General features: G+C 39.9%; 4 protein-coding genes across 12 annotated transcripts; 3 read left to right on the plus strand and 1 right to left on the minus strand.

Moving 5' to 3' along the window:
- The first annotated feature begins 35,595 nt into the window (after positions 1-35,595).
- Positions 35,596-96,354, plus strand: SNX9 (sorting nexin 9). 2 transcript variants are annotated; one of them, XM_065680631.1, is made up of 18 exons: positions 35,596-35,820; positions 55,447-55,533; positions 57,868-57,942; positions 58,830-58,952; positions 71,736-71,919; positions 72,686-72,839; positions 74,227-74,311; positions 75,164-75,289; positions 75,593-75,710; positions 78,451-78,581; positions 79,400-79,503; positions 80,938-81,041; positions 83,784-83,861; positions 89,212-89,288; positions 89,979-90,068; positions 91,561-91,675; positions 93,254-93,345; positions 94,609-96,354. In XM_065680631.1, exons 1-18 carry the CDS (start codon positions 35,809-35,811, stop codon positions 94,654-94,656), a joined length of 1,803 nt encoding a protein of 600 aa, XP_065536703.1. In that variant the 5' UTR covers positions 35,596-35,808; the 3' UTR covers positions 94,657-96,354. The 2 variants fall into 2 exon arrangements, with proteins under 2 accessions (XP_065536703.1, XP_065536704.1); XM_065680632.1 differs by having other exon boundaries at positions 72,689-72,839.
- Positions 96,355-110,994: 14,640 nt separating this feature from the next.
- On the plus strand, positions 110,995-178,890 carry SYNJ2 (synaptojanin 2). 4 transcript variants are annotated; one of them, XM_065680627.1, is made up of 27 exons: positions 110,995-111,502; positions 119,120-119,206; positions 129,356-129,626; positions 132,007-132,232; positions 141,621-141,704; positions 143,542-143,603; positions 146,359-146,455; positions 149,626-149,795; positions 150,173-150,254; positions 150,477-150,626; positions 150,733-150,898; positions 152,753-152,944; positions 155,004-155,085; positions 156,289-156,429; positions 158,897-159,089; positions 160,819-160,977; positions 161,198-161,354; positions 163,406-163,523; positions 165,546-165,764; positions 167,000-167,078; positions 168,338-168,506; positions 168,897-169,049; positions 171,626-171,760; positions 173,192-173,304; positions 174,261-174,369; positions 175,680-175,882; positions 177,722-178,890. In XM_065680627.1, exons 1-27 carry the CDS (start codon positions 111,010-111,012, stop codon positions 178,517-178,519), a joined length of 4,908 nt encoding a protein of 1,635 aa, XP_065536699.1. In that variant the 5' UTR covers positions 110,995-111,009; the 3' UTR covers positions 178,520-178,890. The 4 variants fall into 4 exon arrangements, with proteins under 4 accessions (XP_065536699.1, XP_065536700.1, XP_065536701.1 ...); XM_065680628.1 differs by having other exon boundaries at positions 111,420-112,036; XM_065680629.1 differs by lacking the exon at positions 110,995-111,502 and having other exon boundaries at positions 129,466-129,626.
- Positions 178,891-182,480: 3,590 nt separating this feature from the next.
- SERAC1 (serine active site containing 1) lies at positions 182,481-207,631 on the minus strand. Of its 3 annotated transcripts, none has more exons than XM_065680633.1 (17): positions 207,563-207,631; positions 204,919-205,019; positions 203,546-203,582; positions 203,107-203,243; positions 202,615-202,704; positions 202,158-202,289; positions 198,704-198,825; positions 197,458-197,586; positions 195,959-196,072; positions 194,175-194,337; positions 192,205-192,355; positions 191,217-191,358; positions 190,398-190,498; positions 188,096-188,193; positions 187,390-187,572; positions 186,802-186,945; positions 182,481-184,911 (listed from the first exon to the last, which is right to left on the minus strand). In XM_065680633.1, the coding sequence occupies exons 2-17, from the start codon at positions 205,016-205,018 to the stop codon at positions 184,775-184,777; spliced, it is 1,980 nt and encodes a 659-aa protein (XP_065536705.1). In that variant the 5' UTR covers position 205,019; positions 207,563-207,631; the 3' UTR covers positions 182,481-184,774. The 3 variants fall into 3 exon arrangements, with proteins under 3 accessions (XP_065536705.1, XP_065536706.1, XP_065536708.1); XM_065680634.1 differs by lacking the exon at positions 207,563-207,631 and adding an exon at positions 207,259-207,332; XM_065680636.1 differs by lacking the exon at positions 207,563-207,631 and adding an exon at positions 204,251-204,329 and having other exon boundaries at positions 204,919-205,001.
- Positions 207,632-207,652: 21 nt separating this feature from the next.
- On the plus strand, positions 207,653-211,527 carry GTF2H5 (general transcription factor IIH subunit 5). Of its 3 annotated transcripts, none has more exons than XM_065680638.1 (3): positions 207,653-207,742; positions 208,200-208,319; positions 211,150-211,527. In XM_065680638.1, the coding sequence occupies exons 2-3, from the start codon at positions 208,285-208,287 to the stop codon at positions 211,328-211,330; spliced, it is 216 nt and encodes a 71-aa protein (XP_065536710.1). In that variant the 5' UTR covers positions 207,653-207,742; positions 208,200-208,284; the 3' UTR covers positions 211,331-211,527. The 3 variants fall into 3 exon arrangements, with proteins under 3 accessions (XP_065536710.1, XP_065536709.1, XP_065536711.1); XM_065680637.1 differs by having other exon boundaries at positions 207,664-207,770; XM_065680639.1 differs by having other exon boundaries at positions 207,718-207,795.
- Positions 211,528-224,545: the final 13,018 nt, after the last annotated feature.

Here is a 224,545-nt window from a genome sequence, read left to right on the forward strand (position 1 = left end):
TTTCTATGTAGTTTGATTGAAATACATTCTTATTTAGGGGTGTGGAGACAGAGACACACACTGACCATGCACTTGCATAGGAAACCAGGCCGAAAAGATGTTATTAGAAATTAGTGTTGACAGAATAAAATAAGTTATGGGAAAGGCATATATGGGCAAGGCTTATATCCAGAACTCTGACTACATGCCTGGGTCTGAATGTCTTCTGGCCTTTGGTTCTGTATGTATTCACATGAGTATTTTAAAACACTCTGAAATTAATTTTCCGGTTATCTCTGCTTAGCACTTCAGCTCGTATTATGGAGCAGTCTTGTAATACAAACTAGGTTTCTTTTAAATACAAAATAAACCAGAAGATAGGTTCCAGCAGCATACCTAGTGCAATCCAAATGCTAACAGGACCCGACTAGAGCTAGTCCAAAGTTTCTATCCTTAAAAGACACAAATAGTGTGGGCATCAAATTTTGATTTGTCAGCACCAAATGTCTTGCTACAGAAATCTATGCGTATCAAGCTCACTACTTGTGAAAATAGATGTAACCCTAGGGAAATCTATCCTAACAAACTTGTATTGTTCCTCTGGTTCATAATGCTGAAGGTGTGCTCTTCCTTTAAAAAATAAGTATCAAAATACGCAGTGTCTTTCAAACTCAGCTTTTGTGAATTTATAGGACGTTTCCTTATATTACAACCAAAAAAATAATAATTCTTACATGAGGAAGGCATTAACCATGTGCCCAGTACGTCTGTAAACTGCCCACTCACTCTGACAGCCTGCTTTCTGGAAGTGTTAGCGCCTGAGTTCTTGTACATATCAGTTCCATTAGTTCATCAGCCTTAACATGAATTATTATAAAGAGATGGTTTCTGCTGGTAAGGCTTTATTTTAATTTATGCAGATCTATTTGAGGAGTTTAAAGAATGTATTATTCCTGTTGTTCCTGAATTACAGCAGATTTTGTTCCTCTCCTAGCTGCTCAATAGTCAGTTGCTCTGATCCTACATTCTTAACATATAATAATTAGTGATCCTGATGCCTGAGGAATGAATTAATGGTTTGAGACTGATGGTTGCATTTCTTTTTCCTACATGTTTCCACTGGCTGTAATGGCAATAGTATCTTACAGAATTTTATTAACATATTTTTCCAAGAGTAATTAAAGAGCACAGCACTGATTAAAATACATACATAAAATGTCTTAAAGATATGCATTTCTCTCACTGACTGTAAGGAAAGAACATTAGATTGCATTAGATAAAACAGAAATATGTGTTAGTTGTTACATAGTCTCATATGAGTAATATTACATTCATACAAACTGATACTTGTCTGTGGTTACTAGTATTAGTGGGAATATAAAGCAATAGAAGTTTAAAGGCATAGCCTCAAAGTCTTTAGTTTAGTGTCTCCACCAAGATAGAAAGGAACAAGTTGTTAATAGCACCAGTACAGTGACAGAAGCAGAAGCATGCAGGATGCTGCATGAAGCCTACTATATGATTCATGATATTTGTCTGCCATCTAAGCATGTGTACAGTCCTGACAATTACAACTTGTTAGCATTTTGCCTTACTCTAGATATTAGCTGTTGACCCAGCATGCTATTCATATTCTCAGTGCTTGAACATCTGCATTATAAACATTTTGTATTCTTGATATTGTTCATATCAAAAATTCTGTACTGGAACACACTGTAAGTAATCAGTCTCAAAACAGAAATTTCTCTCATGCTTTTTCTGGAGCTGGTTTTTCTTTATTTCTCATAGAAAAAAAAAGAAAAAAGAAAAGGAAAAAAGACAAAAAGGAGGGCTTATCTCTGACACAAAAAGCAGTTTTCTCCCTTTCCCCACCCAGGGACTCAACCATACCTGAGACTCATGACTTTTGTATTCCTGCTCTGAGGTTTGGTGGTAACCTGCAGGACTTGAAGAGGCACCACCAGGTTATCTGTTCCCAGCTGCAGGCTTGTGTGCTGCTCATCTGCACAGCCCATGCTGACTGGCAGCTGGGTCTGACCATTGCTCTGAAGTGGACTGGTAAGTTGGAGCCAGGTGCTGGTTCTTGCTTGCTGACCTATTATGGTTTACAGAATAGTAGCACTCAAAAAAAAAAGCTTTTCAAATCATTCTCCAAGGCTATAATTATGCTGGTTTATGTAACTAAAATGTTTGAGTACTAATATGCAGTAAGGAACATGCAGTGTAACATTATTAGTTATTAAGATAAATTTTACAATTTGCAACTAATTTAGAAATATAAGCATATGTGTGTCTGTGTGTGAAATCAGAATTTGGGGTATTTGTGTTTAGATGCTGTTAAGTTTTTAGATAAGACATGGAACTTCCTACCAAAAAATACAGCTCAGAGGACAAAACCTTAAAAGCCCCCCACTTAAAAGATTTGTATTTATTTAATTTTTACCTTTTCAGGGGTACATAAATGGCAAATACTGTGTTAGTGTAACATTATTCTTGATATATGTAGACTTTTGTAATTAAATGAGCCGTATATTTCTGAACAAGGTAAGAGATAAAAGGAACAGTGTACTGTTCTTGTGTGTAGAAAGTCTGGTATACTTTTTTGAACATAGCTTTTTAATGCTCTGTGTCTTTTATAGCAGATAATGTATAACCCAGATCAACAATAAAACAAATACCCAGGTTTAATATCTCACCAAAGTGCTCTGCTGAGCCAGGTGCTGTCCCAAGACAGTGGTGTAGGTCAGAGGTGTTTTTTGTCCTCACAGATTTAGGCACTGTTTTCTTTCCTTATGTTCAATGGTAAACCTTTTTCTAATGGACAATGCAATCAGTTGCAGTTTTCCCCCAGGCAAGGAGCTGGAAATATTTTTGGGCTTTTCTGTTATTTGAATTGCATAAATACTTAACTTCTACTAGTTCACCTGTAGTTTCTTTTTCGAGGTGGCAATTCTGAATGTTGCTCTGCCCCACTTTGGTTACTCAATTTGTTGTAAGGAGGATGTTCTACTAGGAGGTTTCTTCTAAAGGAACATTAAGTAGTGTTCCTTTCTTGATTTCTAGTTGCAGCTCTCTGCAGAGAGGATCATCTATAAACAGTTTCAGATGTTCAGTTCTTATGTTGGAAGATGCTGAGGTTTGTAGCCTTCCACTGGGCCTCAAATGTCACATCTTCTCTTTGAGAAGACTTCATATGCTTTTTTTTCCTTTGCTTATGTAGGTCTTTCTAAGTTGCCTTAGTGAACAGAGGAGTTTACAGGTATAACAAAGACACAGATGTATTTATGATCAAGTGAGCAGATAAATGTTAACTTCTTCTGCGGTTGCATGAACTGAAAAATGTTTTCCCTACAGTTACATGCATTTGAAAGAATAGGGGAATAACAAGATTGCATTGGTTTTGTCAATGAAACGTGTTTCAAAAACAGACAAAAAGCCACATTCAGTTCATATGGCAAAAGAGCTGCCATGGGGCTCATGGGAGCTATTTCTGGGCTTTGTAAGTAGTCCTTTTTTCTGACCACACTCACCTTTGTCACTTGCACTTAAATATCACTTGTCAGCACTTCTCTGGTCAGTGTTTGTATTTGCTTCCTAGATTGGCAAGACACTAATTTTGAGTCTGAGCTAGGTGATACAAGAATATATTGCCATCTGCTCTTCATTCGAAAGCCTTGGAGTATCAGCCTCCTCCCCAGGACTCATAGTTTCTGTGATTGTCTTGCCACAGCAGCATGGCTGTCTCTCACAGCCCTAGGATGCCACTCCCTGTATCACTGTGGGGTGTTATTGTGGTCCAGCCACCGGGCTCTGTGTTGCTCCTTGTTGAACTTCACAGAGACCCTGTCTGCCCTCCAGCCTGCCGCAGGCTCGCTGAATGGCAGCCCTGCCTCCAGCACATTAACTGAACACCCACCTCCACCCCTCAATACAGCAGCTTGTTGTCATCATTCTCTGGTAACTTCAAGATTATTCGGAGGATGCATGCCCACGTGCACATACACAGGCTCAGGATGATTGCTTAAGTCTCTTTTTTGCTTATAAAGCCCTTCTAAACAATCCATACAATTTTGTTTTATGCTTTGATTTTCTTCACATGCAAGTCCACTATAGCTTGGACTTTCAGCCATGTCTACCTAATGCTGACTAATACCTGATTTTCTTTTCCTGATCAAAGAAAGTATGCCATAAAATACAGTTTCTTTCAATGTACTTCTGCAGCTCCCCAGTGTTTCTGAATGTTATCTGAAGTAATTCCTTTGAAGCTCATTTGGAAGTCTACTGAAAGCTTCAAGATAGCAGAGTACTTTGTGTAAGTAAGTGGATTGGTGGACGGCACAACCTATAAATGATTTAGTACCTGTCTTTCCAGAAGGGATGAAGCCACGTTATGTGTTCTATAATTCAGAAAATACTTAACACTTGAGTGAACAGGCACATACAAAAAGAAACATGATTCACCCGGTGTTAGAGCAAATCTGCTGCTTGCAATATCTTTTTTCTTTCATCATTGTTCAGTGTTCATCCTCTGTGTTCAGTAATGTCAGGGATGAAGGATTATGTGCACAGGTCTAGAAGGCAATGGGAACAGTAACAGCCTTGTTTAATTGTACTGTTACATCAAAGCATTTAAAAGTTACTGGATTATAAAAACAAATATTTGTCAGTTTTCCTTTCAGAATAACTGCTTGTTTCGGTGCAGTTGAGTTCAGTGATGTGCTACGTCAGTCCTACAGAAAATTTAATGGTTTTTTGTTTAATTACAACATCTTGTAATCTGGCATCAATGTAAACCTATTTGCTCAACTGTTCTTGTAAAACAATCTGAGGCAGCAGTGATTCAGTGCTTGGCAGATACTGTCTGTATCAGTACTGTGCGGTGATGAGAGTTACATGCACGTGTGAGCTAGTAAACTTGATTAGATTTTGCTGTCCTCCCTCATTTACTGTTTTAACGTTGCCCTCCTTAAATTCTAGGATTTGGAGGTTTTATTTGCCTTTTGTTATTTCCAAGAAAGTGAGAAGCTTTTGTGTCTCCCAGGAAATTAGCTGGTTTTTTTAATGCTTGAAGCCTCTCAGTCTCAAAATTAGAGTAGTGTGTTCTCATTTAACCCACGTCCTAGGCCCTGGGAACTGAAAGTTTAGCTCTATGAGGAAGTGAAATGTAGTTTGTAAGGGTGGGTTTTTGTTCCCAACCACCATTTTCACTGTGAGGAAGCTAAATTCTAGGTGTGTGGCCCATTAAAGTTGTTAAGCTGGTATTGGTACTGCAGTAGATTATGTTTCACAGAAAGCAAAAGATATGAGTTGAAAGTGTTAAACCACACGTTAAATTGCTGGAAGGGACCCTGAAAGCATCTCACCCATCTCTGTGTCCCAACACATACAAATACCTGTTTTTGTAACGCCTGAACAATTTTTGCTTATACAGTGTGTAATGAAGGAGACTACAATCTCTCCAGGCTCACATCTTCTGTTGCTTCAGTAGTCTCAGCATTAGACACATTTTCGTAGTGTCTAAATTGAATCTCCAGCAAGGTAACTCATTCCCATTAGTCTGGCCATTTGGGGCATGTTGGGCAGACCACTTTTCTCAGTGCTGGCAGCTGTGTTCTCCTTGGGCTAATACACCACTGGTTCACTCTGGTGGGGCTCCCGCTCCTTGGCCATGCTCATTCCCCTTCTTCCAGCTCTTGCCAGGCCAGCAGCATCTGCTAAGGTGCAAGGCCTATGGAAAGCCAAATCTGAGACTCTGAGCCCTAAATCCTTTACACAACTGCTACCCAGCCAGCTCTACTTGCTTGAGCCCTGTGCTTCACTGTTTCCATGAGACACTTGCAGCTGTTCTGTAAAAAAGGAGTAACTGTAGCTATTTATGGAGGCTTGTGAGGCTTGACTAATTCTGCTTGGAAAGGTCGTTAATGGAACAACTCACAGAAGATTCGGAACATCTTACTGAATTTGATTTGATTTTGATTTATTTTTTTTTTCCTGAGCTGCAATAGAGGTGAAGAAAAGCTGGACAAGTACTTAGATCCTACTGTCTTACCTGAAAGCATAGGGAACATGGTGGAAATTTTAAATAGCTCAGTTTTAGTGGATGCATTGTGACAGTCTATTTATGCCAACTCATCCAAAATTCCTAAGACAACTGGTATGATTCTTTGAAAGAAATCTTGTCTTCATCATGCAGTTGTGATAAAGTTTCAGTACAACACAGCTATTGTGGAGGACTTCATTTCTCACTCGTGAGAGTCTGTTGGCGATGATCATGTAAGTCTTACATAAGGCAGCACTGCACAGTGACAGGAGAGGCATTACACTGGTACATCTCTGTCAGATACTCTCAGCTAAAGTGCTCTCCGAAAAGCTGTCAAGCTGGATGGATTGTGTATGTATGGTCCTGGTAGTTCCTGTGCTCTGGAAAAGGGATACTTGTGTGAGGTATTTGTGTGATGGTCTGACCAAGCATTACCTTATTCTCTGTATAATATGAATGTCATGTCTTCACCTCGTTCAGAAATGGAGGTCTGTTGGGAAACTGATGGGGGAAGAGAAGGGAGAAGATGGGGAAAGGACAAAAGGAGGAACATATCTTGTATTTCTACAGGGATGAGCTAATACCTGTTTTAAGTCTAGGTAAGGAGGTTATTTGTACACGGTTCTGCACTTTAGGATGTGTTGTGCTGAAATCATTTGGATATATGGAGTCTGCTTCATTGTACATGTACGTTCTGCTTGCTCAGCACACAGAGTAAACAGAGTTTACCCTTCAGCAGCTGCTTCCTGATAGCTCTGGGGAAAGGACCTTAAAAGCAGCACTTCCCAGGCTTTCAACTCAGATGAAACCACAGCAATAGCAAATACCTAGCCAAATGCAACATAATATGGAATTTCAAGCCACCCACCAGTTATAATGCATTTGGGGATTTATAACGTTCAGTTAGTCCCTCAGGCTTCCTTCTCAGTCATGGGGAATACCAGTGTCCCCCAGTAGTGCTCCAGTAAGTGCTGAGTCTGCTGTTCTGGTGTGCAATATCCTGGGGCTCAGCTGTCCCAGCTGTGATCATTCTTCCCCTCGGCACACAAACAAGGGTCCTTAGCTCCCTCCCCTCCTATACTGGAAATGCAGCTTCTTTCTGTGAGAGAGGTTTATTGCTGCATTCATTTATTTATTACAGAGCTTGAATTCAGCAGTGTTACTCGTGTCCTTTGTTTGATGAGAGGCTGTATAGGGTGAGAAGGGTGCTGCTCATCACTGGCAGGTAGCACATGCCTTACGCTGTGGTTCATGCAGTGCTATAAGGGCATGTAAAGGATTTGAAAGGGAGCTCTAAGGGAGTGGGTGAAAGACGTGTAGGCAAGAAACTTTGCGTACATGTGCCTCCTGCCCTAAACAGGCAACTACATTTCCAACAGTTCAGTCTTTTCCAAAGTAATTTCCATTATTATTTACAAATGGCTTGATGGGGTAAGAACAGATAATTACAGAGGAAAAGAGAAGTACGAAAGACAGAGCCTAGACTGCAAGTCGGGCTCTGCTTGGGCTCAGCCCTAGGCAGAAAAGTGCTTTGAAGACTGGTGTCTCAGTGAGCAGAGGTGAAAGTAAAAGTCCTCAGAAATCCCATAAAAATGTCATTGACCTGGAAAAATCAAAGCTCTGACCTGGCCTCTTGGCTGAAGCTAGGGATTACACAGGGAATAATGATTTTAGAAAAGTAGGAAAGAAAAACTATAATAACCATTGCTATGGCAATTTGATGCTTCACAAACACTCAAACCTCATGATCTTTCAGGTTGTGTTTCTTCTTGTAAATTGGAAAGCGGTGAAAGCCCTGTTCTAAATAGAAGGCAGTGGTACTGGTGGTTTTCTACTATGTAAGGCACATCTGCACAGTAATCATAGGCTAATTAATTAATCTATGTTCAGTCAGTAAAGCATCTGGAGTGTGCTGTGCAGACCTATGGTTAGTGACTGAGTCACAGGACTCGGGAAGCTAGATCACTAACTTGCAAGTTGTTTATTGTCATCATGTTTATTGTACCAAATGTTCTACAAACTGGTTAGGTTAATTTGGGGAACTAATGTTGTGTTAAAATACAAAGATGCAGTTCCCAGGCAGAAAAGCAATTTTGCTTAATCTTCTGTTTCCTCATACATAAAAAGTGGTTTCTTGCTCCCTCCCTTTCTCCCCAGAGAAGAGTTGTGTTTAGTTAAATGTACTTACTACAATGAAAACACATACCAATGATTCTGAATTTGAGAATTCTGGGATTCAGGTTTATCATCTTCTGCAGTCTCCAGGTGTTCCGGGTTCGTGGAGTAACTGTACCGTGATGTGATGTAAGTATACTGCATTATGGAAATGTCATGGATCAAGTATTTTTCACACAGGCATTTACCATAGGTATTTAGTATGTGTAAGTGGCATTATATTTCTTAGGTGGAATACTTTTCCCATATTTCACTGCTGAAAGAAAGTTTATGGCAGCTTGAGCCATGTGTTAGATGCTATACAGGGAGAGCTAATGATAGCAAAAGTATCAAGAGAATGAGGTCTAATGTTTTCCAAATTCTATTTCTCAGACTACCTACAATTTTTGAACTTTAGTAAGCTTTGAACTTTAGTAGTCCAGAAAAAAAAGAAAATATAAACTGATTTTGATGGCGGCTGCTGTGGTTGCTGCATCGGACTTAAAAGAAGCCCCGTTTTTAAATTTCTGTTAGATTTATTACCTTGGTAAGAAACAAATGGCCGTTATTGTCACAGGGATGGTATCAGTCACTAGGAGAAGGGGGAGCAGTTATTTTCATGGTCTATGAACAGAACTGGAAACTTCTGGCTCTGCCAGACTGTTCCAGGCAGTGTTTCTCCAGTGTCTTTGGTGTAGGCAGCTGAGCTGAAACCTGTCCCTGCTCTTTGAGAATCTGTGGGGACAGATTGCAGCCCTGGTTCAGAGGATCTGGGTGCAGCTCTGTTGACTTCATTATAAATCTGTTCTTCAGGTTGCTGAGACTTGCACAGGAGTTCAAACATGCCAAGATGTTGAATGCTAAATCTTGTCTCTTGCCCTCCAGCTACCTCTCCAAGGCATCAGGGAAGTACTTTTCTGAGGCATATTGCTGCCACCTTCTATATCCTGGAACAGTGTTTGTGGAGTCCTGATTGCTTATACCACAGTGCAAAAGAAGTGACTCCTACGTGATGATCATAGGCTAGATGGTGCAGCTCTGGCGGGAGACTATACAAAAGTGACTTTAAACTCTGTGCTGCCCTAGCCAGTGACGCATGCAAGCTCTGCTGCCCTGTGAGTAGCAGGTTGATGCCCTATACATCACAGCAGCCCAGGCTTAGCTGATTATATCTTCAGGAATACAGTGCAGCAGTAAAGAGCTGTCAGGGTTCAAGTATCTAGCCTTCCTCATCCAAGAGGAACACAGTGCAGCTGCTACATGGTCATGAGACCACTGGCATTTTCTTCTGCAGTGTGGAGACCTTGCAATGATGTTGCACCTAGAGCCTTTTAGTGCTGCCAGGGTAGTTCAAAGCAGTGACCATGCAAGCTAGAGTCCCTTTTTAAGCACACAGGTTTGGAAGAGCAGAGGAAATATTCTGACTTTTCATATTTGAACTGCGGCCTGAATAAGTATATCTCATTGTTGGCATAGATCAACTATATTTACTAATGTGTGGCAGACTTCTGTCCTGAGAGAGTTGAGAAGCAGTGATAAAATGCTATTGTCTTAATGCTAAGGCTGGCTGTAGCAGATGCAAAATAGAAAAGCAAAGACAAGTGGTCTTCCAACTTCCTTCCAGTCTAGAACTGACCATCCCCAATGTAGAGAGCAAGTTTCTAAGTAGGCCAAGTATGCCAATAACTATGACTCCTCCCACATCTTCATGGTTATCCAGAGCTGAAAATATGCCTGTGCTGTAGCTGTCCTTGTTTTTTGCCTTCTAGATCCTCATTATTACCTCCTAAGAGTATGCAAACCAGTACTTTCTGTGGTCTGCATTTCTGCATGCTACATAGGTCTATATCCGTAATGGAGTCTTATTTCTTTTGTCCTTTCAACCCACATTTCAAGATGATTCAGATATCTTCATGTTAGCTAAAATTACTACAACTTTGAGTGGAAAATACTTGTTATTTTCAGGCCATTTTAAATCATACTGAAATTTGAATGACAATTTTCAAGGTTCTAGCATTTATTATTATTATTATTATTAATGGATTGTTTGGGTTATTTTAAAAAGATAATATATTGAAAAGAGAGGAGTTGTGACTTCAGTCAGCAGCTGGCAATGATACATGCCTGCAGTAGACACTGGGGAATGAGGACCAGCTGTATCTGTTTGGCTTGCAACCACTCTCCCAGTGCCCAAATGAACAAGAAAAGACGCCAGCAGCTCAGTGAATTCTGTTTCATTCTGAAGCATTTGCTCTATCTAAATTACCTTACTAAACCAAAACTTAATAACTTCTTTCCTACTGAAAATGACAATAAACAGCAAAGACCTTTCCTAAATTAATTTCAGCAAACTTCAGAAAAAAATCGGGTTTTATCTTGCTCTTTCATTAAAATTAGAAAGCTGTCATGTAAAAACGTTTTGAAGAATAGCATAGTCCTCTTCCCTAAAAATCAACTAGGGCATCAAATCTCTCCAAACCAGACTGAATTTAAGTATTTATTCTGATTTAATTCCCTGAGAGCAGGAGAGGTGGCATCTTGTAGTGTCCTAGTAAATCATTTAAGGTAATTGAGTCAGGGCTGAGTTCATATAAAAAGGTTCCTGAAACTGGTTAATTTCTTTATTTCTTTATTAGTCAGGATACTTTAATCAGTTTGAGATGTCTCTGTACAAGTAAGAAAATTGGCAGTCAAAGCAAGTTTCAGAAGTAGAACTGTGCCTTATTATAAGTTACAAATTTAAACTTCGCCTCTTCTTTAGGCTTAATGACAAATACAGCATAGAACTAGACCAACCAGTCACATTTGTTTGCAGTGGCCAGGAGGAAGATGCACTACATCCTTTCATGAGCAGTGAGGAAATAATCTCTTCCAGGATGTGCTGGCCTGAGATATGAAGCCTGATGATTTTTAGCCATTTAATAACATCCAAGATGACTGAGTCCATTTTTTGTTTAAAAAGAAGAAAAAAAAAAAAAAAAGGTGGTTTTGTGTGTCCCTAGAAATTTCCAATGCTTTTGATTCCTACTGAGATCTTGGCACTTGTGATACAGGTGGTAGTGAGTTCCCCTAACTCAATACACAGTGTCTCCCGAAAAATAATTTTTTTAACTTTACTCCGTCCCTTTTTATCTCCATTTTAAATCTCTTTTTTTTTTTTTGTTGGTGTGGGTTTGGGGTTTTTTCTGGTGTTTGATTTGTGGTTTGGTTTTGTTGTTTTGTTGTGGGTTTTTTCCCCACTGCCTTCTGAGGTAAAGCAGATACACGCATTGCTTGTCCAAGGTTTGTTTATGGTACTAGTTCATCACTGAATTTAAGCCTACTGAAACCTGCTTACAGATAGACACCTGCAGAACCAGTTCTTGAGAGCAGCAGCCCTTGCAGATCATATACAGCTTTCTCAGCTCTTCCCATTCAGAAGCAAAGCTCAGGACCCCTTGAGCTGTCTCCAGAAAGAGTTTCCTCCAAGACTTGCATCCAGTTAAGTTACTTAGGAAAAAACAAGTGTTAAACCTCAATCTCTGTTCTTGAGATTTGCCCCTAGGCAAGCCCTATCAAAATTCCTTTTATGCTCTCTGGGCTGCAGAGCCGAAGAGGGGGGTCTTTTTGTGCCGCTGCCTGGCAATACAATTAACTGTGGCACTTTAACCACCAAAGTGTGCATTTAAACCTCGTCAGCAGAGGCTGAGAGTACATTCATTAAGCTCTCCATAGAGCACCTTTCACCATAAAGTGGACAGATTATTTCTTACATGACACTTTCATAGTGCCTGCACTGGAAGCTGCAATGTCACTGTGCATGTCATTTTGACTTCTGGCCTCCTGGTATTTGTGCAGCAGTGGCAGAAGCCAGTATCTGTCACTCAGTCCCTGTGCTCAGCCTCTGATAGGTTGTTTGCTTTTAGGGTATATTTCTGTAAACCCACAGGGGTTCCAGTAAATGTAGTTGTATTCCAGAGAGCTTTAATTAAGCCCATGCTTCTCCTTTTCTCTCCCCTTGTGCCTTCTTTTAGTGAAATAAGACCTCCTGATCAGAAGGGTAAGAAAGATTGGCCAAGGCTGATCACTGCAGGCTCTGGGAGAAATGCTCAGGCTTTCTGTAAAGACAGTAAAGAAAGCCATGCTCACTTATTTAACAATGAAAGTATTTTGGATTCTGCCTTCTCTGGGTGACAAGCTATAGACACTCAAAAGGGGTTGTCCTCTAAAGGCGCGGCTGGTGTATGTTCTGTCTTCTCTCTTCAGGGTGTATTTGCAACAGAGAACCTCAGATTAACAAGGTAGGATCATTAATATACCCCATTTTGCTTTACTTTGCGTCTGGATTTTCAGTTTTCTGACTGCCAGACTTTTTGCTGTCCTCTCCTTCTTCAGCCTGACCATGTGCAATTACTGCCTTCCCAAATGTTAAGCTCTATTAAGTAACTACCACTTCAGAGCCAACCTGAATCCTAACAGATTGCAAACCCACTGTGAAGCAGAATGCCCTTCCGCATGAGGCTGGCCAACATTCATATTCCAGATTGCAGGTTGTTTCATATAATTATGCATGTATTTGATATGAGTATATGAATTTATAGGGTAGTATGTAGTGTGATTTTTCATGTAAAAGTCATGCGATTTAATGCATGTAACCCATTACTGCAGGCACAGTATTAATTAAATCACTTCAGTGCAGTATAGCCTCTGTGAAGAACAGCTTGCCCATACCCTATTGTGAAACAGACAGTGAGTTCTCTCTCCATGTGACATATTAGTCATTGAAATACCTTTTAATCAGGTTTTTAATCAGCACGCTTTGGCTTTTCTTTGCTGAAATGTGAGCTCTGAAATGCTACTTAAGACCAGATCGTTCCTTCTGCAAAAACAGGCCTGGGGGAAGTTAAGGGATGACATATCCACCAGCAGAGTGTACCACAGTCCCTGCTGGGGCGATAGCTGATGTACCAGGGTAACCTTTCTGAGCAGTGGCAAAACCTTGGTCTTCACAAGAGCTGGTAGTGGGCTCTACGCTTCTGTGTAGGAGCTTTCCCCCGTTTCAACTCTCTGAGCTGCAGCTGCCTTGAGATATTTAGCTGTTGGGGTGGGTGTTACTTTTGTCTGAGGTGCCGGTACAGTACCTGTCACTCATGTCTGAACAGTTTGTGTTCCTGCAACTAGCGCAGGGTACATGCTGGCAGACTGGTTAATGGCATGCTTCACCTTACATGTGCTCAGTCCGCCTGTGGCCCTGTGCTGAGGTGCTAAGTGTGGTTGCGCTCTTTAGTCGCCTCCCTTCAAGTCCTAAAGATGGACTGCTTGTGCTTTTACTTCTCTGCCAGCGCAGTCACACCCAGGTAGTAAAGACCAGCTCTGATGGTAGGCAGCTTCTACCTGCTTTTGTGATTTTGGCAGGATTGGAGGCACATAAATAGGTGGCTGGGGCTTAAATTCCTTTGCGGACTTCCTGTGAAGCATCTAATTTAGGCCATGTTGGAGCAGGGAGTTTAATTAGCCTTCCAAAGCCAACTGGGCTGAATAATTTACTGGACTGAGTTTCTTCTTCCGAACTCTGCTTGACCTCTTTTGGGGATGAAAAAAGAAGTCAGTTCTGCTCCTGGCCCACCCCAACTGCACTTCCTCCCCAGGCCAAGCCCTTAGCACAGCCCCTTGCCTTGTGGATGGGAGTCTCTGGATGGGGCTCTGTGAGAGCACACACGTGCCAGGTTCTGATTCTGCCCTTCCTGGGTGCTTCATTGCTGCCTCCTCCAAGAGCGATAGGAATTATAAAGCAGCTGGTCAGTTGCTGCTCTGGCAGATATTCAGGCTCAGCTGTGTTGGCCAGAACTGCGTAGCTCCCTGTTCATCTTCATCCTGGCTGAACTGATAAATAAAGACACCCCTCAGTTAAAGAGCATTTCAGCTTTCTTCACTAGTGCTTTGAAATATTTTCCTATCTCTTCTATGTGTTAATATTGGCAAGTGCCTGTGTTGGCAGATTCTTGTGTTGCCAGCTTTCATGCTTTTTTCAAAAGCCATTGGGTTGCTTTGCTAAGCTTCAACTTCTGCGGCCAAATGATAAATGACAAGTTCTAGCCTTGTTTTTTATGACTGAGGAAGAAATGCCACCATGTCAGGGTTTTAAAACCCAGAAAAAAAGAAAACAAAACCCAAACTGAATCTTCATTGTTGTTAATAATAAAACCATGACATGATACTCTTAGTCATATAGTCATATTATGTGTGGGACATGTGGCAGTGAAGAACCCTTACCAAAGGTCATGGAATATAAATTTTACCATGAAATTTTACTAGGAGAAATTCTCCAGGCTACACACTGACCCAGATCTTAATTCTGTATTGGTTTAGCCATTCAGGCAGCACTACTTTTAATCTCTCATGCAGTAGATTTGTTGGTGTTATGATGGGTTTCTACAAGGTCCATCACTGTTAGCAAGGACACTCAGGTATTTTCTGAAACAGAACAGTTCTCTTCCTCCAAATGCCTCTCCGTGTCCAAAGCTTGGCCCATTGGTCCTACCTGTAGCATCTTCTGTGACCTCTTTCCAAGGGGAATGTGGCAACCAGCCACCTTCTTCAAACTGTCGGTAAGCAGAGATAAACCGTGCCTTCCTTTGTTACAACTGGGCGACAGAGAATACCTCGGTGTCTACAATATGCCAGGTGCAGGGAGCTGCACTGCTGGAGCTCAGGAAATACTTTTCAGAGGTCAAAGATTAGCCGTGGTGTACTACACATCACAGTTCAGCTCTGCCCCTTGCACTTTGCCCTGTTGAGGGTCGGCTGCCTTGGGGAGAGAGCTGTTTCTGCTCTCCAAAACGCACCCCCCAATTTGTTTCCTGGGGAGAGCTGTCTTGCCTAGTCAAATCCAGCTTCTTTGTCCTTTTTCAGCAAGAGAACTAAAGGCAGAGAGGTTAAATGACTAAGTAAGGCCAAACAATGAGTCAATACCAGCAGCTGAACTGGAATTCAGGAGTCCTTGGCTTCTGCTCCTGTGTTTTCTGTCCTGCTCCAGGAGACGGGAAGCTGAGAGGCGGGCGCCTGCAAGAGAGACAGTCTGCAGAAGACCAAATAAATACTCACTTGTGTGCGAGTGAACACAACCTCGTCTGTCTGTGCCTGGTGCTCTGAAAAGGAGTTCAGTGTGCACTTCTGCCATAAATTGCAGAGCCAGATCCTCTCCGGCACTGCAGCTGCTTTGTGCTGCTTGGAGGAGCATGGCCCCAAGGCTGACACGGCTGGGCAGGAGAGGACCACCTCAGGCTTAGCGTGCTATGGCGTGACAGCCTCCCCTGGGACCAGCAGACAGGCTGTACCTGCGCAGGAAGAGGATTTGTGCACCCGCAGAAGGCTGGTGGTGGAGCACGTTGTGGCACTCCTCCAACCTCCGTGGTCTGGAGACATCTGAGGACAAGGGAACTCATGAGACACCAAGATCCACTTTGCTTCCAAGTACTGAGCGCTCTGCTTGGCCACCCCTTGTGACAGCACAAGGAGAGGAAAATGTGTTACAGTGTTAACACGAGAAATGAACATAGCTCTTCTGAAAACATTGCATAGTGTTATGGATCCAGATGGTTTGATGCCAGATTACAGTCCAGATTGAAGCTTGTACAACTGAAATACACCCTCAGTGAGAGTTGCTCATGGAAAGAGCAATAGGCCTTAAAACGCAGTGAACGGTAATATTGGAAATAATTTTCTTACAGTGACATTTGATGTGTAGATAAAATTTCAAAACTTCATTGCTTTATGTTTTTAATGTATAACATATATAGCTAGTTAATATGTCAGGGGCTAGTATGATGCTTGAATTAGATAAAGCTAGGCCCTGACATGAGGTGACTAAAAGGTTACTTCTTTGTCCTCCTGCCTTTTTCTTCCAAGATACTTTTGACTGTTTCCTGGCTTTGTTTGGCAGAAGCATCCAGTCTGTCACTGAGCTGACAGTCACGGAGAGGGTTGTGCTATATATATGCTTTACGCAATATTTGTGTCAAAAAGCCTCTGTCTAAACAGACCCAATGTCAGTAAAAGATGACCCTGGAACAAATGGTCTGAAGTCCCAGAAAGCTGATCTTTCCCAAAAGTGACTAATGTGAGGCAAATGGAAAATGTTGGTCGGAAGCGAGTCAGATCCAGCTGCATGCATCTGATTAAAACCATCAATTGCTGGACATTGAAACCAAATAAAATATGAAACGTTTCGATTGAGCAAAACCAGGAAACTGTTGCCATTTTTAGGATGCATTTAAATGTGTCAGTATCTATTACCTGATACCCTGATACTTTCAGTACCTATTTAAAGGGTCTCCAGTGTTCAGACAACACATGTTGTAACTTCTATCCAAAAATACTTCTGTTTCCTTGCATCCAAGATGGAAATTCCTGTCCCCCTTGACCATCCATCTTCAGATCAAATACAGCTGCTTTTCCTGTAATTCAGCTTTTTCTTTCCAGCTGGCTTTCTGTGCAACTGATCTTTTTCAGACCTTGTATAGGTCTGCCTGTAGTGTTTTCACTATAATCTGCACTCTACATAATCCAAGGAAAATGGCTTTCCAAAACTTTTAAAACGCATAACAAAGTACAGAGTCTGAGGAAATCTGAGAATGCAGCCAGAAAAGCAAAAGAGTCAAGGTGAAGGGAATGATGTCATTTCAAACACAAAATGTGATCACCACCATACCTGAATTCAAAGAAATTCATGCCAGCATGGCATGGGCATACAATTTTGGAAAGATCTGAAAATACTTCCTACTATATAGGGTGCCATTTGTCTTAGGACTTAGATACCAGAATAGTGGTATCCTTAAGTATTTGTGGGCCTTCCGTCAAACCAAAAACATGCTCAGTTCTTCAGTGGAAAAGGAAATCTAACTTAGGTGAATGTTTAACATGTAAATTGCTTAACATGTCAATAATCATAATCACCTGCTTCTAAAAATAAAGGTAGTAATTACAGCCATGCTCCAGCAGGTCTAGCGAGTGCTGACAGTTGTGGCAAGATTTATTTCATCAAAGATAGAGCACTTCTTTCACAAATAACGCAATTGCGATCTTCGCAGCACCTTTTCAGCATGCCAGGCTGCTTTGACTACTCTGATCTGCTGAGACTGGGGCAGGTGGCCTGACAACGGATTCTGCATAGCGTGCAAGGGACCGATACTCCTGGTTATGACGTTTTGTGCCAAGATAAAAAATGTAGGAACCAGTTTTCGGGAAATCCAATCTCCAGTGAGCAGCTTGGAATACCAAGCAGAAGAGTACGGCAAATCAAAGCTGTATGAGATGTGTGTCATATGTTAATGCCCATGTGGGGGGTTTAATAATTTATGTTAGACAGAAGCATTAGGGGCACAGCAAAGAGAACTGCTTTTAGATCCAGCATGAAGTGGTTTCACAACTCTCCTGAAGAAACAAGAGGAGCTATTTCAGTACAGCAGCCCTTACTTCTGCATGATTTGAGTTGACCCATTACACACAGAGCAAGGGAATGTCCTCAGTTGTTCCAGAGGATGGCAAAATTAAAGTTGTCTCAGACTGAGTCCATCTGTCTCTACAGTATGTTTTGCCACCTCTGTAACAATGTGGTGATAACAGTTAGTTCCTGATTCCTCTGGCATATCACTCTAAGGCAGACAAGGAGTTTAGCAATCTAAGTTTAGCATTGTGTTGTTCAAAAAATAACCTCATCTCTCAATTCTTTTTCCCCAAGTAAGCAACACAGTTCTGATGAGCGGAGAAGGTAGGAAAGGGAAATGCTTTTTCATAGAATAGAGGCCTCTTAATTGCAGGATACCATCCATCATCTCAGGATGTGTCCAACACTGGATTTCCTTCACTGGCTTGTGAAAAAGAAATATTTTATCAAACATCCTGAATGTTGCTCCTGTTTGGATCCAATGATGTAATGTGCTAGTCAGGGTGGTACTGAGGCACTGACACATGCAGAGGTAATTGTGAAGCACTTTGAATGTCTTATTAAAAATCAGTTTGTCATTATGCATAAACCCGATCTGAAACAGAAGCACACAGATACAGCAGTGAAAGTTGATTAAAGGTATGTAGATCATTAGGGTGAGGTTCAAAATCAGATTGTGTTGGTGTTTGTTCTCATTGCCTCTAATGGAAGCAACCTCAATAGTGTCTATGTGATTTTAGGGAAAAAAATGTTGACTTTTGCAAAAAAAAGCTGTGTTAAATCTATTCCTCCTGATGTAAATCTAATTATAATCTAAATTATATATATATTCCTAGAGTGTATAACAATTGCTGCTTCCTCCAAAGTATTTGTGGTATGTACCATATGTATCAAGGGCTAGCTTTTCTAAGATTTCTATGCACTGAGTGCAAAATTCTTCTGAAAATCTTTTCACAAAGGTCTTTTCCAACTTAGTTGATTCTGTGATTTTATATAAGCTGAGCTTATTTGAAATAGTAACTTTGGGTTTATTAGGAGAGTTTATACTACATTGGAAAAAGTAGCCAGATATTCCACATAGGAAATCTATATGGAGTCAGTTCTGCCTTTACTTGTGTTTATTGAGTCATGTTCTTCATCAGGTCTCCCTGTAGGGATTAGAGTAAAAGAGAAAAAATAGGGAACAGCTGGCATTGTTTTGCAAATGAAGATCAGCACTAGAAACTGTAGGGACACCAAACATGCACATTTGCATTGCTCCAGTATAGATTGCCTCTCAGAGACAGGATCCTGTCACTATGTTCTTCAGGGTCCTCCTGACTTCCCGTGCTGTTCTTATTTGTGGCTATTGCATGCAAATAGTGTAAATAGACTTCATTGGCTGACAGTGGTGGAGGAATGATTTGGCAGAAGAGTATGATTCACTCCATGAAGAAATTTGGCCAGCAAGTCACTAAAACACATGCACACACATGCGCAAACACGATGCACCCATATCTAGGAAGGATGTGTAAATAATGAGTAGCAGAGTCAGTTAAATACCTGCTGGCCCATCAGAGTTAAAGAGCTGAGAAAAGGAAGTTGCCTACAATCCAGAGCAAAGCACGTGATGAAATAGCAACTCATGACTCAGGAATCCCTGAGCGGGTAATCGAGCCTTTCCAGGCTGTGGTGATGAATCACTGAGTGTTTTTCTGGGTGTGAGCCTTCAGGTGACAGGGACAATGTTGGCCAGAGTGGAAATGACCTCGGCAACAAGCTCGCTGGCACATGTCAGGTGCCTTTCTAAACCAGAAAGGCAGCGGGTCAGCAGCGCAGAGCAAGCAGCTATGGCTGAATTACAATTCAGGTTAGGATTAAATAACAATTCGTCAAGACAGAAACGCACAGCTTTCTTGGACATCTGAGACCAGATGGGTACTGTGTTAGCATCTAGCTCATCACATTTATAATTATATATGCTACCTTCAATAGAAGAGTAATTCAAACTGCACTGAAACAAAGTAAAGGCAGCAGTGACTGGAACAAAATCCACGAGGGGTTTTCTCCTTCTTTGCCATTCTGTAGCCCTGATAGAGAGACATTCAGTTTTCAGTTTTAGTTTTGAAAACTTTTGATCAAATATAACTTTGTTATAGCACCATCAAAATCAGTGCAGTTACATTAAGGCTGGATTCAGTCATCTTTTGGTGATCACAGAGTGGAGTATCCCTCTTAAAACTATAATATTTGAACAAAATGCTTAAGAAATTGCAACATGCTCCAGTGTTTTTAAAGTTCATATGAATTTTTCACCAGAGTAAGTATGGGTAGCTGAGTATACTTATAGAGTAGGTCCCCATGACATTCTGTAAAATAGATTATGTTGTAATACCATAAGTACCTTCAAAATACCTTGAAAAAACAAAGAAATAGTGACAAGCTAGCATAGCAAGTGACAACTAGATGTTCCTACATGAACAGTAGTCCCGTGCTCCAGGAGAGCAGGCATACAGACACCATCCTAACAGTAGTAGTGGCCACCACCTTGTAGGCTTTGGTGCTGCAAACAAGGATTTGGCTGTCATCAGTTTCCATGACCTTGTTGCTCACAGAAGGTTCTGTTGCCTGGGCAGAATTGCTGTTGCTGCAGCATAGCAGTTCTCCTCCTGGAGAGGGCTGGCTGGGGAGGGCAGTGGGGGGGAACTGCATTAAAACCTAACAGATCACTGCTCCCACTTGCTGTTATAGGAACTGTAAGTAGTCAGAAAATACAGGACTTATGCCAGTATACCTCTCAGACTGCCATGTATGAAATTCCACAGACAGCAACAACCTTTTGCAAAACTGGTGGGTTTAGAGGGCGATCAATTTAAATATCATAAGAAAATGTCTTTGCCTGTTGGCAGGCAACGACTGCCTGCTCATTGTACCGTATCATGCTGCTATCAATGAGAAGAGGTTAATCCATCTGCCCAACAACAGTTCCGAGTTGTGGCTCACATATGGCTTGATCCAAAGCTTGTCCACAATCAGTAAAGGGGTGTGAGTCAGGAACATGGTAATTATTTTCAATAATGAAATATTTGAATTAGGTAGTACATTAGACTCCACCTTGTGAAATCCTTCTAAAATTACTTTCTTGCACCCAAGAAAATGTGCCATTTACTTGCGTTAGCCTGTTTCGCTTTGGGAAATTACACCGTGCAGTGTAGCCTCTCTACAGGACCCAAGCTTTGTTGAGACTAAAACTACGTGAGGGTTCCCAGTATCAAGATAAATCTATGCAAGATCTCTCAGACTAGAAGAAAGACCCACATAATGTCTAGTTTTAAGAATCAACATGAAGAGCGTAGACTTGAGCAGAGTGTGGTTTAAGAGTATTTGAGCAGTGTCAGTGCCAGTAGACTGCTGAATGGAGTTAATTTAAGAACTCCTTCGCCGACCAGGCTCTAAAGCCTCCACATATAAAAGTTTAATATTTCAACTATATTTATGCTGTTATGAAGAGCTGAAATATGAGACATGAACAAAAAAAAAAATCCCCAAAAGACAGCAGTTTATGATTTCCTGAAGTTTGAGAGAATGTAAGAAATTTTATTTTGTCTTGAATTGCTATTTTAAGGGCAAAAAGAAATTCCCTGTAGTAAAAAACTCTCTGCTTTTATAAATCCAAATGTACATGTTCCGTCAGCTCAGAGTCAAAAGATTTTGGAACTTGACAGAGGTTTTTCTGATGAACAATTAGCATTTATCTCACAAATAATATTGCTTTGTTTCAAGTCTCATATAGGACAAAGACATATCTGGGGTTTTTTCTTGAGGAGCTCGTGTCTGAGCTCCTCAAGAAATCATTGCCATCAACCTGGAAACACCCTTTGCACTTGAGAACAGGAAACTAGCATGCTGTGCTGACTGTGCCGTCTATAATTCTTCCTCTTGGAGACCCTGGATAAAAAGCTGCTGCTTCTCATGCTGGCACCTGCTCTGGAATTTTCAGTGGCAGGAGAGGAGCAGATCTGGTCCAGGAGCATCGTCTTTCAATTTGCCTTCCACAAGTCCAAAGAAATGGCTGGAAGGGTGTGGCTGATACAGGGCATGTTGTGAAGTAGCTACAACTCCTTAGCTAAACCACCCTCAATCTGTTAGCACTTTGACTTTGAGTATGGTCACTTCCATAATGTTTTTCTCCTACTTAAAAGTTCTGCAGTCTCTGGGAATAGGAAGCCTATAGAAACTTAATGTTTGAGAAATATAACAATCCAGTATTATCATAAAATATTATACAATTCATACTGTGCATTAGGCTAGGTTTACTTCGTAGACCCAGTTAGGGATCTTTCCTAGGTGAGAACCAAGGACTTTTATTCAGAGTTAGACTCCATCCACCTACATTTTAACTCATTAAAACTCGGAAAATATCTGGCTTCATCTGCAGAGAACATGCAGATACCCATGTCCTCTGGTCCATGGACATCTGCTCTCAGAAGTTTTTCTTCGGCTGTAGCGTAGCACAGAACAGTATGTGGGACCAGCTCTTCCACCCAGTAAAACCACTAATGTCACAGAGAGGACTCTGTGGACTGAATTTAGATTCCCTACATGGGGTCTACAATTTTGGGTGATGCTTGTCCATGGGTCTTTTTTTCCCGCTCTTTTATTCATGTGTTACCTCTTGCAATTAGATTTTACCCAGTAGATCACTTCATATCTTAATAGTATTGAACTTTTGCCTGTTTGATCAGCAGAGGTGCTGGAATCAGAAGACTACTTCCAGCTCTTCAACATGCTTTCCATATAACCTTCTGTACCAGGCATTTGGGCTGGGCAGTATCATTCTTACTCATGTTGATGAGCATTTAAAACACTTGAGCAGTGCCGATGACTGCTGTCAGTAAGACATGTGAGTGAGCAGTCACCAACCTGACCAAAGGTTACAACATCTTGTGCATAGTTTCTCTGCACCTGAGTTAACTAGTAGGAAACAGTGTTATTTAACTTCCTTGCTGAGCAGTGAAAGCTAAAATACCTTAGCAACTTGCGAAGAAAGATACTGCACAAGGGTATCAGACTGCCATTACGGAGTTATTGGGTTCCCTATTCTCTGTTGTGATATTTGGTAGCCCAGATAAAGACCTTTCCAAAGCCTGAAACAGGAAACTTCCTCCTAGGTGTGAAATGTTCTGGGTCAAGGCCCAGTGACTGTCTCTGAGCTGTGCTCCCACCTGCAGAACATCTCCCTCAGATCAAGCGTCATTACCAGGTTTTAAGATTCAGGCTTTACTTGATCTTCTTTGAAATAGGGTACTAAAAAGCTGGCCTGAATGTATGTGTCTCCCACACAAGTTACCAGTTTGCCTGAGAGGGGTTGGTTTGTTTGTTTCCTTTTGAAAGGAAAAAAAAATAATAATAATAAAAAGTATCCATTTTGTCTCTGCCCAGATGAGGAAAACAGGTTATGTTTAAAAAGATGCTCTTAACACCCTCACCCCCAAACAAACCAGTTGTAAATGCTACTTAAAACAGTTTAAGATAGCTAAGAGGTTAGGATCACTCTTTGTCTCTACCCTATCTAGATTGCTTTTATATGTGACCTCCTTTCTTTGCCTAGACAGATGCTCTTTGTCTGCTGGGACCACTCAGCTGTAAAGTAGTTCTGACAGCTACCTCACTTCCGAATCTCTCCCAAAGGGCCAAGAGTCTTCCAAGTGGTTTCCTCCTGCTTTCTGAAAAGACTATAATTAGCTGCTTCCCCCTTTTTTCTCTATTTAAAATTGGCATTTTACAGCCTTTCTTCCCATCTTCTGAAACCTCATCCCCCATCCTGTCCTGCTTTCGAACATATATAAAAGGAAATGTTATGCTATGGGAGTATAAGCACATTGTTTAACAAAGACATCATGCTGAGTTTTGTAATAAGGAATCAGCATTTCCTTCCATTTCCATTCGGCTGTGACTTACCCTTCTGTTACCCAAAATAGATATTACCTGCTTGATTCTGGTCTATGACTTCCTCCCTATTTTACTAAACATTATTATTACCCTGTTTGTTTTGGTACCCTGAATATAAAGATTTCCTTTATTGCTCGAGTGTATTGGTTTCCCTTACATCTAATTAATTGCATATTAAGTTTTCCTGTGCATTTCTATCAGTGGAATAGCTTTTGAAAATGTAAATCCAGCAGCAATACCCGTAGATTCAAAAATTCCAGCTAAGAGTGTGTTCTAATGGAGTGTTAGAGAAAGTTTCTTGGCTTTTAAGGGATTTGAAGATGAGAAGTCTAAAAATCTTATGATTTTTATTACAAAAATACCATGTCACCATCAGATATTGTTCATTGAGCAGAATTTAGTGTTGGTATTTTTAAGCTCCTCCAAAAAAAATCCAACAACCAGCATCTTCTAAAGACTGGCTCTGCATAATTATGAGAATCATCTTACTTAAAACAAATTCTTCAGACTTCCCTGCTCAGTTGTGCGGGTCTCAAAGCTCAGTTCACCAAAGAAATTACTGAAAAGCTATTTTAAGTTATTTCATGTGTTAGTTCATCCTAGTCAAGCTTTGTAATCAAAATATGACCATTAGCATTCCTTTGTAATTTAATACAAATGTATTCCTTTGTAATTTAATACAAATTTATTCCTTTTAAATGTATTACCAATTTATTCATTTGTAACGAATGACAAAGCACGATATCTTTATAAAATCATTTTCTAGCTTTTTGCATAGGCTTTGGCAAGTATCCTGTTATCTACTGACCAATGTGTGTTCAAAAATAAATGTACACCATTTCCAACAGCAATGGGCATTTTTTAGTACACATCTTCGCTTCGCTAATCAAAGTCCTTTATCCCTCTTGGTCTTCAGAAACTCTAAATCATGTTGTTTGTTTCCACACTTTGTTCCTGTTGGTTGTAGCCGTCATAGCATAAGCACCCATTTCAGTTTTGTCTTTCAGACTACACAGAGGATTAGATGAATCTCATTTATTCCCTAACTTTATTAATTAGCATTATTTGGAGGAATTTCTAGTAGTCAAAATGCAGTCAGTTGAACAGGAAAACATCTAAGATGTGAGTGATTTCATCTATACTGTTGCAAAACTTGGAGAGTATTCAAGATCTTTATTCTATGCCTTGTCTAAATCCAAGATTACTGCTGGGTTTTTACAGTCAGGATCTCTAGTACTGTAGGTCCTATACTCTAGTATACTCTAGTAAAGTAAGTGTATACCCTAGTAAATCAGGTGTGCACGGGAATGTTTGCAGTCACTGAGGCTGATTGGCATGGCACAGCTCGCATCTGTGCTGGCAAACACACTCAGCTTCCACAACAGCATGGCTGTCTTAAACTGCCTATTGGGAACAGTCTCTGTAACATTATTGTTCTAAAACTATGTCAATGAGTATTTTAGGAGGGCATTAGTTAGCACGGGCCAAAATGGAGGCAGAGAACAATCTGATGATTTACCAATGTATACGACTGCATTTTGCCTACCAGTACAGGCAGCACAGATGACTGGCTAACCTCTGGGATTTCTGGTGATAAGAGGGTAGTGTAGAGGCTTGGTTTGGTTTTCTTGGTATTAGCACAGATATATTCTTCATGGTTTGATGTTCAGAGCAACAGCAGTGTGCCAGTTCCAGAGATTTTGTGACTATGTGGTGTCAGAAAAGAGAATTAGTAGCCGTTGCTGGGACTACTTATGCTGAACTGATGGAGAACCCCATGAGCTGTTCTGCCATGGGATTACACAGTAAAATAAATGGTTCTCTTCTTGTTTGACTAACAGGAAACCAATTTGACTTAAACAGAGGCACAGTTACAGTGTGACATCCCTTATCAGTGGAGACAACTTTCTGCCTTAGAGAAAGAATGGCCAAGTAGTGGTACAAGAACACAAAGCTGAACATACAGAAAAGATACTAATTTTTCAAGTTTTATTATAGAACGATCTGCAGTCCCTAATGCAGCCAGGGCACTTCCCTGCGTGCTTTGGCCACTGGCAGCAGAGAATAAGCCCTAGAGAGCAAAGCGCGGCAGCAGCAGCATCCCTGCCAGGCCCCAACCCTCTGCCGATTCAGGTTGTCACTGGACCAACAGAGACTTTCGTTGCATAGTAATTCTTCTACCGGTGGTTTAAAACCAGTCTGCGCCACTTGTCCCTTGACTGGCTTACTGTAAGCCCACAGCAGAATCTGCTGGTTTAACTTTTCCACAGCATGGTAACATTCAGATTATTTTGACATTGTGAAACCTGGACTCTGCTAAAGCAGGTAGGAAAAATAATAAATGCTATTAGGTTATTCTGAACTGTCTGTTGGCATTCCTGTCCCAGAAGCCAACTGGGAGGAATAACAGCTATCAGGGTCAGTTATATTGGAAAGATACTTGAAGCAAAAACTTCTGGGTAATGGGGATACCTGAAGGAGGCATGTTGTCTGAGGAATGCAGTTGAAAACAGCCTCAAATGTTCCTTCTCACATCCCCTGTAATTAAACATAATAGAAGTTAAGATTTCTCTTCAGACAAAGCACTCAAAAGGAGGACTTTACATATTTAAAAAAAAAAAAAAAGGAAAAAAAAAACAAAAGAGAGAGAAAAATTTCTCCAGAATACAAAACCCGAGGCTGTAACACAGCCAGAGGCATTTGGCTGAGGATGGCGAGCCAGCGGCGAATGCTGCAGGAGAAACCGCTGCAGATTTGGCACTGCTGCAGATTTGGCTGCAGAGACGTTTCCAGGCAGTCAGCTGGTGTGAAGGGAATCACAGAATCTACATGGATGGGAGATATCCCTGCTCGATCAGATCAGGGTATTATGGAGCTTGAGTTAAAGTAACAATCCTCTGTTTAAAGGAAGCACGCCTGTCTATTGTATTGGGCATAGGACACACTTGAATGGATGTGTCTGTCTCGGGGATCATCTCTTAGCTCCCAGTGAACAACTTTGTTGCAGAAGTTTCTCTCTGCCTGTTTTCATCCTCTCCCGAGTCATGCAACTGAGAGGCTGGGGAGTTGAAGTCTATAAATCATCTGTCCTCGAGGAGAAGTCTGAAGTTATAACTGCTTTTGTGCAAGGAAGCTTCTGAGCAGATGTAGCCTGAGAAAAAACAACAACAAGCGGTTGTTGCCAGCTGGGTTCACAGCAGAAGCTCAGTAGAGTTTGGCTGGGGACTGCTAGGGAGCAGCGAAGAGCTTAGCAGTGGAATAAGTAGCCCAGGGGATGCAATCAGAAAGGTGTTTCTGTGTTGGGGAAACAGTTTAGGAGGTTAGAAACCCACTATAGGCACCTGGATGAGGGAAAGCTCTGATTTTTATCTATGTTGCAACTACCTTACTGACTTACGTGGTCTGCAGTGACAAGGGCGCAAGGCAACTCTCCACAGAGACACTGAGGGCCTGAAAAAGTGCTAGGAGACTCTTCTCTTCAACTGAGGTGTCCAGGACTGCCATGATAAAGCTATAAAGGTATAGTACAGCCCCATCTCACACCCCAGCATCTGCAGCAGCAGCAGGGCACCATTGGGCGATTGGTATGGCTGGGAGAGCTTCACCATGAGGAGAGTGAAGGTAGCTGCCAGCAAAGGTGTACAGGGAACTTAGAAATATTTTTGGTAGGATACCTAGAACTAGATTTCCAGTCTGGAAAAATCAATCAGGATTTGCAGGGAGAAAAATAATCCACAGTAATGATCTCATTTGCAACCAAGCCAGTTACTGAAGTAATATTATGGGAAAAACTTCTCATGCTACCTGGGAGTTAAACTGCCAAGTAAGTTCCTTCAGCCTGAAGGCCCCAAGATGCCTTGATAAAAACATAGACAAAGAAATGTAGTGAAGTGATAAACTGAGAATTGGAAGAAGAGTAAGCAGGTAGAGCTTGCAGTCATAGTGCTCCAAACCATCTGTTTGAACCAGGGTGGGGGAAAAGGGTGGATGCTGCATGTTTATGGTGGAAAACAGAGTCTGGAAATAGAAGATTCACAAAACAAAAATAGAAATATTAGTAGGTTTTGTGGCAAACTGCAGTGCTTTATGGGCTTGCATTGTTTTTTGGGGGGTTGTTTGTTTTTTTAAATGTCATATTACAATCACCTTTCCTCTTCTATTTATTATCATTATCTTTGAAGGGGTATCCTTTCAATTTCACTCTTCTGCAGCAACATTGTGTGTAGCAGCAGTATTTTATGCTTGTAAAAACCTCAGAGTGATGTATCAATGACAGGCAGACACCAGCAACCTTCTTATAAAAAACACCTTTTGGGCACACACATGACTAGAGACAAACTGAATGATGTGATATTGCTGAAAAAAAGGTACAGGTGGAGTTCAGCCCAATGCCAAAAGGTACTTCCTGGTGCAGCAGGTCCTCTTTTTGTCCTCAGCACTTAGGTAAACTCTCTGTGATGGACTCTAAATGTCAGCTGTTAGTTGAACGGCATACTGCTTTTTTGTTTCTTCAGTGATGGTTTTGATGTCAAGAGCAGCTGTGTTCAGTCTTTTTTGTCAAAAAAGGGGAAAAAAAAAGATTAGAGCTTAGCATCTGAAAAAATTGGCTTTGTGTGGCTAACCACAAGCAGGGCACATGACTGAGTGCTGCATCTGCTATGTTCCCCTTCAGTTCAGTTTGGACAACAGTATTCCATGAACTTAAAGAGGAACTCTCAATTTACAGAATGCATTTAGAGCTCCTCATTGAAGCAAGCTTCAAATTTTACCCCTCCCTCCCAAAAGCTGCAAGAAAGTCTGTACTCTGGAAAAGGGAACTGCAGCATTTACTCTCCTCTGTCCTCTCTCTTTAACCTCAGCTGCAAGGGTCAGATTTCCAGGAAATAGTTGTAGATTTTTGGACATCTGGCTTTCCAGGGTAGCTAGAGCTACCTCTGCAGCTCTTTCTGGTAATCTGAAGAAAAGAAGCGTCAGCTACTTTGAACATCTTAATACTCACATGCAGAAAGATATGAAGCACTTACATCCCTAAAGTATCATTTTTATTTTAGCACTGGTAATAAATTAAATGCTTGAGTAGACTTACAGGTCTTGCTAGTTGCTAGTAATAGTGGAGTTTTCAAAATGACTTGAATACCTAGTCCTATAACATACCTTGGAACTGTCAGCTCCTGCTAATGAATGGTCCTGTGCCCTGCAAAAGCAAAAAATGCTTTTTTGCAAAACCTAATCTGAGGCAGCGATTACAAAAAGAAAAAACCATAGATACTTGAAATTTTCTGACCTGCCCACAGTCGCATAATTTCCTCAGCAGCAATGCAAGGTATGCAGCCTACAAAGCCTCTTTTGTAGCCCAACATCTAGCCACAGGCTTTGCTTTTTTTTCTGTTGTACATTATTATCCCTTTGCTAGGAGAGCATGGTCTTCACTGGCTACAGTGTGCAAAAGCAAATCACAAAAAGTAGGGTTAAAAAGGGACCTCAAGATTCCAAGCTCCTTCTTCAAGACAGGAAAACCTACATAACAGGACTACATCTGTTTAAATTATAATGAAATTCATGATAGCTTTTACTTTCTCCCTTTATCCCCTTTTGTGCTTGTCTGGGCTAGAAGAAAGTTTGCGCACAGGAGATGTAACATGGGTTGACATGAGAGAGAAATGTATGTGCACTAGAAAGAGGCCTCATAACTCCTCCTCTAGCTGCAGGACACCTTAACCCTACTAGAGAAAATGCAGATGAACAATAGCTCCTGGAAATTCATATTGCTTTGCATTTGCTTTGGAGCAGTTCTTGTCACCTTGACCTGCATTCAAGATGGGCTCATGAATGCTGTGGGAGCTGCTGATCATCAGCTTCTTTAAATGAAATAACTTTATTATCAATTATTCCTAAAGGAAACAGTGGCTCAAAACAAGATTTAAGGGGTACAGAACCTAAGGCCTGGTTTAGTCTTTTGATGAACTCATCATATAAATGCTACAAGACTGAATTTCTTGAGTAAGTAAGCTAGGAACCCCCAAATCCCCCAAATCACTATAATGAAAACATGCACACACACACAAAGTAATGAAGTCATAAATCTGTTAGAACTGGAAAAAAACAAGCAGTTTGAAAACTCAGAATCACATTATTCCAAAACATCTGTCTGTATCCTGGGGAAAAAAATGTGAATGCTGTGCTCTGGAACGCCAGAAAGCAAACATTAAACCAGGGATACAACACATTTGGGATCCATTTTGGTCAGGTCAGTAAAATGATAATTTTATTCTTATGAAGGAGAGCACCTAAATCAGTTTTTTTACAGTAAAAAGGATACACTTGTGACAAATAGCATTCACCCATGGGGTCTGCAAGTTTGCACGATCACAATGCAGAGCAAAGTGTGCCTTACGATGGCTTGATACTGACGGTGCTGTTAATCTGGATGTAAACGCAATACATGCCAAGTGCCCATGGATTAGATCCCACTTTCATTAAGCTGTCTTGGAAAATGCAGCTTGGTGCTACACTGGCAGGCTCATAGTGTGCCACTGCTCCCCTACATAGAGGCTCAGAGACAGAAGAAATCCATCAGGTTAAGTTTACAGCCTTCTTTATCTTTCTCCTCAATGAATACTCAGTGAGGATGAATAACTGCACCATCATCTTGACATGACTTGAAAGAATAATTAATTACATTGGTAGTATGATTAGCAGCCTTGAGGCTGAAGACAACTTGGGTGCAATCCTTGGCTTCTTAATGTTGACAGGAACTTGTCATAGATGTACCTGTATGTTTAATCAAAATACACAGCAGATCACACTTATCTTGTGTTGCTTTGCTTGTTGAGACTGCAGTCCCCTGAGATGGCAGGTTATGGCAGCTGGCAGAGCCCTTCAACTCGACAGGAAAAAATGGAAATATGCCACAGGCAGTCAGCACTCCAGATGGAAAGGGTCGGTAGTGGAAAGAATCAATAGTGCTAATGGTATGTTACTTTTGCTAAAGCTAGCAAACAGCAAAATGGAAACATTTATACCTTCTAACATATTTGTTTTGCTAAACTGTATTCTATTTTTCAGGAAAGCTGAGTTCAAAATCTATTGACCTTGCATTGAAACCCAGAGGAATGTGAAGTATGAATAAAAAATCCAAATGCAAAGCAACTAAAGTGGATAATACATACGCATGCACAAGCATCCTAGCTCAGATACAGGCATATATATTACACTATCAATCAGTATACAGGTCAGAAAGGAATGAAAAAAGTGCAAATTACATTAGTGTTAGGTGTTTCGGGAAATCTGTTTTATTCCTTGCACAAAAAAGCAGCATGATTTGTTGTATCATTTCTCTCAAAGCATATACTTCTGAAACAGATACATCTATCACTGCTGTAAAGGCAGAAAAAAATACTAGGATCAGTCAAAAGATTTGTACACTTAAAGGAGAAAAGGGAGAAAAAGAATTTACTTCACATATATTCACATCTAAAGAAAGAACAAACCATCATGACCAAGCACCCTCCTCATGTTGCAGCCATAGTGCTCATCCAGAAAGATCTGTACTATGTGTTTAATCCACAAATCGCCCTCTCCCTGAGTGTGATTAAATTTGCACTGAAACATGACCTTTGCAATCAGCTTCCCAAAAGAGGAAAAAAGTGCTCTCAAAATTGTCAGTGTCCAAAAGCATATTGCGACATCATTCTGTCTCTGGAACACCCCTAGTTCTTTTTCTGTGTAGCTTTTTGACGGCTTCAGTGCTCAGCAGCTGTCTTTAGGGATTTCTAAAGAGAAAATTGAGCCCAGGCAGTCCACTATGACTTAAAACTGTTGGCTTCACAGAGATGCGTTAAAAAAAATATACAACACCCTCAGAGTACAGAATTTAGCATGGGATAGCATTGCACTTTTCCCCTAGTGTAAAGAAAACAGCATATTCATGCACAGCACAAAACCAGTCTTAGATATGTGTTTATTAAAAATGTAACCATGTCAAATCAGAACTTATCTTGAAAAAGGCCAAATAGTACACCAGAGTTCAAATAATACTGGCATTTAATTACCAGCTCTAGCGAGACAAAATCCTTAACTCAAAAGCAACTGCATGAAGCACAGATTTTCTGAGAACTGCTTAGTCAAAGACAAATTCAGAAACTGAAAAACTTAGAGGAATTTGGGTGCGATGTTGAGTGCATTTTTCTAAAGCAGCTTTTATGAACCAGGGGCGTCTTGCCTTAACATCCTACAGTATTTCAGGATCAGCTGTCTTACTGGCTTCATAGCAATATTCTAGCACCAGGTGTAGAATAAGATTGAAAATTGTGTCTGTAATCTTTTGAGCACCATTTTAAACTGCCACATAAAGTCCTGAGTAAACGAGAGGCTATCATGCTTTGGCGCAAATACTACATGATTCAAGAGTTCACAGCTCTTCTGCCCAAAGCCTCCCAACATAAAAGGAAGGAAAAGAATTGTATTTTTTCCTCAAAACATGTTTCATTAAATGTATTTTCCAGATGGGATTTGCAAATGATGCCATGCTGTTCAGAGTGATGCACAAATGGGATTCAGCAGCTGCTCCCCTCTTGCTCTGTGCAGATAAACATTAGGTTTCATGGATGTGGCAGCTCCTATCGTTTTCTGTCCAATTTTGGAGGAGGGAAGGAGAGAGAAGACAGGAGGGAGCAATATTCTTGCAAACTTCACAGAAACACCAAAGAAATGGTGTTAACCTAACTCTGAAACAGGAATGCTGGTCATCTGAGAGGAAACACGACACCCAAAGAATCTCACGGGGAGAGGTAGGTGAATCTGCATGGATATGCCTTCTGAAGATGAAGGATACACTACAATACACTATTTTTGATTCATAAACTAAGACATTGCTTAAACAGCTCCTTTTAAGACTCTGGAAATGTGAAATCTCTACCCCTCCTTAAAACAAGAGGTGCATCAAGTGATTAAGGTAAACATACTAATTAAAGGGAGTAAGAAAAATTGGAAATGTTTTTGCAATTACTTCCTAATCATTTTTAGGCCTTCCCGATTAATGTAGCTAGGAATCCTGAGCAAAAAAAAAACCCATATAGTGTGGAACTGCTGTTATAATACATACCGCACCAATAGCTTTTCAATCAATAAAAGAAAAAGAAAAAAATAACTTCTTACTTTATAAAACACCTGTGAAAATAAAGACCTAGGACAATATATGCTCAGTATGCCTCCTGCAAAGCCTTTGGAAATTCATGTATTTGACAGACTGCTCCCTTTGCAAAGTTCTTGCCACTGAAAATAACGATTGTTCCTCAAAATTGCTCCACAGCTGTGGTAAATGCCTTTCAGCCACCTGAGTCACCCCCATGCATCACCTAGGCAATGCTAAGGGTACAGCCTGCTAGCAGGGAGAAATCCAAGGTGCACCACACCAAGGGGCTCCTGAGAACAACAGCATAGAAATGCAAACCATGGTTCTTTCTCCAGCTGGTTTTCAGCTTGAAGGTTATCTGAATAACCGTATTTTTCTTTATCATTCCCCACCAAGCTTGTGTAAGTCAGAACGTACAAGGTCACTGACTTTCCTTGATCTTGAAGCTACAGGCAGGCCTTGCCCAGAGGAGAACAGTATTTGGCGAATGTTCTCCGTGTGCTTTCTGAGAGTCCATCTTTAATGAAAAAATTTGTGTAACACCATTGGCAGGAGCTTTTAGTTTGACGAGGGTCTATGACAGATCACTTCTCACTGAACTCTGCTGCAGCCCCTGTTCATGGGAACTACTGCAGACAAGTATGCAAAAATACATACTGAATAGAAATTTATAGAGAACATGAAAAAATAACTTCTGTGCTGGGTAAAGGGTTTTCTTCTGCTATTGCTTGGTGGGGTTTGGGTTTGTTTTGAGGTGGAGATATTTAACTATTACAGCATGCACTGAGGCTTTAGTACAAAGTGAATAATAAGCAAACTGTGGTTGAAAGCTGATAAGCTCCACACAGAGCACTCAACTTCCAACCTATCAAATGCTTAAGAATGTAAATAACCCTGCTGAAGCGACTGAGATTTCTTGTATGTCTAGTGCTACTCAAACATCTAGTCTTAATTAACTAGGACTCAGCCTGGTAGCAGAAAATTAACTCTTTTAGAAAATTTGGGACATTTTAGGTGATTTCATTACCAATTTGTTGGTATTTGGCCCTTTGTGTTAAACAACGATAAAACTTGCAGTTAAGAAGATATGTTTATTTGCAATCCAAAGTGATTCCTAAGAGTGTCTTTGTTAGCACAAGAATTAAGGGCAATTAATTGCAAATAGTATTGGAAGGATCTCATAAAAAAGAATTTTCCTAGAACATTCTCTCACCCTGAAAGAAGTGTTAATGTTTCCCTCATTCCTCAAGCTTGCCAAGCAGTGCTCTGCTAAACGCATACTGGTTGTCAGCTGTAGACTAATCTTTCCTGGCAGTTGTTCTGATTGCAGGTAAAGAATGACACGGACTCAAGCTTATGCAAGAGTTTATTATAAATCACATTGCGAAACACAGCATCTGGTGAAGGGGTAGATGGTGCTTCACACACCTGCCCATTGGGAATTCCTAAACAAGACAACACTGGGCCTCTTGATTTCACACCTCTATCCTTTTTATAAGACGCTCACGAGATGGCCAGATTAAAACATACGATGTTGGAAAGACTTAGCGAGAAGGTGGAAGAACAGGATCCCTGAGTACAGAGACACAGCTGTCTTCAGAGTTTTGCTACTACAGTGACTGAAACACCAGTCTGGGAGAGAGCGCACAGTAAAACTGAGCCTTAATACAATACCTCAGCTTAGAGATGGTATCATAAAGGGATGTTTGTGGGCCACACACAAAGATTTCACTTTAGATACTCCTGTTTTAAAGAATAAAAAGTTGGAATCATTGTATTTAATTGAACTCTGAAAAAGTTAAAAACTGCAATAAAGGAGTTTGAAAACTTCTCAATCAGTTCAATCACTTGAAAAGTGGTGGTGACTTAAGAGCCAGTTCCTCTTAATTCCTCATCCTCACCCTCCACAGAAAGTATTTTGCTGGACCTACTTGGATTTTTTTTTTCCCCAGCTGTAAACATATTTTTCTCTTTTAACAAATCTGTCTCACTGGGAAAAAATACTAATAGAAGAAAAGCATGTAATTTCCATGGGCAAGGAAATGCAGGTGTAAAGAATAATGCAGCTTCCCTGCAACCAACCTGCCTCTTCAGACTCTTCTTGACAGCCCTAGCGATTACACCATGTGTTTCCTTCTACAGAAAGGAAGCAACTCCTTGTTCCAGGCCAACCACTATACATATATAGTATGTGTGTATATATGTATATACACATATATAGGTAACATATATGTACACATATATATAAAACACTATACACATCCTGACAAGAAGTTGTGCTTTTCTGATGGTGTAGTACCTTGCACAACCCCTGCTGCTACATTTTCCCATCCCCTTTACTTTAGCCTCCCACCGCATCTCTCCTGCAGGCTGGAAATCAAGTGGGGTCACAGTCATTTTTTATGAGACGGTTGCAGAGCACCTAACAGTAATGCTACTGACCCTGACCAGCTCCTGTACGATATTTTCTTCTGTTAATAATTGCTGTACACTAAGGCCCGGCTGAAATAGGAGGTCAGGGACGACGTACATCCCGCTAAGAGCTGCAGTGAGCCTGGCCGAGGGAGAATTGCTTTCCTTGCTATACAATTGCTTCCAAATCTCTGGTCAAAAGCAACCGAGGGACGGATAACGTCTTCCTGCGGGCTCTCTTCCCCGCGCGAGCGGGAATTTGAGGGCAAACGCTGACAACTCAGCGAAGCCACTGAAGGCACCCGGGGTAGGGGAGGGCCGGTCCCCCTCCCGCACCCGAGGACCCACAGCGGGGGCTCCTCCGGGGCTCCCCGCCACGCCGCGGGTGCCTCCCTGCATCCCTGACGGCGCGGCGGGGACAAACAGCCCCGCCACCCCCCCGGATGCCGATCAGTGCCGAGCCAAGCGGTGCCGAGGGAAGGGGCGGCCGGGGCGGAGGCGTGCAGGGGGGTGTGGAGGGGGCAGCGCCCTGCGGCTACATCAGCCCCCTCCTGCTCAGAGCTGGGGCTTGCAGCTGAGCCGCCCAACGGCCCTCAGGCGGCAGCGACCGGGGGACGTTGAGGAAGAGCCGCCTGCGCGGCCCAGCGGCGGCGGGCGGGCCGGACACACCGACCGAGCAGCCGCGGCCCGCGGCGGGGAGGGGAGCCCGGGAGCCCAGTCCGCACCAGCAGCGCCATGGCCACCAAGGTGAGCAGCCCCCGGCGCGGCCAGGGGGGTCGTGAGGCGGCTCCGGGGCGCCCCCTGCGCCGGGACCCCGGGCGACTTGCAGGCCCGGTGGAGGGGCTCGGCGGGCGGGACGGGTTGCGGGCCGGGGGAGCCAGTCCCCTCCCCGGGGCCTGCCCCTCGCTGCCGGCCGCGGGAAGGAAGAAGTGGGCCGGCCGCTCCTGCCGCGCTTCGCTCGGGCCTCGCCGCCGCTGCCCGGCCCCTCTGAGCGGTGTGGAGGGCTCGGTGGGGTAGCGTCAGTCTGGAGCAGGGGAAAGTTGTTTTGTGCTGTTCCTGCCCCGCCGCTCCCCGGCTCGCCCGGAGCGACTGCAGGGTCGAAAAGCCTCCGGCGGCCGAGGGCTGCTGTTCCGCTTCCACTGTGCCCTGTGGATCGGTGCTAGCCGGCGGACCGCGGCGGCTGCGGGAGAGGCCTCGGCCGCCGGCGGGCCCCACCGCGAGACTGGGGACGGGGCGTCCTGGCGGCCTCCCCCCCACCGCCCCGGCCGCCCAGTGGCGTCAGGGCGACTCGTGCAGCCCCCCTCGAGTGGCGTCCGGGCGGTGGGTGTGTTGTGTCTCCTGTGGGAGCCCAGGAGCTGTAGGGTGCGACCTGTGAATAGTAAGGTCTGGTTTACAATTAGAAAGAAAAGCAGGAAGTGAAATTATTTTGTTGAGTTCTTCAACAGTATCTGTTATTAATACGACAGTCGAAATTAGCTCATCCTGTCTGAAACTGGTCCCTTCCTAAATTAGCAGTGTTTATTTACTATATTGGTTGTTGAAAGCGTCCCTGCTTGTGTAGGTGTGAGTTAAGATCTGCTAGTAAATGTCATCTGTAAGTTGTCTAAATATCTCGGAAAGCTTTTTGGGTATTTGAAGTAATGCTTTGAGTCATCTGATTCCATAAACTTGGCCAGCAGTTCAAAAACTTCCTTTTATTGAGGCAGTTCTCATACTGAACACTACTTGTGTTGCACTTACCACTACTGGAGAAATTCTGCATCTTGAATGTGTCGAATTTAATGGATAAGTGGCTGCCTCTCTAGCCATTTCAGCTGATGCTTACTCATGTTTTGGTAAACTTTTCCAGAAGCACAGAGAAGTTGGGTTTAGGCTTCAAAATCCCTTGGGCAGTTTAAGAAGTGTTGAGGTAGTGAACTTTATGCCTTGTTGAGGTTTTAGAATATTGTTGATGGGGTCAGTTTTAATATTGGTGGTTTCCACTGATTTGTGCAATGTGTGTGTGGATAACGTGGATCAACCCGACTATTGTAGGGACCAAGAAAATTACTTTTGTGTGCACATATTCTACATAATGCACAGTATGCAAAGTCCTGAGTCCTCATGCTGTTGGAAAGTGGTTTAATGTTTCTCCCCTCACTTTGAGGTACATTATGCTCATGCAGTCCTGTGTTCTGTGCCAGACACATGAAGGTGTTTTATTCACACATTTGGAAACTTTTATTTTGCTTTTCTTTAATTAACATTTTGGAGTTGTTATAGGCTCAGACTGAAGGGTGTAGAATTTCTAACTTCATAACCAGGACTGGCTTTAAATAAGGCGGTGCAGGATTTTTCTTGCAAGAAAGATGTGTTTTTTTTTTTCCTACACATTGAAAGTTTTAGTAATTAACTTGAAGGTTAAAATTGGGAAGTGATAGTAAAGAACTGTTACTTTATTGTTATTTTACTATGCTGATAACTGAGAGCAGTAGTGAAGAGAAGCTTGCTTTATTTTCTGAGCTTCACCCAGGAGATAGGTGGCTGTTTGTGAATTGCCTCACTTGGGATTTTAACTTGCAAACTTGTGCAAATGTCAGCTATAGTGAAGGATACACTTCTCTAAGTGTAACTGAGTAACTGACTCAAGAAACACTTTTTAGGAGTTTGGCCAACTAGCCAGTCACCATTTCAATTGGGAAGTAATTTTATTTTTTTTGAAATGGCAAATAAGTTACTTGCCTTCTTCCAAGATACCTTGTTTTGAAAAGAAATATGCAAAGCGCGTTTATATTGTGTATGAAAAAGTTAACAAAACTTAACTATAATTTGTTATCTAATATGTGAGTGTGAATTTCTCAAACTTTAATGGTATCAAATCCCATATAGCTGGTAGGGGCGACTGACAGTCAGGCCTGGCCTGCACTGCACACGCTATTAGCGCTTCCTGAATTGATTCCTGTTTAAACTAGAATATACTTTACAAGAAGGGTCAGGGAAAATTCAGTCTTCATTTGATGGAAAATCCTGTCTTTTTTGTGTGGTTTGTTTTTGTTTTGTTTTGTTTTTTTTAACCATCAACTTTTGCTGTTGGCACTTTATTCGGGATCTATATTTTTGCCCAGCTTCTGTTTCCAGTTTTATCCTTTTGTCTACAAGACTTAAAAATGCTTCTATCAAAGTGTGAGGTTTCCTGGGGTGGAGAGGAAATAGGGAGTACTTCCATAGTTAGCTTGTCAACCTTGGTCAGTCTTCTTGCCTCCCACTTTGATAAGCTACAGCCATTATGTTCCTAGAGTTTTCCAGTATGAAGTCGTGGTCTACAGTTGTGTAAGTTGCTGTCTGTTCTGTTTAATCTGCTTGGATCTTCCCTGTACAATTCAAACTCACTGGATTTCTTACTGAACTAAAAAATAAAAGCTTTTAGGGGAAAGAATTATTTTGATACAAAAAGGCCTTCACTCATGCTTTGCTAACATATTTGTGACTTGTAGCTTGATAGGGAGTCTTTTGTTGAAACATGTCAGTAGGCCCTGAGTACTCTGGAAGCTTTGGAGGCTGTGTCTGATGCTGTGAGCTGATTTAGCAATAAGCATTGCTCCTTCTCCTTACTTGCTACTCATCCTGTGCTCTCTTTACATCCAGGAGTTGACTCCAACACTTGCCAGGCCAGTCTGTGAGCTACTGTAAGTTGCTGAAGTAGCAAAATTAACTGAATGGAAACAGTGGGGCCATTTTCTCCAGTCCTAGGAAGGTGCGGTGGCTGAAAGTTTGCTAAGAGCTGATGCGAAAGGTTGGGTGGGATGGTAGAATTGGGAGTGGGAGACTTTCATGTTAAAGGTTGGAGATATAAATGGGAAATGGAGGATATGAGACCTCTGTTGATAGTTCTTTGGCCAGAACATTACTGTATTTTGGTAGTGGATTTTGTGATTCCCTAAAGTCTTGCTCAAGGTCATATGCTCTAAAAATTGAAGCAAGTAAAAAAAACCAAACCAAAACAAAAAAACCCAAACCAACCAACCAAACAAAAACCCCCAAAAACCCAACCCAAAAGGATTGTCGGAGAGATGCTAACTTCAGACTTTTACTGTAATTTAGTTGAACCGTACTTCAGAGGTAGGCAGTTTCATATCCACGTTTAAGAACTGATGCATTAAGCTAGATATTTTGGATGCTTCCTTCAGAAGTAGATTTGAGCTTACTAACTCCTTATTTTCAACTCTGTATTACAAAAGGAGGCAAAAAGTACCTGAGCCTAAAAGAGTAAAGCTTAAAAAAATAGTCACAAAGAAAATGCAATCTTGTAAATGTGTTTGTGATTGCTTGCAAAAGGCACAGATGAGAGTCTCATTCCTTTGTTTGTACCTCCTTGAGTTCTCTGGCCTTTCCTCTTCTTTTCCCACTAGAGTTTGCAAAGTCCCAGCTTTATCCTTGCCCTTTCTTTTGTTTTCGAGTTTCACTGAATAGGGAGAGCTGGAAATGTCAGGAAGTGATATGCTGGCTTTTAAATAATGTGCTCCCTACCTCAGTCTATTTTTGGAGTTATTTATTGTTTTAAATGCAGGCAAGCCATTTTATTGAAAAGACTGTTTTGCCAGTTGTGGAGTCCTAATTTCAGAAGGAGGTGATGATATTAAAAGAAGTTGATAGGTTATATGCACGCTGGTAGTCAAGACAATTGTTTTGGAACCTGTGCCTCTAATGTGAGGTGAGGGCTTTAGTTTAACAGTTGAAGTTGGAACTAGGAGCCAGTAAAGTCTGATTTATAGGAGTAATACTGAAGTTTGTGACATTACTTTTGCAAGCTAGATATTTCGCAAGGTATGTATTGATAATCTTTGTAAGGTTGGGCCTGTCTTAGTGTCAATAGCGACAAATTTTTCTTTGTAATTTCAGGGGCACCTGTATCCCACTGTTATGTTCTCAATTGTTCAATGTTTTGTCTACTTTAAGACCCCAGATACCTGGTTCTGTTTGTAGGACTGGCACCCTTTTTTGTGGGAAAAAGCCCCCTGAGATGAAAGCTTACACTGAATATGCTGTTTTTAAAGGAAGGTATAGCTTAGCAATACTTCTAAACCATGGAAATGTTGTTGAAGGCTTTGTTTTTCCATCTAATCATGTTGCATTATCTCTTGTGAATGTCCCTAACCAGGTATAGTTGAAATTAGCATGGTTCTAGTAGTTGCAGTTAGGGAAATAATTATTTATATGTTAAAATTTCAGGTAGGAAAGAATAACACATTAGACTTCAAATAAAGATTATTTTGCTTAAGTGTGCATCCTTCCTTTCAGCTTTCTTTTTGGTTCTCTATTGCCCTTATTAGTGTAACGAAGCCTCAAATTTTCCTTTGTGCCATGATGAAGCTGTTTGTATGTTTGCATTATGAATCAGGCAGAAACAATTCTTTGTTCTGTTTGCAGCTGGGAAACGGGACTCCCTCTGTGATAAACCCTCCAGAATACACAAACTTTGTGTTCTGAAAGTCTGCCTTCTGTATTGTCCTAACTTTGAAAGTAGGCTTTTCTAGGAAACTGCATCTTGAGAGAATATTCACCTAATAAATCTTAATACATCTGTGAGTTGAAATGAACTTCTGTGTAGTTGATTTCATAATCCATTTAGCATGTTCCACTCTTTAAGTTCAGGAAAGCAAGATGTAATAAAAAGAATGAGATTACAATTGTTTTATGTATGTAGGATGTGATGGAACAAAAATAAAAGTGAAGTAAGAATTTTAATTTTCATGGTCTCAATTATATGAAAAGTCAGGAGCTTTTTTTTAATGTAATTAAGTAGATGTGAAAATTTGGACTTTTCGGATTATTTTGTGTGGTGGTTGGTTTGGGATTTTTTTGTTTGTGGTTTTTGTTTGGTTTGGGGTTTGTTTGTTTCTTTGTTTGTTTTAAAGGGGCAACAAGATGGCTAGAGAAGGTGAAAATGTCAGGTAATGCAAATTTACTGGAGGTTCTTTACCTGGAGTGAGATGTTAGGATGAGCACAAGAGCCGATAGAATCTTATTTTATTAAGATACAGGTTTTTCTGTTCTTTTATTTTTCTCCCTGACAGTATGATTTTTCTAAAGTTTTGTGATAAAGCGGGTTATGTTGCATTGCAGCAATTACTAGTGCAGGGTTTCTGATGTCTGTGCTGGTAAACTGGTGAGAGTCCGTATGATGCTATACCTGCGTAATGATTCCTCTGACTCAGTTTTTCAAAGTTATTTCAAGCAGCTAGTCATTGAGTCATCAGAGACTCATAACCAGGGGTTGTTATTTAAAAACATGATTACAGTAGCTAAAGAGAAGGAAGTCTGGTATCAGATGACGTAATAAGCTTCATATGGTTTATAGATTCGTCAGTTCAGATTTTCGCTCTGATAGCATTTCTCCATATATCAGTAGTGTTTCAGCAAGGAGTCTTTACAGTTAACTGGCTTTGTAAAAACACATTTATTTTACTCCATTCTTTCAAGGTTTTTCTCTGTCAATTGTATTCCTCATTTAGAACCTCAGATTTTTCAGGTCTTGAAAAAGCCCCTGAAGAGTGGAATATCCACACGTCTTGTGTTTGTAAAAACTTCCTTATTTGATTTGACCATCTGCCAAATTTCAGAGTTTACAGAGATTACAAAGGGAAAAATGATAGGAAAACTTTTCCATTTTAAATATATGGGTTCCCTCCTGTATTAGATCTACTAGTAATTCTGACGTTGGAAGCAGTCTTGCAAAACATTACAAAAGCTGGTAATGGAGACTATAAAATACTGGGAGTGATTTGTTTCTGCCAACACTGCAGCAGGAGAGATCAACATTTAGCTATCTGAAATTACGTAAAGTAAATAACTATTAGTGTTCAGCATTTAGAGCTAACTAATAGCTAATCTATTTTAAAGCATGTTTTACAATTACAAGGTCATTCACATTCACTTTACGCTTCTCTGAGAGCCAGAGGTTGTGCTTTTATTTTCTTTAGTTGTATTCCTCCTTTCTCCGTGATTTATGACTGGAAAGGAGTTTCCCAAGTAACACAAAGTTCAAAAAACCAAGCAGTGTTGTAGTAGTCCAGTATGTGTAATATAAGTGTTATGGAGGAGGAAAAAAGTAGATGCATATTGCTTACTGGAATATTTAATTTAAGCTCTGAGCCTTGTCAGTTTGGTTTTTTTTCCAAAGGATTTTTTTTCCTCTTTGAGCTATTGGTAAGAAATATCTGTTAGGTGGGGGGTGTGAGGGAGAGGCAGTTAAGGCCAGAATCATTGAACTTTGACAGACAGTTGTCTGTAAGAACCACAGTAAGAGAAGGGCATGAGGGACAGCTCTTCTTTTAGGGAGCTGGCTTTACATAGGCTGGTCCAGCTGTTCTGTAGTTGCGAGGGGACATTCAGGATATGGCATGGTATGAAGGGAATGTGAGCCATCCCGGGCACTGCTAGTAAGTGTGCTGAGTAGAGTCAAACCAGCGACTTTGTGCATTTGAACCATTTTGCATTCTCATTTGGAACTCTTATTTCCTTCTGTACTTGAGAACAGCTCTTTCCCCAGGCCCTACCCCGTAAAGGAAGCCACTGTATAGGAGGGGTTTCCAATGTGCAAAATCGGTGGCTGGAAGGAGGAGGAGGTGGTAGGAAGATTGGCAGTGCAGCTTGAAGGAGGTCCTCTGGGAGTCCAAGCAAAACAGCTGCTTCTGGGGATGGGCAACCATGCCTGACCTGGGGTTTCTGCAAGTGGGACTTGCCCAGGTGAAATCATTCAGTCCCACCTTGTAAAAAGTGGGACTGGTGTACAACTGGTTGATGGGCGTTTTCTCATGACTTAACCGTTGTGTTGCTGACTTCTGCTCTGAGTTGCCATCTGCTGCTCCTTGGCAAGAAAACTGTTGTGCTTTTATTTTGTGTATTCATATGGTATCGCTGTTTATACACAGTAGGTTTTGGACTTGCTTTGCTTTTCCCAGCCTTCTGAGACTCCAGCTCTCAATGTTCAGAGCAAAAATAAGTTGCCCTCTCAATTCTAGTTGAATTCAAGAAAAGCATTTGTTTTCCTGGCTAATACAAGAAAATGGCTAATTTTGAAGAACAACTATAAAAATCCACTTAGCATAGCTTTAAAATGGTTCTCTTCTGTATGAGGATTTTTTTATTTGATTATGATTATATGTGTGATTTCCAGAGGAAAGCTGATTGATATAAGGCTGTTACATTTATTATTCCTGTTAGTTCTGACTTAAATCCTAGGATTCCCTGGACAGCCTATACAACTCATCTATCTGCAGCCATAAGGCCATGGCTGATGAGACACATAATTTTGTCCTACAGAGTCTTCATAATTAAGGTTAAATGTTCTATTTCCTCCACTACATTAATTTGGGAGGGGGGGGAGGGGGTGGGCTAAGATTTCATTCACTAATCAAATATTGCAATAACGTATGATAATAGAATGTAATTAGTGCTTACCTAGTTACAGCACAGTTCTGTCAGCAGTACTGTAATTTCCTCCCTTAATAGCCCTCTATTTGTCTTCTGAAAATGGTTGCTTATGGAATACAAAATTAAGCATCTTCCTTGACGCGAATAACTCCACCATATTCTTGGAAGCTTATATATGGTGGTTGAATTGTAATTTTTATATCAACAGCTCTGTTGCGTTTTGTCAAGCTGCCAATTTTTCTAGTAATTTGTAAGGAAGCAGAAGTTCAGACTTTCTTTTCTGACTTCTTTGATGCTTTCTGTCACTGTAAAGGTTGCTGGTAGAAGAGTTTGTATTCAATTGAAATCAATACAAAATGGAGATTTGTAAAGGAGAAACTTGAAATGTTGTATGACTTAATCCAGTTCTGGCATTCATTAGCTCTATTTATTGGGGGGGGGGAGTGGGATTGGGGGGTGGTAGCAGTGGTGTTTTGGTGGGGTGGTTTTGATTTGAAGTGGGATAGAGCAATACTGCCAGTGTTCACGTTGCATTAAATTACTGCATTAAATTGCAGGTGACCAGTGTCCAGTGCAAGTGCTGGGTGTTCTTTGGCCAGGTCTAATGACTGGGCCTTGCATATTTGAGCTGCAGAAAAGCATAAAATAGCTGTAGGCTTGGATACATTAGAACCCCAAAAACCTGAACTTTGCTCATTTCTAGAGTCAAAAAGCTTCATCTGATAAAATGATATGCCAACATTTGTGTTGTTGTGTTTCCTCACTTTTTGTCATAAAATAGACATAGAAATGGTTCAGTTATTGGGCTTTCATAAAGTAGTGTTTCTACAAATGGCTAAGAGATCCCAAACCATTTGTATATTGATAAATGTTGGTTACTCAACAGAGAATTTAGCAGAAATGCACATTGAGGATGTGTTCTGCTGATTTTTAGATTCCTTCCTAGACGTGTTCAGTTAGCTTGCCATTGAGTTGTTTTCCTATAAATATTACCAGTGTTCAGAACTTAAAAGTAGTACGACTGTTCCATTCTGTATTTTACCAGGTCAGGCTTGATTTGAAGTAGCATCATTTTAACATGCAAGTAGTTTGCTTTGCTAGTTTTTCACTTGCTCTAGACTGGCTTGTGCTGGCACATTGAAATGCACAACCTGTAATAGTATGGTGAGTCTGAAAAGATTTGAAATTCATTAGATAACTTTAGTGAAGCTTTGTGCCTCTCTAGTTACTGGGGTAATTACTGTTTTTCCTGATCTCCGCTCCTGTTGAGGGTGCACTGTTATGTGACTACAAGCTGTCTTAATGAGTAGGTCACAATGTGGCAATTTTTCTGGCAAAGGCTCTAGGCTTTTTCTGAAACCTTCACCACTTCCTGGCTTTGTTCTTTGGGGACAGGACTGCGTGGGTACAATACTCATCACCCTGAAGTTTGAGGCAAAAACATCAGGGGACTCGGCATGTCACACTTCTGAAACACACAGTTAAATATTGGTTCAGCAAACTGCTTCAAGTGTTGCAGTTTGATTTCAGAGAGACAGTAATGACTAACCAAGGCAGAGATTTTAATCATGATTGAGATAAATGTATCCTGCCTAACATCCATAAACATCAAACCATGTTGTACTTGTTGTATGTCCTGGTGTACCTGGAATTAACCTTCTAAAATTAGAAATAATTTTGTTCCTAGCCTATCTGGGGACCTGGAATAGGTTGGTATTAAGAAAGAAAAATATGGGGAGCTCTGGGCACTTGAAGCAGTGCAGGAAATTGATTCTGAAAAAGATCTTCGGGTATCATTGGAGCTCCTCACTCACGTTTAAAGGTTTTGCAGTACATTGGTAATAACTTATAACTGGTTTATAAGTAACATTTTAAACAAGAAAAACTTCAGGTGCTTAACCCAACTGAAAGCTCAGATCTGATTCACAGGAGTATCTGAGTCAGTATTTGGAAGCATCTCTAAGTCACATGGGTGTGTTGCATGTATGTCTGCAACAGAATTTCCCTTGCTTCCCTATTGCTTCTGTTACTTGGTTTGACAGTGCCCTGTAAATAAGTCTGTATCAACACCACAATTTAGCGCATGATGGTTCTTTTGAAAGTATGAGAATTTGAATGCTGCTTTTTAAAACTACTGAGCTGCTTATAATCCACAGACTTTAAAATTCTTGAGCACTGTTGTAAACATGGAAAATACCAGTTTCTCTTTGCTTTTTCCATGCTCTGTGGCAGTGGTTATCTACCCACCTGATTTGTAACTGTATGGGAAGAAGCTATAATTTGCTTTAGTATCTAAAGATTTTAACATTGCTTATATTTAGCACTTCTGAGAGATCTTTGTCTTTTAACCATTTTGCTCCTCATGCTGCATCAGTAACTCTTAGTCCTAGATGCTTGAGCTGAACAGGGGCTTCCTGACATGTAGGAATTCACTCAAGTGCAAGTTCGTAGTGTGTGTGCTGCCTGTAGTGCTGGCCAGAAGTGTGTTTCAGTGGGCTTTGATGTGTGCTAATGTTTGCTTACAGGTAGGCATCTATAAAGAAGCGTGCTTTCTTTAAAACAAAAATAAGATGCACAACCAAAAATGAGCTGGACCAGCCTGAATAGAGTTCAGGTACTTCTCTTCTGACCAAACCTGGTTTTCAGCAAGACAATGAAGTCCTGTGTGGTAGAATGGAAGAACTAATGTGTCCTCACTGGGGAAAGCCCAAGTTGCTGTGAAGAGGCTAATAAGTCATTCTCTTTATTTCTAGAGAAAACATTTCCAACTCTCCTTAACACCTGAAAACTTGCCTAATCTCTTCCTTATTACATAAAATTGTACAAAAATGATTTGAAGGTAAGCTTATTGCACCTTTAATTCCAGAAGTGCCAGTGTGTGCCGCATGCATATTGGTGGTAATCGGATATTTCATTGCTGTCCCTTACCCTATGAACACTTCAAACTATTTTGTGCTTTTTGGAAACTCCTCATGCACTGTTAACCATTTTCTTGCAATATGAGATAGTGAATACGTAATTAAATACCTGCCTGAATACTGTAAACACGTGCAGCTTCTGAGGCTGAAAAGGAGCTCCCTTTCTGTTTCTCCTCTGTCAGCAAGCATGTTTTATTAGCTGGAAGACATTATGCAAATCTGTTTCTTAGCTTTTTATTTGTATTTAATTTGCTTCTAATGTTGTTATAGTTAGTGGTGTTGACTTCAAATGACTAGCTGCAGGCTAGTGAAAGTATTTTAGGGTTGAAAAACCGCTAAGAAAGTGAGCGAGAAGGTCAAGAGACGCAATGTTTATTGTGAAATTGTAGAGTAATATGAGTATCTAGCAGTTACAGCTGATGAGGGACTTGGAGTAATGATACCTGTGTATCTTGACCTGAATATTTTGAACCTGGTGTTCTGGACTGAACTTGGTTTCATTTTTTGGATGAGTTTGTTTTAATTCTGATGTTGCTGAAAGCAGCAAGAAAATTGTGTTATAAAAGAAGTGTAATACTAAAGGGAGAATTTTTAGACAAGTGAAATTTTAATTTTTACCTATTGTTTAATAAAATCACAATATAAGAAACAGTTTGAAGGCATGGTTTGGTTTCTTCAGGCTTGTATTCTTCTTGTCTCATAGGAATGCCTGTGAGAGGAACATGTGTAGAGATTTCTTTACAGTAGGCAGGACAGGAGGTAGCTGCTTCTCCAGGCTGAGAGGCATAAGGAATTGAAGAGACACTTGATATTTCTGCATAGGCTATGCAAATGTACACTTTGTCTATCAGTCTGATGCAGTTGTCATGGAGAAGCTAAAATGAAGAGTAGTTCTTTTTGGTCAGATCATAGCTGCAGATGTTGCAGCAGCTACAGTGAAAATCTCTTCAGTCTTGGAGTATTTACTGGCTTTTGGATGAGTTTGGCTTTCAGGGTAAAGGGTTGGGGAAAGGTTAAGTCTGTCTAAACAATCTCCACATTGGAAGAAAGGTAGTGTCCTCAGTGCTCTGAGATGGGAAAGAAGCGATGGGACTCCTGCCTGTTTCTGAAGCACTTGGTGTTTTTCTGAGCTTTTTGGACATTAGTTGTTTTAAACTTCTCACAGTACCCTTAGTAGTATCCACAGTGGGACTTGGCATGTGTTTTGACTTGCTGAGAGTATTTTTTCAAAGATTCATTTAAACCGGTGATTTAAGGCAGTCTGAACGGTGAAATGAAACGATGGTTAAACTGTCACTTGGAGCCTTGCCTGCCCTGCCTGCATCATTTCTGTAGCTTTGCTAAGGTGATAAAGACAGCTAGGGCTTTAAAGCTGATGACAAGTCAGATGTCTTGCAGTTGTTCTAAACTACCTCAAAAACAATATTAGACAGTAATCACAGTGCAAATTGCTGTAGAAGATCAAATAGTACAGAGCTGAACATGCAAAAATAATCTCAATTTCCTTTTGCTTGCAAAGTGTTGCCAGTTTTTAGATTAAATACTTTGTTTTGAACTGTTCTTTTGGATGTAATCAAAAGATACTGCCAATTTCTGAACTTACTGATCTTCAGCTAGTATTTTGTCTTTATTCTTTTATCTCTGCTTCCTCAATTTCTCTAATCCTGGGATCCTAACCTGCTGTTTCTGTTTTGTTCTCTTAGAACTGCTGTTTAAAAGACATATTTTATTTCTAAAAACAATATTGGTGAGAAAAACAAGTCTGGGAGAGGAAAAAAAAAAAGGCACAAAACCAAATAAAACAAATAGACAAGCAACACCCCCCCCCCCAAACCAAAATCCAACCAACCAAAACCCAAAACAAAAAAAAAAAAAACCCTCCCAAAAATGTAACAGCCCCTGCCCCCAAAAAACAGACGTCCAAAAACCTTGTGGTGGAAAATGAATAAAATGTCTGTGAAGACAGAAAATGCGTTTTACTATTCTGTGTTTCCAGATGTAGTCAACTTACTGCTTATCAGTGTTTCTCAAGAAGCTGGTTTCAAAGGCTTATGTTTATAAGACCTACTGAAGAATATTTGTACTACCTAATACAGTTTTTGTAGGAAACCTCTCTGAAGTTTATTCATAACGGAAATGTACTGGAGTTATTGGACCAAAAGCCCTTTGTTCTTCATTCCAGCTAAAAGCTTAAGCTGCTGTCCTAGAAGAACAGTTCAGGTCTGCTTACTGCCAAGCCTGTTTAAAATTTGAGGACTTCAGCTCTGAAGAGGAGTCCTAGCTAATGATTAACTTTTTTATAAAAATGTTTTACAAGGCTTCCCAAATGATGTTTCTGCTTCTCTAGTGGGTTGCAGGTTTCTCTGAAAAGATTTATCTGCCCCATTTATTTTCAAAAACAAAATGGAATTTGTTCCTCTTTTCATTCTCCTCCTGTGAATCTGGGAACTGCTGTCACCAGCAACAGTAGGGCTGGAAACTGGAGGTGAGGCATGAACCTGGAAGGTGTTGCCCTCCTTGCTGCTGTGATACAGCAGATGTATTTCTGAGACGGTGACATCAGGCAAATGAAACCTGTGAATCCCTGTTCAGTGCTGGATGGCTGATGCACAGAATTGCTAACTACTAAAAGGAAGGCATGCATTTATTATGGGAATTTCATACTATAAAACTTTTATGGATATTTCCTTTATACTATTTGACGCTGCCAGCTGTTGAAGAGAAGCCATTGTGGTACAAGTTTCCTAAATTTTAACGCATGGCTGAAGCAGATGAATCTATGGCATAATACAAGAGCTCTTTCTAATACAACAAAATCGTGTCTGTAGGGAAAGTGTTTTCAAAGTGTGTCCAATTTTCAAGTGGCTTCTTAATTTTTAGTGCTCTGAAGCATACCTTTATTATGGTGCAGCAGTTCTGCATCAGGAAGTCCTGCATTACAAAAGCATTTTGCCTCAAAAGAGTCAGCAAAAACTAGTAATTGTTCTATGTGGGTCGTTAATCATTCTTATCAACAGAGGTTTAGACAGAGAAGCTATTATAAAAGCTGCTGTGAGCACAACTGATGTGCCTTAGCTGTCAGTCTGTATGCTCAGGGCTAGTGAGGGATGCACAGTAGTTTTCATTGTCCTACTTCTCCATGAAAGAACTAGTCTGCTGCAGGTGAGTTGTCATGCAGACAAGTATGTGCCTGTGCACAACAGGGTTGTCAGACTTGGGGGTAAGTTGCTTTTCCATCTGAGCCTAGCATCTTTCAAGTGAAACATCTTAGAAAAGACAGTCTTAAGAGAAATAGGTGCTTCTGTTGCTTTATCACATCTTCCAAGATTCTGGGGGAAATACAGAAAAGTCAGTCCATCAGGATATCTACAGAGATCTTGGATACTCTCCTAGTGACTTAGCGTAGTGATAATGTAATCCTTCACTGTAACTTTATTTTCATTACTTTTGCTTGCCAACTTCCTTTCGACTTAATTTATGCTAAGAGTCTTGACGCACTGACAGGTATGGTTGCATAGTCCTGTGCCTGCAGAAATAAGTTGGCAAATCTCTTGCTTAATTTTTTTTTTCTCCTCTTTCTTTTTTAATATTTTGGGAAGAGTGGGGAGGTACTAAACTCAGACAGAAGTAAGTGATGCAGAAAGGCTAGGTCTGTTCTGGGTCTGCCAAGAAATAATACTTTTGCTAATATGTATTGCTTTTCAATGTGAAGGATCTTTTGTGTTTTAATATGCTTAGGCACGATTACTATTATCATTCTAAGAGACAGTGATAGTGACTGATTGCAATTCTTAGAGTTTCTAGAAGTTCAGGGGTTTCACACTAGTAAGTCAGTAAATTTGGAAATTGCAGTCCTGATGTATAACTTCAGCAGGTAGACCTGGCTCCAAAGAATGCCAATATAGTACTGAGAATTACTGCTTTCCTTTCTATATTCTTCTCCTTATTACAATCTAAAATCCTATACCCATATATACTGCTGAAAAGCTCATTTTCCTTTAATACGGAGGAATTCTGACTGGTTCCCCTGATTTCTCAGCTTGTAGAAAACTGCCAGTTTCCTCTCATTGCAGAGAAACTGCAATATATGCTGGAGCTGCAGAGATGCTGGGGCTCAGAGAGCCCATTCCTCCTTGGCTTGCATTGTGTGGGATTCTGCTTAATTCGTGGTGGCCTTTTCTCACACAAGGGTGCACAAAATGAATGTCTGTATATGTTACAAACTCCCAGTGGATTTGTGAGAAGCTCTGCTACCACCTGAGCAAAGGGAGGTAGGAGATGTACAGTACAATGACTAGGTCTGCTTTCTGGTCAATGAAAGGTGTTTAAACTTTTTGGGTTAGCAGTCCTTTTTCTCAAAGGATCTGACAAAACAATTTCAAAATCCAGAGCCAGTTATGTCTTTGGGGGGATGAGAAGGAAGAGATGAGAAGGAAGAAATACATGTAGCCAGTAGAAGAAACTGATTTTCTTATAGCTAATAGATTAGTAATTCTTATATGTATTGAATATTTGCAATAGCCTTTAAATGAAGCAATGGCTTTTATTACAGTAACACAATGTTTGAATCTCTGCAGTTCCTCTAGTTCTTGGATTATTTGATCCTTTTGCATATGACCAGAAGTGAATATGAAGCACAGTGGTCATTATAACAAGTCTTGGGTTTTTTGTGGTTTTGGGGTTTTTTGTTTGTTTTTGTGTTGCTTTTCTTTTGTGTTTTTTTTGTGTTTTTTTTTGTTTGTTTGTGGTGTGGTTGGTGTTTTTTTTTTAACTGGTGTTTTGAAGAAGTTGTCTTTGGTCTTCATTCTGTGATCTTTGGAATTTGTCAGAGATTCCCATTTTATAAATATTCACAATGTTCTTAAGCTTAGACCTAATATTTGATGCATGAATTGCAGTGCCTGGGAGCTGAAATCCTTTTCTTGCTTTCTTCTTAAAAAAAAAAAATAGCCCGAATGCTATTTTGTGTAAGTGGTAAAAATCTAACTCTAAGCCAGATCTGCTACTTAGATGTAATATTTGTGGCTAGTAAGTAGGAAAAAATTCATTGCAAAACCAAACCTTTTTCCTTTTTATAGTAGTTTGTAACTGAATGTCAAGAATTTAAATAGGGTTGGGGCTGATGCCTCTGCCCAAGGAAAGGCTAAAGGGTTTTCCATTTTAACAGTACACTTATTAAATTTGGGGAAAACAGCTAGGGACTTAGTTTCACTTACTTTAGAATTTGTGGACTTTATACTACTTTCCCATTAAATCTGAACAGTAGGAGAGTAGCATCAAAACTTACTTGTCATGAGTTCTTAGGCACTGAATTCCCAAACTAGGCAAATGAGCCCAAAAATGCAAGTGATACAGAGAGTACCAGCAAAAAATCTGAGGAATGCATTTGAGACATCAATATATGGGTCAAGTTACAAAAGTGCTCAGACACTTAATGTGCTGTAATAATTTATTTCTGCAGTATTGTGAATCTTTTTATATATTATCAGTTTCTTAAACTGTATTAAGGCAAAAATAAATTGTATTTTAACTTTTCTCCCCTTTTCTAGTTAGCTTGGTTTTGGTTTTGTTTTTAGCAACATGTGAAACAGGCATCTGGAGCAGGTGCATAGATAGACTTTGGCACAATGACTTTATTAAATTGTATCTCTCTTGGTTTTCCTTCCCTACAATCTGAATACTTCCAGATTTTTGAGTAACTTTATTTCCCTGCTGCATGTGGAGAACCTAGTACTTGTCTCTGTTCTCTTATTACACATAAATACATCTTACCTTTCCTGTCTGGTCATTACTGTGGGATGTTTTGCGAGTTTTCCTGAAGGCTGGTAAAATCTGCCTGTGTCCTGGTGAGCGCACATCATTCTCATGGATAAAAGGAAGAACTTCATACTATGATGAACTACGTGAAAGCTAAGAAGGCTCCCTGGTTAAGAAAGCTGCTTTTCCCATGGTTCAGATGCTTAGCATATGAGTGTTGTTAAATTGACTTGCAGGACATGGATAAGTATTAGTAACCTGCTGTAAAAAGACATATTTTAACACCTTCATCTTCTACTGCTGAGGGGAAAAGCCTGGAGGGTGGCCCTTTTTATGCCCCTATGTAAAATGTTCTTGTATTTCAAAAGGTATGCTGATTGGTTTACTTTTAAAGGAAAGTAAGGCAGCTTATTCTTATATTTGCATGGAGGCCTGCTTTACTGCTGGAAAGAAAACTGTTATTATTGATAGTGGTTTTCTTCATCTTGGTTTTACATGACATGATCTCAAAGTGCTGAAAGCCTCAGTTCAGAGTGAAAAGTTTTCATGCAAGGAAGCATTCAGAGTATTTGGGGGACATGGTTTTTCTGCAATGTTGCGCTTCTCTAGTAGAGAAGACCAAGTGTTTGAGTTGTTATGCACGTGGTTCAGATTAGCTTTGTCAGTTGAACTACAACATACAAATTTTTGCTTGGCTCTGTTTTTATTTACACTGACTTAAAGTGTTTGTTGACCAGCCAGAAATATTTCCACATGATAACTGGGGGAGGGGGGGAAGTTGTGCTTTTTCTGGTTTTATGGCAGAAGAAGGGATGTTTAGATGAGAATCATAAGACCCTGCAGTTTTGGGGCAAGCAGGGCTTGATGGTGAATGTCTGTCTTCTGGGACTTACTTTTTTCCTATCACATAGCTTGCTTTCAACAGAAATCATGATTTTGCTGTCATCTTCATGGCAGAAACAATCAGGCTTTCGGTTTGGGTTTTCTCCTTCCCCCTGACCTGACAAGAAGGACCTCATTATTGTATGCGGTGTCTGATGTTGTTAGTGACGCCAGTATAAAATTGTTTTTCTTGGATTTAGTTTGGTTTGTTTGGTTTGGGGTTTTTTTTATGTGCGAGTTGAGGTAACTAAAGTGTAGGTCTTCTGGTGAGGAGGAGACCATAGCCTTGCCTTTTTCAAGATGCGCTAGGGAAATTGGCGTGCTTCCTGAATTGTTTTCTGCTGATTGTAATTCTATATGAACTGGAGAAATAAGGGTTGTGATGTAGTCTACATTGAGGATTGATGTTTTTGTTATAGCTGTCAGTGTTGTCTATTTCTGTTTTCTGACCTATAGTCTAGCTTTTCTTTTTGCTGTTTTTTGGTACTTCAGCATTGGCATCAATCGGATAAAGTAATGTATTCATTACTTCTGGGGCACATAAGGACTTGAGGTGTTAAATAATAAAGTGTTAAATTTATAAGTTCTACTAGTGTGAGTTTTCTTTCAGGGGAAGAGAAGCTTAGATAGAGGTTTTACTGTGGTCAGGTTTAAAGTTTATCTTACGTACTGTTTAAATGAAAAGCTAAAACTTTGATTCTAGATCTTCCTTTAAGAGTCAAGGGGAAAAAACATGTGGCTGCTCTCTGAATCCATTTAAACAGTTTATGAGAAAATAAATACAGTCCCTCTAATTCCTGAGGGCTTTCTCTACTTTTAGATTGGAAAGGAATTTAATAGCAGACAATTAAAAGATGTTTGGGAACATAATTTTAGGCCATGTCATAATTCTTTGTATAAAGTAGAACCGTTCTTTAAATGTTAAACAACTTTGTCTGTGTTTCAAACACTACATTTCTTTATGTAGTGTAGTAGTTAGTATATAGTAAAGCTCTTGTATGTCTAAGCACTTCCATGAGTTTGGTTTTGTTTTGCCTTCTCCCCCTCAAGCCAATATGTAACAGGCCTGCTCTCACTGTGCACTTGTATAGTTCCTCCTGTGTACAGAGAATTTCAAAACTATTTATGTACCATTTTTTATGTACAGCAGTGGTTACTTACATCTGCAGTTACATGTTTTTGTGAATTGCTTGCTCTCTGAAACAGTTGCCTTTACCCAAATTGGAGTTGGAATGTCTTGGGGGGGGGGGGGGAGGATTAATTGGATTGTTAGATTGTTTGCTTTCTAATTGGAAGTTAGAAGCCTTTGCTTTTCTTAGAAAAGGTTGTACAGATAGTTATGGGCATGGCAGAGAGCAGCCAGTTTTAAACTATAAATCTTCCTAGAAAATAATCACAGAACTGTAGAATGGTTTGGGTTGGAAGGGACCTTAAGATCATCTAGTTCCAACCCCCCTGTCATGGGCAGGGATGCCTCACACTGTAACATGTTGCTCAAGGCTCCGTTCAGCCTGGCCTTAAAACACTGCCACGGATAGAGCATTCACAACTTCTTTGGGCAACCTGTTCCAGTGCCTGGAACAGTAAAGAACTTCTTCCTTATGTCCAACCTGAACTTCCCAGTTCAAGCTTAAACCCATTGCCCCTTGTCCTATTGCTGAATAGAAACAGGCTGAATAGCCCCTGATGAAGTCCCTCCCTGGCATCCTGTAGGCTCCTTTCAGATATTGGAAGGCTGCTATGAGGTCTCCACACAGCCTTCTCTTCTCCAGGCTGAACAGCCCCCCCAGTTTTCTCAACCTGTCTTCATATTGGAGGTGCACCTGCACCCTTATCATCCTTGTGGCCTCCTTTGGACTTGCTCCAACAGCTCATCCTTGTCATCCTTGTATTGAGGACACCAGAACTGCACACACACCAAGCAGGGTCTCACAAGAGCGGAACAGAGGGGTAGGATCACCTCCTTTGCTTCTTCAGATGCAGCCCAGCATATGGTTGGCTTTCTGGGCTATGCATGCTGAAGCTGGCTCATGTTTAGTTTTTGTTGATCAGTACCCCAAGCCCTTCTCCGCAGGGCTGCTCTGAATCTCTTCTCTGCCCAACCTGTAGCTGTGCCTGGGATTGTCCCAACCCAGGTGTAGGACCTTGCACTTCACTTTGAGCGATAATGATCATCTCTAACAAACTCCCCAGGAGGTTTTCATCTTACAAAGTTTTAGTGTTCACTTTGGAGTTTAAATTAGGAAGTGTTTGTTTCCTGCATGCTGAGTTGCTCTTTGTACATCTAGCCTGACTCTACTTACTGTTTCTGCTACTTAAGAATAAGTTGTGCTGATACTTGCTTCATAAAATCTTTTCTAAAGAAGCTAGAAAGCTCACAGCTATATTCTTTTTACACACACAGGCTCGTGTTATGTATGATTTTGCTGCTGAGCCTGGAAACAACGAGCTGACAGTCAGTGAAGGAGAGATCATCGTAATTACCAACCCGGTAAGACCTGAGATGGAATCAAGGCTTCAGTGTGCTTTCTTGACCCAATGCCAGTAGGTGGAAGAAAAGGGGTTCCAGGTGACATCTGATGAAAGCCTTGGCTGTCCTCCTGAAGAATCAGTGAATAAACTAAATAGAATTTTCAAACAGTTTTATGGAAACAAATGGTATGGGCAGTTTTGAAGGGTGGGGACTTCTTGAGTTGTGCCTACACACTTAGGAATTTACTCAGCTTTGTTCCCCTCTAAACAGAGCTGAGTGACAAGGCCGGGGAAGGACCTAATGATGTTGGTAGCCTTTACAGCTGAATGTGTTATCTTTTTTTATATGCCTATGTTCCACATTTTGTCTATATGGTCTGCCAGGTGCTTGCCACTTGCATTTAAATCTGACATGCCAGCTCCCCTCTTGGTTTTGAGTTTCTTAATCAACAACTTCAGCATTCCAATTTTGTTCAAAGAACTTAGAACAGAAATTTGTTACCAAATATGTGTGTCCTTTCATTATTAAAGCAATATGGACAAGGTACAGGGAAGGACTGGTGAAAACATTATTGGGGATTTCATAAATAAATAGTACTTTTGAGCACTGACATTTGATTTGTGTGCAGTTTGAATTTGAGTGTATTTTTATTGTTTGTATAATTCTTACCCTTGGTAACAAGGTAAGTGTTAGTTGATTCTAGTTTTGATTTTTGCTTAGTGATATGGCTCGGTGAATAGACTGCCCTTTTAAAACACATACAGACAAACCCCACCTGATTTTGCTGCTAGGTTTTATTTATCTGGTTTTATAGGAAGCATGGGTTATGCAGAATAAACTAATTCTTTAAAGAGCCTAGTCATGTATATTCCTATAATTTTTAGTTCCACTGACCTTAAATATTTGAAGCAGGTATGTAATAGAAGCAGCACTTTCTTCTACAGTATGCTATACTGTGGCACAGGTAACATTTTAAGTTGCTTCAGGAGCTTAATCCTGTTTTGCAAAAGTAGGACTAAAGAAATAGTTTACCACTTTTAAGGTAGTTCTTGCTGAACAAGACATCTCTGCGTTAAGGTTAATTAAAAGCAAGTAAAACTTTCTAGTTAACTTTTGCTGTCCATGATTGAACTATGACATGGACTGCCACAAAAGCTCTTGATCTTTTTTGATATGATATGTTTAGATGGCAATAGTGCAAGTCATGAAAGTCCACTGATGATCACTCTGAAGTGTAGCATTGCAAATATCACTTCTGGCTCAAGATGTCATTGCTCTTGCAGTTAATCAGGCTAGTTGAATACATAATCTGAGGTGCCGCATTGTTTGTGTTCTTATGTGTAAGCTTTCAGGTACATAAGAGAAAAGAAAATGAATTCATTATTTTAATAACTGATGGAACTTTACTGTTTAAAATCTTGAATATGTAAGCAGACTTCTTACTATGTGCAGGATTACATAAAATTTTCAAGTTAAAGAACAAAATAATGAATAAACAAATACATCTGTTAAAAGACAAATTAAAAAAACCCTGAAATTCAGTAATTGCAGTCTAGCATATGTAGTTTCAGTTTTCAGCTGTGAGTTAGCTTGACCTATAGCAATGTGTTTAAGGAACAGCTTGATTTAAAACAGAACTAGCTTATTGCTAATAAAGTTGTCCTGGTATTGACTTTGCTGAACTGCTTAGTGTATGTAGGATATTTGTTTAAAAAACCAAATCCCACAACCAAATAACAGGATGTCCCACAGAGATCAGAGGTGAACTGTCTTAGTTCTGTCCTAATAGCATGAGATCTGCCTCTGAAATTTGCTATAAACTAGAGTGTCTCCAGATCTTGCATGGCATGTGCCTCTCTTAATCTTGAGATTCTCCTTAATATTTTTGTGGGTTATAGCTCCCACTCACCACACACCTCTGTATCTTCAATAAGTGAAGCAGAGATTTTACAGATATTAACAACAGCTTAATTCCTTGGGTCTTGTTTCCTTATAATCTGTTGATTAAAAGTAATGCCTTGGAATTGGCGTTATAATAGCTGTGGTTTGATGCAGTCTGTGTCCAGACAGTTGACTGGTTTCATAAAGTGCTGAAAATCAACCTTTTTCCACCCTTACGTTTGTTAAGTCTAAAGTCAACAGTAGCTGTGTGAAACAAGAACTCTCTGTGTTCTATATAAATAAGTATCTGCTGCTTCAGCAGATTTAAGTGAATTTGTTCATGGTCATGCAGTTGTAGCTGTATTTTGAACACTGCATTTGACAGCAAGATGGTGCTTCCCTCCTAAGCTGTTTAAAGCATGCTGTGGAATCTGTCTAGTAAAACTATTTCTATATTATTACTTCTTCTAGGATGTTGGTGGAGGCTGGTTAGAAGGAAAAAACAGCCAAGGTGAGAGAGGACTTGTTCCAACAGATTATGTTGAGGTAAGTGACTCCACTGCTCTGCACTAAGAAAGCAGAACTACTGAAAAAGCTATCCTCTGGTTCACTGATCAGACTGTACTGCTCAAACATAAAAGTTCCAATGTTAAGGCTTAAAATATATAATCTTATTGAGCAGCTATAGCTGGCTTTGGAGACAGTGCAAACATGCCATCCAAGCTACTGTGCTTCTTAATCATTTCCCAAGAAATGCAACAGGAGGCTATCTGTAGCAAATACTGGTGACCTGCAGAACATGAGCTGTTTTAGTCTGCTTCTCGGTTTGGGGGCCTTATGATCCAATAATTATTTTGTTTTCCTGTCTGAAGATTCAGACATGCAAGTGAAATGAGTAATCCATGTTTACATTGGTGTTGCTGTGGCTGATTTGCTACATGCTTATAAATCTCTGGAATGGAATTCCATTTCTGGGGGTCAGGATATAGTCTCCTAAAACCAGAGACTACTCGGTTTGTATTCTTCCTGAGGCCCTTTGGTTTTTCTTTGTGTGTTGATCTGCTCTTTGTTTTAAAGACAAGTGATATGGGGGTGGGAATGGAATGGGGGTCTCAATGCAAAGACAGGAATCCATTTCACCCTTGAAGAGCCCAGTGTCTGTATGTCTGCAGGCTGCCAGTGGGGTGAAGACCCTGGCTGTAATTCCTGCAGCCTCCTCTTAAGGCACATCCCTCCCTTCCTTCACCAATGCTGTGTTTATTGAAAAAGTGTGTGTGTGAGGGGAAAGGATGAGATGATGCTGGCTCACATGACCATATTTGTCTTCAGTTGGCTAGTTCATGGTCTACTAGCTTTTGGTTCTCCAAACTTACTGTCCCAAATCATCATTTGCATAATTTGATTAATGGAAAAATACTCTGCTACTTTTTCAGATTATAACCGAAGGTGCAAAAGATGGAATTACCTGTGGTAACTCGTTAGCTGACCAAGCCTTTTTTGATTCCCTTTCTTCAAATACAGCTCAGACCAACTCTGCTGCAAAAAGCAGTAATCAGGTATGTCTCGTAATTTTTCAGCGAGCATGGCAAGTTTTGTTGACTTAGGTGCTTGCATTCTTCAGTTGTGCTGTACTGTATTTGTGAACCCTCATAAAAGTACTAATTAAAATAATTGTGCTTTCATTAGGGAGCACTTTTGTTGAATATTTGTGATGTGTGACTGTTCAGACACTGTCACTGCGAGAAAATTTAGTACTCTTAACACGATGAGAAATGGAGCAGTTTTATTCTTTCCAGTCTGCAGTTATCTAAATCTGTGACTACCTCAGTCTTACAGACTACTCAGTAAGTGCACTAGCAAATTACTTTATTTTCAAGATAGTTGTGTTAGTATGCCAACTTTGTTAAGGAATCAGAGCTTATGTTTGTTTTAAATGTCTACTACAATTGAGTGGACTGTGCATCATCAGCCAGAGTGAATGGGTATGTATATTTTCCAGAATTTGAGTGAGAGTTCTTTCTTTGATTGAAAAAGATGAAGCAAGTTTGTGCGTTGTCCCCAGTCAGCGAAGAAAGTTTGACTTTTGTTTTTGCTGGAAGAATGCTTTTCTCCACCAACTCACCCACACCATCCTCACGCCCTGTTCCTAGCTTTTTGCCTGGTTCCTAGCTTTTTGCCTGGTGTGTCAGTTCATTAGCAGCAAATATTTAGTTTCAGATATCTGAGGACATGCATTATCTTAAACACAAGCTGTTTATTATGATCTACAGACTGCTGCATATCCCACATGTAGGAAGAGTTAAATGTTTCTAAGTCCACAGATCAACAGAAGTACAAAATCTGCTTTTTCCAACAGCAGCATGTGAAGGTCTTTTGTTTTAGAAAGTAAATGCTTTACTTACTGTAGCAGCTGGGGACATATACCTTGTTTGTGGGTCAGTTAAATATCAGTTATTAGTTTTCTTAATTGTAACTTGCACCAGAGGACTTTGACATGAAGTGAGATCTCTTGAAAACTCTACATGGGGCATTTTTGTATGGCAGTGAATGTAATGGTTCATCGACTGTACAGTGCTTGGTTTTTGGTTTCTTGTATTCAGGCATACAATTCCAGCATTGTATTTTTGTGATCACACAAATAGTGACAACTCCAGACCTCAGCAGTGCGCCTGTCCCAGTGTTTATAACTAATTTCTCTTTATTGATGCCCAGTTAACATTTAGGCTAAACACACAACTCTTGAATGCCTCATGAATTTTTCATGTCTGACTGAGGCAAAAGGATTGATTATAAGTTCATTTACCCTCAGTAAACTTGCAGTAACTTGAAGATAGATTGGGAGCCTCATTTCTTCTTCTCTGTTACACTTGCTGCAGTTTTGCCTCCTACGGAGTTTCTAGCTAAGCTTTATTTTGGGGAAGCTTGAAATATTTGCAGTAGCTAATTCATCTTTTTGAAGGAAGAGAATCGTAGAACTTGGTTTGATCTAGGATGAATTACTTGCTAAGATAATAAACAGAATACCTTGGATGGTAGTAGAGGTATCTGTCAGAGCTTGATCTGTGCTTAATACAATGTACCTGTGCCTGGAGAAGGGAAGTGTGAGACAGTTGGGAGAAAGTGTACCAGAGTGTATTATAGTAAAACTCTGGCTAACATTAATAGGAGAGAGAGACGAGGAGAGCGTGCACCTGGATGTGGCCAAGGCCATGCAAGATGCAGGGGAAATTTCCACAAAAATGTTTGGTGTAAGACGCTTTTTTCTGCCTTCAGAAGTCTCTTTGATTTCAGGACTTTGCTGTAACGTGTACATTGTCGACCTGCTTCGCATCATCCAATGTAGAAAAGCCTGATACAGTGAAAGATCTTTGATTCCTGTAATATTGCATCACAAGGTTATACTGAGTTGTTCATCCCCTGCACACCTATTTTAGAGCAAGTGCTTGTAAGAGTACAATAAGAAGAGTTCTGCTTCACCAGTATGACCCTTCCCCTAGATGTCTTCCTCTGTGCTAAATTGTTTAACATGACTGTGCCCAGTCTCCTGGGATTTGTCTGTGTTCGGATGCACAGTTGCAAGGAATTGACTTACTCTTCTCAAGTGCTTTAGTGAGTAACTAAGTCAATATACAAAGCACTTAGTCTTAAATAAACAAAATAAAATGACAGATTGTCAGTGTAGAGAGAATTGATGCTGTAGGTGGCACAGTAGTGGCAACTAAAATGTTCATGGATATTGTCTTGTGGACTGAATAAGAAAAAGCTGCATTCCTAAATGCAGACTTTTTATGTTATGTGTCCTATTTTATAGTAACATGAGGGGGTAGAGGTTTATTACAAGAAGACTTCATGAAAGCATTTCTAAATGAACAGGATGTTTTGGGATTCTTCTTACTACTACTGTATTGAAGAAAGTACTTTCTGTAAATATGAAATTATGTAGCATGCATGTAATTGCACAACACTCCTGCTGCCTAAGTTCAGGAAGTCAAAAGATGTTTTCATTCTTCTAACTGTAAGTAAAAACCAAAACAAACAAACAAAAAAATGCACCAAAAATAACTCCAAACCAGATTGTTGCATAGTCCTTCAGTACCAAGCCGTATTAAAAGTAATACATCTGTCAGAGCTGAAATGTGTGAATGTGGGGGTTTTTGGTTTTCTTCTTTAAGAGACCAGTTAAACCAGGATGTTGTGATTTAACCCTGGTAGACAGCTCAGCCCCACCCACTTCTTTCCCTCATCCCACTGGACGGGAGAATTGGAAGAATAAAAGTGAGAAGACTCTGGGTTGAGGTAAAGACAGTTTAACAGGTAGAAAGCCACACGTGCAAGCAAAGCAAAATAAGGAATTTACTCACTGCTTCCCACCAGCAGGCGGGTGTTTAGCTATCTCCAGGAAAGCAGGGCTCCATCATGTATAATGGTTACTTGGGAAGACAAATGCCATAACTCTGAACGTTTCCCCTTCCTCCTCCTTCCCCTTAGCTCTTAACTGCTCAGCATGATGCCATATGGTATTGCTGTGAACCCTCTTGGCCAGCTTGCTGGCGGAAGCAGAGTGAGAAACAGAGGAGACCTTGAGACTATGCAAGCCCTGTTCAGCAATAACTGAAACATCCCTGCGTTATCAACATTGTTTCCAGAACAAATATGAAACATAGTACCATACCAGCTACTTTGAAGAAAATTAACCCTGTCCTAGTCAAAACCAGTACAACCAGTTGTATTTGGATGCAGACTTGGCCTAACTTTTTTCCTGTCTTAGCTTTATTTGTAAAGTTCTAACTGGTTAGCTTATCAGTTTAGGAATACATCTTAAATGGCAGTGTGCTTCTGACAGGGCTTTAAGAAATTTCAACAAATTTCTCTTTTTAGTTTTATATATTGTGATTTTGCTGGCATATCTTCATGTGCCCTGATGTGTCTAGGGGAATGACTTCAGTGCAATCCTGCACATAATACAGAACCCTAAACCATTCCAGTTTTCCCAGATCAGTTTCTGCATGTGCATCTCTCTTTCAAAGTAAAAGTAACTTCTTACATCTGTCTACACCCTTCCCTCAAACAAAAGGCTTTTGCTTTCCTACTGTGGAATCCATAACTTTTTGGTGTTAAGAAAACATCATCAGCTCAAAAACTGTCATACTTCCTGCCTGTCCCCTTCTAAGAAGGGTTGTTTTGGGTTTTTTTTTTCAGTGTTGTTCAGTAAATAATCTCATGAAAAGTAATTAATAAGCAATAACTAAAAGAACTGGTATCAATTCCTTTTCTTCACTGAAGAAAGACACAATGACCACAGCAACACAATGGTGGTGTACCTTACTTGGGTTTGACACAGCTATAAAGTGACAGTAGAAAAGCGGCCCAGAGGTACTTCCTCAGGAAAAGAATTCTGCATGACTCTTGGCAATTCACTCTTCCTCAGCTGATTCCTTGCATCAGTAGTGTCCCAGCAATACCTGTCTTGGTAAAGCTTGCAGATGCTCTTTTAAAGAACTAGTCATAGAAGAAGGTGGGGAGATGAAGACAATCAGAGAAAGCAATGAAGCTAATTACGCACGAACAAGAGAAAAACAATTACTCAAGGTGACTATTTTTACACTCAGAAAAACAGATAACATTTAATGTTAAATCTGCCCACAACTGTGAGGTTTGATGTCTGAAAAGCCTTAAAAAAATATTCCACAAAATACAATTTAAGTAACATTTCATTGTCCAAGATGGAGGTTGTTGTATGGGTTTTGTAGGGGTCTTGTTTTGACCTTGCAGCCCTTGGACAGAGGAATGAGAAATCTTTCTTCTCTGTCAGTCTGCTGTTCCTTTGAGCAGTAATGCATGGTGCTAATTTTAGACTGTCATTTGGAACAACCAGTGAGTAAGTATATCAGCACTTACGTTTTTTCTGTTTGTTAGAATTGCATTTATATATTAGTTAATACCTGTAAACTCTTGTGGTGGTAGAATAATGCTGGCAATAATAGCACTGAAATGAATATAAATTATGGCAGGTTAAACCAAATAATCATCTTGAAATACATTGAACACAATTTCTCATTTCTGATGAAAAATGAGCAATGTATTTTTCTCCTGTAATATTTGATGCAGAGATGCTTACAGGGGTTATGGCAACAATGGATATCCTATTTAACATCTCTAAATAGTGCTTCTCATTGCAGTTAACCAAGAAGTTGTTAGCTTGATATTATTTAGAGCCTTCATAATTAAAGTATGTATGGAAATAATGTAAAAGTCCTACTGAGTGGTCTCTTCCAACTGTTGGGGTTTTTTCTTCTGTTTTATTGTTGGGGATCAAGACTAGTGCTTCTCAAGTCACAGGTATACTTGCATTTATTTTGTATGTGTACCAGGTTCAGAAACTGGTGTTGTAACAGCAATGTTCCCTCTCTACATTCTAAACCACAACTTGAGCTGTTTTTTCATTTATCCAGCTTAAAATATTTTAAAAGTTGTGAACAAATATCAGCTTTCCATTTTAACAGTAGTGATTATCTGAGTTATTTAAATTTCATCTAAATGAAATGTGAGTTACAACTGTGTTGGCCCAAACTATTTTTCCTTATTAAGAAGCTAAAACTTTTAAATCTCTAGTGGTCTGTAAACAAACTGTATATACAGTTGATCGTAATGCAGTCTTACTAGTTACATGTGTAACATACATGTTTGAACTTAGGATAGAAATGCTATGAATTTCAATATACTATTTATTTTAGCCTGTACGGTTTTCCTCCTTTCCCTCTAAAGCTGAAAGTCTAGCCTTTTTTTTTATAATTTTTGTATTTATCTTCCTCCACTGAAGAATAGAAAACTAGTATTAAAAATGTATGTGTGAAATTCAAGTGGAATACTGCCTGTCTGTTTCAGGATAGAAATGGATCACCAGCTATGTTGACGCAGGAGCTGTAGATGTGGCTTCACAGTATTTAAGATACGGTTAGCTGCAAGACCTATTTTTGTAAGTTGCGTTCGTAGAGGAGTTTGTTCCCTTTTCTTGATGCTCATTCTCTAACCACTGCCAAGGTTACTTCTGTATGAAGATGACTTTACAGCTCTTCCTACTTCTGGATAAAATAAGTATCCTGAGAGTTTGTATTTTTTTGTGAATTGCAGATTTGTCAGTTAATTCCAGTGTGATCTTAGTGAGTCCATGTTTTATGTCTTCAGCTATGTTGTGGGCAAAGCTGTAATGCTTCATGAGTAGGTACAGGAAGCAACTAGCCTAAACCTCTCCTGTTTTGTATTGTTTTTTCCAGTGGTAAATATGAAGTCTGTCAGGATATTTTCTCTTTTAGTAAAAGAGAAACTACTACACAGTTGTTTGTTATGAAAATAAATGGACTGTTTTTTGTGTAGAAAACCCTTTCCCTTCAGAAAACTCTGACTTGTGCATAGGCAGGGTGAATAAATAGTGGAAGCATGTAGTTTGGTGTGCAGGTGCTGAGGCTGGTGTAGGCAAAAGTGGTTGAATATGCATAAGGGGGACACTAATGAAGCTATTCCTAGAGCTTTACTTGGTATCTTTTCCACTCTTTGCAACTCATTGCTGGAAAGGCAAATTAATTTTTAAATTTGCATACCAGAACTTCCCCCACCAGGAACTGCTACTAGGAGCAATAAATGTTAAGGTAGGAGAAAATAAATCTAGTGGTCTTAAGAGTGCACTGTTCTACTTACGTGGAAATTTTGGCATGCATGTTAATATGTTGCTGTAACAGCATTTCCATTCTCTGACTTAGCTGTGTGTGCAGTAAAGTAGAAGTATTACCATGGGAAATGTGACTCACTCGTGTTTGGTTAAGTCCAGTTTGTCTTGTTAAACCAGTATGCTAAATTATGTTATAAAATAAGCAGGTAGGTTCACCATGGAAGTCACAATTGGCTGGTTATGGATTTTGGAAATTATTGCTTCATTGGCTAATAAACCTTTAGCTAATAAACCTTTAACTCTGCATAAATGCATATGTTCGTAAGGTTAAGTGTAAAGTTGCCTGTATGTGTGCGTAAGTTATGTCTAGAAGGGCGTAGTGCAAAAGACATGAAAACTACGGGCAAAACCGGTGGGTTAGAACTGTGAGAAGTTGGGGATTTTTTAAAAAAAAGAGGGTGTGGGAGGGAGTGAAAAAGTACTCAGTGTTTTGTGCTAGTTTAGTTTTCATGAGTAGTAACTTCTAGTTCCTCTTATACATAATGCAGATAGTGACACTACAGCATCTTCCATTGCTACGTGTAATTTAAAAGCAACTCTTCTCTCTCCCCCATCTCAATTGCAGTACTGCATTCAGACCCATAACAAGAATTTGTGAACAGTTCTTGTTTAACTGAAGTGCCAGGCAATGACTTCATAAAGTACCTGAAACTATGGCTTGTTTGATTTGAAATGAATTGCATTGACATTAAAAAAAACAGCTGTCCAACATGTGACAGTACCAGGTCCAGCTATGGAGTTGTCTTGAGGGTGGTTTGGTTTTTTTGGTGGCTGTCCGAGTGGAATGCAAAGGTTTGGGCAGCAAGTTGTTAAACTGCAGTGATGTGCTCATTCCTCACCATCTGCACCCCTGCCCTCAGGCAAAATCTGACTATTGCAATAGTCAGTTTTCCACAACTTAGTGTTTGCATGCTCTTTTTCTTGTACCTTTGTTTTCATTTGACTTCATGAGGTAGCTTTGTGGTCTAGTAGTTTGGCATTGACTACATAAAGAATACTTGATAATAGTGACAGTCTTGTCCACCCTCCTGTGAGAATTTCTACTTGCTTGCACACTTAGAGTGGCATGTGGCACATATGTTGCATGATCCCTTTCACCACAGGAGGGGGCTTACTGCAGTATATAGTTTCCTTCCTCATTTTTGGGTTTTTTTTTTCTTTCCCTTTTAAGATGGAATCATGGGCACTTGTAACTGAAAGTGGTGAGCTGAACAGCCTGAGCCATTAATACTCTTCAAACTCTTCCACCAGAAAAAAAAGGCAACAAGGGAAATCCCTATCCTGTTCCCAGACAAAATTAGAGTGCGTTTTCCAAAAAGGAAGGATAAAGTGTTGTTTGGTTTGTTCTTTTTTTTAATCTTTGTGGCCTGATACTGGGATGTCTAGAGAACACCAGAGAGGAACAGGGAGTCTTTCTTCAGTTTCTGACAGTGCTGTGACTGCTGCTTGGAAGACTGAAATTTCTGATCTGTGTTTTGAGAAGAAACCATTAGGGATTGAAATCGGCTTAAGAGAAGACAAGGATATGACGTGGTAACTTGATTGCCGTTTACATGTGTGCAGGTGTAAAAACAGAAGCCTGAGAGTGCCACTGAATAAATATATGTAGGATTTTTTTTAGTGGCTGAAACTTGAAACTAAGCAAATTTTTAAAGAAAAACTTTTTTGAGCCACAAGGGTGACAATAGATATGCATTTTCCCTCCCCTCGTCCCATCACTGAGTATTTTTAATATGCATCTTTCTAAAAGAAAATTCTGTATTTCAAACATGGGTTTTTTGAGATGAATCAGGAGTTAATAGATGGAAATCCTGTGCCTACACAGTGCAGAAACAATGCACTTCTAGTCCACTCTGGCTGTGAAAAAATTGAAAGAACTGTGCTGCTTTTCATGGAAGTAACTCTATTCTTCCATGAGTGGTTTAGGTTTTATGTGTGCTCAAAGCAAGGAGAGTCCAGTGAGAATGCCTTGGTTTTATGTGGTTTGTGAGCAGGCAAAGCCCAGCTCTTCTCAGGGACTATTTTATGAAGGGGGATTGGGGCTCGGAGGGGAGGTGCTGGATGATGGTTTCATCTGGAAGGAAGCAAGATGACAGGAGCAGCTGAGGAACAAATGGGTTCCTTAAACAGCATTGCTACTGCTCTCTTGTCAGCTGCTTCTGGAGGTCCGCTTTCCTGTTGCTTCCATGTATTTATTCACAGTAACATTCTATTATATGATTCTGTAAGGTTGGCTATCCCTTAAAGTCTAGCCCATCTCTACTTTTGGTTTTCCTAGAGGATTTCTTTAAGGAGAAAACATATTTAAGTTGTACAATAGAAAAGAGGGCCTTCCTTTAAAGTGGAAGCAGTGCTCAGGACCACAGTGCTAAGCTAATGATATACCAGGAAAAAGCTTTGTTGTAAAATATCATGGGCATGGCAGCTACTTCATCTGCTAATGCGTGTACTTGTTCTATGGTAAATACATATGATAATACATCACAGTGACTGCAGTTCCGTGATTGCTGCCGAGTAGGCTTTTAGCCAGTTTCGTCCTGGTGGAAAACAGCTTGATTTTTAGATGGCCGTTCTATACTCACACAGTTTTTTAAATATATCTATTCAGAGGCTGTTCTCCAAAGAACTTGAATTTAGGGTAATGTCTGACTGTAATTTAGTGTAATGCCTAAGGCATGGTCTCTGTGCAGGTAACTAAGGCAACATGAAACTGGAGAGGTGTGTTCATTCCTGTGGGCTATTCAGCTGAGTCACCATGACTTCTTGTATTTTCTGCCATTTCTCTGTGCTGTCTTTTCAACCGCTCTTCAAGAGTGCAATACTTTTCATTTTAGCTTTGCCTTTCCTGGACTTCCCTTGACCTGGTCAGACTTATTTTCTCTACTTACTTCTTCAGCACAGCTTCTGTCTGCAAGAGTAGATTTCAAGGGGTGTTTCTTACAGTTGGAGGTCTTAATTTTTCATGGTACAATTACCTAGATCTTAGGTACTCAACTTAGTTTTAGCATTTAAACATCATGTTTGTTTTGGCTTTTGTCCCTCAGGAGTAGAATGGATCTGTTTGTCCATCAGGAGTATCCATTAATATGCGGGAGGGGTCTGCCAGAAGCAACGTACTTGGTGAAGAGGTCAATAAAAGATTTTTATCCAGGGCAGAGAGACACCTCATTGACTTACCTTAGCTTTACTGTCTATAATTCTGGATTCTCTGGAAAATAGTAAAGGTGTGATTTCTTCCTATGTAACTCATTATATTCATTTGGTGAAGATACTGATATTCCACCCCAAAGCTATTTTCCTATCGTGGTGGAATTTTTCCTCATTCAAGTATTATTAGATCTCTATAAAAATACTAGACTTCTTCTCCCCCAGCCCCCCACTGTTAATGATCTGTTTCTGTAGCAAGTTTGAATCTGCCCTTAATGGAAGACTCTTAAAATATTTAGTAACGTGTTCCCTCTGTCCCCCAAATAGCTTTTTTTCTCGTAGATCAGTAGGAGAGAGCAAGTCTGTAGTAGTCTGCAAAAAGGAAAATCAGCTGCCTTTAAGGAGCTTATCCTTGAATTTAATCTCAGTGTACTGGTTTGTTTTTACCTGGCAGAGCAAAGTTGCATTATTTCATTTGAAGGCTGATTAGTTTCTTAATTATGTATGGCGTGGCATTTGTTAGTGTGTTTGCATTGGAGATTGCTTGCATACTTGGATATTAGGTGTGCTGTATCAAGTCATGTTGGACTAAATAACAGTAGCTTCTTGTAAGGACTTTTTTTTGGTGCTGATTAGAGGGAGATCAAAGGGTTATCAATTTCAGTTATGGAAAACTAAAGGTGAGAGAACATGCAATTTAATCACTTACAAAATACTTGCTGGCTTAATTAGTGCTCATTCAACCCAAGCTAAGCCACATGAATGGCTTCTTGTTTGGAATCTGTCAGCTGCCGAGATCCATGGAACTGCTGACTGGAGCTGAGGCTACCCATTTAGTAAATGCTGTGTCTTTACTTGGTCCTCCACAGTGCTGTGGGACCTTGAGGTTCCTGAACCTTCTTCACATCTACTACCACTTAGATATGTCCACAGTGTGCATGGGCATAAATGAATGTTTGAAGAAAGATAGGTTGGACTGGATGATCAACCTAGTAGATTCTGCAATTCTGTGGAAGGAGACCTGGAAATGCTATGAGAGGTGTTGTCTATATAAACATTCCTAATTCATCTCTTAACCTCTTCCCCAGTGCTTCAGAAAGAAATGTAGACCCTTTGGTTGAAAGGAGCTGAGTGGGAATAATGTATCCCACCCTTTTGGTAGCATACGGTGATATGGGCAAGAGCTCTACCCCAGAGCTTTCTTGAACACCTCAGAAGTAAAATTTTCTGATTTGAATAGTGCTTCCATATATATAGATAGAGATAAGGCATCTTAGAGGGCAATTTAAGTAATCCGTTTCCCCTTGCTACAGAATTCAGAATCGGCAATTGTGGGTAACTTTGATCGCTCTTGTCATTCTTTAATAGCATATCCATTATTATTATTATTGCCTCCCCCTTGTTTTGCAGGAGATTTTAGGGTTTCTTTGCCACCTACCTGTGTACCAGGTTTCACATGAAGTGCAGTTCATGAAGAGGAAAACTTTGCTCGGCCTTCTAGCAGTCATCCCACTTCTCATCTTTCACTTCACAGTGATCAGCACAAACATATATTGCAGAAGTAAAGGCAAATGAATGTTATGCAAACTGTTCTTCTCTAGGTGCTCTAAGCCATGTTAGGAGCAAGCGATGCTTTTCTGGGTAGTTGGACTCCAGTGTATCTGATTTAATTTAGCACGCCATCAGTCAGTTTATTATCTTTGCATGGTTATTTCTCTTTGCAGAAACTCTTAACTGGTGAACATCATAGGAAGAGCAGGCTGGTATAAACTACCAGCAACTTCTTTGTAATTACTGAGAGTAGCTCTGTCCACAAATTAGGTAGACCTCAATGATGTTGCTCTGTTAGGGAGTGGTGTTTGTTCTTGCATCAGTTTCATCTTCAAAAAAAGAAAATATCCCCCAAACTATCAGTATAGAAGCTGTCCACATAACGTCCCTCACTCCATCAATCCTAAGAGACCCACTGACTCTCATGAGTCTTCTCAATGACAATTTCCTGTCAGCTTGGGGACTTAATATCCAGATCCTTGGGATTCTGTACCTAAAGAACAGGTGTTACATAATATCAATAGTATTTTCAAGTCTTAAAAGTTTGATAGCCTCTGTGAAGTCTGTCAGATCACTTCATTGTAGGAAAAACTAAAGCAAGAGCTCTTATTCCAGAATAGTATCTCAAAGTTGAAATGAGAGGATTTTTAGTGGAGAAGAATTGAATGTGGAGTAGCTGTACCTTTTTTGTGTAACAAACAAATTTATTCAACATTTTTCAGAGAATAATTTGGCTTTTAATGGAAGTTTTAAATTTTCTGTACTGGCATATGTTTGAAGATTCAGGTGAATGTTATAGTCCAATAGAAATGAATTTGTATTTGGTATCCCTTTTTTGATATGCTGTTTTATGGTTTAAAACATGCACTGGCTTCTGTAGTTTTGGGACTTCCTTTTACAAAACTCAGGTTTTCTCTCTACTGAACATGATGAGCTTTGTAGGCTTTGTTTTGCTTTCCTTCCCCTTCTCCTCTTCCTCCTGGACTTTGGGTATATGGGTTTTGATTTGTGTGTGGTTTTTCTTTCTGTGAGCTATTTCTGTGAGCTAGTCTGCAGTAAGCCTGGAGTAGACTGCACTTTAGTCAATGCTTTTTCAAAGTGTAGTGTTAAAATCAAGGATCTGAGCAGCATGCTAAGCTATTAATCCAACTTAATGACAGATGAACTTGACAAATTGATGTAGTAGCTAGAGACATGTCTGCTCTACATTCTTGCACTGAGGTTTCCACCTCCACAACAGCATCAGCAGGAGGGTGTGTGTGATTACTTTCGTCAGAAGCTTATGCTGAGGGTAGGTCTACAGGGATGTGCCAGACTGTTCTTTGCCAGATGTTTGTTTCCTTCCCTCATCTTCACTGTGAGTGAGTTAAGCTCTGACAGGGAAGCTGAGCAGGTTGCTGCCCCTAACTGTCACAAGAAGAGTGATGGTGTGGGTGGGCAATTTATGATTTGCTTTTAGTAAAGCCACTGATCTGAGTTTGATAAAATAAGTATTTGGAAAAATGTAATCCTTGACTTCTGAGTTGGTTTTGAATGTGGTAATTAGTCCATGGCTTTATGTAATTAATAGTTCACATGCACCGTATTTATGGTGTTGGTATAAAATAATTACCATGAGTAAGAGCTTTTCCTAACACTGTTGGAAGAAATAGTTTAATTTCCCTGAGGAGATGTAACACACTTCTTAATATGCATTGATGTCACATTGCAGGAAAGCTGATAAGTTCTTCCAGGTTTTTACTGTATTTAAGACTTGCGTGGCTGGCGATATAAGATTTGGCAGATGTTCCTAGATCGAACGAGTGCTGAATGCAAACCCATGTTCTATCAGCAGGAAGTCAGACTTCAGGAAGTATGTGGTCTTTGCTCATTTCTTCAGCAGTCTCTTCTTTATTTTTGTCTTTATACAATGTAGGCAAACAATGACAATGATCCTTGGTCCAGCTGGAATGTTGGGAAGTCTGGGAACTGGGATAACGGAAATGCTGTTGACAGCTGGGCAGCGAAACCTGAAAGTGCAGCTAGCCAGAGAAACAGTGCTTCAAATAACTGGGAGGCGGCAGCAGCATTTGGTCATCCACAGGCATATCAAGGACCAGGTGCAGTAATAATGCTCTTATTTTGTAATAAATTAGAGTAGATGGACAGTAGAGGTAAGAATTGCTTGATCTTTCGTAGCAATGGAACAGTGGCTTATATTAAAAACAAAACCAAACCAGTTTCCTAGTAGAACATTGCCAAGTGGGTAAACTGAACACTAGAATAATAGGCTTTTAAAATAAGATAAAACCCAGACCTACAGTAGCAGACACCTCAAACTCTCAAACTTGTATGGAAACATGGCAAGCCAAAGTCTTGTGCATACATGATCTATTCTCAGACAGCTTGATTAACTAGAGCTTTTAAACACTTTTGAATTTGTGCCCTGAGGCCTTTGGAGAAGTAATTTCTTAAATCCTTAGTTTTAGGAAATGGCTAGCCTTTCAGAAGGCTTCTCTACGTTTTTGTAGTAAAAGCCTAAATTATGAGGAGAACTTATAACTGGGGAATGCTAACCTGGAGTCAGTGAATATGGAATTCATCTATTGAATTCATTTGAGCACGACAGCATCTCTTCTTTCTTTTTATTTTTTTTTTTTTTCCCTCACCCTCAGTGGATTTCTAGTGTAGTGTTTTGCAAGTTGTATTGGTGGGGCACTAGTTGTAATTGTGGAGGAATCATAAAACAGAAGGCTGAACTAGATCTTAATATATTCACCTTGTTGGTTATTTGCGTATGTGTGCTGAGGTAGCTGCTTCTGCTTTTGAAGATTAAATATTTAACTTTCTCCTTTCCCTACCCCCCTGCCCTCTCCTATACTTCAGCAGCTGCTGATGATGATGAGTGGGATGATGACTGGGATGACCCAAAATCAACTTCACCATCTTATCTTGGCTACAAGGAGACTGAGGCTTCGGAGGCTGGGGGAGTCCAGCGTGGAAACTCTCGTGCAGCCGCTATGAAGTTACCACTTAACAAGTAATGGAAAATGGAAGGGAAAATATGTATATATTTAAGAGAATTGGAACTTGACAAGATGTTTAAATGTGTGACCATTCATCCTCCTATGGAAATATTACAGTTTTGAGGTAGAAGAGGAGATGAATTTGTAGTTTGGCGTTTTCCCTGTGTGATCAGATACCACAGATCAATGTAAGCCTGGAAGCTGTGTAATTTTGGGAAGTGTTACACAGGCAAATGACGCTTCTATGAAATCTAAACTTCTGGTCCTACTGGTCTTTAAGATTTAACTGTCTTTAACACTATGTGTGTGCTAGGTGATTGATGGCTTGTCCATAGAGTGAAACTGATCAGAGCTGCTGCCCCAGAGTTTGTGAGTAATTTGAGTTGCTAGGAATAGGGAAGAATTCTCCTCTCCTGTGTTTATGCATTACCCAGTTTGATTCTTGAGCCACAAAAAGCTTAGTTTAGAAATAAAAATCTTCCAGTATCATGAAGCGGTGTCAGGGTTGTGCTAGCATTATCGCATGTTGCAACTTAGTTTGTTTACTCTAAACTATTGTTATTCTGAGAAGCTACTGTTTCATAATCTTTAAGTGGATGAAAGCAGAGTGGAAAAGTATTATAGCATAATGGTCTCTTCGAGTATGTAACTAAAATCAACTGGCTGTGCATGGCTAGTCATTATTTTATTCATCAGTGGACGTTTTGTCCGGTTCTGCAACAGTACATTGGCATACTGCAAAACCATTTAGTGTAACCAGTATAAAGATACCTTGTTTAAGAGCATTATTTGTCCATGAAGTCCTACCTCATCTTTGTGCAAGCAGGTAATAGCTTGGCAGTACTACTTGGCAGGGCTAAGTATCTTCCTAATTAGAAGGAGGACTGCCATTTGCTTTTTATATAATGTTTTATGCAGACTTTAAGGGCATTATGGTAGTTTTTAGCTATAATTGGTGGATAATTTATTTAATGTAACTCATGTTTAAAAGCACTTGATAAATCTGCAGTTTATTATTCTTTCAGTGATTGAATCCTCGTGATCTGAAACAGCAGGGTGGTATGCATGAGGGTCTCTGTGCCTTTCCAGAGTGGGTGTACTGCAGGGGAGTGGCAGATGTTATTTTGTGGCCTTCTGTTATGTTCTGATGGGCTGCAGGGCGAGGGTAACTACTTTGGCTTGAAGAAGGAGCCTGTATTACATAAATAAAAAGTGGATGTCAGCCCCTAAAGCTCTCTTGCTTTTTCAGGGCAAATTGTTGGTTGTTAAAGTAATCCATATAAATTCTTTTCTATACTTGAGAAATACTAAGGGTTTTTTTTTTCCTACAGTGGCAGGTATTTCTGCATATGTCAAATGAAGGAAAAAACAGAATAAATGTATCCTTTTGTTTTATGTTAGATTTCCTGGATTTGCAAAACCTGGAATGGAACAGTATCTGTTGGCAAAGCAGCTAGCAAAACCCAAAGAGAAAATTCCCATAATTGTAAGCTGGGGTTGTGTGTGTAGTTTTTGTGTGGGGGTGGTGTGTTTTGCTTTAGGGCTGGGATTTTTCGTTTTGGGTTTGTTATGGATTGTTGCATTTGGGGGTTTCAGAAGCTTTTTTTAGTCCTCCCCACCCCTTCTTTTTTCCCCAGTTTAACTTTCAGCCTCAGGGTTGCTGTATGTATTTGGGTCAGATGAAACTGATACTGAACGTATAATTAGAACTGTAACTGAAAAAAAAAACCCACCAAAAAACAAACCCATCATGTACCATGTCCACAACAATTTCGAAATATTTATAACATTTTATCACTGAGGACTTCTTCAGTGTCAAATCTTAAATCCTTCTTTCTTCCAGGTGTGCTGATGTAATTGTTATTTTCAGTACTTTTTTTTTCCTCATGCTGAATCTGTGTTACTTGTGATCATGAAAATAAGCCTTTTTGGGAGGAAAAGTGAATGCATTACACTGTCTTTTGGTTATCTAATTAGTTAGTTATCTAATAAACAGCAGCTACATTCATAAAGGATTGCAGTATTCAGTCATGATGGTCAGGTCAACTTATCTATAAAACCCACTCTTCTGTATATATGCTGTTCTAATGAAATGTAGTGCAAGCAGTAAACCTTAAAATTCACCACTCCTTTGCTATTTGGGAAAAAAAAGTGAAATAAAGAAGATGAATGCAACTGTAGTCAATCATCTCTCATTGCAAGAAACCCTTCAGTTTTATGGCTATCAGTCTCTCACTTCTCACTTGAGAGTTTCCACTGATTAGAGAGAAAGTATTTGTCTCCTTGTTTGCAGGTGTTACAACATGATATATTTAAAAATACTTGCAATTTCTTACAGATTGGTGATTATGGCCCAATGTGGGTTTATCCTACCTCTACATTTGACTGTGTGGTGGCAGATCCCAAAAAAGGTTCCAAAATGTATGGTCTCAAGAGCTACATTGAATATCAGCTGACCTGCACTGTAAGTGTGTCTGAAATAGGATCTTCTGTCTTGCAAATATGGGTCATTTGTACATATAAGTAATGCATTTAGTGTGACTCGGTCACAGGGTTATAATAGTAAGTCATAGTTGTCACCATTTTTATTTTTTTCCCCAAAGAGTTACTTTGTTCTGTTATTTCAAGTTCTTCTTTAGTTACAGCTTCACAGCTCTAAATCATAAATCTTACTTACATTCCATGTATTTACTGTTCTGGTCGCACTTGTTTCATGTCACTATCTGTAAATGCCTGTCACAAGTTCAGAGTTATGTTTCTCTTGCAGAACACTAATCGGTCTGTCAACCACAGATACAAGCACTTTGACTGGTTGTATGAGCGTCTCCTGGTTAAATTTGGATTAGCCATTCCAATCCCTTCTCTTCCAGACAAGCAAGTAACAGGTAATTGTTCCCAGTTGTGAATTCATGGGATGGGAAATGAGGAGATCACCTTTTTTATAAGGCTCAGTTATTTCTTACTGTTTGTTTCTCCCGTTGTTTTTAAAGAAGGTATCAAAAAGACCCCAACCTTTCACCATTCAAAGTTTATGATAAGTTGTAATGGTCTACTAATAATAAAATGTCAGTGCTAAGAGCATAATTTCAGAACTCAGGTTTAATTATCTAGTCCAGTGATTTAAAAACAGAAATAATTAAAACCAACCAAACAAGAAAAATCCCTAGTTGCTACAGAAGAGAATATTTATTATTGGAGAGAAGAGATAAATACTTACATTCCATATTTGCTGGTTGTCTGGAGAAATAGTTTTTTGAGGGCTTTTTTTGTGGATGGTGGTGTTTGGTAAGGTTTTAGACTTGGGGGGTGTTTTTTACACTTGATTGTGTTACGTTGTAGGAGCTCCTGGAACAAAGCTCCTGTGAGTAAAAAAAACACTGACAAACTGGGTTTTTTGACTGACAAGTAAAATGTTGCAGCTGTTTCTCCTGTTTCTTGATTTCACACTTGATTTAAAAAGCGTCTTTCATTTGTATAACATTCTGCTCTGGTTGGATGTCAGTTCAGCTTGACTAAACTCTCTGAAGCTTATGGAAATCTTCTGTTCTGACTTCAAGAAAAGTGTGATTGGATCTTTTAAATGTTCATGAGTTCAGTCATTGCTATTGAATATATCAATAATTGTGCATTTTCAGTAGTCTCTGCCTTCCTTGCCACACAACAGTATGCCCACATGCATATGAAGAAAAGAATGGACACCTGTATAAGAGGAAAATGCCTTACTTTTGCCTGTTTCCACTTGTGTGTTTTCTGGCAAGATTTTTATACTGCCTTTAAGACAACCAGTCTAAAACAAACTTACAAAAGCGGGCACTTTGCCAACCACATGGCTGCGTGCATCACTGAAATGCCACAGCTCTGCTGTGTCTGAAGAAAGCTAAGCAATAATGTAGTTGCTGGGATAAATGCCAAAGGAATTGAAAAGTGAGGAAGGGACTTCCTTGCCTTAGCCTTATGTTTAGAATTCGCCAGTATTTTTATTTAAACACTGCATGTGGACTAAAAGGAAACCAGAAGACCTGATGGGGTCTCTAGAATTCGTCTTAACTGTATCTTAAAATTTTGACTGAAGTTTGGTACTACAGTAGAACCTTGCCTGTGGATTTCTGTCTTCTGGAGTCTGTGTGAGAGAATAGCTTGCCTCATGGCCAAAATAAAAAAAGCATGCCTCTTTTTTTCTGTAATGAGAACTAGAAAAAGATGGTGCTTATCTGCATTGTGTTAAAGAAGCTACTTCTCTAGCCAGCTGTCAGAAAGAATTTTTGTCCATTGATCTTGGCAAAGCATGACTCTACATATAAACTGACTTTGCTCAAGATCATGCTCTTACTGGTGATGATATGCCTAATGACCAGCACATAACTTCCAAATGTTACTGTTCCTTTGTGTTCCTTGTAGGAATGCTGTCGAGATTTCAGTATGGGGTAAAGATGGGAACAGGTATTAGTGAAGGTTATATAATGTCTCTTCTGTAGTAGTTGATTTTTTTTGAGGGGAGGTGGGAGGGTTACATTTTTTTCTTCCCTAAGTAATTTGTGGTAAATGCACCCATAACCAAACTCCATTTTCACTGGTTGTGCTCTTTACCTGCTAGTCTTGATAGTTTCCATCTTTGCAATTAATAAAAAACCCCAACACCCACCTAAATGCCCACATAAAATACTCAGCCTTGTGGAGTTGCTGCCATAGTAACTATACAGTAGAGTTATATTGAAAGAGTACATGTATTCAAGGTTTGTAATTTGCACTGAAATTAGCAGAGTGGGGTGCTGGAGGAATCTTCTCATTCCTTTCAAATACATCCTATTCACTGTATGGCTTAAGTCTGATGTCATGCCTTTTTTTTTAATTGGAAAAGACTCTCAAGAAGGCACAATTTATGCTAAAGCTGAAAGGTTCTTAAGAATAGACAGTGATGATGCACTAATGGTTTAAAAAAAAAAAGGTTACTTTTAGAATAGCTTGTTTAAAATCTCTTAACTACCAAATAAATCAGTCTTACATGTATGTATTCTAGCTGGTTTGTACATAAGATTTACTAAGATTTTTTTTGAGGGGTTTTCCCAACACATCAATTTACCTATATAGAAATATATTTATGGAAGGTGCTGCTTTTTTAATCAGTGATTTTGTATTTGAGCTCTTCAATTTCAGTGCTTTGTTAGCAAGGACATGACAACTTGGAAAGTAAGTAGTTCCTCTTTGTCCAACGCTTTTGAGCCTTCCATTGACCAAAGATTTGCTAGACTCTGTCAGAAAAGTATCTGCATTCCAAGCCTGGGCTTATCTTCTCTTAGGTAATCTGAATACCTAACTTCCATCCAAGAGTTTATTAATTTTTCTTTTTCCAGAAATTGATTTATGTGTGTGTGTTATGTTTTTTTTAGTACTTCCTGGCTATTTTAAAAAGGAAGAGTACTCTTGGTCAGTAATCAATAGAATGTAATTTAAGGTTCTCCTGATTTGTCAGCATATTTCCTTCTTGTAAGTTCTGAGTCATTAAACGGATAATAACTCACCAGATGAATTACAGCTTCTATTTTAAGTTAAATTGGGGGGGGGGAAGAAAACAAAGCTGAGAATATTAGAGTAGAAATGTACCAATTATTGTTCAATGTATAACAGGGCGCTTTGAAGAGGAATTTATCAAAATGCGCATGGAGAGACTGCAAGCTTGGATGACGAGGATGTGTCGCCATCCTGTTGTCTCAGAAAGTGAAGTTTTCCAGCAATTTCTCAATTTCCGAGATGAGAAGGTAGGAAGTAAAGTTCACACGCAGACTAAGACTGAGGAATTTCTCCCTGCCTCACCATCCTCTTTGAACTGAGTTCAGCTTTGTAGCTTCTCATGTGTCTGCCCCCCTGTGGGCAGTAGTGATAAGCCAGAATCTGCTGGGTTTATTAATTGAGTTGACTGATCAAAACAAGGCGTAAGGTTGCTTGTGTGAAATGCTGTATGCTATTCCAACAGGGATGTGCTCTTCAAAGTAGCTATGTTGCTAGTCTCTTACGGACTGTGTCCTCCAGCAGAATAGGAGCAATTGCAACAACTCTAGGCTGTGCTCTGCTCTGTCTCTGTTGGACTTGCTAATCACTGTGGTCCTCTGGTAGTGCTCTGGTACCAGAAGCTACTTTGTAGCAGACCTAGGATGTGTCTAATCCTGTATTATATTTAAAAACACACATACACCACCCCCTCACTACCCCCCCCCCAAAAAAACAAACCCAACCCACTATTCTCAGTAGAATGAGTTGTGATAGCATTATGCTGCAGTCTTACCTGATATAACCAGACCTTTCTGTTGTTCTCCTGCTTCCCCCTGCCCCAGCATTTTCTTATGCTTTTTTTAAAGAGGTTTTATTGTCTACACCTACAATAAATAACATTTTCTTCATGACTGAGCTCTGATGAAACTTTTATTTGAAAGGTTTTAATTTCTGGGTGGTCTATTGAATAATACTTCTCAACATTTCATTCACTGCTTAAGTACATGCCCTTAAGCATATGCATGAGCAGTGGTGGTCAAACTTTGATGGGTTTTTTGTTTGTTTGGGGTTTTTTTTCCTCCTCAAGGAGTGGAAAACTGGAAAGCGGAAGGCAGAAAAAGATGAAACTGTGGGAGTCCTGATCTTTTCCACAATGGAACCAGAAGCTCCTGACTTGGACATGGTAGAAATGTAAGGTGGTTTCTTTTTGCATGGACATTATGCATGTGGATATACAACAGATACCAAGCTAATATAAAACTAGAATAGTAAGTGTGCACATATATTCATGGATTTGAGGAGATATTTCTCAAGGCAGAGCTGAGAAATTATTTGAGATTTTCATATCAGTTCCTCCAAAACTTGCTGGAACTCCATGGATTCTTGACTTCAGTGGCTGAATACTGATCCTAAAACAATTTATGCAAAACTAGTAGACAAAATACTGGCAGATCTTATGGACTTTTTTTTGTTGGTATGTAAGTATACTTTGGTCTTTAATCCTTCAATTGTAAACACTTCCAAAGCATGCTAGGCTTATTAAGTAGCTTAGGATAGCTGTAGGTGGACCATCGAGGAAAACAGTGCTTCTGTGAAATACTTGTATATAATGCACACACAAATATGATTCTAATATCTGGAATCCATGGAAAGCTATAAAAAAATTAAATAGTCAAATCTCATTTTAAATGGGCTACAACATTTTTGGAGTATTCATCTAAAAGTGCGAAGGGATATATTTGTTTTACATATGTATATGTTATATATACATGATTTTTATGTATAGTTCTCTTGATGGTAAACCTTTTGGCTTCATAGAGAGAAAGACAGGCTTTACTCTGCAGCCTTTATTTCACTCCTTTAGGCTTAGTAATTTTTTGTTAGAAGATACGCAGTATGCATGATGTGCTTTGCTTGCTCCTGTAAAACATAGGAACTTGGATAATGGTTTGTGTCTGAAGCTGTGAATAAACTAGATAGAAGAGCTAATAGTAGCAAAGCTGTAGTGTACCTACACCTGGAAATATCCCAGCGTAGGCTTTATCCAAGTGATGCAGTGGATGTTAAGATGTATATAATAGCTGTGTAGTAGCAGTTCTGTACTAGTAAAAAAAAGGACTTTTTTAGGTCACTACCACTTCAAACATGAGAATTTCAAACTTGACTACTTTTCTGATGTGTTATATATATATCCCAGTGGTATAAAGCTGAAGGGGTGAACCAGGCAGAACTTTTTGTACATAGGGTGCAGCAGAGGGTGAGACAGAACCCTGTCAGGGAACAACCAGCATAAGGTCTGCTAAACAGTTTATCTCCAAAGAAGGTGAGGGGTAGGCAAGCAGCTTGCATTGAGACTTCACCAGAGGGTACCGTTGCCTGGGCTAGGACTGACAGCCTGGTGTTGTTCTGGGGGGGGGATAGAATGAAAATTGTCTATATCTAAAGAAGGAAATTCTGACCTTTGTGAAATGGCAGAGATTTCAAGGAATTCATTAATTTCTCTAATTTGGGTTTTTTTTTCCCAAGACCTAAGTGACACTACTATTATAGTATCAGCATTGTGTTTAAGGGTGGCGTAATGTATCTTTAACTGCTTTTTGGTTTTGCTTTTTCCAAATGCCGCAGAGAACAGAAATGTGATGCAGTGGGTAGGTTCACCAAAGCAATGGATGATGGAGTTAGAGAGCTGCTGACAGTGGGACAAGAGCACTGGAAGAGGTGTACAGGGCGTAAGTGTCCCTTCTGAACTAAGCAGTCATTTCTGTGTTGCTTTTCTCTGTGGTGGTGGTGTTATTTATAATTTAAGGCACCTTTTAAAGCTAAAGGAAATCCTAAATTATCGTAAGAATCTTGTGCCATTCTGGCTGCTTTCAGTGTCTGAGAGTATAAGTTGTGCAAGTTTTTTGTTTGTTTTTGGTTGGGGTGGGTTTTTTCTTTCTCTTGTAACAGAAATATCTGGTCCCTGCCCATAGCATTAAAAATAATCATTCTAGTAACCCAGCTAAAGCCCTTGTTGGACATGTTCTCATATATTAGTCATTTATCTACATTTTGGTGACATGGGCAGAGTATACCTATCTGATGAAATCATGAATGATTGCATTTTATTAACCCCTTATTTAGGATTCTTGCATGCCAGGAGGAGTGATTTAAAGATTACATGAGTTTAAAAAAAAAAAGAACAGAAAAAAAAAAGAAAAACCTACTTGATTCTAACTTAATCTTTAGCCCAATTCTTTTTCTCCTATCTTCTCTTCCTTCCCACAGATATTTAGGGTTGCAGAACTTCACACCAAGTCGCTATGACTCTGCCTGGGCTCTAATTTCCTAGTCCACAGCAGTGTTCAGTGTTTGTGGCCACCACAAGGCAGCTATTGAAAGGAAGCAGGTACTACAGCTGAGGATCAGAATAAGAAACACTTCAGGGCAGGCTGTAGTGTCTGGCAGCTAAAGACCTATCACATAAATCTCCTCAAAGCTCCTCCATTTTTTTTCTTTGGTGTTGTTTTGGTTTTTGTTTTTGGGGGTTTTTTTCTCTCATTTTAACTCCTGCAAAAGATTAAAAACAGATTGTCCCCAGGCTTGGGAGTAAATACATCTGAGTTACCTCTTTGCTGCTTTCTAATCTAACACTGCAGTTGAATATCTCCAGCTAAGCAGAGGGAGTGGGAAGTATAGAAGCCCAGTCTCTTCTGGTGGTGATTACGTTAGACCTTAGCCCCTGTAGGATGTGAGCTTTGAATTACTTATGTTTTACCACTTTGAATAAGAGGGTTTCCTTCTACATGTCACTGACCCTCCTGCTGGTCAAAAATAGCCTATCACAGGGCACAGCTCTAGAACAGTACAGATCTCACTTCACTAGGAAATAGTACTGAGGGGGAAGTAATAAGGTCGTTCCGATGAGACTAGAAAAATAGCATTGCTTTGCAGTCACAGAAGCAATGATCAAAACCACTGTAGTTTAGGGTTGGCTGTGACTTGTGCTTACAGAAGAAAGTCAGTATCTTGTTCACTGCTAAAATGCCCCTAAACTTACAACACTAGTGCTTTGGGTATAGAATTAATTATTCTTATAATAGTTAAAGCTATTAGTTAGCATAAATGTAGTAAGTCACATGTGACTGTGCTAAAATTTTTAACTTTCCAGACATTCATACTGAATAAAAAAAGTAGACTGGTAAATGGGGATATGCAAACCTGAAGATTTTAGGTAATCTCTTAGGTTTTAAGTTCCCTCTCAGCTCTAGTCCCAGCTCCTAGTCAGAAGTATTTTTGGCGCTTTTTGAGTAATAGTTATGTGTGTTACATTCTATGATATTTAAAGTGACTGACAGTGGAGACATCTTAAATGTAAGGGAAAAGAAACCAAATGTGTTTTGCTGAAGTTTCCACTAGGGATTCAGTAACAAGTTAATGGCTGATAACAGAACTCTAGTACTCTGAATGGTACCTGTTGTATAAGAAATGCTAGTTGTCATACATAACCTAGCTTCTGGGCAAAAACTTGTTCAAAGATAATTTTGTTATTGTAAAATTATATGGTTGGGAGTTTTGATTTCTGTGGTGTGGGTTTTGGTTTTGATGTGGGGTTTTTTTGGTGATTTCTTTTTGGGGGTGTTTTTTTGTTCTGTGAAGATCATATTGTGTGGGATTATGCAGCTAAGAAATGGCTGGTTACCTGCGCAGTGCAGTCTCTGAATATAAATATTTGACAACAAAAAGCACATCTGCTTGTGGGTTTGCGTCTTTTCTGCTAGCATAGGTAGCTTATAAAGAATTGCTTTTGCTTTTCAGATTGCTGTTTAGGCCTCTGGGGTGATGGTATTCAAAGTGGTAATGAATGCATTAAAAAATCACAGCTCATTGACTTCGTTGTGAGGAAGCAATTTATGCATACATATTCAATAAATAGATTATAAAACACAATTTTATTATTCAGATGCGTGCATCAATTTTTATCCCTAGATAATTTTGGCTTCTAGTGCCTTTAAATAAAAAAATCCATTATTTGATGAGAGTTTAGGTATTATAGGTCTGTATAATAGTCTTCTCCTTTAAAATATTAATGAGATCTAGTCTACATATCACTGCAGCATGTCCCCACTGGAGAATGAAGTCTGCTCATGAGGGGGAGAAAAACACCTCACTGTATGCATAGGAGGACTGAGCTTATGAGTACAGTGAGATATTTTTTCTTTTCCTTTTTTATAGCAGTCACACACTGTTTCCCTAACTTTGTGGATTTCAAGAATCTGAATTGCAATTGCTTTATCCAGTTTTAGAACATCTGTAGCAGGGGAGGGGGTAGGAATGTGATTGTAAAGGGCTTCACTAAGGGAAATGTGAAACTTTGGTTTTTTTGACATCTGCTTCAGTCAAGTTTTGGAAATGCTACAGATTTAGTCTCACTTACCCTTGTGGGGTTTTATTTCTGTTTCCCTCCCTTCCCCATCCTTTCCCACTTTCAGCACTACCCAAGGAATACCAGAAGATAGGAAAAGCATTGCAGAGCCTGGCACTGGTCTTCAGCACTAGTGGATACCAAGGTACTTCCATAGCTTCATTTGGACTTAAGAAAATACACTTTAATTATAACTTTCTGCATTTTTGGCAGAGATCTTAATGCTTTCGTTCTTGAACTTTAGATGTCAAGCATGATTCTGGAAAAAACATTAAAAACTTGTTTGCATGTGTATATTACAGGGGCTTTTATATTTTAGTCTGCAATCTTGTTTTCTCTCACTGTATAATCATGTGATGGGTTGGTGGTGATGGGGAGGGGTTTAGCTTGATCTCATTAATATATAATCTGATCACTGGTCTGATTGACAAAACATGCAGTAGCTGTAGCAGTCTTTGTGAGATCAAAGGAAAGGGGAGAAAATGCAGCCTTGAAAATATCTGTCATGTAACTGTCATGTGACTTAATGAAAACAACAACTCCATGTGAATGGAGAACTTAATACACGATTCTTGTATACCATTATGTGGGCTGGAGGGTTGGCTACTATAGCCTTTTCTTGTCCTTCACTTTTCCTCTCCTTCAAGAGCCCTAAAATACAGCCTGTCGTGTTAGGTATGAAAGTTGTGGGAGGGAAAAGGAGGGCATCAATTCCTCAAAGTTCTCCTAAAATGTAGTCTTTAAGCCAGACTTAAAATTCGGCTTTGATACATCAAGTTCTGCTGATGTTTATCAGATAACTGTAAAATACTTATTTGTGTCCCAGAGGGAGCTTATTGAGACCATTTTCTCTGCCATTTTCTTATCAAATACACTTTTTTCTATAGATTTAATAGCAATACTGCTGTTATAAAACCTTCAATATTATATCAGAGGTTTCCTGAAATATTTCCATCTTAAGACTTTCAGTAGACCAGTACTTACTCTCTGACTACTCATCTCTCCTTTGCTTTGTACTCTTAAGGCTTTTTACCCCAGAAACTATGTATTAAAGTGCAACCAGTTCTGAAATTCAGGTTCTCTGCTGCTGGAAACATTGAAAATATTCTCATCTTTGTCCTGTACTTCAACAGGATGACTGCTTAGTTAGAATTGGAGCATATTATACTGCCTGAAAAGTTACTTTTGAATGTGAGAACCAAGTAGGGGATTTGAATAGTTACATACTCTTAGCAGGGGTTGAAAAACTATTAAATCCTAGCTAGATACAACCTGTTGTCAGAATTCTTGAGAAAGGATTGAAAATTGCTTGAACTATAACACACATTCTTTTGCCAGGGTAAAGGGAAAACAGTATGGCTTAAAGCTAGGATGGAAAATCACAAATCAGCCTTATAAATGAAAGCTTCCATTTGATTTCCAGCATATTCAAATGGTCTGAAAAAATAGATCCCATGATGTTTGGGAACTAGGCGTGGCGTTTCTCTTTTGCTGTTGGCCCAGATGCACCTGGTTGTACCCTAGTATCTTGCTGACGAAAATGCTCTGATGCCTTTGTCCTGGTTCCATATGTTTTGCTTGTTTTAACAACTGGTACACTAGTGTATTTTTTCATAATACATGGGATTATTTGCTTTCTAATTTGAGTTCCCAGGAAAAGAATAAGTGCAGTGCATGTGTTACTTTAAATTACTTGATCACCACTGCTCTCAGTCGGCCCTGCCTGCTGTTCATGTACAATGCCTCAGGTACAGGTCTGTGGATTAAGTAGACTCTATGCAAGAGGCAAGCACCTGGGATTAAATAGACAGGATGCAGCTTTCCTGACCTCAGTATTTAAAAGAAGTATGAAGTAGTACTAGCTGGGCTGAGTATGGGTTATGATTTTTCTAGACTATCAGTAAAGAAGAATAGGACCTTCAGCCATACTTAAAGGCACTCAATTCAGTGTCTGTTGAGAGCTGAATCTCTTAATCTTTTTAAAATGAGTTCTGGAAGTTTAAGCATATAGGGCACTGAAGATTGCAGCAACTGATTTGATGACCTGAATATTTCCAGTTTCTGGTAGCTGATTTCTGACATACTGAATACAGTGCTAGATGGTTATTTTGCACAGTTAGGATAGGATGTATCTACTGTCTTTACCTCTTTAATAATGGCAGCCTGCTTGCTTTGCAAAGCTTTATTGTGTGGTGAATGACTACTGCCTTCTCTCCTGATTTCTAGCCTAAAATGTTTAAGATGGCAGCAGGCAAGATGCACTTGTTAATTTGCCTCACTCAAGCTCTTTTTCTTATGCTGCAGAGTGAGCCTTATCAATTAGTTTCCAGCCACAGTGCATATTAGGAGTCTGTACCCAGTATTTGTAGAGGCAAGGATACCCTTAAAACTATTAAGGACACATTGAGAGGTTCTCATTTAATTTGGCCATGGGCCTACGTACTGTCAAATCAGTTTGAAGAGCATGTAGTTTGAAAGTATGATCCTGGTCCAGCAATGCATGTTGGGCAGTTCCAGAATATGCCTGGAAGCGTCTTGCAGCCTGGCACCATGTTACCAATCTGATTGCATCATACAATGCTCTTGGGTACACAGCCTTAAAATAGCATGGCTTCTCTTTTGCGGCACCAAATCTGGGCAAGTCTTACTCCTATATTAAGAAAATGTGAAGAGTCTCTGGTATGCCATTCAACCACAGTAAGATCTCCTAATCCTACATCACCCCTCAGGAATCTTGTTAGGCAGTTACATGGCAAGTTTCACTATTCTGCCAGCTTGCAACAAGCATATCTTGCCTTTCAAGCTGCTTGTTTGCTGAACATTCAGTCTGAGGTGTACTTGTTAAGTAGTTCCCTAGTACATCAGATCCATTTGCTACTCCTGGATTCTGTTAAAACATGCTTTGAAGGAAAAGAAAACAAACCCAAAGCATTTCTTGGCAAAAAACAATTCTGCTGTACCAGTCAAGCTTTACAGACTGTTAGTTGCTTCAATATGCCTGGTGTGTTCCCTCAGAGGTGATGATCACTGGCATTTACTAAGCAGTTGAACTGCCAAGAGATGATCTCTTAAGCATCACCAGATGACTGCTCATAGCTTTGCGTCTTCTACATAATGCACACTGCCCGAAATTTGTTATAAATGTCACCAGCACGTGGGGCTTTCTGCTTTTCAGTTGATGAAAGAACCCCTGACATGCTGGTATGTCCTTACACTGGGACTCAGCTCAGCTTGCATGGCTTGAGTTAAGAAGCCCATTTGCAGCTTTGAGTCAGTTCAGAAGTTGAGAATGCTAGAAACTTGGCCATGTCCAAGTAACAGAATTTTGACCAAAACCTGTGCTGACAACAGTGATGGGGAGCAATCTGCTGCTGGAATTCACTGGCAAGGTGGCCTGGTGTAGGGAGTGACTGACTGACCATGGCACTACCTGGAAAAGAGATTGTAGAACAAAAGGAATCAAAATAAGGAGATGCTGGTATTCTTTTAACACTTTAGCACTTGTGTGTCTGTCTATTGCTGGAACCTACTGCTTGGAACAACTTTTAAATATGCAATCCCTTAGCCCTGTTTTTGAAGGAGTGTGAATGCCTCTGCTAGTAGTAGAAATTCTTCATGCACCCTGTGTCTTCTACAAGCTGGATTTGTTCCCTGCTGCTCCCAAATGAAAGAGGATCAGTGCTGGGAGGATTTGTCCAGATTCTTTGAAGCTCCGATCTGTGAAGGTCCCTTGAGTGAGCTTTGCATAGAAGGGGAGGATTCTCTTTCTACTCAAATATAATACTTTTCCTCTTTCTTTCTGCTCAGATAGGAAAAGTCATAATCATTTATAGCATTATGAAATGAACAGCAACATCTAGACCAACCTGGCTTGTGACTCTTAACTGAAGTGATACAATGTTTTTTTTGTTCTAAAATACAGGAGTCAGTTATCTAAGCAGCAGTTACTTCAAGGTTACTCAAAATTACTTCTGAGCAGATGTAAGGAATTCTGAAATAATGAAATTTTAGTCTACCTGAAATAATGAAATTGATCTCTGACATTTTTTTTTTTACTGCTTTATAACAGTATGAAGATACCTTCTGAGTTACATACCTTTTGGATCTCACAATGGGATTTCGTGGTGTTTTTATTTTAATAACACGGGCTCAAACAGAAGAAAAATAGCTAAAAATAGTTAATTTTTCTTCAGCAGTGTTTGTGTTGCTGGACTTACTGGTTCTTAGGATCAGTAGCTTTCCCTTAAAGCTTTTGGCTTTATGAAACCAGTTTAATGGAAAGTAAGAATCAATTGATAGAACTGAAGCAACATTTAGTCATTACTTTTAGGGCATTCTAAAGTGAAAGAATCCTGTGTAATAAATCTCTAACATATATTAGTTCATATGTCATAGTGAAAGAATATAGTGTTCAATTTAATCATTAATGAAATCAGTGTTGGGTAATTTTCAATTACGACACTGATTAATGTCTATAGAATAAATACAAGGTGTTCATAAGAGACTAACTGTGGCCTAATACCAAGATGTGTCTGAAAGGAGAAGAAAAATCTTTTCTTTTTTTTTCCCTTAAACTGAAATTCAGCATCTGTAAATTCCTTCCCCTTTCTCTGCCTGAATTTGCTTTCTGTACTGTTGACTACCTGCCTTGGACAAGCTAACAAGGATGGAAAAAACCTGTGGTGTTTTGGGAAGGTGAAGTGGCATGAAAAAAAAGCAAGGATGTAAGGCTTGTTTCCATCTTTGTCCCTCGTAGCCATGTCCTGCTAGTAATACAGAGTGCTTGTGGTGTTGTCTAGCATAGACTTTGTGGTGATGTTTGTATTTTCAAGTGCAGTTTTTGGGGCCTTTTGATCTATTTCATATGAGGATCAAAGTTAGGAACTCGCTCTCAAAACCAGCAATTCTCGCAGAGCTTGAAAATATTATCCAAGAGTTCCCTAAAGGGTTGGAAATCTTGTTGGCAAGAAGAAGGTGGTCATTTGGGCCTTCTGCTTCTCTGACCTCCTAACAGTTACAGTCTAGGACTGTTGGTGAGCTTCAGGTGCTCCGTAGGGCATCATGGAGAATTTATGCTTATCAGGTATGAAAACAATTTACTAAAAACCAGAACAGCAGCTGTCTCTTCAGCTTGAAGTCTGTCTTCTGGTGTGATCCTCCTCATCTTCCCTCATCTCCCATTCTCATGGGCTTCCTGTTGTCCTGTGTGTTGGAATACCTGTGTATTTAAGCTACCTATAATTATGAAATCTGGACGTGAATAGTGATAGTACTGTGGTAGAACAGTGTTTACATAGTCCCTTCAGAATTCATTTTTTGAGATCTTCAGAGTTTTTTCCTTTAATGTTTTTCTAACTTCTGTATTACTGCTGGCCATAAAATGCTGACTAGGCATTTATTCATGTAAAATGAGCTATTTTAGACATTTGTCTTGAATCAAGGCAAGTTTCTTACTGTAATTCACTTGCTGTAATTTGAACACTGTTTACTTTTAGGAGAATCTGATCTCAATGGAGCAATAACAGAAGCAGGGAAAACCTATGAAGAAATCGCCAGTCTTGTAGCAGATCAGGTAGGAAGGAGTATTATGAATGCATTGGTGTAGTGTGTACAAACATATCACCTATCTGGATCACTTCTGACTTTTTGTTTTAAAACATAACTGCTAGTGTTGCGTACCAGTTAAATGATACGATTATTAATACTTTTAAATGTGCTTTCATCTTCTTTACTGTGCATCAACTTAGAATGTGGTGAGAGGGTATTTCTCCTGGTGTCAGTATTCAAGTCATAAATTGATGTTTTGTGTATTAAACTCAGTCTCCAAAATGCAGATCTTCTTAAAACAGTTTTCCAAGTAAGCAACTATGGACATGCACCTGTCCTATGTGTGTATCTGTACATGTAATAAGACTGTACTGGTAACTCCTCCAGTGAAAATTCAAGGCAAAATCCTTCATGTCATAAGCTAGTGTTGAGTAAAACAAAGAACAGAGGCATCTGCTAACTGATGCTTGGTGTTTTGCTCCAAAGAGCTTACATTTCCAGAAGGTTTCCTTTAAATGTGGAAAAACATGCAACATACAATAAGTATTAAATAATTTTAGTATGGGGTGGGTTTTTTCTGTTCTTTCCTTCCTTTTTTTCTTCCTTTTGGTTCCTCCCCCCCCCCCCCCCCCCTTTTGGCATCATAGTTTCTTTACTCTGATGTTAATGCACCACAGATACTTTTACTAATGCTTATGCTTTGTTTCGTTATTAGCCTAAGAAAGATCTTCACTTTTTGATGGAAACAAATCATGAATATAAAGGATTTCTTGGTTGCTTTCCTGACATTATAGGAGCTCATAAGGTACGTGAGGGGCCTTTCCTTTTAAGGGTTGGGTGGTAGAAGGGTCTACAGCAACAAAAGTAGTGGCGTGGTACACTGCATTTATGCAGCAGCCTGGCCCTGCTTCCACAAACTCTGAAAGCTTCTATAAAACTGATATGTTGGTTTTTAAAATAAAACACTTAGAGGGAAGGGAAGCTAGAACTTGTCTTCAGATTTGAGAATATCACGACTTTCTGCTGTAGTAGAGCACTAGAAACATCATTATTTTCTTCAGGTTAACTTCATGTTCCAGTATAGTGAGTAGCAGTAGTGTAAACTTGCAGTATTTGAGTCTTACGTAGTAGCTGATACTAAGCCATCCTAGTATTGTAGGGAAAACGTGTGTGCACTTACATGGCTAGCTTACTGATACATGATAAATAATCATGCACTGACTAGAAGTTTCTTTTTAATGTTTAAAAATGGAGAATAGGGCTAACTCTTCTGAGGGGAGAGAGGTAAACCACACACCACCAAAACCAACCCCAAAACAAAAACCACCAGCACAAAACCCAACCCCTTTGTTCTCTGTAATAGGGAAGTTATCAAATAATAAACCAGTAAATTTAGCCATGGAGTTTAGTTTGGGATAGTCTGCCTTTCTTTTGGTCCTAGATGTTTCCATGTGTGCTTGTGCATACTGTAATGTATTTCAGGGAACTACAAATTTTGAACTGTTAAACAAATACACAAGTATTTATTTATTTTTTTTTTTACCCCTTGGAGTGCTAAATGTATGAAGGAAGGTCATATTTAAAAGAGCAACAAAGGTGAAAGCCTATCAGTTTTATATAGTCTTTCTTAGGGCACTTATGATGTTCTTTGGGAGAAATCCTTGGGGACAAATAAGTTAAAAGAAGTGTTTTTAAAACTTGAAACGTGTTTCAAGCTTATTGCCAAGACATGTGTAAATAGATTGTCTTGAATGTTGTTTGGCACAAACACATCACGAAGGGGGAGGCATTTGTTTTTATGCTTATGTGACGCAAGGCTTTTCCTGAATCATGAAATAGTTAGGGTTGGAAAGGACCTCAAGATCATCTAGTTCCAACATCAAAAGTTATACATTGTAGTGAGTTGTCTCTTGGAATATAGCTTGTCATCACATCTTGTATAATGTGCGAATAAGGTTCTATAGGCATTTGAGGCTTTTGGATGTCTGTTGTGCTGGTCAGCTGTATTTTGAAACTTGGTCCTTTTGTCCTTTCTGTATGTATCCCTGCGTATTAGTGCCTTTACTCAATTTCATAGTGACTGGATTCATGCCTGTGTTTGAAGTCACTTTTTGTAAGCTGTTGGGACTCAGTAGAGTGAAATAACAAACTTCAGGTGAAAATGTGAGAAGGCAGAATCTGTTATTTTGTGTGTATATGTGTATCGTGTGCAAGCTCAAAATGTTGCCAGTGGCATTTTGTACGCCTGTAAAGACCTTTGACTATTCTTTTAATCTTTCTGCATTTGGTTTTTACAGGGAGCAATAGAAAGAGTGAAAGAATGTGATAAATTAGTTGCAACTAGTAAAATAACACCACAAGACAAACAGAACATGGTGAAACGTGTGAGCACCATGGCTTATGCACTACAAGGTAAACCAAATAGTGGATTAAATACTAATGTTGTAGACCTCTGAAATAAGCAACAAACTTTGAAAGAGAATCTTTATTCTTTCAGGAATGATATAAGAGCTAGGCATAGGTGGGTTTGGATTTTTGGGTTGTTCTTTTGTTTGATGGTTGGTTGGTTGTGGGGTGGGTTTTTTTTGGGGGGGGTGGTGTTTTGGTTTGGTTTAATATTTTCTCTGTGTGTTACCTGCTTAGATTGTCCTAAAATTGCAGTTATTTTGTTTATTGTTCTCTTTCAAATCTCATACTGATATTGCAAAAAATAGTGTTTTGGAAATGTGATTTTGAAAAAACCCAGCCAAACCTGTAAAAAAAAAAAAAACAAAACAAACAAACAAAAAAAAAAAAACAACAAAAAACCCACACCAAAACAGCAAAACAAAACGGCAGTACAGTCACCCCAGACTGATTCTTTCATTTTTGAACTGATAATGTCTCAAAGAAAAAGCATGGGCCCTGATGCAGGAAGCAGTTCATGTGTAGAAGTGTGTTTTTGACTCATGGTTTAGTCAGACATGGTCCAGTTGCAGTTCTTGTTGTACATAAGATTTTATTTCCTGCATGTTCTTTGAATTAAGCGTTTCCTCTTTAGGTGAGAGATGTTGTAAATATGAGATCCAGCACACTGCACTTGAAAAACTGGGGAAGTGATGAGTCAGGGCTCAGTCCTGCAGAATATCAAGTCCTTAGGTGCAACCTGTTGCTGACTTCAGTGGGACTACTCATTGCTGAGGGAATTGCATCTCTTTTAGCTGACTTTATGGCAAGAGTACTTAGTGTTGTACAGGATAAAGTCAGAGCAGCACACAAAAATGATTTTAGAAACAAACAAGGAAACTCCCCAGTCCCTTCTTGGTCACAGTGAGACAAGAGGACTGTGCTGTATAAGTGGTAATCATGGAAGAAACCTCTAGGATAACTCTTACAATCAAAAATATTTCTTCTCCCTCTGTTGGTATCTCAAAATAAATTTCATTTTTTATTTCAGCCATAAGCTGTGATCTGACAAGAGATGCAGAAAGTGGTGAAAGGTGTTACAGATTCAGTAATGCTATTTCTCAGTTTTCTACTGAAACAGCCTCAGTCCAGAATGGGTTAAACACTACTGCTGTATCTTTTTTTGAACTAAATATTTACAGATGTGGCTTACAGCTTGATATCTATACCCTTGGAAATCTGAATGTCCTAGCCAAAGTCTGTTGGAAACACTTAAGGAAAGAGCAGTTACCTCAGTAGGATGAAGTCCTCCATGTATTTTTCATCAAATCTTTGTACACCTCAGTACTGTAACAAGAACCTGGCTTTATCCAGGAGGTACCCATATTTTATCACTGAGTAAGAGACACCCTACCAATTTTACAAGCAGTTCCATTGTAACCTGAGTGCTGCAGGCAAAACAGGTTGTGGAAGCATGAGAACAGTAACTATGGTGACAGGGCTGAACACTGAGCTTGGTGCACAGTAACTAACCTGAACTGAGTGAAACTGTTCCTAATTACAAATGCTTCTCTTAAATAATTTGCCTCCTGGGTCTACTTGCAGCTGAGATGAATCACTTCCACAGTAACCGGATTTATGACTACAACAGTGTCATTCGTCTGTATCTGGAGCAGCAGGCACAGTTCTATGAAACGGTAAGGGGTAGTATTTCAGTGCCATTTTCCTGGCATGTACCATGCTGCCACTTCCATAAGAAATATTCACAGTACTTCATCTTTTATATGAGCCTCTGTCAGAGAGCAGATGTTTCAAGAATTGTACATGTAAAAAAATAGTTAAAATAATACTTTCCTACAGATACTATCCTATGTATGTGATTGCCATATTAGACCTAAAAAAACAGTGTTGTGGAACATTATTGTTGACAGCTTGATTTTTACTTTTTTTTCAATGCTAGAACTAGATATGCAGTAAGACCTGCTGCACTGAATACATCAAAAAATCATTTGAATGAAACTTCCCTTGCATAGGAATGGAGGATGAAGGGAAGCTTCTGCGATTTAAAGCCTGATGTATACAAGTTGCGGGGGAGACAGGACTGGCGTGCTTTAAGCGACTTACTAAATATGTTAATGCTGACCGGTTAACCTACAACCTTGGATCTCATTTAAGTTTGTTCTTATGCATGTGTTCCTTTTTAAAAAGAAAAACAAGAACAAATTTTCTAATGTGATATGCTGGTAAAACACATGCTTGAGTGTGCTGGAGCTTGGCTTCTATCTTAAAGGAGTAATATAAGCAACTGGTTGCCCCTCAACAGCAGTAAAAGGTGCCAGTGGGGCTTCAGAGGTATCTTTAGTAGATGATAACTTCAGGCTCCCCATCATGTCACCTTGCTCAGTTTGTCTGACACTTCTGATGGGGTTAGGCATGGGTTTCCCTTACCTTCTTTCAGTTTCTTGTCCAGTCCATCCCAATTCTTCTGGTTGCAGCCTCACCAGTCTCCTTGTACTAATCCTCTCTCTCCCAGTACAGGGACAAAATCCGTGTGCACACGTGGGATGCTGCTGGCTACCATGAGAACACAGGAGCTCTGTTCTGATGTGTGGCTTTAAGTAGGGAAATAGATTTCATGAAAAATACCGTTTTTTGCCTGTAATCCTCCTGCATAGTGCAATGCTAGATAACCTGATAGGCAAGAGGACAGCCCTGCCTACAATACCTTCTCCAACACAACTTGAGTGGTGAGAGCACAAAATGAACAAGGCAGAAAGTGTATACATGAGAAGAAGAGTCTTTATAATGGAATGCTTTAAGAGTCCATTATATAATATACAAAAATCTGTGGTAAAAACTGCAGTTTTAAAGAAAATGAGGGAACAATTAATTTCTTACCTGTAATTGTATTTCCACATAAAGTGACTACATATTAAATATGTTCTGTTTCTTTGTTTCAGATTGCACAGAAGCTGAGGCAGGCACTCAGCCGCTTTCCTATGATGTAGAGAATAAGAAGTAGTCAACAATAAAGAGCAACTCCGAAGTGCTTTTCTGATTTTTGGGGCAATGCTAATAAAAACTTGTTAGCCTTTGCTAACCCACCAAACCCACCAAAAATCCAATGACAACAATCAGTTACGGAAAAAAAAATAATTGTTTAAAATTTCACTTTATCAGCTGAAATTCACTTTACCAGCTGAAAGATAAGGTTCTCTTACCTTGAATGGTCTCCCATTTGTATCATTATTTAAATAAAAACAGCCAGATAATGCTGTCATTCTTGGGGCTCTAAATTATCAAACTGATATGTTGCTGTGGACTTCATGCAGACTTGCATCTATCAGATGTTCTTCCAAAAACTCTTAATCAACATCAGATTTACAAATTTGTATCTTTTAAGTGGGAAAGCAGACAAGCTTGAGAGAATTAATACTCATTATATGCAGTTCAGCTCTCTAGCGACTCAGTAGCCAGGAGGAATTATATTCGTGTATGTTTCTGGTACATGTTCATGATAATCTCCTGAATGAACACTTTGTTCTAAGTTTTGCTTCCCATATGCAGCCATGGCATACTGCTCCTATGACTTCTGGTAAATATCTCTCATTCTTCCTTTTCTCTTTTTTTTTTTTTCCTTCTAACTAAGTCTTGTACTTGTGGCACACCACCTCAGAGCTTATGTCAGGCTCTTTTCTTTCTTGCTATGCACTGTGTAAGAAGACAAAGTACAAACAAGAAATGAGCCATTCAGGAAGGTGCGAAAAGTTTTCCATACCAGCACTTTGACACTCCCCAGTATTATGCCATAAGGCACTGGTGTTCCTCAGTGCTGTACAGAGACAGCTTCCCTTTTACCCCTCAGAGTTTAAAGCCCTTTGGCAGAGGGGACACTGCCACATCTAACCCAAACTACTAGATGTCCCCAAATTCCAACTAAGCTCAGGTCTTCATGTAGTAGTATGGTGTGCTATTGGCTTGGATTAACTTTTTGTTGCCTTCTAATGCAAACTAAAAGGTGACAAAAGTACTGAATAACATCATTAGTTATCCCACAAACTCTGTGCTTTGATCATGATCTCTTATCAAGTGGGCCAGTGACCCCTTTCATATGACTGAAGCATCATTTGAGGCATAGGCTTTTCAAAGCAGAAAGCCACCACCAACCCTGTGCACAGTGGGCAATGACTGCAGTTATTCATTTCATGCCATAAATAAGCACAAAAGCCAAAATGCAGTTTTTGCTAAAATGTGCCTAGAAAATGAACATTTCAGGAAAAGGAAAAACCAAACCAAGGCATTTTACCGATAAGCCATTCTAAGGGAGGGGTGCAGTATGCTAGTTGAATAGTTGCCTTACTCTTTTTCATTGGTGTTACTTTTGTGTGGTAGAAGGAAAATCTGGGCCTGCCTGAATAACCTGAAACCAAACCAAACCAGACTAAGCCTAAGTCTAGATGCTTTTCTGTGTCTCTGGTTTTGTTCACATTTTATAAACCTTGTCTTTTTTTCCTCCCAGTTTTAGTTGTTCGCTTCCAAAATTCCATAGCGTTAGTGTTGTTTGATACAGCCATTTAAATATGTACAAATTGTAAAGAATGTGTATAAATGTTTTACACCAAATGTAAGATCTGCTTGCATGTAGAAGCAGCTTCTATAATAAATTGTTACAATATGTACAGTAAATTCTGAAATCACCTTTTCAAGCCAGCATTTTTTTTAGCATTTGTATATTCACTTTTTGGTAATGAAATCTCTTTGTAACAGTCTCTTGATTTGGGAGGGGGAAGGTGGGGGGGAGTCTTTTTACCAATCCTTAAATAGCTCCATATGCACTAAAGCTGAAGGCTCTTTACCTTGAAGTGATTGTTTTGGAATGTAAGTGTAAGCTGTGCATTCCCAGTGCAGGGAAGCTATGACAGTAGCAACTGTGTCAGAGGTGCAGCATTTTGGCACTACTAAAGAGAAACTGTTAAAAGACTTCTAGTAAAATGAAGTTAAAACTGGTAAATAAATACTTATGTATATCCACCAGCCTTTTTTTATTTTTTTCCTTGAAATCATCACATTGCTTTTTAACAGGGTGGTGCAGTGTGAGACATATCCTCATAACTTTTCATCGGCTTATACATACTAGCTGAGAAAGGAGAAAGCATCCATGTGTCTTCCATGAAGCAGGCATCCCAACTGAAGGGTATAATAGTGCTAGTGACTGCAGACCAGCAAAGGCCACACATACGTTGTAAGCTTTCATTATTCAGGTCAGTCTAGCTCATGGCTGATAGAGCCCTCCTGACTGCAAATAAGTAGTAGAGCACAGTGCTACTGTGTATTCCTGGCTTTGTGTCGGCATGGTGTTGACCCAGAATAGGAATTTGATTGTCTCTGGTATTTGTTTTTTAAATTGGACATCAATAGTGGCATAGTTAGGTTGAGTGAGTTGGGAGCAACAGAAAATCTTCACCCTGAATATGCAGTCATGAAACTGTTATAAGAATAACAAGTTGGAGTAAGACTTCAGCAGTGCCCTCCTGAATTCTGTCATAGCTGAATAGTTAATCACTCTGGAGCATCAAAAAGCTTTAATACCGTTTCCTGGCTTATGCTTTTCTTCGAGGGTGAGCCAAACACTGGCATTGTTCCAGTGACTTTTACAAAGTCATCAAGCACCCTAGCTGTTGGGTTTAACTTTGTATTTTAATGGTTTATTCTGTTACTGGTTTTTAACACTAAAACTGTAGCCATACAAAGGGGAATGCTACCTGTATTTCTTGTCTGTGGTTAATCTCACATGCAATTAGACTGCAGCAGCAGGCAGTGTTGTTGTTGCAATGTATGGTACATTTTTGGAAGAGTACTGTCTACTGCAATTGGAGGGTATTCTTTAATGCTGTAATGAGGACTAGCTTTGCCCAAGTACTGACATTTTTACGTTACTGAGCAATTTCTGGTTTTTATGACAAAGTAGTTGAGAAAGTACTACCATAACATACTTTTTCTGTAAATTCTGATTAAATAATATACATCAATTTTACTGCTGCCAAAATTATTCTTGCTTAGTGCAGCAGACTAATTCAGACTAACAGCCTGTAAAGAAAGAGATGCATCTCTTGTGCTGTGGTTCAGTTTGAAGAGCTCAAGACGCTCTCCCAGTCTGGATTGGCCAGTGTACTCCACATCCTTGTGGTGTGCGGCCACCTGCAGCAAGGAAAGTGCTCACTAGGCAGGCATCCTGTTCGGCTGCTCCTGTGTTCCTTAGGGCTTCACACCAAGATGTGTAAGCATGCACCAGAGGAAGGCAAGTTAGGGAGGTCTTCAGTCACTTGTTTTTTTCCACTGTACATACTTTCAACATTTATCTATAACACTTTTGATATAAGTAACGCTAATAACTGCTGTAATAACAAACAAGTACAGAACAGGAGAGGTGTAACCACTTGTGAAGAAAAAACCTTTTCTATCTAAAGAATCCCCAACAAAAATACCTCATAGAACTAGACACACAGGGACTGGCTGGAGACCAATCCACCCATCCTGTATTTTCCCATCCATCCATCAGTTATACCTATACTTTAAAGGACACCTGATTCACAGATGCACATTTTCTTGGAATCTTAAAGATTCCACAATGTGTCAGCATAGTATTTTACAGTAAATCAGCATGTTATTGCTTGAAAAGCTTTCCTTTGCATCCATCATCTCTTCTATAAGTTGTGTGCATATGAAATACTACCTCTATGCTTGAGTTTTCATTAACTAGAACAGTTAACCAACATATCTAATAATGTTTATGTACTAAAAGTCTTTCTTCATTTTGATGTGTATTGCCTTTCTTCCCTTGGTGCATAAAATGAGCCTGTTCTCTTGCTTATACCAGTTCTGTCAATATATGTCAGAGTGAGGATTGTACCTCTCACCCTTCCAATAGAGTCATGCTGCTGGCCCATCAGTTTATGGTATTTATGCACATTACTTTGCTGTATTCCTGCCTGGCTGCGTAACTTCCATACAGTGGCCAAATACTGTATGCAGATCTCTAAAATACAATTCCCAACCACACTTACAACTTGCAATACTTGTTTCTGCCTGTACTTGCAAACCAGAGCTAGTTGGGGTCATGCAGGTTGTTTTGCTTTTAACAAACTTGTTATATTCCAGTTATTTTATAGCCTTTTAGTGTCAGTTTTCAACTTGTTTTATGCCTACCTTGTAGTCACCATATTTAGAATACATTCTCTTGAATTTCTTCTGAGATCTGAATATTAGAAACTTGTAAAAATTCTAAAGCCCTGGTGTTTGTATCTCTGTACCCCCTGTGTTTAAGTGGGTTAATCTTCCAGTCAGGGAGGATGTTTGACTATTTACACAGATTGTTCTCAACAAACTGCTGCTTTTTACTGCATTTTTTTCTCCCCTTCCCCCCCCCCCCCCCCCCCATGGCTTTTTGAACATCAGTTGTGGCTTTGGGATTTTTGCAGTGTCTTTGCTGATGAAAATCAGTATCTACTGCCTTCCTGCTGAACTTTCTGAACTCTAGGTTCTTGTCATCTACAGAGTTAAAAACTGTTTGCTCCATGATAGACTGGATTAGTTTCTTTGGACCAGCCCTGTCAATCTGAAGCCAGCTTTCTCACATTTATTAAACACTCTTCTTCCCTTCTTCTGGCCTGTGGCTGTATTCTATTAAAATATATCTTTGTAAGTTGTGTATTTTTCTACTGGGGCTGAAGTAAGAACGTGTTTCTTATGTACTCTTTTCTGTTAACAGCAGACTTCTGCTACCCCTAGTTTTACTCTTATACCTAGCATTTTTAAAAAACTATTCACGTTTTATAATTATTTGCTAATAGCGTCCATCAATTTGAGGTCACTTTTAATTCACTTTGCCTTCCGTTACAATTAAATCTCAGTAGATCCAAATCTAAAATTGTTACTCTTCACTGGTATATTTTTATCTTCTGAAATGTCATTCCCCAAACAAACAAATAATTCTATGAACTTCTATTCCAAGAAATAGTTTTCAATTTAAAGAACAAAATAGAGCCGAATTGTAAAGATATGACTAAGTTGCTAGCTGCAAGATGTTTCTTAGAGGTTATCTCAGCAGAATAATAAGTGGTGGGTGTATGAAAATAACAGAAAATATAAAAAGATTGTGGAGGCTTGTGTGGCATTTGGACTAGATGATCTCCAGAGGTCCCTTCCAACCCTAATGATTCTCCTTTGGTTTCTTTTGAATTGGATGTTAGTTATATAACTGAGTTATTAGGCTATTCCCAAAGATACTCACCAAAAGTAAGGAATAGGGGACAAGTAGTATGTGTGTATGCACATGTATAGGGACATGCAGTATTTGTACTAGTTGAGCTGAGCTGGTCCCTGTGGGCTGTCAAGTCTGAGAAGAAAGGCATCAAACTGAGGAAATGGGTCAGCCAGTTAACCAGGCAATTTCTTTGCCTATCTAATGGAACTGATAAATGGGAAGGCAGGAGTGAGGGATACAGAAGAGAGGATTTGTGGTCAGCCAGCTTAGAGGTTTGGCTGGGACAGTGGAAGAGCTTGGAAAGGCAGAGAAAGTCTGTGATTCTGGAGAGGGAAGAAAGGAGAAGAAAAAACATTAAAAAAAAAAAAGGTTTCCTTTTAGGTTTTGAATTCCTTTTTAGGGTTTCCTGAAAAGATTCGCCCAGAGGGAGAGAAGGGGCAGTGGTTAAGTTAATTTTATTTAACTGCTGGGTCTCTGCCAGAAATAACTGCACTTTGGAGCACTTGCATACTTTCAACTATAGTGTCTCTTAGGAAAATGCCTCTGTGCTGGGCTACATGGAAAGGGTGAGCTTGAGGTGTTAGGATCAGTAAAAGGTGGTATGGAGTCAGTGGGCTGTGCAGCACCACTTGCATGAAGGGGTGACCAACAGAAAGGATGTGTCTGTACACATGGTGCTGAGCTTAGGGGAGGAAGAGCACTGCACATCCTCTAAACCAAAGCAGGTCAAGTGCCCTGGGACTAAAACACAGCTGCGTGGGGGTGTCTGGCCAAGGGAGCGTGCTATTGTCTGATGATCCAATGTCTGTGTTTCTTCAGACTTCTTCCTGCCTGTGAGTAATGTCTGCCTTATGCCAGGAAAGGTACCTTTTGCTGTCAAACACCTGTACCAGCATTTGTGGGTATTCTGTCATCTCACTGATAGGGAAAGTGAGGGACAAATGAATTGTCACATGCCAAGAAAGTAGGAGGACTATGAATGGAACCCAAGTACTAATTCTGAGGAAGTAATTTGATTCTGAAATTCAGCTAAAACTCAAAACTGTAATCCCCAATGGCTGCCCAGCTTCCTTTTCTTCCCTTGAGCTTTCTCCCCCACTCCAGCCTCTTCAGCTGATGCCTGACTCCGGAGTTCCTGAGAGTTTGCAATGGTAAGGTTTCTGATGCATGGATTTCTTAAAAGCCCCTTGAAATGCTTATGTAAGAATCCTTCCCCACCTTCTTTTTTAAACCTGACACTGTAATGTCCAAGGGCATGCTAGAAACACAGACCTTCAGAAGCCCAGAACAAGAGAGCACCACTGTTTATCTTATGTTCTTCTATTTATATTTATTTTATTATTTTAAATCAAATTCTTTGCAAGCCAGGCACACAGCATCTTGTTGAGTTTGGTGTCTCCAGTAATACAATGATTCATCAAGTTGAACTACAGCCAAAGAGGAAGGTGCCTCAAAAGTGAAGGCCATAGGAAGGTGAGGGACAGTTACCTATTTTTTCACAAGTTCCCAACCAGCTGACTATTATTTTTAAGCTCAGTAAAGATTTTGTTTAAAAACTCACCAGCTGGAAGTGGAAATTTAAATGTAGCATCTGTTGCAATATAGTAGCAAAATATATGCAAGGCTGCTTGCTGTTAGGATGGAGCTGCTGAGCTTGATGCTGCCTCAGAAGGTTCCCATCTGATTGCACTCATCAGGGCTGCACCACTCAGGGCTTGTTATGCCTGCAAAGAAAGTTGAGAAGTTAAGGAAACTCTTCATTTGTCTTCCCTGTTAAAATAATGACACTTTTCTGGCTGGTTCCAAATCACACCTACCAAACTTACAGCAAGGACTCTTTCTGTAGAACACTTCATCCCTCATATGTTTATGCTTACTTGGCAATAGATAAATTTTACCAAGGTAACAACTAGTGCCAGTCTATCTGCTGCTTATAAACACAGTCTTAATGCTTGGCAGAAAGGAAAAAAAAAAACACCACAAGAAGTAAAACCCCAAACAAACAAAACCACAATGCAAGTGTTTATGAAATCTTCCAAAATTTAAACCTAATTTGCAGTCAGTAGAAGATTGCTATCACAGACAGCTGTACTGTATAACAGGTCTGCAGGATGGCTGCAGGAGTTGGGATCTATTTGAATGTGTTGTAAAATCAGCACAAGAAAAGGGCAACTTTCAGGGACTGGAGTGGTTTCAGAGGGGATGGAGGGTAAGTCCCTAGGACAAGAGTTGAGTTCAGAAAAGCTGTGTTTGTAGGTGCTGCCTGACACAGCTCCCCTCGGAGTGAGTTGTTAGTTTCATATTGTAATTATCTAGTGCTATTGTCTAATAAAATGGCTGATGGCCTTAAGTCACCATAGCTGGCTTCTGGCACAGCTAGTAAACAGCCCTAGAAATCTGCCCCAGGATACCTTAAGAGTTTTCTCTTGTGCGACTCCATCCACCACCAAGTTAAACTCAATAAACCCAGCACTAGGCAACAGTGCCAGTGAAGACAATCATAAAACAAAATTAATAAGTAACTCTAGTCAACATGTATGAATCTGTCTCTTAAGGCAGCAGATATCTTAAAAGCAGTAATTTTACAGTGCTTTCTCTGCAATATGTTGTATCTTGGCCCATTCAGGACTTCAGTTCGTGTATCAGGGCAGCTGTCTGAGCAGAGTCTTCCACGATTAAACTTCAGTTTAGTTACTCTGTCTTCTAAAAGGCATTTTATGCTCGCAGAGCATCTCTGCTTTTATTCAGGCAGGCTATGAACTGTGCTTTAGTGTTTCCATGTGGAAAAGATCTGCACCAGTTCTGGACTTTCCATGTAGTTTGCAATTAATCTCCATGATCAGACAAAGTCTATCTCAAATTTCTGGAAGGAGTAAAGAGCGAGCTTTTACCAAAATATGCAGGGAATATTATTTAAGATAGCTACTCTGTAAGAGCAGCATTGGAAAGTTGTCATTGCATCCATGACACAGCGACTGGTGGGATAACAAAGCAATAACTCTCCCTATGTGTCGGGAATAATAACAGGCCTAATAACAGAAGCCAATCATCAGCAGACCAATTAGGCAAAAAGCATCAGGGAATGAAGCAGAGAGAAGGGAGAGGGAGGAACAAAGAAGAGGAAGGGTAATGGGACCATAAAGAAGAGAAAATAAATTCAGCGGTAAAGGCAGCAAGGAAGACAATCCCAAGAGCTAATGTGTGTGGCACAAGTAGGGCTATTACTTTTGGGTTTAGACGGGAAGAGGTGGCGAACTCCAGCCTCCCCTGCCCTCTAAAATCATTTTTACAGCGCGGTGTGGTTCTCACACCCAGGAACTGGCTTCCCCCAGATTCACAGCTTTGCTGAGCTTTTCCAGCCACACCCAAGTGCAGTCTGTCCACCCCATCCCCTGCTTTGCCAAGCTGCTGAGATCATTTTGGCCCGCCCAGGTCCCTGGTACTACTGTGGTACCGGTAACGTTGGTGGGTACCGAAAATGAAGAAACATTCTAGGAATAGAATGCAGGGTACAGGGAAAGACAGTTTCTCACCCTGCCTTCCATGCTGATAACTTTGAGGTGTTCCTCACCATTTGAAGGTAAAAATGAAGGTAAAAATTGAAGGCAAAAATGGTTCCACCATTTGAAGGTAAAAAAGGATGTTAGCCTGCACCACGAGTTTAGTTCTAATCCCTGCAATTTTCAGTCAGCAGGGCCAGTGAGTCCTACACTAATCTACTCACCTATGTGGACTAATAATTTCTGCTATGCATGCCATGACCAATCCTCAGGCTAGCAGGGTCAGCAGCCCCTGAGAACTACAGACACAATGAAATCTAAACCACCTGGACCCTCGGTTGGGAGCTCATTATTCTTAACCTCAAGCTCCCATAATGGTTTACGTGTTAACAGTGGGCACGGCATGAGTTAGAAGTACAGCATGAGTTAGAGGTACAGGCAACTCTTTTTGTAAGAGCAATGCAAAATCTTGTTTCAGTGAAGCAGAACAGCACACCTGAATAAGTCAGGTTTTCAAAAAACAAATACTAGCAAGCAGAATGAAAGCCTACCTATGTTTACTTGAACATACACACAGTCTGTGGGTTTAATTGGTGCACTGAGAACAATTTAACATACCAGACTGGTGGTTCAAATAATTTCAAACCATGTTATTTTCTCAGTCCTTCTCTTTTCTGGTCTGTTCCTCTCATTCACACACTCCGTGCTATTTTGCCAGTTACCCCTTTACAGCAGCACTGACAGAGGTAACACCTCATTCTACAGTTGTCCTTTCCCTTCAAGAAAAACATACATTATTCACACTGCATTCACCATAAATCATGGGGCTGTGAAATAGCTTGACTCCTTATCCAGTTTGCTCTATTTCACTGGTTTAGTTTTTCTTTACCTTTCTCCAGTTCACAGCTGATGTTGTGCTGAGGAACTCCATTAACTATCCTAATTCAAACTAGTTCATATTCACTGTCTTTTCAAACTATTTGGTCTAAGTCCTTGTATCATAAAGCTGCTGAGAAGGAGAGGAACACCCGAGTTTTATCACCCAATGCCATTTCTACAAGTTTGGGGTTGTTTTTTGGTTTGGTTAATCCCCAAAACCTCAGTCTCCTGGGGAAACAAGTATGTTTTCCTTCCTTCATGGGAATGTGTCATTATACTGCCTCTTGCTCCTCTTGCTCTTTGGTTTGAAACCCCTCCTCAATTTGAAAATTAGTAGACACGGCTTTCTAAAGCATGAGGAGACATAATATCACAAACCATCTCTTTATAAAATTATATCAGAGAAGCAAGCCTAACTTCAATTTAAAAGCACTACATATGTTGCACTGGAAACCACTAAAATGGAAAAAATATTGACATGTGATAAAAGAAATGCAAATCTATGTGTGCAAGACAGTTTGGGTTGCTCGCATTGTTTTTTTCTGTGTGGGTTAGTACCTGGCATGCAACCAGTGTCCATTATCAAAGGCACTAGATGGAAATGATGTATCTTCAGAAAGATGCAGCTGAACTCCATAGAAGATATTCTTCCTTGAATGTCTGATCACACTGAGAGCCAACACTAGTTCAGTAAGTTTAAAATAAATTAACATTAATTAGAGTTATGAATTGAGCTCAGAAACTCCATTCTCCTTGCTCTCTCTTCCCACTCCTTATTTTTAAATGCCTCATTATAGCTCTCATCCACTCCATATGCTCCTTTTTTTTCTCATGTGTAGTCTCTATTACCCAATAGGACAAAACAACCAAAGATTCTTATGTTAACAGAATTCATTTACAAATGAATCATAGTAAAAGGGATCAGAAGCTAAAATTTTCCTCAATAAATAAAGTGTGCTGCACCACCAAAATTGTGTATATATATATATATATATATATATATATATAACCCTGCTGTGGCTTGACCGACTGCATTTTCTCATCAACTTGATTAGTCTGAAAAATACAAGGGTGGTTTTTATTCTTTTAAATTATTCAGCTTTCAGGTTCATCTTCTCTATCATAATCAGCTTCCTGTTGTATACTCACATTTTCCAGTCTTGTACTCATCTGTTTCTGGTTAGCCATAACATCTCAACAGACAATGAAACTCACAAATTCTGAACAACCAGGAAAACTCTATTCTTCCTTCTTAAAATTATTGTACATCAACAGAACAGTTCAATTCTTCTTAAGAATGAAGGTAGGAATGACTTTGTTGCACCAGGCAGTATCTTCCAATACCCTGGCTGTGATAATGGAAGCACTATGGACTAGAGAAACACCACACAGGCAATCTGGGATTGCCTCTTTCTAGAGTTTTCTTTACAGTTGGTTCATGGACAAGAGGAAGGCCTTTTCAACCTCACCAAAACTGTATCCCCTGATATGGGGTAATCATAAACCCCTGCTTTCACTGTTGATGTTCAAGACAGGTGTGCACAATTTGTCCAGATAAGAAAAGCCATATGTTCACTGATAAAAAGTGCCAACATACATGCTGCATCACTCTCTGTGTAGATATTAAGCAGTACACTTTAATTTTGAACTGTCTATTTTATGAAGCATTTTGGTTTTCCTATCAGCAGTTCCAGAAAATGAGGCAAGAAGCAGTGGAAAACTCTGTGGCTTCCTAGTCCTTTGAACATGAGAGAGGAATACCTATAACTAACCATAAGCATGTCGGTCTGGAAGAAAGAATAAAAATTTTGTCTGGTCATTATTACCGCCTAAATAAACACTGTCTGACTGCTCATCTGCACATAGTTTGGGGATGAAGGAAGTTAAGCTTTAAAACAGCTGCTGTTACTGAAAATAGTCTTAATAAGAAAAGGCTAGTATCTGTGAATGCAGTCAATCTGCCTCTCTAGCTACATCTCTTTCACTTAGCGCACACACGGTTAAAATCCAAGTGGAAGAGGAGGTGAGAAATTCCACTGACCTCCCAGCAACACTTCAAACACATTTTCTCAGCAGCAGCATTTATAAAACAGTTAGTACTCTACCAGAGCATCTCTCAGCTACTCCTGGTACACCTTCAAAGCTTCAATTCACAGCTGAAACTTCTGCCAATCTGGAGCTACAGCTATATAGGCCCTGAGAGTCTGAACCTAAAGCCAGTTGGCTTCCAGTCCAATCACCTTTAGCAGCTGAACCTGCACTATTTATTCACTCGAGAAGTCTCATCTAAGTAGGGAGTTGTGTAATATTTAGGTTACTGATATACTTAAAGTTAGATGTATGCTTTAGCGTCCCACTGAACTGGAAGTTCAGGTCTGCTTTATTAACCCACGCCTCTTCTTTCCAAGTAACTGGTTAAAGGGTAATACTGATAGAGAAATATTAGTATTAAAAGTTTCTTTTTGCTGTTGTAAGGATCACACTCCCCAAGGGCAAGGAATAAGGGGAGTTCATCAAGAAAGGTTGTAAACAGGAGTGGAAGGTTGAAAATTCTGCCACTGGCTTAAGCAAAGAAAATGTCTCTGCATCACTCGTCTTACACTCATGGTAAGGTCAATCTGAACACACAGAGCATACTGATTTATCACTTGTGCTTCTCATGCTCTTCAGAAGTATTTGTAAGGAAATGGTGTTGACTTTGTAGAGAAACAGTGACCTAGCTCAGAGTATATCAGACTATCTCTGTAACAAAGTACCAGATGTCTTCTGCACACACAGTTTTTCACACAGTGAAGACAAGCATAACCAACTAGAATAGAAAGCTCTTTTCTCAATTTCACTGAGAGGGTAAGAGGTGACATTAAAAACCCACAGCTACTTTCAGAGCAACATTTTGAGCACTTTATCTTACAAATGTTGTGAGTACTTCTCTGTGGCAAATTCAGCTTTAAATAAAAGTTATAATATTAACTAGAAAATGTGAAAATAATTAAAAGTTTTGTGTATTAGCAGCAGTGACTAGTTGTTTTGAATGTCATGTCCAGGAAAAGCTGTGCTGAGGTATTTCCCCTATTCTTCTTTCCTTACTGAAGTCACAAGTTTCTCATAAAAGGCAAAACCCAAACTGTTTTCAACGACCTTGTGGGCACACACATTTCCTGAGGAATTTGTGACCACTGAGGCCATGTGCACATGGCCAGAAATCCCCAGGAAATGCCGTCATAAGTAATCTTTTATATTTAATCTCAGAGCTTAAAAAATTTACCACTGTTTGCAATAGCATAATACTGGACACAGGCAGGTATGTTTCGGTTGTTTCTACTGTGTATCACCAAAGCTTTTTGTACAAGAGCCCCAGACTGCAGAGATCACTCAATAGCACAGAAAGACAGAAAAAAAGTACTGAATGTACTACAGGTACATTCACCCATTCTATGCCCCGAAGTCAAGGATATGTGGTTCACACAGATCTCTCAGACAGGCAGTCATCTAAGCCAAATACACCCTACTCTTCCCAGTTCTGCTAAACTCTGCTTTGTAACACCCCTGTTGTATGGTCTCCAGGCACACATACAATGCCACCTGCTAAAATCAGCATGCAGGACTCTTCTTCACTAAGGCAGTTATTCAGACCCTGTAAACTACCCACTACCCAAGATCTAGGAGCAGGAGTCATTACACTGCATAGCATGCTTCAAGAGGTAAAAATGGGGCTGTAGAGGGGAAGGGATAGGAAATGTGGAGCAAACTGAATAATGACTTGGAAGAAGATAGGATTGTTCAGAAAGTACACTGATATGATTTCTACAGCTGAGGTAAGAGCTGAATTTCTGATGGTGGCAAAAGAACTGTGCTTAAAAAACTATATAAAAATAGTGTGGACATTATCTTCAACACAGTTCATGCCACAGGTGAGTTAACAGGAACTAAACTTTATTTAGTAGCTGAAGGCTATATCTTCCTACCATGAAGGCTGACCCTCAAACATATCAGTGCTGCAATTTTGTTTGAACGTATTTCACATAGTTCTGCAGTCAGCAAACATGGGATAATAAGGATTCCTCCCCTTCTGAGAGGAAGAGAGAAGGATCTCATCACCACCACCACCCCCTCCTCTAAAGACAGGAGCTGGAAAAGTAGTTGGAAGGAGAAATGGAAAGCAAAGGAGCACTACTGCTGACAAGACATTCCACTCTCCAAAATACTCCCACTATTACAGAGTAGTAGAGGTAGCCCACAGACCTATTGCTTTTCTCAGCTGAAGATAACAGATCACCTCCCACTATTTAGCCCTGGGAACATTCAAAAAGCAATGCAAAACATCTGTGACTGCTCAGAGATAGAAAGAGTGATGAAGAACCAAAGATGGGAGTCTGAAGAGAGGCAAACGAACTAATGCAATGAAACTATCAAGGAAGAAGATTAAAGGAAAAATCCACTGAGAAAGGAGGATAGAATGAAAAAATGCAGAGGAGTTTATGAGGGTGTATGGCCTGGGTGAATACAGATGCTGTGGAAGAGAGTGAATTCACCTGGGGGACTCTTCAAATGACTATGGGACCTAATCAGTTTCCATGATGCTCACATACAAATGCTCCGGAGCAAGACAGCTCAACTCCAAATGTCAACTAAAAGATGATCTATCAGTATCAACATTTTTCCTTAAAAATGGACTTTAATGCATTAAATCATAGTCAATTTGGTCAGATGAAAGGATCTTGAGTGCCATAAAATGAGACAAGGGAAATCTCTGCACATCCTCCTGATATATGGAGAAAAGTTCCTATCTGTGCTCTCACTCTGGATGTCATTCTGTGTGGAGAAGGTTTGTAAAGTGTATGTCTTTATTCACCATTCATCTTCACCATTTTCAGACAGTTGCTTTCTCAGTCTTGTGTTTCTAAGGTAACAGACCTTTGACAAAAAGTCTAATTAATTGACTTACTGCTTTTTTTCAATAATCACAACATCACACCTTTAAAAATGCGTCTTCCTGCACTGTGGATGTTTTGCAACCAGAGCCCTGTGAAAACACACTGCTAAAGGCTTCCAGTTTTCCACCTTGAACTTCTCACACTGATTTGAGGTGCTGAAAAAGATACTATCCTGGGTGCACCAGTGCTTTCTCTAGTATTTTGCCCAACAAATCTGACAGTCAGTTTTTTATTAACAATCCTAAATTGCGTGTTCTTGGAATCTGCAGTGAAAAGCACTGATGGAAAAAGACTACTAAAGCGTGGGTAACAGAGAGTGACAAAACAGCGTCCTCCAAGTCATAAATTACTCTTCTGGTGGAGTTCAAAGAGGACTATAAAGAATCATTCTCAGCACAGCTCTGCTTGCGCCGGTTACTAAGAAGGGGCAAAACGGCTCCTGGTAAACCCAGGACAAAAGGCAAAGACACACACAAAAATGGTGGGTTTTATTATTATCATTTTAAGATACATGAGTGCATGATGCAAGACAGCTTTTTAAAATCATACGTGATGCAACTGTATTAAGCAGCTCGGATTGTTTAAGTGATACTTTTGGAGTTTCATCTGACATAAGCACTTTTCTCTAAGGAAAGAGGTCATGACGAAAGGTGACAAAGATAGATACAAATGGATTCTTGGTCTGCCATTCCCATAGGATAGCTGTAAGAAAGGCATCCCTTCTGTTTAAAATCAAGAATGGTTAATGCACACTCTTTCTTATATACTCTAAAACCCCCAAACTTTGAGCTGTGAGCTCCCTCACTTTTTTTCATCCTGGTCAGTTAATTTCTATTGCTTCTGAGTAATTTCTTTTACATTACCCGGCATTCTTTATCTCACCCTACGTGCTGTATTAATGAATAGGATCAGGGGAAAAATAAAAAGCCCAGTGCAAGCACCAATCCCATTTTTCCTACTAAATTTTTCAGAATGCTACCTGCTTTAAGAAGACACCATAAACATAACTAAAATTATTTTCTAGTTTCAAATTACTACTAGTTATAAAATAAATAAAACTGAGGTGTGTGACAGGAAGACAGTACCTGCTTTTCAGTTTCCATGAAGTTCAATGAGAGCAGGGACTGTTATATTCCAGCTGGTAGAGCACAGCCGTGACTGATGTTCTCCATGTTTATGTCAGAGAGTAACGACAGATGGTAGTTTGGATGTTTTGAATTTTGCAGTTTTCTCTACATATAATTGTAAAGTATAATTTTACAATATTGACAAATTAGAATTGTGCTTGATTTACCTGTGTATAAACAGGACTGCACTTTCTGCTAAAAAATACAGCGAGTTTTCCCTGGTCTGAACACATTTTGTTCAGTCTTAGGATGAACAGTGTGGTTTGAAGGAGAAGCCTCCCAATTTTCATTTTAAATCTTTAACAGATACTGCAATTAAGCCTTATTTAAAGACTAATCTGAATAAAGCCTAGTGGTCCTCTTGCTTCTCAACCTTCCTTGCTTCTAACAAAGGGAGCTGGGTAGCACAGCGGAGGTATTTCCAGAGACAACAGCTCCAGCTGGTGCTAGCAGCGTTGTCGGAGAACGATCATTGGGTTAATGCACAGACAATGTAGTTTTGCTGGGCAGATGAATGGAATTGGGCTATGACGGTGGAAAGCACTGGAACAGGCTGCCCAGGGAAGAGGTTGAGGCACCATGCCTGGAGGTACTTGAAAGACACGGAGATGAGGCGCTTAGGGACACGATTTAGTGGCGGACTTGGCAGTGCTGGGTTATGGTTCGACTTCGCTACCGCGGCGGCGGGATTCACTCAACCGCCGCCCGCCCGGGCAGCCGCTCCCCACAGGAAGCGAGGAGGAGGGCAGCCTCTCCCGGGATAAACGCGGGCGGCAGCAGCCGCCTCACCCTGACACGCGGCCGGAGAAAGCCATTTCGGGGACTCCAGGCGTTTCACCGGTCTCTGAACCCCCTCGCCGCGCTGTCAGGGGCTCGGCGGCGGGCTTCACCTCAGCGGCCGCGGGCCACACAGGGCGGGGAGCGGCGGCTTCAGGCCGAGGCGGCCCATCCCCACAGCGCCCCGCCGAGCAGCCGCTCTTCCCTTCCCCTCCCCTCCCCTTCCCTCCCCCCCACCGCGGGCAGGGCAGGCGGTGGCGCCCCGCCGGCGGCTAGTACCTGTGCCGAAGGAGGAGGAGCCGCAGCCGCGGAGCGAGGGGACAAAGTTAACTCTGGAAAGTTTTCAGGGGAGAGTGGTGGGGAAGAGAAAGCCGGTGAGCAGAAGAGAAGGTCGTGCCCGCCCCGCACCGCTGGCCGCAGCCGGGGGCTCTACGGGGAGGAGGCAGCAGCGGCCGGGCCACAGGAGACGAGGAGAAACGGCCGCCGTGAACTCCCTGCTCTCGACCCCGCTTGAGCGCAGGCACTTGGAGCCTGTTGAGGTGGCCGGCTGCAGGGAAGGGGGCACGGCTGTCCGTGCTGCCCGCCTCCCTGGGCGTCCTCGCCGCCGGCTGAAGCAGGCTGCCGGGAACCGGGGACCCCGCGCTCGGAGGAGCTCCCGTGGGGGCGCGGGGCTGTTGGCGGCCCCCCGAGCGCCGTGCTCCGAGCGCTTGAGGAGACGGAGGCTCCTTCGCTGCCCGCGTTAGGGGTCGCATCTCTTCTCCACCGGCACCCCCTGCCCTTCCCTCCCATGGCTCTGAGCAAAGGGCTGCGGCTGCTCTGGAAGCAGGAGCCGGGGCCAAGCGCTCTGCTGGAGTCGCGCACCCGCCAGGACTGCCTGTTGCTGGAGGCCGGCACCGTGGCGGCGCTCAGTAAGTGCCCCGGGCCGGACTTCACTTCCCGCGCTGTGCGTGGCGGGGAGGCCGGGCCGTGGGTAGTCGGCTGGTGGCGGTGGGTACGCGGCTGGTGCTTGCGGAGGGGCGCCGGGGTACTGGCAACGGCCGGTGCCCTGGGGACCTGGGACACTTCCTCCCCTGAGGCGTGGAGAGAGGGAAGGGGGAGCGCAGACCTGGGCCCTGTGCGACACGGGCCGTAGGGAACTCGCCTCACTGTAAACCCCGGCCTCCAGCATGGCACTCCAGGCCTGCCCGCTCGCTGCCGTTTTGGGGTGACCCCCGGTCACCTCGTGCTACACATAGAGGGTTGGCCAGCATCTCCTCCCTGTGCAGTCCGCAGGCGTGATCGGTGGCTGACAGGCTTCTCCTCTGTTCTGGATGCCTTTAGCCTCCTCAGCAGCAGCCAGGTGGAAGAAGCAGGAGAGGCCGCCCGCCTGTCTGGTGGCTGTGGGGTCTTGGCACAAGACATCTTTCCCGTGCAAGACTTGTCTTGTATGAGTCTTACTGACTGCAGATTCGTACAAGAATACTGCAGAGGGGGTCCAGCTAAAGGGATGGGCCCCAGTGTCTCTTGAAGAAATTTCTGTTCAGCTATATCGGGTGCTAACCACCAGCATAGACATTCATTTCACAGCTGGGATTGTTTTGGCTTGAGATTCATGTCCCGTAAAAAAAAACCTGGCATCTTGCTGTGGTGCCATGCCTGCCCATGTCCTTTGCGCTGTGTATGGTTACCCGAGTGTCTGGCCCTTATTGGAGGCGCTCGAGTCCCACCTGAGGCAGTGGAAGTTGTAGGTGTGCCAAGGGTTGTCTCATCTTGTGTTCTGATACTTGCCACCCGTGAGTTAATGTAATCCTGCTGTTGAGGCAGACACAGAAAAATGAGGTAAATGAGGTAACTGAGGTAAGGTGCAAGAAGTAGTGCAGGGAACGTGTTGTGCTTGTGCTGGGTTATTAAATTGTTTTACATGTAATACTTACTTGTTCCTGTAATCATGCCACTAATCAGTGTTGTAGGAGTCTGTATTCAAGCAGTGCAAAGGAAAGGGAAGACTTTAAAGTTCTTACTGCAAAGAGTTCACAGTTTATGTATGTTACGGTTTGTACAATGTCAGTCACAATGTCATCTTAGTATCCAGGTCCACTGAGCTGAATCTTCTATGGTACATGATGGCAAGACATTTTAGTGTTGGGGATTTTTGAATGAAGGAAGCCAAAAAGGTCATGAGGCGGGAGTTGATTTTCATGAGGATAGTTCTGATCGTGTAAAAATTTTGATCTGCCATGATAAAGATCAGATTAGAGAATTTATGTAGTCTTTCTTAAAACGTACATTAGAAGAATTTTGAACTAGTGATCTGTATGGTGGCTAGTGTAAAAGCGTGTTTGTCACGACCTTTGGAAGTCCAGTGTTACCTTCTGAAAGTCCAGTGTCGCCACTAGAGATAACTGTAATAATCATGTATATGTTGGCATCCAGCCACTCCATGTTAATAACTTTGTCTTTTATTTAATTTGGTTTCTCTTTTCCAGCCTGGGTTGCTTGCTATATTGTAGGAAAAGCTAGTTTATCCAGTTGAGCCTGTTTGTTTCTTCTGTTACTGCAGCAAAGAACTAGAAAAGGAGGGAAAACCAGCGACAGGAATTATGATGGTAAATTTACAGTAACTGTGAAGAGCAAACTCTGCAGCCAGGGTGGGAATAGAAACAATAGGAATTCTGTTTTGTTTGACTGGCATTTAGGTTGTTACTAACCATAGAGCACTCCAGTGGGAGGTTAGCATAAACTTTGTATGTGTGTGGTTTCAGATGTACTAGCCCTAGGATTGTGTTAATTTTGGCTTCTCTGTCTAATTTTCTATTCCTAAAATAAAGTCTTTTTAAAAATTGCATACCTGTGGTGAGGAGGAATTTTGCAACTGTGCCTTATGCAAACTTCCACACTAAATAAAAGCAGATACATAAACCTGGAGCACTTAAGTTGTCAAACAGTTTAAGTGGTTTTGCAACAGGAGTCTTGTGTTGAGAGAACTGTCGAGAGAAATAATCATGGATGGACAGTGAAGGCCCAAGAATGAATTTTAGTCATAGTTCATTATTCTTTTTCCATAATTACTAAGTGTTTCTGGCCTTGAACAGGCATGACAGCTACCCTTTTTTGAAAGTTCAAGTGCTTCTGTAATACTTCTGTACTACAAGAAGTTTAAATGTTGAATTTAACCTTGTTCAAGTGGCAGCAGGGAGTGGGAATCATCAAGTGGTGGAGTTACAAAAAAGAAATCTAAAAAAACAGTTCCGAACTGCTGTCAAGGCAGTCACTGACGTAATCTGCAGTGCTGGAAATACAGTTATTTTATTATAGGAAGTAATCTTAGTGAAATGATGTTGACAGGAGTGCTCTGCTATTGAAATTCAGCATAAAAATACGTTTTTCAAGGGCAGAGCTAAAGGTACACATAATTTTTTATTTTTTTTTTCTGAGTACTTTGATTCTGCAATTGTTTTTACTACAGGATGTTAGAGCACCTCTTATGGTGGATCCTAAGTGCATGTTTCTGAAAATACACGTTTTCGGAAAAACATTTAGAAGCTTTTCTGTCGGTATCACCCACAGATCTGGGAATTAAACCTTTACTAGAGACAAACTTATATATAGTTAAGGTGTTTGTATACTCAGCAGAGCAACTCTGTGCTTCCTGTGCAGCTTCAGTAGCAGGTGTGTGTGCAGTTCTCTGAGGCAGCTGAGTGAAATCAGAGTATAGCCTTGCAAAACCAGGAAGTGGCTATTATTTACCTGTGTGATCTTTTTCTTTCTTTCTTTTTTTTTTTTTTTTTATACAGAATACAGTTTCTGTGCTGTAGGTACATTCACTGTTTACAATTAGCTTTAGTTTTGTATTTAGGTGGACAAATACATGTGTGGTATGGAAACACACGTATTTATCACTACCTGCAGCTAAGCAGGTGTCTATTTCCAGAATCAGGCTTAAGAATCCGAGGGGAGAGCTAGAATCTGTAATTTGGTCCCAGACTCATTTCTTTAAGAGCTCTTCAGTTTTATGTGTAAGTTGTAGGTATTTTTATGTCTGTCCTTAATGTTGGACCTGGAACCAAGGTACCTTTCTGCCCTCTTACTGCAGTCACTGACTTTTCTGAGTACCCTATGTTTGAGAGCCATGCTGGTTCCTGCTGAAGTCTGGGCCATCAGCCTTAAGGAAGTGTTGAATAAAGGAAATTGTGTACAGCTGGCCAGTATGTCTGGCTTTTCCTGCTAGCCATTAAATTGAATTTGCAGCTTTCACAAGCAGGAAGTTGCACTTGGATAGGCCATGTGAAGTTGTATATATATGCATGGTGGTGTTCATTGGCTCTAAAATATTTTATGCATGAAAAAATGTCACTTCTAGTTGAGTTTATTGAAGCTTAGTTTCATTGAATTGTTGTGCAACTCTTGTTTTGCAAGGGTTACAATTTTGAGCTAACATGCCAACCTTATACATAATTTACCTCAGGAGCTTTTACATAATTGATATTAGGTACTTGAGGAGTGCAGGCAGTGCAGGTTGGTAAAGTTGTTACGAATACAACACAGTTGTAATTGTTGCAGAAAGGTGCATTCTCAATTATATGCTTAATAGAAGGGAAGTTTACTAAAAATGGGAAGCTTTAGTGGAGTTTGGTAATTACTATGTGTGCTGTTTAGTTACCTATAGTTATTAGTAAGTAGTAAACAAATGCACTATGCATTTGCAAACTTGTCTTGTTCTCTAAGTGGAAAACTTTTTCATGAGTTTCATCAGCATCTGTAGCAGTGTTGTTCATTAGCTATATATGTATGTATGCATGGATATCAAGCTGTCTGGCTTGAAAAAGGAAGGATTTTACATGTGAGCAGAGTATAGTTAAACATCCAGTCCTCATCGTAAGTTTTCAAGCAGACCGCTTTCATTGCCTTGCCTCTGCATTTCAGAGCTTTTATGAAAGGCGTTGCAGAATAAAACCCCTGATTTTGGAACATTTGACAGAGAAACACAGAAATAATTTTCATGTTACCAACTAAAAATGCTAAGCCTTTAGAGTTTTATAGTAATTTATCCCTTGAACTCTCTTTATCCAGCAAAGGTAGTAGCACATCAGTTAGTTTTGTTCTTTGTCTAGTCATTCTCTTGTGTCCTAGCACTGTTTGTGAATACTCTGGGAGATGTTTCAGACCAGATTTTGATGGCAGTTACTTGAGATTTCATTAAGATTTTTTTAAGATTTATAAACATTTCTTGGACAAAACTTTGGGGGATATGGTTTAGTGTGAGGCATCCCTGCTCATTGAGGGGGGGGTTAGAACTAGATGATCTTAAGGTCCTTTCCAACCCTAACTGTTTTATGATTCTATGAACTTGGCTCAGGCCCTCTGAAATCATATCCTCTTGAAGTCATACTCTAGTCATCCTTTCTATGTATTGTTTCTTATACTGGTTTCCTCCTCCTTCTCCATCACCTCCTCCAAAAAAGAAAAACGAAGTTGGCTGGGGTCTGTCAGAATCCAGCAAACACCTCCCTGTTGGAGGGATGATGCCTGTATCCTCACTTGCACACCTACAGGGCATGGAGCAAGACAGAGCCACGCTGGAGAGGCTCTGTGGCACAGAGGAGACATGCCCCAGGTCAAATGGGCCCTTATGGAGGGGTGCAGCATGTGGGAGCTGCTACCTGACCTCTGGTGCCTGGGGCCCCTGTCCTGGCCCATGCCAGATGACAGTGGTCACGGTGCATCTCAGGAGTCTGTGCAATACCAAGGAGTGTAATGGGTCAGGTGACTTCAAATTCCATCAGTATCTATAACAAAGGGATATTCTTTTTCGCCATATAGATGTGGTCTGTATGCACTAAAATATTCTGGCCTCCCTACGTGTGTGACCCATAGGCATGTTCCTTCCCTCTCAAAATATTCATGGGTGAAGTCTTGATGATGGAGCTAGGCTTTTTTCAGTGATATCCAGTGATAGGACAAGGGGCAATGGGTGTAAACTGGAACATAGGAAGTTCCACGTTAACATCAGGAAGAACTTCTTTACTGTAAGAGTGACAGAGCACTGGAACAGGTTGCCCAGGGGGGTTGTGGAGTCTCCTACACTGGAGATATTCAAGGCCCGCCTGGACAAGTTCCTGTGTGATGTACTGTAGGTTACCCTGCTCTTGCAGGGGGGTTGGACTAGATGATCTTTTTAGGTCCCTTCCAACCCTTGGGATTCTGTGATTCTGTGATTCTTAAGCGTGCTGAATCTTTGGAGGTATTGAGAAAGATCACTGTCACTTTTTTGGTTTCTGAACCCAAATTGCTTCAGGGAGCAAAATGAACCCTAGCATAAATAACAGAATCTTCCATATGGTAGAAGTTACTGGCAAGTTGTTAGCCAGCCCAAAAGTGGCAATGCAGCCCAGAGTTCTTCTGGAGCTTGGTGTTTGGAGCCTGTGCCTCCTTGTAGGCAGCTTTGTTGGTACTGATGCGATTGTGCAGGCAAATGGTCTGTCAAATGACTTGTCCAGAATGATGGTATATTTCTGTACCAGTACTGACAAAACACAGCTATTTGTCTGTGCATTTGGAAAAGTCCTGTGCCTGGAGCTGATGTGCATGTGATGCCACTGGCTTGACCTGGGAAACTGGTGGCTTCCATACATGCCAATGTCATGTGCAGAAGCCACCAAAAAACTGGTTTTGCTGAAGTTTCAAGTGCTAGATAATTGAGCTTCCAGAGTCTGAGCTCTTAAGTGGTGCTGTTACTGAATATTTAGATCACTGCCGTCCAGAGTAACAATTGTTCTATTGCTAATGTTTTGCTTCACTGGTGTGTGTGGCATCAACATTTTACTGTTTTTTCCTGATTCACTCAGTGTTTCTAAGAAAGCAGAACAGATAAATTTTGAAAGTCTGATAGCAAAAATAAAGAAAAAAATAAACAAGTCTTCCTTATTTGTCATGGGTGCAAGAACTGAGACAAATGTGTTTTGATTTCCTTTGGGGGATTGCCTCTGCTAAGGAAATCTGCAGGTGGAATTGTCCTTCCTTTCACTTCAAAATGTCAGCAATATACAGGATATTTGTTTGTTTTCGTGGTTCTCACTGAGCTACTTGCCTCTTGAGGCTTATAAAGAAAAGTCTGTTTCTTTCTTTTCTGTTCTATTCTATCATTTAATGCAGGCAGCTAATGCCAGAGAATTCAGATTTTTTTTTTAAACTGCTGAAGCTTATTAGGAGCATAAGATTTTAAAGTATTAGCTAACCTCTGAAGTACCATGTTGCTATTTATCTGTGGTTCAAAAGTAAAAGGACATTTGAGGATACAGGCTGTTTTCCTCATTCATGAGGTTAACCTCGCTCCTTGTTAGGAAATATATAGAAAACACAGACTTACTCATTCAGGAAGTACTTTGGTTTTACTTTAAAGTAGCCAGTGACAGGTCTGGGCCATGCTAATTCTTACTTCACTGAAACATGTTTAATTCCTATCGAAATCATACCTGATTTCAGTAGGATATCAATCAAAACATCTGATGTGCCTACATCACATTATTTTCCTTGCATAAAAATTGCAGCTCTATCTGAAATCAGACTGTTAGAATCTGGAAGCAGAAACCATCTCTTTTTTTTTTGTACATCAAGGAAAGATACATTATATTTTAGCTTATGACCAGATAAATTATTGTTTTTGTACTTATTTTAGGTTGGTGTAAAGTTTACATGTGCTTGTATATTCCTTTATGTATTCTGAAACTGATGTGACGTCTGTACCATAGAATAAGAATATACTAATAATCATGTTGTTTGGAAAGGTAGTGAGCACCCTTCTTTCCTCTCGGATGGTATGTGGAGGTCCTATGCCTTTCTGTCCCATCCCTTTTTACTTGCTGTAGTTTACTTACTACAGCATTTCAGACCTACCTTTGTAATGCATTTACTGAGCGAAATCAACTGGAAAGCATTAGTGTAGGCAGTAGCAATCTGAAACTTTTGTAAAGACTGGAAAACTAAGATTTGCTGCCTTTTGTTTTGTTTCTCAGCTCCAGAAGAAAAGGATGCAATTAAAGGACAATATGAAAAACTTGTGGATGCTTATGGCTGCTTAGGAGAGCTTCAGCTTAAATGTGGTAAGTGACCATCTATATGCCTGAGATTATAAAATGCCCAGATAACGCTAAACAAGAACAAGTGGATATAAAGTTGTCCAGTTCATTAACTTGTTACTTAACACAGTGCACTGTGTTAGGTGCAGTCTGGAAAAGATCCATTTCTTTTTCTATGATGTGCTGAAAGTGTATTACTAAAGGATAGTCTAAGAATTTTGGATTTTTTCTCACTTTTGTTTTGTCTACCATTCTTAGCTGCCTAAAGATAATAATTGCCCTGTCTTACCCTACTACATTTGTCCAAGGCAAGCTGTGATTTCTTACTCTTTTTTTTGAAGGGTTATGTTTAAACATTGGTTAATCAAGGTCATCTGATACAGTGGTACTACAGATTGCCAGTCCTTGATAGTGCCCCATTGCCTTTAATTGAATAATTCACATGGATAAAAATCTGCAGAAGCAGGCCTTTAACTTCAGCTTATTAAGAGTAAGGAATATTTATTGTCATGGCTGTAAATTTCTGTATGGTTTGGGAATCTTCATTTACTAAAGGACTAGCTATTACACTGACAACAGGGATGTTAATAGAAATATCATGTTTTAGGAAGAGAGCTGGAGTCATTGATTTGAAGGTATTTTATACAGCAGACTTCACTGATGAAAAAGATGCATTAAAGCTGTATTCACTATATGCCTTGTTCCCAGGGTCTTCTTACCGTAAGCCTTAATTTTGACTTGGAGGAATGACAAGGCTGTTTTCCATAACTTGCTGCTTAGTCAAGGAATCTGCCAAAGGCGGTGGTGGTGTGAGCACTGGTGTGTTTAGACCAGTAGATGTAAGTGTGGCTTTTAATAGCATACTTACCATTTTACGGTTTGAGTAATATGACTTGAGATTGATCCGAAGAGGCGACTGCAATAGAGAGAAATTTCTGTGTCATAAATGAAAACTGTAGGCTCATCTAGTCTTTTAAAATGAATGTGGGCTTTTTTATTTGTTTTGTTTCTTGTGGAATTAATTGAGCATTTCTATGGAGATTAATATCACTTTGTTAATGTAATTAAAAACAGAGGACTTGTAATTAGTTTTTCTTGGAACTTGGATCTGTGTTTCCTCATAGCAGTCTAATGAATCCTGTTGTAATAGTAAATTTAGCTACACAGTAGTGTAGCTATTGCATTCAATCTCTTCAAGCTACAGATGAGTGCAGTTTCTTGTATGTGATGGGAACTAAATATATCCAATTTTGGTCTTCCTGTTCAAAGTTGAATGATTTTAAATGGGATGTGAAATTTTCTCAGCCTTTTTTGTTTTGTCTCTTATCCTTTTATTTCTGTGTATCACATGCCCTTATTACTTTTGAACAGCATCTGTTAAACTTCAGTGCCCTCGAAGTGTGAGGTTTTCCCTCTCTGGATTTCATCACTGCACCTCTGTCTAGTTCTAGATTTCAATTACAAGTCCTGGTACAGGACTTCCTTTTGAAGGGATTGTTAAAAATTTTATTGGTAATTGGATAAAAAAGTTAATTGGAGGCAAACTTCTAACTGTGATTGAGTGAAAAGTCAGGAGGGTCATGCTGTAATGGTAAGCAAAGATAAGCATTTTCTGATGCTGAGCGTGTAACTAAGTTCCATCCCTTTACCTGTTGCTTGCATAAAAGATTACCACTAGAAAATAATAGTATTGGGTTTGCATGTCAAGGTTTAGATAGCAGTGGGGATACAGAGGTGGCTTCTGTGAGAAGCTGCTAGAAGCTTCCCCTGTGTCTGATAGAGCCAAAGCCAGCAGCTCCAAGACTGACCTGCTGCTGGCGAAGGACAAACCTATTAGCGGTGGTGGTAGCACCGCTGTGGTAACATACTTAAGACAGGGAGAAAAACCCTCAACAAGTGCAGCTGGAGAGAGGAGTGATAACATGTGAGAGCAACAGCTCTGCAGACACCAACCTGAGCTCAGAAGGAGGGGAGGAAGTGCTTCAGGTGCCAGAGCAGAGATTCCCCTGAAGCCTGTGATGCAGACCGTGGTGAGGCAGGTTGCCCCTCTGCAACCGATGGAGGTCCACAGTGGAGCAGATGTCCTCCACAGCCTGCAGGTGGATCCAGCACCAGAGCAGGAGAATGCTTGAAGGAGGCTGCGTCCTTGTGAGAAGCCTGCACTGGAGCAGGCTCCTGGCAGGACCTGTGGCCCCGTGGAGAGAGGAGCCCAGGCTGGAGCAGGTTTGCTGCAGGACTGGTGACCCCGAGGAGGACCCACACTGAAGCAGTCTGTTCCTGAAGGGTGCAGCCCATGGAAGGTACCCAAGGTGGAACAGTCTATTCCTGAAGGGCTGCACCCCATGGAAGGGGCCCATGCTGGGGGAGTATGTGAAGAACTGCAGCCTGTGGGAAGCACTCACTTTGGAGAATTTCATGGAGGACTGTCTGCTGTGGGAGGTATCGCATGCTGGAGCAGGTGAAGAGTGTGGGAAGTCCTGTCTGTGGGGAGGAAGGAGCAGCAGAGACAACCTGTGATGAACTGACCACAACCAGCATCTCCCATCCGATGTGCTGCTGTGGGGTAGGAGGTAGGGAAAATCAGGAGTAACGTTAAGCCCAGGAAGACTAGAGGGGTGAGGGGAAGGTTTTCTTAGGTTTCACTTCATTTCTCATTATCCTGCTCTGGTTTGATTGCTCGTAATTAAAACTGATTTCCCTAAGTTGAGTCTGTTTAGTCCATTATGGTAATAGGTGAATGGTATCTCCCGGTCCTTAACCCATGAGTCTCTCATTTCTCTCCACTGTCCAGTTGAGGAGGGGAGTGATAGAGCAGCTTTGGTGGGCACCTGGCATCCAGCCAAGATCAGTCCATACAGGAAAAACTTTATTTTTCATATAATGTATTTTAGTAGCTGCAAACAAGGGCAGAATTGGCCAGCTCTTCAATGAGCAACAGTGATCACATCAACTTTTTTCAGGAGTATCAGTATTTCTTTTCTTGCTACTGAAAGCTTACAGACCATAGCTACTAAATTAACTGAAAATATTTGTAAAAGTACATTCCATTGGAATATTAAGAGTATATTTGTTGAGCAGAAGGGGAGACTTTTTTCCGAGACATCAAAGATGTCTCTGAGCACTTTAATTAATCTGTAAATATCACTACTTAGGAATCCAAATAAATCACATTGTATTCCTGTCAAAGTAGATAGTGCTTTTCACAGGAAAGTAGATGAAATATGTGAAACTGACTCACAAAGTTAATGTTTCCCACCAGTAATAACATTCATTTCTATGTACTTACGTCTGTTAACATGACTCACTAAGTTCTGCTGCTTTCTTTTGTGAGATGGATGGCAGCAGAATGAATTGTACAGTGTTTCTGAGTTGTATCTCAGCCAAGATTTTGCTGCCAAAATAGATCTAGCAGTGGCAGATACATCTTAAGCAAAGTATTAAATGAGCTGGCTTTGCAGGGTTCAGTTTAGACACTGATGTCAGAAGGGGTGCATATGTAAGGCAGTATTTTGACACTATTAGCACATAGGTTGTTTAGTTTAATACAGCTGCTGCATTTGGGGAGTCGTTCTGAATTCGTTTGACTGTGTATATACTCTTGTTCTTGCACATACACAATGTTTAGTTGAAAGGAAGAAGTTTCAAAGGCAAAAAGGGCAACTAAGTACCTGTTTTCTATTCCTTTTGAACTTTTCCTAATAATGTAATATTATTTAGAAGAGGGAGGAGTATCTTTCAGACTAAAATTGTAGTTTGGAAAATCTTGGTTCTTTTCATAATTCTGCTGTAGATTTCCTCAGAGGTTTTCAGCTAGATGGTTAGAATCTGTTCCTCTGCTGTGTTCTGCTGCTAATTTTGAAGGCAGAAAAGGAAATGATACCTTGCAAATTGTTTTTTGGAGGGCTATAAAGTGAAGTGGAGGTATGTGTGGAATGGTGATGGTACAGGCTGAGGAAACACAAGGCAATGGCATGACTGCATTAGAATGGAGAAAGAGCAGAAACTGGAGTCAATTAATTTTAAAAAGAAAAAGGCCGTCTATAGTGGAATACTCACAGTTAAGAAGGACAAAATAAGAATTGAATGTTGCCTCCTTTCCACTGCAGCTCATAATAGGCAACACTGAAGTCATCCCATAAACTGCAGTGGAAACAATTGCCTTGAGTCATGTAGGCAGGTTAAATACAGAAGCTGCATCTTATTATTGTAGCGTGTGACGTACCAGAACTGCATTTCCTGTTCAACATGGATTAAGGCAGTTGGTTTCACAAGAGCTTTTGAAAAAGTGGATGCAAGTTATTTTTGTCTTGCTCCTATGCCAAATATTCTCCATCCTCTGCCTCACTTGTGCAACCTGATGAAAGGGCATTCATCACATACCGCTGTGAGCAAAACAATTTTCACATTTCTTCGGAAGTGTTCTTAACAGTTGGTTGTGGTGATTTATAGCTGTAACAGGGCAAAATAATGGTGTTGGCCACAATGCATGAACATTTATGCCTATCTGCCCGAGAGCAAAATATGGCCCATGAGCTTCAAAATACTGCTTTTTTTTTTTTCCTTTAGTACTGTAGGTGGGTCTTGCTTTTTCATAGATGTGTTGCTGTGGAAAGTGGCCAGTGAGGAGCACTTCACTTTCTTCAAAATTATTTCAGAGATTGCTTTAAAACATTGCAGATTGCATCCTGAGGAAATGAGGGCCATTCCTGCAGTTGTGATCTTCAATTGCAGTTTTTATGTTCCTAAATCCTAAATTACATCATGTGTAAAGTTTAGAAAGGCTAATATGAAGCAGAACTGTACATTACTCATAAAGGTTAAAGGAAAAAAAAAAAGCACTTTGTTTTCCAGGGTTGGGGGGCCTGGTAAGCAGTTTGCAGCTGATGTGGTTGTTGGTACAAGCTGAAGTTTTAAGAGCCAGAGCTGGAGTCTTCATCATTTCATGGGAAAAGGTTTTCCACTTTTTTGAGTTGCTTTTTATTTGCCTCGGTGCTAGCCCCGTTCATCATGTACTTTGCAGCTGTCAGCTGAATATAACGTGCTTTCTGCTGCTGTACTGCACATGAAATCAAGGCAGAATTACATAATTTTTTTCACCCAGTGCACTTCCATTACTTTTTTTTTTTTTTATAGGAACTGTTGGGCTCCTGTTTCGAGAAGTAAGGATGGAGTTGGGCCTGTCCCTTACTCTAGCTATGCAGGGAGCTCCTGGGAGTGGGGAGTCTCTGTGGGCTGGCTGCAGTGGTAGTGCCGGCTGAGCCACTGACCATAGGGAATTGATGTAGTGTTAATTCTTCATTTCCTCCTGAGGGTGCACTGCCAGCATTTTAAAACTCAGCTTCCTGACTTATTTGAGCTTACAATTAAGGGGATGACTGTTCATTTCATGGCTTTAGCATGTTTTTTTCCATGTTGCTGTTGATGTTATGGGCAGAAGAAACATAAATATTTTGAACACTCTTTGGCTCCTCTCAAAGGTTGTAACCCTGTAATATGCTTTCAATAATGCTGCCAGGTGGATTTGACTGGACTGACTGATATGTTGGTGTTGTGATTGCTGTTAGTCTGGTACTTCAAGTGCTACTTGCGTAAAAAAGAGTTTCACTGGAAGCTTTAAAAGAAGCAGTATTTTTAAGATAATTATAGAATTGGAAATGATAGTGAGCTGCATTTTTGAAAAGTTAAGGCTGCGGGGATTAATGGAGTAGTCTGGATTGTTCTAAGGGGAAATACTATCTAGCTTTAAGGAATGTCTGGGTGTCTTTTCCAACCTAGTTTATTCTGTGATTAAAGCTGTGATATTTTCACAGTGTGCTTAGCAAAACCAATTTAATTTAAAAAATAATTTATTTCTTGTGCCATGGCCTCACAAATCTGTCTACCATAGGAAATTCCATGTTGTGTTGATAGCAGGATTTTGTTGTTGTGGTTTGTTTTGTTTGCTTTGCTTTGTTTGTTTGTTTGGTGGTTTTTTTGTTCTTCTTTCTTTCTTTTTTCTGGGGGGTGGATGTAGTAAACAAGCAATGCAACTTCTTGCATTCTTTTGTGAGGTTTACTGGATGATAAAGATTTATTGTTTAAGAGCTAAAAGATTTTTTCAGTAAATTCTTGTCAGCTAGAAATGTTATTTTCCTTGCAACGAATGAAGGATTACCAAATAACTCAGTGTCTGTAATTTTTAGAAATCAAGAAATTTTATTTTAATGTTGCTTTTTATAAAAACTGCTTGCTCCAGTAGCAACATCCATCCTGATTGAGGCAATTTAAGCAACTGCTACTCTTAAATTTAAATACATTTAGGTAGGGTTGTGGTTGATATAGCTGTTTTCATGTTGAGTATCTATTTCCAACAGGAAAGATTATGGCTTGTTGACATTTATGTAACAGAAAAGAAACCACATTGACTTTTTTAAGTTTAAATTTAGAAGTAAATGGACTGATTTTTTGCTTTAATATGTCCATAATGATAACCGGACTTTCAGTGACTGGCAAACAAACAGAAGCATTTTTTCCTTTGGCTGGTAATAGGCTTCTGCCATATTAGATTCTCTTTGGATATGTTATGCTTTTGTTTTATTCCTTGGAATAGCATTTTCTATCTGACAAAATGCCTATGAGAAAGTCTGAGTGGAGGTAGCATAGTTAAAATTTCCATCATAAACTTGTCCAGTGTAGTTATCAATATACTTAAAATCATTGTCAGCCTGGGTTGAGGGGAAATGGTGTGAGAAAAAATGTTTGGGATTAAAAGAAGAAATTTCCAGACATAAACTGATTTTGATGGCAAAAAGGGGAAGACAGGGAAAAGCCTTTTTTCACTATGCGTAGCTGTATAGCTTAGTGGTGAGTAATTTCTTAGACCTTAATGGAGACATGATTAAAGGATAAATAGTGGAGTAGTATTTTGGTACCATTAATTTTGCTGTGTGAGGTGCTAAAAGGGTGAAAGGCTGACGTGAGCCTTAACCTCTGCTCAGGATCCTGCGATCCATCTGTGCTATGAGTAAAAATGGGACAGGGCGCAGGCTTGAGCCCTGTCGATACGATACTGTGATTAGCTCACTCCCTGTGCCAAGAGTGGCATGTAAAGCCAGGGTTCTTCCTCCTGCAGGCATTGCAGTGATAGGCCAGAGCTGATTCCCAGTAACACTGTCCAAATACTACCTGGGATGAAAGTGATGTCAGGGGACAGGGCTTGGGACTTTTTTTCCATGTCACAGAGTCAGAGAGATTTATTAAGCTGGGGCTGTGCTGTTGTAGGATTTCTGCATTCTGGCTGGTTTTTAGCATACTGAGGGATTTAAGTGAATCGGAGATTTCAGAGTTGATCTGAAGACCACCTCAGCTCACAGGGCAGTCTAGGAGGACAAAGCCCCAAAGCAGACTAGCTCTATTGTAGCTTAAATCTGTTTGTCTCTTTTCTTCCTTTTACTCCCAAGCTTCTGGGCTCTGTGAACTTCTTTGCCAGCCTGCCTCTTTTGAAAACTATCTTGAAAAGTACATGAAGGTTGCTCCATGATTTGGACTGCTGTAAAGAAATTTATTCCATGTGTATAGAATCATAGGATGGTTATGGTTTGGATTGGAAGGGACCTTAAATTTCATCTAATCAAACCCCCCTGCTGTGGCCAGGGACAGCTTTCACTAGATTGCTCAATTCACAGGATGCTCAAAGCCCCATCCCTCCTGGCCTTGAAGACTTCCAGGGATGGGACAGCCACACCTTCTCTGGGCAACCTGTTCCAGTGTCTCACCGCTTTCACTGTAAAAAATGTCTTCCTTATATCCGATATAAACCTACCCTCTTTCGGTTTAAGACCATTGTCCCTTGTCTTGCATTACAGGCCCTGATAAAAGGTCTCTCTCCATCTTCCTTGTAAGCCCCTTTTATATGTTGAAAGGTTGCAGTTAAGGTCTCCCAGAGCCATCTCTTTTCCAGGCTAAACAAACCCAACTCTCTCATGTGGAGTTAACTGCGCAATGTCAGGGGTGGAGTAATACAGCTTCAGAAAGCTGTTAGTCTTCTGATGCTTTAGGGACAATGAAGTAGCTTGTTAGCTGTGATTACTATTTCTGAGCCTATTAGCTAGGGATTTGGGGGAGTGGAGATGCTGGATGCCTGCATGTGTAGATGTGTCTTCCTTTCTGGGGATGAGTGCAAGGTGTCCCGGCCCATGGCAGGGGGGTTGAAACTTGATGATCTTAAGGTCCTTTCCAACCCTAACTCTTCCATGATTCTATGAGTGGAGGAGGTAGTAGAAAGAGTCTAGAGTCTCTGCGAAGGGATAGCAAGTTTCTAGGTGGGGCAAAACCATGTAGATTTTGATTGGGTTTTTTGTCATGCTTTATTTCTCCTAATTGCCTTCTTAAACTAGGTAATTGTTTAGTTTAGATCCAGTGCCAGCGGAGCCAATAAAAATGTTTATATTTTTTGTCTCAGCATCCCAGCCAGACAGCTGCGAGTGTGTCACTACTGGTTTTCTGTCCCTGAAGCTAACTGATAGTTAGCCATATCAATACTGTTTGTATACATTGCTTCCAGAATCTCATGAGTGACGTTTACTTACAGCTGATCAGTTTTCATGGTTTCACAGAAACTATTAGCTGTTCTAGGCGACAGACAGCTCCTTCTAACCCCTTTTGGAGGCTGCAAGGCAGTATTTAGTCAGGTATGAGCTAACATGGTGATAACTGATGTATCTCCTATTCTTAATCCTTTATAATTACGCACACTCATATGCAAAAGAGGAATAAGCTGTCAGGTTTTACGTATTTCTAACTCTCCACTATGGTGTCATCTAGAAAAGCACAGGAAACATACTTCTTAAAAACACTCAAGAAGGAGAACACAGCATACCCTTGTTAGAGAAAGAAATGTGACGAAGAGAGCTTTTTAGTAAATACCACCTACACTGGCCTTTATGCAAAACTGGAGTCAGCAGAACAGAATGAGTAAGAGCCAATCTCCTCCCTTGTCCTTCCATTCCAGTCCCATGTGCCCACACAAATATTCTGGCCCTGCTGAGAAACACCCCTAGCTCAAGTTTCTGTAGCCAGCCTGTGATCTGGAAGTAAGGACTCCCCTGCTTCAGAAAAAAAAACCTAGTTGGTGTGTGAAAGTTGGTCTGCATTTTCAGACAGTGGGCCACCGCGGAGGGTTGAAGGGCTGTACTACAAAGGGTACTACTTAGCTTGCTCTTGGCAGGTCAGCTGCTGTTTCTGCTATGCTAGAGCAATAAATCTTGGCTCATTACCACCTTCTCTTACTAACTGGAGTGAATAGGGTGGCATTGTCTCCATTAGAGACCAATTTAAGTGAATCAAACAGTTTTTTCTGAGCAAAACCAGTGTTTTCAGAACAATTGTTCTACTGTTTCTTAATTATTTCAGCAAGGACAAGCAACAGTTGAAATCCTGCTGTGTATGAGAGATCTGATTAGAGAGGTGTTCTGAAGCTTCAGAATTTCTTTTAGTTTTGGGGCCCTGAATCATAGAATTGTTTGGGTTGGAAGATCCCAAAGACTTTAAAGACCCTCTAGTTCCAACCCATTACACACTTTGCTTCACAGCCAATTCACAGCTGGAATTTTTTTAGTGATAATTGAGGGAGTCATCTAATCATATACATCTTTGGTGACATAAAAAGGAAAATTTAAAGAATTGGTAATACTGAAACTTTCTGAATGGCTGGACACGCCCAGCTTCAGCTGAAGCCAGTAAGAAACCTGAATGCTTCATATCTTTAAAATTCAGAAGTCAGTTGAAAAATCCATAGCGAAGAATACACATTATCTCATATATGATGAGTCTTTTACCTTTCCCTTCAATCAGATCCAATGAAAACGTATGTTCTCTAGGGTGGCAAAATTTGATTTTTGAGTAGTGTCCCAACAACAAGCTCATTGCACTTCATAAGGTAAGAGGGAAAACAGTCTGATGCAACAAAGAATGAGAGTGTAGAAGTAGTGTGGAGTATTACGCAATTGCACTTACTTACCTGCAGTCAAAAGGAATCCAGACATGTAAATAGCCCATTTTTTGTATTTGTTTTCTTCTGAAGCAAAGATACTGGCCTCTGCTCGAACCCTGTCAGCACTGCATGACAGGACTGATGCAAAATGGCATAGTCTGTGTCCACCTGTAACCCTTTTGTAACTGTCTGTCACCTTCTAGGTAACGCCCGGCTGCACTTTCTGGTCCTGGTGACAGGCTGTACATCGGTGGGAAAAATCCTGGACGCTGAAGTTTACAAAATTACTGCAACAGATTTCTGTCCTCTCCAGGAAGAAACCAAGGAAGAGGAGCGTGTTACTGCCTTGAAGAAAATCCTGAATTCTGGGATGTTCTATTTCTCCTGGCCTAATGCAGGCTCAAACTTTGACCTGACTGTGCGGGCTCAGAAGCAGGGTGATAACCACTATGAATCTGGTAACTCGTTCTTCTGGTTAGTACTGCATGTTATACCAAAGTCTTCTGTTATCCCTACCTGTATCTTATTGGTCAGACATTCTCAAAGGGAAATAAACATGTGCATTTAAGGTGCACCTCCTTTCATCTCATTGTCATGTCATTTTAGAGGGCATGTGGGCTTAGTGAATTCAGGGTAAACCTGAAACGCGTAACTTCTGTTTAATTAAAATTAATCTGATAGTGAAATGTGATTGTAATAACAACATTTTGTGTTTTTGAGGAAACATGGGATGTACTGCTCACACTACAGAAACATGTCTCTAGATGTCAAGAGTAGTTTCCCCTGCAGTTCTTTTTAATAATTTGCTTTAAAAGTTATCTAATAGAATCCTGCACTTGAACTGTTCCTCAATCCCCTCATCTGTGCTGAAGTATCTTCTATTTCTTAAAAGTGTGTGCATTGAAAGTCTGTAGTTTAATGTTTCAGTAATATGCCCCAGTTTTTATGTTGAAAACATCAATATTAATATGTTTACAGCTCAGTGTAAATGTGTTGCATGGAAGAAAACTCCTGTGATACACTACTTTGTACTTCTTACTTTCTTGTGCTTACAAAGCAAAGAAACAGTATTTTTTGTTGTGGTTAGTATCAGTTGGGTAGAAAGGAGAGCACACAATGCTGGGTTTTGTCTTCCCTAGGTGGGTTCAACATTGATTTAATTTAGTTTGTTTGCTTTACAGTTCTGGCAGAATGCTTGAATTTCCATAGCCTCGGTTTTTTTCTTTTTAAACAAAAAGATAGTCACACAGGAAGCATAGTTGTAGTGGAAATAAACAAGGGTTATATGATGTAGGTGGAAAATAACTGGCAGAGTTAAATGCAGGTGTGCTGCTAGAATGTGTGATGAGTCCTGTGGCTCAAAGTAGGTGAATATTAAATAAGCAAAAAAAAAAGTTCATAATGGATGATAAATAAAAACGAGAGAGCAGTTCATCCTGGCTAATCTTTCTAGCCATTATGTAATTGTGGCTAGTAAGATCTAATGTTTTGAGTTTAACTCAGAAGAGAGATACATAAAACTTTCTTTCACCTGTGCTAATTGTGCATCCCTCTTAAAGAGTTCACCAAGCATGTCAAATCAGACACATGGCACAAATGAACTGTATTCCCGTGATGAAAATCCTAGGATGGCAGTATCCCTTAATAAAGAAACAACCTTTAAAGCAGCTCTTTTTACCTGTTCTGCCTTTTGAAACTTCTTTTTTTGTAAGATATGTATTTGAACTTTCTCTCTTTGCTGTTCTGGCTAACCTGTAAGTAGCCCTTAGGGGGGTTCTATTCTTATGTTGTAGAACAGGGATGGTGACAACATCACATTTAGAAAATTTATCTTGAGGCAGTTATACAATATTGGAAATATCGGGCTAAACAGTAGGTTCTCTAGAGAAGTAAACAATGGAATAAATAGTTACACAATGAAAAGTGTCTGATGTCCTTAGTTACAAGCAGCAGAAAGTGCCTGTTAAATAAACTGCAACAACAAAAATCATCTGCTGGAATTAGCCTGAGTCTGTGAGTAAAGCTAGGGGAAGGAGGTGGAAGGGATACGAAATCGTTTTAGAGCTGCTTTTTCAGTTACATATTTAGTTTTTAAAGGTAAGAATGACTTGCACCTTTTTCAGAGAAATGCTGTACTCTAGAAGAACAATTCTTCAGGGGTTTTGCTAGATGTAATAACTCTTGTATTACTGAGCAATATATGATCATAAAAGGGATTTTCTTGGCCCTCATCTGTGACTAAAGGCGCATTTTGGAAAACCATCATAATAGAAGAGACTAGTGTCACTGTTAACCAGGCATGATAGGTTTCTTGGGTTGTTGATCTTAAAATAAAGAGAAGGTTAAAACAGACATTCCTCTTAATTTTAGTAGCACTTTTTGCAATATCTCTGTTGACTTATGGGTCCAGTTTCTGCTTGGAAAAATTTTCCTGAAAATCCTTGTGGATTTTAAAATGGCTCTTCATCCTGTAGTGTATGCTAAAGTGGTCCAGGCAATATTATTCAGAAAGTAATTAGCTTGACAGCACTGTCGTTTATGAAAAAGATTACTAAATTTCAATGTATTTCTAGAGCTGAAAGAGGTGAGATTTGCATCTGAATTTGAGAGAGAGGTACAAGATGTAAGGACAGCACCTTAGTGGTATCTGTGCTATTACAGTTTGCCATGTTCTGTTCACCGTAGTAGTTCACAAGGATTTCTTTCTGATATTTTCTGGTTTTGGATAAAGGTACAACAGAAAAGGGGTCACAAAATATTAATTGCTTCAGTTAGTGATTATTGTGGGGTGACACCCATGGCTGTCTGTCTTACTTTATTCAGTAATATATCTGTATGTTGTTGGACCTTTCAGGAACCAGCTGTTGCACGTGCCCTTCAAACACTACCAGGTGAACTGCTCTGACTGGTTACTGAAAGTGATGTGTGGGGTAGTGGACATTCGCACCGTTTATGCTTCCCACAAGAAGGCAAAAGCCTGCCTCATCTCTCGCATCAGCTGTGAGCGAGCTGGTGTCCGGTTTCACATTCGAGGGGTCAATGATGACGGACATGTGTCCAACTTTGTTGAGACGGAGCAGGTAAGTGCCATGTATCCACTAGCTTTGAATAATTCATCCCACTCAAGTTTAAGTGAAGCAGAAATTCCAACAAGAATTAGAGGAGCTCAGCAAGTGTTTTTTCCAAGAATGTTTAAAATGTTGTTGCATGGCAGATCTATTTGTTCTTGCCAATTCAGCATTTCTTTGTAATCTGTTCTTTTTCTGGGTTTCTGACTTTTCCATGCACACAGTTTTCACTAATACTTATGTTTTCTTTCCTGAATGTGAAAGTCTGGCCTTTTGATATTGTAGTGAGATACAGACATGGGGTTTTAAACAATTCAGAGAGCTCTGTGTGCTAGTACATGGGAAATCAACATGTGTAACAGTAAGTTTCTCAGCCTTATGGAACTTGTTAGTTATCAGTCATGACGCTCATGTATTAAACAAAAGAATGTTTTCAAATCTGTTCCATAACCAGTGTCACAATTTTATACATTCTGCATACATTTTAAAGTGCATTTTTCTAAAATTCATTGTGTTTTCTGTGCTATAGAATATTGGAGAAGAACTAGTTCGAAACATTTTCTATAAAATCATGGTCTCTACACTTCATTTCTGTTTTGTTCATTTTAAATATCACTGTTAGGTCATTCAACCAGGTTTGCTGGATTAGTCGTTGAAAGCCTCTTGCACTCCGGTGGCATAACTGTGTCTACACTAATAAAGAATTTGGTTAGAGATGGGGGGGGGGGTGATTTCCAGCAAACACTAGAGCTTGGGATTTGCTTTTGGCTCTAACAAAGTCACTTAGAATCGCACAAAATCTTGTGATCGTAAATATTCATCCCTCAAGTCTGCCTTACTGGATTGAAGCCATCACTTTTTCGTACAGTATTTTTTTCAGCTATAAAATGAGGGTGATTATTAACTTCCTGTCTCACAGGACTTTAGCAGACCAGTGAGGACAACATTTATAGAATGTGGGTAGCGCATGATGTAGTGTGGTGAAGAACTCTTAGTGCTCAAATATATCCTTCTAGTTAAGAGGAAGCTGCACAGCAAAGGAGCTGTGTTTGCTGGGAGTCAAATCACCTTCAGTTAGTAAAGTAAATGAAGAAAACCCACCATTTTCTCATTTAAGCAAATTCCAGTACAACTCATTTTGGAAAGACTTTGCTTTATATTCCTGTTTGCTTTGTGGGCGATTCTCTCCAGTGAGACACAGTTATACATAAATGATAGAAATTTTATTTCCAGTTGATGTTGAGACAAAATATATGAGTGAAATGCGCTCAGCAGGCTGCCTTGATTGGCACAGCCTAACAACGTAACAGTCAGTTATAGTTTAGCTTACTACATGGTTTAGCTTACTTCCTTGAAAGTGAACAAAAAGCAGTGGACCCTGGAGAATCTGAGATCTTCAGTGCCGGCTGAAATGAATGCTTTCTTATTCAAGTATAATCACTTTTTCCTTTTTGACTAGAAGGAGTAATTACTTGCAGTCATAATCATCATACAGAAGAGGATCTCTCTATAAGCAAAATGGATAAATGACTGGTAGCAGTTTTCAAAAATGGACAAGGATCTGTTCCTACAATTGCCTTGTTTTCACTGTCTTCTGGGCAGATCTACAAAACTCTGTAGTGTAGATTGTTTTTATATGTGATGTATATGTCATATACATAGAATCATAGAATAGTTAGAGTTGGAAAGGACCTTAAGATCATCTAGTTCCAGCCCCCCTGTCATGGGCAGGGACACCTCACACTAAACCATCTCACCCAAGGCTTCATCCAACCTGGCCTTGAACACTGCCAGGGATTGAGCATCCACAACCTCCCTGGGCAACCCATTGCAGTGTCTCACCACCCTAACAGGAAAGAACTTCTTCCTTATATCCAATCTAAACTTCCCCTGTTTAAGCTTTAAGCCATTACCTCTTGTCCTGTCACTACAGTCCCTGATGAGGAGTCACTCCTCAGCATCCCTATAGGCCCCCTTCAGATACTGGGAGGCTGCTATGAGGTCTCCACGCAGCCTTCTCTTCTCCAGGCTGAACAGCCCCAACTTCCCCAGCCTTTCTTCATACGGGAGGTGCTCCAGTCCCCTGATGATCCTCACGGCCCTCCTCTGGACTTGTTCCAGCAGTTCCATGTCCTTTTTATGTTGAGGACACCAGAACTGCACACAATACTCCAGGTGAGGTCTCACAAGAGCAGAGTAGAGGGGCAGGATCACCTCCTTCGACCTGCTGGTCATGCTCCTTTTGATACAGCCCAGGATACAGTTGGCTTTCTGGGCTGCGAGCGCACACTGCTGGCTTATGTTCATTTTCTCATTGACATGCAGGTGCACATACAATGAAAATAGATTGCTTATGTGATGCTCATAAGGGGAGGCTGGTGAGACATCTTTACATGACACAGTGAGTGTAGCATAGAGATACTTAAGCTCCCTGTGTCATTACTTGTTCAGGAGAGTTATATCTGTGTTATTGTCGGACTGTGCCTGAGTGCTGAGGGTGGCATACTCCTTTCAAAAGGGCCCATACTTCAGCACTAGCGTTTCCTCATGACATTGTGTAAGTGTAGCAGCTTACAGTCGGTGCTATCCTTTCCATTACCCTACTGCTTGCAGGAAGGCATGCCTTCAGTCTCCTGTTTGTCCAAAATTCAGCAATATTTGGGTGCTTGCAAAATTTCCTCTTAAGATGTTGCCTTGCTGGTGCAGCTTTAACCTCTTCACCCAGTTCTGTCTGAGGACACCTTAGACTTGACACAATACAACATTGCTCAGTAGAATGCAGGAGGAGGATTTGCAGACTGGTATTCCCCAGTCTGCTAGTGAGGCTTGATCCCCAAGACATGCTCAAAGCATGCACAACATGTGAATTTCTTGCACAGTGGTCAGAGTTCTCGTCGGGATTGTGGGTGGCTCTTTGCTCGTGTCCTTCCTTTTTGTGGTTTGCCTGCATTTTCAGTTGGCTGGCCTGGCAGCCTTCCACTTAGCATTCAGGCTTCCACAAATTCTGCTGATTGGATGCCAGACTCTTCCCCTGCTGTGCTTGGGTCTAATGTCAGCCTCTGAATTCTCTGATAATAATTCTCTTTTGTGACTCTGTCCAAAGCAACTGCAAGGCAAGTTCTGCAGCATCTACATCTTTCTAGAAAGTCTGTCAGTGCACTGGGAGAGCAGATGCAGATCTGCCCAACAAAAAGTGGAATTTCCCCTGGAATCTGGGAACAGAAGAGGGGACATATGCCATTTTGAGTAATAACATGGTACAGTCTGCTATTTTAGTTGAGTGCCTTCTCATGAGCATTAGTGCAAAGTACATTTGCACCACTGATTTGAAGAATGTTCTCTTGCGGAAATGCAGAGAAAATAAAATGTTAGAAAGGGTTGTCAGCTTTCTTTCAGATCAGTGTTACATTTGCTGCACTGCACTTAGCAGTTGTCTAATTATGGGAAATACTTCTGGTATACAGCTTAATAGTTGGGTCAGAAGTAACTCATTCTATTTAATTATGTTCCTGAAGTACATATGTTGCAAATGATTAGCATTAAAAATAAGACGGCCTTTACATCCCAGCAGAAAACCTGAAGATAGACTCCCGGTGAGTGGCAAAGCAATACTTAGTTGCCAATGCCTCCCTTAGCTGAGACTGGATCAGGCTTTTATAGGAACTGCTGTGCTTTGTTCCCGTTCAGCCAGGGGCTGCTGTGAAATGGGAGGACTGAAGGTTTTTGAGTGTTTTGCAACTGGGTAAGCAAAAGCACAAGAGTGAAATGGTTATGGGGTGAAAGGCTCCAGTAGGTTCAAAATTTTAACAAGGGTTTTTAAAGGATAGTGTGGTTTTGGTTTTTGTTTTTAAAGGAGAAAAGAAGGTTGCTGTTGCTAATGGTGATAAACACTAGTTTTACAAAGCTGCATGTCATAAGGAAGCAATGTTGGGCTAACCACTGGGATGCCTGAGATCCAGTTTAAGCTGCCATCCACTTACCAAGGAAGAGTCCTAGAATAAACTCTCTCCTACTTTCACAGTAGACTACTGACTAATTGCTTATGAAGTAATATCTTGGCTGAATAACATCGTGTTTTCATTTTCTGCAGCCTGTACAGTATAATGACATGCTGGCTGTGCACTTTCAGGGATAAATAGACCAGAGGATTCTGAAAAGCCAGGACTTTTCCTCCTTTTGTAGGAATTACTTCTAACGTTTCTCTGTTTTTAGGAAAGGGAGAAACAATTAGTCTTATCTTCAGGCTCCCACTGAGTTAGCGTTGTGGCATTTTAGCTCTGCAGTGAGTCATTTTTTGTGGGCTCACTTAGCTGATGTGACTCACAGTGTTTGAGAAAAAGGGGAGGAGACAGTTAAATATCTCCTTCACTTTTGCTTTTCCAAAAAAAAAAGAAAGAAAAAAAAGCTACTAGAGGATCTTTCAGATGTGATCATTGGCTTGCATCTTTAAAAAGAAAAAGGGAGGAAGAAAAAAGGTAGAAAACACTTAAGGAAAATTAAATATGAAAGGAAAAGGTTGTTTTTTGTTTTTTTTTTTTTTTTATTTTTAAATCCCTCTAACATGTACTTCCAGATTTGTTACCAGTATTTTGTAATGGGATGGTAGCCCTCTCTACTTGCAGTATTGCAATTAATCCTCAAGTAGTTTTAAAATCCTTCTGTTTCCCAGTAATGGCTTATGCTTCTCTTCACCTTTTCTTCCTCTCTAGTAATCCCTTAAAAGTTGAGAGTGTATCACATTCTTTCAATTCTTTTCTGCTGATACCATTGAGAAACAAGCACACTTTCTTCATTTAGTTTGTGTGCCTGTCACTATTTACATTTCAGTTCTTCTCCCACTTACCCTCTGAAGAGTTAGGCTAAACTCTTCACATCTTATAATGTGACTTATGGGGAACAACTGTAATTTACTAAAGATAAATGAGTGGTTTCAGTTGTCTTCTCCTTCATGGAACTGTTTGAGAAAGAAAATGGAAACCTTGGCAAGGTATTAAAAGGAAATGCCGTGAATTTGGATTAACCTTCCTTTTCTTCCAGTTTAAGAAAAAATGTCAAGCATGGATTAAGAAAAATGATCCCTGTTTCACAGTAAGTCCTATACCATGTTGGATAGCTCTCCAGGAGAGGAATGGATGCAATCATGTAGCTAATTTATTTTCTGGATCAAGTTTTAATATGGCCCCAGGCGGGGCAAAGAGGATTATTTTGGCAAGTATATTCTTGGATCCTGTGGTCTGGGCTAAAGGGACTCATGGAGAGATATGTTTAGGCCATCTGTTATCTATGCTCTCTGTGGGTTGTGTGGCAGAGCTGGGAATCACAGAACAAGCCTTGTGAGTATCTGTTTTATCATGGATGGACTGTTTCTCTGTGTGCCCTTTGAGTCTGTAATGAATTTTGCTGTTTGAAGTTGTGACTGGATAGTTATTTGTTTCTGATGAAGCTGAGTGATGGAGATTAGTGAATAAATTATTCCTAGTGATGAGTGGGCATAGCATGCTGGGATTAGAATACCAGGTGGTTGATGTGGAGTATTGTGTGCAGTTCTGGTGTCCTCAACATAAAAAGGACATGGAACTGTTGGAACAAGTCCAGAGGAGGGCCACGAGGATGATCAGGGGACTGGAGCACCTTCCATATGAAGAAAGGCTGAGAAAGTTGGGGCTGTTCAGCCTGGAGAAGAGAAGGCTGCGTGGAGACCTCATAGCAGCCTCCCAGTATCTGAAGGGGGCCTATAGGGATGCTGAGGAGTGACTCCTCATCAGGGACTGTAGTGACAGGACAAGGGGTAATGGGTTAAAGCTTAAACAGGGGAAGTTTAGATTGGATATAAGGAAGAAGTTCTTTCCTGTTAGGGTGGTGAGGCACTGGAATGGGTTGCCCAGGGAGGTTGTGGATGCTCAATCCCTGGCAGTGTTCAAGGCCAGGTTGGACAAAGCCTTGGGTCGCATGGTTTAGTGTGAGGTGTCCCTGTCCATGGCAGGGGGGTTGGAACTAGATGATCTTAAGGTCCTTTCCAACCCTAACTATTCTATGATTTTATGTTTACTTCTTGCTCAGAAGCAGTAGCAGTTTGCTTCTTGTTCAGAAGCTTACTAGCAGTACCGGTGCAGGAAGAATGTGTTACCAGGAAAGGCCCTTGGATCACAGGGGCAAGGTCTGGCCATATGCACCAGAAAAGAAGGTTTGAGAAATATCCTTTTGCACTATCACAACTATCACATTTGATCCTGGAGTCAGAGAAAGGGACCATAGAAAGAGTCTAACATGGCGAATTCTAACACCAGAGGTCAGAGGACAAGCAATCTGTTATCAAGGCAAAGAGGTCCTCCACTTGGGTTAAGTATCCAGTCGCTACTATGTTGTCAGGTGGGAAACTGCAGGAAATGTGTCTGAAAATCCAACCAGCTAACTTGATTGGATTGTTCTATGAACTAGATCCTTTGAGATTAGTGAAGTAGTCATCAAGTGTTTTGAGGATTTGATAGGAATGAAAATTCTCCTTGGGGCAAGTAGGCAACAACTTGCTGTCATTTTGGATCTAAGACAAAGATAAGATTCCACAATAATATTATGAAGCCCAAAGACAGAGATTTAGCAGTCTGTATCAACTATAATGACAAAGCATTGTTTAAAATATATTGTGATTGTTGTTGAATGTTTAGAGTTAAAAACAGTCTGATGTTCTTGGGTGTATTTCTTGTCCATGAATTAAGGAAAATGGAGGACAGAAAAATTCTGGAAACAGAATATAAGGAACTGTTCATCTTCTGTGTTGTGACTTAGAATAAGGGAAACGGACTGATAGAGGATAGGGCAATAAAATCAAAACTAGGACAACAAAAAAAGTAGGTAAATATGCGCTTGTAGAAAAAACAACATTGTGAGTGAAAGATGATCAAGGCTTGGAGGAATATGAGAAAAGAAATTCTGTACTTATCCATGCATAAATACTGGAATTGAATGAGTGTCAAAGTTGGAATCTTTTATTTATGACTGTAATTTTAACATGTATGCATTATCAGTGCTTATTTACGATTTTAACGAATGGGGTTTCTTATAGTGTACATGCGTTTGATCAATATTTCTCTTTTTTATTTGGCATAAAGAAGGCAGGTATATATATCACAGTCTGTAACTGACAAAATACTTTCCATTTAAACTGTAGCTCAGCAAGATGGTAAACTGCAAATATTAAAATTAGAATTATTATTACTATCTTTTAATCAGTGTTCTGGAGAATTTGCAGCTGGGACTTCTGAAAGAGCTGGCCAAAGAGAGATACTTGAGCTGTGGATTTTTCAGTTAGTTATGGAAACAGCAATGTTCAGAAGACTGTAAAGAAAACTGAACCTCTGTGGCAAGCTGCCTGAATGGCCAAGTTGTACTTCATAAAAAGCTTTTCTGTATTCATTATCATTAGATGTTTCAGTTCAACTCATTCATCCCTAAGGTGATGACTATTGTCACATTTTGAAGTAAGCCAGTCCTGACTCTTTTTTTGCATAGGTCAGGACTTGATCCTCATTCAGTATGAGTCAGGATAATGTTAGGCTGTCAGTGGAGCTACAAAAATTTGCTTTACCTTAGAATTAGCTCCTCTGGGTCCATGACTGTGAATGAAAAAGTGATTCAGTGTTTGGAAGTCACTGACTCATTTTGGTGCAACCTGTTCCAGTGAGGGTGTGATAAAGAGAAAGAAGGTGGGCCTGCTCACTCCTCCTGTAGTCCAGCTCCAGGACAAATGCTTCTGAGCACAGAACTGCAAACAGGGCACCAGTGTGTTCCTGTGGTAGTTAACTCCTGCACGCAGGTACCATCAATGTTTAGAAAACTATTGCGAGAGCGTTTTTTAGAGGTGCGTTACTCGAAGTGAGGCAGGCCTTGCAAGAAAGCTTCTCTGAGCAACTCCCTCGCTTGCAAAGGGTTGTACAAGGATGCAGTGTGACAGAGAAGGTTTCCTAATTCATTAGTGTGAGGCCAACACCACAAAAACATACAGTTTTGCACTACATCTGGGCTAGCCATCATTCTAACACTGACACAGTGTCCCTGACAAAGCCTCTTAAATCTTTCTTCTTGGTGAAATGGGGATAGTTGTAAATGCTCTGCAAAAGTATTATAAAGATAAGTTAGATAAAACTGGTGACACCAGTTTTAGATAAAACTGGTACACCTCTCTGGTGTAGCTATATACTACTTCTTTTCACATGTGTAGCTCTAAGAATTATGCACTGGTAGTGATTATATAAATATGAGAAGTCAATGTAAATTAAGGCACTTCCCCTGAGCCACCCAGCCAGCACTTCTAGTGGCAAACCCAAAAGCACAAACCACACTGAAGCTGTAGAATAACCTATTTTCATGTTCTTTTCTATTTTGGGAGCTACTGGCTGGCTGGCAGCAGTTGTGCTAAATGATACAATGTGCTTAGAGAAGCAGCTACCTGGATGACCTGGATACCATTCCTCCACAGGGCTGCAGAAGACTCATTGTCATGCATGAGATAACAGAGATGTGTATCATGTGTATCATATATCCTCCATGGAAAACAGCCAGGATTCCATTGCTAAGTATAGGTCAGGGGAGTGAGCCAGGCTTCGCACAGTTGCTCTGTGGTCATGCTGGGTCTGAAGATAGTACCTTTTGTGCTAAGTTAACATATAATGTAACATTTGCTTGGGGGCTGGTGGAGGGGTAAGGCGAAGGGGTCAGTCAGCCTTTGTATGGAGCATAGATTTGATTCAAAATCAGCTTGTTAGCAGTGATCCTAAGAATACATATTAAGGGAGAGTTTGAGGTCTAGTTAGGGAAGGAAATAGGGAATTTGGAGCCTCTCACTGTAAGCCTCCTGGAAAAGAAGTAGATCATATGCTGTTCACTGTATCTCAGAATGGGAGTGGCAAAGCTGCTGGCTTATTTGGACACTGACAAGGCACAACATGCAGTGCAATAAGAAATAGTAAATAAAGCAAGAGATAAGCTTATCCCACACCTGGCATTACCAATCATCGGTCACAAGGAGCAATGACATTTTGCACAGTTAAGTTTTGAGAGAGACATAGTGAGAGTATATGGTTGGTCTTCCAGAGTGTCTCCACTAGCAGACCAAATCCATCTTCGTTGCGGATGAAAGATTCCTTTCTTCTTTGCAGTGTGTTTTAAATTTTTTGTTATTTCTGGTGAGTAGTGAATTGAGTCTGTTGCGATGACATGAAAGCGAATACGTTGTGCTTTGTTCCACTGCCTGTGCGACTACGGAAAAGTGGCTGATCAGTAAGTGGATACAGCGAGATACATGGTTTACTTTTTTTACCCTTTGAGTTCAGTGTTGTAATCTGTCACCTTAAGAAGGGGTCACAGACTGATCTAACTGCAGAACTCCTTCCCTTTATTGCAGACAATTTACTTGGATGATGACGTCTCTTCCTTTGTGCAGATCAGAGGTTCTGTTCCACTGTTTTGGGAGCAACTGGGGCTTCAGGTAAACATACAATCAAAAAGCCTACCTTACTTACCTCTCTTGCTACTTATAATTCAGAACTTCAATAGAATTTAATTGGAGGTTTTTTTTAAAGCGCTGCAAAGCTCATTCAGTGAAACTGCTGAGCTCTGTCATTTTAGGTTTACATTATAGGAAATTCTGCATATTCAGATAAACAGAACTATATCAGGCAAATTGCTGTAGTTAAGTTTAATATTTTCATGTGTTTGTGTGCCTCTACAGGGAACTATTTGGAAGGGACTGTGTCCTAATGTCCTAAGATGAAACTTACAGCAGTATCTTTATAACATTTTCAGTTTGATTTGGAATAACCTTTCCTTCTAAAATGTTCGGTTGGCTTGGTGATACTGACCTCCCCAGTAAAATTTGGAGTATCTAGGAATACCAAGAACTCTCTAGGAGTACATTACCTTGAAACAAAATATAATGTCCGGATGGTGTGTTTGCTGGATATCAGTCAAAAGGGTGATGATGATCTAATCTGATCTTCTGCAAGGCAAAGATGTAGGGTTTTGTCAGGAAATTCATCAAGCCTAGCAGCTTACATTTCATCTGTGACTTACATTTTATATACAGTTACAAGATCAAATAAGAATCATCCTAGCACTCTTTGCATTCTCTTAACAGAGGGATAAGCAATTGGAATGAGTATGAACTTATTTACATATACATTAGTAGGGAGAATGCACAATATAACTGGTTAAAGATTATTTGATACTTTCTTATCATTAAATCTAGCACTTAAGCATTATTCAGAGCTACTAGATTTAGGGCAAAAGAAAGGTGACTAAAAGGTCTGTGGTGTTGTCTGTTAGCACCATCCAGTGCCACACTTGCTTCTTTTTATAAAGCAGGTCTGCCCATATGGTCATGCACATGCCCTGCCCATGATGTAGCTGTATCCAGCACTGTTGTTCTGTATGTTAGGAAGCCAAAGAGCTTTTCCTGAAGTATTTTTGGCTAGTGGGTAGCATCTCTAGTTAAACAGAATTTTCAACTTTTTAGTAGCGGCACAGTCTGCTTTTTTTCCTAATCTGGATTAGATATGCAGCTTTCATTTATGTTGGTGAATACTCATAACTCTTATTCCTTGGATGTGAATGTGCTGGCACTGGTGTTAGAAAGAATTGCAGAAACTAACCTCATGAAAAACAAAGAAAGATGATGAAGTGCAGGAAACAATGCATGATCCTATAAATAATTATCAGTGTAGTTTTTGGAGATGAAAGTTCTCTGCATACTGTAATAACAATAGCTGTCATTCAAAAGGAGTTTAGGGCTCCTGTTGTTGACATACATATTGAAAGTCCTACTAGACTGATGACACAGGATTTCTTCCTTCCTATTTTGAAAGGACTATTCTGATGCTTTTTAGTTTGTGTAAATAATGAAAGATGGAAGAACTTGGGACACTCAACCCATGGAACTGGCATAACTGCAGCCTTTTTTGCTGAGGGAAGGGCAGAAAGAATGCTGGGCACACAGCATACTCGTGTGAGGCAGTGTGGGATATTTGCTAGAGGAAGCTGGTGAAGGGATGTGGTTTGTTTGGCCGTAAAAAGATGTGTAGTTATTCCTTTGCTTAATGATAATCATGTTTTCACTTCTAGGTGAAAACGTTGTCTAATAAAAACTGTGGATTTTTGTATTAAGGATATTATGTGTGGGGGTGTGTGGAGTCAGCTGTAGGTATCTGGTGCTTTTAAAGAGATGTTTTTCTCTGAAGGAATAAGGGAGACATCTAGTGATTTAGGACTCTAGCAGTTCAAGAAGTTATTTTTCTCTTTTTTTTTTTCCTTCCAATATTTTCTTTTAGGTGGGTTCGCATCATCTAAGGCTTAACAGAGGTCTAGAAGCTAATGCTCCTGCCTTTGACAGGTAAGCTTCATTCCACTTCGGCTGTAACACAGAAGCCTGGCATTTAACCAAGATTCCACTTTATGCCCTCATAGCAAATCCTGAGAGATGTAAAGCACGCAGCCAGTCTCCCAGGTGTTGTGGATTATTAAGTGGGTTTACTTAATCTATTCACTCATTTTTGTGCATTTTCCTTTCTGTTTTCAATGTTAATTGAATTAATTTGGTCTTCTGGCTTGTTTCTGTAAAAGCTAAGAAATACCAAGTAATATGCAAAAAGAAGGTCCTTGTAACCCTTTATGAGCCAACAAATGTGAATTTGCACTTAAAGTACACAGAACATTTGTTCTTTACCACTCTAACCCAGGTAATTAAAAAGTAAACACTGCTTCCATTCAATCATGGACTTGTTTTTCTCTGCATTGCTATACAGAAATAAGTGTCTTATTCTATAATCAGTACTGTGTGATACTATCATGCTGATGTTTTTCTACTTTAGCCGAAGACTGGCTTGTAAAACTTTCTAAACTGTGAAGACTCTGCTTGTCAGCTGGAAACTGTAAAAAAAGCCATTAGCTTGATTCCTTTGAATGTCTGTGAAGTGCTGTCCTTTAAGGGCAAACTCCCATGGATATCAGTGGGAACACTGACTGAAAAAGACATGAAGGATTCAGGCTGAGGAAAGTTTTCAATGCGTAAGTGCCAGGTCATGTGATTAGTTTCTGGTTTGGCTTGGTTTTGGCAAATCAGAGTTTATGTTGATTTTGGGTAAGGCCTCTTAATTCCCTGATTTCATTTACTACAACTGTTAGCAAACATGATGTTTGTGACTGTTAAGGTTTGCAACACTGAAGAACCCAAACAGGGATTAGAACCTGGACTATGCACCATTAGCAGTCCCTGCTCCAAAGGGTCTTAGCTTACATTCTCCAAGCTTTTTAAGGTTCTTAAATCCAACTGAATTCAAATGCCTTTGAAATTCATGGTCTTGTGGTCATCTGGTGCCATGGTAACTAGCCCTGCCAGTGTCCTTGAAGCTCCATCTTAGAGGTTTGCATTCCACAGCAGAGAGAGTTTATATAAGAAGAAAACAAGAACTTCTTTAGCATCCTCTTGTGCTGCCCAAGAGATTGAGAGTACCTCAGCCAAGGTACTTAGAGTAGCTTTCTTGTAAGAAACATGAACGCGAGTTCAATTGTACTGTTCCTCCTTTCCATTGTGCACAGTAAAAAGCCTTTGCTTTGATCAGGTCATGGATGTTTCTGCTTACAGATCTGTAAAAGACAGTCTTTTGAAAATGGGCAAAGAATAAATAACTGCTTATAAGTAAAAAGACCCTGAAACTTAACAACCTGATACAGCTTTTCTGAGAATGTTAGATTGGATGTAGCCTATTAAATCTAACCCTCTGACAGGTTAATGTGTTGAGAAGACACTATGGGAAGCGAACGGTAATCTTGTTAGTGGATCTTTTATGTCCCCTCTCCCTGGGAAATCCTCAGGCAGCTCTGCTGACAGTACTTAAGTGGGTGATCTAATCTCCAGCAATATTGTCAAATTAGGATTTTGATGCTGGAATCAGAGAGGTGCAAATATATGGGAAGAGTTGGCATACAGAGAACTGGTTGCAGAATTGGGAACATAAATAGCACCAGAAAGTATATTTAGCCATGTTTCTTAAAGGCCATGATGGTAACTTTTTCTTTCTTTTATCCCCTTCCATGGTTTTCCTTGGGGCTTGTTTCTGGCTATAGGATTTAATGATGCATGCCAGAAGATGTGTGCTTGCTATTTTCCCGACGCTTTGCCATTGCATGTCAGTTTGCAACATTTAAGAGTTTTTCATTTATGTGAGACTTTATTTTATTTTTCTTGTCTATTCCTACCCAGCTTCCTTTTAAGTACTACCAAAGTGGTGGTAGGACATGATGGAAGATGGCTTTAAGATCCAACTGTTTCCTAATGAGCCAGCACAACTCCTGTAGCACATGCATGCCAACTGAAAAAAATTACTGGGAGGAGAACGGATGCCTCAGCATCTGGCTAAAAGCTCTTGAGTTGAGAGTCCGTAAACATCAGGTTTTGAGAGACAGCATAGATGCCAAAAAACCTCAGCCACGTTATACTTGTTCTGTTTTGTTTTTCCTGAAGAATCTGGGTCAGGCCACTTGGCTGAAAGGAGCTTTGGTCTGATCCAGTGCAGCAGTTCCTATGATTACTAACCTTCCTGGTTAATTTAATTAAGCTGAGAGTGAATGTCTCAATGTTGCAGTAGCTTAGAGATGTTTGAACCTTGTCACCTATGGCATGTGTGTTTGTGCCGCTCTGGCTTTGGCACTGGAGTCCTAGGCCCCATTGCTGCTGCTACCTCTTTGTAGGCTTAGCCCTGCAAGATGCTGGGCAATTCCTGTTAAAGTGTAATATTTTTTTTTTTTCTCCTGTTGTCTTTCCTATGTAGTTCCCAGGCTTACAGCCAAGAGGTGGGAGCATACAAAGGGCAAAGCTAATAGTGACAAAAAAGATCTCGGGCCTGTTTCATAAGATGCCTCTTTCTTTAAGTTCCGTACAGAATACTGTGTCCATTAATTGCATCCTTTCACTGTTTGTACTTTAGTAACTGATTGTAAGGAAATTGAGGAAGATGTCTGTAGCTGCTGTGGCTGAAACTTTCTGCTGGATGGAGCAACCAGTGATCTTGACTTCTGTATTTTAAAAAAGGTAGTAGGTGACATAACATGGTTTTGTTTAGTACCGATTATGGTTACTTTTGCTGTAGGCATATGATGCTTCTGAAAGAGCAGTATGGAAAACAAGTGATCGTTAACCTGTTGAGAAGCAGAGGAGGGGAGGAGGTGCTCAACAGAGCTTTTAAGGTAAAAGCAATATTTATTTTTTTTTAACTGCTGATTTCCCCTGAGCCTCCATGTTCTTCTGTTTTCCTTCTGGCCCAGCAGGTGATGAATAGTTTATCTAAAGAAACTGTTATTTCTTTATTAGATATTACATACTGGAAGGGTGATGCTTCATAGTCTCATGGCTTAATTTCCAGCTCTGCCTTCCTGCTTATTTCTTCACACGTTTGTGCACATTCTCTTTGATCAGGCTTTAAAAAAATATTGCCTTAATTCACCTAAGAGTAGTTCTCATTTGCAAAAATGAATTGTGGTCAGCTTTGTCATAGTATGTAGTCACCTGTGCAGTCAGATGCCTGATGGAATTGCTGGAACTGCTTGGGGGCCAGGCCCTGACCCTGGCTCACAGAGTGTATGTCAGCTGTCTTGCTCTGATTTTAATGGGAAATAGCTATCTTGCACTGATTGTTATGGGAATTAGTTGCCTGAGTACCAGATGACAGTGATGCATGGAGAGAGGTTTTCCTGGCCCCCAAATGTTCCCAGGCACAACTAATACCTGAAAGCAGGAATGTCAGGTATTGTAGAATTAAAGCTGCACTGAGTTTTAGTGCAATATTATCATGGCCAGACTTTTAAAACTAATGTGAAGCCACAGACTGGCACAGAGTGGGTCTGCAACAGTGAAATAGGTGTCTGAATCTGGCGGGAGGTTGGTGGAAGTCTGCCTCTGAAGCGCCTGTTGCTTTAGAAATCCAGTACTTTGGAATATGTCTCCCTAAGAATAATATGAAGAATGGTTAAAGTACACACCTGTAATAAGCGTTACGTATTTATCATTGGTAAAGAATGATACAACAGTCTGAGATCAAAGGTTTACTGTGTGAAACTAAGCAAAATGAATATTGTACTTAAATAGAGGGATTTGTTTCCCTCTCTGTTGGAATAATGTACTTGAGACAAGGAGTGGCTGGAGGGTTTTGGCAGTTTTTCTGTATGACCATTTCCTCCTCCTCCAAAAAGAGCTGGGGAAGACTCTTAGCTTTCAAAGTGGAAACTGACAAAGTGAAAGTCTTCTTCTGTACAGAATATGGCCAAAGAGAGTATTTGTGACTAAAGCTTGCAAGGCAATGAGGAAGGTACAGAACTGAAGTCTGGTCCTAGGTTCTGTATTCATCTGCTTCCTGAATTTCTGCATGACACAGCTAAGCTGTTATAATGTCCTGTTTTCCCTATCTTTAGAATAGTTTTTATGGTTTATTTTGCAAAAACACTGAAATTTAGGGGTAATGAATGCTCAAGTAACTTATGAGGATACAAATCTGACATTTCTTGCGAATTTAATGCTGATATTTTATCAAACTCCGACAATGTTTAAGACCATGTTCATGGCAAGTACCATACAGCCAGAAGTTAAGTCAGAAACAGGGCATCTCTAGAATAAATACATTGCATTTGTTCATTTAGTTTAACAAAAGACCAGTTTTGTTTAAATTTTAAAGTTTATCACTGCTTTAAAAAAAAAAATGAAAGCATTCTGTGAGCTGAAAAAATAAAGGCTGACAGCACAGGAACCTGGAATTTTGTACCCATTTGAAACAACCACCTTAGTCTTACCTTTGTGTTTTAGTAAATGGATGTTTGGAGAGACTATGTAGTTAATTTTTACTTAAATGATTTTAAAGGGCTTGAATTAAAAGTAAACTAATTTATAGGGGAATGGTTTGGAATGAAAGCTTTTTTCCTCTTCTGTCATTGGTTAATTTCTTTGTTTCTCGATCTTCCTTTGCTTGTATTCCTTCCTTTTCTCTCAGCTCTTGCTGCAGTCTTAGTAATTCTTATTAGAGTTGGTTCAAAATATTCTTGTAATTACTGCTGCTGGGTTCCCTTGATCAGAATGTCACCATTACCATTCATTTATACAACAGAAACAAATGAAAAATTGTAAATGACCAATTTAGCATCAGCTGTTGCCAGACCAAAAATCAATACTGTTCCCAGTAATGCTGTTCCTCCCATAATCATTCTCAATAACAGATGTAGTTATGTTTACAGTAAAAGCAGTGCTGTAGCATACAGTTAGGAATACTCTGACAATGATCTACACCAAGGCAGTGGGTAAATATCCTCCTCAAGTGCATTACAACTGCCAGCAGCTGTAAAGGCAAGTTGAGGTGTTAACAACAGAGAAGTGGATGCCAAGTGTTTTGGCTTTTGTAACAGTGTAATGAAATAGATTTTGCGCATCTCCCTCCAAAACCATGCAACACCTTTAAATTTGTTTCTGTAGAGAAGGCTTAATGGCTTACTTGATACAATTATACTGGTGTAACTGCTGTAACTGTACACTTTTAATGTAATATCAGGATTGTTTTGTTCAGTTTGTGTCATAACCTAAGTGGAGAAAAAAATCCATCTCTTGGGATGAGAATGTGCAGGAAGAAAGGGAACAGACAAAGGCATGCATGGTTAGAGTTAACATAACAGTTTTCTCTGGCTTTGTCATGGAGAGCAGGATGTATTATTGTTGTATCTATTACAGATAATGAAATTTGTGGTGGTTACAGAAATGTGTGTGAGGTCATTGAAACTGTCGATGAAATAATGAGGCTATTTGTGCCTCTTCTTTCACTTTTGTGGTATACCACAAACATTTTATAGCATGTTTCTTGGGATATAATTTTTTTCTTACTTCCTCCCCAGGCAACCTCTACCTAAGTTTAGGGCCATGTTTTCCCATGTGTTTGCACTTCAGGAATGGTTAAAACAATACACCCATGCACTGTTATGCTTTTCTACCTTAAGCAGCTCTGGATACCCTTCTCATCAGGGTCCTGGTCCTGAGTTTGCCAGAGCTGTATACCCTTGTGCTCAGAGGTAGCAGCTCACTGCTGCAGGGCTACCACTAGCCAAGGTGCAGACAGCAGCAATTCTGAAATATACTTTGCAGTTACAGTTTGAGTTCCCCTGCCAAAAATTGGGGTCTAACAATCCAGATTAGTTTTGAAAAGAAAACAAATGAGGGACTTCAGTTGCTTTTTTCATGTCTGGCCTTTCAAAATTCCCAGCGAACTTCTCAGTATTGAACACATGATAAACAGTAAGCTCAGTAGTGATAAAAGCACACTGGTATCAATCCCTACAGTGTGGCTTCAGCAGAATTTGGTTTCCTCCTTTCTCTGTCTAAACAGAAACTGCTATGGGCCTCTTCCCATGCGGCAGACACTCCTATGATAAACTTTGACTACAAGTTTGCAAAAGGTGGGAAAACTGAGAAACTGGAAAATTTGCTGAGGCCTCAGCTGAAGTTGCATTGGGAAGACTTTGGAACCTTCACAAAGGGCGAGAATGTAAGTCCACGGTGAGTGTCCCTGCCCCTCTGTCCCAGCGTAGCAAGGCACCACCTGTTTCTTGCTGTGTTTGGACCATGAGTGTAAATGATGATCTTGAAATATGATTTTGAGACAAAGTGGAGTCGTGGTGCTAATTAGATCATTTGCTTAACTGCATCTCCATTGTTTGGAATCTGCAAAATTACCAGTGCATGGATTTGCTAATACAATGTTGCAGATGCAGTCAAATAATTAGACAATTTAATGGAATACATTGTGCATCATGAAAATGTGGGTGGGAATATTCAGGCTGAATATTTGATGCTCTTGTTGAATCAACTTACGATTAGATATTATTTTAAAATATACCTTTTTTCCTCCCTCCTCTTGTGTTTGGTTACCAAAGTCTGCAGACAGGTACTTTTCGAATTAATTGCTTGGACTGCCTGGATCGTACTAATAGCGTTCAGTCCTTCATTGCACTGGAGGTGAGTTTGTCAGGTGACCTTTTGTGGAAACAGGTACTGCATACATGGTCTGTTCATGGCAAAGACAAGAAAGAGGGCATGAGCCTCATTTATACAAGTCTGTTTTGCCAGTACTGTGATAAAGAATGGTACTGGCTGGAATACTTAAACTGAGGATACAAAGCAAAAACACATTTAAGAGCAATGTTGCTGTTGTTTTTTCTCCTTCTGCACCTAATCCAGATCCTGCTTGCTCAGTTAGAGAGCCTTGGGTTGAACTCTAAATCTGTAATTGAGCGCTTTGTGGAATCCTACAAAGTAATGTGGACTCTTAACGGTCATAATCTGAGCAGAGTATCAACAGGCAGTCGTGCCCTTGAGGGGAAGAACAAGGTAAAAAAAACCAGCAAAACTGTTTATTCACAAGTAAAGATGTCTGATTTACTCTTTGGTGTCTGAATGATGACATTAGGTCACTAATGATTCCTATCCAATGCAGGTTGGGAAGCTCAAGGATGGTGCCCGCTCTGTGTCTCGCACAATTCAGTCAAATTTCTCTGATGTAGTAAAGCAGGAAGCCATAAAGTTGCTGCTCATGGGTGACTTCTTCAGCGAGGAATATGCAGACAAAGGCAAGATGCTTATGGACCACACTGCACTGCTGGGTGAGGCTGGTGTAAATCCTTTGCTTTTCTTTTGTGTCTTTTTAGCTGTCAGATATAATCAATTGAACCCTTTTGAAAAAATCAATAAGCAAGCTACTTTTGCACAAATGAATTGTTTAAAGCCATGCTTTGAAGTGACCATAGCACAGCTCTGTGTGTTTTAAGTCCACTGTGCTTATTTCTGATATTTTGTTTTGGACTTCTGAGTATGTCTGCTCTTTGATGGTGATCTCCTCTGACAGTGTAGAGGAGTTGGACCAGAGGGAAAGATTTTATGGCTGTGTTCCCAGCCTGGTCCTGAGTTTGTCTTGAGGATGTCTCTTGAGCTCAGACCTTTTATCTCCTTACTTTTGGCCTGCGGTTTGCACATGCTTTTATCATTTGGATCTTTAAAAGCGCAATTACATCGATATGTTGGTTCATCCCCTGCTTTACTCCAGAGCCCTGATAGTCCGCAACATACACATACTGGTTTGCACCCGTCTAGGGTAAACTACCTTATCTCTCTCTGAGAAAATACTTGTATGCAAAATATAGGATAATTGCACCCATAAGCAGTATCAGGTGGTCAGTTACCTTTAAAGAACTACCAGATATTAGTAGGATAGACTTGAAGCATTCAGCACCACTGCAATCCTGGGGCTGTTGCCTGATGCAGACCACAAGGAAGATTATAGATAGCTTCTCCATGCCTGACTACCAATGCAAATCAGGTAGTTAAAGGTTAAGGTTACCTCAGTTGCTCAAAAGAAGTACGCTGCTAATTTTCTGTACTCACCAAAAATAAGTGAATTATAGCAGTTTCCTGTGAGGAGTTCTGACCAGGCTAGGGAGCCACAACAGTGCTAGATTTGGACTCGTGTAAGACTCTGGTCTCTGCATTTCCCTTCACACTCTAAACTTTTTAGGGCTTCAGTTTAATTCATAACTTGTGACATGCTTGATTACTTGTCCTAGTTTTGGCTAGGATAGAGTTAATTACCTTCCTAGTAGCTGGTATAGTGTTGTGTTTTGGATTTAGTATGAGAATAATGTTGATGACACACTAATGTTTTCAGTTGTTGCTAAGTAGTGTTGATACTAAGTCAAGGACTTTTCAGCTTCTTATACTGCCCTGCCAGCAAGAAGTCTGGAGGGGCACAAGAAGCTGGGAGGGGACACAGCCAGGACAGCTGATCCCAACTGACCAAAGGATATTCCATACTGTATGACATCATGCTTGGTATATAAACTGGGGGGCAAAGCTGGCCAGGGCCTGCTGCTTGGGAGCTGACTGGGCATCAGTGGTTATGCATTGTGCATAACTTCTTTTGTATATTCGAATTTTTATTATTGCTATTATTATTACTATTATCACCTTAATTGTTATTTTCTTCCTTTTCTGTCTCATTAAACTGTCTTTATCTCGACACACGAGTTTTCTTACTTTTTCACCTCTTTCCCCCATCCTGCTGTGAGGGAGGGAGGAGAGAAAATGACTGTGTGGTGCTTAGTTGCCAGCCAGGGTTAAACCACAACATCACTGTAGGCTAGACTGAAAAGGTTAAAGGAGGAAAAATAATTTGTTTGCTTATTACTTGAAGAAGTGCAGGAAAACGTATGCTGAAACTGAGTGAATGGCCCTTTGGAGGCTTTCAAAGGGTGCCTGGTTTCTGGAAGAGAAACTGTTGATGTCAACTCCAGCTATCTTGTGGTTAATGCCATCGCCACTGGAGTTATTCCTTAGCTTTTGTGTTGTTGCTGCTAGATTAAGGTCATTATTTCACACTGGCTGTGTTGTTTCTGTTTGTATGTTTTCTGTCCTTTTACAGCACATTCTTTTACACACCCTCTTTCTCTTTCCTCTTTCATCAGTAACTCCAAGTATTTTGAAGGCCATGTCAGAGCGTCAGTTTGAATTCACAAGCTTCAAGCGTGTTCGTGTTGCCACAGGGACCTGGAATGTGAATGGGGGGAAGCAGTTTCGAAGCAACATCCTTGGTACCAGTGAGCTGACAGACTGGCTGCTGGATTCTCCCAAGCTGTCTGGAGTTTCTGAATTTCAGGGTAATACTTCACAGTCAAAATATGTAGGCAACATTTGCTGGCATCTCTGGAGACAGTGAGTTGGGACACACGACTTGACCAGCTGTTCTTTCCAAAGGCAGTGCATCTTGGAGGGCATTTTCTGTCAGTTCTTAGGGGTGTGGATTTGTGCTGCCTTCCTCCAGCAGTAGAATCGTGTCTGAAGAGTTTCTGACAGTCAGAGCAACTCCTCAGTTTATACCATGTGACTATTTTGAACCTTCAGAAGTCAGAGGTCTCTTTCATGCTACCATGGGGTGTATCTGCTTATTCTGCATTCTATATTTCATTTTCTTCTTCCATTTTCTGTTCTTTGTTCTTCATTGTAAGTGGGAGCTACATTCATACATGCTCTCAGAATATCTACTTGGTTTTTATCTGGAGCTAAACATACCTGTACAATCTGAACTCTGAGATTGTTTGGAAATGTTACTATCAAAGCCTTCAGACAAAAAGATTTTTTTTTGAAGGCAGTTTCATTTTCTTTTCAGTATAGAAAGCTCTTATACTTGTGGCTTGCTTAAATTGGCTGCTGAGTTTCTTACTTACAGAACAAGGCCAGATATTGCAATTGATCTACAGATTTTATTAAGGAAAATGAAAAGTGAATGTTCTGCCGTATAAAAATTGAGTGGTTACAAAACTGTGGCAAAACCTGTGCTTTTGTTGTTACAGTGGAACATCTAGCTTCCTGCAGGCATCAAAGGAGTAGTCCTGTGTCTAACCTTGAAGCTCAGGAATTCATTCCCCAAATCTTTGGCTACTTGCACAAGTTGTCTCGTTTGAACCCCTAGTGCTTAGATGCATGGATATGTGGCTAGGTGCAGACCACTCTACTCTGAGCAGCTTAGGTGGGTGATTGGTCCAGTCTGTTTCAGGAACAACTGAGATGTGTTAGCACATGGCTATGTTTGTGATATTAAAATCTCTTGAGTGCTTGTCATGTGCTAGCCTTGCCAGGCCTTCCCCTGAGACAACTGGAGAAGCAGGGCTGCATGGTATATGCAGTCATAATGTGATAGGTATAAGCAGCTTCTGGAAGAGAGCTAATGTGAACAGAGCTAGGGTGTGACCATGCAAATGTCTGTGTTCATGGTAATGTTAATGCAGTGCCTACACAAATGGGTAAGTGTTCAAAGACAAATGTCCAAAATTATTAACGAGAAATGCACATGTGACAGTGCCTGTCGTGTTAAGCCAGTAAACGAGACTAGCTGTCATGTGCTGGTTTCACCCTTGTGCCTACAGATAGTTGCTGCATATTTTACTTCTTTTTCTATTCTTGTTTTCTGGGGCATATCTGATTTAGGCTCTTATGGTTGTCTGCTGTTTAGGTCTTCGTGTTGAATTAAGTTGCTGTTACCTTGGCCATATGACAGTTCAAAAAAAAAAAAAATTATAATCCCTTTAGGCAGTGGACAGACCTGATGGGTCAACTGATATACTGCACAACATGAGAGCATTTGATCTTTGGTGTTTTACCAGCGTAATATCCACAGGCCTAGGCCAGGGAAGGAAGGGTCACTGTGTGATCTAACTCAGCCTTAGGTATGGGTGATCATCTAAGAAGATCTCAGAAAAAAAAGAAGAATAATCTTCAAAGTCTTCCTTAAGCTGGTAGAGAAATTTACTAAAGGCATTGAGATGGAAGGGACATACTGGTGTCTGGCCAGTAAGTGCAGTTCCATAGGATCAGTGTTGAAAAGTAAAAGTGTGTTGAGTAAAATGGCAAGCGAATGAAAGATGGCGGGTAGTGAGATGATGTATCTTTAGTGATGAGTAGGGTGGGGGAGAGCATTGAATCTGCTTCCTGCAAGAGAGATGGAGACCAACTGGTGAGAGAAAAGCAAGAAAAGAATTCAGAGGAACTGCAGGGGTTGTTTTGTGAGATTAGATTAAAGGAATTATGAATATGTATAGCTTGGCAGGGGTTACACAAGCTAGAACTACAGGAATGATCTCTAACAGAAATCAGAATACAAGTTGTTTGAAGAAATAACAAAATAGTAATTCTTGCATGACTTTTCCTTTTTGCCAACAGATGATAACTTCCCTCCTGATATATTTGCAGTGGGGTTTGAAGAGATGGTTGAATTAAGTGCAGGGAATATTGTGAATGCCAGGTAGGTAAAAACAAAACAACAACAAAGAAAAGAAAAGCCATCAACAAAACACAAGGAAAAAAACACAAAACAAAACCAAAAGAAAAACCCAAAACAAAACCCTGAAACGAAACAAAACAAACACAGAAAAACAAATGACCAACAAAATAGACCCTCAAACCACAACTCAGTACAAAACAACAACAACAAAAAACCCACCATCACAACCCAAAAGAGGACCCTCTCCCCCAGAGGAACCAGCCAGGCAAAAGCCTCCACAGTTGTTCTTTCTTACAGTCAGATGTACAGAATACTTTCTTCCAAGCCTGTTGCTTGTAATCATAGCTGGAAATATGTTTGCCATTAACAGATGGCACTGGGAAGGTGTTTGAAGTGCTGTTTTTCTGTGAACTTCTGTACAGTGGAATATATGTTTCTAAGTTTCTTAAATCAACATTGGCAGAGAAGAATTCTGATGGTTGGCACTGATTTAATGCTTGTCCTTAAATCCCTGTCTGATGTTGGAAAAATGTGCTCAGTGGCTACAAACATAATTGGCATTCTTGTGGGAATTTTAAAATGAATTAAATGTTTCTGTGGCTAATTGTGTTTATGAAAATTATGGCTAGAGAAGGAGTTAAAGGCAATGCCTGAGCTTGGCATGTCAGCATGCACAGTAGGCTGTTGTGTATACTGGTCCTTTTGAATCTGGATTGGGGTGGAAGAAATTTCCAGTGTGGATCCATCAGGCTGACCAGTTAGTTCTCTGTTTTGGGAATGGCAAATTACAGCTACAGTCATCTCCCAGTCAGGGAAGATCTCCTTTTCTCTGTGACCACAAGAAATCTTAAAATTCATGAGATATACATGTATTTTTGTTTTTATGGCTATGATTACTACAATCTGCTTCCAGTTATCCCCAGTGAATAAGGGATATCAGACATCATATGAGCATGGATCTTTCTAAGCACAGTAGACAAAAAGCCTCTCATGTCCAGAAGTAGGATAACTGTTTCTGTGTGCTGTGCCTGGGCTCAGTGACCCTGCTAACTCTGGACTGGCTTACAAGGAGGTATTAATCTGTCTCTGCCATGCATCCATCCTACAGCACTTCCAGTTCCACAGCCTAATGGATGTCTGTAAAGCTGAGGCACAGTTAATCTCATTTTATTGACTGTATGCGGTTTCTTTTGATTCCATTAAATGATTTTATGTTTGTTCCAGTACAACGAATAGAAAAATGTGGGGAGAGCAGCTTCAAAAAGCAATTTCCAGGACTCATCGCTACATTCAGCTGACATCAGCACAGCTCGTTGGTGTTTGTCTTTTCATCTTTGTACGACCATATCATGTCCCCTTCATCAGGTAAAAAACAAAACAAGAAAACCCAACCACCCCACCCAACCTGTGTTTTCAGTAACATCTGTTGTTGGAGCATGGCCAGCAAAGGGTGGGGCTGGTTTTTCAGCTTGGTGGGGTCTGTGCAAACCTGATTCCTGGTCTCTGCTCAGCGTGGGAGACAGACATGTTTCCCGTCAGCTGTAGGCTGGAGTCCATCCTGCTGAGTAGCTCAAAGGCCAGGCAGTCCCAGTTCCTCCAGTTCAGCTGAGAAGCTGGGCATGCTTGGACAATCAGGGTATAGAACCTTGTTTGGGTGCTGTCATTCTGGAAAGGGAATGACCTGAGCTGGTAAGTCCAAGAGTTCAAGTGAAGGCAAGTGTCTCTACCTGAAGGACATGTTTTACAGGACTAGTTCCAGACCTGAAAAGAATGGTGGAAAATGTGGAAAGGGAAGTGGAAGAAAGAGAGCTATTTTGCCACGTGACATTTTATAGAGTCAAGAGCTTTTAGGGCCTATTAAATGTTTGTCTGTCCCAGATGTTACAAGAACCAGAACCGTGTGCCTAGTCAGGAGGGTTCAGAGCTGTGTGTCCTCAGCTTGCTAGTACCAATGTCCTTGGAGACTGACCAAACTCCTCTTGCCCCTAGGAGATTACCAAACCACAGGGGATATCCACATGAAAATGGAGTGGTCAGGAGTTGTGCAGGGTGAGCATAAATAGGTAGGAAATGAATAATTAGCCAAAACTACCTCTAGGCATCTGTCTGACCTTGAAGTCTGGAGTGGTCCAATCAGTGCCATATACCCTGTATCAGGGCACTAACAGGCCTCTGCATTTTGTGATCAAAATATCAAAAGCTGCCTCTTTCTTCCTTTTGATCTCTTATCCACTGAGAAGATCAGTGCAGAACTTGTTCAACATCAAGTGCTGTAGGCTAAGCAGAGTAATGCAATCCAGGTAACTGTGGTGGTCTTGCATTGCTGCCTTCCCACTAATCTTTCTTCAACATGATTTTAAAAAATTACATGTTTCTTCTGTCATGAATTAGTCCGGAGGAGAATTGTGTCTGCCAGTTTTTGACTTTTCACCTGGCTTAGAAGAAATTTGAGTAATCCAGCAGGAAGTGCTTAGCTTAAATGGAAATCAGAAGCAAAACAGCACAGCAGCTCTGCTGCAACTGTCAAACTGGACGTAACCCTTTGAAACTCCAGAGGAAGAGAGAAGGGTTCAGTGTTGGTCATCAAGTTTCATGAATTTATGCTGATGTGCTGCTATGTGTTATGTGAGTGTAATCAAACCTAGCCTGTATGTTTGTGTAGTTTTTTCCCATGCCCAGAAAAGGAAAACAAAAATTATCAAAAGTGCAAAAGAAGGCTTCTGTGCTTACAGGAAAAAAAAGCTTAAGCTTTTTTGCTTACCTGAGGGTGTCTTCTGGTAGTTTTCTGCAGTCATGAAAAGCGAGAAAAAGAGGGAGAAAAAAAGGTAGAAAAGTGGGGAGAGAAGAAAATCAAGAAGGGGGGTAAGAGAGCTGTAGTATCTTGCATCATTCAGATCACAAATGCCTGACAATAACTGAAATAAAACTTAGTCGTTTTCCACCTGCCTCTTACTTTAGCAAGTAATATTCTAGTCCAGATCTGCTTGACTTATGTCTAGAAAGTAATATTTTCTCACCAGGAAGGGCATGCGTGGTGCTGGGGTTGGTTACAGCAATGATCTCATCATTTACTTATCTGATCAGGGAGGCATGCTTTATTCTCAGAGTAGATTGGCCATCTGGGAGAAAGTATCCTGCAAGCAGGTGGTCTGCTTTGCCAAGTCATTTTTCTGTAGTGAAGTGTATGCTAATCATAACAGTGAAATGCCATGTAATTAAGAACATAAAGACCCTAAGCAATTTGTCATCAGTACAGAACTCACTTTAGGATTTAGGTATAAATAGTTGTATCCAATAATCACTGATTTTATTGCATCTGATTTAACAAATTATGGGTTATGATCTTTAATTGACTGAAAAATCTGGCACCAACTGCAAAGTTGGCTTTTAACATGTAGTAACACTAATGAAATTGTTAACTGCCTGAAAAACAGATTGCCGTATGTTCAAAAACAAAAGGAAATTTAATAGTAAATTTAGTTATTGTCTGTATTTTAAAGATCATAGTAGATTTAAACTTGAAAAATATGTTCCCAATATTTTGGAAATAGTGTCTTACTCATCTGTTTTGAAGTGATAGAGGAGGGAAATACATTCAAATAGTTTTATTTCTGTGCTATTGTATTATACTTATTTTGAAACACAAGTATGTGAACATCATAAACTAAAAGATGAGCCCAAGACCTCAAGTTTTCTGGAGGGGAGAAGACATGGCATTCTAAACTGGCTTTTCCTTTATGTTGCAGTCAAACCTGATTGAATGTTTGTCCCTGCAGGCCTTTACTCTCTTACCTTTCTATTTTTACTTTTTTTTTTTTTTTTTTTAATATAGGGATGTAGCAATAGACACCGTGAAGACAGGAATGGGAGGAAAAGCTGGAAATAAAGGGGCAGTGAGCATTCGTTTTCAGTTCTATAGTACTAGTTTCTGCTTTATATGCAGTCACTTAACTGCTGGGCAGACTCAGGTGAAAGAAAGGAATGAAGATTATAAAGAAATCACACAGAAACTCAGTTTCCCAATGGTAAGTGTATGTGCATGTATGCTAAAAAAAAATTGAGATAAAGGCTGTATCTTTGCATTATGAAAGCTGGTCTCAGGCTGTCTTTGATGACAGGTCATATCAAAGAAGTCATCTCAGTGCTATGGAGAATGGGCTTATAGGACAATGGTAAAACATTTCACAAGAGACCAGATACCACCTAACATAGCACTCACTTTACAAAGGTACTACCCCTTTCAAAAAATATAGTTGCTGCAGTGCTTGAAAAGTCCTTGCGTTTAGCAGTTTTGAAGTTTATCTTTCACAAAGGTGCAACTTAACTGACAAATCTGTAAGGCCTCATGGATAAGATCTAGGTGCCTGGCTAGAGAGCATGGTATCAATAGCACTTGCTGGCACTAGTTAGTAGCAGTACCTAAAAGACCATCCATGCCACTCAGAACATCAGTGCTTTAGCTGCTCCTGCTCAGGTACGACATACCAGTTGTCAGCCACTGACACAGTACTTTCTGTTCCCTTTACTTTGTCCTCACAAATGTGTCACTTCCAGGGAAAGCTGTTTGGCTTTCCTCAGTGTGTGGCAAGTAGGCTTAGCTGCTTTAGCTGCGCTATTGTATGTGTATGAATAACTTTTTCCCTAAATTGTGTCAAATCAATCATCCTAGTGTTTTATTTCACACTTGTCTCCTCAGGCCAGTAGATGACTCATGAGATTTAGTAGCAGTGCTCCTTTGCTTCCTTCAATGTTGGTTGCTTTAATTTCTACAGTATTTTATTTCTCAGACCTCCCTGGAGAGGTCCTAAACCAAGGAGGGAATGGACCAGCTTGTGTATTCTGGTTTGTAAGCAAAAGATGGCATTTAGGTTGCAAAGCATAAAATTTTAACTTCCTGTTGTTTGCAAGGTTTAGAGGCTTGGCACATGCAGCATATCAATAAGTTGTTTTATGTAAGAACTAACACTGACAGTCTGGACGTCCTGCATAGAATATCTGTTCCAAATGGCCATAAAGTTGTGCTCATGGTAGTTTTTTCCTTCTAATACCTCATTAGCTATTTTATGTCCTTTACATTTGCAATAGCTAAATGTACGTGTGTTTGTAATGCATAGAAAGAGTGCCCTCTAGTGCTGTGACAGCCACAGCTCTGGGACGATTTCTCTACAAATCTCTGGCTATTAGAGGTGTATAGCTTAACTGGAAGAAGGAAAAAAACCCAGAAAAACTGGTTAGAGGATGGGATGTAAAATTTAGAACTGGAGTGAATTTTCAGTGGCGTTTTATTTCAATACATTTACCAAACTGCAACATGCACGGAAGATCAAATTTGGATCAAATTCTTACTCAGAGCCTATATCATTGAATATGCCTTGGTAGCAGAAGCACATTTTGTGTTATTTTTAGAATATGGAAATATATGTGGGTGAAATGTGTTAGGGAAACAAGCATATGTTTTTAATATTCATGATAGCCAAATTGTGAATATAAAGCAGGGGTCCTGGCTTAGACATACCTTCAGGAAATAAGGGTCAGAGCCTGAAACTCTTGTTTACAAATTCAGCTCAGCTGGATGCAAAAGACAGTGAAGGAACTGTTCCATTTTAGCACAAGATGGATTTTAACAAATAGAATGTGACAAGTAGGTCTGGTATTTAGTAATTCAGAGAGACTGGGTTCTACATTTCAATGCATTTAAAATGTGTTTTCATTAATGTGATTTAACATTAACAGTATTCTGTACCTCCAAACTAGGGGCAGACCATGTTCTCACATGACTATGTCTTCTGGTGTGGCGATTTTAACTATCGCATTGATCTAACATATGAGGAAGTGTTTTATTTTCTCAAACGTCAAGATTGGAAGACACTTTTGGAATTTGATCAACTACAACAGCAAAAATCCAGTGGAAAAGTAAGGCAGTGTGTCTCCTTTCCTTGAATACCTATATTTGGGTTTGTTCTAGTTCCTTGAGGGAGTAAAAAAGTTGCATTTTCAGACCCTTGTTTGTAGTACATGAATGTACTAATTGTTTAAAAATCAGAATGTTGTTTGTTTACATGGAAGCAGATGCATGACAGTGGCACCTACCTCATCTGTGATTTGATCAAAGAGATGGTATTTGTCTTCATAGATTTTTAAAGACTTCCATGAAGGGACTATTAATTTTGGACCAACATATAAATATGACGTTGGCTCAGAGGCTTATGATACAAGTGATAAGTGCAGAACCCCAGCTTGGACTGACAGAGTGCTTTGGTGGAGAAAGAAACTGCCTTTTGAAAAAACAGGTGCGTAAGTTCTTTCCTCCTCCTTTATCTAAAAGTTGTTTTAGATTTCATCCCGAATCCACATAAGGGAATTTAATCTAGTGAATGGTGAGGAAGTGAGTCAGTGAGTTCTGGACATAAGGGAATTTAATCTAGTAAATGGTGAAGGGAGTTAGTGAGTTCTGGGCTCTCAGATGCGTCCTGTAGGCTTTGTCAAATTGCAGTAGCTTTAATCTAGCAGATATTCTTTCAGCTTCACTGGAATAACTTGTAGGGCTAGAAAGAGCCATTTCGTCATGTGAACAAAGGGCTCATGCTGGGGAATTAAAAGGTGGTGGGAGTTCGCTCAGGAACTGAAAATAATCCAGCTATAGCAATCTAGAAATTATTCTGTTGTTTTTCAACAGAATCATTAGTCCACATAAAGTTCCCATGTTCTAATGACTAGGTTGTTGCCACTGTTGTCCTCAGCAGATGTATAGGCACGTTTCTGTAATTTCTTCTGCCATAGTAATTCTTAGGAATATTTCTGCTAGCTTCTGAAATTAGGGCAGATCTCATTAATTAGTGTTTGTAAAGTACTTTCTGATCATGAGTGGCCAGCGCAGCAGAAGGGTGGTTTTCACTTGTTAATCATGAGTTACACGAACAAAAAAAAAAGTATTTCTTTGTGTGTCCAGGGGCAGTTTTCATAACCGTTTTTTTCAGTCTGTAGGTACGTCCCCTGGTGTTTATAAAATCTGAACAAAATCATATTAAAAGTGTAATTGCTGGGGAAGTAGTTTGGTTTCTGCCTGCAGATTTGCTTTTTCACGTGCGTGGGAACTACTGCTTGGAATCCAGGTCATACCATGAGTACACTGAGGGTAAAAGGTACAAAGCAAAGCTAGGGCAATCAGAGAGTATGTGTCAGTGTGATAGAGAGTTATACGCTCTTATTAAAGGGATGAAAAATAACAAAAAATGAGAAGCTTAAACCATTGAAGGAGATGTAATCCGGGAAAGAAAAACTGTGAGATACAATAACGAAGTTAAAAAAGCCCTCTTGTGCTGGCTGTTTTCAGTTTAGGAGAAGGAAAACCGTTCAGCATATTCCTTATTTTGCATAGCAAGTCCTGGCAGGACTTTAGTTGATGGAGTACACACAGAATGTAGGACCTATCTAGCCAACGCAGGTTCCTGCCTTTAGAGCTTGTAGGCCTCCCACAGCTAGCTTACATGGGTATATACCTGACCCCTTGTCTGTTCATCCACCTTCCCAGCCCTTCAAAGCTTTTCTAATTATTTCGCTACTCAGTTCCTCTCCTTTACTGCTGGTGGCAAGGCTTTTCTGCCTCTTGGCTCCAGTTCTTTTGCCTTTCTTCTTTTTGCTGTTACAGGCTAGATGATTATTTGCCTTCTGAGAAGAAAGTGTAGCCACAGTGCGACTGTTTAAGCATGAACATGATATTCCATCTTAACTCATTTTCAACTCCAGAGAGAAAAATGGAGTTGTCCATTAGCTTAAACAGTGACCTAGAACCTTCCTGTTATTCACAGCAGTATAATACTGTAGCATAATGTCTAGAGCACTTTGTCACCTTCATGCATTGCAAAAGTATTCAGAGGTTAGATTTGCATAGGTTTGCTTTCTCCCGTATCTTATGCATTATTTCTCAATCCCTGTGTATTCAGATTTACAGTGTGTTTTGCAGGTACAGTGTCTGTTTCTATGCTCAGTAATGGGGCAGGAGCCAAAATCCTAGTATGACTATGTAAACCCAGATTGTACAGGAAGTTGGTTGGGTGACATTCAGGGACTATGTAAACCCAGATTGTACAGGAAGTTGGTTGGGTGACATTCAGGTTAAACATTTTACATGTGGCTTTTTCTAGTGATCAGCTGTCTCTGTTGCCCTCCCTGTCCTTTCTGTATTTTTGCCCTAATCCCTCATAAATATTTCAGGATACAAGAAAAAAAATACCCCACCTCCTACTACTAGGGTCTGTAAAGTGCATCCTAATAGAATAGCTCTTAACTGTTAGTACAGCTAGTTTTGAGTGAGTTTTAAATCATGTTTTGTGCTGTATAGCTGGAGAGATCAATCTTCTAGACAGTGATCTGAATGCTGAAACTAAAGTCAGGCACACCTGGACACCTGGAGCCTTGATGTACTATGGGAGAGCCGAGCTGCAAGCGTCTGACCACAGGTAAAGTCCTAAGCAAATAATGAAAGAAAGGGCACTAGGCAGAATGTGTCATACTGAATTATGATGCATTCATAATGTCATAATTGTTGTATTATGGTTGTAATACATACATTGTTGTAACAGGAATTACACTCTTATTCTGTGTTTATTATCCATTTGGAGGTTTTTTCCCCTCATGGTAGGTTTTATACCAGGGGGAAAGTATCTATGGTTTTGTGTTGATTTCTGCTGCACTGTGATGTTGGCAAGGATTGGATGAGTTGTAGCAACAGGTATAGAAAGCTGAGGGCTTTCTGTTGCTTGGTTTTGGAAAGCTCCAATAGCAAAACAAGCTGGTCTGATGGGCTTCCACTCAGCTTGCCATGGGAGAGGAAGAGGCTGGGACAGTGTGGCCTGAAGAGATGTAAGCCATGTGCACAGGGCTAGGTGTGACCATTTCAGAGTAGTGAAGTGTTGGGCTTCTGGGCTTCCCTTAGAAATGGAGATGGGAGAAGGAGGGAAAAATAAAGACCAGTGCCCCTAGTTGGTCCATATCATTAACTTGTCTTTAGGGATATGAATGACCTTTGTTAAACTTGTTCACTGCTTCACTTCCCTCAAACAAATTCTGTAATAAATACACCCTGAAAGCTCCCTTGGATTTGAAATAATCTTTATCTCACCCTTTGCATGCCCTATGGAAGTGCTACAGTATTTTTCCTCATGGCAGCACTCAGTGACCCGCAGTAGCTGGCTCCGTGCTTCTCACAGTGCTTCTGCATGCAAGAACTGTTCTTTATTCCTCCAGCAATGGAAGAACGTGCCACTTGCAATCAATTTCTCTGTGTCAAGGCTTTGACATTACTGTCTTCCACAAAGCACAGTGGAACTGCTGCACTCATTATAAAGGACCCTGAGGATGCAATTGGTGAAACATGACTGTTGTACATTGGTTTTCTATTTCAGCAAACTTGACTGCAGAAATTGTTTTTTAATTACAGTCAGCAGGTTTGCTTTCCCAAGGTTTGTGCTGGAAAAAGGGCTTGTGACATATGGAAATGCATTATGATTCACAGTGCATGTAGAAATACTTAACTATTTCTGTACTTCTTCCCCCCCTCTTTTACTATTTCTTTTGAGCTCTGCTATTGATGCTTTCATATGTTCTGGTAATGCATATTTCTAATCTATGGCAAGTAGGAGGCAGCAATTCCACTTACTGCTGTCTCTATGTGCAGGTGGAAATCTGAGAATGTGGATTGCATCCACTGAGATGAGACAAGCTTTACTCTTTCAGAGAGCTTTCTCAGTTTTATTTAGATCTAACACACAGAGGTGATTTGTAAGAAAAGGCTGAAGAAGCAAGTTTGAAATGTTGGCTGCTTATAGTGTGATGGATTGACGTATGCTTGCTACATAACGAAACTATACACTTAGAGTACTTTGTCCTTCTGTTTTGGAAGAAGACATCTTTAGTGGCCTTGTCCAAGAGAAAATAATATATTGCCTTCCTGATCTATAGATGTTTTGGGACACAGTTGTTTGATAATGAGTGAAATATCAGGTTAGCCAGAAGTGCTACACACAATTGTTATTTGAATTCCTTTACAGTCCATACTGTTACGTTCAGTTAATTCAGGACTGGTAAATACATTTAACAGTGCTCAAGGCATGATCTTCCACTACAGGGAAAATGAAACAACCCACCAGCCTCTGAACTTCTGGGTTGTATTGCCAACCACAATGCTCTTTTGCAGTGAGACCTTAAGTAATTTGTTCTGCTTCTCTTTCTGGGTCGGTCATACATAATGATCACTTCCTTCTAAGGCATAGCAGCCTTAATTACACATTTGCAATGAGATGTAACATCGTGGAGTTAATGGTCATAGTTGTATAGAGTTTAAAAAATACAGTTTGTCCTTCACACAACTAAGTGCTTCCTTGTCCTGCTGCTTGACACTGATTTTAATTTTATATAAGCGTTTCCTGTTGAGTGATGTTAATCTTAATTTTAAATAAGCATTTCTACTTTGTTTTATATAGGCCTGTGTTAGCTATTGTAGAAGTGGAAGTTCAGGAAGTTAATCAAGCTGCCCGTGAGAGTGTTTTCCAGGAAGTCTCATCTTTCCAGGGACCACTGGATGCCACAGTAGTAGTAAATCTGCTATCACCAACACCAGAAGAGAAGAATGAATTTCCCGAGGACTTGCGTACAGAGCTTATGCAAATATTTGAGAATTATGGCACTATTGTTCTGGTCAGGTAAGTTTGGGATCTGAAATGGCATGTCAGCTGTTCAAGAAGATAGGCTAGAAATTCCCTTTTTGTCCTGACAGATTCTAATTTTGTACTAGAAAGCAATATGCTGCATTCCTTTCCTGCATGCTGAATTTCTCATTAGAAATTGAATGCGAGTGTTTTGAATATCTTTTACCTCTCATCAACCTGCTAAAGAAATAATCTAACAGTTCTCTTAGCTGAGTGGAGGAGAATTTTATCTGGTACGGCACCATAAAGCAGAGGCCTTGATGTGAATCGTCGCCTTTACACGCAGGCCTCATTTCTTTGCATTGCCTCTGTTGGCAGGGCCCTGCCTCACTTCCTCTGAGGAAGTGCTGCTCTCTTCCAGCACTGTCATGCTCACTAAGATTTCCTAGCTCACCCACCTTTGTTTTGGGAGTCATTTTGGTTGTTTGTTAATAGTACAGCTTCTTGAAGTTCCATCACCTACTGAGTTTGAGATGCAGAGTGCAATGTGATACCTTCTGGCAGAGCAGTTTAATTTCATTCTGTACAGGGCTCCACCATGTACAGCTCCTGTACAGGGCTGTGAGACTTCTGTTTTGAGAAATACAGGCAAAAGATCTGACAGCTGACCTCGGAAACAAGACCAGAAAATTGCTTGTATTATATTAGACCCATTTATTAATGGAGAAAACTGATGACCTGTTGTATGGTTTTATGAAGTACCAAATATAAGTTGAGGGTTTAAAAGCAACCCTGCAGGAACAGCAGCATCACCTTGCTTGTGAAGAAGTGGAGCAAGAAAAGAATATGCTTTGGTGGTTTAGTTTTGGTTTTAATTTCCTCACACCTCAAGAGTATACCAATTTTGGGGAACATCATGTGTCCTCTGAGGTGAGGACATGTGACATACATGAGGGGTATGGAGAGCCACCAAAGTTAGTACAGAGGGAGTGTAGATATCAGACTTGGTCAGACCTATCAACAGCTGCTGAGATGTTTGTACTGCTGCTTCATGGGGAGGCAGTCCAGTCAAGGGCAGGGTGCTGGGGTCACACAAGGGAGAGTGGGGGAGAGGAAGAGCTGAACTGGGATTCATAGATCATGTTACACCCCCCAAAACAGAGCTGTGAGGAAAACACAACTAAAACCAAATATATAGCTCTACAAAGCTATCATGCTTGCTTTTAAGGCTTTTTATTCAATGGTGAAGTAAAATGCATTGTTTTTTCTCCTCTACCCTTTTTTCCTAGGATCAGTGGAGGTCAAATGGTGGTGACATTTGCAGACAGCAAGTCAGCTCTTCGTGTTATGGATATAGATGGTGTCAAAGTAAGACTCTGTAAAACCTTTAATAGGAATTTCATAACAAATTTCTCAAAAGTGGTTGCTTAAAATGAGACAGTTGAGTTTCTCTCTGTATTAAGTAGCATTATTTTAAAGAAACTTAGTGCTCACAAAGTCCTTAGCTTTCACAGCTGCTGAGGCTTTTAATGCAGTATTTCAGTTTCGGAGGGCAGGAGGTGTCTTTTCTTGGAGCTCCTAAGGAGTGCTTAGGATCTGGCCTTTGATACCAGTGCAGAATATAATGACTTGGCCGTTGTTCTGGCACTTGATACAGTTCTCCTGAGATAATATGTGACTTCATGCTGTTGCCAAAGCATCTTCATGATTGTGGTTTGGAGACTTTTCATTACTCTTAAGTGTATCAAATAAACTCTTTCTACCAAGCTGGAACAACATGATTCATTGGCCTCCCTGGCAAACTCAGCATTAGCAGTAGGCATTTACCTTCCCATCCCCTGCTCTTGCTTCCCACACACATGCTCTACAATTCATCAACCACCTCATTTATGCTGATAAAACTGTTTGTGGGGCTGCATTGTAAACTTAACACTCAAGTAACGGATTTAACTCTTATTCTTCTTTCATATTTGGAGCTATATCTTTTAATTTGGCTCCTTTCACTGATGTAATTTATAGCACCAGCCAAAATGCCATTGCATGTGTGCAGTGTCTAAAGGTGCTGGGAACCTGACTCAGGAACTTTCCATATTAATTTTGTTTCAAAGCTGCTGACTTGGATGCATCTCACCCCAAATGTCATGAAGCAACACATACAAGCAGTTGTGGTCTTAACCTATTTAATACTGTATTTTCCATATACATCAACCATCATATTTGGGATTATCTGAGCAGAGAATCTCCTTACAGGTGGCAGCAAGTAGCAAATTCCTATGTGTTTTAAAGCTACTGACTCAAAAATGGAAGCCTCCCATACCATGATTACTATCACAGTATTGTTTTGACGATATTGGATGTTTCATCAATTTCCCAAGTATTTCCCAAATGTAGCAGCAGTACTTTTGAGCTGTGAAGCTAATTTTCTTTCAAGAATATTGTTACAGCCTGAAAACTCGGTTGGGGGGTAGGAAGAGTGCTTCCTTTTCATTTAGCTTCCTAAATGAAGCTAGCTGCATCAGTTTCCGAAGAGTTGTACAACAGACTGGCAGCACTTGCTTATTCTCTTCAGGTGTTCTCATTTTGTGACATTGCTTGGCAAAGGGGAAACAGTTCTTTCTTTGCATTAGGTTAGAGGCAGAACAGTGAAGATCCGGCCAAAGACTAAGGACTGGCTAAAGGGCCTTCAGGAAGAAATTGCTCGAAAACGGGATAGCATTGCCCCCATGTCCCCCACAGCAAACTCCTGTCTTCTGGAAGAAAATTTTGACTTCTCAAGTTTGGACTACGACTCGGAAGGTGAGCAGAAGGATTGTAAGCAAAATTGTGGGAAACTGGTTTGCTGACTTTGATTGCATAGAGAAAGTACTGTAAGAGCGTCAGTCAGTTCTATCTTAATCTGGAATGAAGCCACAATTCTTAAAAAGAGCATCGTAACTAAGGCCATGACCTGCCTTGTGCCTGCAAAGAGAACTGTTGCTGAGATTGTCCTATCAATTTAGTGTTACAATATATGGTAGCAAATCCAAGTTATAGTACAGTTGTCTGTATAGAAACTAGCTGTAATGAAACACATCGGTTACACAAGAAGCTTGCCCAACCTATATATTAAATGCACTGGCTAATAGTAGAGAGAGACCAAGAATACATTTCCTCACTAATTCTTTGTTACTTAATGTTTTAATTCAGGTGATATAGTGGAGGATGAAGATGACTATTTAGATGATACTTTGTGTCAACACCTAGTAGACGACGCAGCAGAAGATATGCCTGAGAGCTCTGGACAACTTGCATCCACACCTCTTTCAAACAAATCTGGACACAACCCACAGCTCTATAAAGGTAAAGTATCTACCTTCCTTAAAGTAAGACCTGAAAGTTTCTCCTTTTGTCTGTATCTCCCTGTTCATTTCGATTTTCATTGTAGGTCCTCCAAAGATGAGGATCATCTTTTTGGTACATGTTCATGCTCAACCTCTCTGAGTTTGTGACAGTAGCTGAGGTCCTCAGGCATAACAGCAACACAAATAATAAAGCTTACATCCTCCTCCTCTGTAGCCAGGGCAAGGCAAGAATGCTCAGAAATGCTGGTTTCCTTTTATAGTCAGGAGAAATTAAGTCTTTCTATCCATTTCATGTTGTTTGGCACCAGAGTATGCCACAAAAAAATGTCTGTTATTTTCTTATTAGTGAAGGACTGAGCAAAATCAAACAAAGGAATCCTGTAGATTCAGTGGTGGGCTTGGCTCTGTCCTTTGAGCAATAGCTGTGGCAGTGCAGTCAGCTGTAAGCTGGGAAGTACAGGAGTGGTTTTGTTCAAACAGCACACTTCAAGGAGGCCTAAATTTTCTTTGTTCCCATTTTATTTATTTTTGACAAGTTGAAGTTCACACAACAGGTATATTCATTCTTTTAGTGCTTCATAAGTTTGTTACCTTTTTTCCTGGTCACCTGGCTTGTTTGATGTTAACAGGAACTGACTCAATTAAGAGAAGATAAAGCTGTGAAGAGAATACTGATAAAAACTGCAGCAAGAACCAGTCAAACCAGTGGAGATCTTACAGTGGGATGTGATCGGGGCATGCTTTGGTGACCAAACATTGACAGGCTGGGTCATGCACTGAACACTTCATTGTGACAGCAAGTGATTCAGTAGCTGTCATTCTGTGCTCTCTCAGAAGTGCTTTGTCTTCTGACATACAAGTGAAAACTTTAATACTTTCAACGGCTGAGTCAGAAGTAGAGTTCAAAAAGATTAAATGGAATTCCTAACTTTACACAGATTTTCCAAACAATCAGAGTGATATACAGCTTTCTTGCCTGCCTTGAGTCATGCTGAGTGCAGTGTGGCCAGACCCAGAAACCTAGCCCTGAGCTGAGAAGTAATCTGTCATTATTAAATACTGTGAAGCCAATCACTTTGTATTATAGGATGACTTGCCCTCCAAACACCTCTGGCCTACTGTGTGATGATTCATTAAGCTACAGAGAATTGCAGTGATTCTTTTCACCCACACTAACTCTTTCCCACAAAAAGTATCACAAAGTAAATGGAGATTATATAGTTTGAAGGAAGTCAAGGTGCGGTCATGATCTCACATATTATATATTCAATCCATCTCTGCAATTTCAGATGTGTCCATGAGCTTCCAATTCTGGCTGAGTAACTCCCAATTGAAGGTGTGATGATTGTATAGCTGATGTTAGACACAGATGGAAACCAGTGATGGGCAGAACAGTGTGTATGTATGTTTCTGAGGTCAAAGAAGGGCACAGCCTCACAAAACTGATGTCACTGGAAGCCATAGCCTAAAACCAGCAGCCTTTTAGGGGGATAGAGTGGTGATGGCTGGTTTTTGTCTGTGTTCAGTGTTACTGCAGAATTTCAAGCCATGCTTTTAGGGGCCTGCATGACTCCTTGCATCCTACTGATGAATGTGTATTTGCAGCTTAAAAGTATAGAAAATGCAAAGAGAAAGGGGAGGGCAGATTGGGCAGATCACAGACTGCCTCTGTGGCTACCATCCGCTGCTGAGTGGGAGATAGGAACTGTGAGGCAGCTCAGTATTCCCTGCAGAGCACAGCCTTCTGAAAAACAAGAACTTATGTAAAAACGCCTCAAGTATGAGAGACTACTGCTACACAGCTTCGCCATCCTCTCCAAGCCACAGGAGCAAAATTAAACCCAGTGAATTTTGGAGCCCTAAAGAACAGAGCTGCATGGCTGGATAGCCGTGGCAGGGTAAGAGAACTGAATTGAAAGCCCTCAATATAGCAGAGGGGGAGACAAAAGCAATCACTGCTTCTCACTTCTTGAGCTGTCAGAGAGGTTTAGGCAGGAGGAAAGACTGAAATTACCTAGTCATGTAAGGTGCAGCCAGGGGCTACCAGGCTGAGGCAGTTGTACTCTGCGAAACAGAGACATAACATGTGAGCCGTTCAGATTTTTCACTGGTTCTCCTGAGCAAGGAAAGTTGTCTAATCTTCAGAGGGAAATTCCTGTGTTCGGGAAGGAAGAACAAGGGATTGGCCGTGATTAACTAGCCTCCTTGTGGCTGTCATGACAAAGTTTGAATGAGAACAGCTTGCCACCAGTTCTCTCTGTGAAAAGCTCAGAACCTAGTACGGTGACTAGTAACACTGAAATCAGATGCAGGCAGTCTTTGTGTTGGTATAAACAGTTAATAAATGCTGCAAAAGGGGAGAGAGAGAAGTGTCTGACAAAAGCGTACATGTTTCTTCAAGTGGGAGCAGGAAGACATTTAGTGAGAGCAAAACAAGATGAAAGGAGCCACAGCATGTTGCTGAGATACCTGGTTGAGGCTTGCCATCCATAATTCCCTCTCTCCTGACCATCCAAATTTGGTGCATCTCGCCCAGCAGGTTTCTAATACAAATTCTTCCTAAAATTTCCCTAGATGATTCGGACCTGGCCGATCTGAAGCGGGAGCTGGAGGTGGGTGAGGAATGCCGTCGCCGGCCTCCAAGCAGGTCTCTGTCCATTCCTACCAGACCTCGGCCACTTCAGCCACCACAGAGGCCTCCCCCTCCAGGTGAGTTTAACGTTCTTTAACCTTATGTTGGCACCAGCTGAACAGTTTTGCTGCCAATTGTAGGTGACAAAGAAAGTAATACCTTGGTCTGAAATGTGAGGCTGCTGAGGTATTTACACTTGCTTCCCAGTCTGTTTCAGCCTGACTTTGGCTGCAGTTAGTGGGAGAAGTTTGTCCTTAGGATGACAGATTCTCCACAAACAAATGCCTTTAGTGAGGATGGAATGGCCCATATGTTCCATACTATGAGCTAGTATGGTTGGCTAGTTAACCAGCCACTTTGTGGCAATAAAAATAAATATCAGTATTTATGCCTGTTGACTTTCAATGTCACTGAGTGCTTTCTTACAGTTTCTTTGTTTCTGACTTAATTGTAATTTTCCTGTTAAAAAGCTTTGACAAAATATGTGTTCTGGACAGTTTTTGTCCTTTCCTGTTTAGCAAGCAGTTCTTGATTTTGTGTTTATGAGAAACAAAAGCAACGTGTATTATAATTCTCAGTGAAGCACAAAGGGGAAGTGATGCTCTTCCCCTAAGCTTTTACCCACCTTAGATGCCATCAGTGCTATGCTGCTCCTGTTTTTATGGCTACTTCTGGATGAATGCTGATTGCTAGGTCAGCATAATCATCTTCACCTTCTGTAGGACACAAGCTACCACATTCTTCTTGCGGCCCTAAAGTCTCTCTTCTGTGTATATTTTTCAGTCTTAAATTAAAGGCTCTGTCAGACTTGCTACTGAAAGATGAGTTATTTGGGATTATTCACATTCATTTCTAAGTCTTGTTGCACAGAAGTGACAACTCTGGTATCTGTATTTCTGTGCCTGGAACTTCTGGGGAGATTCCAACTGGACACAGGAAATTTTTTCACAAACAGAACAATCAGCCATTGGAATAATCTCTCCAGGGAAATGGTGGATTCCCCAGTGTTGGACACTTTAAAGATTCAGCTGGACAAGGTGCTGGGACATCAAGTCTAGGTCATGCTTGCCTGGAAAGATTGGACCAGATGATCCTTGAGGTCCCTTCCAACCTGGTGTTCTGTGATTGTGTGTTAATGCTCAGCTGAGGTTATTAAATGAATTAAATGAAAGCAAGACTAACTAAGAAATTGCTTCCTGAAGCAGTTCCAGATTTCAGCATTTCATTCTGTTTTGATAATTTTTTTCAGCTTAGATTAGACCAGTAATAATTCAACCGATCACTCCTTCTAGATTAAAGTGTCTGGCTCTTGACACTGAGGCAGAGTGACTCAAAGTCCCCAGTATCCTATGGGAACATCTTACCCAATGTCTGTACCTGGAGGATCAGGGAGGTGACAGCACCTTTTTTACTTACCACAATTTCAAAGCACATCGCTTTTGCTCCATTGCAGATAAAATGTTGGACCAGCTCTTGAATGTATAAAGCCATTTTTATTCCTCTTTCAGCTGGAACACCAAGCAAAAAGTCCCCCTTGGATGGTTCCCTCTCTCCAGAAAGCCACTCCTCCTGCTCCATCCTGGCAATGGCAAAGCTGCTACCTGGAGCCCCTCAGCAGCCAGTGAGTCCTGCCACTCAGCGTGGCCACTTAGTGTTGTCCTGATCACCCCCATCCATGTGGACACAGTAGCCACTGAACACCATGTACATGGCTGAAAGCGGGTAAATCCAGATTAGGTATTAGGAAACAATTCCTCACTATAAGGGTGGTGTGGCACTGGAACAGGTTGCCCAGAAAGGTTGTGGACGGCTCCATCCCTGGCAGTGTTCAAGGCCAGGTTGGACAGGGCTTTGAGCAACTTGATCTAGTGGAAGCTGTCCCTGCCCAGGACAGGAGGGTTGGAACTGAATGATCTTTAAGGTCCCTTCCAACCCAAACCATTCTGTGATTCCGTGACACACGTGCCTGAGCTGGAAATGCTGAGATGAACTTCTTTGTACTCTAATACTAGATTGTAGGACCTGATAGACACCAGATAAATGTTATTAATTTGCTAGGAATTAGAGAGGCCAAAGAAGGAGAGAGAGTGGTGCAAGACAGGGGCACTGTTGGTTTATTCCACCTGCTGCTTTTTGGCAGATGCTGACTTGAATTTTCAACACCACGATAATATGCTCTGATTCTTTTCTCACTGCTTTTTTGATGGGCCATGCTAGTGCCCAGAATACAGCTCCTGACCATTGCCAGCAAGGCTGCTAGCCCTCTGAGGAGACCAAGACCAGAATGTGGGAACACCTCCCCACTCCTGTCTCACTGGATAAGAACCCCAGAGTATTGAACGAGGGGTGGCTAGGGGACTAGCTGTGATGATAAACCATTGGTCTGTCCGTTTAGTGGTAACAAAGATGCAGTATCTTCCCAAAGACCCCCCACCATTGCTGTATTATTTATAGATTGTTGAATAGCCACTGGCAAAACCAGAGCTTTACAGGTATCTGAGCTTAGCTGTAGGATTACAGGCATACTAGAAAAATCAGTTCTCTCAAGATCACTCATTCTTATTTTATTTTTTTAAGCCTAAAGTCCGGACTGGAATAAGTAAACCTTACAACGTCAAGCAGATCAAAACCACCACAGCTGAGGAAGCAGAAGAAGCTATTAGATGTCTTATGGAAGCTAAAGGAGGTGAGCACAGAAATTGTTATTTTAGAAAACTGCAGGTGTATTCATCCATTCCTTCATAGCCCAGAAGCCCATATTTCTATTCAGAAACTCACCTGAATGCTGCCATACACATTCAGGCAAGGTTGTACTTGGTATTCTCTGACAGGTTTGATAACACTAACCTTCATTTCCAAGATGACTCAAGTTGTGTATTTCATTTTAGAGCCTGCTACTAAGAGCACCTTGGGCTATTTATGTCCAGATTTAGTCTGAAAATTAAAAGATAAAGATGGGATCTTGCTAAACTGATGGTACCTGTGTTAGCTCAGGGTTGCATAAATACATTTTCTGCTCTATTTTGTGAATGCTCACTAGTCCAAGCAGAACTAAAAAGCAAGTACAACAGTGGGAGAAATAACCTGGATTCTGTTCGTATTTGGGCAGCAAGTATAGCTGTAACCTAGACAGAATCTTGCACTACTGTAGCTTGAATAGCTGAGCTGAAAAACCACTCTGTGTTTCGACTGTCTAATCCCTGGAGAAGAGCTTCTTGCAAGGGCAAGTTAGAGCAGGAAACCAGCTTAGGTATTGAAACTTAGGTGGTGTTGAATATACCCTCCAGGCTGCAAGTTGTCCTTCTGCTGATGCTGTATGAATGAGAAGGAATGCAGCATGACTCTCAGATAGCTACCTGAGTTTGCAAGGCTCTCAGTTTAGAAAGAAAATATTCCTTTTCATGTGTAAATGGAGCAAATGCAGTCTGGAATAATTTAGTTTAATTAGAAATATCATAAAGGCATCTTGATGTTTGTTCCTCAGAGAGTACTGTTCATTTGGCTTTGAAATCATATTTACTCTCCATTGATTTTGAAATTCACATTCAGCATTTCACTCGGGAAGCTTGTCCTGTCAGCATCATTTTCAGTCCCTTGTGCTGTACGACGAGTTGGCATATATAGTTCTTCCCAAAGCACAAGATGTGTTTAGCAGCATTACCTTGATTTTCCAGATAAGGAATCCAAGGCAAAAGGAGACTCACGACTTGAGTGAGTCCAATACTGCTGACCCCCAGCCAGTGTTTTTTCCACTTGGCCAAATGGTGGCACAGCATGGCTGACTTGGCATGAAATTATTCCAGGCAAGGGAATTTTTCCCTAACTGCCTCATACAGATGTGATGGGATTGCAAAGGTCTGGGTTTATTTCTAAAACCTGACTTCCTGGCCTGAGCCAGCCCTTTAGGCATGCACTTTTTAGGAAACATGACTGAAAGGAATTACCTCGAAGCTATATTCTGATCAGGCCAAGACACTGTTTGGTTTTGCATTTCAGGACTACAGGAAGATGCAGTAAAGCCTGCTCCAACTAAAAACCAATCCTTCACCAAACCAGAGCCTCTTCCCAGCTTGACAAAGTCAGCATCATTTCAAGGGTCACAAGCAGGACCAGTGCTTGTGCCCCATCGCCCACCACCCAAAGTTCCAACTACGAAGAAGCCAGTACCGCTGCAACGGACCGGAGTCAAGGTGGAAAATGTAAGATAGTTGCAGCAAAATGCATTCAGCCTCCATTACAGAATGTGAACGATGGCAGAAGGGGTGGCCTGTTAAACAGTTTTGTGTATGAAGTCCTGTCATTTGAAGCTTTTAGCAGGCACCGAAATGATTTTGTGTATTGTAGTCACCAAGGTGTAAAACTGTAAGGAAGGTCAGAAAGAAAAAAGAGCGGCGAGTTCCTTACTTGGTTGTATTCAGCTTTTCTATTTCTCAGTGCATTCTTTCAGATTTTGTTATTTTTCTTCTGGTTTGTCTAAAGCTTCTCAGGATTTCAGACTCATCCCTTCTTTATCACAGTGTTTACTTCTGACCACATCATGAGTGGTCTGCTCTGTAATGATTTGAGGCAGCTTCATCAGCTGTATGCTGTTCTGTATCCTGTTCAGAGACATCTAACTTTGCTCACACACCTTGTAATGGGATTCAGCCTTTCACTTCGAATGCTGGATTCTACTCAATAGTTTTTAAAAATGCAAGCCTGGAGGTCTCTGTCAGGTCTGTACAATAGAGATAATAGTTCTTCACCTCTAGAGCTGCTAAAATGATTATTTAATGGTGAAAGCAATTTATGTACAAAAGAAAGACAAATATAATCTTTTATATACTTCCTTTGACAGAACCTCTGCTAGAAAGCTCTGTTCTAAGTTGTTAGGACTCCTGCCTTACCTTCCTTTGTAAAGGCATTCATCCCTTCCCTATAATGGACTTTGCGCCTTCTGTACTTTTCACATTCACGAAAGTAAAAAACCCAGAGCGCACAGTGCGTGCCATTTCCTTAAACACTCGGTAACAAGGAATGGACGGGTTGTGTTGTCACCATTCCCAGGGTGCTCCTGAAAGGCACTCCGAGGGTTTGCTGTTTTGGTGTAAGTCACATGAGATGTCCTGCAGAAATCTATCTATTTCAGTTTGACTCTGCTTCAGGTTTCCACTTCTTCCTCCATCGGAGTGAGTTCAGATGGGAGTTGTGTACTTGAAAACCTCTCCCCAATCTACGTCTGTCGTTAGGAGAGCATGCAAGCAAACGTAGGCCACTTATCAACAACATATAGACAGAAGTAGCAGGGGATATGTCCATTATGAAATATTAACTAAATATTTTGGCTGCATTGAAAAGCTTGTATATTTTAATACTGTGAAAGAATAATAAAGAATTAAAATGCTTTCATTCAGTCACAGAGAGTTGTGAGAAACCTGAAGCAGCCATTTCCCTCCTGGACTGGGCTGGGCTCCAATTATTTATGTAGGTTTATGTGGTGAATATATGCTAGACTGTAGTTGGAGAGCTTACTTTTAGCTTCTGTTCCTAGTATCACTGAGACATGACAGAGCCATTAGTGCATTTATTGGGTCAGCTGAAGATAATTGTTCTTCAGCCTTTTCTATCGGCATATACCCAAAGGCATGTGCTAATTTTGCCCTCCCTATGCATTCTTGGTTAAATAATATTAGTCAGCAGAGAAATGTAACAAATAAATAACCCCTCAGAGCTGTGCTAATTGGGCCTGGAGAAAAATCCTAACAGGAAAGAGACTCGGAAGATGTATTTCTCGTACAGGGAGTGAACAAGCTGTAGTGTCCTCATCCTCAGCCAGCACTCTGTAAATGAGCATAGGTCCAAGGCACAACATGTGAGAACAGAACCAAGCAGGTGCAGTATAAAAGTGCACTGTCAAGCCTCCTCTTTGTACTGCTCTTTTTCATTCCACTACTGTCAGCTTCTCTCAGTAATGCTATCAATAAGACTTGCACTAGCAATGACTCAGAGTTAAAGGTACCCTTTTTAGTCTCATATTTCTTGTTCCTTTTTCCTCTCAGGCCACATCTACAGAAGAGCTGTTTGACCAACAGCCAGCAGAGTCTCCTTTTGGCTTTCCAGAGCCCTGTCTAGAAGCTGGACCTATTCTTACTCCAACCAGGATTACTCCAGTCCCTAAACCCAGAACCACACAACCTGGGAAGCCTCAGGAGAGCAGGGGGAGCAGTGAAAGGCAGGCCCCCTCCTCCAACATGGCCAAGGCCATTGCACTGCCTTTGCAAAATGCCTCCTTTGCCCCAAAGGTGCCACCAAGAAGAAAGAAGTCAGCTCCTGCAGCTCTTCATCTGCAAGTTCTCCAGAGCAGCGACAACCCACTTTTTAGCGGGCTAATGTTCAACTCCAACAACAACAATCCTCGGCTCTGCCCTCAGACTCGGGATTCTCATGGCCCCATGCAGGCATCTCTCTCAGCTCCTACCTTCTCTACCAGCCTAGAAGACAACACAACTAAGCAGTTGGCACCAAGCACCATGGAATTGATGGCCAACCTTCAGTATCCTCCTGTACCAGGCAGCCAGCATGCACAGCTCTCGGATACCAGCTTCCTTGCAGAGAACACCAATCTTTTGGACCTGGACCTGGATTATTCCTGCCCTCTTTCTATGCAGGTGGCATCAGCTTCTCCAGCACATACTCCAGAAAGTCTGAAACACCCCAGCTTGAAAGATTTCAGTCACTGGGTTACATTTAGTGACGATGAAGACAGTAGTGGCCTGTCAGAAGGATTCAACAAGCTTCTTGTCTTAGAGCAAAACAAAAATAGCTTGACGAAGGCAAATACTGATTTAGAATTGTAAAATTTTGTCCCTTTATTGTTCCTATAGAGATTGTAATTGTAATGCAAAATCAGTCTTTGCACAAGGATTTTTATTTAAGGGAATAGATTATCTGTCCAGGCTCCATTTCACATTTAAAGGTAAAGATTCTGCCCCTGGAGGGACATGTATATACAACCTAACCTTATCTACAGCTTGTTTGAAAAGTTCTTTATTCTAAGTTATTTCTTTTTATTAATCTTAAACATCTTAAGATGTTTCATTTCAGGTACAGATCATATATAAGAATATGTAATGATGTACGGATAAAAGACCTTCAGAAAAACATTTTCCTGTGAAATTTATATATTAATCCATTTCTGCCACTTGAAATAAAGCACCCTTATCTGAAATAGCTGGACTGCTGCAGTTATTCTGGAACGGACACCCAGAAGGAGAGCAGATACCAATATAGCTACAACAGTAATGCTGGCATTGTTCTGCTACTTACTTTCTGTTGTGCAATCAAGGCTTATGCAGTATCTTCTTGTAGATCTCCACTAGCTGTGGTGTTGGCAGGCCCTAGTATTTGCCTTGTTAAACTCATTCCTGTGTTAAAGTAAAATGCACGCTGTGTGCTGTGAGGCTGTGCTGCAGAATCAGGAGAAGTGGTCAGCAAGAAATGTCTGGTTTTACTCGACCAGACAAGTGAATCTGCATATTACAACAGACCTCCGTTAAGTGAAATGCTGTGCTGTAATAACATGCCTCAACTGTTCTAAAAGGACTGGGGAGCTACTCAAAACACTAGTCTGACCTACAAAGAGATTAAAGGCATCCCTAGTTGGTTTTCTAGCACAGTTCCAAAACTCACCATAGTTTTTGTTCGCAGCAAGCCAATGCAAAACAACATACTTCACAATGAAATAGCACATAGACAGTGACAGTCCCTTTTTAAAGAAACACTGTTGTCTGCTCATGTATTAGCTATGGAAATATGGAGAGTAGTTGAGACCAGCTGATGGCTTAAGTCATTGGCATATTCATGTCTTATGCTAAAGGCAGCTTGGTAACTCAGTAGTTATGTCCCTGTTCCTATCCTGTGCTTTGTAAGAAAATACCATGGCAGTCTTTCATTCCCACAGTGCAGACGAGGAAAGAGCTGCTCTTGGAACTCAAGTCTAAGCACATACAACACAGGCTGTTACATCCTGAAACTAAGCCACAAGCACATGACTGGGAACAGCAGGACCCTCCTGCAGTGGGGAGCAGTCTCTTGTAGCCTAATTTGCTCACACTAAAACTCACCTTGAACCCCAAACCAGTAGGCAGGTATGGGGTGGAAGTGTGTAGAACTACTGCTCTGTGCGCTCCTGCTGATCATCAGCTATGCAATCTGTTTGTTTTGTACCAGGGAAGGAGTTGCCATATGCATCCCATTCCCACCCCTAGCAGCTGTGATTGATAAAGCTGTGCTGCATCAGCCGATCACTGGCCAAGAGCTGAAAAGGCTAAAAACTGGAACTAGACATGGGCAACCATACCTAAGGCTGCATTTAAGAAGCATGTGCACCACTGTAAAAATAAGCTGTTGCTCAGGGGCACCGTGCACCTGCAAAGGGAGCACACCTAGGAGGCAGCTGCAACACAAAGACTACCAGGCAGCTACCATTATCTGCTCTGTGCAGGTTCTCACAACAGGTTTAAAAGATGATAATGGGCAATGGTTCAGACCACGACAGCACTGATAGGGGAAGCAGCCCTGTTAACCACCATGGACACCAACCACGTACTCCTGCGTGCCTGTCCTGCTTCTCCCTTACATGCACCCGGTGTTCACTTACCAGCGCAGGCTTGATCTTCATAATGAAGTCACCTCTTGGTTATTAGCTCACCTCTTGGTTATTAGCAAGGCAACAGTCACGCTTCTCAGGAGCCTAAGATTTTGGAAAGATAACCCATAGTGCTAAATGTGTCTTACTGCTCTTGCTGCCTTGCCTGTGCAGTAAAACTATGCCCTGTGGATGCCACTTGTTCAAAGCAGGCAGTTAAAAATTACAGATTGGAGCTTGTCATGGTGATTTCTTAACAGAAGCATCAAGATCTTTCTTTTATTATTAAAGGACAGAGACAGTTTTTAAGCAGTTGGTGAAGCTGAAAACAATCCCTTGGGGTTTTTTTCCAGGAAAGATGTATTTAGAAAGTTCAGAATTAGGTGGATTTTTATTTAATATGAAAATCAATTTGCTTGTTAGTGTCTTGGAAACTGGAATTCGGCAGTTTTGTCACTTGTTCTGCCTACCTGTTTCACTGCCACTGTGGGACTTTGGACACAGCACACCCTATAAGGGCAATGCTGCCTTTGGCTGAGCACCTGCCCTCCTCCTCTGCAGCCTTCTTTGCCAGGCACTTACTTAAAAAAAAAATAAAATCCCAAATCCTTCAAAGGGCAACCCAACCAAATGCAGTGCTAAGCTGCTTATTTGAGAGCCCATTTAATGTGGGGGGAGGCTGGTGAGTAATGCTGAAGCCAGACAGTTTTCCTATGAGACAACACAAAGCTGTAACCTCTTTGTCCTCTTCTTAACAGAAAAGATACAGTGAATCTGTGTATCTTTTGAAACAGAAGAGATACATGCACACTTCAGTATGAAACATCAAGAACGGTAAAAAAGAGTACGTTATATGGCCATAGCCAATGTTTTCTGCAAAGATAATTAACAGCTCTAGGATAGCTAATTTACATGTTAATGAAAGAGGTATCTGGAAAGCTGCAGGAAAGCCCATTAAACTGGATTTATACAAGTCAAATAAAATCTGCTTTATTAGTCTCCTTGAAGGAGAGAAGTATGTGGCCTTTAGCATTCTACCTTATGACTATGTATGTGCCCAGCTGCCTCTTAAAGTATGAATCCTGGCAGGTAGCTGGCTTATACCGTCAGTGACAGCATATACTGGTCAATCACAGCAAATCAAGGGAAAGGAACGGTCAGCTGAGCTGAAAAGGTTACAGCAACGAATGAGGAATCTCCTGGCTCAACAGATTATCTTCCACACTGGTGTCCAGCACCCCGGCCAAGGGATTTTTCAGAGGCAGGTGCTTGTGACCTGGGTTCTAGTTTTAACAGTCAGAAGAAAAGCAGGGCCAGGCTTGCCCTGTGCTTGGGAAACCACTACAGGAAACTCAGACCCTTCTCATTCAGGATTAAGTGGTTTTAGGTGGCTGATCACTGAAGCAAACAAAGAGAACCAACCCCAAAATACTATTTAGAATTTCCACTCTGACAAAACAACATTTTTGCTTTTTCCTTTTTGTCCAGAATTGCCATTTTCACCAGATGGAAAAATATCTTCTCTCGAGTTGCTGCCTGGCACTACGAGCATAAATCAGAGTGAAATCCAGTTTACACAACTGTAACTACAGGAATTAAAAACCTGATGACTGTTGCTACTAGAAATACCAATACAGTTATACAAGAGCGCTGGACCACAAATGCAAGAAGATTAATGGACTATTAGCCCTTCCTGCTTGTCTTACTATTTTAGTCCTGGATGCCACAACACAGACAAGATAACATCTTTGCAGACAACTCATATGTACCTGTCAGCCACAGCCACTCTTGCAAGTTGGATCACCAGCTAGGAGGGATTAAGGACATGATTTCAGACCTAAGAACTGACATAACAGCAATATTCTGAATTAATGTGGCACCAGAGAAGCACAAAAGCGTAAGTTTCTCATGGAAGCAGATACAAATGCTACACAACAGACCTTCTTCTGGCCCTCGAACCAACGTCAGTACATGGTTTAGGAAGTCCCACTGCAAAATCCAAAAGCACAACCGAAAAACCGTTCAGTCTGGTAAAACATTGATGACCAACTGCGCCCCCAGTACTACACCCCTTACCAAAGATGAAGGGTACATATGGCATTCTCCCAGCACGAGACAGTCACTAAAACACAAAGCAGGTCCTTAACAAAAGTGAACATGGTCCAGAGTACTCATTTGGCAGGTCATTCAACTTTAATATATTTTATGGCATATCTAGGACACTTTTAAAAATGCATTTCATTACTACATTAAAAAAAACCAACCCCCAACTTCCCCTTAAAATATTAGTTTTAAAAAGTTACACACATCTCTACATACAGTTACAAAAAGGAGAAAGTTGCCATAGTTACAGTAACAAATTAGACACGCATTTACCGAGATGAACATGCAATGTTATTGACGTGAAACCCTGTAAGCCAAATGAGAAGTCTATTAAAAATCCATACAAGATTTGTCACACTACACACGCCTTCAGTTATTAGAAGTCTTGTCTATTCACAATGAATTCCACATACCCTTTACTTTGTGAATACAAAGTGTTCTAATATATTTACGCTCAGTAAATATATTTAAATAATATATTCAAACCACAGTGTAAAAAGGATGAACCTCTTTAGAAGTTCTGACAGTTTTGTTGCATTTTCTATCTATCTGAAATACCTCCATGCAGTGTTCTTACCTACGTCTTGGTTAGGGGGAAGACATGCTCTTCTTGTCAGCATGGTGCTTTACTTCTCTGCACTGCTCTTGTGACTTTCACTATGCAACTCCAGCAGGTCAAAGCTCAACTTCCAGAGGTGCATTTTCAGATCTAGTGTCCCCCTGGGCTGGAGTGCCTTGAAGTAGGAACAGCTGAGGTGGCCTCAGGACCTAGCAGGACTGCAACAGCCACTGGCGCCTGCACCAAGCCTGTGCAGAACTGCAAGGCGCATTCCACCTCTGGTAGCTTTCATAGCTGCAATTTTAAGGCCAGTGACATTAGATCTATTTCACATGAGTGATGTTAAGAGACATCTTAAGCCTGTCATCAGTACAGGCCTTATTTAACTGGTGGTCAGCTACAACAGAGTAGCCTCATTGCAGCCTATGTCTGTTTTCAGAGAGGGTTGGGGAAGTGGGTGGAAGGAAGAGACCACAATTAGATGGGGCTGCTTTTAACTACATTGCAAACCAAGACTTTATAAAAGTGACTGAGTGCTGCCATATTTTCTTTTTGCTAAAAAAATACATAATCAGTACTGCTAAGGTATCCTTAATATAAACATAAACTCAAGTAAGACAACACTGCCGTCTTTCTTTTCTCTACACTGCTAAACACACTTGGGCCCCAGCAGTCCAAAATATCCAGGATGTTCCACATTTCCAGTGGGACTTAAGATCACCTGGATTTATTCCTGCATTACTTTTCTCTACCTAAGCTCCAAACTCTAAGCATTAGCTTTCTTGTCAAGGCTTACATTTGCCTTATTCCACTTGAGCATTTTTCAATGCTCTTCTTTAAATCAGCAAAAGAAGTTTCTAAATGAGTACCATGAGCCAGGGATTTGAATGTACCATCTTCTCCATATGTCCTAAGAGTAAAGCAAAAGAGCTAAGCCTCTGTTCTGTATCTTCCACGCGAACAAGCACAGAAATGCTGTGAGTCTGATCAGATACACACTGTCCTAAAGAAAGCAACCTCACAAGTTGCTAAGGTTAAGAGAGAAATGTACAAGGTGAACACTGCTTTTGTTTTCATTAGTACAAACAGATTAAAACAACTGTAGTTGTCTATGCAACTGACCTATCTCTAACAGAAAACAAGCCACATTTGCTGACAAATCTGAGTGGCCTATTAAATGAAAAGGCAATTTACAAAACCTCCTGTAATTTGGCCACTAGACCAAAACGCTACTTTCCTCAACTTGAATGCACTTCTTCAGGCTCTGGTCAGACAACGTAACATGGCCTGTAAACCAAAGCTTTGAGGCAGCCACATGTTGCTTCTCCCCTTTGATACAACAAATTATCACCTGTTTCTGATCCTCTCTGTAAGATTTTAGTCCCAGCTGTATAGTTACCTTAATGAGACCACCCATCTCCAGAAAGCTCTTTTTTTGTTCTTCATAAAGAAGACACCCCTGGCACTCTCCATAGTTGAGCTGTGTTGCTCCAGAGGGATACCTGTAGACTAAGTGCTGGAGAATTTACACACATTTTGTTGACAGATCATGGTCACTCTAAGCCAACGCACATTCTCTTTTGCCAGGTTTATAGGACTTCCGTTTGTATTTGTTTTGAATATATTTTAGAAATAAGTTGGAGAAGTATCTAAGTTGGAGATGTGCTGAAATTATTTTAGCTGCAGATACTATTGACATAGCATCTTTGTAGTTCTGCAGATCCCCTAACAAATGTTAGGAGAAGAACTTACTGTGTTACACCAAATAGGGGAATAAAATAAGCAGCAAAGGATGGCAAAACATCAATCTCCAAGTTCTTGGGCTAAAACATCTTGAATGAACTTCAGTGTATGTTGGTACAGGAAAGCGTCCTTCTTCTTTGGCTTACAAATATTTAGATGATTAACATCCACTGGAATAAGGTCTCCAATTCCTAACTCTGGGAGAGGAAGAAAAACAGAAAGAAAAAATTACAGAAGTTAGTAAGATCACCTAGACTGAAAAGCACATCTTGCATTAGCAATTCCTCCTTCAAAAGCAACTTTGCCTATCTTCAATTTAATTGTTTTGTCTTCGTTATTTTTTAATGTGCTAAAAGCATCAATACACATGGTTACAGAGTCAGAGCTATACACTGCTACAAAACCCACGGTGGTAAACCACCAGGTCAGAGTTCAACTGTCTTTATTGGGAATATGCTAATGTACATTTCTCCATACAGACAACTCCGAAGAGTCAAAACTTCATTTACCAGCACCTGACTGACAGCAAAGTCCTGACTGAAGTTTAAGCATTGAGGTGAACAGGGATAGGGTTTAAAACTAGGGTATCCAGATTCTGATCATCACTAATTGCCCACATTCCTTATAAAAATACTTGGATGTGGAGATTAAATATGGAACTAGAGTGAACCTGAAATATGCCACAACTCACTGCACACATTTCAGGGGAAATGAAAAACTTAGCTTAATTGTAGAATACAAGTATTCCACTTTCAGCTAATGATTTTGGGGCACACTAGGGATTTCGCTGCTACTATCACTATCCCTACTAGCGAACTTTCCAGTTAGGATGCCATGACTGCCACATTCCAGTTTATTATCTATTCACTCAACCTCCTGAGAAATCTTTCATTTTGCTTGAACTCTAACCATGTAGAATAACACTAGAGCAGGATGAAGGTTTGCCTTTACATGTGCAAGCATGCATGTAAGAAACCGAGCGTATTGCTTGTCAGCATGGGTTTTGAACAAAACGAGTGGGGTGCCACTGAACTGTCATGTGCCTTCCACAGGCTTTTCAAGAGAGCTCATGTGCTGCACTGTGTGTCGTCTCCAGAAGAGGAGAAATACGCTATAATGTTTTAAGTGCACAGGACGTATCCAGACCTCTTTTTCACTTGATTTTGTTAAAAAAAAAAAAAAGAAAAAAGAATGCCCAGTTTTTCAGTCCTTGCCAATAAAATTGCATCACAACATTTTCACAAAAAATCACTGCCTCAGAAGACATGCTGGAAAAATACTGCAAATATTGACTCAGGAAACAGGGATGTAGAGCCCCACTTTTTAAAAGCAATAACCTTGCATGTAAACTAGTGGGTTTAGCTGGTGGAAAGTCTGATCTAAAACCCAACAAAGCCATGGTTTCTGTTCAAGGCCTTACAGGTACCTTTGGCCAGTCAGAAGAAGGTTTTGCTTGGGGAAAACTTGAAAATACCAGACTTAAATAAATTCTCCAAGTTGAACACCCCTGAACAAAGCAAGAGAAAGAACTGTCTGGTTTTCCCTTCTCCAAAAGGCAAAAAGATGGAGGAAAAACTCTTCAGGAGGCAAACTACTGCTTGAGTACCTGAGATACAGAAAATAATGGATTCTTCACACTGAAAAAACAGCGCTGTAACTTTTTCCTTCCATTAGCAGCTCGCTAATTTTCTTTCTTTTTTTCTAAAGGAGGAAATAACTGAAATTCATGGGAGCTTATAAAGCACCATTCGGCCTATCTATACAAGAATAAACAACAGTTATGAATAATTACAAAAGAACAGACTATAACAACGTAACCTTAGACCAGGGTTTTTTCAGCAAGTGTTCCTCACATTTAGAGAAATGAAAACAAACAATTGCTATTCTAAGATACAAGCGTAGCTGCCTCTGATCTTAGCAGGAAAACTGTAATTTAAACTGAGCCAAAAGTCTAAACAAAAAAACCCCACAACATAACAGATGCTTTTTTTTTATCAGGTCTTCCTACCACAGCATTTCTAATCCTTCCTCATTAATGATGCTTACATGAATATGTACAAAATAAATTAAATGGCCATTTGACTTACTTGCTGATTCCAGAGGCACAATGTGCAGTTTTATCATACTGCTTATGTGTGTTGGTAAGGTTTCCGCAAAACTCAGCACTGAAAATTTCTTATCTTTGGCAAGAGACAGGAAGTCATCATTCAGCTCCTTAAGGGCAGGAGAATCTGAGAAAGAGCAACGTAATTTGTGCAGCATTATCTTGAACATAAGATTATAGCATTTGCCTAGACTGCATTCCTAGAGATGTTCTGGAAAAATCAGTACTCCAGGAAAAGAAGTAGCATTTTGCTTTTAAATCCTTTTTTCCCAGCTATCGTATGTAACAATTTTTTATTTCTGCTTAGCACAGAATTTGTTTAGAAGATAAGGGTCTGAAGTCCAGCATATGTTGAGCTAAATGACTCATACTACTATAAACCAGTTCTGACTCCCTTTCTTCCCCCCTCATCTCTGCAATCAAATGAAAGTTACTCAGAATTCAACACCCAACCCACAACATTAAAACATGTTTCTTATCCAGCTTTTTCTGACAGCATGATTAAAAAAAGAAGCTTCCTGGACGGATTAGCATAGACCCCCCTTGTGAAATGGTAGCAAAGTGAGTGTACCCTTGCTGAGTTCTTTAACCTCCGCAGACGGAAAGAGAAGATATCTGGCATTCATAGAATATTCAGCCAGCTGGGAACCATGGTGAGGTACGCTATAAAATATGATTCCTCTGGTGTTGTTTACAATTTTCTCCATTTCTGGATTCTTGTAAGCATCCACCAGCATCTTTTTGACTAGAAGACCTGGCAAGAGAAACTGAATTAATGCAGGGATTTAAATCATTTAAAATAATGATCATGCTATATTATCCATGAAACAACTAACCATATTCTTGCCTCAGCTGATTAGTCCTTAGTTTGTCAAATATGTAAGATTAAGTTCAAATAAACCACAAACAAAACCTGAGGAGGCATTAAAATGAAGTATGAATGAGTGATGAAAATCCATTTATGGTTTGCTCTAAGTGTTGCTAATGACACTCACTATATGCCTGATCATGGAGAAAATTTTGCCTCTGGGTTCCCATTTACATGAATTTAAACTCATTGATTTTATGTTTTTAAATCAACACACTAAAAACAAACAGCTATAAAAATCCTTTCAAAATGTATCTGCTGATGAATACAATGCATTAAGAAAGAAGAAATCTATTTTCCATTTTTTGCAACTGTTTTTTGATAAACTACTCAGAATAATGGCATTTCAGACTGAATTTGTTCAACAGCAGCAAAGAAATACTTTGTATCAAACAGGCAATGTGCTTACCACCCATGCTATGTGATACCCACACCAGAGGTCTGTCTCCAATTCCAGCAGCTCTGAGCTTGTCAAGAAGCTCATTGCTCCTGTAAGCAATAGACTTCCTGCAAACAAAAAACAAACACAAGCATGATGAAGCATGACAGGTTAAAAGGCCATGTTAAAACAGAATGAATTTTCAGTGCTGCACATTAACGAAAGCGAATTAAGTACACAAAACATTAATTACTTAATTATTGTTGCTACACTAAAAAATGCCAAAAAGTTTTGTAAGGTTGGCTTCACAAAGACATCAGGAATTAAGCTAAATGCAATTTTCTGATCTTGCTAGAAAGTTTTCTTTTAGTTTACCCATCTCTCATTTCCTTTAGTTCAAAAGATCTTTTTATGATGTTTTATATAGTTTCATTAACACATTGTAACAAAATTATGTTTTCATTTTATGAAAGCATCATTAAGGCATAATGAACTTTATCCACAGAAACAAGAATATACCTAATGTCTAGCAAAAATGTATGTTGCTAACTAAACAATATTCAAAATGTGGAGCAAAGTACATGATCAACCACCAAACACACTTGAAAAATCAGAGACAATGTCTGCTATACTTTCCAGACAATAATCTCCAAATATTTTGTGCTGAAGTAGTATAAGAGCACAACAGTTCTCCACTTTATAAATGAAGAGACTGAGCTCTGGAAAGTATAAGCTACATGTTAGAGGTTGAAAATGAACCTGTGGTACAACCAAAACAAAACCAATGCCAATTCCCAATCCAAGTTTCAAAGTGCAACCTTGTTACTCCTTGCAGTGTTGACAAGAATCGGACATAGATTATGAAATCATCAGGATATTGGGGCAACCACTGTGCAAAGTAATTCACTTAGTCTCTACTGGTTCTCAGCATTCTCACTAGAAATTGCTTTTATAACACATATGAAAAGGACACTCACATGTGTCTTTCCAGTTGAACAATAGGCTTTAGGATAGCTGAGAGACATAAAAATTCACTTTTGAGACAGTGAATGAGCCTGTTAGAGCTCACGCATTTACAGCAATCATAAGGTTGTAATTCTACTTCTACATCTTTGGTCTTGATAGTTAAAAATATATCAATATCTTTCAATATATTTCTTTTTTTATTAACCATATGCAATTAGAAATTAATCAAATACTATGCTTGGGTGACTGTAAATAGCAGGTAATGTAATTTCCCACTTTGTAATAAAAAAGATATTATCTTAAAATAAATAGATATATATTTCTTTTTCAAATTTTCTTACATTAAAGTTATTCCAGATGGGCACAGGAAAAACATTCACTTAGAATCACAGAATCATTTAGGTTGAAAGAGACCTTTAAGATCACCAAGTCTAACTGTAAACTCGGCACTGCCAAATCAACCACTAAACCATGTCTGTAAGTGCCACATCTTTTAAAAACCTCCAGGGATGGTGACTCAACCATTTCCCTGGGCAGTCTGTTCCAATGCCTGACAATCCTTTCAGTGAGGGAATTTTTTCCTAACATCCAATCTAAACCTTCCCTGGCACGACATGAAGCTGTTTCCTCTTGTCCCATCACTTGTTACCTGGGAGACTGACCCCCACCTCACTACAACCTCTTTTCAGATATCTGTAGAGAGCAAGACGGTCTCCCCTGAGCTTCCTTTTCTTCAGGCTAGACAACCTCAGTTCCCTCAGCTGTTCCTCCTAAGACTTGTGTTCTAGACCCTTCATTAGTTTTGTTGCCCTTCTTGCTGTCTAGCACTGGAACAGGCTGCCCAGGGAAGTGACTGAGTCATCAGCCCTGGAGATATTTAAAAGACGTGTAGATGTGGTACTTCAGGACATGGTTTACTGGAAGACTTGTCTATGCTGGGTTGAAAGTTGGACTCAATGATCTTAAAGGTATTTTCCAACTTCTATGAAAATGATACGCTTCATTTTATCATGAGTATAAAGTCGTATTACAGGGAATTTTTTGATGGACTTATGAAGCATTACTGGGGCATTTTAAAAATATTCCACTTAAGATACAAAATTAATGTTATATTTACATCAACTAACAGCATAATCTAGTGTCTCCCTTAAACATGAAGAACAGACTGTAAGAATTTAGGAAGTTGGTACAAGTAGTTACCTGTAAGGCTACAAAGCTCAAGCATATCATGACTGTACCTAATGTTTTTCCAAAATCATTTTCAAATGCAACAGGAAAAATTAAATTTAGTTTCACACTAGGTGATCCCAAGGTTCGGCTTTACAGGTTTCCTGCACTTCCAAACTGCACACATTACATATGTTACCTGTGAGCCTCAACAGGGCATTTTGCTTTCCAGTCACTCAAATCAGTGTCATATTCCACAGAAATGACTCTAAGGGCAGGACAGTCTGAAGCCAGCCATGTCTAAATTGAAGAAAAGCAAAACCAAAGCAGCTTATAATCGAGGTACTTAAACTCTTGTAAGCAATTTAGCAGAATGGAGCAAAGATGTTACTATGGGGACAATATCAAGCAAGATATTTGCTCTTCAGTTAATCCCTAAATACATCTTACACCTAGACTATTACTCTTTCGTATCACACTGCCAAACTCTAGCCTGCTCCCCAACCACAAGGTAGGGAAAGGACGGAGACAGATTATTAACTCGCGCACTCCTGGCTCCCTCTCCTGGGTAAAACAAAAATTACTAAGATTACCAATAGGACTGATCAGTTTAGAGATACTTTGGTGGTTATACCAATGTGAGTTGCTGGAAGCACTAATTACTTATTTATCAAAAATATTTAAGTAGCAACCTGAAAAATCTGAGGTACTCAGACACCTACGTAAGAAATTATAATTAAAAATTAATTTTATATATATTTTTTTTCTCAGCAATAACATTCCATAGCAGAAGAATGATGTTGGAGGCTTAAAGTTAGCAGGGATTTTCCGTTGCAAGAACAACCTGCTCAAGATTTCAGCTTACTAACAAAAACATATCAGGAACTTGAAAAGTGCTACTTGTATAACACATTACAAGTAATTTGATTCAAAACAGACAACTGCAGACAGTGTAACTCCAGATCCTCTGGACAGCTCTCATTCACGAGGACTTAATGAGAATGTTGTTGTCTTTTACCTTTGGCCAGCACTGACTATACTCCTCTTGTCCTTCAGAAGCTTTTTTATCCAAACGCCGGTCAATATCTTGCTGTCGCCAGGTTTTAAATGCTGCTCCCAAAAGACCATGAACAAAAAGGATGTCTGCTCTGATGGGCTGACTGATACAGAAAAAGGAATTTCTAAGAGCTGCATGGTACATATTCTTTTAGCAAATAAAATTTACACATAACTTTTAACCTAAGGGATGACAAAATTCTATTTTCAACACTATATGTGACTTCTTATCTTATGGTAAATATTTCATGACATTTCATGATGTTTCAAAGAGGATACTCAGAACAAGACAAAAAAAAAGGGATCCACCCAGAAGAGAGAAATATAAAAAGAAGTATGGAAAATACCCAGGCTCACAAGTCTTATTTGTCTATAATGAAAAACAACATTCTCTCCAGCTACTCTTAACGCAACCTGGTAGTTCCAGCTTTATCGTGAAATTACATCTTCATTGTAACTAACACCAATAACCCAGGGAATAGTTGCTACTAAGTGACATACCTCATTGGAGACTGCTTCAGCCCCAGATATACAATCACTATTAAAAGAAGATGCAGCTGTAAATTTACTGCATCTTAAGCCAACATGTGCTGCTGTCAGCAGGATAATTACAAGGCAATATAATTATCCCAAGACAGCCAGCACAAAGGTTACATGGTTGTAATGCATGAAAAGCAGTAATTCATCTTGTGTTCTGTTCAGATTTCTCCTGAAGTACAGTAACACTTTTACAGCCATGGACTGCTCCAACCACTTCTGTTGTTCTTCTGTTTGAGAATCCAGATTCAGTCCTCTCGAACCAGCAATGAACAGGAGGAGCAGGTGACATCAGTACAGCAGCACTGTAGTGTCAGCTCTTTCAAAGTTTTTTAACTAAAGAGTTTAACAAGCAACTGAAAGTACAACATGTACAAGTAACTCAACACGTACAGTATCTCCTTCCACTTTACCTGCTGCGATATTGTGGATGTAAAAGATAAACACCATCTAGATACTTTTCTTTCACTGCATCTCTGTCTAGATTAGCCAAAGCTCTGGCTGCATGAGAAGACTGAATGACATGTGGGGATTTCATTACTTCAGCAAGTACAGAAATCCAACCTACATTGAAAAAATAAAGTGGCAGGTTAACTAATAGAAACATCACCCAAACAAAAGAATTCAGAAACATCATACTTCAAACTATACTTGTGAAAACAGATGTTAAAATTTAAGAATGGTAACATCAAAAATAAATTTCTGAACAGAATAAATGTTGACTCCTGTGCAAGCTCTCCTTAAGAACACTACTTATAATCTATTTTCAGTTCTCCAAATACAATAAAAGACTGCCAAGCTAGTCCAACTAAAATTAGCAAGGTCTCTTCTTTTGCATTTCTCTTGTAAGAGTCAAGACGAAGAGTCAAAAATAGTGTTCAGAATCCTTCTGCCCTCAGATGCCTTATCACAGCTAATACAGAAGAAAAGCATCATTGCTTTTCTTTCTTTTCCTGTGTCACAGCTTTTGCAAAGGAAAAGAGCCTTAGAGGTTCTTGCTTCTTGCACATCATCCAGCAACAAAAGAGGAGTTTTATCAACCCTTAACAGCAACATACAGCTACTCAACTCTGTTCACTATCTAAAATCCCATTTATACTGAGAGCTCTGCCCCAGGAAGCTGCTGACTTTTCTGTTACAATTTCTTCCTCTATACATACGGTTTTAGCAGTCATCATATCAGAATGCAAGAAAGGTGCTAAAGCTCAGACCCAAGGCCTTTGTAGTCTAGCTGTCTTTCTCCAAAAGTAAGCAGTAACAGAAGTTGCAGAACAATAAAGAAATAGAGCAATAAAAGGACAAATATATAAGGCTGATTCTCCATTATATTATTTCGGGATTCCACAGCCAACTTGGCTTCTGTGTGTAGAACTTTATGGATTTCTCTTTCCCCGAATCCATCTAATTACTTTTTGAAGCTCTTTAAGTCTTCAACAATCAAAATGTTTTGTGGCAAGTTTTAGTTGGGTTGCACACTGTATGGAAAAATGTATACATTTTTTTGTTCTGCCTCTTGGTAATTTAACGTACAAGAACCTCTGGTCTTGCATAACAAGAAACAGCAGATGACCATTCCCTCTTTGCATTCTCTACGCTAGTGGGGATTTTATAAATCTCAGTCATATTCTCCTTCAGTCGCTTTTTCCATACTAAGTGTCCTATTCTAGTTATTTGTTCTTGATACCACAGTCATTCCAAATTTTTAATCACCCTCATGGTCTTTCCCTGTGCCTTTGCTACTTCTTTTTCCAACAGCAGATTAAAAATGTGTTTAAGAGGCAGACAACAGCTTAGATGTATACAACAGCATACTGGTATCTTCTATTTTTCTTATTCTTTATTTCCAAATAAAACATTGGGAATTATTTATTTGGTACAGAAATTTTATTAGGGGCATTAAAAATGCGCATCAGAGCAAAACTTAGCAGAAGTTCCTAGCCTAACATGAAACAAGAGAGGGTGGAAAGGCATGTTTCACTTTGTTTGAAAAAGCTATGGACTACAAGCTGTTCTGTTCCTTTACAAGACTAAAACACAGTCAATTAAAAGAAAAATTATCTGCAAGAGAAGAAAACTCAGATCTTTGCCAGTCATGTAAACTGAACATCAATCAAGTCCAAACTATCACCATCCATCAGACTTAGCACACCTCTGCAGCACTGACATATGTTGGCAGACAGCATACAGGTCTTCTTACTCAACACCATCTAAACTGTCTATACTTTCTGTATTAAAAAAACAATAGCACCACCTCCCCACACTCACAAATAATAAAACCACACCACTACCATCGTCCTTTGTATTTTAAAAAAGCACTGAATCCTCCAAAACTTATAGAATAGAAATCTGACATTCAAACAGCTTGCACTTGCTTTCCTTTTACCTGCACGTACTATGGATGCGTGAAGACGCTCATCCAAAGCCATATTTCCAATAATGCGAATTATGTTCCTTTGTATTTTTGCCGAATCTTTACGTAGCTGGTATATCCTCTGTAGTAACTGAAGGCCTCCTTTAGCTTCAATTTTATCACAGTGAGAAGAAACCTAGTAAATACAGTAAATACAATGACAGTAAGCAGACATTCTGCAAAAGGTCGAGATGCTGTTAATTCACAAATTACGGAGTTTGAATGATGCTGAGCCCTTAATATGTAGAAATTCTTATTAATCTAGAATGTATTATGCTGTAGTTGAAGATAAAGTAAGTATTTTAATATGCTAAACACATGATTTCTATGGATTAACAACCTGAAAGATGCTAAGTATCATCACTCTACTCTGCTCCACATTTGAGAGAGATGAGATAGCTCTCCACCTGGTGCGATTAAACTTCAACAAAAGTTTAAGAGTCTGAACAGGATAATTATCTCCATTTGTTAGAGCACTATCTCAACCCTAGCTACCTCTCTTCCTGTTCACCATGTAAAATGGATTCATTATAATCCCTTCTCATTGAATGATGTGTCAAAGATACGTCTACGTCCCATGTAGCGCTGCTATTATTACTGATCTTAATGGCAATAACAGATTCTAGTCCAAGCAGATGACTATACACTAACTGTTGTGGCAACTACTGATATTGGCCAAATGCTTCTGACTTGAACATGTTCTTTACAGTGCTTGAAAATGTGTGGTAGTTCTATGCTGATGTCCTCAAGTCTGTGGCTTTCAACAGACACACACACATTTGGAATTAGTACAGTCACAACTTGTTTAAACTGAAAATCTGGAGTATAAGAAGTTCTAGACTGAGTCAGAATTTCTATATATATGGAAGATGAGCAAGGAATACTGGCAAACTGCTCTTTATCCATGCCTACTACCAAGAACAATTTGGCATTCTCAGTGCTGTTTCTCAGTGTTTCAGGCTTCTGAGCAATTAAGCACACACAGAAGAGTACAGCAATAGCAAGCAAGAAGAATCAGTGCTACACGAAGTCTTCCATACTCTCCATCTGTGAGAGATGTGTCTGCAAAGAACAGACTGGTCCTGGAAAGATGCATTTTATTAGGTGCATGCTGTGCAATGTTCTGCCAAAGGCAGTGACCCCCGGAAGAAAGGCTTTTGTTGAAAGCCAAGGTTTGCATTTCATTCTGGCTTTTGATTAAAAGGAATTCATGAAGCTACTCTGCTTTCTAGAAACCTGGCACTACAGTTATAAGAGCATTAAGATACCATTTGTAAGATTTCTGAATTAATGTACACCAACTTACACAAATCCACACATACATACTTTGCACTGAGAATTTCGTATTACCAGTATCTCACTTACTTGAAAAGCTGCAGAGCCTCATGATGTCTATCTCAAATGACTAAGTGTCAGTGGGAGGTAGCCCTAAACAGAAAAAGACTTCTGGACTTCAGGCAACCTCTTCTGCTTTTCTGTGTCAGAGCTGCTCTTTACTTTTTGAAAGATACATACAAGTATACTACAGCGGAACTTATACAAGCTAATTAGAAATAACAGAACTTACATTCACTTCCCATCAGAAAAACATGAGTTTGTTATGCTGCCTTCCAATTCTCACCAGTCTTGGTTTTTTGAATATCCTTACAGAAGGGGTAAGGGATAGGAGACAAGGAAATGTAACTCCTTCCCAATATATGAGAGCATTAGAACAGAATGTTTATAAATTGGGCTTTCAGTTATAAAGGACTATTTACCTTAGAATGCTGTACTAAAGCTTGCAAGCAAAAGAGTTCCACTGTCTCTGAAGGGATCTTACTTAGTGTCTCACAATATGGAAGTCCATTGCCTCCAAAACACCATAAACCTCCCTGAAATGAGAATCAGTAAAAATTATACCACATTCCAAAAGGCTACGAAAAAAATCATCATTTCTAAACTAAAACATTAAGTGTGTAATGGTCCACAGAAATTTCTACAAAGAGTTCACAGCATGCATGCACTTTTCAAATCACACAAATTACACTACAATACACAATAAAAATATCTAGTAGTTCAAACTGAAAATATTAACTAGATTTCCAGCCAGTAGTCTCCATAGTCTATTAGCTTCAAAACATAAATTAAGGGGCAAAATGCATGATTTTCATTTTGTTGATGAATGTCTTCTTTCAAGATCATCTGCTCAAGCATAAAAAAAAGCAAGATCCATACTGTATCCAGATTTCCATAGCTGCAATAAAGAGGAGGAAAAGGAGGAAAAAAGGTCTTCAACACGTAGCACGGTCTCTGAGGACCCGTCTTGCTCAACCATGCAACAGGAAGAACAGCATAACCTCAATAAAAAACAATTTTCTAGGACATCATGATTATCAAAATGGCCTCCAAGTGTGGTGTCTTACTAAAACTCTCTTTGAAACAAGAGGACTCAGTATAAAAATAATAAGGGGTGATAATGCAAAAATATTGCACATAATTGTGTCATAGGAAATAGTTATTGCACTCTGAAGTCTCTAAACAAAGCCTGACAGGTATCATTATTAAAATATGACAGTAATTTTTACGACTGCATCTTATAAAAAATAATCATCACTGATTAAACAGTCATAACTTTTAAATAAAAAACCAAAATGCAAAATATGATAGTGGATTACACTGGGATTATAATTATTTTTTTAAGCAATAACAGCACTTTAAATGACATTCCTAAAGCCACTTAGGAAATTGTTGGACAGAGTTGAAGAAAGTTCCTAGTTTCCAAGTACAAACAGACTGCTAGACTATTTAAATTCTAGTTTTGGCAACAATGACCTGTTACACGGAGGCATTTCTATGTGGTATAAGAGAGTTCACTATTTAAGGTGTGCTAACAATTTATCAGTTTGCTAGTAAGACTTAAAAGAGGTTTAATCATCTCAGCAGTGAAAGAATGCCCAAACAACAGCTAAGATGAAACGTGAAAAATCATTTTACGAGCACTGCAAAGGAAGGAAATGTTCTGGACAAAATACTGAAATATCTGCTTTATGGGAAGGCTTGTAAGAAAAGATATAATCCTTCACTAGACTAACCAGTACAGCTGGGAAAGATAAACAAGCTTTCAAGCAGACAGTGTGTAGAAGAGATTTTACTTATGTTGTACAGTCACAAAGTCTCTTTCTCCTGGAACACTCAAAAATATGAAAACCAGTTTGTATCTTTGAGCTCTGAAGGAACAAAGAACCCAACTAGTTCTATTCTGCAGGCGGGAACTCACCCTTTGTGCAGCAAGAATCTGGCTACTTTCACGTAAAGCAAGAGATGTGAAGTGCTGGACACATGGATCAAGATCAGTCTGAGGTAAGGATACTAACAACAGGCGAAGTTCATCTTCTATGGTATAATCCTGTGAGAAATAAGCACAAATAGCTTTTAGTTCTGCTCAAAGCATGAAGCAAAACGCAGAGAAAAAAAAGATACCTGAAATAATGAAATCAGCCATATAAATAAGGCTGTAAAACACAAACCCTCTATTTAAGTGCTCTGGAACTTTGGTTTTATATTACACCTGTAAAGACTTTGGACACTAGTATTTCTAAATCCACCATCTGAGTGATATAAAGCAAGCTTTAAACTTCATACTTTGATGGCCTTATTCTAATAGGTCCAAAAAAGAAAAAAACATTCTTCTTGGCCCAGGACGCTTAAAAGTTCACCCTTAACCACACGGTAATTTTGGCACTGCTGCATTAAAATGGATGCCTAAATTACTAATAGAAAATACAGACAACAGTTCTTTTAATCTTTTATCTTCAAAATATTCATATAGATGTTCATTTAATAATCAGAGTAGATGACAGGAAAATAGAGTATATATACAAGCATATACTAGTATAACCTAGTACTTCAGGACTGACAGGTACATATCCACTATCCTGTAATGTTACAAAGATCAGAAAGCAAAAGCTGAGAATATCTCTATCAATCAAAGCTGGTTTTCAGAGTTTCATTAGTTAAGATCTACAGGTATTTTCTGACAGAGACTTCTGCCAGCATTCTTTCTATTAGCATTACAAAAGACCCTTTATATTATGGCTTTATGTGCCAATTCTGTTTGCTGAAGAAGCTGATATGATGACATGATTGCTCAAACCATCATATATATACATTTACTAATTACCATATAAACAAACCAAGGCCAAATTTATCCAATACAGATTTGTTGGTAACCAAAAGCTGGCAACAGAAGTGGGCCTACAGCAGAGACTTATACTGGCACTGAGGATGCAAAAGCATCCAGAAAAGCTCTCTACATGTAGAAGTCTGTCAATATTGACAAGGCAATCTAGGATGACCCCAGGGGTATATCAATATATGTTTTGTATATAGTTTTGTATTTTGGTCTCAATTTTACTACTTCATTACTTGCTTTAGAAGAACTCCAGTACAGTCACCAACAACAAAAGCACTAAAACCAATCAAACAAGCAAAAACCATCTAATACCTGCTTTTCATTTACTTACATTCTTTATTTTTGGCAATGGTGGTGGAGGCAGGAAAAAGCGAAGGTTGGTATCTTTGGATCGAGCCAACCCTATAGCAGTCCTTTGATCACAGGTTTGGGCAACTGTACCATACTGATAACCTGTAGTGCAAGAACTTCAGTGTTAGAGTTAAAAATATACTTAAATATTTCATTTGGTTTTAAATGTAGTTTCTGATCTACTTTGTAAATACACTTGAGAAAAAGAGTGACCTCTGCAATTTTGTAATCACAAATTCCTAAAGATAAAAATTGCAGATGTTAGACTACCACTATGCTGAGCTGAAATACACCTGGGCACTAACCATTCATTAGAGACCAGTCTGATAATGGTTCTCAGATAGAAGTTGAACCCAAGCAAAAGCAAACATTAACTCTTGCCACCGTGAAAGGAATACAAGAACTACAAACCCAAGCTTAACGCCTGGGCTTCAGTTAAAATTTGAAAGGCACCCTGCATACCTTTTTCTTCATACAGTATTAAAACCCAGCCTTAAATCCACATGCTGCAAAGACAGAGACATGTAATTTTAAATGATACAAAAATACACATTTCAGTAAAATTGTTACAGATGATACAAGACAGTAACCCTACCAGATTTAAACAGCCTTCTCTTCTCCAAGCTGAACAGCCCCAACTTTCTCAGCCTATTTTCATACAGGAGGTGCTTCAGTCCCCTGATCATCCTCGTGGCCCTCCTCTGGACTTGTTCTAACAGCTCCATGTCCTTTTTATGTTGAGGACACCAGAACTGTACACAATACTCCAGGTGAGGTCTCACAAGAGCAGAGTAGAGGGGCAAGATCACCTCCTTCGACCTGCTGGTCATGCTCCTTTTGATGCAGCCCAGGATACGGTTGGCTTTCTGGGCTGCGAGCGCACACTGAAGCCGGCTCACTCTTTGTGTGTGGCCATCCAGCCAGTTCTTTATCCACTGAGTGGTCCACCTGTCAAATTGATGTCTCTCCAATTTAGAGACAATTCCAAGATTTTGCCAGGCACAGAGGTGAGACTGACTGGTCTGTAATTCCCCGGGTCTTCCATTTTCCCCTTCTTGAAAATGGGGGTTATATTTCCCCTTTTCCAGTCGTTGGGAACTTCACCTGACTGCCATGATTTTTCAAATATGATGGCCAGTGGCTTAGCAACTTCATTTGCCAGCTCCTTCAGGACCCGCGGATGGATTCCATCAGGTCCCATGGACTTGTGCACATTCAGTTTTTTAAGATGGTCTCAAACCAGATCCTCTCCTACAGTGGGCCCAAGGTCTTCATTCTCACAGTCCCTGCGTCTGCCTTCCAAGACTTGGGTGGTGCGGTCAGAGCCTTTGCCCGTGAAGACTGAGGCAAAGAAGTCATTCAGAACCTCAGCGTTCTCCAAATTCAGGGTAGCCAGTTCTCCTGATAGCTTCCGGTGGGGGCCTACATTGTCCCTAGTCTGTCTTTTATTTGCTACATACCTATAGAATCCTTTCTTGTTACCCTTAACATTCCTAGCCAAGTTTAATTTTAACTGAGCCTTAACTTTCCTAACTGGTCCCTAGCTTCCCGGACAATATCCCTGTATTCTTCCCAGGCCGCCTGCCCTTGCTTCCACCTTTTGTGGAATGTTCCTTTCCAAATGCTACCTACTTTAGAGCTGCAAAAACGTGAAATTACATACTGACACTTGTGGAGGATTAGGTTGTCGAAAAAAGGTCAAAGGTCATGCTCCCATCAACGAGCTGAAACAAGACATCTGTGTAGAAGATGGTGCAAACCTCTCACGCCAGATAATGAGGAAATGAAGGACACCGGCAAACAGCAACATACTATGACCAATCACAGCCAAGGCCACTAAGTGATAAGTGCATGAGAAGAAGGATGGTGGGGGGGTGCACGGTGTAGCTGCAAAAATGTAGAAGCTATAAACCAATGATCTTGTAACATGTAAAAGCTATAAGCCAATGATCTCTCTGTAACCAAACTATAAACATGCAAGCAAGGTATATAAGTATCCATCTGCTTAGCAATAAATGAGACTTGTTGGTCATCATCTGATGAGCTCGTCTCCCGGTGATTCCCACAGACACTGAGTAGCAAAATGAAAGGGAAAAAACCCAAACACTCTCAAACAGGAATGATATTTTCTTTCTATAAAATTTGTTTCTATCTTTGTTACTGTTATACAATTCTAGAACAAAACTGACAAGCCATTCAAAATATAATTTTCACAGTCAGAGATCAGTCATTTTGTAATTTGGTGCAGAACATTTACAGCTGCAAACTGAAGTCACCAAAGCTGTGCTTTGGACAAGCAAAATATTCTACTTATGCTAAGAGATATGCTGAACAATTTGGTCTTAGCTGTGAAAAGTTAGCACATACTTTTGGTCTTAATCTTCCTTGGACTCACTTCTGGAATTATCAGCTTAAAAAAAATTTCTTTCATGAGGTAGCTAGCAAGAATAATTAGTGTTTGTGAAAATCCTAAATACTACAGCAATGAGCACTATAGAGAAAAGAGGATCAGAAAAAGCAACTAGATTCCTGAGTCCTGGCCATCTTGTGCACTAAGACCTGAGATCACCTGCTAACAGATGCTCTGTAAATAGAAGACAGTTATACTAAATTAGTATACAAAGCTTCAATTTTGGTACATCCTAGCTTTCAAATGTTTTCAAACACAGATTTTTGATGTAAATTTCTTGAGGAAATTAATTAGAATTTTAAAGAGGTAACCTGAAACAAGATAAATCCTATAAAGCACTGCAAGAGTGAAAGGTCCTCAGCTGATCGAGTTACTACAATAACGAGAGTCAAGATTAGTGTCACCTAGCTTATGTGGACTAGTGATGGAGGGGGGAGGAGGCCAAACATATTCACAAACACCCCCTTTACCTGAGTTTTCAAGGGTATTTGCTGCTAGAGCAACAGGGAGAGCTTATTACTACTAAATAACAACTAAGATGGAAAATGACTTACAAATAATACTTGCACATACAAGTCCTCTATCTCTAGTTTCTCATTACTACTTTGCTATTACTACCTATCAGCTATGAATCAACCTCTATTAACTTAACCATGGCCTTGAAGTCACTCTTACAGAGCCTTATAAAAATCACTGCCAGGACTTGTGACCATGCTGGCAGTCCCAGCTGCAAACAAGGAATTAATGAACATGAACTGCCTTCCCACATCCCAGCAGTGCACAACAGTGGGTGCAATTGTCTGGTGGGGAAACAGAGAGAGGCATGCACTGCAAATACACACTCTGTACTAGGGTATAAGGAAAGAACAATTGCTTGAAATATAAATAAGCCCCTCACATTTTAGACCAAATTTCAGAGAGCATTTACACTTCTTGCAGTTCCTAGCTTTTGTTCGCAGCAGACCTGAAACAGCTGAGACACTTAAATTTCTGGGATGAATTAGGCTGTATCTGTATACATTACCATGCCAGTGACTGTTGTTTGCCAGGTCTTGTACAGCCTGCAGTCGGACCTCTTTGTCTTCTGACTGAGTTCTCTTTAACAGAAGCCATAAGGCACATTCATGATCTTCTCCATCAAATGTACTGAATTGTTCTTTTACCAGGAAAGAAATAAAGCAGACGTTATTAATGAGCATTTTAACACTCACATTTCTATTTAAGTAAAAAAAAAAAACCCACAACTGTTTCTTTTACTAATGAAATATTAATCATTAGCAAGTAATCTCAAATCTCTTCTTAAACATCACTTTCATTTACTATTAATATAGAAAATTGTAAGTAATATTACCACCATTTCAATCACCAAAAAAAAAAAAAAGGTAATTTTGTAAGAAAAATTACTTTACTTTCTAAACAACTGATGTTTCACTATTCAAGAATAATAATCATAGATAAAAAGCCATGCTTTCAATATCTACCTTTAAAAGGTCTACGGAAAAATTTAGCTTCTGTTTCTAGAATTTTCCTCACTGCCTTATGGATTTCTTTTCTGGCTTGGTATGTGATTCCTACAAGAGAATTTTTAGATTACTGGAAGTCTGAAAGACAGTTTTCTCACATTATTTTCCATATATATATATATATATATATATATGAAAAAAATATATACACACACATACACATATGGACATACACAGAAACAATTATCTCATATATGAAAAAAATATATACACACACATACACATATGGACATACACAGAAACAATTATCTCATATACAGAGAACTGTATGTATAGAACTATCTTAAAAATCCAGCCATCGGTTTAAAATAAATTTGGTGACATTATGAAGAACACTATCTTTGTAACAGATCTCAGGTAATATAATTTTCCTTATATAAGGGTGACTTACAGAAACATTCTATTCTCTTAATATGCTACTTTTAGAATCCAAACAATTATAAATCTTACCTTGATATTCACTTTGATTTAGAGAAGCTGTATGTACGTATATATAGGACTTAAGTTTTTCCTGATGTAGAGCTTGAGTATCGATTTGCAGTAACTTCTTTAAGGACAGGACTTCATATGTAATGAATACAAAACCTCTTTAAGTGAAAGAAAATTGTGTATGAACATTAATTTTAAAAATATTATGGTAAAAACATGTTAACAATCACTTTAGTATTAATCATGCAGATTTTACAAAGTTTGTAATAGTTGGCAGATTAATTTAGCAAAGACTCTAAAATACATAAAATAAGTAATAACTGTCAGAAAATATGCTTCAAAGCTATATTCTACTAAGTCTAAAGGTCCTGTAACATTGTTACATTTTTTGCAAGATACACATAATACAGTTAAAATTTTAATTCATAAGTTACATGCATGCTTGTCAGTTACAACTTACCCAAGTATCAGTGATCCAGTTACCTTTGCAATTTTTCCTTGAAAATAAACAAAAAATTCATGTCAAAGTTGTGTCCATCACCTCAATATAAATGTAGTTAGCATTTGATTACCAGACACTAAGAATGTCTGCCGCTAAGGGTAAGGTTTTTTAAACTTTTCCATTGCTCTCTGGCTTTCAGAAAATCATTACCTAAATTTACAAATAGGAAAAACAATACTTGATCAGAATTTCCTGTTCTCCTAACCAAGACGATAAAACATGTATCCTGCCAGTACTATTTACTTTAAGTACTGCCACCCATCAATTAATTACATTCATTGCTGAGCTTCAGGAATGAACAGTAAACTTTCTCTGCCTGTGCAACTAGCATTCATTCAGAACATTTTAAGGAGTACACAACAGTGGATATTTCTTCAATTTACATGAATACATACAGCAGCATGTATGTTCTTTGAAAAGTGCTGCAGAGCCTCTTTAAGAAAATAAGTTTTGAAAAAAAAATTCCACTGAATCTCACATATAAAGCAAACAGCTGAATAAAAACATGCCACTTGCAATACCTTCCCTTTTAAATCCAGCAACTCCTGTCAAATCTGAGTATTTTGCCTGGATTATAGGACCTCAATAAAATACAGTAAGGATCCCAATACAGAGAAATCCTATTATTACTAGTAGCAGTAAACCCAGTGGAACCCATCTCACCTATCATGAATAATTTCTTTTCCTCAGCATGAACTGGGAGATTTGCCTCACAACCACTGCCACCAGGTTCTTTGTGAAACTGTAAAAATTTTGCATGCAGAAAAGAGGCAGAAAATGTTGAAAAATAACTGGCAGAGAAAGTTGAAAAGGCAAAAAATTGCAAGGCTTCCTTTAGAGCAGAAAAGTAACTATTCTACCTTTTAAAGCTCAGAAATAAACCTTAGAGTCATTAGAATTGTTATCCTATAAAGAAGGCACCAAAGACACTAAGTAGGAAAGACTCCAGAATTAATACCTGTAAATAAGGAGAAAGAAACAACAGGAACAAATTTTATTGCAACCTTATTCATAGCTTATGAATGTGGTCGTTTCATGGCTCTAACAGTTATAAAAAAAAAAAAAAAAGATAAAAAATGGAGATTGCATTTAAAGAGGGGATCTTCATCTTACGTTCTAATTCCAGATAATCTTCTGGTGTCTATTTTACATATCATTATGCAAAGCAAGGTCAGAGGCAGACACCCACTTCAGGCCAAAAAAAGCCTGTGATCACAAAGTATTTAGGGATTTAGATCTTTAGTATCATTTAATTATGCAGGGGCTCATATCAACACAGCTTTTTCCTTTTTATTAACACCTCAGATCAATACATATAGAACTGTACTTACTGATATCATGCCAGGGTAGATGTGTTTTTGTGGCTGGACCAGGAGTTCCTATAGTTCCTATTTGTCTATAGCAAAATATACAGTAAGCAGCCACTGACATTCTGTGTGTTAAAAACAAAACAAAACAAAAAACAAAACAACAAAACCACAAACAACAAACAAAAAGAAAGAAAGCAATGACTGATTTGAGAATTACAGCAGAAAACCTGTAGCAGTTTTTTCCCTGTCCTTTTACCAAAAAGGTCATGATTGATTGCTAAGGTCATGATTTACAGCAAAGGTCACAATAAATCATATTTGTGTCATTTAAATCTATATAACATGCTCTAATTAAATAAGTCTATGAACTCCTTAATAGGCTTTATTTCAATTACAATAAAAATTTAAAGCAGTGTCTGATACAATTATGTTTTACTCTTGATTTTAGAATGCATCTCTAATTAACTTCCCTTCTTGTAAGCCTCCTTTCCTACTTCTTCATAACTCTCCCTTAAATACCAGATACAGTCGTACGTCCATCAAGACATTCCTCATTATGACATGACTTTAATACAACTCAGTAATGAACTTTATGCTTTCAAAGTTTGTAACTGATTCTGTTAGCAAGACTAACAAGGCTCCAAGAATTACTAATACATATTTTTTCCTTTAAAAGGGCAAATCCAACTAATACTTTAAGAATGTGAAAACTCTACAGCTAATAAAAATAAATATTGGTTCTAAAATGTCTTGACTCCATAGGCTCATGAAACTCAAAAGGGCATGCTTAAAGATAAAACATAAAGGACAGTTCTTGTCCTAGAAAAATTCTTACACACGGAAAAGAACGGAAACCTAGCCATGGCCATGAGGAACACAACCTTTTCTAAAACAAAGACCTTATTAATTCATCATTATAAAGACATAGACTACTAACAGACTAATTGCACTGTATTCACTGAATGTTGAAATCAACCTATAATTTTTTTCCAGTCATCAAAACCACCTACTGTATCGTAGAATACCGAAGTTCTGAATGCACAAGCAACCACTTGCAAGCATTAATCTCCTTGACAGCAACGATCTCCATGAAAGTAGTACCTGAGTTCTTCAGAAACAGTTTACTCTTCTGATACATCTATGATGTAAGGCACTGAATTTTCCCTATTTTACAGGTAGGAAGATGAGCTAAGAGAAGCACACTGCATCTTTCTTACACATTCTAGATATTACCTTGCCTCTTTGAAAAAGTGGGACTATTCAGGAAGCACCATAAAGAAGCAATGCACTTTAGACCAATGATAAAGGCTGTATATGTTAACCTCTGCCCAGTGAGGTTCAAAGAAAGTACAGTTTTATTAGTCAAGCACTGAAAACCAAGGCAATTTTGGCCAGGCAAAAGCACCAATTCCTCTTTCTACCACTCAGGAGTATTTACCATTTTACATACTAGCCAAAGTTACAGCCTTCACATTTGATTTCAATGAGAAAAACTTCCCTCAGCTAGGAAAATAAACAAATTGGCTTGGCAACCTACAACAACAATCCAGTTCTGCATATCACATCTGCTGAAGACTTAATCTCAAGTCTTAGTAGATAGAATGTGTAGTATTTTTAGTACAAAAATTATGCCAAAATCCAGAAAAATATTGAATATTTTTAACAAACACAAAATATACAAAAATTGGTTTTGCATAGATTGCAGAAGTAAAGTGGAATTCATATTTTGTGAGTGAAACTTCAGTGCCTGCATTAATGCATTTACATTGACTTGATGATCTTTAACGTCCTTTCCAATGCAAACCATTCCACGATTCCCTGACTACCCCAGCACTGCCACAATCAGAGCAGAACACTTTTTGGGTTCTGTTATTTCAGTATTGTATTTATGCATTGTCATTCCCTTCAGTAGCGTATATAACAGTATAAAACACTTCCGAGGCATTAATAATCAGGCCTCTGGAGACACCTCTCCCACCTCCAAACTCTAATCTATGGCTTTACTATCTTTATGCACAGAACCACAGTACTAACATTTATTCTTCTACCTAACCACAACATGTAGCGGCAATAAACATGTAGCTCAGTGACAGCAAGTGCCACAATCCCCTGAACTAGGCAGCCAGCAACAAAGTCCTACACAGGTCTGTGCGGTGCCAACGTTTGTAACCACCCCAGCGTGGGGCAGCTGCAACTGCACAACTAGGGCATGTTAAAAATAATAAAGACTTGGGGAACGCCACATCCAACTGGCCAGGAAGCAAAGCGGTAATAACTGTGCCTCTTTCTAAAGGGGTAAAACCACACGTCCCCACTTCTGCACTCGCACGACGAGGGCGAGGCCCGAGGCACCGCTGTTACCTCGGGAGTGGAAGGCAGAGCCGTTCGGCAGGCCCAGGCCAGTAGGCAGAGCAGACGCGCTCGCCGCTGCGGGCTGCCGGAGCCAGAAGGGACTTCGAGTCCGAGGTCGTGAAAATAGTAATAAATACTAAACCAGGAAAGCAAGCAAACCCCCTACGGTAAACAGGGGGCAGGTAGTGACAGAGGTGCTGACATTCCACCCGGGGCCCACCCCAGAGCCTGTCTCCCCACCTCCAGCCACCCTCCCTGCCCGCACCGGCCCCCACAGCCGACCAGCCGCCCACCGGCCTAACGCCGCCGCTACCTTCCGCTTCTGGCCTCTCCCCGCCGCACCTGGCAGCGGCGCCCTCGCGCTCCCGTGACGCCAGCACGCTGCAGGCAGCCTGGCCAATGAGAAGACGCCGCCGGGAGCGGAGGCCCCGGAGGGGAGGTTGCGCATGCGCATGGTATAGCGGTGACGGTGGCGGTTGGCGGTGGTGATTAGGTGTGGAGCTTTCGTCGTCAGGGAAGCGGTCGGTGGCAGCGGCGGAGGGGAAGGTGAAGGGCGGGCGGGAGGGAGCGAGCTAGCGGCTCCCCTGAGAAGTGGTGAAACCTGCCGGTTGTGAGAAGCCCCGGCATTCCTAGGTGCACGTTGGGGCTTGCTTCCCTTCGCCTAGGCCGCGTTCTGCAAGGCCGCGGCCGGTGGTTGTCCCCAGCTGCTGGAGGTGCTGCCGGGGAGCAGAAGTGCCCGTATTGCTGCTAGGGGTGAGGGGGAAAGGGGAAGCCCTTTAATTTTCACAGCTGAGTGTCCTGCCTGCGCTAGGTCTGGTACCCCGGCCTGTCCCTGTGCGCCACTCCAGGCCCCCGCCGCTTTGCGTGGTCGCCGGGCAGCGCAGGTCCTGGGGAGGTGACTTGTGAAGGATCGCTGAGTTCAACCAAGGCGTTGTTTCCTTTGCTTTCAGATTTATTCTTGTCTACCTGTAAAGGCCAAAGCAAGAGTTGTGCTTGTCACCTCTTCCTTTCAGCGTTTGTGAGAAAGCTGAGAAGATGGTCAATGTTCTGAAAGGTGTGCTGGTTGAATGGTTAGTAACAGCACTTACTGTCTCTTGTTGCGTTAAAGTCTACTTATTTCTTTAGAGCTAGAAATGTTCTATGTAACTTAAGAGTCTAGACTCAAAAAAGGCGTTATGGTGAGAAGGGGTGGTGCTGAGTAAGCACATATGAGAAAAGTGAGGCCTTTGGGGGGAGGAGAGGCAGTTGTAGGTAATGCTAATTCTAGACTCCTTTTTTCTTTTCCAGATACTATTTGCCATTTATGCTTAACCATTAGATGTACCCTCTTGTTCATTATATTGCTTACAAATAATGTGTGGGGGTTTGTGTTGCTGTTAATGAGCAGTGTGTTTCTTTACTGGCTCTAAAGGGAGAAGGGATAATTTTTTATCCTTTTGTGTCTTTTTTTTCACCAACTCCAGTGCAAATCCCAAAAAGGCTGATATGGGGCCTTGTTTGTAGATCCTACTCAAAAAGGAACACTTCTAATTTGTGAAAGTAAGCTTTCCATGTATATGTAGTAAACATGACTAAGAATTGGGTAACTAGTTACCTTCAAAGTAGAAAGAAGCATAAGTCAGGGTTTGTAGAATCATTGCGTAGCATTATATAACATTTCTTCTGTACACTTGTAACTGCACAAAAGTAGAAGAACCTTGAACCTCTTGTGATCTGCCTGCATAAAACTGTGATCTTGCAATACCTGTCTTCTGAGCTGACTGGACATAAGCCAGCTGAAGTCTGGATGTCTAATGGCTATGTGTGAGCAGTTCAGAACTCTGCTATAATAAAAAGCTTGTCTACTCAAGTTTGGCTTCATGCTAGTACATTAATAAACCTCTGAAGCACATAAAAACTGTCTGCCTGCAGCTGATTATGTAAAGATGCTCAGAGCTCAGAATTCTTGAATGACAAGGCAAGAAGTTCTAAAATCTCAAGATGTTAGCAAAATGTTTTGTTTTGTACTTTATGTGTTTATTTTACACATACCTAAAGATCTGAGTGTTTTTATTCAGCTCCACGGTCATGTACAACTTAGTATTAGCATGGAACGTAATCGTTCTGTCTGATAACAAATCTGTAGCATTTGTTATGCCATCAGATGTTTTCAACAGCTCCCTGGGAAACTGACTTTTGGGGTGGTTTTGCTAGCTCTTCGTTTGGTTTTGTTTTCTCCCCATTTTTGCATAAGGGTGGCCTATGATTTGGCACAAAATTTCATCCAGGGAGAAGATGCAGAATTACTATAAATCTGTCCCCTTCTTTACACTTCAGACACTAGTTTTTTACAACCCAGTTTTCTGAGTATGTTTGAGATACCAAATGGACAGGCAGTGCAAAAAAAACTGAACCAACCCACTTCTGAATGTGTAAATAATGAAAATAAAATAAGTGAAATGTTGTGCAGGTATTTTTCCATGTTGGTGCTTTTCTGAAGGCACCATATCAAGGATTGTAATCTTCAGGTACTGCAATGAGATCAGTCTTTCTGCTGTGGCATAGAGCTGTTGGTAGTGATTACAGCTCTGTATGCTGATTGTGTGAAAACCAGTTTCTGGATACCGCCTAGCTAGGACAAAAGCTAGTAGTACTGATGTGAGTCACTGGAGTACAGCAGAATGAAACAAGCAAAACTTAAACCTCCTTGCACCCATCCAAAGGGGCATGTAGCAGAATGCTGAGAATCACATACTTCTGGTATCTGATTTTTCTCAATTCTTTAGTTTCTCTTCTTAAATACCAGAGTACATAAATATCTCTTCTAAAGCAGATACAGCTTGCTAACTTTCCTGTTCTCCTTTCCTCGAAGTTACCTTGTACTTTGAAAACTCATCTTACTCTAGTCATGCTTCTACAGGTTTGAGGCTAATGTTAAAGGTTGTTTTTTGAGTTATATCATATATACTTTTAGGAAGGGGAGAATTAGTCCTTATATTGTGCTTAAAAGGAAGGATTTGAAGAGGATTTCTTTAAAGACTTTTATGTTATTAAAAATGCTTTTTAAGAATAACTGTGTTGCCAAAACAGCTACGTTCATAGTTTTGAAGTGTCCAGAGCTGCCTGATTCCAAGTTCTTTTATTTCTTGCACATATTCTTCACCAGTTGTTGCATTCAAATACAAAGTTTTACCAAAGAACATGCTTTTCCTGGTTTGTAAAAAAAGGGTATCAGAATGATATTGCCTGAACACGTCAACATTTCAGTGGATCAAGAAACCACTTTAACTAGCTGCTTAGTATAATGGAGGTGTTTCAGTTACCTGCAATATCCATACTTCCAAAATGTTTTCTTCTAAACTTGTAAATTTAACTTAGGGTGTAACATCATAAAAAAAGACTGTTTGGTCACTATGTGATACATGTACAATTTATACACATTACTATTTTTTCTCTATGCTGTACCACTTTGAGTGGGATTAGTGTTCACCTGGGTTTTGTTTGTTCTTAAACAAAAAATATGCTTTAAGAAAACATGGTTTTATGGTTCTATTACTGAAGATAAAAATACAAGTTCAAACGTGCCTTATTTAAGTGTTGGTTTGGTTTGTTGTTGGTTGGTTGGTTTTGGGGTTTTTTTAAGCTACTTAAACATCAGCATAGGGATGTTATCTGCTAATCAAGCAGCATGTTCTTATTTGACTTTATCTGTTTATCTTTAAAGTAACCCAAGCATTTACTATTGTGAAATAAACAACTTTTTCAAAGGCTTCATAAACTTTTTAGTTGTAAGCAGCTCTTGAAATTAATATTGATTTCCCATCAAACTTTGGCAGTGTTTTCAAATGGTGGTTTTTCTGTTGGTTTTGAGCTCTATCATACTACAGTGAGGTGGGATCTGACTTGTGTTTGTCTCTGCAGTGACCCAGCAATGAAGCAGTTTCTGCTCTACTTGGATGAGTCAAATGCGTTGGGAAAGAAGTTCATCATACAGGACCTGGATGAAACTCATGTCTTCGTATTAGCTGAGTTGGTTAACTTCCTCCAGGAGAGAGTGGGCGAGTTAATGGACCAGAACTCTTTTCCTATTACTCAGAAATAGAAAGACTAGAGGAATGAGATTACTGCAAGTTTTGGATTGTTACTGTTTAATAAATACACTGTGGTTACTAAGTTCCACATGGGAGTGGGTACTCTAGAAAGTGCATCATTTTCATAGACATACTCTTGAATTGTATTTATAAGTTTGAAAAAATCATGGCATCTTTATTAAAATGCTTAAAATTATAAACTTGAGAACTTGACTAGAGAATTTTTTATGCATGCTCCCTCTTTTTTCAAATTTTTTTATCTTGCAAGGTGGTATGACCCAAAAGTTAGTGTTTCTGTACTGGAATCCTATAAGAACACCCCTGACATGTTACGCTCCTGTGGAATTGATAAAATTTGATTATAGTGTGACTGAAATAATTTGAAGAATGTCTGTTAAAGTGTACTCTATGCTTGATGGAACATCTCCATAAGATGGAGGCATGGTCAGATAGTGCTTTAGCTTAGTAAGGTTTATACACCAAAATTAAAGTTGGTGAAAGCTGTTTGTTTTGTTGTTTTGTTGTTTTGTTGTTTTGTGTTCCCCCCACCTCCCCAACATTTTACAAATGCCCCATGCTACTTGCCTACTTTTACTGAGGCTATGCTTCCTGTTTTCTTCTGGGTTTGGAGAGTAGTAGTGGGACTCTAGGAGTTTAGAGGGGAGGGGGGCATATGAGGAGGTAGAGACAAAAAAAAACATTAACCCAGATCATCGCATTTTAATTTTAAACCAATTACTTGCATATCAACAGTAGCAAATTAAAGGGGTAAAATAAATGGGAGGAGACCAATCCTTTAGGTATAATTGTTTCTATTTTTACACTGGAGCTAATACTTAGTCACAATAGCCTATGTGATCAGGAAGGGAAAATAAAGACTTGCTTGGTCTACCTGTGAAGAAAGCTGGTTTTGATTTTTTTTTTTTTAATTTTATTTTTTCTGATGGTGTTGGGTTGTTGTTGTATGTGGGGTTTTTAATTCAGCTTAGTTCTGCATTCCCTATTGCACTTTACTGTGAAGAGAAAGCCATATATTTTCACGGGGGTTTTGGTTTGTTTGGGTTTTTTTCTTTTGTTTTACACTGTATTTGTACCTTAGTATCCCAGACCCTGGTTTATTTAGTAAGTTGGCTAGTGTATGACGATAAAACCTGTGAAGATTTCTGTCTACAAATATGGCAGATGCAGATTACAGAAACAAGCAGAATAACACACACTACCTTTTCTCAGTCTACTCCCTACTCAGAATAGTCAAATTTATTCGATCTTTAAGTAATCATTTACAAATGCAAGACTTCTAGGATATTACTTCAAATGGAAGCTTGGTTTTCAGAGCTGCTCATGTACATCAGATAGATGCCATGTTTTTATTTTTTGGGGAAAAACAAGTGTAAATAGAAAGGCTTTTATAACGAACAGGGTTTTCTACTGACTCTCAGACCATTTAATTTTTTTCCCTTGTCCAGTGGATATCAGATTACTTTGTGGCTTTGGTTTGTTGGTTGTTCTTGTTGTTTGGGGTTTTTGTTTTCTTTTCCCCAGTAATAGGAAGGTTTCAGGAGAAAGTTTCATTAGATGTTCTTAATCAAAAAGCTATCCAAAGTTCATGAATTGCATGTATTCAAGCTCATGGGGATGAGCAAATAGCCCTGTAGAATTTAGCTTCTGGTACCCTTCCTCTCTGACTGTATAGAACAATTGAGTTTGGTCCAAGTTGTTTCATGTCTTCCTTTTACAAGTGGAAACTTCCTTAGTCACATAGATCAAGAACCAGCTACGCATCTTCATTTGATACAAAAAGTTGAAATCTTTTAGTAATGGTGTGTTGTTTCTTATCTTTTTCTTGACACTGGTCTAACGTGGACCTCTTTACTCTTATTTTATGGAAGATCATTGGATGCTTACTTAATTGAGGCATAATCAGTAGTCTTTACATGGCATGATAGCTTCGTGCAATTTATTATTTATTATCCTTTCTTTGGGATCTTATTTTCCATGCAGATTTTGATGAAAGGTAATTGATCCTTCCCTCTCTTTTCAAATGGCAGCATTTGAAAAATCATGTTAGAATTATGCCTGGTCAACTTACCTCTATTTAGTATATCTAGTGCTACACTTCTATTGTGATTTTCCTTTTAAATCTGTGATAGATTTTTTGCAGTTCTTGTCTTTTTCTCCTAGTTAATTGTGCTTAATTAGACTTCGATCCCTCCTGCAACCTAACCAGGCCTAACTGATTCTAAGCTGGAAGGATAAACAAAAGATAAAAGAAGCAAATTGGTATCACCTTATGGGGTGTGTAAGGAGCTGAGTTCTTTGTAGTTTGTTTTGTTTGTTGTTTTTTTTTAAGGTATATAATCCTGGACCTTACATGCTTTATGCTTTTTAAATTACATACATATGTGTGTGTGTGTGTGTGTATATATATATATATATATGTATTTCCCAGATGGGAGAATAGTAGATACTAGCTTTAAAAATATCAAGACACTCTGAGATAGTTAACATTTACACTTACAGATTTTAAATATTTTCTCTGGCTTTCATTTAGGTGTGAAATATTATTGATAAGCAGAGCTTGGAATAAAACATTGTGTTATGACTGTCTTTATCAAAGGCTGGAAGCATTTGCAAAGAAAAGATTAAGGAAATCTGTTTAAATATATACATGTATCACTAATGAAGTTGATATGGTGAAGACATCAGCTTTCTCTGTATTTGGAATATTATATGTTAATGTAACATTTCTATCCATAGCTAATAAGTTCAGTTTTTTGCTGTTATCTGGCACAGGGACTGTATACTCTGCTCAGGTCCTGCCTGAGCAGCAAAAAAAGAGCTTGAATGACAGACTCCTCATGAAATCTTGTTGAAGCAGCAGATTTTATCTTGATGGGCTTTCACTGCTATGGGTTGAGCTGGTGCTTTGATTTTTGCTTTCAGTCCAAATTCAGAGTATCTTAGCTACAGGAGGAAGAGCATGGTAGGATAATTACCTAAAGGAAACGTATTTTAACTTAATTTCTTATTTGGTACTTAACTTACATCTAAAAAGGCTTTCGACTTCACTTGTTTGTGTTTTGTGATGTAAACAGTTGCTCTTGGGTAGTTACTGTAACTTTGAACAGGCTCCAAAATGCCACTTTAATTAACACAAATACAGAAGCTAAAGAGTAATATCTGACAGAAACGTGAGAGACCTAAAGCAGGTAAGAATTTGAACACTGCAATCAAGATATTTGTTAAATGGTAAAAGGGGGTTGGAAACTGAAAACGCAGCTTCCTATTAAAATAATCAATAGTACCTAATTTTAATTGAAAATGTAACTATTTTGTGGGGTTTTGTGTTTGGGTTTGGTTTTGCTTGTTTTTTGTTTGTTCAAGCCTCAGATTATTTTTTAAGTTTGTTTATTAATGGTTTTCAAAGAAAGCTGTTTAATATGACCATAGTGTACCACAAAAGCAAATAAGCCTAAATGCTGTCACATATTTAGGTACTTTTAGAAATTGTATGATAAGCTAATTCAGAGAGTAGTTTTAATGTGGGAGTTGGCAGCATGATGAAGAATACCCTGAGTTAGTCAAAACAGAGAGGGATTATAATTAATTTCTTAGTCAGTTACAAATGCAAGTCCCCTTTCCTTCTCTCTGGTACAGCAGTTAGCCCAGGAAGAATAATTGTCCAGTGCTGTAAAGGAGGAAATAATGAGCAATCAACAGAGAGAATGGATGTGGCCTCAAGAAAGAAAACTACTGAAAGAAAATAGAGAATGCTTCAGGGAATTGCACCATTTTACCTGAAAGAACCCAGATTGAGTGGACTTGACTTTGTAGCTAACCTACTTGTGTTTTGTAAAAAGGCAGGCACCTAAATCCATTTGGAATGTAGAATGATAGAATAGTTTTGGTTATTTGTTTAGAAATTTAATGTGCTTATAAGGATAGTTTGGCTTTTGTTCTACAGCACAGTGCTGAGAGCTATAGGACTACTGTGAGGTGCTATATAAAAGCTTCTCCAAGTGCTGTTGTACATTAAGAAATCCTGTTTCACAGTCTTTCCATGATTGCAGGGTGTATTCAAAAGCATATCTTCCATTCTTTCTAATTTTTTTTCCTTTTTTTAACATGGCATAACAACAGATTTGCCTATTTATTCTTACTCAAGTTACCTCTGCAGGGCCATCTCAAGTATTCAGTAATAAACTAGAGAACCTTATATTTTATGCATTAACAGGATTGTTTACTGTGAATTTAAGATAATGGTATTTCATTGTGTTGTTAAAATTACTTATTTTAACCTTTTAACACCATATAAGTGTCCAATTTTAGTCAGCCCCTAGGTTGAGCTTGCAAAAGTAGGGCTGTAAAAACCATATATAAAAAATGTTATATATATTATTTTTATATTTTATATATTATTTATATATATTGTGTATATATCTCTGTCTATAAAATCAAGTCTTTAATCATACAAACCAACACAGGTTGAGAGGTATATTTTGTCTCCCCACCAGGCAGTAGGCCACTGAAGAAACAGTAAGATTTCAAAATCTTTTTCAGTTCCCAGTTCCACAGCAGATTCTGATCCTTTTGCCACATTGACTTGTTGATTATCCCACAAATGATCCCATTAAAGCTGATGGTGGTTACTGTGAAATGAGGTATTACTCAATATTTCAGAATTGGGTGTCAATGTTTGTTTTGTAATTCTGGCTTTGGCAAGTCTTATATGTACTTCACAAACTTAAGGGTTCAATAAATTGGTGAAGTTCATAATGATGGAAGAATAAATTCTTCCTAAACTAAGTCGTTATCTTTGGTCTCGTGATTTAACAACTAATCAGAAATTTTAAAAATATGATGCAAAGCTTTTTTTTTTTTTTTTTTTTTTTTTTTTTTTTTGTGAAGAGTTGTGGAATACAAATACAAGTAGTATTTTACCCATCTTTATTTCCTATAAGGAGATTCTCAGGACCAAGGACCGAAGACTCAATTATTTGAAGGCAGACCAGTAAGGGGAGCTCTTAGCAACATTTTAAACTGCTTTTTAAAGAATTGCTGCAGCATGGACAGTGATGGGTCAGAGACTTACCTTGCTTTGCAGAATTAGTATCTTGCTCTTTGGATACACTTCTTGCTGGAGATGAACATTCCACTTCAAAGGATCCTTTGAGAAAGGTATTTGCAGAAGAAGATTTTAGAATGTAGTATCTTTAGCTCTGAAATGTCTTAGATGTTTATTTATCCAGTGTTTTCCATCTATGCTTTAAAATGATGCGTCTGAAGTGTGGTCTTCCCTTCAGATGTTACTGGTAGGACTGTGTATTTCCAGACCACCAGCCTGCTTTAGGAGTTCATCTGTATTAAGTTACGTCTTCTTTTTTTTTTTTTTTTTTTTTTGCGAGTGTAAACCACAGGAGGACATTATTGATACATTCAGAAGTAACTTTTATGAAGCTGGGTTTTTTTTTCCTCTTTATTTCCTCATAAAAAACGCATGTGATTGTAGGGTACCTGTTCCGCAGAGCACATGCACCATACTGTACAGGAAACACATACAACAACTATTCAATCTTACTGTATCTCAGCCTGCACTGCGGATTTCTGCATCTGTATCCCTACTGTGCTGCTAATAGTACATAGAAATGAGACATAGAGAAGGTTTCCCCTCATTACTCTCAAAAGTGAATAGTTTTTATTGGCTTACACCTATATAAAGGTAAAATTCAGTATGATCCCTAACCAAACAAACAAAAAACCCATGACACCTACCAGTTAAGTTTTAATATGAGGGAAGAAAAAAACCCCCGACATAATACCTTGGATATTAGTGAGTGTATTTTTTGTATAGACAAAAAGTAATTTTCTCACCTCTGTGTAGCAGTAATAAGCAGATTAGCTGCAGAACAGAAATGGACTATAAAATGCTGTCCAGTGAATAAATTTTAAAAGTGAAAACTTTATAGGTGTTGGTAACAGCAACAAGAATAAGGTTCCTGGAAGAAATCTCATTTTCAAGTTACCAAAAGAAAAGCAGACTCATAATACCTATGCAGGAACGCTGTACTCAAACACACTAAATAAAACCTGTCCAACACCAAAACTGACAGGTAATTGATTAGCCATAAACTAGCCTCTCAGGAAAGAAACAGCAAGCAAAATTTCTGGATTACTATAGATTGAAGGAATTGCTTGTCTGAGCTGTACAGTTGCTTACTTTTCTACTACATGAAAGATGGACCCAGTTGTAAATTACAGGACATGGAGAACAATAGGTATGCTTGTAGCTCTGAAGAGACTGCTTACAGATAAGAAACTTTTGCACATTTCTACAATGTTGGCATAGCTGATACACTGTCAGTAGTGAGAGGTAAACATACTAAGGAAACCTCTAATCTGTCAGCATTTTGTGTGTTGTGTTCTGATATTTCAAAGCTAGAGGGGTGAGATAGGATGAGAGAGATACGAGGTAGGAAAGAAGGGGGAGAGTATTTTATGCTTCTGACTAGCATTTTCTGTTAATTCTGAAACTGAAAGAGATCATAAGGACAAAAGTGAGATAAATTGCACTCAATTTTAATTCTATATCCAAAAATGTACTTGCAATTAACTAGAACTTAATTGGTTTATAGAGGGTCCTCTATTTATCATCAGAGCCAACATATCATGAGGACTGGGAGAGCAAGTTTTCTTAATGTTTATTTATTCTGCCTTGATTTTGTCCTGCATGGGACCGCTTTTTCCATGTGGAATGATAGTGTAGTTTTGCTTCCTTTTAATCGCTGGTTTCTCCTACACTGACAACTTTATTGGGTTTATAATGTGTTTTGCATGTGTGTGGTATGTACAGCATTAGATATATAGGTATTGCAGAAGCTAGAGATTCAGCAGTGATGAGTAACCCTGGAATAACGATAGTCTTCTGTGTCATCAACCAGCTTGAAACTAAGATATGGAAGATATGGTCTCTTAAGCTGTAATATGAAGTGTGCTCCCTGCATTTGACTTTGCTTTGGGTCTAAACTGAGACTAATTATATATTTTATTTTTGGGAAGGTTATAAAGTCAGTATAAAATTGAAGAAAAAAGAGGCTTAGCTTCTTAAGGAATATTTGAAATTGATGTTGCCAAGCACAGCCATGGCGAGGTCAGTGTGACAGAGAGCTGTGACAGCTTTTTGCTGCTGGCCAGATTGCTATTTGGGCAAAGGCAGCTGCAAACAGCATTTGAGAGGAGGGATGAGGAGTGGGCTAAGCTGAACACCTGAAATGAGCTGTGAAGAGGATGAGGGAACCTGAGTTCTTGGAACTAGTATATCTTTCCCATTTTGGGTTTGAGTAGCTTTATCTATCTACCTATCTATTTATTTATTTATTTTTAAGCCATTACTGCCTTTTCAGCCTGCTGTGTGACAACAGGAGCCAGGAGCAGTGGGGTGTGGGAAGGAGGGATTCTGTGGCTGTATATGTTTCACAAGGTGATTCCTAAAGTTGTTTGCTACAAGTATGGAAAAAAAACTAGACCAAGCTGAAACCGCCTTTTCAATGTGCAGAGTTATTCTTCTAGCTCCTTTTTACTTTGTTCAAGTTGCTAACTACAAGAAGCAATCTGCTATGCCTCTCAATTTGAAACAGTGACAGAGGCTTTCAGGTAGTGCAATTTTTTGTTATCATTATAGTTGCATAAAGATCATAACCAAAACAAATCATAGAAACAAAGAAAGAAGATTGATATAAATGGCCTAAGTTTAAGACTAGTGGTCAGGCATTGGCAACACTTCATCCTTGCTCAAGCCTGAGATTAATCACTTGTACCAATATTTTAGTTTCTACTAGTCAGGAGGCTCGCCTTCAGAATCAGAAGTTGGATGTGCCGGAAACTTGCCGCTCTTGGGTCGAGGGAATGTCAAAGTCTGGATTTTTCAGTCTCAGAAACTGCTACGCTCAAAACACGACTGGTACTTTTCTCCTTTATCCTAGCACCCAGTATGTAATGATGACAGTTGTACACATTTGTAATGTCTGTGATGACATGCAGTAATGCAGTAATGAAGTATCATGTACAATGAAAAGGGTGATGTATAGATTTATTTTTCTTCTCTTTTAAAAGTATGAAAATAAAAATACGAGAAATGTGAGAACTTCTGTGTGCACTATGAAGTATTGAATGAAATTTATTCCAAGTATGATCTCTGGTGCCAAGTGATTGATCTTTTTTAATGATGCAGGCATTTAAACATATGTAAATTGTGTAACAAGTGTTGAGAACATAGACAAAATGCCAAGCCATTAGTTCCGATTTCCTCCAGATGTTGGTAAGAAAGTCATTAAAAAGTAATAAATATACAAAGCAAATATTAGCAAAGCAGTTAAGGGTTTGTTCAAGCAAACATGAACTTATTACCAAATGCAGCAAACTTACTATTCAGGGTTGTTCTGCTGGTTTCTGAGACCTGATCATATGTGATACTGAGCACTAAATTTAACAGTACTATTTTTACTTCTGCCTTACTGCTAGAGCTGTGAAAAGTAATTCTGTCTGAGAAGGGTAGATGTTAGCAACATTGTTGTGGTGAGACTATGTCACCACTTAAAGAATAGTTCACCTTTAAGATAATAAAGAGAAAAGGGAAGAAATACTTAGTAAAGGTGAAAAAAAAATCAGTGAATAATTTCCATGTTTGGCACATAAGTTATCTTACAAATGTTGAATTTCTATTCAACTTAGTGTATTGTGTCCAATTTTCCCATTTACCCAATTGCTTCTGTTCTTATCTGCAAGATAGTTTTCAAGTCCTTCTGTGCCATTTGCACCAGATGGATAACTCTGAGCTTGCCCTTACTGTTCTCCTTGAATACAAGTACAGGATCTTTTTGTATATGCTAGGTTTTGCAGATTTAATTAAAAAAAAACCCCAAAACAAAACAAAAAAAAACCCTGTTGTTGCTTTTTAATGTGTCAGTTTTTGGTATCCTGGGATGATATCTGTAATGTTCAGGTTACAGTAAGCTCCTTGAAGGAGGATAGGGTGGAATATATGTGGAAGGTTGGAGCCGCTTGCACAACAGAAAATGAGACAGGAGGAAGCTGGAGTGAACAGCCAGTCGAATAGAGGGTTTGGTTAATCTCTTCAGCTACTGAGGAAATCCTTGCTCTTTTGGGGAATCCACCTAGGTGAGCTGACTTGTTTCTCTCTTTCTGATGCATTCTTCTGTGATGGGGGAAAACTGCAAGGTTAGGTACATCAACAGGAAAATGCCTTTTGGAATTAGTTAAGCGTATAGAGCTAACAAAAATGAGTTAAGTTTGCATATGAAAAAAAAGTATGAGTGAGTAGATTTGCATGTGAAAAAAGTGATCAAGTTTGCATGCAAAACTCCTCCAGTGGGTTAAAAGTGGGACAGTCATTCATGCTGGAAGTCCACAAAGAGGTAAAAGAGGAAGATAGAACTATGGAGATATCTATAAGAACACACAAGACAGTTAAGTGTCTATTCTAGTTTAGGTCCTGTGAGGTAGCATTCCGCAAGGTGAAGTGTTCATTGCATTTTCTCACAACGCATAAAGACAACTTATAATTTCTTCTTTTTCTTTTATTTTTGGGTATTTTGGTATTTCTCAGCTTCTCTTTCTTCGCTGAAGGACTGAAAAAACTGGAGTGAAATAATGACATACTTAATCTGAGTTTTAGGCTTCTTGATTGTGTAGCAAACGTAGTTGAGTTGGGAGCCCTTTAAAGTCTTTACTTGATTATTTTCATTACTAATTCATTTTAACAGCTTTTAATAGAAATAAACTGAAATAAAAGGCTGTATTTCAGTGCCTTTCTACTGATGAATAGTACCACTGATGGACTCCAGGTTCAAAAGAAATCTATATTTGCTCAAATACAGCAGAATTCCCTATGGCTAGGAGGGGCAGGAATATTTCAAGAAAGCCATCCAGTACTGCCAAGCAGAGACATGTCAGGCTGGACAGCTGAAATTGGAGAATTTTGTCTTCTTGAAGTCTGTAAATATTAATGAACTTTCCATGTTGTTTGGGCTGTGTTTCAGGTAAAATCTTACCCTGAGCTCGGACATCCTTCCATATTCATTCTACTAAATGTTGGGAAGTCCAACGTATGAGCTGTACAGCAGCAATACTGATGCAGTCTTCTGAAAAGTCAGTGGCCAGCAACAAAAAAAGGTAGTCATGATGGAGGCAGCTCTTGTAGATGATCAAAGCAATGAGAGGTGTGAGCAGGGCTTCCCTTTACATTGCTGTTCTAGACTGAAAGCTAATCAAATAATTTTTTCTATTGGCAGTTTAAATAGAATTTAAATTATTTTTCAGAAAGGGTAAACTTTCAATGCAAAGACCTCAGTCCTGACAATACTTAGGCATATTACTGCACTCAACTCACAAGATATTGATAAGTTTTTAACAACGAAGCTTGAGTGCGGCTCTAACTGCATGCCAGTGTTGAACTCATTTTGCTTATCTGCTAATGATTACACTTGAAAGATGCAAGAACTTTTTTTTTTTTTTGTAGAAATAGGCCCCTTTTCACTTAAGTAACTCAAGAATTGGTGTTTTTTTTGTCCTCTCTTAGCTACCTTGCCTTACTACATCTGTATCTTGAAATTAAACTGTCTTTAGGATGAGATTAATTATGAAGAGCTACATCCCCCAAAATATTTAAACAAACAAAAGCTCCAAGATAAACTAAGGGATTTGAAAGGATCTTGAGAATAATGGTTACATTTGATTTTTGAGGAATGGTTACATTTGATTTTTGAGGTGCATTTTCCCCTTCTCATGGAGCATATGGAAGACTCGTAGGAAGTGATTGTATTATTAAAAAACCCAAGTACCTTTGACTTTACATATAAAGACTATATAGAGAACTATCAGCTTATCAGTTCTGGGAATATAATGCCTGCAGAAATCACAGTTTTGATCTTTACAATGCTAATGTTTCTTATATTTGGAAAGTAACCAGGTTCTGTGTTTTGTTTTCTGTCCCAACATACCCAAGTTGTATAGTTGAGCATGAAGAGAGTGAGCTTGCAAATGAGGAAGAAATCACAAAAAGTGAAATGACATGTAAGAAAAATGTGTGTCTGAGGTGAAAACATTTAATGAAGATAAAAACATTGAGATGTTCTGGTTGGGCAGACTAAGGAAGGTGAGCTGAAGAAACTGTTTTCATGGGTTTTCTTTTTGAAATGAATAAAATGCATTCAAATTCATGTAGTTGCTCATAGATGAATGGGATTTATCATCTGCCTTCATGAATGGTCACAGCTTGTTATTTTAAAGGTGTTCCCCCCCCCCCGTTTTTTTGGTGGTTTTTTTTTTTTTTCAAGAGGTGTATTCACAAAATCTTCCTGAAAAAGAGGGGACAGTCTTTGGTTCCTTAAGGAATGAATTTGGTTCCTTAAGGAATGGAATTAACCATTTATAGAAATGGACAGATATTGGAGTACAGCTGGGTAAGATGTAACAGCATGGTCATGACTGAAATGAGCAGAGCTGATTTCCTTCTGAAAAGGCACCTGTCTTACTGCATTTGACCTTAAATTCACAATATTCCAATAGTAAACATGAATTTACAGAATTATCTGTACAGTTTCTTGACAGAACTTTGATTATCCGGTCAAGCTGGCAAGGTAGCTAAACTTTCATTTACATCGGTAATACCAAGAAGTTAAAAAAATGAAGGGGGGCGGGGGGGTGTTAGGCTTCATAATAAAATTAACAATGTTGCATGATATGATAGCACAATTTTAGGTTAATGTCTTTATTCATTTGTAATGATGAAGTTGCATTAAATGTTGCAGTTGGACTATTGAAATGTTTATGCTGTTAGCTCCATAATATAATGAACTGGTGCTTTAGGTCAAGTTGATTACACTGGAGGAAGGGATGGAGCAGACTAGCAAAGGAAGACATTGTCCCTCCCCTTTGAGTTTTCTGTGGTTTGTATGTATCTTTAAATATACTTTGGAATGTGAATTCAGTGGCTTTTAAAATGTTTGATTATCCTAGAGATGTATCTTTAAGTCACAGAAATAGTATAAAATAGTAGTAACACAAAACTGATGCAGAACAGTAGTGGTATTTTTCTAAGTGTGGTCTGCCTTTGCATTTACAGAGCACCAGTGTCCTGCAGGCAAGTTAAAAGAACGTGTGCTGTTTCTGTAAATAATAGAGGTTTTGACTTACATTTTCACTTTGAAAAATGAGGCCTTGTCTTAACTGCAAGGATACTCCTGGGTTCCAGTCACTCAGATCATGGACTTGATCTGAGATTGTTGTTGCTTCCTTTCTGCACATGGGTGTAGTCTGTCCCTGATTTGGAATCAGGTCTTGCTGATTCACAGATGCAAATGAAAAATTGCTCTTCTGTTGCAAGGTTTAACATAGCTATAGGCTGTGTTTTATGTATAGCCTATTAACATAGGCTATATTTAACATAGCCTGAGGTATCTGGTTCTAGTTCCTGGGATTCTTCTGTGAATTCTATGAATTTGTTTTGGGTTTTTTTGAAAATTATGTGTGATGTTGATAGCTGAAGCAATGATAGGAGAGTCCACCTTCCTGTGTATTTTCCTTTAGTCCTCAACATGTCATAGGGTGCAGAACAGGTAGGACCTCCTGCATGGTATCACTCAGAGTCAGGATCACAATTTGTAGAGGCTGGTGAGCAACTACCAGTTTTCTCTTCTGATTACAAAGGCAGCTACAGGCAACTTCTAACACAGCTGAGAGGAGGGACTAGTAGTCAACACTTACACTCTTAGCTAATGTGCTAGGGTGGAGAGGACAGGATTACAAAGGAGGTTAAAGCTGCAGCTGTGCTTTGGAAGTTGATGTTTTTCTGTTTTACTACCTGAACTTACTTCTTATAGCCTATAAATCAGGAATTGATCCAAGGCACACATAGCTTAAGTTAAACACAAGAATTGAGTGATACAGTGGTTTTAGCTGGTTTAGCTCCTCCAAATTTTCTACTGAAGAAGTAATCCCCATATAATAAATGTAAGCCTGCCAATAAGGGTGGTGGCTATCTTTTGCAGATATTCAGGAACCCTGGTCTTCAGAGCTCACCAGCTGATAACTATTGTAATGCACCCAGAAATGGAGCCCTAACTCCTTGATAACTTCTTACTGCACTTCAGCGATAGGACTGTTATTCTACCTTTGAGAGATGCCCGAGGGTTTAGCCTATGTAATGCAAC

The sequence above is a fragment of the Lathamus discolor genome, chromosome 5 (genome assembly GCF_037157495.1).
Source record: "Lathamus discolor isolate bLatDis1 chromosome 5, bLatDis1.hap1, whole genome shotgun sequence".
Classification (NCBI taxonomy): Eukaryota; Metazoa; Chordata; class Aves; order Psittaciformes; family Psittacidae; genus Lathamus; species Lathamus discolor.

What these genes read in the sequence shown, in the direction of transcription:
- SNX9 (XM_065680631.1), top strand. An exon ending in AATATCAGCTGACCTGCACT is followed by an intron (nt 75,290 to 75,592) that starts GTAAGTGTGTCT and finishes TTTCTCTTGCAG; the next exon opens with AACACTAATCGGTCTGTCAA. An exon ending in TCAATTTCCGAGATGAGAAG is followed by an intron (nt 78,582 to 79,399) that starts GTAGGAAGTAAA and finishes TTCCTCCTCAAG; the next exon opens with GAGTGGAAAACTGGAAAGCG.
- SYNJ2 (XM_065680627.1), top strand. Translation starts at nt 111,010, where the DNA reads ATGGTTCGACTTCGCTACCGCGGCGGCGGGATTCACTCAACCGCCGCC. An exon ending in TGCTCAACAGAGCTTTTAAG is followed by an intron (nt 146,456 to 149,625) that starts GTAAAAGCAATA and finishes CTGTCTAAACAG; the next exon opens with AAACTGCTATGGGCCTCTTC. An exon ending in TGGATATAGATGGTGTCAAA is followed by an intron (nt 167,079 to 168,337) that starts GTAAGACTCTGT and finishes TCTTTGCATTAG; the next exon opens with GTTAGAGGCAGAACAGTGAA.
- SERAC1 (XM_065680633.1), bottom strand. Translation starts at nt 205,018, where the DNA reads ATGTCAGTGGCTGCTTACTGTATATTTTGCTATAGACAAATAGGAACT. An exon ending in AAATCAAAGTGAATATCAAG is followed by an intron (nt 202,705 to 203,106) that starts GTAAGATTTATA and finishes ATTCTCTTGTAG; the next exon opens with GAATCACATACCAAGCCAGA. An exon ending in AGATTCTTGCTGCACAAAGG is followed by an intron (nt 196,073 to 197,457) that starts GTGAGTTCCCGC and finishes TTCTCATTTCAG; the next exon opens with GGAGGTTTATGGTGTTTTGG.
- GTF2H5 (XM_065680638.1), top strand. Translation starts at nt 208,285, where the DNA reads ATGGTCAATGTTCTGAAAGGTGTGCTGGTTGAATG. An exon ending in AAAGGTGTGCTGGTTGAATG is followed by an intron (nt 208,320 to 211,149) that starts GTTAGTAACAGC and finishes TTGTCTCTGCAG; the next exon opens with TGACCCAGCAATGAAGCAGT.